General features: G+C 43.1%; 4 protein-coding genes across 14 annotated transcripts in view; 1 reads left to right on the top strand and 3 right to left on the bottom strand.

The window, feature by feature from the left end:
* Positions 1-872: 872 nt before the first annotated feature.
* LOC142497578 (uncharacterized) lies at positions 873-81,329 on the top strand. Of its 7 annotated transcripts, none has more exons than XM_075605577.1 (76): positions 873-1,089; positions 7,857-7,923; positions 8,126-8,178; positions 9,024-9,179; positions 9,538-9,711; positions 11,229-11,372; positions 12,306-12,440; positions 14,083-14,247; positions 14,662-14,844; positions 16,159-16,320; positions 16,682-16,813; positions 17,759-17,915; positions 18,239-18,288; positions 19,039-19,175; positions 19,341-19,467; positions 20,754-20,928; positions 21,676-21,776; positions 22,384-22,605; positions 23,611-23,785; positions 24,365-24,442; positions 25,393-25,445; positions 26,008-26,155; positions 26,634-26,744; positions 27,186-27,327; positions 27,631-27,774; positions 28,362-28,493; positions 30,884-30,985; positions 32,545-32,658; positions 33,508-33,664; positions 33,756-33,782; positions 35,169-35,324; positions 36,200-36,481; positions 37,157-37,274; positions 38,977-39,056; positions 39,485-39,612; positions 39,812-39,917; positions 41,841-41,942; positions 42,238-42,266; positions 43,212-43,241; positions 43,559-43,667; positions 48,833-48,873; positions 49,527-49,632; positions 49,958-50,059; positions 50,918-50,967; positions 51,503-51,608; positions 52,574-52,596; positions 52,970-53,002; positions 54,836-54,944; positions 55,689-55,726; positions 56,016-56,121; positions 56,380-56,402; positions 56,788-56,820; positions 57,102-57,210; positions 63,798-63,835; positions 64,127-64,232; positions 65,161-65,183; positions 65,593-65,625; positions 66,384-66,492; positions 68,265-68,317; positions 69,452-69,557; positions 69,901-70,002; positions 70,330-70,367; positions 70,658-70,763; positions 71,621-71,643; positions 72,031-72,063; positions 72,343-72,451; positions 74,873-74,928; positions 75,344-75,449; positions 75,754-75,855; positions 76,405-76,430; positions 76,973-76,999; positions 78,283-78,339; positions 78,930-79,038; positions 79,470-79,562; positions 80,052-80,122; positions 80,902-81,329. In XM_075605577.1, the coding sequence occupies exons 1-76, from the start codon at positions 1,020-1,022 to the stop codon at positions 81,211-81,213; spliced, it is 7,650 nt and encodes a 2,549-aa protein (XP_075461692.1). In that variant the 5' UTR covers positions 873-1,019; the 3' UTR covers positions 81,214-81,329. The 7 variants fall into 7 exon arrangements, with proteins under 7 accessions (XP_075461692.1, XP_075461690.1, XP_075461693.1 ...); XM_075605575.1 differs by having other exon boundaries at positions 7,854-7,923; XM_075605578.1 differs by lacking the exon at positions 12,306-12,440 and having other exon boundaries at positions 7,854-7,923.
* Positions 81,330-103,426: 22,097 nt separating this feature from the next.
* Positions 103,427-180,317, bottom strand: LOC142497577 (excitatory amino acid transporter 2-like). Of its 2 annotated transcripts, XM_075605574.1 has the most exons (11): positions 180,087-180,317; positions 163,494-163,589; positions 140,601-140,775; positions 122,603-122,755; positions 120,613-120,863; positions 115,342-115,525; positions 107,995-108,121; positions 107,185-107,418; positions 104,853-105,047; positions 104,584-104,718; positions 103,427-104,228 (listed from the first exon to the last, which is right to left on the bottom strand). In XM_075605574.1, exons 3-11 carry the CDS (start codon positions 140,731-140,733, stop codon positions 103,964-103,966), a joined length of 1,677 nt encoding a protein of 558 aa, XP_075461689.1. In that variant the 5' UTR covers positions 140,734-140,775; positions 163,494-163,589; positions 180,087-180,317; the 3' UTR covers positions 103,427-103,963. The 2 variants fall into 2 exon arrangements, with proteins under 2 accessions (XP_075461689.1, XP_075461688.1); XM_075605573.1 differs by lacking the exon at positions 163,494-163,589 and having other exon boundaries at positions 103,428-104,228; positions 180,087-180,316.
* Positions 180,318-186,325: 6,008 nt separating this feature from the next.
* On the bottom strand, positions 186,326-272,876 carry FLT3LG (fms related receptor tyrosine kinase 3 ligand). 4 transcript variants are annotated; one of them, XM_075605570.1, is made up of 10 exons: positions 269,562-272,876; positions 215,879-216,012; positions 213,518-213,654; positions 210,851-210,952; positions 209,759-209,812; positions 207,542-207,685; positions 199,751-199,886; positions 197,799-198,010; positions 194,245-194,332; positions 186,326-190,325 (listed from the first exon to the last, which is right to left on the bottom strand). In XM_075605570.1, the coding sequence occupies exons 3-9, from the start codon at positions 213,584-213,586 to the stop codon at positions 194,291-194,293; spliced, it is 759 nt and encodes a 252-aa protein (XP_075461685.1). In that variant the 5' UTR covers positions 213,587-213,654; positions 215,879-216,012; positions 269,562-272,876; the 3' UTR covers positions 186,326-190,325; positions 194,245-194,290. The 4 variants fall into 4 exon arrangements, with proteins under 4 accessions (XP_075461685.1, XP_075461686.1, XP_075461684.1 ...); XM_075605571.1 differs by lacking the exon at positions 269,562-272,876 and adding an exon at positions 241,238-242,206 and having other exon boundaries at positions 197,883-198,010; XM_075605569.1 differs by lacking the exon at positions 269,562-272,876 and adding an exon at positions 241,238-242,203.
* Positions 272,877-282,944: 10,068 nt separating this feature from the next.
* ALDH16A1 (aldehyde dehydrogenase 16 family member A1) overlaps positions 282,945-288,358 on the bottom strand; it is a 46,005-nt gene continuing 40,591 nt past the window's right edge. Inside the window, exon 17 of the mRNA XM_075605561.1 lies at positions 282,945-283,322. Within this exon, the coding sequence (XP_075461676.1) occupies positions 283,149-283,322 (174 nt within the window). The 3' untranslated portion in view covers positions 282,945-283,148. The remainder of the gene's footprint in view (positions 283,323-288,358) is intronic.

The raw sequence follows: 288,358 nt of genomic DNA, 5'->3' as shown, positions 1-288,358 counted from the left end.
GCACACTCTTTACAATGTACTCCAATGTCTCCTAGACGTGGGAAATAGGTTTGTGCTATGGACGACCCTTTAACCCCTCGCCATGCAAGCCAAACGGTATCAGTAGAGATTCCATGTTATTTAGCCGGACAAAAAAACATTTTCTGCTTTCTCCCTGATATACATTCACTCAACCCAATGTAAATCAATGACAGATGGGGTCAATTATTTTCATATATATTTATGTCATAAGAAGAGAATTGGTGAGTGTACCCTTGTGGTGTCCAATCACTTGTTACACATCATGGCCCTTAATTAGATTAATGATTACAGCGCTTTAATCCAGCTTTATATTTTAAACTTTGCTAAATTCTGGCACACTAATTTTGACCATATTTAAAGTTGTTGTTTTTTTGAGAATAAATAAGACAGGTTTCCTATATAATTCCTGTTCATTTCTATGGTAAACATCACAGACCATATAAATACCAGTAATATAAGCCCAGGCTACATAAATTAATTCTACTCTAGTTATAAAAAAAACCTCATTGTTGTTAGAAAAAAAGCCAGTCACAATGACCTGTAAACCTGTTTAAAATGCAATGTATATTTTTTTTAACGCTATCGTTAAATCGCTACAGCACAGTTGAGTCCAGTTGCAAGACCACCCACTCATACCAACGTGGAACAGGCAATTGTTTACTACATGTACATGACAAAACAAATAGACATACAGATATGATTGATTTTCCATAAGTCGACACATCAAACAGGTAAATGTAGCTTGCCCTATGCATAGCTCAGATTTGTCCATGTGTGGTTGAACCTGTTGTACCTGTCAACTTTCTCCTCCCTCATTCCAACGGTTCACCTTAAAAAGAGAAGACGCAACAAACAGCCCCCAGATTCCTCCAAGTTAGAGTGCCGCTTGGAGAGTGCTGTCCTGGGAACAGGAATATTAGCACAGTCATAGGCACCTAACTTGGAAAGTGCAGAGCGGCGACCGTGTGAGCTACTATTGTAGCTACTTGGCTGACACCATGAGCATCCTACCCATCCTAGTTCTGTCTGCTCTTTGCCTGTTTGCCAATGTATCCGGTGAAGTTGGAGGTAAATATTTTTTAAGCCTTACTAAAATTAAAGTGTGGTCATTGTCTTAGCATATGATGAAAAAGCAGGAAGACTATCCATGCATAGACCATTCTGGGCCATTAGGCTGCCCAACCAACATTTACAACTGTTACTATTTATTGAAAATAAGGATTTCCATGACCGTATTGCGGTTTTTACTAGCTAAATAAAAACAAAATCTGTCTGTCTGTCTGTCTGTCTGTCTGTCTGTCTGTCTGTCTGTCTGTCTGTCTATCTATCTATCTATCTATCTATCCATCTATCCATCCATCTATTGTATCTATCGTATCTATTGTATCTATCTATCTCTGTATGTATTTACATCTTATTTGTTTAAAAAATGTTTTACCAGAAAATAATACATTGAGAGTTTCCCCTCTTTTTCAAGTATGTCAAGTATGTTCACTTAACTATTACTATCTATCTTTATCTCTATACGGTTTCTGCAAAAAAAAAAAAAAAATTAATTTAGCAAGAGAAAATAACTGGAATGATTATGCTTTGACTTGTAGAATTGGTCAATCTTTAAGGATTGGTCAGTCGTTCTTTAAAATGGAAAACAAAGTAGACAGAAGGGATTGTACAATGTTTCTACTGTAGGTAACATACATCACTGTGTTGTTTCCGAAATTAGGCAATTTAATGGAACTTATTTCTCAAAAATAATACAAAGGGTGAACAAAGTGACCCATAAATGACCACTAAAAACCTTCACAATTTGCAGTGGGGTGTGCTCCCAAGTTTTTGCCTTGAAAGAAATTGCATAAGCAGCTGGTCAGTCAGTGGGCCTTATTTACTAGGCAGTGGTCACTGAGTGAATTGACATGTGCTCCAGTGATGTCCATCTCTGTGGTCTGTTCTGGGTTTCCAGTGGATTCACTATGATGCCTGCACGCAGAATCAGCATGCAACAGGAAATCAAGTAGATTGCCAATGAAGAAAAAATAGACCAGCACAACCACGGATCAGTGTATGAATGTTTAAAAGAATAGCAGCACACAATGCTCATTTGCATAGACGATGTAACGATCGATCACTTCAAGAGGTGCGGTGCAGAGGTAGATATTTGGATGGTGCTATTAACGTTGATATGTGGGAATATATCTACAGTACCTCTGCACCGCGCCTCTTGAAGTGATCGATCGTTACATTTTATATGTAAGTGAGCATTGTGTGCTGCTATTCTGTTAAATATTCTTATATTCATATATTGATGTCTGGTTCAGCTTGTTTATTTTTTTCCTTATCAATCTACTTTAGAAACCCCCTTGTGAGAAACAGAGGAGACAAGAACTCCTACTTCTTAGGCTACGGCCCCAGTCCTCCCTGCCGCACGTGCGCCTGGCGGCATGGCGCCGCGTGCAATGACTACAGCCCAGATCGTCGGTCTGTACGGAGCGCGGGGGGTGGGGGGGACGGGACACGACACACACATGCACACAGCCACTGGGGCCTGTCCCATAGAGGACTGGGCTGTAGTGTGGGGCGCGCCTTATGGGGGAACTCAGCCTTGTGGACACACCACACCACTCATCTTTCATGGACGGATAACTTTCTTTCTATTCACAATGAGAGGTTAAGCTGAGCACAGTTATTTTCTTTTTGTCAACAAATCAAGTAGAACAGGCTTTGTTCACTCTACTTCTGGTGAGAAAAAGCAAGGCTGAAATAAGCATCCCAACATACAGTATATAAAAAAAATGCCTATATACTAACATGACTCACCCACATATTTTTGAACCATTAACACGTTCAGAAAATGTTGTGCATGATTGCAAACTAATTACCACTGTATGTAAATTGAAAGGTCTTATTATAGAATGTTTAACAACAATAAAAAATGAACATGCAAAGGGAAAACTAAAACTGTTAGGGACTTATTCCATAAATCCTGAAGCAGATGATTGGCTGACAATTAATAATAAATTATGTTTGTGTGTACAAGAGAAACAAGCGCACACACCCTAGTGCATTACCCAAAAATATGAACAATTTATTAAAAGAGAGGGGGAGACAAATGCACACTTACAAAAAACAAGATACAATTGAGCATTGAATCAGAGCTCTGATACCGGCTGTAGACTCCAAAGTCAGCTGGAGAAATCCTCAATCGATAATGCCATGTACAGCAGCAGGGGACCCATGGGCCTTTAATTCTGTCTACGACATCCAGAATTGAACGAAACCATCCTCTTTGGAGTCAGTGTGATACAGTAGCACACACACAAGCAACAAGACTTCAGCGTCCGCGTTTTAAAGGGACTCCCGTGTGCTCTGTAATCAGCTGTTTAGGCAGGAGATCTCGTGCATGGGTCAGCACGGCGTCGTATCAAGCCGATATATATATATATATATATATATATATATATATATATATATATATATATATATATGTATACTCATTGCATATTTAGCCTTTTTAATACTGATGTTAATTGTGATGTCTATTTTCATATAGTTTTTGAAACGTAATACATACATATATAAGCTACGACTTGCAAAACAAGTCCATAAAAAGATAAAGAAATAGTTTACATAGAGCATTGCTGCGGTGGCATGTCAACCTATGTGTTAAACCATCATAAATCACTCATTCTTAGCAAACCCCGCTTTTCTGGTCTAACTAGTTATTGCATTAGCACGGGATTCTTCTGTTAAATATGCAGTTTCTCACTTCCTTCTATGCTATTAAAGTTGACACATAGGGGCAGATTCATCAAGACACAGCATGAATTATAGCGCCTCGGATTTGGCAGTAACACCCACTGGCGTTAATGCTATATCAGGGGCACTAAACCATATTGGTGCTTGTAATAATTATGCCCCATAATCTAACATCTCATTGCAGATCATACAAACACTTATATTCTGCTGGAGTTTTATTACATCACATTAGAGTATTTGATCAATTGGTATTATTTTGACTTCTGGCTCATGTAAGTATGCTAATGGTCCCAGGATTTACACAAATGCTGCACATGGGACCATTATTACTACACAGCGAGAGCCGTTGCTGATCATTACAGACTACTCAGTTTAACGTCCATTAACAATTGCTACCGCCTACTGGTGCTTAGTGACTAGTCTTTTTAGCACCACATCACAAACAAAAATAATAATAATTAAAAAAAAAGGCGTATATGTCTGCAGAAGTCATAAAGGTAATTTTAAAACATAAACAACACGTGTGTTAATCTTAAATCACCGATCATGAATTGCACTTTTAATAGCCTTTGATCTTATCAAATGATTTAATGTTGACAGAGATAATGGTAGCCTGAAGCTAGAAAAGAGCTCACGGTGTATAACAACAGGTGTATGTGCAACAATAGGTGCTCCTGGTCCAATGCTGTGGTTCACAGATGCACTTAAATTGGGAAATCTTGGTCGTAAAACGGCCCGATCGCATATATGGCTCATATTCTATAAAGTGCACTATTATCCACTGACATGCACAGAAAGCCCCATTGAAGTCAGTGGGACTTTATAAGATAAGTGCTAAGAGGGTCATATACCAAAAGTGCCGCAAGTGGCAGCACTCAAGCAAATTGATGGACATTGCTCTTCTATTTACGAAAGGTAGCAAACGTGAAGAATCATTTAGAAGAACATTTTCTATAATGTATGTGCTACAACATTAAAGGGATATCTGCTTGTGTGTCACAATGTAACAGGATCCCTAAACTGTGAGTAGGGGTATTGAAGGAAGGTATCTCAACCCCAGGTTGAACTTGGCTGTGCTCCATTAGAGTTTTAGCCACTCCTGGGGGATGATGCAAAGTGGTCCTGCTTTGGCAGCTACAGTATACAAAGCCAACCATCAGAGAGCAAGGTCAGGCGAGAAAGTAAAAGCAGAGATTGGAAGCAGGTCCCTTTGCCCGGGGAAAAGTCAAGTGCACAAAGGGGGTCTTTCGTTTTGTGGTCTGCAATGCATTGTTTAGTAGTCATTACAGCAGCAAGAAGTCCATGGAGATCAGCAGAGATTGGCACAAGACCCGTGATAGACAATTCTTTCCATTCATCACTCCACACTGCCACCAGGGGGCACCAGCAACATTTTGTCTGTGTGATTGCTGCACATTCACTGGAGAAATATACATTGCAGAGCTGAACTGTAAGAATTCAGTAAAATATACAATAGCCACACAGCACCATGATGATAGCCAAGATATACTAATAATGTAAGGGTGCCTGGGCAACTAAGAGGAACCCCTCTTCCCCCAAATATATTACATAGGACCAAGTGGTTCCCAGCACTCCAATGCAGGTCAAATTGACAAAATACAATATTTGACTTGTGCATAGATTATGTATAATAACAAGTGCAACATATACAATGTAATAAGTGTATATAAATATATAAACCACTGGTCAGACACAGTATGTAGATATACAGAAAAAATACACTGGTCAGACATGTAAATATACAAATATATATAAAATGATACACAGAGAGACACTTATCTACCACATGCAGTTAGGTAGAAGAGATAAATGGTATTTGTCTCCAGAATATTATGTTAGCGTCCAATTTGAGAGTATGAAAACTCAAAAGCACAAAAATAGCCAAGGTCAAGGACTCTAATACAGTTACTTTATCTCAATTTAACTTACCATATCTGCAACGCGTATCCCCAATCCCCAAAGGTGCATTGTGCAACAATGTCCTGGCATATTCCTTATACATGGACATCCTTCATTTATTTTAATAATACATTAATATCAATGAAATATGAATTAATATTGTTGAGGTATATATGTATGGATATATGCTATTGTACACCCATACTTCATCGAGTCATTATTACATTATATACCATATAATTAAGTGAAAAATGTAATACGTGTAACAATGATACAATTCTCAATATTATAGCAGGATTTGCATTAGCTTTTAGTAACGCACCGGAAAATCTCCGTTAATAGTGCCCTTAGTAACGCCTTAAAGTTTGACCAACACGCATGCGCAGTGTATTGGAAACAAGTCATCCCCGCTCCTACAGGTAACTTTAGGAGGGTGGTTTTGCTAAGGACCTTATTTATGCATATGATTAGCTTTGAGGATCCCCTTTAAATGAAGGAAAAATAGCGTCCGTTACTTAATTAGGTAAAGTAACGTTATTTGCTCTTATTTAGCGCACTTCTGAGGATCTAACCCCTAAGTCTGCCCTTTACTCATTCTTTCTCTCTATTTTGATCTTTTTTCTCATTATTTCTCGGGATTCTTTCCCATTCGCTCGACGCCATTGCTTTTTTTGCAGATGGCATTTAGTGTGCTAATTTATATTATTCCCCAGAACCCTAACCTACAATGTAATCCCTGTATAAAGTGACAATGGGCTGGAGCAGGGATTTTATGTTGTTCCTGGTATAGTGGATTTTTTGTTACTTTTCTTATCCACCATCATCTTCTTGTGTCTGATATGTGACCACTACCAACTCTATAATGCAGTATGTGCCACTGGTTTACTACAAAATAATCTTTGCTTTACAAATTTTGTAATATAGCAGGTGGGAAAGCTGTAGGAAAATAGGCAGTGCTCGGATAATAATGGTGCCAGCGCATGTTACCACTGGGACACCTGTTTTCACCTGTTTTCAGTTATTTTGTCCAAAAAGACTCGAGCATTTCAAATAAAGGTTGTACATTCAGATACACAAAACTCTTCACTACTAAAGAGGCAACTAAGGATGTTGAATGCATTGCAGGTGCTCTCTCTAGTATAGTATGTCTTTATTTATATATAGCGCCATTAATGTACATAGCGCTTCACAGTAGTAATACATGGGGTAATTAAATAAATAACAGATAATATAAACAGATCATGGGAATAAGTGCTTCAGACATAAAAGTAACATTAAGGAAAAGGAATCCCTGCTCCGAGGAGCTTACAGTCTAATTGGTAGGTAGGGAGAACATAGAGTGACAGTAGGAGGGAATTTTGGTAAGTAGTGAGGACTAAGGTTAATACAGTCGCAGCTTTATTACTACTGAAGCTTCAATATCCGCCGCCCCTAGGCACTTGCCTGAGTCGGGCCGCCTCCTTGCTGCCGCCCTCCTCCTCCTTTCGGAATCCCAGCGTCAAATGACACCGCGACGCTGTCGGCGCATTGCCATGGAGACGCGCCGTCATGACATCATTTGACATCAAGATGTCACGTTGCCATGGCAAGGAGACGTCGTGTGACGCCATGTTCGTGACACCCCTGACGCCGGGACTCCAAAGGAGGCAGAAAAAAGGCGGCTGACACAGTGCATTCCTGTTAGGTCCGATAGGCCCGTAGAGGCAAAATCATATGGAGTCTGCAATTTTTGCCGACCCCTAATTTTACCGCTCTAGGCCCCGGCCTAACGGGCCTAATGGAAAATCTGACACTGGCCATATGCACCCTGCTGCAGACACAAGTAGATTGTAAGCTCTTTGGGGCAGGGACTCCGTTTCCTTTACTTCGTGTTTGAAGCGCCTATTCCCCTTACCTCTTACACCCCATGATAAGCTCTGTACAAATAAAGATATACATACATAGATGTAAACCAGAAACATCAGGATTATTGGTGAGTATCATGGAGTCAGGACTCCCGGGGGCTACAGTATGTGACACACTGCAGAGGTGAGAGGTTCATGGCATGATTGTGAAAAGAACACACATGACTTTTTGCTCTGTAAATACAAGGTCTCATATACTGTAGGGTTTAGTTTTCGTTTGTGCCATTACTAATATTGATTTTTCCCCCTCCCCAGCAGCGAGCTGCAATTACAAAGGCAAAGCCTACCAACATGGAGATGTAATTACTGACGATTGCCAAATATGGTAAGACATCTTGTGCCAAAAGTACTTTAAACACTATTATTACACCTATGATGGTTTTCATCTGGTATTGTTACTACTTTGAGTATTTGGAGGTGTATATTCATTTATCCCTTGTCATTTAATGTAAAAAATGACATGTTTTACACAATGTGATGACAAGTTTGAGGAAGTGAATAATGATGTATTTTATTTTCCCCGGCAGCGAATGTGAAAATGGAGATGTCAAGGATTGTGCATTCAATTTAAACTGCTCCGGTAAGGGTTAATTTGTTCGAATTTTAATTTGACTTGCAAAATAATCTATTCCTCAAGTAAATTCCTTTTGTAGTACTTTATGTCCTTGCCCTATATGTGAGAGCTAAAGTCCAAGCAGGGTGTTTGCCCCAAAATAGGCAAATAAGATTAAAAAACTGTAATAAGAAACACTGCTCATCTTGACTATGTAAAAACCCTTTAATTATACTAACCTCACAGCACAGAATTAAGAGGCATGTAAATAATTTGCTCTGCTCATTCTGTTGTACATTGGTGCTTAGTAATGAATTGAAAATTAAACAAAACCCCCCAAATAAACACCCTAAGAATGTTATTTTTTTATGCCAGAGGTTTGCCTGGAAATTGTACAATGCTAATCATATTCTTAAACACCATTTAAAATAAATAAATACATTATTTGCTTCTTACCGATTTACCAGATGGATTATTGCGCAAGAAAGCATTTTGTTTAAATCATACAAAACTTATCAGCAATTTATAATTAGAAAGCCAAACCAAATAGTGGCCTTTCGGTGACTTTTAATGCGCCCATATATTTTTAATTTTGATCATTCTCTATGTAGAATTAGAATTTCCTTTCACTTGCACCTAAACGAATGCTTTTCATGAGGAAGCTGGTGGAAACCATATATACAGATCCGTGAAATCCTATTTATCTGTAATGTATCTAACATATGAATGCAGCCTCCCTCTTATTCTGCAACGCCACAATTGACCAATTTAAGTGTCACTTCTGGTCCACAACCCCCAAATTCACCCATTTCCATCTGTGCACTCTGGCAGCCCTGTATTCAATTGTCTCTCGTTGCTGTATTTTTAAACAGAGAAGAAAGTGAGTACCAAAAATCCAAATGAAGACTTCATTAATTATGAAGACGACCCAAGTGTCTTTGGAAGCAGCAAAGGAAGTGAACCTGCCCCCCGCCGTGAGAAGCGTTCCAGGGAGGGAAAACACGAGGTCAACATCAATGGGAGGAAAGGTAGCTAGCACATTCCACGTTGGACCGTTTGATCCAAAATACAGTACTTTATACATTATCTGCTATTTCCTTTCATACCAAAGAGCTTTATTACTGCAGGTTTAAAAATCCCGGAGCAAAAACTGTTTAACTTCCCATATAGAAAAAAAATAAATACTATTTTGTTTTGGGTGCATTAAATGGAGATTGTAACTCACCATACACAGTGCCATTTTCTTCTTGTGCATTCATTTCTACATGTAGAAAGGGATATAATGTAGTCTTGTGCAGTTGTGTACTGTACTGTACCTTGTTGTGCCTACCAATATGGGTTGAAATACTCTATAGGTGTCTAACTGTTTCCTTCTGTCTAATTCAGAAAGCAAAGAGTCTGGGAGCTTCGAATTGGCAGGTAGCATTGGTCAGCACAGTAGCCATGAAGCCTACAGCCGCAGTGGAGCAAAGGTCGCCATCGTTGGAGGAAAAGGTTCTGGTGATATTCTAGGTGACTTTAAGAAATTATCCGAGGGTCGAGAGGCACAAGGCGGAAAGCGTGAGTAGAAACCCGTTCACTTTCCATCCTGTTCTAGATTGTCAGACCCATAAGCAGCACTTACTGTATCTAAACCATCTCTTCTTCATGTGAGATAACGGAATACAGACGTTGTGCCTCTAACTAGACATGATATACTTACACATTTGTGCTTTTTAAACAAAAAAAGCAATACGTCAGCGCCTAGTTTAGGGTTGCAAAGCCTGTGTAATGAAGGCTGCTCGATCCCATTAGAGGTGAATTTGTGGGCAAAAATAACCCGCACTCATACTACCTTCTTTGTGCCTCACATTTTCCACTACTGCGAGCAAAAAGATAACCATGTTAAACAATTATTGCTATATTAGGTTTTAAGTCGTGCTTCTTTTACTTGAATTGGGGGATTTCAGATTACATTTTAATGTTGAACACACTTCTTTTTTGCCCCTAGGAACCAAGGCGTAACTGGAAAAATGCTGTGGCAGAACAGTAGCACCGTATGTATCAAAGAAAACAAATCCTATTCATTTAATAGGATCTTTCTCTGATACATACTGTATGGTTCAGATTTTGTGCCATCGAATTGCACCACTTCTGCCTTAAAGCTGCAGTTCAAGTTGCCATTTAAAAAAAAAATATATATATATATATGTTTCCCATTTAATATGTGCATCAATACAATCTGCACACTGACAACTGATTAGCTAAGCTGCAGATCGATCCGTTCTCCTGTGATCGACTGTAATCGAACACTTGCTCCGGGTTATTTAATTCAGTTCTTGCACGGCATTTTGGGCAATGTAGTTCCTAGAATATGATTGACTGGGCAGTTACTAGATACAATTGGTGCACTGCTAGAGAGAGGGCGGGGTTCAAGAGCCAAAACCTATCAGAAGGGGAAGGGGGCTGTCACTTTGGAAATGCTTCCTACATTAGAAACATTAAAAATGTCTTTAATGCTACAAGTATTTTCTCATAGTGCAGAACTGATTTATTATTAAAAAACAAAACAAAAAAACACATGTAGGATATTGCTTGAACTGCTGCTTTAATAAAAATGCATTTTTGTATTTAATTTGCTTTTCAAACACAGATCCAAATTTATGATAAGATAATAGAATAAGTGAAATCTACCTTTTTTGATAATGAGATAGGACACGATACTCAATTACCTTTCTAAAGGCCCTTTACCCATCACTAGATGGATGTTGCTGCAATGTTATTTTCACAAAGAACCATAGGCACCTTGTGGTATGACTGACTCCAGGTTCTGAAATTAAATGCAACATTAAATAGCAGCAGTATTACCTATGTTAATAAAAACCAATGTCCTTTATAAACTAATAGTTATGGATAACAATGAATGTGTCAGAAGCAGAAAAGCACCTTGGCACAGCCACAAACACATTTTTCCTTCGATGCCTATTCAGAGTAAATTATGTCACCAAAAATATATACTCACTCCTGTTTTCAATGTGGTATTTACAGCGCTGAAACTTAGGCATGGTTCTGTTTGTTTTTTGTTTCATTTGAAATAGAAACTAAAGTAAATACCAGCTACCACGTGGAAAGTGTAATTGGTGGTCATAGTGGCAGCAGTGAGAGCAAAAACGTGGTACAAATCGGCAAACATCAGGAAATTCGGGTCGGATTTGGGAAGGGGAAAAACAAAGAAGAGAAGGGTAAGTACTGTAGTAACTTCTGTTAATGCATTATTCCATTCTACTGGCATTGGGCTTTGGTTTTCTTTGTATTCTGTTTATTTTTTTTTAAAGAAGATTACACAATGTCCGGCAATATCAAATCTTGTGAGTTACATACAGTATATGGTGGCTATATACCAAAGCTCAAGAAATGAGTGACTTGACAAGTATTACATGTAATATGCAGAACAAATACTATAGCAAGTAATGCAAAATGTGTGCATGGCATAATATTTACGGCTTCCTTGGTTATTTCAGTCACCATCGGAGAACTTTTGGGTCTATGTATCAATGCAAAGGAAGGTTTCTTTTGATGCGCTGCACAATTAGCTGCTTGCAGTTGTGGCAAATATACATTTGACACATACAGTATTGTTAGGAAGGTTTATAATACCGGTAATTAAAACATGTCAGAGTTTTTGACACAGCTTAAAAGGATACATTGAATATCTTTTGAGGGCTAAATCAACATTTCTGATATCCTCCCAATATGTTGTGTCACTTTCAATAGACTGATTTGTTTGAAAACAAAACAATGTCAAACCTGAGTTACAGTAAGAGAATATATCGATTAATGTCAGTCACATATTCAATGCTGTCCCCACTTATACATTATCTGCCGTTTCCTTTCATATCACGAGCTTTATTACTGCAGGTTTAAAAAAACCCAGAGCAAAAACTGTTTAACTTCCCACATAGAAAAAAAAAATACTATTTTGTTCTGGGTGCGTTAAATGGAAATTGTAACTCGTCACCATACACATACACAGTGCCATTTTCTTCTTGTACATTCATTTCTACATGTAGCAACAGATATAATGTAGTGTTGTGCAGTTGTGTACCTTGTTGTGCCTATCAATATGGGTTGAAATACTCTATAGGTGTCTAACTTTTTCCATCTGTCTAATTCAGAAAGCAAAGAGTCTGGCAGCTTCGAATTGGCAGATAGCATTGGTCAGCACAGTAGCCATGAAGCCTCCAGCCGCAGTGGAGCAAAGGTCGCCATCGTTGGAGGAAAAGGTCATCGAGAGGCACAAGGTGGAAAGCGTGAGTAGAAACCCGCACACTTTCCATCCTGTTTTAGATTGTCAGACCCATAATCAGCACTTCTCCAAACCCCCAGGGGAGCGATGATGAATGTCATGTAAAGAAAAACATTACATAGTGCAATAATGATAAATACAGTGAAAATGAAATAATAAAGGGGAGCTCCAAAATCCCTACTCACAATTGAGTAGAAGTATAGAAGCAGTAATCCAACTAGTGGCAATGATGTCCCTGGATGGTGTGACAGTAGGGTCAGCAATCTCGAGCAGAGAGAAACAAAGCCATAGTGCAGGTCACATCAAATATTTATAAAACAAAGAAACTTATAAATGAAGGCTTACACTAAGAAGATGAGTAATGGGCAGGGTAAGTATATGTTGTAGCTTTGTGGTAAGTCGCGATCTCACCGCTCCACCACTGTACCGCCCGCGCCGTCAGTCACTTCCGCATCCATCTTGTTCCTCTGTCGTCACTTCCGGTCGCGTGAAATCGCCCGCCGGAGCCGTCAGAGGATGTCTCAGGGATGTCTCTCTCTCGGGGTCTTGCCGCAAGCCACGCTCTACGCGTTTTGCCGTACGCAAATGACGGCTTCCTCAGGAGTGGCTAACTAGATATTGCGTTAGATATAAATATAATGACGCTATATCAATATCTATTGAAGACAGGTGTGTCTCTATCCGATAGCCAAAGATTAGGTTTGTGGGATAGAGTAGTGGGTATTTATTTAAACCACATATGAGGTAGTAGTTAGCCACTCCTGAGGAAGCCATCATTTGCGTACGGCGAAACGCCAGCTCCGACGGGCGATTTCACGCGACCAGAAGTACTAGATTAAAACTGATCAAATCCATTTGCGAGAAGATACTCTTTTGAGGTCTAGATCAAATTTTCTGACATTTTTCTTACCTCCCATATGTTGTGTCATTTTCAATCGACTTATTTGTTTGAAAACATAGCAAATTAAAATCAGTTAAAAGAATAGATAAATTAATGTCAGTCACATATTCAATGCTGCCCCACCCCCCACACACACACTGTTTCCTCCTCCATACTGTACAATTTGTATTGCTCTGTCATCCAACGAGAAGTTGCAATGGTTAAAGAAGTTCAGTTGTAGAGGAAACAGGTGTTTATGCAGCTGTATAATCTTCTTTAAGACAGCATCAGAAAGTGTCTTATAGAATACACAACTTAGTAAATATGGCCCATAAACATGTCCCTGTACATTGCAGAATGTAGCATTTAGCACCTACCTATCAATCTGGGACACAAAGCCAGCCCGGTGCTGATATAATGATGTTATACTTTTGCTGCTTATTTAAATAGGCAGCCAGGTACCTGGCAACCTGAACCTGGGTGTATAGTCGGTCATCAAAATGGAAAGAGAGTCTCCAGTTGCAGCAAAGTTTTCTTATAGCTTTATTGAATGAAGTTTTAGCTCGCCTTCAACATTTTTAAAGCCTAAGAAGAAACACAGTTTGTTCTGTATGTGCATTCCTGAATGTAGTATCTTAGCCTTAACATACTCCTCTACGTGTTTTCTATGCACCGTACTACTTCCAAAAGCCACGCGTTTGAAGGCCAGCGGTGTATAACCAAAATACAGATTGTCTTCTGTTTCTTGCTGTTTAAATAAAACCAGGTACTAATGTGAAGGGCAACGTCGAATTTGGAAGGGAATATGGCAGTGAGTTCAGGGGCAGCAAGCAGAGTAAGGTGATCAGCAAAGGAAAAGGGATTGGAGATAAGCATGGTAGGAGGAAGGACTCATCGGAGGAAGATGAAGATGACTCAGAAGAAGGGAACAGTAAGTAGAAGCTTCCATTAAGTCAATGTCTTAATATTTCCTGATATTGTTTACCTTTATATGTTGTGTAATTTCTAATAAACCTTTGAGATCTCAGTTAAGACCATTGATATATTACTGTGGGTCACACATTCAGTTTCAGCCCAGAGCTTTCCTTTCCTTCCTCTCAGCTGTACAATAGTTCTTGCTTTGCTGATGCTGCCAACAATGAATGGACATTAGTAGATGAGACTTGCTGCTTTCCTATGGGTTTATTGACTTGCTCTGATAGCTCGTTTACAGCATGTTTAGACTGTAAGGACACACAATCCGTCCTTATACATGTTTTGCAGATTGTATCGCTTTATATACAAAATACTCTTGTCTAAAATCCTACAGATCCTCATTTGTTTATTGCTGTTTAATTTAAAACAGGTATTAATTTGAAGGGCAAACTAAAAGCGGGAAGTGTCATTGTCCATAAGACTGGGAAGAGTGTCTTCAGTAAGAAGGGAAAGGTGTTCCTCAATGGAAAAGGGAGAAAGGGCAAACAGAAGGGCACTTCTGATGAAGCTGATGAGTCTGATGAAGCTGATGAGTCAAAAATAGAAGACAGCGGTAAGTAGAAGCTGTTGTAAGGATGCACTAATCTTTACTCTGTCACCTCTTTGTCAAGTTCTCTGATATGATTGATTACCTTTATATCTTGTGCCATTTCTGCTAAACTTTGGTTTAAAAAGTGCACCTCAGTGAAAGGCATTGATTCATTACCGTTGGTCCCACATTCAATGTCAGCCCTCTCCTACCTGTTTAATTTGGAGCAGGTATTTATATAAATGGCAACCTAGAATTAGGAAGTATAATTGGTCATGAGAATGTCCAAGGTTTTTTTAGTAGCAGTAATCATGGAAAGATCATTCCCATTTGTGGAAAAGTCACTTTGGATCAAGATTAGGAGAAACCTGACCCCGAACATATATCAAATATAAAAGAGAAGCAATAATTGTCTGGGTAGCCACATGTAGGGTTGGACTTAAAATACATATTTTTCTGTCCGACTCTATGAATTGCGATGCAGTGGAATTAGTTTGGATTAGGTGGAGAGTGAAGGGAAACTGAGAAGTATTAAGCTTCTCCCCTGCAGTGGGGTTTTGCACAAACTGTATTATTACAGGATTTGATTATTAATGAAGCAAGGGTCATGCTGTGGATTTAAGAGTAATAACAGCTCATATAAATAATTATTTCAAATAAGAAATATTCTGGATTTACAAAACATCACAAGAATAGAGAATGGTGTCATCGTAGGGAGATTTGGTATCCTTTACGAATGGATAAGGAAACATATAAAGGAATATATATAATAGGAATAAAGGAATAGCAGAGAATAGCTACAAAAATCCTTAAAAACTATTCCCAACATAACAAGACAACTGAAATATGTTTATATGGAGACAGCGAAACTCTGTAAATGAGGATATTATGTAGAGCCTTTTGTTTAATATAAAACAAAAATTAAGTTTGAGGCAGAACAATGGGAACATAATGATGAGCAGAGTAACAGAATTTGATTAATCCCATAATAATACTGCATCAAGTAACTCCTCCCAAGCGCCTACTAACATAAACCCTATATATTTAGTAAAAAAAACAAGGCTCCTAAAGTAGTCAAAATGAAACTAATGTTGCACATTAAGTCATGTTTCAAATGCATTTCTTAAATTCATATTTAATTTTGAAAAAATAGTGTTTGAGTTTCATTTGATGCATTAGTCACCATTTGTGAACAGGTGCCTGAGAGTGGTATTCAGCGGCCCTGTTAAATCGGCAACTGTTGTAGCTATATCCAAATATTATGCATACAAATGTATGTAAACTAGCAGGAAAGTCAGGTCACCTCCTTTCTAAGTTTTTGCACTTGGAACAATTTAGAAGAAGGAAACTCAGCGAATGCGCCTGTTGAAGAGACGACAGAGGAAAATACCATTGACACAACTGAAGCCCCGGTGGTGTTCATCACCGAAACCATTGAGAAGGTCTATATCAAACCGTTAGAAGAAGAGGAAACCACAACAAGTGTGATTGAAGTGAAGCGTAAGTAGCAGTTTTATATAAATTGCCATTTTATTTGGGATTGTCCTGTTCAAAACGAAATGTTTTTTAATCTATATATACTGTCTTTCTAGAAACCAGAGTACATTTCACATCAGTGGAAACGTTTTGAAGGAGATTCTGTATGGCTGAAAGAAAGATCCAGAATTACATATATTAAAAAAAGTGTAGACAGAACCTTTTGAACATCCATAAAAACTCCTTGGGGTAGCAACCCCACTTTAAAATAACTTGAACTGCAATTGTTGTAGCTCTATCCAAATATTATGCATACAAATTTATGTAAACTAGCAGGAGAGTCAGATAACCTCCTTTCTAAGTTTTTGCACTTTGTACAATTTAGAAGAAGAAGGCTCCGGCGGGACTTCTGCTGAAGTGACAATTGAGGAAAATACGACTGCAGTCCCGGTGTTCATCACCGAAACCATTGAGAAGGTGGATGAAAAACCAATAGAAAGTAATCCGGCTACAAAAGGTGTGTTGCAGTTCTATATAAATTGCCATTATATTTGGGATTGTCCCATTCCAAACAAAATGTACTGTATTCTAATCTTTACTGTCTTTCTAGAAACTAAAGATATTTTGACAGTAGTTAAGATACAGTTCTAATAAATGGTGTTATTATATCTGTTGTTGCATAACTGTATTTTATATATTACATTTTATAACTATCAAAGTATACACAATTTCACATCAGTGGTAACGATTCTAAGGAAATTCTGTATGGCTGAAAGAAAGCTGCAGCATTATAAAAAGAAGTGTAGACAGAACCTTTTTGAAACCCATAAAAACTCCTCTGGGTAGCATAAACAGTTCTTCATAGATTCAATTATAGTGTACAGTGCCTTCATGACCTCACAGGTTTCTTGGTCAAGTGTTCTTCTGACATTTGTTGCAAATTGTTAGGCATAGAAATATACATCAACTCATAGTTTTTGATACATAGTGTGGGGGGGGGGGGGGGGAATATTGATGGACATATTAGCAGAATTGTAATAATCTCATATTAATACTGCATTGAGTAACTGTAACTGCATGAAGTAACTCCAGGTAAGTAGCTCCTACTAAAAAGATTCTCAAAATAACTGAGTGGTTAACAAGGTGCTAAGGAAGTCAAAATAAGGGCACGTTACCCTGTCACGCTGTCATATATTCAAGAAGCGTTTCTTGGTATCCAATTAATTGCTAAATACACCTATAACACATTTTATCTTGAGCTGTTCATGCAATGTCTTTATATTTAATTATATAACCTCTGTTCATTTAATGTAACCATGTATCTGTCATCATATCTGTGCCCAGGACATACTTGAAAACGAGAGGTAACTCTCAATCTATTAATTCCTGGTAAAACATTTGATAAATAAATAAATAAACCATTTAGTCCTCCTTGCTAAGCCTTTGTACTTTACTTTTTTAGCGGTAGAAGAACCAGTACAGACCACCGCTGCAGTGCCGTATGAAAACAGCAGCACTGCTACCACTAGTAGCCCAGTGGACATTGCAGCAGAAGCCTGTATATTTATGCTAAATTCTGTAGCTGATGGAGAGTCTGTTGAGCTCAATTGTGTTACTTGGTATGTGATTGTGAATATTCTGCTATTCAATCTAATGTCTTTATAATTGTATCCTTCCACATCTCTAAGAAACTATATCCAATTCTATATTTCTGCAACCTACAAAGGCAATGCAAGTTATGCAGTAAAACTGAGCATGGCCACTAATGATCGCTAATATTTTCACCTGTTGGACAAATAACAGCATTATAGGTTAATTCATATTTCTACATGAGTTGTACATTTTCAAGACCCATACAGCAGATCTTTTCTTCAGTCTTCACATACTTGAATATTGGGTAGAGTTCATGTGGTAACCTTATCTTCCCTGTCTTGTCTTTCAGCACCTGCAACAAAGGAACATTAGTCTGCAAAAAAAATCTTGAATGTTCAGGTACAGTAACTTCCCCATTGTATTGAAGCCCCAGTATACCTAATAAAAGATAGTTATTTAATGCATGGTTTTCCTTGTATACACACAAGTAATACGGTGTTAGTCTTAATTTAGACCAATAATTCCTCATTCAATCTTTGAGAATTTCTGTCGTGGTTTGGAAACAACCGATTAAGATGAAAACCAATTTATTAAGGAACTGCATGCTAACCATTGTGACCAAATCTCACTGTTTACGAGGGAGACGCATTGATTTTTACATAAACCGTTTATAATGTTTATATTTTATCATTCAAAATGCTTTCAAATATCAGTCAATATGATGTTAACAACCATCAGCTGTATTTTCTTGTTAAGTAGTTATTGCAGAGTTACTGCAGCAATTGTGGTGATTTTCCAGCAGCTGTTCTATAACATTCTGAACTCACCGAGCATTTAGCTGTAACTTTTTTAGTATCCATTTTTTTTAATATAGAAATTATTTATCAGTAAATTGCAGAATGTTTTTTTCCCCCAATATAATGTTAAAATACTAATCACCACCTCATATTCATATCTTAAGAAATGCCTGTCATGCTGCTCCCATGCTCTTATCCAGTTAAAATGTATTCCATTAAAAAATATATTATAAACACAAATAAATACTTCTGAGATGCATTAGCAGAAGACGAACATTTTACTGACAGAATGATAAAATGCATTGTTTAATTAAGAAGTCTAAACTTCATGACGTTCTCTACTGTATGTCAGCTATCTGCTCGGTGACTGGTTACCAGATGATTCGCACCTTTGATGGGAGCTTGTATGAGAGCCCTGGGAACTGCAACTATGTTTTGGTCAAAACTCCTGGCTTCTCAATTAGCCTGAATAACAAGCCATGCGCAGAGGTGAGTTGTGGACATCAGACTTGAAGGTATGCCATTGAGCTAAAATGAGAAGAAACTATATATAACATGTGCAAGATGTAATCCATATGGCCAGGAACAAAATAAGAATACAGAAAAGAAATAGAACATTTTATAGGCAAGTAATAAACCTGTATTTTGTTTTAGAACGCGGATGCCGTTTGCATTGAATCAGTGGAAGTCTACATCCCAACAAAAGCCAACATAAGGCTCCTGTCGGATGGCACTATATCATCAGCAGGAGAGAAGTCTGTCCTCCCATATCACATTGATGGTAAGCTTGGTATAGTTGGTAGTTGGTAGAGTTCATAGTTGGTAGTTGGTACAGTTAGTACTTGGTATAGTTGGTACAGTAGTTGGTTTAGATGGCAGTTGGTATAGTTCATAGTTGGTATAGTTGGTAGTTGGTACAGTTAGTACTTGGTATAGTTGGTACAGTAGTTGGTTTAGATGGCAGTTGGTGTAGTTGGTATAGTTCATAGCTGGTATAGTTGGTAGTTGGTACAGTTAGTAGTTGGAATAGTTGGTACAGTAGTTGGTATAGTTGTAATTGGTACAGTTAGTAGTTGGTATAGTTGGTACAGTAGTTGGTTTAGTTGATAGTTGGTATAGTTAGTAGTTGGTTTAGTTGGTAATTGGTGTAGTTGGTATAGTTGATAGTTGGTATAGTTGGTAGTTGATTTAGTTGGTAGTTGGTATAGTTAGTAGTTGGTTTAGTTGGTAGTTGGTGTAGTTGATATAGTTGATAGTTGGTATAGTTGCCTATCTTTATTAATTGATCTTTTTAATATAATGCCAATTTGATTTGAAGTAACATTTCCTAGAACCCCATAAAAGCAATGCCCTTTAAGTGGTGTTTAATGGTAAGCATGAGCATTAATTAGTTCATTATGGGCTTTCTAAGTGTTTTTCAAGTGATGTAATTAGATTTGACTCAATTGATGACATTTGTTTACTTTGATGGCCTAGATTCACTAAAGGTTCATTATGTAACGCCAATTTTATTTATCAACCTTTTCACTAAAACCAAATCGTCGTCGTTAAAGCAGTGATAAAGGTCTTTCACTGCCACAATATGTCAGTGTTATTTTAATGCAGTATGTGCAAATGAGTAATTAACTCAACTTTGGCATTAGGCTTATCTATATAATAGCCACTATATACAAACCTAACCTAAGCCTATCTGGAATAGATCATAAAGATAAATAAAATAAACGGTACACAACATTTTAACATATTATTCCCTTAGTAGCTCTAGTGACCAGCTTCTAGGACTAACTGGCCACTATGTTCAACTGAGAGCTTAATATATTCCGAGCACTAGACTACTTTCCCCCTTTCCCCTTGCCTAATAAAAAGGCTAGCACGGGGGTCGATCAGGGAGGGTCCTCATTTACTGTCTGGCGCATGTTAGCGAGGTAAGGGAGGGCATATCTTACTCTTAATGAATAAGACGTTAAAAAAATATCCTGCATTATTTATATATTATCGGTAATTTAACAATGTTTAGCGAGTTAGGCCTATAATTAAAGTGAAACCTCTTTTTTAATTGACTCTCAGGTCTCCTTACTGTCCTAAGAAGCTCCTCCACCTTTCTGGATGTGGCAAGTCCATTGTTCAACCTCCAGTATGACTTCAAGGGCAACCGACTTTACATTATCCTTCACCCCAGAAACAAAGAGCAAACCATAGGGTTGTGTGGGACGTACAATGACAATCGGAATGATGATTTCAAGTAAATGTCTTATTCACTTTCAGGATCTTGACTAACTTATGGTTTAGTGGTGCTTTAGTTCAGCGTTTCACATGATGTAACTGAGTAAATCTGTTTTGGATCCTGACCAAAAAAGGCAATATAAATTTCTAGCTCATAAATAAGTTTAACAATAATAAACCAGCTCAGGAATAAAATATGTCTGGCTTTAATGAAAACTGTCAATAAAAGCCCAATGTTTAGGCATGTGATCACTTTGTGCCATTCCCTGCATTAGTGCCGATGAGTTACTGATATTACTACACTAAGGTGAACAGTGCTATGATTCCATTGACTAATAGGCATTCTAAGCAGTGCATGGCCGACCCCCATGGCAAGGAAGGAGTAAGCACAAGTCCCTTAAATTTGACACGCTAATCACATACATCAGTGTTAAGACAAAACTGGCAGTAGTTCCTTTAGTGTAGCTCCTGCATCACTCTTTTGCCCAGAGTTGTGGCCTTTATTGTATGAGTGTTAGCACTATTCAATACGAGGTCATTATTAATGGTCCACAAAGGATGCTACTTTTGCTATTACCAAAGCACGTTGTTATCCTTGTGTAGGCATTTGCAGTAGGTTTTTTTTTCAGAAGTCTATTAACACAGATATACTTTATACTGTACATAGCTGTATGCAAATAGTAACACTAAATGCATCACTGATACACTGTTTGGCCTATTTAATTATTCTCCAGTGAATAGAATCTGACATTTGTTTTAATTACAGGAGCTCAAGTGACATGACTGAGACGGTGTCTAGTTTATTCAGTAAATCCTGGAAGATGGACCAGCAATGTTCCGAGAATTCCAAAGTCGAGGAAGATCCAGGTAACGGATTATGTGCGACTCAAAGCAGATCATAACAATATTGAACCATACTGTAGGTCAGGGGTGGCCAACTCCAGACCTCAAGGACCATCAACAGGTCAGGATTTAAAGATATCCCTGCTTCAGCACAGGTGGCTCAATCAGTGATGACTTTACAGTTACTTATTCCTTTTTGTATATGGAGGGATTTGACTTCCACTGCTTCCAAAGTGTCTTTAACAGTTCTGCTGAAAACCACCAGTGCTGATACATTTACGATTAATGACTTTTTCTTTTAAAGCCATTGGGGCATATGTATCAAGATGGTGCAATTTGCTCTAAAACACAGAGGTGTTGCATATGTCTGAAACTTGTTAGTTTAGTTTCTAATATTTCATGCCGATCTCTTGGGAAGCAGAGATTACTAAACAGAGGCGCTGTAAGTGACACAGAAAAAGACAAACGGTACCATTGAATTTTAATATATCTCATTATAATATTGTGCTATCTCCTCCCTAGTTCCCCCTAATATAGTCACAGATATCATTGATGGGCAGCACCCATGTCCTAGCCCTATCTATTCTCATGGACTTGGTTACTTTCCTAATTCTTGCATTTTGTTTTCCAGTTAAACGGGTAAATGCTGAAGCAAGTTGCACCGGTGCTCTTGAAGACTCCATCTTCGCTGACTGCCAACTTCTTATTGACATCCACAGCTATAAGATCTCTTGTGCTAACAGCGTCTATTTTGGGGAAAGTGCTGGGCTTTGCTCGGCCGTGGCAGACTATGCCTATCACTGTTCTCAAGCAGGCATTGCTGTGCCCTTAACCTCTACTTTCACAGACTGCGGTAAGTGGTCTCCAGAGTTGAATCACTATTTGTGGCTCAACACATGAATTGCCTTGGTCAGATTTGAATTAATATTTGTTGGTAAATGGAAATAAAAAAGCGATAGAAAAATGCAGTGTAATTATGGTAGGAAGATTTAGGACGGGCGAGATCCAGAGAATCGACAATTAAAATGGGCAGAATTATAATTAATAATAATTAATTATTATTGCAGGTGGTGTTATATTTCTTGTTCAATCTTCTAAAAACACTCTACTCCACAAAATGATCCTCTCCATGACTTAATGATCAGATCACTGTCCTGAATCGCGTCCGTTGAACAGTCAGGGAAATATTTCATGTATTGCCCCTGTTTAATGTAAATCAGTGGAATGTTCGGAGGCATTTACAGATATGTCCCAAGCTGCCCAACTCACTTTCCCAGGAGGTACAGGCAAAAGCTGGGGCTACTACCCCAATCACCCAACAAACCCCACCCAGGGGAAAAGTAAACCGGGCCACTTTTATAGGTAAAAACCATTGATGAATTCCACTGAATAAGTTGGAATAAAATGATTACTATATTTTTCATAGCACTGACAATATACAGTACACAGGGCAGTAACTAGAATATTGCAGGTACAAGCCCCTGTCATCGAACTTCTAACCTAATTTCTGTCCTTGGGCACAGGAGAGGTGACGCTTAGAGGTGTTTCACCATTAAGCTACTCCTTGAGCTCAAAGTAGAAAAAAAGCGATAGTAGAACTAGCTACTAGGGTAACAGAAATGATATTAGAAATGTGAATAATCCTTATTCAATAATAATGAAACAATGACGGAATAAAAATTAAAGACGGCAATGAAAGACGGCGATGAAAATAGACGAGGAAAGAAATGGTGTGAAATATGACGTCAAAAATGAACATTGCAGAAGGAAACAGAAGAACAATAACGTATCTTGGTCATTTCAGGAGCGTGTCACCTAAAACTTGATATACTATTGTGTTTCTTTCTTTTGTGTGCAGCTTTTGGATGCGAGGGGAATATGGTTCTTACTAGAGACGCTCAGTTCTCCCAACAAGACTGTGCTGAATATTCTTCTCAGCTCTTGAAGATTTCCTCCTCAGTTCCTCTGAATGAGGCTTGTATCTGCCCCCCTGAGTTATACTACGACTCTTCTCTAAATCAGTGTGTCCAAGGGTAAGTGCAGCTGCAAACTATAATGGTTCATGGTTGATCTTGATGACAGGTTACTAAAGCAGCGCCTTGTTAATAAAGAATTAGGGGCTTATTCAATAAGATCCGACAACTACCACTCAAGTCAATAGGAGTCAATGCCTGCATCGGAGCTTACTGAATACACCTCTTTAATCGACTTCAAAGCTATTACAACCTATGGAGTATCTTGCATTTGGCTATCAGGTTTTTATTATTTTGTAAAAGTTGTCTGAAACACAGGTCTTCATGGCTATATGCACAACATGACACTGTATAGTGACAACTTGTGGTATCACTCCAATGGACACACTTGAAAACGAGAGGTAACTCTCAATGTATTACTTCCTGGTAAAACATTTTAAAAATAAATAAATGGTACTCTAAACATTTTCCAAGACATTTCATTGGAAATACCACCATGTGTCAAATATACTGTAATACTGCAAGCTGTCAATCTATAGAAAATAAAGTAATGTCGTATGCAATTATTTCTCCTTCAAATCACGGAATGAACAGAAAAGGGCAGTATAATTTTTTTAAGCTATATATTTTCTTTTCCAGTGAGCAGTGTCCTTGTTACAACAATAACAAGGTCTACAGGATCGGAGAAATCATCACCCAAACCAATGGACAAATATGGTGAGATACACAAAAATATTGGACTGACATATGATCATAGAGTTGGGAAGGGGTATACCCAGGCTTATTAGGATAACTACACACATTGTTTAAAATAAGGGTTTACATTTTCTTTAACCCCTGTGGTACTGCATGAGTCTATAATACATTGTAAGGATTCCTACTTTTTCTTCCTTCCTTATGTCAATCACCACGACCTTGAAGTTATGTGTCAAACTCCAGAAGTTTACTAAAGGTGTTGTTTTTTAAAATCAAAATGTAAGAAACTTGTTAATCAAGTGTTTTACCGTGGCCACTGATAATTAATTACTGGACCTTATGCAAGTCTGACTCGGCAGAAGCAATGCAAGTCGTAAATGATGGCAAAAAACAGGAAAAATAATATTATAAATATGTGTGTGTGTGTGTGTATATTTAATTGTATATGTAACTGTTTGGTGCAGAGACCTCCTTCCTATTTTTTGTCTTAACTTATTGGTACTTTTTTGTTATCCAAAACACACTGGGGAAATAGTGTCTGCTGCCAAATCTGAGACTCTGCATGGATTAAGCATTACTCTACATAAAGGAGCATGATAAATTAACTTTGGCAAAGCTCCTTTTTTGACATTACAATGTAACATTCTTACAGTATGTGTGATACTTGCTACAGTCTGCAACAATAACCTGTATCAATCAAGGATTTCTTATCCCATTGCACCCTTATACTTTGTGTTGATTTGCTTATACAATATGTTATATACATATATATCACTGTCTTTCTTCTTCCATTTACTGTATTGAATTGCTGGCAAATTATTAAACGACCACATAACTTTATTAACCCATTTAATGACAGGGGGGCTTTTAACGCATTGCAAAGGCTCCCTGGCACTGAATGAGTTAAGCGGTTCAACTACGCTAATATCTCACAACTAAGCTTTGCCGCCACACTTCTGCTTTTTCCTTAGCCCCTGTGAGAGGATTTTGCAGTGTGAATCCATTACAGAACCTGAAATAGAAGGTAAGATGCATATTTGCGGGTGATTAGAAACATAGCAATGTAATGTTTGTACCTTCTCCCATAATCGCATGTGTGGCGGCCCGTCCCGTCCATTCCATTCCATTTGAAAGCAGGGTTTCAGGCGAGGACACTTGTGACGAATTATTAATGAAGTTCGCTGCAAAACAAGTGTGTGATCCGCTGACAAAGTGAAGGCAGATGGCTGCAGTAGCAACTTTCTTTCCTGCAGTGACCTCATTGCAACCTTTCTTTCTTTGTTTTTTTTCTGTCTCACCTCTTCTTCTGTATATTTCCTCTCCATTCTAAACTCAAAGCCTACAAAGTATACAGTAGCTGTCTCACAGTCTCTTGTGGACACTGTGGTGTCCCAACCTTCTTATGTCTGGACATTCCATACACGTTTGGGGCTGTCGTGCTAAATTTGAGCAATGTCAACCATGTTTCATGTACTTATGATCTATCTGTAGCAGGATACACCAGAAGGATTTGTGTGGGGGAAAGAGGATTTGAGAATCGGGAGGCAATGGGCTCATATCTCTAAGCTGCTTTGTTGCTTTTCTAGTTGAGGTGGAGGAATGCTCCGAAAAGGAAGTATTTTCAGATTGTTTAGTGGGAAATGGGAAAACTTGCGAGCCAAGCTGCCAGAACCTGCAAATTATCAACCAGATCTGCCCCGCTGACTGCAAGCCAGGATGCATCTGCAAATATGGGTGAGCATATCAAATACTATGGAAGCCACTGAGGGCCAATAAGGTGATTAGGGCAATCTGTGCTTCTCAATATATATTGCAGGATATCTGTCACTAAAACATATTAAAAACATCCACAAATTAGTTTCATGTATTTAGTCTTACAATACATTTTAAATCAATTGATTTTTGTAAATTCTATTGTATTGGAGGTACTGTAGATGTTAAAATAGAGTACGAGTAAATAGTAGTAGGCAATTAAAACTAGAATGAAATAATGAAAGAGATGATTGGGTAATTGATCATACATGCGCTTACACACATTTATATACATTAACAGCAAGGCAAAAATATAGGCAGATATTAATGTTAAAATTAGATACAAACTATTTGTACATGACTGTGGGGGTCTACTTTTTTTTTTAGTAAAGACTGAAAAAGGTAACTTTAAATATTGACTAGTTAGTAATTTGTCTAACTCTTGCATTATATACTGCAGCCTTTTGAGGAGCAATGATGGGAGCTGTGTACCACTTAACGAATGCCCCTGTTTGCATGGAGAAGACCTTTACCAATCAGGAGAAACACTGGTCCAAGACTGCAACACATGGTAAGACTGGAGTATTCAATGCAATATGGGAAATGCTAAACACCTCTAATAGTAAGAAAAAAGTAAGACATCTTCCGGTGTTCCTGATCCAGTGATCTCCGAGTGGTATTCCATGCACTATAGAAAGGTAGAAGGAGCAAGACACTACGGATGTTTTGTTAATGCAAAGTTATTGCCAATAAATCGACGTTTTGGCCTAACATTGGCCTTTTTCAAGAGTAAATGGCAAGACTGGCGTATTGCCACCAATGGGGATGAAAAAAATGCATGGTTTCAAATAACACCTGTCCATAGAGGTGTTTAGAAGGGACATTTTGTAAATATAATGTCCATACTTTTTGTTTATCACCTTGTAGCTAGATGAAAATATTTTGGTTTGTCTAAACTTGGTAGGATTAGTGTCTCTTTCTCCATTAACCCCTTATCCTATTTCCTTTGCAGCACATGCGAGAACGGCAAGTTTGTGTGTACCAAGAATGCTTGCAATTCCGTGTGTAATATCTATGCTGGAGCCCAGTTTGTCCTCTTTGACAACATTTGGAAGACCTTCCCAATAGGAGAGTGTGAGGTCATCCTAGTTGAGGTAGGTCAAAAAGGGGCAAAATAACAAAGGGGTAATAGAGTCACTTTCCTTGTATCACATTATTTGCATCTTTTAGTAATGACAATACGTTTTGTGAAAAGCACATACATGTGAAAGACATTTATTTTATCCTAAATTTGGACATATTTGGGGATCTGTAAAGGGGTAAGGACACAGTCGCAGGCTCAATATATATATACCTGCACAAATATGTGGTTGTACATTACAAGTGTACCGTTTGTTATAGAATATAGTTGACTTTATAACTACAGATTTTATGTGCCTTTTTGTTGTTGTTCTTAGTCTCAGAAAGATGTCAGTCCACAGTTCAAAGTTACAATGGTAAACATTCGCACCAATTACTTGGGAGGAGGTTTGGCTACAAAGAAGATACGCATTGATTTTGGAGGAACCCTTGTCGAGCTGAGCGACTCAGAGCCCAGTGTGGTATGTAAGAGGGAGCCTAACGCTCTCACAGATCATCAGAGTTTCCCAGATTGTGTTCTTATCCATCTAAATGTTTTCTTCTCACTCGGTGCCTATTCATACGAAGCCGGCCTGCCATTTATTCTATGAAACCTCCATTTTGAATCAGTTATTCGATTCTTTGGTTTTAGTTTCCACTATAGTATCCATGTATACAGCTACATTTGTAATGATGCTTGGTTATAGAGGGACAACTATTTTGGAGAGAAATATCAGATACTTGTTTATCAGGTTTCATATATTTAAAAAGATTTCATAGACAGGTTTGTTTATGCCAGCTCAGATCTGGATTTTTTGTTAACCCACATGCCATGAAGGAATTAATTAAAGTAGTTGTTGATACATCCAAGTAAAACATATGCTATTTCTCCCTAAATATTCTAGTCATTACACATAACCACTCCTGATATCTCTCAATGATACTGTACAAGTAGGCTAAAGTTGTTCAAGTCGACATCGTATATACAGTATATTATTAATATAAGGTTTGTCATAATGTTAATTTCATTTTGTTTTATTTGTGGCTAATCGATATGTTTGGTCTGCAGGTGAATGGATTTGGAAATCAAGTGAAATTATACCACTCTGGCTTCTATGTGGTTGCCGATTTTCCAGAGTTTCTCGCAGTGTACTATGACCGGCACTTAGACGTAATTATTCAGCTTCAGCCCCAACTGCAGGTGAGTTGTTATTCTTCCGTTTTCACTTTCGTGAGCTTCCACTACTCATTGATCAGAACCGGAATGACGGAACAATATCAGAACCAAAGTGCTTATTAAATCATTTGCTGAATGCAACTTGAAATGTAATGTGAATTAGTCACTTCATGATGTGGCAAAAAAACATGAGTTCATTCATTAATTAAACATTTTCTGCAGAAAATGACATTAAAATAGCCCAAAAAATCCTGCTGGTCTAAGTGATAACTCAATCCTTGTGCTAACTATTTTGCTAATTTCATGTTAAATCATAACAGTCTTGCACAAAATGACTGTAACTTCATTTCATTCAATAGCTTTTCCCTGACTCGGCCTGCACAGTATATGTAATTGAGCTTGGGCTTTTGAGAATATCTTCTTCTGTTAGATGCAGTCTCTACTTCTGAGTTACACCAGTTTGCCCATGAAACAGTCTCAACCCAGCAGGGGTTGTAGACCTCTGTACTACCTAATTATCTTCAAATTATTACAGATCCTATTGACCTAATTTTGTGATTATTGCAAATACAATTGTGATGTTACGTGGCACAATTTTACACATCTCTAATTATTATAGATGTTTTGACTAGAATGGCAACTAATCTTCTGAAGGAAAGTAAAGATATACACAGATTCCAACATGACTATGGGGTGTTTAAGGGATTGCTGTAGTAATAAAATAACACCAACGTTATTTATTTAGTTGTGCTCCTCGCTTATGCTCCATCTGAAGCTTCACCCCATTTTCCCATTTCCCCAGCTTTTATTATTAAAAAAAACGCATCAGACAAAAGTCTTTTCACTTAATTTCCCTCGTAATAAATACTAATTGTAGTGCACGTACATACGGGAGAAGGAAAAAAGGCAGAAGGTTGGCAAGCATTCATTGTTGAGGATAGCCCCACCCTTTCTCTTATCCCCATAATATAGGAAGAGTTGCCTACTTTAAGGTCTATACTAATTATAGCAGAGTGCTGGAGAAGGAGGAGGGCATGTGGATGTGGTTTCTACTTGTGTAGCAACCAGAGAGGGAAGTCCAAGGATATTTAAAGGCAGAGATCCAGCTGGCATTAATTAGCCTGCAGCGAGGCAGGCAGGCAGTCTTGGCTAGAATTGCTACACCCCCACTCTACAAATGCACATTTTAAGCTTCCGCTGAATACTTCCTTTCTCACATACAAGTTAAAAGAAATATTCGTATACCAAGTATTATTTTCTTAAACAAACTACACGCTGCATGTATAGATTTCCCTACATGTTAGGTGTGGTACTTTTATTTATCTTGGCATATATCTCAGAATTTTGCTCATGCAGGCAATGCCAAGGAATCTTGTCAATGCAACTTGGCTACAACACATGGACTCCTGGGCCAATGTGACATCATCGATGTAACATTTCATAACATTATGAATTTGTAGCTTAACTCCTTTGGTTCCCCAACCGTCTTTCAGTTACTGAAGGTGTTGGAAAGAGAATTGACCTCTTCAGTCTGTAGTGATTGCCACTTCTCTTTGTAAAGCAACAGAGTCAATTGTTCTGCCATGTTTAGATCTGCAGTCATGTTTTTTGGCTCCTCTAATGGGTATATCACCAGGTTTCAAAAATAAAGGTCCATAACACTATTGCCTAGATTCACTAAATGGTGCAACGCCAAAAGCCCATTTAAGTAAATGAGCTCTAAGGTGTTTTCTAGTGCTGGAAGCTGTCTTACAACATAAAACCACTTATTAAATATGGACCTGTATGTCTTACGACTGGGCCAATCTCTGCTTGACCTAACCACTAGAAGCAACCATGAGAATCTGCTCTTGGCAGCTGGGAGCAGGGGAGGCAGACGGATATAGGCTATCCCTCACTGCAAACATTTTTGGGGCTTTTATTCTCAAGGGTTCTGAGTGCTGTGCTTGTGAGGGCATTAAACAGCATTACTTATTTGAGTATTGATATCACATTGGGTAGGTGAGATTGTTACGTTAAAGCTTTAATATTACTAGCACTATCACAATATTGATAATTGAGTGTCATTGAAGATGCTGTTTGCTTGGTGTATATGTGCTCACTGTAAGCCGACAAAACGGCATCTTTCTGGAGGGGCAGACAGACAAAGATAGAGGCCCCTATTCTATATGCTGTGGATTTAACCTATCCATGTCAGCTCCATGAAAACAATTGACATTGTAATGAATGAATTGAGTTGAAATCTTTCCAAGCAAAGGGAAGAAAGTTTCATAGCCTATTGAATAGAGGCCACAAAACAGGTTGAGCCATTAGCATTTCTCCAAATAATGTGTAGGGAAGTTACTCCTAACTGAGTTGGTCTCATTGTGGATGTTCATTTACAACTGCTCCCATTTTCCTTTTCCTTAATACAGGGGAAAGTTCAAGGCATGTGCGGCAATGCTGATGGAAAAACAACGTCTGAATTGTCTATAAGTAACATGGCACAATACGCATCGCAGTACCTCGTTGGTGATGTATGTTAAATTCTAACAAAACTATTGAATATATGAATATTCTCAGTATCAGTTTCTAGTTAGAGTTTATTGCAGATATGGGACTTTGGAAACCAAGTTGTCATCTGCATCTACGTGCCTAACATGCGCTCTGTGCATTGGTGTTGAGCTTTTACTGAAGCTAATTACTTAAAGTAGCAGTCTGTGCTGCTTGTTTTTTTATCTCTTGGGGAAGGTTTTTATTTTATATATTACACAAACTGTGTGGTTCCTTAGAGACGATCCGTGGTATCCCGACCTCCAAGGACACTCTGGGTACCTCCAGAGATAACCCCAGTTTCTCCACTGGGCAAGAATATTTGCCCAATAGACAAAATATGGTCGCTGTGTTCAACCTTCTTTTGGCAGCCAGTAGAAAGCTACAACGTAATCGGGAGGGAGAATGTTGTGACTTTCTATTGTTGACCCCCTCCCATATGTGTAGTTTTTTTTAAATATTAAACACAGGCACACAAAAAACCTAGAAATATCTCTTGAACCGAGGGAGTCCACGGATGATGGGGACCACAGAGGCTGGGGACCACGGATTAACTCTGAGGACCCCACGGTTCAGGTTCATTTTTTTTTTAAACACGTAAAATGAAGACTGCTACTTAAATCTGATGCACATTGACCATAATAATGGCGACAATGCAGAATTGACCATACAGTTTCATGGTAGTGTATAATTACACCAGTTCTACTCTTCAAGGACTTGCTCGGCTCTCTATATGTACTGTATAGGAAATGTCAATATTTGTATCCATTATTTAGAACACAGAAGATCATAAGGATTCGTTGTCAATTTCATTTGTAGCTTTATATTAAAAACTAAATGACATCTAGGGAGACTTTGTATTTATTGGTTATTACTCTTTAATTTGGTGTTTTTATTGATAGCAGCTAAACCCCTTCACTGTCTGATGGTCCAGCAACATATTGCAAAGCAATTCTTTGCTGGCCCCTTGAGCAGCACTAGTGTTAATTGTTCTTTTAATTATTTGACCATAAAAAAGGTTTAATGATCAGAAAAAGTGGCCACTGAATATCAATGCATTGCAGTTAAATAGAAAACAATAGAACTGTAGAACTCAAAAAAAAAAGGAAATAGATCTGGAATTTACCTGGGGCAGGTAAGTCAGTCGTCGGCCACCTTTAAACGACCATGGGGATGTAGAGGAACAAAGGTGGGCTACAGCTTACAGAGTAATTAAGGAATGAGTTACATTTCAGGCCAAAAACTGCCGCTTTTATCCTGCTCCCCAGCTTAATAAAGGGACAGTTTTTGGCCTGAACCATCACACATTTTTAACCTTTTGTATGAAGATGGATTAAAATAAAGCGTTTTGTAATTTTATAACTTTTGAATGCTGTAGACAACATTTCTTGATTAGTCAATACATTGCAGCCACCAATGGCTCATGGGCCAATACACTAAACTGAAATCTGTCAACTGATCAATTCACTCCATGCAGGTAAAATATGTTGTGATCCTAATGGTAGTTGTACAGTCTTAGTTATATATGATATTTTTTTTTAAGTGCCCTGCTGCTCCGCTTACATCCCCTACTCCTCCATCTGATAATCACATGCAATATGTGGAGATGCGCTGCAGCTTGCTTAAGAGTGAGGTCTTCTCTGAATGTCTCAACGAGGTAATGCTTCCTTCTGTCTCACTTATCTAATTCTGCAAAAAAGGTCTCTCCTTATATACAGTACAATAATACTATAGAAGTTCCATAATCTGTTCTTACGATAAAAAGCTTTCTTAGAAGTCTCTCTTTTATTTCTCTCTCTTTTTTGTTTTGCCCTGGGATATGGGAGGGCTCTTTCATATTTCTAGGGATATTCGGACTCGCAATAAACTAAGACAGAGGTGCACGACTCCAGTCCTCCAGACTCCCCAACAGGTCAGGTTTTAAGGATATCCGATCTTCAGCACAGGGGACAATCAGTGGCGCAGTCAAAGACCGAGTAACTGATTGAGCCACCAGTGCTGAAGCTGTAATATCCTTAATACCTGACCTGCTGGGGGGTCTTGAGGACTGCAGTTGAGCACTCCTGAATGAAGGTCATCATTTTCATAGTTTAGTCCTGAATATGAACTTCTGCAAGACTGGATGGGATTATTACACACCGAACTAGCACACAGGGATTTACTTATGTTTATATCGTGTCATATTGTTTTGGTGTTGTAAGAAATCTTATGGCCTATTCAAGTAAATGAGCCGTAGGGTGTCATATGGCTTAGCATTGCTTGGCAAATATGGCCCTTCATCTACATCTGTTGAAATATTCATTGACCCCTATTTTAAATAACCGAGAACCAACCATTTGTCACTTTGGCTAGAGGTGATGTGACACTGCTGGTATTGTCTCAAAATGACATACTGGTCGCTACTGTAGATAGTTGCCCTCCCATTGAGAGATACACTTATGGCTTCTCGATGTAGATCAATAAAAGCCCGTGTAGAAAGTTCAGCAGACTTTTCTTTCCCTGACAGGTTCCGGTGGAGCCTTACTACACCGCATGCGTAGAGGAGACAGAGGACTGCAGAGAGGGTGAAAACTGCATCTGCTTCTGCACTTCCCTTGCTGCCTATGCTCGTGCCTGCTGTCGCAAGGGTATCAGCGTAGATTGGAGAACCCCCGACACCTGCCGTGAGAATATTATCTTCGTGTTAAACTTTCAGGTGCCTGTAATCTGTTTGATCATTCATTTAACCAATTATATCTTGTTTGTTTTTTCTAGCTTCCCCGTGTGAATATTACAACCGAGGTAAGCCATATCCTCGAATTATTCCTTGCTTCTGCATACAGAGCTGTACCTTTGCCAATATGTGGACTCATTGTGAATGTCATTTTGGCCATGAGTGTAACGTATAAAATGCTTAATTCTATATTCATGCCATTTTCCATACAGATTGCTTTCCTTTGCAGTTAATTAACCGATTGTCCTCTTCTTATTCAGTGTGGATAACATTGTAACATTGCATATTTTCTTTAGCCCGTGGGCTGTTCCAGATTCTCACAGAAATTAAGTCTAGTTATACAGTATACCCTGCCAAGGTTTAGGATTAAATCCATTCCGGATCATTTAGATGTTGAGCCAGTGACACCAGCATTAAGTTTGCCCTTTGACATTCAAATAATGCGGGATGGCAGCCAGAAAGCAGCGAGCGAATTTACACAGAAATTGAGTCCAATTGATTCAAGTCAATAACTCCATTTATAGAAATGCAAAATGCACTGGGTTTGGGATTGAAAATACCTATATAAGGAAGTCTGAATTTGCCAATTGGTAGGAGATCATAATTACGCCCCAAACCAGAATGTATGTTGTGATCACATCTAGCTTCAGACCCCCACACACACTCTCCACTTGCATCAACTAACTTTTAGCTACCTTTGGACTTAATTTCACTCCAGAGTTATTTATCTGTAGCTATATTTATTGCCTTATCCACGATATTTTTTTTTTTTTTTTTTACGAATAGTATCCATCTGATGTTTTTTTTTTCTATGCATATATGGCTGATCCTATTCATACAGTAATTGTGTTTTTACCTACACTATACAGAATTACCCTGGCTAATTAAACATAGAGACTTATCATTTATTATATAATCAGTGCAGATCCTTATATAGACGCACTTTGCTATGCCTATACATGTATGAGGAAGTCTGAATTTGCCAATTGGTAGGACATTATACATTGGTCCTAAACCAGAATTTATTTTGTGATTGCAATCAGGTTTTCTTGGATCTTCATGCACAGAGTGGGGTCTTTCAGGGATTTGTCGCTTTCATACTTAACCCTTCTTCTGCAATTGCTCTGCACTGTGTTGCAGGCCCCTCTAGCAGCAAAGGGATTCATGGCCTCTATGGTTATTTTTTTGCCAGGAATGACACATACCCATTGAACTCTGATCATTAAAATGGGCAGCCTCATGGCATCCTCAGTATTAAGGCGCCAGTGACAAGAACTTTGCTCCGCTTCCTCCTCTTTTCCCTGCATGCATATTAGCTATTATTTTAGCTGCTAGCAGTCACCGTTGACTGTTGAATATTGCTGCCTGCGACTTTCAGTTGAGATGAAATAGTCATTCTGTCTTACGTAGACCAGGGCTTTGGTAACTATTGAAAACTTCTTCTTGTCCAAAAGCATCTGGAGAGGGACCTTACCGCTTAGTCATGATGACTGGTCAGATCCTGCTGGCTGATTATGAATCCCAGAAGGTGGTACTGGGCCAGAACGATTCTCCAGGGAATCTGAAAGCAAGCTTTATGGTCACCCCAAGTCTCTTCCAGGATCCATTGAGTAAGTCTTTGCCCTTTCACTCTTTTCCAGTATGGAAACCTAAAGTGGAGAGATTAACAGTTTTTGTGTTTTCTTAACATTCATCAAATCTTTGCAAAGATGTCATATTAATAAAGATATATTAACTTATTAGCTTCTTGGATGACCTGTTTTGCATATGCAACATTGTGGGTTAACCATTTTTGAGAATACTGCATTGCAAGCCTCAGTATAGATATGAGTTAGCCTAATGTTAATGCACATTTGGGGTGTTTTGGCAGTGGCTACTGCACCGACACACTTTATTCGAGCAAATACCCGGTATGTACCTGGCAGATACCTGGAATGCGCCACTCCTCACCTCTGACAAGCCTCGTTGCATTTGCCTTCCCAGCCTGGGTTCATGCCTGGCTGATGGGCGGCTGATCTGTTAAATGATAATGATTAGGATTTAATAGGCTGCAAAGCTTCGCGTGTCTACCAGATGGCATAAATTCATGAATTGTAATGCAGTATATATATATATACTGTGCAGTATTGCAGCCAGCGGGAATAAAATGCTTCAATCCCTGCTTGGAAAATACCTCAATGCACTCGGGCAGAAAACAGTCACAAACCTCAATACACCCGGGTATACCCGTAATCGTGGGACTAGCCAAGCTCGAATAAAGTGTGTCGCCAGTGTAAGTGATATCTCAAGACTAATTAGCCTGAGTGAGGCAAATGTAGAGCACAGAAACTGACCCCTTAACCGTGACTGTCCAATGGGAAATGCTCAACCTTCTGACCTTGACACAACATATAAAATAAGCTGGTGGATGTTAAAGACAATACAGGAAAACGTTCTGATCCCTGACAAGTTAATATAATGTCTTCACTGGTTGGCTCCTTTCTAGATGGCAGAAAGCTGATCTCCTTGGAATCTGCAGAACACCGCAACTTCTTCATTGTGCAGAATGAGGACGGCAGCCTTGGCCTCAAGAAGTGGCAGCCAAGTGTCAGCTTCCGTAGGGAGGCCACATTCATCATGAGGAAGAATCGCTGGGTGAAGGGCTATGATGCCATCGAGTCCTTTACATCCCGTGGGAGCTACCTCTCCTTCAGCAACAATGATAATGCAGTAGTGATGTCCAGGATCAAGGCAGGAAATATGCTGGTGATGAGTTTCAAGCTAACAGGTAAGTGCAAGAAATGCCTGGTATAACACATGCAAGCAAGCAATGCCTGGTATAAAACATAGGGCCATGTATACTAACCGGAGCTGTCATACAACATCTTAAGGTGCTGTCAGACAGCTTGTGGCCCATTAATGTGAATGATCTGTAAGGTGTCTTATGGCTAAGAACAGCTTAGTAAATATGGTCCTTGATGCTTCTTATAGTCATTTTGATCCATTCAACTAACTTGTCACTGCTTTGAGTCTCTGTACACAGGAACGGCAAAGTAGTGGCATTTAGGTCTATCTGGTAGCAAAGAGATATGATGTTGGACTTTAATTCACAACGTGTCAGCCGTAGTGTGTAACTAACAAGATATGTGTTAATCTACTAATGAATTGCTAGTTAGTTGCAGGCCTGTCTGATAGCACAGGGATTAAAATCTACCTTTTAAGAGACATTAAAAGAGCAGTCATGAATGGCATATTGCTCATGATGGCCGTATTTCTAATCAGTGCTATACTATAAGATACTTTCTGGCGCAGTAAAGTGTCTTATTACCTAGCACTGCTTAGTAAATATGGGCCTATATCTTATATCAGACATTGCTGGGCAAGTTTCTCTATCGTCTGCTAAACAAAATGTTATTGGCCATTTTGAGTTTGCATTGTAATGTTTATACTCATCTTTATCCAGGGGAAAGCTTTGGATTGCCGTCTTTCTCTATCTGTACCTGGAGGTACAGACCCTGTGATAGCCCCTGCATTCCAACATGCCAAGACCCCCTTGGCACCAGGTGCAACCTTAAACTCAAGTAAGTGACATTCGCATTGCTTTTACTTCAATCGGTATTTAGCTTCACTGATGTCTGAGCAGGCGTGTTTAGGACACTAACACAGAGTGGACTGATCTCTCAGGAGACCACACAAGGTTCTGCTGGACTGGCCATCACTGCTCCTTTCACCTCAACCTACAGATACAACCATGAGAGACGGGAGAGATAAATTGCAAAGGCTGTGATGGAGAGCATAGAAGTATCATCAGAAACACATTCTATGTATTGTACAACTCAGCCTACACAAGCTTAGTTTAAGATTACCCATCTCTGACAGTTTTGCTGCTCATCTGTATTTTTTTAGGTTGATAATTTTTAAATTATCCATCAAAACATCCTTTTCACATATTCATGCACATTTAATGTTTGTACCAATTTTTGGGGAAAGTATTCCTCTGTCAGAAGTCTTCTAAAAATAAAAAACTTTTTGGATTGAGTTTTCCAACTACTTTTACGCTGGTTACTGCACATCTGCATTTCATATTTTTGCCATCTGCATCTTATCAGCGAGTTTCTTGTCAATCACATGATTTCCGAGAGATCTGTATTTTGAAGTATCATGTTAGAATGACTCATAGCCACATATAAGCAAATGTAAAATATATTTGTAGAACTTCCAATTCTCTGTTCATCACACACAGCAGTAAAACTCATTGGGGCTATGTATCAAGCTAAAATAAAAGAACTGTTTTAGCATTATATTAAACACAAAAATAGGAATCTGGAGGAACATCTCTTAGTACTAATACAGTATAGCTTGAGTATTTCCTTTGGGTTGTAAGCAATTTGTGCATGTAAAGGGAGCAGTAGGAGTTATTCGATACATACCATATTTTAATGGAATAATTTCGTCAGTGTGTCAGTTGGATTTATTTATTTTTAGCTGTCTACCACCAGTAAATTTCTTACATTTGACACCGAAGTTGAAAACAACTAAATTGCTTTACAAAGATGTGTTCAAAGGTGTTAATAGTAACATCTTCATATATAGCCGGCAATGCACCCTATAGAACAGTACTGTACATTCACTTTTTAGAGCATGTTTTACCCACATTGGGGGTTATGCATCATAGACTCCTGGCAGCAAAACTGGCACACAAAAAACTGCAAAGGAAAAGGTCCCACAGGAGGGGATATGATTGTTTCCTGCTATAAATGTTGTGCGCTTTTTGCTCCTGTGTTGTCCCAGTTTTGCAGCCAGAAGTTATTGATACATAACCATTTAATTAAAATGGCATGTGAGGGGCCTCACTGCTTAGCATTGTAGAGTAAATTGGTAAAAGCGGTTCCCCTTTCTTGGTTTTTACCTGAGGAGGGCAAGGGTTAAGGAACAATATCAATAAATACAGAGGGAAACATGTATTTATTTTGTGCAAAAAGAAAAAGCATCAGAACTATCAAATAAAGAAATCTTATCTGGATTTTCCCTTTGATGACTGGTGCATTGTTGTGCCCCACAAAGGCACAAAATAAATGTTTATACCAAAACAATAGTTCAGGACAGTAATAATAATATAGTAGACATAGGAAAATGTCTTATAAGCGTCTTGAAGGATATAGGCCATATAATGGACCATGCTTTGGGGGATTACGTAGTTGCCTACTGGTTTAGTGCAAGGCTTGCAATAACTCTCTCTGCTAAGTCGGCACATGGCTTGACCCTGTCCTGTTGCTTTTTTAGAATTGAGGGCTGTTTCCCACTCTGTTCTCCGGGAACGGTCTTCGATGAAGTCACTCATCGGTGTGTGCAGTATGAGGACTGTAAGTAGACATTTGCACTTCTTTGTTGGTATATTTATACTGTCATGGTTTCCTCCAGGAAACATGCACTGAGCATTCTTTCTGGAAATATGATGAAAATAACTATTACAACGGACTGTATGTATGTAGGTTCTTCTGTTGGTAACAGACAGCAGGCAGTAGGGTGAAGTGTTGGAGTTTTAAACATATAGCCGCCTCTGCAATATTGTGGGAAGTTCAATTAGAAACAAAAGAGTGTTTGGTTGAGCAAATTTATTGCAAGACATTTTTATTCAACCCACATTAAGATTATTCAAAGATGTTGTGGTATATGAGCTTTGAAGACCACATAAAACCCTTGTTTCAGATTATTAGAATGTTGTCATTTAAAATACAGCGACTGCAAAGAAGGAGGTCTGGTGTCTAAGGCATGTGTGGTTTGTTTACAGGTGTGATGCAGTTCGAGAATCCAACTACAACTAAGATCCCTACAACGTCAATATTTACTACAGCCTCGCCCTCAGTTACCCCTATAGTTAAACCCACTCCAACAACAGCAGAGCAAACTACTCCAGAGGTAAGAATCTGCCATTATTTATTAAGAATTACATGCAGTATTGCACTGAAAATGAGAATTCAGTTGACTACCCTAAACTTTATATGTACCATGTGTAACGTTAGTAGGTTCATCTAAGCTTCTCCTTGGACTGTATGGCACAATGTTCAGTAGAGGAGTTCTGTAAATTTAAATATTAATATCTGGTCTATGTTTTTAGGACATATGCAAGAATGTACAGTGCCTGTATCCAATATGTAAGAAGGCAGATGCTGTGGTAGTGGAAACATCTACAACAGATCCTTGCTGTGCAAATTATGTGTGTGGTAAGTATAAAGATATACTTTACTGTAATTATTGCTAATGTGCCAATTTCTCAGACAAACGACATGTAAGATTATACTGCACCGACACACTTTATTCGAGCAAATACCCGGTATGTACCTGGCAGATACCTGGAATGCGCCGCTCCTCACCTCTGACAAGCCCCGTTGCGTTTGCCTTCCCAGCCTGGGTTCATGCCTGGCTGACGGGCGGCTGATCTGTTAAATGATAATGATTAGGATTTAATAGGCTGCAATGCTTCGCGTGTCTACCAGATGGCATAAATTCATGAATTGTAATGCAGTATATATATATATACTGTGCAGTATTGCAGCCAGCGGGAATAAAATGCTTCAATCCCTGCTTGGAAAATACCTCAATGCACTCGGGCAGAAAACAGTCACAAACCTCAATACACCCGGGTATACCCGAATTCGTGGGACTAGCCGAGCTCGAATAAAGTGTGTCGCCAGTGTACAGTGCTGCAGTCATATAGAAAAGAGATGTGACATTGGAGCCGGATCTCGTAAGTTTAATGGAGACAAACTGGTACTGCACACAAAGCTATCAGCATTCCAACTTATATAAATCATCACAGTTATAGAATCATCTTTATCCATAATATATATATATATATATATATATATATATATATATATATATATATATATATATATATATATATATATATATATATATATAAAGAGAGACGGTTGCATGAATACAAATTTATGCAACTGTTCGGGACACTTAGCAGTGGCCTAAACAGAGATCGAAATTTTATGAGTCATTACTGACACTAGTGAACTCTCGTCCCATGAGCGCTAAAGACCATGTCTGTACATACTGTGCTATATGTATGCACACACAGCTGTCTCTCACACATACTAATACTCCTTGTTTTTCCATCCCTATACACCAATAGGGACCACTAAGTATCCACACACACTTTTAGTTGTGCTACAAAACTCTCACATTTCCACACCCACCCACACCATTTATATCCACTCCCACTCCACACACACCTTGTGTAAAGCACTGTATATACTGTGGGCTCCCCATTCATTTTTATTCACACTGATACACATACACACTCTTTCCTCACTTGCTTTCATTACCTTTTGACACCTCTAGCCATAAATCTCATCCACACCCGGGGAAGGAACAGCACAGATAACATTCCAAGAGACACTGTTTTTAAGTAACCTTTTGCTTCATTCATTGTAACATCGCCGGAAGAAGAGATCAGTGTATCTCGAAAGCTCGCACAAATAAAAGCATTTCGTTAGCCACAGAACGGTATCATCTATTTATTTTTTGATTTTTGAAGCTCGGCTAACACGGTACTGATACCTCTACATGTATATATATATATATATATAAATATATACACACACACACACACACACACACACACACACACACACACACACACACACACACACACACACACACACACTGTACAGACACTTTGCAGCCTCCAAATCTTAGAATATGGCGGTTAATATAGTTTTCTTCCTGGGTGACCACTATATTATGATCTAGAAACTGGGCTTACTACTGTACCTTTTCAATGATTTTTTTTAATCATTTGCAACATGTGTATATTAAACTTTTTCTAACCATGTGACGACATGTTTTTTTATAGCAATCGGTTTATGATAAACGCACATTATTTATATACTCATTATTATTTATATATATATATATATATATATATATATATATATATATATACACACATATTTACTTATATACGTATACATGCAGGAAAGTACACAAGAATGTGCTCCATTAGTTCCATCCCAGAAGCGATGTATAATTTCCTCCAGGATTCATTTCAAATGTTCTGTGGAGCTAAGAGGTGCTACAGTATGTTAGTATATATTTGTTAATGATTTATTATGATCACCTTAATATTTTAGAGTGTAAGCAGGAATGCAGCCCACCTCCTTCTTGCGATGATGGCAATTCTGCAATCAGATCTTTTGACCCTGATGTTGAGTGCTGTCCAACATATGAATGTCGTAAGTATCAACAAGACAGAGGGAAGAGATTAGATGGGATGTAAAGAGCCACAGAGTCTTCTGCCGTACAGTAACTGGTGCAGATCCTTAAGGCTGAGTGGCAAGGTGATCACTATCCACATGACTGAAGGGATTGGAAGTCATGATATACTGTAGATGTTACATTTTCAACAACTGCATACTTTGTACAATTTAGCAGCTTAGTAGTATTACACATATTTCCTTTTTTTATGGCCTAAGGACCTAAACTGTCTGTTTGCAAACTGTCACTTATTCAGTTGTTTTTATGTTTCAGTCCCAGGACAAACTACTGAAGCCACAACAGTAAGTTCATGGTTATATGAGATACTATAGAGGGAGGCGAGTTTGCAAAATTGTTTCTCTCTACCCTTCCTTATATTTGGTCTATGCTTTGGATTAATATAATTTTAACTATTCAATTGACCTCCTAATTCTCAATGTATTTAAAAAGTTTTAAATTCTCACAATTAAGTATTTTATATTATCCCTGTGTTCCTCGTGCATTCGGCGCTCACTCTCCGCCTCTTTCTCCTCTCTCTCCTCTCTCTCTCCTCTCTCTCTCCTCTCTTCTCTCTCCTCTCTTCTCTCTCCTCTCTTCTCTCTCCTCTCTCCTCTCCCTCTCTCTCCCCTACTCCATGTTGTTTAGAAATAAAGTCAGAAAAAACACAAATGCTGGGTAGAACTGGATATAATTATTGCCCAATGCAAAAACTGCAAACTTAAAGGACCAAGCTTTCAGGTTCCCTATGAAGTCTTCTAAAAGATAACATATTCAGTGTTTTGTACAACACAGAAATCCACTTTAAACAGATATATCATTGTAATGATGTTCTCATAGAACATGAATCTCATTCAGGCTCTATACAGGGACCATTCTTCACCTCACTGGTAAAGACAGCCAATAGTGATCAAATAGCCTGTTTTAAACCCACACCTCCATCTTCTCAATTGTCAATATTCATAGATTGTGCTATCTTTTAGTGAATCCACATGTGAGTTCTTCATAAATAAAGTTATAGTGCACAGAGCTTTGAAAAAATCCAGGGCCAGGGAGAAAAGAGAACACGCTTAAATAAGAGACTTGTGAGGCTCCTAGAGCTATGTACTGTTTAAAGAATGACCATGTTAATCCCTAGAAGGTATAATAACCTGCAGCAAATCCACATCAAGGTGTACACATATTTTGTTAAACATTTTTTTTTAGGAAATGCATCAGTAATTTATTCCTATTTTTAACTTCTTTCACAGGTTTCTTCAACCTACACCACATCTGCTCAGGTACAGTACAGTAAACTCTATGCTAACACAGGCTGATAAAACTCCTCTAGGAGGCACTGACTGTAAGATCTCTGTAGCGTGCTGCGGAATATGTTGGCATTTTACAAATAAACAATAATAATAACAACTGATGTAGGATGAATGGTAAAAAAGTGCTGAAATGCACTATCTCCATTCATACAACACAACATTCCCTTTAGCTGTAATAGATATGACTACATCTCCATTCGTTTTCTACAGAAAGTTTACATGCAGTATTTAGTCTGTGCAATCACTGAGTGTAATAAGGTTTCTCTTCTGTTTGCTGGTCTGTTTAGCCTGGATGTGAAAATGTCAAGTGCTACATGGACAAAACTTGCAGTTCTGATGAAAAACTGATTGAGAAGACAAACCCGTTAGATCCCTGTTGTCCTTTGTATGAATGTGGTGAGTAAAGGAGATGTCACAAGCACAGTGAGCTTGGTCCTGCAACCACTACTTGAGTGGTTTTATGGGTGGTTTGTTGTTACTGCAGATAAAGATGTGAGCTATATTACATAATTAGTATAATAGATCACAGAGGCAATAAGTGTTGCAGTAATGAGTAGCTCTGCCTGCAGTGGTGGCGTGAGCAGACGTAGTGATAGAACTTAATCAGGCAGAACATTTTTTAAGGTCTCTGTTGAGCATCTCAGGGAGGGTGTACTGCCTGCAGACAGTTAAAATATGCTGTTTTATTCATACACTCATTGGCAGCAGTACACATTGCTATCTCTTTTGCTTTCATTGTAGATCACTCTTGTTAAGGGGCTAATTAAATATAACACCCAGTGATTGACATAGAGCTTATTTTTATATTTCTACATCTACAACGCATCCATTAAGTAACAGTTCAATGGGAATACCGTATGTAGGAACCCCCCCCCCCCCAAAATAGGGATGAAACAATAACAACTTACTCATGAGCAGATAAGCACTGAAGTATTGTACTATATGTTGTGTCATTTTGTGTGTTGCGTTGGGCCTTTCTGTTGTTTAATAACAACAACAACAGCATTTCTCCTCTGGTTTTAGAATTGACACATGATTAACCTTAGTATACTTTGTTTCCATTTGTAGAGAAGTTACAGATTACCACGGCACCAACAACTGTTACAGAGGTAGGAATCTACCACAGCATTACAATGATTGCATGTTTGGCCATGTTCACTATGTACTGTTCACTCATAAGACATCTTATGACTGGGTACCTCTTAGTAAATCAAGCTCATTGTCTTCTACAGAATAATTGAGTTCACTACCCTAAACTTTATATGTACCATGTGTAACGTTAGTAGGTTCATCTAACCTTCTCCTTGGACTGTATGGCACAATTACATATGTTCAGCAAATGTAAGTATTAATATCTGGTCTATGTTTTTAGGACATATGCAAGAATGTACAGTGCCATTATCCAATATGTAGGAAGGCAGGTGCTGTGATAGTGGAAACGTCTAAAACAGATCCTTGCTGTGCAAGTTTTGTGTGTGGTAAGTATAAATATATACTTTATTGTTATTATTGCTAATGTGCCAATTTCTCAGACAAATGACATGTAAGATTATACAGTGCTGCAGTCATATAGAAAAGAGACGTGACATTGGAGACGGATCTCGTAGGTGTAATGGAGACAAACTGGTACTGCACAAAGCTATCAGCATTCCAACTTGTATAAATCATCACAGTTATAGAATCATCTTTATCCATAATATATACACACACACACACACACACACACACAAACACACACACACACACACACACACACACACACACACACACACACACACACACACACACACACACACACACACACACACACACACACACACACACACACACTCTCTGCAGCTTCCAAATCTTAGAATATGGTGCAGTTAGTATGGTTTTTTTCCTGGGTGACCACTATATTTTGATCTAGAAACTGAGCTTACTACTGTACCTTTTGAATGATTTTTTTTAATCATTTTGCAACATAAGAATATGAAACTTTTTCTAACCATCTGACGACATGATTTTTCATGGCAAATGGATTCTGATAAACTCACACGATATATATATACACACAAATATTACTTGTGTGCACATTCACGTCATAGACAGGTCTGCAACCCTGCGTTTTGCATACACTGCAGCAAGGGATTCTGGGAAATTACATGCAAATGAGCACACATGGCCACCTTTTGTCTCATTACATGGAGAAACCTTAAGCCAATGCATGCAGCTTTAAACACATCTTTTAAACATAGCCTGGGATGAGATGCAAAGCAAATAAACCCACTCACAGACAGACTGTTCCGACCTTGTGGGTCTCATCAGTATGAGGTGGTTATACTGGCTTTGCAGTTTGATTTATGTGTACATGTATATATGTGTATATATAGAGCATACAGTTGTATTTGTATATGTATATATATATATATATATATATATATATATATATATATATACACAGTACATATACACACACAGTACATACAGATAGAGAATGAGAAGGAGACTCCCAGCACATTAGCTTAATATCTTGATGAAGGTCGAGTCGTGAATGATAAATTGGAACTGCCCTCAAATACTCTATCATAAAGATGTACGTTTCGCAGAGTATCTTATCAATAGATACAGCAATGAAGAAAGGTACACAAGAATGTGCTCCATGAGTTCCATCCCAGAAGCGATGTATGATTTCCTCCAGGATTTATTTCAAAGGTTCTGTGGAGCTAAGAGGTGCTATGTTAGTATATTGTTTAATCATTTATTATGATCACCTTGATATTTTAGCTTGTAAGGAGGAATGCAGCCCACCTCCTTCTTGCGATGATGGGAATTCTGCAATCAGATCTTTTGACCCTGATGTTGAGTGCTGTCCAACATATGAATGTCGTAAGTATCAACAAGACAGAGGGAAGAGATTAGATGTGATGTAAAGAGCCACAGAGTCTTCTGCCGTACAGTAACTGGTGCAGATCCTTAAGGCTGAGTGGAAAAGGAATCACTATCCACATGACTGAAGGGATTGCAAGTCATGATATAGATGTAAAAAATTTGACTCCTACATACTTTGTACGGTTGACCTAGTGGCTTAGTACTATTAAAAATATTTCCTTTTTGTGGCCCAAGGCCCTAAACTGTCTATTTGCAAACTGTCACTTATACAGTTGTTTTTATGTTTCAGCCCCAAGAGAAAATACAGAAACCACTACAGTAAGTTCATGGTTATATGAGATACTATAGAGGGAGGCGAGTTTGTAAAATTGTTTCTCTCTACCCTTCCTTATATTTGGTCTACGCTTTGAATTAATTATCATTAATGATCATTATATAAGATACTGTGGAGGGAGGCGTAAAATTGCTTCTCTCTACCCTTTCTTATATTTTGTCTTTGCCTTTGATTATTCTCATATCTGCTGTAGCTCATTCAACTATTCTGTTTACCTCCTAATTCTCTACTTATTTGTCAACTTTTTAAATTCTCTCTTTTCAGTATTTTATAGTATCTGTCTTCCTCGTGTATTCTGTGCTGCCTCTATTTCTTGTCTCTCTCTCTCTCTCGTAAGAAAAAAAACAGAGATGCTGGGTAGAACTGGATATCATTATTGCCAAATGTAAAAACTTCAAGCTTTAAGGACCAAGCTTTCAGGTCCCCTATGAAGTCATCAAAAAAATAACATATCGGGGGGGGGGGGGGAGGATTTACAATAAAGAAATCACCTTTAAACAGATATATCAATGTAATGATCTTCTCATAGAACATGAATCTTCTTCAATCTCTATACAGGGACCATTCTTCACCTCACTGGTAAAGACAGACAATAGTGATCAAATAACCTGTTTTCAACCAACAGATCCATCTTCTCATTTGTCTAGATTCATAGACTGTGCTATCTTTTAGTGAATCCATATGGGAGTTCTTTATAAATAAAGTTGTAGTGCACAGACCTTTGAAAAACTCACAGGTCAGAACACACATGACAATACGCTTAAAGAAGAGACTTGCAAGGTTCCTAGAGCTCTGTACTCTACAGTTTCTTGCATGAAAAATTCTCATGTTCATCCCTAAAAGGTATAACAACCTGCAGCAAATCCACATCTAGATGTTCACATATATTGTTAAACATTTTTTTTTTTTGGAAATGCCTCAGTAATTTATTCCTATTTTTAATTTATTTCACAGAGCGTTTCAATCACATCTGCTCAGGTACAGTAAACATAACGCAGACAAAGGCTGATAAAACTCCTTTAGGAGACCCTGACTGTAAGATCTCACATGAGCACGGTCCTCATTCCCTTTTGTATCTGTGTGTGCATGTTTGTCTTTATTTGAATTGTAAGTCTCTTGATGTAATTTACAGATCTCTGTACTCCCATTGTACCGCGCTGCGGAATATGTTGGTGCTTTACAGAGAAACGATAATAATAATAACTGCTATAGGATGGCACTGAAATGCGCTATCTCCATTCATACAGCACAATATTTCCTTTAGCTGTAATAGATATGACTTGATCTCCATTGACTTTTTATACAAAGTTTGCATACAGTACAGTATTTAGTCTGTGCAATCACTGAGTGTAATCAGGTTTCTCTTCTGTTTGCTGGTCTGTTTAGCCTGGATGTGAAAATGTCAAGTGCTACATGGACAAAACGTGCAGTTCTGACGAAAAACTGATTGAGAAGACAAACCCGTTAGATCCCTGTTGTCCTTTGTATGAATGTGGTGAGTATAGGAGATGTCACAAGCACAGTGAGATTGGTCCTGCAGCCACTACTTGAGTGGTTTTATGGGTGGTTTGTTGTTACTGCAGATAAAGAAGATGTGAGCTATAGTACATAATTAGTATAATAGATCACACAGAGGCAATAAGTGTTGCATTAATGAGTAGCTCTGACTGCAGTGGTGGCGAGAGCAGACGTAGTGATAGAACTTAATCAGGCAGAACGTTTCTTAAGGTCTCTGTTGAGCATCTCAGGGAGGGTGTACTGCCTGCAGACAGTTAAAATATGCTGTTTTATTCATTCACTCATTGGCAGCAGTACACACTGCTATCCCTTTTACTTTCGTTGTAGAGCACTCTTGTTAAGGGGCTAATTAAATACAACAGCCAATGATTGGCATAGAGCTTATTTTTAGATTTTACAGAGCATCCATTGGGTACCAGTTCAACAGGAATGTTTATCAAACTCTCCAAAATAGGGCTGATGCACAAATAATTTAACATTTCCCCTCTATCCAGTGTTAATGCTGTTAAGAATTAACCTCCACATTTATGGCAATAATAATAGGGTTTCAGAATACAATATTTTACCCACACATTCTAATATGTTGCTAAATTATACAAATATGAGAATAAACATTAGTACATTGTACCAAGGAAAGATAATAAAAACAAGTAATAATTGGAATACAACATTAAAATAAATAGCACTTGATTCCATACGATGTTACTACAGGTAGATTTATTTGCATAAATAAGACCTTGCTGTCCATTGGCAGAAAACTTTAACGATTCTACAGAAGTTCTGTAGATTTTAGAAGGGACACGTGCTTAACCTCAGTATGTTTTGTTCCCATTTGTAGAGACGTTACAGATTACGACTACACCATCAACTGTTACAGAGGTAAGGATCTGCCCCGGCATTACAATGATTGCAACTTTGACCGTGTTTACGATGTGGCGCTCACCTTATAACTGGGCCCCGCTTAGTGAATATAACTCATTCTCTTCTAGGGGATCTGCTTTGCAAATTCCCATCTTGGAACTAATTTATTAGGCGCTTAGACAATTCGTAGCATTAAAGTTTCTTTAAAAGAGTTATTTGGAATAGGAGTCTCCTGGTTTCCACATATCATGATACATTTATTGATTTGTACCTATTGATATTAGTAAGTGATATGGGGGTGAGTATATGGGTCAATAAATTATCTTAAGAATTGAGATATTTGACAGTGCTGAAAAGCTGCACTTTTTAGCATCTTGTTCGCAGTGTCCCAACGTTTTTACGTCAATTAAACTACCATGTCTGAACAGGAGTAAAATAAGTTTGTCGAACAAGGCTTAATGGTATTAAACACATGACAAGGTTAAGGTTAATAGAGCCTACTTGATACATTTACCCCCACACATGTAAATATATGAAACAATGTATTTGGCGCAAATGATTGACTCAGAGTTATATATTTCTGTGAGCCTGTAGACAACATCCTAGTTTGTAATTACAATATGTTCATGCCATATAGGGATTTTGATATACCTCTGTGTATGTATACATAGGATATATGCAAGAATGTACGCTGCCAAGTAGTAACCTGTGAGAAGGAAGGTGCTTCCCTAGTGACAGTTCCTTGGGTGGATCCATGCTGTCCACATTACGTGTGTGGTAAGTTCCTATAGGAAGCATTCGGAATATTAAGCACATAAGGGCACATGCATGAAGTGCTGGTGTTGGCTATCACACCTGTCCCGGGCTTAACTTCCATTCAAGTCAATAGGAGTTACCTCCAGAACTAGTGTGATAACCCATACTGGCAGTTGATGCATGTGTCCCATAGACCCTACTAGGATTTCAAATGGAAATTAAAGTGTAATTTAGCATTAATGGGGATTTAAATAACCAGAAATTTGCCAAAAGAATTCCAGACATTGAAGGAATTAAAAGGTAATATTGAGATGTAAAATATGTATATGATTATATTTGCTTTCAGAATGCCAGACCGCATGCAGTCCACCTCCTACTTGCAGAGATCTCAGAAAGCCAACAATGTCTATTGACCCTGAAACTCAATGCTGTCCAACATACAAATGTTGTAAGTACCCAGAGAACAAAACAAGTGGACTAGATGTGATGCACAAAGACCACAGTGAGCTCTGCCAAGAATTACCTAGTACTGAATCAGCCAGTACTGAATTAGTAATTACACTAATGGATGATTCAATTAAACAGAGAGCTTTCCAACACCTGCAAGGTTAAAGCTGCAGACCAAGCAAATCCTACATGTGTGTTTTTTTAAATAAATCAGTTCTGTTCTATGAGACAATACTTGTACCATTTTTTTAAACAACCCTAAACGACATTTTTAATGTATTATAATGTAACAACTATTTTTTGTTTCTATAGCAACTATTTACAGTCTTTTCCCCTTCCTCTTCTGAAACAGGCTCTGGCACACCCCTTTTTGAGCCCTGCCCTCTCTCTAGCAGTGCACCAATTGTATCTAGTGACTTCCTGGTCACATGATCTTCCCCACAGAACTTTGCATCTTTGGTCCTCTTCTGCTGCACTGACAGCCATTTAGTGAACCCCCGAGCCAAATCTTCATGCTCGATCACAGGAGAACGGATCGATCGGCAACTTGGCTAATTACTTATTGTCTGGATTGTATTGATGCACATATTAAAGGAAAATAACTATTTATTTTTTAAACGGCAGCTTGGACTGCTGCTTTAAATAATAAATTAGTGATTTATTGAGTCTGAGCCATTGCTAACATACCTAAAATTATCATTTTTTCACTTTCTCACATGTTTATGCCATTACATTATCTTCATAAACACTTACTACATTTGATCAGTATCCCTATAGTACACTGAAAGAAAATTCAGAACTGTAAAGAAGTATTCTGTGTAACTAACAGATGATTAACCCGAATGTGTTTTGTTGACAGTAGTGGACAGTGAGCCACCTACCAAACCACCACCTGGAACAACTACAAAGGTACGCTCCCAATCTTGAGTGTTTGGACATTAGATGTGTAGAAAAAGCATTTTCATATCCCATCTGTACACTTGTGAAACTGTGTAATTGGTTTAAACAAATGAAACAAATCCACTTGCTCTTCTTTTCTGTTTTTGGCGTTCCATCTGCAAACCACGTAGGCTGCCTGATAAACCCTTGGTTGTGTGATTCAAAGAGGATTTATGTATCTCAGGGTTTTGTAACCTTTTTTTTGGTTAAGGAACCCTATCATTATATTGTGAAATTCTGGGGAACTCCAACCCTCTCTAATAGCGCATCTGAGATCAGATGCATTGTAAGGAACCCCAACCCTCTCTAATAGTGCATCTGTAATCAGATGCATTGTAAATTCTTCTGTATTTGGTACAATTTTCAAATGACCTGAAAATTGCAGGGAACCCTTTAGGGATGACCGCGAAACCCCTGTTGAAAAACACTAATCTAGCTAGAGAATGTTAATAATATATACGACTACTGTACTCATATCCTGTGTTTGTCTGTTTTTGTATTGTAGGAAATTTGTAAGAATGTAGAGTGCCCTATTATAAAATGTGACAAGATAGGTTATACACTGGTGGCCATCCTTGGAACTGATCCCTGCTGTTATCAGTATTCGTGTGGTAAGTCCAATTAATATGTAGTAAACAAACCCACAGTTTAGCATGTGAAACATAGCCAGGGGCTTATAAGAATTCTGGAAAACATGTCACGCATATGAAGAGTTTTACTTCTGCATTTTCTATGTCTATTGATTTATGCCAATGTGCAAATCTAGCACAGTGAGGAAATAAATGACAAGAGTGGAGTCTGATTGCAAAGTGGTGCAGAGAGTAATATAATGCTGCCCTCGGATACATGAGGCTAAGTCATGTAGGGTAATGTAGGGTATGTTTTCTTCCACCCATTTGGGAATAACTTGCAGACCTGTAACGTGCTTTATAGCTTTAGCTGCACGAGTGTTAATTTGCCAGTAAGCATCAGAGCAGCATAAGGATAAAATGATGACTGTGCAGTATCAGTCATGTCTACCAACATTGTGTGATCTTGGTCATATTACTCCAGCATTAACTATGTATTACCTTCTTCTACTACACACTTCCAGTTCCCAAAACATCTTTATTAACTTTATTAAATGTCAAATTATTGGGAAGTTCTCTCCTATGCTGACACCCAACAATGGTTTAGTGTTCAGTTTCTCTGAAGTGAAGGACGTTAAAAGGACTTAAAGTGTGTAGTGAAGTTCTATATTATTATACATCCCAGTATGTTTATTTTGTTAGCTGTTAAAGTAAATCCCCTTTTGCTGATAGACTTCTGCTTTAAATTCCGTATGTCTTAAGGGATATAAATCCGTATCTTATCAGCAAGTGGGAATTGTCTCCAACCTACCACAAAATAAACATGCTGGGATGTATGATAATATAAAGCATCACTATACAGCATTCTTTAAAAAAAACAAAAAAAACTGTATGAGTTTGTTTGCCTGTAGCTATTTCCCTTTCATAGTGTTTAGAGCTACTGTACCATTGACTAGATTGGACGGTCGTTGTGTACTAACACCAATAATCTTTCTTTCATATTTCAGTACCTGAAGAGGAAGCCACAACCGTAAGTTCACAGCAGGTTTGAATGAGGTGTCTTAAGGGGAGATCTGAGAGAGTGCAATATGGGGACATTTATTCATTAATGTTATTATCCCTTCTATTCTCCAGTCACTTCTCTTCTCTGGAATAGTCTTCTCTCACTTTAGTTTCCCTTTCTAGTTAATATAACATTTGAGTCTCCACACTCACTCCCAATTTCTATTTTTTTTTCAATCTCTCCTGATTCTGTTGTCTTGCAATGGTTCAATGAAATACATTGTAATCATTACCATTGGAGGCAATACTAAACATCTAGTTCACAATAATGCAATTATCCTTGGGTTTTATTTCATTGCATCTATTTCTCTAAAGTCTTGTTTTCCTCATTCATTTTACAGATTATTCCCACAGCCGGCCAAGTGAACACTCGGGTATGTTACCTTCTAACCCAGACTGAAAAAAATGATCTAGTGCCCACACAGTGGGGCTTATTCACTATGCGCATCATCATGCAGAAAGTCCATCAACATCATGGTCATGGACATACTGTATGATCACTGCTACAGCTCATTAGCGAATGAGACCCAGTGGTTATGGTGGCCAAGGCTACCAATGCTATAAACGCTAAAATGCATCCTCAGATTTTTTTTTACAGTACGGTTCATTATACCAGGGGTGCGCAACTGGGGGACGTGCAAGGTTTTCAAGGGGTGGCGCGGTGGTTGTAGAGGCCCCACGCGCTTCCCCAAGGCATTTAAATTAAATGCCGGGGGATCGTGTGAGGCCTCTGCAACTTCCCTTACCTTGTCTTCAGTGACGTGTCGCCATGGCAATGCGGCGTCAAATGATGCAGCGGGTCACGTGACCCCGTGGCGTTATTTGATGCTGAGGACAAGGTAAGGAGGGGGGCAAGAGCAGGGAGGAAGAGCTGTCAGGGGGCGCAACGGGGAAAGTTTGCGCACCCCTGCATTATATTATAGCTCTGATGGATTGGGTTATATTTAGGGTTTCCAAGTTTTTTGTTTTAATGTTATTGTAAAATTATTATTTTTACATTTTTCCAGTGTTTTTAGTTTCTTCAAAAAATTGTTTACCAGTGTTAACAATGAAAGAAAATGATCACACATTTACATTTGGTGCTTATAGATACACTTTGTTTTGTTTGTTTCTATACTGATTGTGCTGCCTTTGTCTCCTACCTGTGGCTGGGCTGCTACAGGAGGTGCAACTCAATAGGAAAGGATGCTTCATTTCTATGTTTTATTGGTGTAGCGCTGCTTCCCCCCCCCCCCCCCGCTGGGAGATTTACCCTGGCTACAGTCCTGTGTGGTGCTAGGTACCTGTATGGCTCAGGAGATGCTGAGAGTTCCGTGATGACTTAGGGACACAGGACAGGCTCACAGTGATCCTTGATGTTCTTTCTTGGTGTCAGCACCTCCAGCTATAGTGGGCCCCAGTAGAACTGAAGGCAATCCCCACCATGACAGTCTTTTATCCCCATACAACTGTCTAATAGATTGCGACTCAGCCAGATATATAAAAAGGATGGTCTTTATTATGCAGCCACTGCTGATGTTCTTACAGCAATTGCCAGGATAGCTTCCGGGCTCCTGGATGGTACGGGCCTGCTGGTAATGATGAGGCCTCACTGCAGTAGTTGATTGCACCCAGTCCATGAGGGACTGAGCACTTGTCTCTCTCCTAGCCGGCAGGAGATTTGGCTTACATCCTTATCCCTTGAGGGGGATGAGGGAAAGACCTGAACCCCACCCTGTGAGGGCTGGGTTCATCTCTATAATTTAGGACACCTCCGCCTTGGTGCAAAAGGGAAGGGCACACGATCTGCATCCTTATTGGACACATGCAGATTCCCATGTCACCGCCTCCACTGCAACTCAAAGAGGCTGCAGGAGGTGGGGGAAAACCACATAGGATGGCCTGTCACTGTCTGAATCTTACTAGAACTTACGTAACAGGAAGGCAGAAAGATAGCTGGCACAGCCATGGCTACATTGGTTTTAACCCAAAGTGCAAGATCTGTCGGTGTGGTTTTTTTTCACTTAAAACCTAAACCAAGACTCCTTAGATATATTACTATATATTATACATGCCAATATTAAATATGTACATTTCCATTTGCTTTAACCAAATGTTCTCACAAACTTAAAATTATGAAAAATTATAGTGTGTATAATAATGACACAGCCTTTGTGTATATTAGCCCAATACAATGTTCTGTTTTGTCTGTTTCCTGGCCCTTGTAGCCTGGGTGTGAATATGTTAAGTGTTCCAAAGATACAACTTGTCGTCCTGGTGAAATGGTTATAGTGAAGCCAAACCCTGCGGATCCTTGCTGTCCCATGTATGAATGTGGTAAGTACAGATACAACAAAGTGTCAAATATGCTTTGATCTTACAATGAACTGCAAATATATAGTTATACAGTAGTTATTGGAAATGAACTGTGTCATTTATGTATTTAATGGATAGAGAGGGCACAATGGTTAGGATTTAGTTAATTGAATCAATTAGACGACAATATCAAATAAATCTGTGCCACAACATTAAAAACCACGTTAGGCAACATACCAATTACGTTTACAAGGTGGCAAATTAGGGAGGTTGTTACCAAATGGACCATATAACTAAGCCGTCTTCTTCTGAGACAGCTTGAATGCTGGAAGACCCCTTAGAGCTCATTCAAGTCAATGGGCTGTAAGGGCTCTTCCATCAACCAAAGGGGTTTTATGGTAGAAGACAGCTTAGTAAATATGGGCCAATATCAGCACCCGATTTATCAAAGAAGAAAATCCCATTACTCTCAATGGGATCCCGTTTCTTTCATAAGTTTGTTACACTGTTTTGTTCAATTTACCCCAGTTTGGAGTCAGGACACTTTGATAAATAGACTCCTATATTTTAATCAACTGGGCTTTATCTGACACTTCTTAATTACTCATTAGGAAAATTTGTGGATTTTTTTTCCTTCTCACATCTTTATGCAATTACATTATCCACATTTACACTTACTAGATTTGATCAGCATCTCTATAATACACTGAAAGAATTATAGTGTATAACTAACAGATTATTAATCCCAGTATGCTTTCTTGACAGAGCCCTCTACCACACCACCATCTGTTACAACTACAAAGGTATGCTTCTATCATCTTGAAATAGTGTTGGACATTAGATATGTAGAAAGAGCATATTCAGAATCATGTTCCATCTGTAAACTTGTGAAACTGTGTAATTGGTCTAAACAAATGAAGCAAATCCACGTAATCGATGTTCTGTTTTTGGTGTTCCCATCCTCAAACATGTAGGCTGCCTGATAAATCCTTGGTTGTGTGATACAAAGAGGATTTATCTAGCTACAGAATGTTCATGTTATATACGAATACTGTACTCATATCTGTGTTTGTGTGTTTTTGTATCTTGTAGGAGATTTGTAAGAATGTAAAGTGCCCTATTATAACATGTGACAAGATAGGTTATACACTGGTGGCCACCCTTGGAACTGATCCCTGCTGTTATCAGTATTCGTGTGGTAAGTACAAGTGTGAACAATTTCACCAATTAATATGTAGTAAACAAACACACAGTTTAGCATGTGAAACATAGCCAGGTGCTTATAAGAATTCTGGAAATCATTTCACACTCGTGAAGAGTTTTACTTCTGCATTTTCTATGTCTATTGATTTATGCCAATGTGCAAATCTAGCATAGTGAGGAAATAAATGACAAGATTGACTAGATTGGAAAGTCCTTGTGTACTAACACCAATAATCTTTCTTTCATATTTCAGTCCCTGAAGAGGAAGTCACTACTGTAAGTTCACAGGAGGTTTGAATGAGGTGTCTTAAGGGGAGATGTGAGAGAGTGCAATGTGGGATACATTTATACATTAATGTTATTAAACCTTCTATTCTCCAGTCACTTCTCTTCTCTCTGTTATTCTCTCCTTTTCTAGTTTCTATGTAGTGTTTGGTGCCCCACACTCACTCTGTACCTCTCTTGTTTGATTCCCCATTCGTGTTGAAGAGTTTCTCCTGATTTTGTTTTCTTGCATAGATCTAAATCCAAATAAAATACTTCATATTCTCTAAAATTTGAGGCAGTAACTGTCTATTTCATAATAATGCAATGATCCTTCGATTTAATTTCATTGCTTCTACATGTTTTTATAGTCTTGTTTTCTTAATTTATTTCACAGATTATGCCAACCACCAGCAAAATCTATACTCAGGTATGTTCCATTCTAACACAGGCTGTTACATGAGGTTGAACTCAAGAGGAAATTATAATTCATTATCCGTTGGTGATGTTTTCTTTTTCAGTTAAAACCTAACATTGGCATCTCTAGCTATATTACTATATTTTATACATGACAATATTTAAAATCTACGTTTCCATCAGCTTCTCACAAACATAAAGTGATGTAAAATGCAAGTATATAATAATGATACAGCCTTTGTGTATATTAGCGCAATTAACTGTTCTGTTTTGTCTGTTTCTTGGCCCTTGTAGCCTGGATGTGAATATGTTAAGTGTTCGAAAGATACAACTTGTCGTCCAGGTGAAATGGTTATAGTGAAGCCAAACCCTGAGGATCCTTGCTGCCCCTTGTATGAATGTGGTAAGTACAGATACAACAAAGTGTCAGATATGCTTTAATCTCACAATGAACTGCAAATATATAGTTATAGTAATTGGAAATGAACTGTGTCATTAGTGTAAGAGGTTACAAGGTGTAAATAAATAGGCTGATAACCATATTTATTTAATGGACAGAGAGGGCACAATGGTTAGGATTTATTTAATTGAATCAATTATATAACAATATTAAATAAATCTTTGCCACAACATATAAAACACATCAGGTAGCATAGCAATTATGTTGACAAGGTAGCATATTAGGGAGGTTGTTAACCGAACTGGAGCAAAACTACCAAATTGTTACGCCGGTGCTGCCCGCAGACCAGACCCGTTCCTTTCACTGAGGTGAGGAACGTATAGAAGCACGCACCCGCAGCAAAGGGAGCGTGTCCGGAGTGTGGTGATATTGGCGTTGCCAGGCCAGGTGTATTTCGCTAGCAATACTTGCCGGTACCGGTGTAGAAATGCCGTTATCGTTGCCGTTAACCAAGGTCTGGGATTGGAGAATACGGGAAGGTCGTTTGTCCAAGCAGGGGTCTAGAGCCAGAGAGAGACGTCCGCCAAGCCAAGTCGTAACCTGAGTGAATGAGAGAGAAAACGCCAGAGTAGTAATCCAAGTGAAAACTATGTCGAGCAATGAATGATAGGAAGGACTGGCATTATAAAGTGTGGCTGACCAATCAGAAGTGAAGGCAGACCTGGAGGACTGCGTGGAGCCATCCTGGATAGGTTCCCTTGATTGGCAGGCAGGTGAGGACTCTTGTCTTGACAGGAGATCATATTACTGTGTTGGGGGCGGGTCTTCACTGCCAGAGCAGTGAATAAATTAACTTCGCCCGGCGCGCGCTGTTCCGGCGCGCGCCCGAGCAACATGGCGGCCGCGTGAGGTACTGCAGGAAACCGGGGACGCCGAGGACGACGGGGAGCCCCCAGAACCGACGGAGGTGAGTAGCGCTGGCGAGGGGTGCGCGCCACGGCAGCGGGAGGGAATCCATCAGCAGAGGAACCGGGGCGCGGGCGCCGCGATCCCTGATTCCTCACAGTACCCCCCCCTTCAGGATCGGCCTCAGGACGATCCTTCCATGGTTTTGATGGAAACTTCTTACGAAAGCGTTTGAGGAGTCCTGGAGCATGAATATCTTTCAGGGGTACCCATGACCTCTCTTCGGGTCCAAAACCTCTCCAGTGGACCAAGAAGTGGACTTTACCTTTAGAAAGACGGGAATCCAGTAGAGCCTGTATTTCATACTCTTCGTTACCCTGTACCATCACAGGATCTGGTTTCGAAGTGTGATCCGGAAAGAGGCTACTGGAGATAAAAGGTTTGAGAAGTGAGGTGTGAAAGACATTCGGAATTCTCATGCTTTGAGGAAGTTGGAGTCGAAAAGAAACCGGATTAACCTGCTCCAAAATAGAAAAGGGACCCAGGAACCTAGGAGCCAATTTGAGGGAAGGCGTTTTGAGACGGATGTTCTTGGATGATAGCCAAACCTTGTCCCCGGGTTTGTATTCGGGTGCTGGGCGACGGTGACGATCAGCCTGATTTTTAGATGTCAAGGATGCTTTTTGTAATGCAGATTGTATTCTGGACCAAGAGTCTTGTAGAAGAGCAATATGTTCGTCCACGGCTGGTACCCCAGAGGATCTTTTAGTAATAGGTAGGCGAGCCGGATGGAATCCGTAGTTGATAAAGAAGGGAGTCTCGTGCGTGGACTCATTCCTGGAAGAATTGAATGCGTACTCAGCCCAGATAAGTAATTCTGCCCAGTCATCCTGAGAATTAGAGACGAAGCACCTTAAGTATTTCTCGAGGGATTGATTAACCCTCTCGGTCTGTCCGTTGGATTGAGGGTGATATCCAGAAGAAAAGGAAGACGAGATACCTAGTCTCTTGGTGAAATTTCTCCAGAACTTGGAGACGAACTGGGAACCCCGATCGGACACGATGGATGTAGGAATCCCATGGATCCGGAAAATCTCTTTGGCAAAAATATCCGCAAGGGCGGGTGAGGAGGGTAATCCTTTGAGAGGGATAAAGTGTGCCATCTTGGAAAACCGATCTACTACCACAAGAATGGTATTCATGCCATTCGACCTAGGTAACTCCACAATAAAATCCATCGAAATGTGGGACCAGGGACGCTCCGGAATAGGTAAAGGTAAGAGAAGACCCTGAGGTTTCTGACGAGGAATCTTGTTACGCGCACATACCGGACAGGACCGTGTAAATTCCAGAATGGTTTTAGCCATATTGGGCCACCAAAAGGTACGACGGATGAGATCCAAGGTTTTCTTGAATCCAGGATGCCCTGCCGAACGGACGGCGTGTCCCCAGTCCAGTATTTCAGGGATAAATTTGGGTTCCACATACAAAGAGTCTTTAGGAACCACAAGACCGGACGGGAGGTTCTCTTGAGACTTGATGATCCTCTCCAGATTCTTGAATGCCACAGCTGCTAAGATTCTTTGTTTAGGGAGGATGGACTCAGTGGTTTTCTCTGATCTCTCTTCAGAAGAGTATTGCCGGGAGAGAGCATCCGCCTTGACGTTCTTAGTGCCGGGAATGTATGAGAGAACAAAATTGAATCTAGAGAAAAATAACGACCAGCGAGCTTGGCGAGGACCTAAGCGACGGGCATTCTCAATGTACAATAAGTTCTTATGGTCTGTAAGGATGGTGAAAGGCTCTTTTGACCCCTCCAAAAGATGTCTCCATTCTTGAAGAGCCATTTTGACGGCCAAAAGTTCCCTATTGCCCACGTCATAATTCCTCTCTGCCGATGAAAATCTTTTGGAGAAAAACCCGCAAGGATGAAGTTTATCCTGGGAAGAAAATTTCTGCGACAGAACCGCCCCAGCCCCACAGTCCGAAGCGTCAACCTCTAAGGTGAAGGGGAAATTCGTGTTAGGGTGTCGAAGGATGGGAGCAGAGACAAAAGTTTGTTTCAGTGTCTCGAATGCTGTGACAGCTTCTGGAGACCAAGATGAAGGGTCTGCACCTTTTTTGGTCAGTGCCGTGATAGGAGCGACAATGGTGGAAAAGTTGCGGATAAACTTCCGGTAATAATTAGAAAAACCCAAAAACCGTTGAACAGCTTTGAGGGAATTGGGTTGTGGCCAATCCACGACGGCCTTTAGCTTTTCTGGGTCCATGGCCAAACCTTTGTTGGAGATAATGTATCCGAGAAAAGAAGTGGTAGACTGATGAAAAATGCACTTCTCCATTTTAGCAAACAACCGGTTCTCGCGGAGGCGTGAAAGCACAAACTTCGTATGGATGACATGATCCTGTAAGTTTTGAGAAAAAATAAGGATGTCATCCAGGTATACAATGACAAATATATTTAGAACGTCACGAAAGATGTCATTGATGAAGTCCTGAAAAACTGCCGGTGCGTTGCATAACCCGAAGGGCATCACTAGATATTCGTAGTGTCCGCTACGGGTGTTGAAGGCAGTCTTCCATTCATCGCCCTCCCGGATGCGGATGAGGTTGTATGCCCCACGGAGATCCAGTTTAGTAAAGAGATTGGCCCCCTGAAGTCTATCAAAGAGTTCGGAGATGAGTGGGAGTGGATAACGATTCTTCACCGTGATATGGTTCAGACCCCGGTAATCAATACATGGTCTGAGAGTACCATCTTTCTTTTTGACAAAGAAGAATCCAGCCCCCGCAGGAGAATTGGAATGACGTATGAAGCCCCGCTTAAGATTCTCACGAATATATTCGTCCATAGCTTTGGTCTCGGGCAACGAGAGAGGATAAGATTTGGCTTTCGGCAAGGTATAACCAGGTACCAGATCAATCGGACAATCGTAGGAACGATGAGGAGGTAGAAGTTCAGACTGAGCCTTGCTGAAAACGTCCAAGAATTCGGCGTATGGAGAAGGCAACTCCCTTAGAGAATTTGATGTATTGGCTAATAGAAAGGATTGTTGCTTGATAGAGGACAAAGGTTTTTCTGACCTTGACCTCCAGTTAATAGGGTTAGGAGACACCCAATCGATGAGTGGATTATGCTTCTGTAACCAGGGCAAGCCAAGCGTGATAGGTGTTCCTGGGGCATGAATAACATCAAAACCCAGAGTCTCTTTGTGAGAAGGAGTAGAAAGGGTGATAGGTCCGGTCTCTAAGGAGATATAAGCCGGGGTGAGAGGTCGATTATCAATCCCGACCAAGGCAACGGGAGAGTCCTTCCTGGAAAGCGGAATTTGATTTTGCTCAGAAAAGGTTTGATCTATGAAATTCCCTCCTGCGCCGGAATCGATAAATGCAGCAGTGGAGGTGCGGAAAGTCGGTCCTGAAAGAGAGACGGGAATAGTCAATCTTTTGGGAAGTTCCCTTCTGGGAGGGGGACAAGGAGATTCAGTACCCAGAGAGCGCCCCTTCGTACTCACTGGGCTTAGTCGTTTCCCGGAGATGGAGGATGATTACGGGTACGCTGCTCAGAAGCTCCGCAATGATGGCACGATTCCCCAGTAGAGCGAAGTTGTCGTGACGGTACCCGAGGTTGCTGAACTCCAAGTTGCATCGGCTCTGGAGCTTCCAGCGCCGGTAACGGGGATACGACGGGTCTCTGGTTAGTAGAGAACCTGGAAAAGGAAGCACGGAAAGACGTAGCCCGGGGAAGCTGACGCTGAGCGCGGCGTACCTGAAGGCGCTGATCCATACGAGTAGCCAGGTTGATGAGATCCTCCAGTAACTCTGGCCTGGTGTGGGAAGCAAGTTCATCCTTCAGAGACTCCGATAGACCTCTCCAGAAGGCGGCGACTAAAGCCTCCTGACCCCAATGAGTCTCAGCTGCTACGGTTCTGAATTCCAAGGCGTATTGACCCACAGGCCGACGTCCCTGTGTAAGCTCTAGCAGGGTATCAGAAGCAGTCTCTTGACGTGCGGGGATATCAAAAACCTGTCGAAAGTCCCGTCTGAAGGCCGCGTAATCGCGGGTAATATCAGGGCGTAGTTCCCAGATCGGAGAGGCCCATGCCAGTGCATTACCTGTGAGCAGACTATATACGTAGGCTACCTTTTTCCGGCCAGTAGCATACAGCTGGGGAGCCATCTCGAACTGGATCTCGCACTGGTTGAGAAAACCACGACAGGTGTGTGGATCCCCTGCGTAGGGCCTTGGAGCCGGAATCTTCGGTACTGAAAATGAAGTGGAAGATAAGTCAGACTGCGCCGGGGGTGCAGCCGCAGGCGGAGCCTGTAAAGGGCGGTCCGATACCTGTTGGGAGAGGAGAGCCACTTGATCCGTTAAGGCCTGTATTTGTTGGTACATGGCCGTCATCATAGAGTCCACAGTCTGGTCTGCGTCTTGTGGGCTCGACATAATGTTACGCCGGTGCTGCCCGCAGACCAGACCCGTTCCTTTCACTGAGGTGAGGAACGTATAGAAGCACGCACCCGCAGCAAAGGGAGCGTGTCCGGAGTGTGGTGATATTGGCGTTGCCAGGCCAGGTGTATTTCGCTAGCAATACTTGCCGGTACCGGTGTAGAAATGCCGTTATCGTTGCCGTTAACCAAGGTCTGGGATTGGAGAATACGGGAAGGTCGTTTGTCCAAGCAGGGGTCTAGAGCCAGAGAGAGACGTCCGCCAAGCCAAGTCGTAACCTGAGTGAATGAGAGAGAAAACGCCAGAGTAGTAATCCAAGTGAAAACTATGTCGAGCAATGAATGATAGGAAGGACTGGCATTATAAAGTGTGGCTGACCAATCAGAAGTGAAGGCAGACCTGGAGGACTGCGTGGAGCCATCCTGGATAGGTTCCCTTGATTGGCAGGCAGGTGAGGACTCTTGTCTTGACAGGAGATCATATTACTGTGTTGGGGGCGGGTCTTCACTGCCAGAGCAGTGAATAAATTAACTTCGCCCGGCGCGCGCTGTTCCGGCGCGCGCCCGAGCAACATGGCGGCCGCGTGAGGTACTGCAGGAAACCGGGGACGCCGAGGACGACGGGGAGCCCCCAGAACCGACGGAGGTGAGTAGCGCTGGCGAGGGGTGCGCGCCACGGCAGCGGGAGGGAATCCATCAGCAGAGGAACCGGGGCGCGGGCGCCGCGATCCCTGATTCCTCACACAAATGGACCATATAACTAAGCCGTCTTATTCTGAGACACCTTGAATGCTGGAAGACCCCTTACAGCCCATTCAAGTCAATGGGCTGTAAGGTGTCTTCCATCAACAAAAGGGGTTTTATGGTAGAAGACAGCTTAGTAAATATTGGCCAACATCAGCACCAGATTTATCAAAGAAGAAAATCCCATTACTCTCAATGGGATCACGTCTCTTTTATAAGTTTGTTACACTGTTTTGTTCAATTTACCCCAGTTTGGAGTCAGGACACTTTGATAAATAGACTCCTATATTTTAATCAACTGGGCTTTATCTGCCACTTCTTAATTCCTCATTAGGAACATTTGGGATTTTTTTTTCCTTCTCACATCTTTATGCAATTACATTATCCACATTTACACTTACTAGATTTGATCAGCATCTCTATAATACACCGAAAGAATTATACTGTATAACTAACAGATTATTAATCCCAGTATGCTTTCTTGACAGAGCCCTCTACCACACCACCATCTGTTACAACTACAAAGGTATGCTTCTATCATCTTGAAATAGTGTTGGACATTAGATATGTAGAAAGAGCATATTCAGAATCATGTTCCATCTGTAAACTTGTGAAACTGTGTAATTGGTCTAAAAAAATGAAGCAAATCCACATAATCAACGTTCTGTTTTTGGTGTTCCTATCCTCAAACCATGTAGGCTGCCTGATAAATCCTTTGTTGTGTGATACAAAGAGGATTTATCTAGCTACAGAATGTTCATGTTATATACGACTACTGTACTCATATCCTGTGTTTGTGTGTTTTTGTATCTTGTAGGAGATTTGTAAGAATGTAGAGTGCCCTATTATAAAATGTGACAAGATAGGTTATACACTGGTGGCCACCCTTGGGTCGGATCCCTGCTGTTATCAGTATTCATGTGGTAAGTACAAGGACGAACAATTTCACCAATTTATATGTAGTAAACAAACCCACAGTTTAGCATGTGATACATAGCCAGGTGCTTAAAAGAATTCTGGAAATCATGTCACACACATGAAGAGTTTTACTTCTGCATTTTCTATGTCTATTGATTTATGCCAATGTGCAAATCTAGCACAGTGAGGAAATAAATGACAAAATTGATTAGTTTGGAAAGTGGAGTAGAGAGTAGTATAATGCTGCCCTCGGATACATGAAGCTGAAGGTTTTATTTCCACCTTATGTATCTTTAATGTAACATAAGTTTAATAGATAATAAGAACATGTTTCCTTCCTTCAATCCGGGGAATAACTTGCAGACCTGTAACGTGCTTTATAGCTTTATCTACATAAGTGTTAATTTGCTAGTAAGCATCAGAGCAGCATAAGGATAAAATGATGAATGTGCAGTATCAGTCATGTCTACCAACATTGTGTGATCTTGGTCATATTGATTCATTTTATTTCAAATGAATTGAAGTTAACAATGTATCACACCCCTTCTACTGCACACTTACAGTCTCCAAAACATCTAGTCAAAATGTCCAAACATATTATCGGGAAGGTCTCTCCTAGGCTTATAGACGCTGACAGCCAGCACTAGTTTAGGGTTCTGTTTCTCTTTTGAAAAGTTTTAAAGGTCTTGGCGTGTATAGTCATACTCTATATTATCATACATCCCAGTAAGTTTATTTAGTGAGATATTGGAGAAAATCCCGCCTTGCTGATAAACTGCAGAATTGTATCCTTTATCATACAGAACTAGTAAATAAACTGAATTAGTAGTGTGTGCAGTTACCTATTTCCCTTTCTTAGTGGTTAGAGATACCATTGACTAGATTGGAAAGTCCTTGTGTACTAACAACAATAATCTTTCTTTCATATTTCAGTCCCTGAAGAGGAAGACACTACTGTAAGTTCACATGAGGGTTGAATGAGGTGTCTTAAGGGGAGATGTGAGAGAGTGCAATGTGGGATACATTTATAAATGAATGTTATTATCCCTTCTATTCTCCCTTCTATACTTCCCTTTTCTCTAATTCTGTTCTCTTCTGTTCTAGTTTCTATGTAGTTTTTTTGTGGTCTACACTTACTCTGTTCCTCTCTTGTTTGATACCCCATTCATGTTGGAGAATTTCTCCTGATTTTGTTTTCTTGCATACAGTAGATCTAAATCCAAATAAAATACTTCATATTTTCTACAATTTGAGGCAGTAACAAGCCAATGCTAACTATTTCATAATAATGCAATGATCCTTGGATTTAATTTCATTGCATCTGCTTTTTTTTTAAAAGTCTTGTTTTCTTCATTTATTTCACAGATTATGCCAACCACCAGCAAGATCTATACTCAGGTATGTTCCCTTCTCACACAGGCTGTTAAAATCAGTCTAGCACACACAATTGGGCTCATTCAATATACTTTAATAGCAGTTCCTCTTACAGAAAGTCCATTGCACGAGGGAATTTAGTGTATGATACTGCTACAGATGATTAGTGAATGAAACCCAGTGTTTATGATGGATCATTGGCTTTGCAAACACTGAAATGCACTAGCATTTAGTTTTTTTTTTACTGTGCACTGTATTACTTATTCTAGATTTCAATGATTACATTATGTTCTCTGATTCTAGTATTAGTGTTTATTTTGTTTTATATAAAATTAATTTTTTCTGTAGTTTTAATGTAATTAAAAAAAACCTGTGTTTATCACTGTTAAGAATGAAAGTTGACATATAAATTTGGTGTTTATCATGGCACTTATTTTTAGTTTTCATACTCCCTTAGAGTTGCTTTTGTCTCCTACCTGTATTAGGGCTGCTAGAAAAGGTGGAACTCAATGGAAAAATTATACTAGATTTATGATTTTTATTGGTTCTCATCCAAAAAGCAAGATGATTCATTGATGATGTTTTACAGTTAAAAACTAAAATCACCATCCCTAACTATATTACTATGTATTATACATAGCAATATTTCATTTGTACTTTTCCATCAGTTTCAGCTTGTTACAAACAAAGTGATGTCAAATGCAAGTGTATGATAATGATACAGTCTTGGTGTCTATTAGCCCAATTAAATGTTATGTTTTGTCTGTTTCCTGCCCTTGTAGTATCGGTGTGAAAATGTCAAGTGTCCCGAAGATATAACTTGTCGTCCTGGTGAAACAATTACAGTAAAGTCAAACGCCGTGGAGCCTTGCTGCCCCTTGTATGAATGTGGTAAGTACAGGTGCAACAGAGTCTCAAATAAGCTTTGAGCTCAATGTAAACTGCAAACACATAGCTATAGATATTGGATACGAACTGTGTCATTAGTGTAAGAGGTTACATAATAAATATGCTGATAACAATATTTATTTTATGGATAGAGATGGCACAATGGCTTGGATTTAGTTAATTCAATTAATCATATGACAATATCAAATAAATCTTTGCCACAACATATAAAAGACTTCAGGTAGCATACCAATTATGTTGAAAAGGTGGAATATTAGAGAGGTTGCGAACGGAACTGGAGCAAAACTAATCAATGGACCATATTAACTAAGCAGTCTTCTGTTGAGACGCCTTCAATGCTGGAAGACCGCGTATAGCCCATTAGAGTCAATGGATTGCAAGGTGTCTTCCATCACCAAAAGGGGTTTTATGGTATAAGATTACTTAGTATTTATGGGCCAATATCAGCACCATTACTCTCAATGGGATCCTGTTTCTTTTATACATTTGTTACACTGTTTTAGTCAATTTCCCCCAGTTTGGAGTCAGGACACTTTGATAAATAGACTCCTATATTTTAATCAACTGGGGTTTATCGAACACTTCTTAATTCCTCATTAGGAAAATAGGTGGTTTTGTTTGCTTAAAAAAGAGATTATTCTCCTATAACAGTCTTTTGGGAGCTAGTATATGAAGCTAATATCACAGAAACTTCTCCTTTCATATCCAATAATATGACTGTACTTGTAACCCGGAACCACTTCAATGTCCCTCCAGGGAAGGTCTGGTTAACCACATCTTGATAGCCTGAGTTTTACATTTCTATAATATACTCAACTTCCTTCCTTTTCTCTCAGTAGTTTGTTTTGGCAACAGTACAATGTACACTGTACTAATTACTAGATGTTACTGTATTATTGCGCATAATTTAAGACAAAGCACTTTTTTTGTGAAATATGGAAAAGGTGTTTTTTCTCTCTTCATCGTCAAACGTTGTTTTTTTGCCACTTCCCCAGTCATGGTTCTGTACACCTTTTCCCTATTGGATTATAATAGGCCCATACCTTTCCTTCCACTGTAATAAAGGATTTCCATTACTACTTAATAAGGCAAATACAAAGACTTGCATCTATCTAAACTGGACTGCTCCCTATACTCTCCTCTCCACTCTCCCACTGAAATTGGACATACATACTGTACAATATTTCATGAGATTCATTGTTTTCTTAACACTAATGAGTATTCTGTGGGTTTGTTAGCATTGTGAGATAAAGGAAGATCCGTGGGCCGTAATTACCAAGCAAAGCTCTGCTATAAGATACCTTCTAGTGCCGGAGGACACCTTACCACCCATGAACCTAAAAGGCATGTAAGGTATCTTCCAGTGCCAGAGGGTATCTTATGGCACTGCTTAGTAAATTTGGGCCAATATAACTTCTTTGCTGTTCCTTAGTTTTTGTTATCTTTTTTGAGTGCTAAATGTTGGAGGGTATGGAAAAAGGGTATAGAATTGAAGGGTGTAGAATTGGAGGGTATGGAAGTAGGTATAGATGGATCATCTAGTTGATATAAACAATTGTAAATAATATGATGGAAAGGACCAGCGTGAAATCCTATACTACTAACCAGTACTCATTTACATGCCAGGTTTTTAAATATATTTGTGTGAGAAAGCATAAATGGTCTAAAAAGTAAAAAAAAAAAAGGCAAAGTAATGAGGTACACTGTATATGTAATAAAGAAAGCATTATTAAACTAAGTGTGTTTTTTTGTAGAATCACCAACTACAACACCTGCAATAGGAATAGAAACATCATCTTCTCCACTGGTAAGAATGATCAGTAGTAATGGCCGTACATTACAGAAATGTAATCCTCAAGTGCCGACCAGCATTGCATTAGTAAGCATGTGAAACAGTGTAGTAGCTTAAAACAATGAAATGCAATTATTCTGCCATCCTACCGCATGAGAGAGGGTCAGGCTGCACATCCAATGTCTCTGGCGCATCCTTTTCTTTCATCCCGATTCAATATGCTATGAAGACGTTCTTCCTGAGCAAGGGGAAGATGGCTTTACAGAATATGAAATAAATATGGGCCTTTGCATGACACAAACGCACAACGAGGCATATACAGACGAGACCACGAGTATTCTAAAGCTTGCCTTAAACTCAGCCCGGTTACATTCTGGGTATGTGCTGGGTGTAACCTGGCTAGTTTAAGGCAAGTTTAAGGCATTTCTGCATTGACTAATGACCCATAGGATTTACACAGCAGTTGTCCCTGGCAGTCCGATTCAGTTTGAATGGGACTGCCAGGGACCCCCTCTGTTAATCTGATGGGCCATTAATCACTGCAGAAATGCTGTGTCTGGTTTAAGGCAAGTTTAAGGCATGTATCCAGCATGTACCTGGGTGTACCTGGGTCTTTTTGGCGATTACAACTGGTTTGTGTTAGAATAACCGTGGGCACTACAGTACATATGTGTTTGTTTTTATTGCATCTTGTGATATGACTGATATCTGGTGTATGTGTCCATTGTAGGATATATGCAAGACTGGTCAGTACAATGTGGTAACATGCAAGAAGGAAGCTGCTTCTTCAGCGATTTTAGCATCTTGTTAGAATTTTCTTCCTTTTTTACATTAATTACTGTTAACTACCAGATCTGATGGAGTAAAACAAGTTTGCCTAACAAGGCCTAATGGTATCAAACACATGAAAAGGTTTCCTGTTTGACTCAGATGCTAAGATGTGCTCAGAAAGTCTGCACAGTATTAATAGAGACTGCTTGATCCATTGATCCCTGGACATGCAAACATGTGAAACAATGTATTCAGCGCAAATAATTGAGTCACTGAGTTATATATTTCTGTGAGCCTATAGACAGCGCCTTCGTTTGTAATTACAATATGTTCATGCCATATGGTGATTTTGATATACCTCTGTGTATCTATACATAGGATATATGCAAGAATGTACGCTGCCAAGTAGTAACCTGTGAGAAGGAAGGTGCTTCCATAGTGGAAGTTCCTTGGGTGGATCCATGCTGTCCACATTTCGTGTGTGGTAAGTTCATATATAAAGTATACTTTAAAGGCCATTGACCCAATTAAGATTTTTAAATGATCATATCTAGTGGCTTCTATCAATGTCTAGCACTTGATTGCTCTTGTTCCCATTGTAATCCTGAATGAAGTGGACCATCTGAGATGCCAGGAGGATTATACTTTTGTCTTGTCTTAATGTGTAATTTTCTCAAGAAATTTAAATTGACATTCAACTATAATGTAGCATTAATGGGCTTTAAAGAACCAGCACTCAGAGTAAGTTTGCCAAATAAATTCCAAACGTTGATTGAACTAAAGGTAATACGTATATAAATATTTCAATTATTTCTGTTTGCTTTCAGAATGCCAGACTGAATGCAGTCGACCTCCTACTTGTACTGATCGCAGTCAGCCAATAATATCTATTGACCCTGAAACTCAATGCTGTCCAACATACACATGTGGTAAGTACCCACAGAACAGAGGAAGTAGAGTGGATGTGATACACAAAGACCACAGTGAACTCTGCCTAGATTGGTGTAGATTCATAATCACGGGAAAGGGAATCACAGTGTACAGCACAGAACACACTGACTGACAGTGATATCAAATTGAAGTGTTAGCATCTTCATCAGTTGCATTGCAGTATATGATTTACTATTATATACATTTATTTTTAAGAGCCTAATTCTACTACCGTCTAGCTGTGAAGTAACACTGCTATGTTGGCTTTTATATTTCAGATTATTTATTATTAACAGATTATTAATCCCAGTATGTTTTCTTGACAGAGCCCTCTACCACACCAGCATCTGTTACAACTACAAAGGTATGCTTCTATCATCTTGAAATAGTGTTGGACATTAGATATGTAGAAAGAGCATATTCAGAATCATGTTACATCTGTAAACTTGTGAAACTGTGTAATTGGTCTAAACAAATGAAGCAAATCCACGTAATCAACGTTCTGTTTTTGGTGTTCCCATCCTCAAACATGTAGGCTGCCTGATAAATCCTTGGTTGTGTGATACAAAGAGGATTTATCTAGCTACAGAATGTTCATGTTATATATGACTACTGTACTAATATCCTGCGTTTGTGTGTTTTTGTATCTTGTAGGAGATTTGTAAGAATGTAACGTGCCCTATTATGAAATGTGACAAGATAGGTTATACACTGGTAGCCACCCTTGGGTCTGATCCCTGCTGTTCAGAGTATTCGTGTGGTAAGTACAAGTGTGAACAATTTCACCAATTAATATGTAGTAAACAAACCCACAGTTTAGCATGTGAAACATAGCCAGGTGCTTATAAGAATTCTGGAAATCATGTCACACTCGTGAAGAGCTTTACTTCTGCATTTTCTATGTCTATTGATTTATGCCAATGTGCAAATCTAGCACAGTGAGGAAATAAATGACAAGAGAGGAGTCTGATTGCAAAGTGGAGTAGAGAGTAATATAATGCTGCCCCTGGATACATGAGACTGAAGGTTTTATTTCCATCTTATGTATCTTTAACATAAGTTTAATAGGTAATAAGAACAGTAAGCATCAGAGCAGCATAATGATAACATGATGAATGGGCAGTATCAGTCATGTCTACCAACATTGGGTCATATTGATTCATTTTATTTCAAATGAATGGAAGTTACTGCAGTGTTAACAATGTATCACACCTCTTCTACTGCACACTTACAGTCTCCAAAACATCTAGTCAAACAGTCCAAACATATTATTGGGAAGGTCTCTTTTAGGCTTATAGCTGCTGACACCCAACACTAGTTTAGGGTTCTGTTTCTCTGGTGAAAAAGGTTTAAAGGACTTGACGTGTATAGTCATCCTCTATATTATCATACATCCCAGTTTATTTAGTTTATTTCGTGAGATACTGTATTGGAGAAAATGCCGCCTTGCTGATAAACTGCTTCTTATATCCTTATCATGCAGAACTAGTAAATAAACGTAATTAGTACTGTGTGTGTGCAGTTACCTATTTCCCTGTCTTAGGGTGTAGAGCTATCATTGACTAGATTGAAAAGTCCTTGTGTACTAACAACAATAATCTTTCTTTCATATTTCAGTCCCTGAAGAGGAAGTCACTACTGTAAGTTCACAGGAGGTTTGCATGAGGTGTCTTATTAAGGGGAGATGTGAGAGAGTGCGATGTGGGGACATTTATACATTAATGTTATTAAACCTTCTATTCTCCAGTCACTTCTCTTCTCTCTGTTATTCTCTCCTTTTCTAGTTCCTATGTAGTATTTGGTGCCCCACACTCACTCTGTACCTCTCTTGTTTGATTCCCCATTCGTGTTGAAGAATTTCTCCTGATTTTGTTTTCTTGCATAGATCTAAATCCAAATAAAATACTTCATATTCTCTACAATTTGAGGCAGAAACTATCTATTTCATAATAATGCAATGATCCTTGGATTTAATTTCATTGCATCTACATTTTTTAAAAGTCTTGTTTTCATCATTTATTTCACAGATGATGCCAACCACCAGCAAGATCTATACTCAGGTATGTTCCCTTCTAACACAGGCTGTTACAAGAGGTTGAACTCAATAGGAAATTATCATGCATTATCCATTGGTGATATTTTTTTCCAGTTAAAACCTAAAATTGGCATCTCTAGCTATATTACAATATTTAATACATAACAATATTTCAAATGTGCTTTCCCATCAGCTTCTCACAAACATAACGTGATGTAAAATGCAAGTGTATAATAATGATACAGCCTTTGTGTATATTAGCCCAATTAACTGTTCTGTTTTGTCTGTTTCCTGGCCCTTGTAGCCTGGATGTGAATATGTTAAGTGTTCCAGAGATACGACTTGTCGTCCTGGTGAAATGGTTATTGTGAAGTCAAACCCTGCGGATCCTTGCTGTCCCATGTATGAATGTGGTAAGTACAGATACAACAAAGTGTCACATATGCTTTGAGCGCACAGTAAACTGCAAATATATAGTTATAGTTATGGAAATGAACTGTGTCATTAGTGTAAGAGGTTACAAAGAGTCTAAATACATTTATTTTCTGGGTAGAGAGTGCACAATCATTAGTGCCCCAACATACTGTATGAAACACTACAGACAGCATACTGTACAAATCATGTTGACAATGTGGCATATTAGAGAGGTTGCAATCCGAACTGGAGCAAAACTACACTATGGACCATATTTGGCCATCTTCTGCTGAGACACCTTCAGATTCTGGAAGACCCCTTACAGCCCATTCAAGTCAACTGCTTAATAAATATGGGCCAATATCACCACCAGATTTATCAAAGAAGAAAATCCCATTACTCTCAATGGGATATTGTTTCTTTTATATGTTTGTTACACTGTTTTGTTCAATGTCCCCAAGCTTTGGAGTCAGGACACTTTGATAAATAGACTCCTATATTTTATCTGACACTTCTTAATTCCTCATTAGGAAAATGTGTCGATTTTCTTCCTTAAAAAATAGATTATTTCCCTGTAACAGTCTTTTGGGAGCCAGTTGTTAAATGTCCTTAAATTCGCTTTTTCTGTAGATTCACATCAGTATAACAGAATTCAGCATTCTTGTCGTTTGCACACAAAAACAAAACGTTTATTTTGAAAATAATTACTTACATACAAAAATAGTAAGAATGACGATGGTGATGTTTCAAATAGATTGATATTCTTAAGAATAGTTGCACATAGTAACCTTCTTTCTGTTAATATTCTCTTCAGGTATTAACATGTCCTTTTCTCCTCTTCATGGTATTATCAATCTGGCCTGGTCTTTCTTCGTCTGGCCTATCTTCTCTCCATCCTTCCTTCCTAAACTCACTAAGCTCACTGCTGTATTTATCCATAAAGACCCACCCAGTCAGCCATTTTAACCTTTAAGATGTTATATCCCAACATGGTATTCACCTACATTACTGATGTCATATGAACTACTTCTGAACATATAAGTAGTTTCAAACTTACTGAATTGAAAAGTCTTATGCAGCATTTTTCCCAGTTAGGACTTGCAGCTGTTCAACAACTTGAGGCCACGAATTGACATTTTGGGTCAATTCTGTCTGTCAGAATAGATCTGACCTTTCACTTAGAATACTGCACATGTAACAATAACTGAATATACAATCAGATAATATATAGATATGAAGGAAAGTCCAGACTATTATACTGTATACTTTAACATTCTGCCTTTGATAACAGATTCATTCATTACAATATAATTATTGCTAAATTGGATTTCTTACACCAGTATATGAAGCTAATATCACAGAAACTTCTCCAATAATATGACTGTATTTGTACCCCCAAAACCACATCAATCTCTCTCCAGGGAAGGTCTGGTTAACCACATCTTGATAGTCTGAGTTTTACATTTTAATAATATACTCAACTTCCTTCCTTTTCACGCAGTAGTTTGTTTTACGAAACAGTACCCTGTACACTGTACTAATTGCTAGATGTTACTGTATTATTGCGCATAATTTAAGACAAAACTGATTTTTGTGAAATATGGAAAAGGTGTTTTTTCTCTCTTCATCGGCAAACATTGTGTTTTTGCCACTTCCCCAGTCATGGTTCTGTACACCTTTTCCTTATTGGATTATAATAGGCCCATACTGTTCCTTCCACTGTAATAAAGGATTTCCATTACTACTTAATAATGCAAATACAAAGACTTGCATCTATCTAAACTGGACTGCTCCCTATACTCTCCTCTCCACTCTCCCACTGAAATTGGACATGCATACTGTACAATAAGCATTCCATAAGATTCATTGTTTTCTTAACACTAATGAGTATTCTGTGGGTTTGTTACCATTGTGAGATAAAGGAAAGACAGTGGGCCGTAATTACCAAGCAAAGCTCTGCCATAAGATGCCTTCTAGTGCCAGAGGACACCTTACCGCCCATGAACCCAAAAGGCATGTAAGGTATCTTATGGCACTGCTTAGTAAATTTGGGCCAATGTCACTTTGGTATTACTTTTTGTTACCTGTTCTGTGTGCTAAATGTTGGAGGGTATGGAAGAAGGTGTAGAATTGAAGTGTGTGGAATAAGATTTTAGAATGGGAGGTTATGGAAGAAGGTACAGTATAGATGGATCATCTAGGCTTGATATAAACAACTGTACATAATATGATGGAGATAACCAGAGTGAAACCATATACTACTAAACAGTACTCCTTTACATGCCAGACTTTTAAATATATTTGTGTGAGAAAGCAGAAATGGTCTAAAAAATTCAAAAAAAGGCAAAGTAATGAGGTACACTGAATATGTAATAAATAAAGCATTATTAAACTAAGTGTGTTTTTGTTTATTGTTCTAGAATCAGTACTAACCACAACACCTGCAATAGGGACAGAAACATCAACTTCCCCACTGGTAAGAATAATCAGTAACACAGTGGTGAATGTACGTGTACATTACAGAAATGTAGTAATCAAGTAGCGATTAGTATGTCATCAGTAAGCATGTGAAACACTGTAATAGTTTATAACAATTAAATACAATTATTCTGTCATCGTAACATGTATCCATACAGGATCAGGTTGCAGAGCGAATATCTCTGGCACATGCCTTTCTTTCATCCCTATTCAATATGCTATAAAGATGTTTTCACCATGATCGGGAAGAATGAAGCTAGAATCTTTCTGAGCAAGGGGAAGATGGCTTTACAGATTTACTGCATAGGGGCCTCTGTGTAACACACACACAAAGAGACATGTAAATATGTGTTTGTTGTTATGACTTTTTGTGATACGGATGATATCTGATCGAGATTGTGTGTCCATTGTAGGAGATATGCAAGAATGTTCAGTGTTATCCGGTAACATGTGAGAAGGAAGGTGCTTTTCCAGTGGGTGTCACTGGGACAGATCCTTGCTGTCCAGAATTTGACTGTGGTAAGAGCATATATAAACCATTTCACTGTTTGGCTATACAGCACTTGGACGCACCAGCATTGAGAGATGTGCCCCCATTTTGTCTGTGGCTTGGGGGTAATAGTAATAGGTACTCAGTTTCCAGGCTTCACAATAAGCAATATCACAAAGACCTGACATGAGCTTATATTATATCATATGATTCTATCACTGATGTTATTGTCTACTCAGTATAATAATCACATTTAGGTGTGATGATATGCTGTAGTCAAAAGTTGTTATATTAATGACATTTTGTTCTGGCCTTTTCTTCTTCTTCTTACAGAGTGTCAGCAAACATGCAGCCCAGCTCCTTTTTGTGGCATTGGGGTCAAACCAGACATGTCTCTAGATCCAGAAACTCAATGCTGTCCAACCTACAAATGCCGTAAGTATCCAGCCACCTGAACAAAAACAGCAAGAGTGAGGTGTGAACACCGCATGGTCACACTGAAATCTGACTAGAATAGAGCATGAACATTTTGGGAGGATCAAAATCTGTCTGCATTATGCAAATGGCTAAAAACCATTGATAGGTTCTAAATTGTATCTGTTACGTGCATAACGAAGACCTCATTTCATTACTAAGATTGCACAAAATATGTTCTGGTTTACATTTAAACTCTACTTTTACTCTTAATTACGCTTAATTTTTCATAGAATTTACAAATGTTTAAATACCTTCTCAAATGAAATCAATGAGTTTATGCTGCTACGTTTTTGAATATTTTCTGTCATTGAAATGTTTTTGAAAAATAAGGAAAAATCTTTGATTGCAAAATGTTGCGAGTGTTACAGGGTCAGGTTCACCTGATTCCCAAGTGTCAGTGAACTCTTCAGACATTTAGATATTTGTTCCCTTGGTGCTTTAGATGTTTCAGTCACTTCAAAAAGACCATAGTGCCCTAACACCAATGTATTTACTCTCATGTTTCAGGTAATGAAGGAAAACCTGTTACCACAGTAAGTTCATGATTATAACATGAATAAATAAGATGTCCTTTTTATCTTTATTTAATGCTCTGGTTTAATTTAACCATTTCTCTTGCAAACCCCTCCTTGGACTTTTATATCCAATTCCCCCCTACCTCACTTATGTCTCTTATTCTTGCATTATTTAACATTGAGGGCCATGTCTAGTAAGTGGTGATTTGTAAGCAGTGAAATCACTTTGCAGGCCATTTAAGTAAATGTATTGTTAGATCAAGTTGGCAACACCAGATGTTAAAGGCCTTAAACTCTTAAACTTGTTTGTCATTGAACTGGCATCCCTTTGTCAGTACTAGACAGTTACATAGTAAGGGTAAGCAACTTACAATTCTAAGCTATCTACTGCAGCGAAAAGTATTAAGAAAGTTAATATTGCATACAGTACATAAATACTTAGGAAGTTATTTTGGCGCAGAGCAACAATGTTTAGTTTAGTTTGGCATTATATTTAGTACACCTGTTTATTAAATACCTTTACATCTTGTTAATTGTTCCTATTTAACTTCTCTTCACAGCCTTCTGTCATCGTCACCACAACTCAGGTACTGTATATGATAGAGGAGAGGGGGCCAGCTCCTGTCCTCAAGAGGCACCAACAGGCCAGGCATTATGGATATCCCTGCATCAACACAGGTGGCTCAATCAGTGGCTCAGTCATGATTGAGCCACCTGTGCTGAAGCAGGGATGTCCATGATACCTGGCCTGCTGGTGGCCATTAAGGACTGGAGTTTGCCACCCCTGTGGTAGAGGCTGATTACACGGCTGTGATGTACTACTCAACATGAAATTATGGGGCATAGTCATGAATCCAGACACTATTTTTAAGTCTATTTTATGAATCAAGTCCTTTTGTGCCAACTTTAGCTCTAGCTAAACAGGCATCTCCATTCATGTATATAGAATATTGCCCATGTTAATATTTCCGAGGGTTCCTAACTTATAAATCTGAAGTCATTTTGATTAAAGTTTGTGGATCCTCTTTCTACTACTCTTGAAAAACTAAAAAAACAGGACTTGATAAATATGTCCTGTTGTCATAGATCCAGTTTGCAACTGCAGTTTACCAAATGTGCCCTATTTGAAAGCTGTAATATAACATGGTATATAATAGAAATAATGATCTATATCAGCTGTGGCCAACTTCAGTCTTCAAGGGCCACCAACAGGTCAGGTTTTAGGATATCCCTGCTTCAGCACAGGTGGCTCAATCAGTCTCTGCTTCAGCACAGGTGGCACAATCATTCCCTGCTTCAGCACAGGTTGCTCGAGCCACTGATTGGGCCACCTGTGCTGAAGCAGGGATATCCTGTTGGTGGCCCTTGAAGGCTGAAGTTGGCCACCCCTGATCTATGTGTTCCCTGGCACTGAGTTTCGAGTTTCTCACAACCACAAGCACGCACCAAGCACTGCTCTGCTTACCTTGACACAGCCTTCACCACTCACTAGCAGTTCTCATATCAGCAGTTTCCTCGCACTGGACCATCAGTGGACGGATGGGAAACCTTTATCTTTCGTTGACTAGATGCAGAAATAAAGCTCAGTTTCCCCACGGGTATTAAACCCTTAATTTCCCGATACTCACCGTTCCCTCCTTTATTTTTCTCCTTTACTGCCGATTCCTCCCAGGCTTATTATGCATTACCCAGGATAATAATGTTGAGTTGGTGATGCTCATATAAACTATTTCAAGATCATGATATTTGCAACTGATAGAAACTTAGTGAAACCGGATTTCATAATAGGGCAAAGATTGTTCTTTTGTGTTGAAGTTGTATTTAAAATGCCTCTGTTCTTCACCAAGTTATGTCTCCACTTATTCCGCAGCCAACTACCACCGGGGAAACACAGAGGACCACTGGTTCTATTGTCAGTTCTACCAAGGTATGATGGCCAGTAACCCTGTAAAGCAGTGGTTCTTAACCTTTTTGAACCTACGGACTCCTAGATCCTGATTTTTTTAACTTTCGAACCCCCACACTATGAAATAATATATTTATTGTATTATATACATTATTATAAATCATTTATTGTTGGGTTTTTTTGCGCTGACCCCCTGGAGCTGCTCCACGAACCCCCGGAGAGTCCATGGACCACAGGTTAAGAACCCCTGATGTAAAGGCATTAAAATGGGACGTTGTGTTTAATACTTCAATGTTTAGTAATAAATGTAAGGGGTCGTTGCAGTCTCCTTGCTGCAAACAGCAATGCATTTGTTTGGTATCATTAAAAAATCTTGTGCTGTTGTTTAGTTTCTCCAGTATTGCACCTGTTTTACATCAAGTAGACTTCAATAAATAGCTCTTCTTATGTACCTGAATAGACTACACTTTAATATGCAAGTAAAGCATTATGCATATCCGTGTGTATCTTGCAAAGATTTTTTGGTTTATAGTAAAATCAATGGGTAGTCTGTCTGTAGCTTAACAGTATTGCTGTGTAATCAAGTCTTCTATGACTTCCATTTTCTACAGCCTAATTGTAGAGATGTGATATGCAGCAACAAGAAACCCTGCAAGGATAACGAAAGAGTGATTGTGAAGCCAAACCCATTGAATCCCTGCTGTCCATTGTACGAGTGCGGTAAGTTTGGGGAGGGGAGGATGTCAGAGTAGCCAACAAGTGGTTTTGCTCTATTACTGCGGAAGTTTAATTGCTCATGCAAATAGCAATAAACCAGCACCAGTAGGGTGACATGCTGGTGAGATGCCAGTCCTATCCATAGAAGAACATAGCACAGGAAAGCAAACTGTGACTTTGATAAACAGGCCACATAATAAAAGAGCAAGGATAAATAAAGGAGAATAGTTATTTTGTTTCAGCTTTCTGACCCATGGTTGGTACGGTATGTTATGTTTTGTGCTCACTACGTCTTTGCCGCCCATTTATTCATGAATTCAGCGATCAACTCATTTAAAACAATATCTAACTGTGCATCCTTCTGCAACTAGTGTATATTTTGCATCTATTTCTGATACTAGTAGCAAGTGTAACAAGATGTCCTCCTTTTGTAGAATGTACATGCAAGACAGTGCCGGCGTGCAGCAGTGATGAGCGGCTGGTGGCAGTGCAACAGAACAACCAATGCTGTCCCAGGCTGAAATGTGGTATGTGTCAAATGGAGCTTACCAATTGGACATCTGATTTGTTGATTGAAAATTAATGGGCGTCACTGTATGTAATTTGCATTCGGATATACTTTACATTTCTAACATAGAATGATCATTTTACATGTATTCTGAATAGACCTAAATTATGTGTGTTTATAACTACTGTAGTTCACCTGGAGAAGCCTGGGTTTTCAAGTGAACCATTCCTTCTGTTTATTCACAGGGTATTTAATTGTGGGGGTTTTAACACTTCTTTAAACTTTGATAGTTTTTGTAAGAATCTTCAGTTCTATTTAATGGTTTTAAACTATACCCTCCTATCACGGAAATCGCACCCTCATGATAAGTCCGATGATGACAGCAGCTGTAACAAGCCTCTGACTATCTTTCACTGAAGTCACCAGTGTATGCATATCAAGTACTCAAAATGAAAAGACTACTTAGTGCTGCCATTTATGTGGGCAACTGTTTGTTTTTCCTTTTCAGAGAGGAAAAGGGATGAATGCAACCCAGTCCCCAAAGAAGTACAGCTGACATCTGGAAAATGCAGCGCTTCAGTAAGTATTATCAGCAACATCGATCAACCAGCGACAACTAGGGCTAAAGATGATGAACAAGTCATCACTTCTCAACTTCCCTGTTGCCCAATGCTACTGTTTTACCATCTTGGAGATGGTTGTAAATCGTTCTGTCTAAGGGTATTATGTATAAGTTTACATTACTCTTATGTATTTAATATATAGTGCCAGCATACACATCACAGTATCAGGTGAAGCATTGCATTTTCCCAACAATGTCCTTATTTTTGGTACTTTCTTGTGCAATATAAAAAAACACCTGTATTTGTGCCCTACTCTTTTCAGGCACATAACCCGAGCTTACAATTTACTGCATTAATTTGTTGAATTATAATCACATTACTTGACCTGTAGGATCCTGGTTCGTCAACTCCTGAAATACAATGGTTAATTATACAAATACACCTTAAACAGTCCATTAAATTCACTGCTTTAGTATTGGAGGGTGCAGAAAGGTGCAGCAGAACAATGTGCCACTACATCATTTGGCATATTAATACACTCTGTATTTGTTTATATGAGGGCTAACACTATCTGAAAAAGTTGTGATGCTACTGTATTACTGTGGAATATAATCTTGGATCACATATGGCAAGTCCTAATTTTAAGAGAGAAATCCCCTATTATCAGATACAGTAAGATACACTCGCTGAACATATTATACATCAGAATCCTGAAAACCTGAACTGTTAGTAGCTCTTGCGACTGGAGTTGGCCACCCCTGATCTAACGTCTGCATGTCATTGCTTTGTCTTCAGGTGATACTGCAAGTGTGCAGCGGATATTGTCAGTCCAGCACAGAATACAGCAGTCTCTGGGAGCCTGTGTCTCAATGCCGATGCTGTTCTGTGACGACAACTCGCCCAAAGAACTTTGAGCTGCCCTGCTTGGATGGCACGAGAGCTCGTCTGACTGTGCAGGAAGCTCTGCAGTGCGGGTGCAACCGTTGCTCAGGCTCTGAGGAGGAAGGAAGCGGGGAACAAAGTGGTGACGGAAGCGGGGAAGGAAGCGAGGACGAAGCCAGTGGAGATCAGATGTGGACAACCTTTGAGGAAAGCAACAAGAATTAAGATATGATGATATTCTTAATGTATAAGGATGTCAACAAATTAACGGCTTCCTACTCCATATATAACTGAAATGCAATTCTGCTATGATTTCCTGATTAAAGGACATTCATTTGCAACTTGTGTCTCTTATTTCCACACTCATGCTGGTGCACTGAGGTAGTCTCGGTATACACAATGTGTCACAATGGCAGCTACACACATTGCCAAGCCCTTTGAACGTCTTTCTCCATACCGGGATTGTAGAGCATTATAGTGCAGTCTAGGTAAAATAAACTAATAGCTGTGATTATTTTTTTTTTTTTTATAACTTAAGTTTTTATTGAGTTTTACATACATAGTATATAACATTCCATAGTCAGAGTTCTTACTCAGAGGTCAACCATAATAACCCATCAAATAATATGGTGTAAGGTCAGGGGTTAAAGGTAAATTTGTGTGTCGTCAGCATAGAGGTGATATTTAAACCCAAAAGGTGTGATTAGGTCACCTAGAGAGAGTGTGTAAAGAGAAAATAGAAGGGGTCCCAGGACAGAGCCCTGGGGTACCCCCAGAGAGAGATCAATAGAGGAGGAGGATAAAGTCACCCTTAAAGTCCAAATAACAATGAGTAGACTACAGTATGTACCGGTATTTAGTCTACTCATTGTTATTTGGACTTTAGGGGTGATCATACAGTACATTTTCTCACTTACAAACACCTCACAGACGCTCTTTACACCAGCATCTACAGTAGGTAGAAGTGTCTGTAACATCTGGTTTGGTTATTTTATCAGTTTGTCCAACATTATTTTATCGTTACTGTTACTATTAAAGTTTGATTTTAATTATCACATCATTACATTAGAATCAGGAGTGCTACAATGGGGGCCTTCTTTCCTACCCTTATTCGCTTATAAGGTTTTGTTCATATACTTATTTAATATATTACATTGTTAAAAAATATACCTATACAGACACATACATTTATAAAACTGTAGAAAAATCAGTGACATATTTATATAATTTTTTTTTATTGCTTTCAGTTAGACATTATTAACAACTACCCCCCCTAGATGTTAATAGTATTTTCCTGCCTCTTTATGCATTGTAAAATTTTAACACAGTAATACCTTTGATGCTGATGGGGCCAGTAATGTATTCTCAGACAGTGATAGGTATTAAACTGAATACACATTTTCTTACTCAATACAAGTTGCATAAGGACAGACAGAAACTTGCTGCTCAGTAGCTCGCATGTATAATCCCCTCATAGCTTTGAGCTTCTGGCTGCCCAGAGGATCTTCAGAAGATTGGGATTTTCAGAGCAGATTACAGGTTGAACTGTATTTGATTCCTTAATCCATCCACACAGATCGGTCTGCTCTCTGTAAAGTCTGTCTATCAAGGGTGTCCTTCCTGCTGATTAATGATACAGAGGAAGATTTCCTATCCTAAGCTCTGAGGCATTTGTTTTTTCTTCGACAAATGTTGATTATAATTGTCATCCCTTCATAAATCAGGTCTCTTCCTTCGTTTATAAATCTGTTCACATTCATCTGTTCACAGTGGCATATATATGCAGATGGGATTCTCATGCTCACACAGATCCTGGGTCTCTGGGAAGTGGAATCCCCATAAAAATAACCCCTTTAACATGACCATAGCAGTATGGACATGACTGATCTACTAGGGTGAAATTCAAAGGCAAACACGTCAAAAGCCTGTACAATAAATGGGAGAAGAGGGTAGTTTTTTTGACCTGGGTTTTATACCCTTTCCAGACACCTGTTAATCATTCATATCAATATAAAGTACAAATAGTGCAAGAATAACATGCACTCACCAATGCTTCAACTTTTAATGTAATCCAATCAATGTTTTGGCCCAAGCAGGTCCTTTGTCAAAGTTGTGGGTTTTTGTGCTTAGTGGTTTACTATGCACTCCTCTATTGCATCACTATTTGGTTGGATTGTGTCCATCTTTTGTGAACTTTGTCAATATAAAGTGCTATTAGGGAAGTGGCCAAACCTCAAATCATTAATTTTTTTTTAAATACAACCCCAGTGAACTATTAGTTTTTTACTAACAAACTTATATAGTGGATTTATTTCACGAAAACCTCCCGCCCTGTCAATTATCTAGGCCAGGGGTGGCCAACTCCGGTCTTCAAGGGCCACCAACAGGTCAGGTTTTAAGACTATATCCCTGCTTCAGTACAGGAAGCTCAATCACCTGTGCTGAAGCAGGGATATCCTTAATACCTGGCCTGTTGATGGCTCTTCAGTACTGGAGCAGGCCACCCCTGATCTAGGCTTACACATTGTATAAATATATCTAAAGTGTAATGTAAATAGCCACTTTGACCACTAAGGGGAGACACCTGTGCAGAAGTTCTTCAGTCTCCCCGGTCTCTTCTGCCAACATAAACACAAAGTGCTTTTTACCCAATGTGAATTTTCCATATGAAAGCGGATGCAGTGAGATTAAATAGAATAAAAATAAAGATTCAGCACAGTGTCAAAAAAGGACAAAGGTCAGTGCATGTGACCACACTGCAGGGGATTTGATTTGCAAGAGACCAAAGAATAGAGAAACTCCAAATACACTAACACATACATTTGCAATTACTGAGGGACATACCGTACAGAATGTATTAATGCAGCAATCTGCCCCCTTTCCTTGCATTGATATACTGCGCTATTTTTACCTTGGGGAACACCCCGGTTGCCAAGACACTTATCGGTTTAGTTGCCAGTGTTACTTGCTGGACCTGTAAATGGTGGTCCAATAGGAAGCCGTAGCATCACCCCTCTGATGACGTTGCATTTCGGGAGACGCAGGGGACAAGACTTTTCTACATTTCATAACATTATTATAACTCTTTATTTGTATCTCGGGTTTGTCCCCCTCAATCCTACAGCATCGCACAGTATTGCTCAATATTGTCTGATTTGGACGCTCTGGACATTGTACATACGCTGACTGCCTTTGCTTGGGTTCTTTCTGCTGATAAACTTGGATCCGCAGGATATACTGTATGCGCTAGCCTTTTTTGCCTAATTATTAGTGGATCGGTGCTGGCCTGTCACTATTGACCAGCTTATTGTTTGCTGTGGCCTGAGTTTTGATCTCACTGTGCACGGTCTGCTTATGGCTCTTCCAGATACATAGGAGGCTTTTTTTCTCAAGGTTTAAGAGAAGTACCATTGATCCCTTGATCTCTGGGAACGGGCCTGAAGAAGGGGCTCACCCCCCAAAATGTTGCCCCCCTTAACTCCTTCCCCCCTCTTCCTTCTCTGTTTTGAACCCCCACCTTCCCTTACCCTGTTCTCTCCCTCTCCTTATACTGCATTCCCTCAATATGCTTATGTGTACACACACAATTTCATTTTAAAATCTGATTTGGCATATTCCGTGACTATCCTGTTCTTATTGAGTGCTGGGAACTTCCCTATATATCTGTGGAGGGTCCCTCCATGTTCCCGCAGCACCACCATACTGCTTGCATGTTCTCATATTTCATTCATTGAGTACTGTCTCCCACTTTGTTTATTGTACATTGACTATTTGGCTTGGAGTGGCTGTACAGTTGTTTTTTCAAATATAGCAAGGTGTCTAGAAGAAACCAAATGGATAATTACTGTCCAATCTATTTTGGCAGAGCGAAATAACTGAAAATACTACAATCACACAGGGATAATATAAAACTCTTTCCTTTACTTCTATTATTAGATTCATTTTAGCAGGTCTATTTATTACACCACATTTTCATATATGTTACATACAGATACCATGGATATTACGGCATATTCATAGAATAATGAGAAATGCACAGCAGCTACAGTAATTACAATGCAATAAACTCATACTGTACTCACTTTAACACATTCTATAATAGACATAAGTCACAGACATATTCTTACCATAGTAGTACAAAGTATCTATTTGCAGATATACCCACATTGGATTTATTGTGGTGTGTTTCAATATATATATCCATTCATTCATTTTCAGCAATATAGTAGTGACATTATTACTAGATGTGGCACAGTTACGATTAAGTCCACATTAGAATGCTAATTTAACTATTATTATTATCATATGGAATTTAAGAGCATCTAACTAAAAACCCCTTATCACCCACATATTTAGTGGAATATAGCTCTTTCCCATCTCTTGGTTCAGAACCTTAAACCATACACAACAATAGATTCATTTTATTATTTTGAAAAAAAATAATCCATCTGGTCATTGCTCATTATCGGCTGTTTGTTCAGACTACAACACGAGAACAGTCACATAACATAGATATCCCGTTGTACTGTGATACATAAAAAAACTAAGCCTGGATCATTTGCTATACTTGTCATGTTACACATTCCAATTCTCATCATTTCCAGTCATATTAGCCCATATTACCATTTATCTTTGCATCCTACCTTAGGAACTGTGTATTGAACACTTTACTTTTAATCCTACCTTTAGAATACCAGGGATAGCTTTGCACCATGTTCTCTCTCAGCTTCCCTTATCGTAGGTCTTCCAGTAAAATACCTAATATCAGTGTTATCACCACAAAATCTACACTCTGTCCCAATATTTACCATTAATTCTATTTGAAACTGGGATCCTTCTCCTGATCTTACTATACATTCCTGAGGGGAAATCCGTACCTTAAAAGTTGTCACATTATTTTGTATATTCAAATCTGTCATAATAGTATTGTCAGATAATACTGCTATACATTTTACGGTATTAACGAATACCAACCCTTTTATTTTCCATTTTAATCAATCATTCCGATCAGTATAAACTACTGCAACATTTTCTACTTCTGGTGACCATCTTGATTCATCATTTTTTTTTTCATTCTATACCCTATTTGTTGGGGTTGGGTATATAAATGTGGAACCCTTCCAGATGGATGCCATGGGTAACTATTAATTGTTGCTGAACACTTCCTTCAATACTATTTGTTATATACCTTGCTTCTGTTATTTCTGACAGCATTATTACTGAAGTGCTGTGTAACATCTGGCTTCCTTTTCCTATGTTACCTGTACATCAATAGCTAATTGATTATACAGTAGAGGCAACGCTTATTCTAACATTTGCCTTAAACTAGCCGGGTTACATTCAGTGTATGTGCTGGGTATGTTCTGGGCTAGTTTGAGGCATGTTTAAGGCATTTCTGCATTGACTAACGACCCATAGGATTAACACAGCAGGGATCCCTGGCATTCCAATTCAGTTTCAATGGGACTGCCAGGGACCCCCGCTGTTAATCTGATAGGCCATTAATCAATGCAAAAATGCTGGGGCTAGTTTAAGGAAATGTATTCAGAATGTACCTGGGTGTACCTGGGTCTTTTGGGGAATTGCCACTGGTTTTTGTTAGAATAATCGCTGCCTCTACTGTACATGTAACGGGTTTTCTGAACTGGCCTGACCCACCAATCTCATATTGGCCCCTGTGGTCTAACCAGTCCCCATTACAGTGTGATGTCTGGTGGTGCACCTGTTGGCAACAGGACTCCTGAGTCTCCCGCATGATGTTGTGTTGGGGATTGCCAACCCAGACAGGCAGCTGAGGTAGTGTGCTGAGTCCTACCTATATCCAGTGCAGCGCCTCCACCTCATCAGGATCCCGGCGTCTGCTTGGGGATGGGTCTGATGAGGAACTCCTCTGTGGTGCTTCTCTCTGTGCAATAACTCCACACTTGCACACGAGAGTGTTGTTAATCAGGAACATCTTTATTAGTACGGTGGGCCAGCTGCCCTCCACAATGGGGTGTATTCAGCCTCCCATGTTCACCGCACTTCCCTTTGAAAGGTATCTCTTCCCTTAATTGGTGGGTTCCCAATCTCCTCTTTAGGGAGATAGTCCCTGTGCCAGGTCCCTGGTCACAGTCTTATAAGCTGTCTCCTCCCAAGCCTGCACTCAGACTTGCTCCTTGTCTCATAGCTCTTACATAACACTCCAACAGCTTTTCTCTGTCTGCCTTGTGCTGCCAGACTCACAGCTCTGCATCAGACTACTGCAACAATGTTGCAGACCTCCATGTGCCTCTTACTGAACAGAGGCAGCACAACAACAGGAACTGAACTAACTTTAGACAGTGCTGTGTCTTATATCACCTAGGAACAGGCACATCTCTGATGTTACTAACCGTGGACACACAGCATGTTGTCACTTCCTATGGAACATATGACACCTCACCAGGGTGTGAGGGCAAACCTCCATGATAACTGCTGGCATGCCCATAACTTACCAGGCCTTACTGTCAGCAAGGTTATATTCTCCCCCTGGTGAATCCCACCGTCCCCGGCTGGGACCTAAATTTGAAGTACCTTTCTTCAGGAAGCACTGTAAAATGGAAAACACACATAATTAGTCACAACATTACAGTACATATCTTCATCATACATAGTAACAGATACATCCTAACGTAGATGTGTCACAACCAGGATTACTCCCTGCTGGAGTATCCATTACTGGTACCCCCCATACCCTCTTAAGGTGGCTTGCGCACAGCATGGTCCACTGGGCTTAGAGCAGCAATGCTGTAACCCTCTGGGTGACACTTCTCATGTAACCCGCCAGGATCCCAATCTTCTTCCCCTGATCCTTCCTCCTCATCAGTGCCATATCCCCTATCCTCATCAGTAGAACCCATTTCAAACTCAATTTCTCCCTCCATGAGGGGCTCAGGGACGTATGGGTATTCCAACCCATGGGAGTACTTGTATTTTGCAACGATCGCCCTTTCAGCCCTACTACTCCTAGTTAGGTTGGCGTTCCCTGCTCTCCCTGGTAATACCCATGATAGGGGCTCATCCGGATCTACGGGGTCGGACAATATGTCAGGGCCCATGGGTTCTATTTCATTTCGGTCTATCATTAACCACCGATATTGCATCTCCTTTTTCCTCTCGGCGGGCGTGAACTCCCCTCTAGACCACCAGTAATCCACGATGTCGTCTTTTTGTAACAAGAACCGCGTGCGGTCCATCCAGCCCACGTACCCCTCAAATAAGGGCGCCCACCAACGGGTCTCCCTAGGCTTCTCGTTCCATTCTAGAGAGTCTCCCTCCTCTGTACCTCCCCAGGAGCATACCCCGGAAGTCACTACAGAACGGGGCCTGGACCATCTCTCATGTTTTGGGTCCTCCCCAGCAGGTATATCCACCTCTTTAGGCACCCACCGGGACTTGGATACCTGTCCCAATTGTACTCCTCCCCTTGAGCCCTCCCCGGAATCAAAGCTGCTCAGTCTTTCCCCAGTCCGGTTCTCACCAACCCCCAAAGATCCTTCTGACACCCCCAAACTGGATGATCATCCCCGGGAACAGGTAACGGGACAGGGGCTTTATCTAGGGCGTGGGGTTGGGCGTAGGGATAGGCAGTCGGCAGCTGCGGGGTTCCGACCCGTTCGCCTTGGTTAGATTGTCCCGTACCACTGGACAATGGTATCGCCGACTGCGTCTCACCCTTCTCCGGTCTCCGCTTACTCCGGTTCTTCTTCATCGATCGGGAACCACCACCCGATCGCTGAGACGCGTGTCCTCTGCTTCCGCTGGTTCCGCCGCCTCTGCCGGAAACGCCGTCATCACCAGAGTCGGATGTGCCGCCATCTTGGGATGGACCCCCATGCGGGATATCTTCCTCCACAATCAGGTCCGGAAGTCCCTCTGCGTCCACGTGCGCCGTCCTGGCCTGGCACGGCCTCTCCTCTTCGAGCGATGGCATCGGAGCCTGGCAAGGACAAGGGCTATCCTTACCAGTCCGCAGGTTGGGCGTGGATCGCCCGTTACCACTGGACCCGCCGGTCTCGAGAACAGCTGGGCTCCGCCTCTCCGGTTTCGGCTCCACCGGGGACACTCGGCTCCGTCCACTGTCACTTCCGGTAAGTGGCCTTTTGATCCCATTTACTCACCGGGCACCGCCACCGGCCATACTAAGGTACTAGTCAGTTCTTTGGGTCCCTCGTCCGAGGGATCCGCACTAAGGGTACTTGGGGTCGCCGAGCGCGGCGACCGCCTTCTTTTCTCTCTGTCGGTTGCCGGACCGACCACGTCACATTCCTCGGGATCCGCACCCTTGGTCCATAGTGCACCGGGGGACTCGGCGGACAGCATAGCCGTATTCCCCCTGGGTCATTGTTCTGAATGGGCACGAAGGTGGGCATTGGCCACAGATATTGTGTGCCACACTGGGGATAGCGCGTCGCCGTGCCCATGGTGCCGCCAGGCAGTCGGCATTGCAGGCAGAGGCCCACTACTGTCTCCACGCCCCCTACACGGATCACCAGTACCCCGCCGGGTACTGGTAGGGCTGAGTCGAAACCATCCGGTTCACATCTGGGGAGCAGGCCATGGTCTTGGTGGGAGCCACTCGTAACACTGGTCTGTCCTGGAAGCTGGTTCCGCGTGAGTGACCAATAGGGGTTGAATGGTCAGCCACTCCTTGGTTCAGCTCCGCCCTCGTTTGACACAATTGGAACCCGCCCCCAAGAGTAGCGATTATGGGCGGGTCCCACAAGGGAATAGGATGTCCTTTAATTGAGGCCGCACCTCTTTCAGTCCTAGAGGGCGCGACCACAGCTTTCGCGCGCTTTTCCCCAACAGGGCGGGGTTCTTCTTTTGCCGCCAACTCCAACCGCTTCCTTTCAGCTGCCTTGCATGCAAAGTATCCTTCTTTCTTGCACCCAATTTCAGCTGCCGGAACTACTTCTGGTAATGGGGCCGTCAGCGCACCGGCTCCTGGGCCCGCGGGATTCATACCTACGGGGCATAGCTGGAAACCACTCCCCCTGGTTGATATTAGGGGAGGGTCCCACAGACTAAGTGGTTGACTCAGCACCGGGGCTGAGTGAGTCACTGTCCAAGAAGGCGCGGCCGCAGCTTTCGCGCCATACCCCCCTTGCGGGCGGGGCTCTCCTGTTGGCGCCGCTTCTGGCCAATTCTTTGCAACTGGTGTATTTGCAGAATAGTCTGCCATCGGCCCACGCGGTCTCCCAGGGAAGCGGGAGCCGCCATTTTGGGTAGCACTGTCAGTCCCAATCACAATGTCCTCAATACTGTCCTCCAGGGTGGCGCCTCGTTGTCCTAGGCAGGACCAAAACGGTGCGGCCACAGCTTTCGCTCCACTCCAGAGCAGGCTTGTAAAAGACATGTCAGCAACAGCTTGCTCTTCAGTGGGGCGCACGCCACGTGTGCTTTCCCCATCAACCTTCGGTCGCCATTTTGGACTATCCGCACCGCACGGATCCTCAAATCTTGCGGTCGACATTCTCTCGTAGCAGTTATCGTACATGGGGCTCCTCTCTGCGGGGCAGCCACCACACTGGTACAATAAAGATTGCCCTGATGCACCACCATGTGTACCTAATGTAGGCTGGACTCATGTATGCACTACTTCAGGCTAGGCTCACTCTCTCAGTGTCTGCTGTATCTCCTTCCTCCCAGTCTGTGCTCCCTATGGTAAGTGGTCTGGAATGGGCTAGAGTACTCTGGGACTTCCATGCAGTACTGGTGCGTCTACCTGTCTTGGTTAGCCTAGCGCACACCCTCTCCAGGATTCCTGACCACGTTAACAGGCTATCCCTTCTGGCATCCTACCAACTAGCACTACCTCACGGTGACTAGGACAGCTATAGCCCGGCTCCAAACCCCCAACTCCTTTCAGGCCCCTAGGTCGTCCCTGCGAACTGACAAACGCCATCAGCCCCCTGACTGCTCCTAGGTCCGTCCCAACGCAGCACAAAGTGGCAGCAGACACTTTCCCTGTTTCCCAGTGACCTAGCAAAAGCCTGTCCTGTTGACAGGTCTATCTCAGCAGCGCCTCCAAAATGTAACGGGTTTTCTGAACTGGCCTGACCCACCCAATCTCATATTGGCCCCTGTGGTCTAACCAGTCCCCATTACAGTGTGATGTCTGGTGGTGCACCTGTTGGCAACAGGACTCCTGAGTCTCCGCAGACAGGCAGCTGAGGTAGTGTGCTGAGTCCTACCTATATCCAGTGCAGCTCCTCCACCTCATCAGGATCCCGGCGTCCGCTTGGGGATTGGTCTGATGAGGAACTCCTCTGTGGTGCTTCTCTCTGTGCAATAACTCCACACTTGCACACGAGAGTGTTGTTAATCAGGAATATCTTTATTAGTACGGTGGGCCAGCTGCCCTCCACAATGGGGTGTATTCAGCCTCCCATGTTCACCGCACTTCCCTTTGAAAGGTATCTCTTCCCTTAATTGGTGGATTCCCTATCTCCCTGGTCACAGTCTTATAAGCTGTCTCCTCCCAAGCCTGCACTCAGACATAGGATTAACACAGCAGGGATCCCTGGCATTCCAATTCAGTTTGAATGGGACTGCCAGGGACCCCCGCTGTTAATCTGATAGGCCATTAATCAATGCAAAAATGCTGGGGCTAGTTTAAGGAAATGTATTCAGAATGTACCTGGGTCTTTTGGGGAATTGCCACTGGTTTTTGTTAGAATAATCGCTGCCTCTACTGTACATGTAACGGGTTTTCTGAACTGGCCTGACCCACCCAATCTCATATTGGCCCCTGTGGTCTAACCAGTCCCCATTACAGTGTGATGTCTGGTGGTGCACCTGTTGGCAACAGGACTCCTGAGTCTCCCGCATGATGTTGTGTTGGGGATTGCCAACCCAGACAGGCAACTGAGGTAGTGTGCTGAATCCTACCTATATCCAGTGCAGCGCCTCTACCTCATCAGGATCCCGGCGTCCGCTTGGGGATGGGTCTGATGAGGAACTCCTCTGTGGTGCTTCTCTCTGTGCAATAACTCCACACTTGCACACGAGAGTGTTGTTAATCAGGAACATCTTTATTAGTACGGTGGGCCAGCTGCCCTCCACATTGGAGTGTATTCAGCCTCCCATGTTCACCGCACTTCCCTTTGAAAGGTATCTCTTCCCTTAATTGGTGGGTTCCCTATCTCCTCTTTAGGGAGATAGTCCCTGTGCCAGGTCACTGGTCACAGTCTTATAAGCTGTCTCCTCCCAAGCCTGCACTCAGACTTGCTCCTTGTCTCATAGCTCTTACATAACACTCCAACAGCTTTTCTCTGTCTGCCTTGTGCTGCCAGACTCACAGCTCTGCATCAGACTACTGCAACAATGTTGCAGACCTCCATGTGCCTCTTACTGAACAGAGGCAGCACAACAACAGGAACTGAACTAACTTTAGACAGTGCTGTGTCTTATATCACCTAGGATGTCACTAACCGTGGACATACAGCATGTTGTCACTTCCTATGGGACATATGACACCTCATCAGGGTGTGAGGGCAAACCTCCATGATAACTGCTGGCATGCCCATAACTTACCAGGCCTTACTGTCAGCAGGCGAGATGACTGCAGCCATTTTACAGCATGGTTACATACACATTACTGGGTACCAAAGAATTTACTTGAGAATCATAGTCTGCATGTTTGACCTGATTATCACTAATGTTGTTCTATTCAATCTCCAACATTCCATATTATTTACTCTTAATACTCCCTGTATTATTTGATAAATTCCTTCTGCAAAACCCGGTGTCATGGCTTTCTTTACCTAAAATTCCTGTAAAGACAACCTCATAAGAATATTGCATACATCTAACCAAATTAGTTTGTTTTTCACAATCCATTGCTATCCACAAAGAAACTACTGTACTTTACATAAAATAATCATAAATGTCATTGTTCTGTATAATGAAATCCCTCAGTTCCAGATCTTTCGTCTTCATGCTTCTTTCTTACGTAAAAAGTTTCTTTGAAAGTAGTTCATCCGAACATTGTTCTAAATCCGGTATTGACTCATATCCTTCCTGGAGCATGGATGCTTCACATCCAAATTCTCCAATGTTAAAAGTCATCTGTAACATTAAAAAAACTAAACAGAATCGTTGTTCTTTACCTTTAACCTTTAGAACTAACTTGCACTGATCCATGTGTCCTAACATTGAAACACTTGCTTTAGGATTGGCATTAACACGTTGCATTTGCAGAACAGTTTGACCCATATTCTTAAAAATAATATAAAATCCTTCCCAACCTGCATGCCATGGGCCAGGTTTCCTGACATTTTTTTACTATAACTTTAATTGCTGGAAGAAACGTATAACTTGGATTTATCTTGGCATCCCCTTTTTCTGTGGGAGTGATGTTTTCTGCTGCAAAATATAAAAATGTAGCTAACTGAATTTGCAATACAGACAACCATTGAGTATCTGATAGAAAAACAAGTCATCTGCCTTCCAGTCATTAACCCATAAGGAGTTAACTGTGTTTTCACATTGGGTGTCGCTCGAATAGACATTAGAACTCATGGTAAATGATTAACACAGGGTTAACTATATTCTGCTAGCATCTTTTTACATTTTGATTTCAATGTCCTATTCATCCTTTCAACTATCCCAGCAGACTGTGGGTGATATATAACATGAAACCACTACTGGATCCCCAGCAGAGAACACAAATGTTAATAATAATATTGCAGAATGTCTTTAACATTTCAGAAAGGACTTTCTTGCCTGAATATTGTAATTACCAATCATAATTAATAATAACTAATATCTCTAATATGTTTAATATATCTCCCCCGAACAAATATGTATATTCTAGTATAACCATATTTATTGTAGCAAGATACAAATGTTTCCTGCAATTGTTTTTATATCTGCTGCAATCTTTTCTGCTGCTTGAAAATCGTACAGTACCTGTTCATTTACAAAAACAGTCAGTTTTCTGCCATGAGTCTCAACAGAAAAACTGTAATAACAAAAAAACTTAGAACAAAAACATCTCTAAAATCTTCCCTATAAAACAAAATAAAAATTAATTTATTCATTATTAATGAGTATTTATTTTTAATGTCAAAATACTTTTCTTTTTTTCTTAACTATTCCTTCCATATAAACCTTTGAACATAAAAACAAATTCACTTATTTGAGTACATCCTGGCCTTTGATAGCTTCCAATACACTCTACTTATCACTGTGTTAACTACCATTCTCCACTTTTTATTTTTATGCTGAGAAAAAAAAACTTTGAGTCTAAACAAAAATCTATAGACATCAGACGCCTCGAAATTTGTAAAATAAACCCTGTTCCATCTCCAGCATCTCAGTACAAATATATTTTATACCTTTATCCTGCATCAATGCAATGCCATTAGCTGTTTAATACATGTAAACATCTTTTTACTGGTGTCATTAATATAAAATATGTAAAAATCCTTAAAACAATTAATAATTCCTAAAAAAAAACAAAAAACTATATGGTAATTTTAAATTTCTACAGTGATTCTATAATCTTACTTCATTCAGTAACACATTTTTTTTAAATAATATGACAACAAAAAAACCTTTGCAAAAAATCTGGACATATTGCCAATATACAAATAAAAAAAAAACTTATATTCCATATATATATATATATATATATCTATCTCAACCCCGTTATAGCACGATCTGCTACAACACGAATCCGCATATAACGGGGTCTGAGCGTGGCTCCCGAAATGTGAAAACCTCCATTTTGCTGCGCGAGGATTTATCGGCATCTAGATCTCTCTACTCTTTGCTGTCAGCTCTCTCCTAGCATCATAGGGCTGTGTCCACGTGCTCTCCTCTCTGCAGCTGTCAGCTCTCGTGCGCCAAAATGTTAACACGGTCACATTCTGTGGCCCCCAAGGACCGTGTCATAATGGGGTTCAGCTGTGTGTATATATATATATATATATATATATATATATATATATATAAAGTAGAATTTACCAGATTGGAGTCCGGAAAAAACGAGACAGCACACAGTCTTAGTAGTTCCAATGCAGTTGTAATCAAAGTAACATGGCACCACCTCCAACGTTTCGGTACACTCAACGTGACCTTCCTCAGGGACGTGCAATAAGTGAATGCTAATCCACCACCTTATATACCCAAACAAATCAAAATTAAATCAAACTCACCCGTGTAGGGGCAACATTGCCCGCGAAACCGCGCTGCTGTGACACGCATGCAATTGCTGGAACGCATCGCCATCTTGGATTTACCAAAACCTCCCATTCAACTACGGTGGCCTCAATGGTCTGACTGTAGGCACGATCGCGCATGCGTGGACTCGTCATATCTCCCTGGGTCGTGACACGCAATGTGCTGCTGAAACGCATCGCCATATTGTTTCCTAAAGTAGTACACAGTTAACCTAGCTACGGTGGCCCGAATGGTGCATATGGCCACTATAGTGGCGGTTCGCGCATGCGCGAACATTCCCAAGGCAACTCAATGCGCAAAATGTGATATAGCGCAGGCTCTTTATTACCCATGGGCTGACCCCACTGTATGCATAACGGCACCCATATATGGACACGACCTCGAGGACCTGTATGAGGATCTGGAATTACAAATGCCCAAACTACATAAAGAAAGGCACCTGGCCGATGGGACCATTTGGGGAGGCTATGATATGTTGGCACAATAAAGCATATTAGAATGTATTTGGTTATTTGCTTAAACATATACACAAAGGGACCCGTTCCAGCACGAGAACGCATAGCACACACAGCTAACTTACAAAAACCAATTAATTAAACAACAAACATGTGAAATGATGTGTGCATCACTGTGAGGTATGTTGTTATCAATGTCCCACTATAATAAATACTATAATTACAACGACTAATATAGTCTAAAATCGAAAACAAGATACCATGTGTGGTCACACCAATCTATTCCTAAATAAAGTGACCAATGGGCTTTTAGTATATATGCCTAATGAGACAACTTGTAATTGGCAAGAGTATGTCTATCCGGAGCCAACATTCATACTGTACTCCGTATGCCAACTCTGTCCTAAAGACAGCTTATAACCGACAAGGCATATTTACACGACATGTCACATATTTAGAAGTCTCAAATACAACATGTAGTATCTACGATCTCGAAGCGGGACATCGTGAACAAACTTGATGCACACACCAACACCATAGGGTGATAAAGTGAAAATGACAATACAAGGGCACATATGGAAATAACACATTTACTACAAAACAGTAAACAATTGTTCAGCAGCACAAAATATCATAGTTTACTGTTTTGTAGTTGTGTGTTTTTGCTTGTCAATGTTCATTTCGTAATATCTCTGCATTACGTCTTCATGTGTTATTTCCATATGTGCCCTTGTATTGTCATTTTCACTTTATCACCCTATGGTGTTGGTGTGTGCATCAAGTTTGTTCACGATGTCCCGCTTCGAGATCGTAGATACTACATGTTGTATTTGAGACTTCTAAATATGTGACATGTCGTGTAAATATGCCTTGTCGGTTATAAGCTGTCTTTAGGACAGAGTTGGCTTACGGAGTACAGTATGAATGTTGGCTCCGGATAGACATACTCTTGCCAATTACAAGTTGTCTCATTAGGCATATATACTAAAAGCCCATTGGTCACTTTATTTAGGAATAGATTGGTGTGACCACACATGGTATCTTGTTTTCGATTTTAGACTATATTAGTCGTTGTAATTATAGTATTTATTATAGTGGGACATTGATAACAACATACCTCACAGTGATGCACACATCATTTCACATGTTTGTTGTTTAATTAATTGGTTTTTGTAAGTTAGCTGTGTGTGCTATGCGTTCTCGTGCTGGAACGGGTCCCTTTGTGTATATGTTTAAGCAAATAACCAAATACATTCTAATATGCTTTATTGTGCCAACATATCATAGCCTCCCCAAATGGTCCCATCGGCCAGGTGCCTTTCTTTATGTAGTTTGGGCATTTGTAATTCCAGATCCTCATACAGGTCCTCGAGGTCGTGTCCATATATGGGTGCCGTTATGCATACAGTGGGGTCAGCCCATGGGTAATAAAGAGCCTGCGCTATATCACATTTTGCGCATTGAGTTGCCTTGGGAATGTTCGCGCATGCGCGAACCGCCACTATAGTGGCCATATGCACCATTCGGGCCACCGTAGCTAGGTTAACTGTGTACTACTTTAGGAAACAATATGGCGATGCGTTTCAGCAGCACATTGCGTGTCACGACCCAGGGAGATATGACGAGTCCACGCATGCGCGATCGTGCCTACAGTCAGACCATTGAGGCCACCGTAGTTGAATGGGAGGTTTTGGTAAATCCAAGATGGCGATGCGTTCCAGCAATTGCATGCGTGTCACAGCAGCGCGGTTTCGCGGGCAATGTTGCCCATACACGGGTGAGTTTGATTTAATTTTGATTTGTTTGGGTATATAAGGTGGTGGATTAGCATTCACTTATTGCACGTCCCTGAGGAAGGTCACGTTGAGTGTACCGAAACGTTGGAGGTGGTGCCATGTTACTTTGATTACAACTGCATTGGAACTACTAAGACTGTGTGCTGTCTCGTTTTTTCCGGACTCCAATCTGGTAAATTCTACTTTTTACATGTGCATATGGGGCAAGCATCAGCATCTTACTTATGTTTACAGTGTGCCAACTGAGATGATTTTTTCATATATATATATATATATATATATATATATATATATATATATATATATATATATATATATATATATATATATATATATATATATATACACAGTGGTTGACAAATCACCAAAAAATCTACTCGCCACACAAAAAAATCTACTCGCCACCTAGTACCAAACGTGTGCTGCTTGGGCCAATATTTACTCGCCCGGGGGTTAAATCCACTCGCCCGGGGCGAGCAAATGTATAGGTTTGTCGAACACTGTATATATATATATATATTACAAGTTATATACAGTATATATATAAAAACTTGTATTCCATTTATAAATATATATTTAAATTTAAATTGCTGACTTCTCTATAACAGCAAAATAACATACTCTATTTAAAACTTTTTATTTTTAGTCCAATATTCTCTTTTATCTTCTGTTCATATAGTGTCTCACAAACCTAGGGGTACCAAAACTCATACTTAGGTCTAGTAAAAAAAAAATATTCTAGTGAGCTATGTAGTACAATAATTAAACAGAAATTCAAATCTATATTGGGAGACTGGATGCAAAAGAAACTTAAAATAATATTCCATACCTCTAATAGGTATTTCATACCCTGTGATGTCCTGTACAACACATACAATATCTTTGCACACCTGCCAATATGCAAACATTTTCTTTTAAATCCACTAATGTAATGGTTTAAAAGAATACTACAAAGGTTTATTTTAGCTCTTATTCTTCATTTGAAAATGATTAAATGTTAGAGTAACATACAAACATTTCACTCCACGACATATAATAATTACTCCTTAAACTATTTGCTGTAATCTTTCAAAAACAACAAACAAACCATTTGAAAGGATGTCCCCTTTTTCTTTCTTAGAACATAGAATTATTAGACAACCAGAAATGATAAACTTCTGATTTTGTAGCCAAATAATTACATATGATCCTAAAAAAATTATACCTGTCATTGATACCACAATCTATACTAAACAATAGTATTTCTCAACATTCTTGGTGAGAAAAACAAAAAACCTATTTAATTCTTTTTCCTGCATAAAAAAACTAATTTAATAAGAATTTCCCTTTTCATTCTTATAATAATAACTAATCTGAAAACGTTCATAATATGCATTAATTTGTTTGAAAACAGCTTTAGAATTCTACTGTAGCAAACATGTTCCATAGCTGTGAACTGCACAATTTCCTGTGTAACTTTGAATTGATTTTTCGTTCAGTATCAATCCCTATCCATCATTTTTCTTGCAATTCCTTAATATCTCTGTTAATCTCTTCTTCTGCTTTTCTTTCTAAAAAGGATACCCTTTGTACTGTTTTCCTGATACAGTTCTAGGAATTTTACAATACTGAGTTTTCAACTTAGCCTAGCCTCAAGCCGCTACCTGATTTCTTGGGCCCTACCAGTGTAAGTCCTGTTAAGTACAGGCATTGGATGGGTTAATTCCTCCAGAAGGCCTTGTTTGCTATTGCAACCTTAGATGCAGTAACTGGATCTAAAGGCGGGCCTAGCAGCAGCCAGAGTGTGTCAGCCTAGAGGAGGTACTGGCTGGGTCACATGCTGGATTGTGATGACCTGTCAGTATTAGGCTTGCCCTGTTATGGGGCAGGGTTACAAGCCCAACCCCAGGTATATATAATGGCTGTCTCCCAAAAGTGGGTGTGTCTATTTCCTCCCCTGTGGAGTGAGCAACAACAACCCTATGTCCCACAAGGGGATATAGGAGGAGCACCACAGAAGGAAACTTTGATGGGCCTCAACCCTTAAAGTAACCTTCTAGGGGAAGCAAGAAAGAAATGCACTGCTGTAACATTTACTAATGCAATAACACCATGAAACCATATGCAAGTGTGATTCACTGTCTTGGAATATGGAAAGGTGTCAGCGAGGACCATCCTCCTACCACCGGATCCTCGCTGACTGGAGGCGCTGCCAATGAATAAAGGTACCCTGTAAACCTGTCCTGATAATCCCCACACCATCGCAGAAGTGCTCAGCCCTCCTGTTACCTCACAGGTATGCACCACATCTCAGAAAAGACACTAGTAGCAGACCAGATCTCACTTAGGGTGGGGTAAAGGGGCTACACAACCCTAACACTGCACATTGCTTACAATTTAGGTAAATGTCACATATCAGGATAGGACATTTAACTATTATCATTTTTTCCTCGTGTATCAAAACCATTTTGTTCAGAAGCTCAAACTTCCTTTTATCTTTAAACATTTCAAACTTCTTCTCTTCTACTTCTTTAATTCCATCTAGGACAAACAACATATAATCATCCTAAATATTCAAAGGATTACCCCCCGAGATGTTGGTATCCAATTAATATGTGGAGGCTTTCTTTTTAAGCCAGTCCATTTTTAAACGATAATCAATATATGGACTAAAAAAACCTTTAAATTTGATTATCGTGACTACCTTCTTTCAATATGTAAGTAATGAAAAACATACCGTTACAGGGGGCCAGAAATAGAGGTGCGCATTCCTCTATATCACCCCTTTTTTTTCTCTGTATCCTTGCTTCAGAGACACCCGTCTTATTCTGCACTCATCAAGTGAAGTAACCAGGCGACATTGGGTGTTGATTTTGTCTCTGTTCTGGTCTCAGTACTTCTCATAACCATGGACGTCCTTTCTTTATCCTCACAGTTAACCACATTTTTCCTTCTGAATTGGAACTAATATCCTTGAAGTCTTTCAATTCCGGATCGGCATAGACAAAGTTGACAGCCTGGGATAAGGTTTATGGACACCCCTCTCCTTTTGGGAGACACAATAACTCTCACCTTCTCCCTTTTACCTGTTAATCCGAGCTTGCACTCTCCACCATTATGTTAGAAAAGCCTTCATGATGTAATACTCAGGAATCAGGTTCGGTTCAAAATCAGCATTCTTTTATTATTCTTCAATCCGCTTTCAGCAAAGATACAGCATAACTATATACTTCAGCTCAGTGTAAAGTATCAGAAGGTGGAAGGTAGTATCTTTATTCTATATTCAAAGTGATTCTGATACGCTCAAAACAAAGAGATATAAATCACTTATCTTTGCTAACCCCCTTTTGCTGACTCAGACATTCTTGTGTTTTAGTACCAGGCTGTATTTACTATGTACTTACAACAAATTGCCCACAGCAAACATCTGTCTAAGAACTTATCTTATCACTACTTGGTTTCAAGTTGCCCTCTGAAGTTTCAAAAATAAAAACAACTTGAAACATTTGTGGGGGAGAGCCAGGAAAGCCATCGCGGGCCGCACAGTGAGTGCGAGCGGCCCGCAGTCCAGGCGGAACCCCTGGGTTACGCGAAACACTGGTTGAGAATCACAGCGCTAAGGTAATGAAGTTGCCTGTAAATGCATTTTTCATGCATATTAATGGATATCAGCTCCGGAATCTCCCGGCATCAATCCAATGCAGGAAAAATGCATTTTTTCCCCTAAGTGCCGTCTCGCCGCTTCTCGGCAGCTTCTCCCCACCTTCTTGCCAACTTTTTCTGGCGGGACGATTTGGAGAGGAAATCTCAATCCTAGAGCGGCGATCAGCCTCGATAAGCTGATCAGGGCTGCTAGAATTGAGCGACTTTGAGAAACTGGCGTTAAGTGGCTTATCGCCGCGCGTTTGGCGATTTTTGCTCTTAAAGGGGTTTACTGAATCGCTGTATGCTTTTTTTGCGATATGCTGGCGATAAGTGGCTTATCGCTGCTTATAGCATGAGGCCCTATATCTTCCCCAGAGCTGAAAAAGTGCAAATGTGAGCTATGGTTTGGTATGCAATAGTATCCAGGTTCTGCATGTTGCTGTCTATAAATAACCATACAGGAGAAGGCTTTGAATGGAGTTATTTGCTTGACATATATTGTACAAATACATACAGTACACACGGCAGATTTAGTAAATGGTATATACACTGGTGAGGAGAGACTTTGGCATGAAAGTGTAAATATGCAAACCAGTAATAGCAAAAGAAATCACAATCTAAAATAAAAAATACATTCAAATTAACCAGGTTAATCAAAATGTATGGTCAATGAGGACTGTATGAACAAAGGAGTTTGAAGACAATAAGTAATGTTTAAAAGATTTACTACTACATTGTCACATTATATCACAATTAGGTTGTTATATGTCACAACTGCACCCCACTGGTCAGTTTCTAAGTTATAGTCGTGTGCTAGTTGCTAGCATTGATATATACATTACATACTGTAGCAACACATTTCCTAAACATCAAGACTATTACGCTGCAACACTATATGTGTGCACTGTCTGCTTCAAATATAAATGTATGTATAAATATATATATATGTATATTATATATATAAAGAAAACCTAGGACACTAAAGCCATCAGTGGTCCAAAGGGAAGGGTTTAGTAAACAAAAATCACTTTCGTGGTTGCGTGCAGAAGCTGGGGGGGTTGTTATCAACTGTGAGTCCCAGCTCAGCTGATCCATTGTTTTCACCCCAAGAAAATGCATTATCGAAGAAGAAACCTCTGTTATTAAGAAGAAACACGTGACCCAATAAAAGGTATTAAAATACATGTGCTTTGAAAAGAAATGTTCCTCCTTTTTTCACATGAATAATAAATATGATCACGCTGACAAGGTGGAATTATTTAATGCAGAGACCTAATGCATTCCTCATTAGAAATCTAAAGGTCAACTTTTCAAAATATATTTAACCAGATAATCAATTTCTTAATTAAGCTGGCTCTAAATTATTGTTAAGACAACTTGCTTGTTTGTGTTGCATAGAACAGGATAATTGTGATGCATCAGAATTGGTCAAAATTCCTCCATGACATGTATAGATAATACTGGATAACATTAGAAAGTCCATGAGTAATATGGCAATTTATCAGGTAAGGGCTAGGAGTCTAGTGGGGTCCACTTGACCCTCACAACTGAAACCCCATAACAGCACCCCCTAGTAACCAATAAGAAATAAACAGAGGCACCGGTAACCATATGAATATATGTGGGGGCACAATGGCCCTTTACCTTAGTGCTTGCAGGACTTCTAGATATCCAGGGCGTGCAGTTCATCCAGGTGAGTAGCCAGCAAGAGGAGAGGTGAAGATGTGTAGCACTGCCGCAGTTTCCAACTCCCAGTGAGACCGGAAAAAATGATAAGGTAAGCACTCAAATGAGCAACAGGTCAGGTTTTATTGCAGGGTGGTGCAGCAAAAGGGACAGCAGAGCAACACGAACGCACCTACGCGTTTCGTGCACTAGGCACTTTATCAAGGTGACAAACACATGTATTACTGCATAATTTATACTCACCTGTACTGTGCCTCGCACTGCCGGGTGTGACGTCATCATCCCGCGTCGCAAAGGGTCGCGGTGACGCGGCGTGCACAGCCATTGGCTCGGCCAGTCAGGTGGTATGCTAACACTTTCTGACTGTAAAGTGTTAGCATACCACCTGACTGGCCGAGCCAATGGCTGTGCACGCCGCGTCACCGCGACCCTTTGCGACGCGGGACGATGACGTCACACCCGGCAGTGCGAGGCACAGTACAGGTGAGTATAAATCATGCAGTAATACATGTGTTTGTCACCTTGATAAAGTGCCTAGTGCACGAAACGCGTAGGTGCGTTCGTGTTGCTCTGCTGTCCCTTTTGCTGCACCACCCTGCAATAAAACCTGACCTGTTGCTCATTTGAGTGCTTACCTTATTATTTTTTCCGGTCTCACTGGGAGTTGGAAACTGCGGCAGTGCTACACATCTTCACCTCTCCTCTTGTTTGTGTTGCCCTTAAAAGCTGGTAGTTGCTCTTGAGCTATAAACCTGGAGAACCCTAGTTTAATATACGTATTGGGGGAGCATCTGAAGTCTCGAGCTTCCCGTTCTCTTTGTTACAGCCTGTTCATTTTTGGAAAGCAGAAATTCTCTGTAGAGAGATTCTTTATGGTTCACCTGTGCACCTTACACAGCTCTGAATACCAGCTGAAGGGAAGCACCTTGAGTATTTGTCTTATGACAGCAGGTGAGACATGGGACACATTGCAAAATGCATCAGCTACTCTGGACTATGTTATTTCAAACTCACGAGACAAAATCTGGAATCTGCCATTAATTATTATTAAGTTCTAATGCTGATAAGGAGAGACAGGGCGAGCTGTGGATGGCACTGATAGATGCTGTGCTGCTGCAATCACACAGGTACAGTAGATGGATATACTTACTGTATATGCTCAGAAGGACCAACAGATGCACAGGTGCAGCATATAAGAGACAACTAGAGATGCATAGAGGGCTCAAGTTGTACCTCATACTCCTCAGTAGGCAGTGAGGCATAGCCTGAGAAAGGTGGGGTGCTAATGGCCTCTCTCAGAGGCTTCTTTATGACCTCATGGTTCATCATGTGAAGCTTCACCATATCTGTCCCATCCCTAGCATCATGCTTGGCGTCGATGGCAGCAAGTTCAGCTTTTGACAGATGGTAGATGATGCCAGCTCCAAAGGAGTCACCAACTACGTTGATAGATGTTCTCATGCGGTCCCTATGACAAGGAGGAGTAACAAATACAAACAGTCATTGAAAGGTAGGAAGAAAGTAAAGGGAAAGAACAAAGAAGGAAGGAAAGAAAATAGACTCTCACTGTTTGTAGGATAAAGGAAATTCTCTATTTTTAATCATTCGGCTTATTTAGCCTGCGCTGCGTTTTCTTTGTTACATAACCTATCCAGCTTTCCCTAAACACAAAAATGTGTTATTTACTCAGTGAGTAACATTTGACATGGCACACACTAGCATCCTTTATTTGAGCACGGTATATGTTGAGCCTCATATGTTTGTTTTTTTACATTTCATCCTGGCAGCGTATAATCTAATATCTAAAGGAATACAATACTCACAACAGCCAGTCCACTGCTATTAGAAGACTGACATCCTGAGTTGGGAGTCCCACAGCTGTTAAGATGAGTAACATAGTGACAAGGCCAGCACTGGGGATGCTGGCTGCTCCTACACTTGCCAATGTGGCTGTCAGGCTACAAGAGAAAGGAGAAGACTCATGATAAAGCTACAATATTAAGAGATCAAGCTTCAGTACATACAGTAACATCTTTTATAAAATGGAGTAACCAAATGCTTGAGCTACTGATGTTATAAGGCTATACTTTACCTCACTGTTGCTATTTGTCCTCCATCCAGGGACACTCCATTCATCTGAGCAATAAAGATGGCTGCCACTGCCTCATATAGGGCTGTGCCATCCATGTTAATGGTGGCTCCAATAGGCAGAACAAAACGAGTAACTCGTTTATCAATCTTTAGGTTCTCTTCCAAGCACCTGAAGGTCACAGGGAGGGTACCAGCACTGAAAAATTAAACACAGTAAGAATATTACTATTTTACTATTATTATTAATATTACTATTATTATTATTATTATTATTATTATTATTATTACTACTATTTAATAAACTGTGTTACTCTACAAGACTCCTTCCATGCTGGAATGCACTTTATGCCCTATTTAAATGAATGGGCAATACAGGGGAACATTTACAAAGCTGTTCTGGAAAGTGCCTTATGAAGTAGCACTGCTTAGTAAATATGGTCCTATATATCATGGTATCGTGGCTACAAAACCACCAGATTTATTCCATCACTTTTAATGGGATTTTTTATCTTATAGATCTGATGCTGTTTTGTCCCCAATTTGGTACATGTTAAATTTTGATAGGCAGCCACCTACATTTAATGGGCTAATGGGCATATGCTTAATAAGACTTGCTTTGTGCAGGATTCCCATTGCAGTGCTCAAAATGTGTGAGGTCTACTGTATATTTATTTTCTGAACTTTTTACTGCAGTGATTAGGAGTCGGACTGTGAGGAATGTTTCAAACATCTTTTGGAAGCATGATGTGGTAAAGATTCACTAGGAAGCTCAAAGATGAAGAAGAAAGGGTCACAATAATAATGTCCTACATCAGGGGTGCTCAACTCCAGTTCTCAAGAACATACAGGTCGAAGACTGAGCCACCTATGCTGAAGCTGGAATATCCATAAAACCTGACCTGTTGGGGGTCTGGATGACCTGGTGTTGAGCGCATCCCCTGTCCTACTGTACATAGTAAAGGAAAGGGATAGTACAGTATATGTTATTAATATGCATTGGTGATTGTTTGTATAATAACATTGTATCATTTTAATCTTCATCTTAATATATAAAATTGAAAGGTTGGTGCTAGCTGCGGTGAATCTGATTGGTCCTCAGCCTCTGGCCAATCAGATTGGTGGGTCTGACATCACCTAACTGCCACTCTCTTCCCCCTCGGCCACACACACACACTCTCTCTGTCCTCTCCCCCCCCAATCACACTCACCTCCCTCCCCCATCACACTCACCTCCCTCCCCGGCGCTCAGTCAACTACCTCCCCGGTGCTCACTCACCTCCCTCCCCAGCGCTCACTCACCTCTCTCTCCCCGGCGCTCAGTCACCCCCATCCCCGGTGCTCAGTCACCTCCCTCCCCGGCGCTCAGATACCTCCCTCCCCGGTGCTGTCACCTCCCTCCCCGGCGCTCACTCACCTCCCTCCCCGGCGCTCACTCACCTTCTTCCCCGGCGGGGGGACAGGCAGTGGGCAGGCTGCCTGCAGCTGCCTCGCGGCGCTGAGTGCCTAAGATGGTGGCGCCCGGAAGGACACCCTTCCTCCCTCGCAGCGCCGAGTGCCTAAGGTGGCGGCGCCCGGAAGGAGAGGTGACATATCTGTGTGTGTGTGTGTTTGTGTGTGTCACTGTGTGTGTGTCACTGTGTGTGCGTGTGTGCGTGTGTGCGCGTGTGTGCGTGTGTCAGACCCTGTAGGGTGGGGACCGGAGCTGCACATGGGGGGGGGGGGGAAGAGCCGAGAGAGAGGGGGGAACGGAGAAACATACAGGGGCAGTGGAGAGGAGGGACACAGAATATTTTAAGCAACCCCCCCTCCTGACCACTGTCCCCCCCCTCCTGACCACTGTCCCCCCCCTCCTGTCTACTGTCCCCCCCTCCTGTCCACTGTCCCCCCCTCCTGTCCACTGTCCCCCCCTCCTGTCCACTGTCCCCCCCCCTCCTGTCCACTGTCCCCCCCTCCTGTCCACTGTCCCCCCTCCTGTCCACTGTCCCCCCCCACCCCTCCTGTCCACTGTCACCCCCACCCCTCCTGTCCACTGTCCCCCCCACCCCTCCTGTCCACTGTCCCCCCCACCCCTCCTGTCCACTGTCCCCCCCCACCTGTCCACTGTCCCCCCCTCCTGTCCACTGTCCCCCCCTCCTGTCCACTGTCCCCCCCTCCTGTCCACTGTCCCCCCCTCCTGTCCCCTGTCCCCCCCTCTTGTCCACTGTGTCCCCCCCTCCTGTCCACTGTCGCCCCCCCCCCTCCTAGCGGTAAATTTAACTCACGGGCAACGCCGGGTCTCTCAGCTAGTGAACTATAATGGTGACATTACAGATTTGAGTAATGAAGTTACTTACCTAGAAGCTGTACCTAGCGCAGTAATCCAGGCCTGGAATATACCCCCATAGAACGTGTACGGGTTTTTCCTGGTAATTGAGAAAAATATGAGCGGTAAGATCATACCGCCGTGAATGACCAGCCCCACTATGACCGTGACCATGTACATTCCCAGTTGTCGAGCCACCGTCTCCAGGTCTTTGATGGCAGCAATCTTGCCACAGATCAGACACGCAATCCCTAGCGGAGAATACCTAAAGCAAGGGAAAGTACAATACAGCAAAATGAATGAAACAAAGACTGCTTTTTGCCCCTTCTGCTCTTTTTTTCTCCCCACTCTTGGTGTACTCTCTGTTTTCAGTCGATGTTCTGTAGTACAGTAGGTGTACTTGAATGAGTACATTTATTTGAGTTGGTAGATGTATTGAAATGTTAGGCTTAGTGACCCTTTGACTTTGTGAATTTAGCACATTTTGGACACGTGTAGTTTTTAGTATAATCCCACAACTGCCAAATTTCACTATATATCAGCAAAAACCAATAGCTTACTGGTGGATCAATGTTTATCCTTAATCTTGTGAATATTTTAGAAAATTCTGCAAAATGTGCGTTTTTCGTAAACTTTTGTTAAGTTTTGCTAATGCTGCAAAATGTTCAATTGGATACAAAAAGGGAAAAAACAAACTTGAAGTGAGCTTTCTTTGCTGTGCAAACTTCAAAAAAGAACAAATGTTTCAACACTCAAATATCTATAACAACCTGCACAAAGATTCACTCGCTGTTCTCAGACAACTTCACACATCTCTAGGATTTCCTGATGTGCTCCTTACCACATAATCATGCTGACCAGTCTCATAATGATTTCATTGAGGATATTAAAGAAATCAGCCATTATCTTGGCCTGCTCTCCCATCTTCCCCATTGAAATACCAAATGCAATGAAGAAGCCAATGAGACCTACAAAAAGAAACAAGAGGAAAAAGTTAATGCTGAGATACACAAGTAATTGCCTTTCCTTTCATCCTTCCCTGAAACTATTTAACGTGGATCTATTGCTTTTTTTCTGTAGAGAAAATAATATGTTTTGGGAAAAGTCCATATAAAACATGTTATATGCAATACAGTAAAATTATAGGCGTATTTCATGTGTATATGTGAAATAGCTCTTTAAAAGTGCATTCACCTGATGCTGCTCAGAATGCTCACTCAGTAATGTGTTCTATGGAGCTGTAAATGACAAACGTATTTACGGTATGTATGAAGCAGACTATGTCAATGCTAAATAAATTGTTGGGAAAAGGGAAGGGATGGTAATCAGCCTAAATACTTATAAGAATATTAATGGATAATATGCTAACACTGGGGTGCAATAGGGACAATATAACAATGGTAAACAAAACAATTGTGTGCTATAGTGGCTTATCATGCCCATATTATTATTATTATTAATATTATTATTATGATGTACCATCTATACTACTCAATGGGTACAGGGTGGGTATAGTGTGTCCGGGGAGGGTGGTTAGGCCTCCCGGGTGGGTAGCGGGGCAGGGTGGGTTAACCCCTTAATTACTGTAGCGGTTATTAACCGCTAAGGTGATTAAGGGGTTAGGCGACATTAGAATGTATTTATTATGTATGTATGCTTTCTGGCAACTGAGGACAGGGACCTTGCTGTCGAGGACATCCATCATATTGCTGTGGTAAATAGAACTGTATTTATTTACATTATTTATGCTTGCTAATGTTGTGTTTAATAATGGGCAAATAATATATTATCATATCTGGATAATAGTTATTTTGCCCATTACTGTACTGTATGTGTTTGGTAGTGGTGGTGGTGGTGGGGGGGGTGTATTTATTTAAATGCAGGACATGTTTTATTTTTTTACATACAGGGTTGGTACTTTAGGTCCCCGAGGACCCTCGGACGCCCACCGGTACCACCTGCGGATCCATGGGGGACACCTGCAGGGAAGAACTGGGGGCCCCACAGCTGTGGGGGCCCCGTGGACCTGCAGAAACCACCTGAGGGCCCCAGACACCTGTGGGGATGACCTGGGGACCCCCAGCCACTCGCAGGCCCACCCGTGGACCCCACTGTGGCACACAGCAACCTGCGAGGACCACCTGGAGTTCCATGGTGCCTAGTGGGGACCACCCGGAGACCCCCAGGCCCTGTGGGCACCCCCCTCTGGTGCACTGTGGGGCCTGCGGACACCCGTCAGGACCACCGGGGACCCCCGTCGGCCTGGGGTATTAATCCTTTGTGTAAAATAATAAATCATGATTTTATGGGGGGTATGGGGGGTGTGTTTTGTATTAGTGGGTGGGTAGTACAGTACATATTGTAATGTAATCTGCTATAGTACTGGGCATTAACCCCTTCATTGCCTTAGTGGGCATTGCATGGCCGCTAAGGTAATAAAGCTGCTTACATTTTTATTTATTGTGTGTGTGAGCAGGGGGTCTCCTGAGTTGAACAAAGTTGATTTCAGCCTCGGGGTCCCCCTACTTCCCGAGATACAGGCCCCGGTATGGGGTGCCGATATCCCTTTGCTTTGTTTAGATCCCATGTGGATTTTAATATGGGGATACCGGTACCCCATACCGGGGCCTGTAACTCGGGAAGTAGGGGGTCCCCGGGGCTGAAATCAACTTTGTTCAGCTCAGGAGACCACCTGCTCATGCACACTATGAATAAAAATAAAATGTAAGCAGCTTCATTACCTTCATGGGGTACCGGTATCCCTCTGCTTTGTTTACATCCAACGGTCACGTGACCCACAGGATTTTAGCATGGCGGGTATACCAGCACCCCATAACGGGTACTGTATCTTGGGAAGTAGGGGGTCGGCGGACCTGAAATCAATGTGGTTCACCTCCAGAGACCACTGCTACATTACTGTAATGTTAGAATTTTTATAAAACCCCTGCGATCGCTTGTGAGAGGCGCACAGTTAGAGTGACTGATTCAGCCTCTTACTGCACGTCTATTACAGAAAGGCAGACTACAGTAGGACGCCGTTACTCCGGCGGGCCATTAGTCTGCAACTGAATATCTCGGGCGGATCTCGGGAAAATCCTAAAATTCCATTTCGTGATTTCTTCGAATAACGGCCGCTGCAGCTGTAAATTGATAGCTAGCATAGTGCTTGTGTAGTAATCAGTCTGTGGCCACTACAGGTAATACAAGAGGGTTAAATGTTAGAATATAAGCTCCCTATGGATGATAATTAGATGTATCTAAATACATGGGCAGCCATAACTCCATGAGGTAAGTATAAGACAGTGTTTGTGATACACACTAACACACTTTGTCAAATCAATAACAAAGTAGCAGACTTTTCAGAGTTTTCAGAGACCTCTGAAAAAGCGTGTTGACGCGTGGTGTTGCGTGATGATGTCATGCTGCTGATAAACAGAGGTCCGTTACTTTGTTATGGATTTACACTGCAATGGCTATTATTACAACATTATAAGCAAACCTCAAAGAGGCTATAATTAGATACGGTCAAGAGCCGCCTCCAGGCTAAATACACAATTTGTGTGTCTGTACTCATCCACTCTAGGTGGTGTTTTTGTGATTTATCCTGTGACCCGACGGGGTTAATTGTTTGCAGTGCACTAGCATTGACCTTAATGTTTGTATATCTGCTGATATTGTGCCTTTGGTCTATCAGTTAAAATGATTACCATGTGTTTGTTAACTATTGCACATTGAGTTTACCTCTACAGGAGATTCATTTTGTCTACTGCCCGCTTAAGAGGGTGATTGTTCTCACTCCCTATGTGAACAGTACGTTTATACTACAAAGTTGACAGAGTGTTAATGTGTATCACAAACACTGTCTTATACTTACCTCATGGAGTTATGGCTGCCCATGTATTTAGATACATCTAATTATCATCCATAGGGAACTTATATTCTGACATCTAACCATCTTGTATTACCTGTAGTGGCCACCGACTGATTTCTACACAAGCACTATACTAGCTATCAATTTACCACTCATGACCACATACAGTAGTCACCAGTATTATGGCTATGTGCATGCTTTACATATATTTTAATACAGTATTTGAGATATTTGCACCCCTGTTTGTCTCTCCTTATGAGATGTAGTGTTCCAAGTCTGACCTAACATCTTCTTGGAGTTTTAATATCTTAATATATAAAATCGAAAGGTTGGTACTAGCTGCGGTGAATCTGATTGGTCCTCAGCCTCTGGCCAATCAGATTGGTGGCTCTGACATCACCCAATTGCCATTCTCTTCCCCCTCGGCCACACACACACACACACACACACACACACACACACACACACTCTCTCTCACCCCCCCCCATCACACTCACCTCCCTCCCCGGCGCTCACTCTCCTCCCTCCCCGGCGCTCACTCCCCTCCCTCCCCGGCACTCACTTCCCTCCCTCCCCGGTGCTCACTTCCCTCCCCGGCGCTCACTTCCCTCCCTCCCCGGCGGGGGAACAGGCAGTGGGCAGGCAGCCTCGCCGAGTGGCTAAGATGGCGGAGCCCGGAAGGATCCCCTTCCTCCTGCAGCTGCCTCGCGGCACCAAGTGCCTAAGATGGCGGCGCCCGGAAGGACTTACCTCCCCCGGCACTCACTTCCCTCCCTCCCCGGTGCTCACTTCCCTCCCTCCCCGGCGCTCACTTCCCTCCCTCCCCGGCGGGGGAACAGGCAGTGGGCAGGCAGCCTCCGGAAGGACCCCCGCTCCCCGGCGCTCAACCACTTTCCCCCACCGCCCAGAGCACGCTCTCTACGGCTCACCCCCCACACGCCGCTACCCCGGTCAACATCCCCGAGGAGCAGGAGGAGGGCGGCAGGGAGTTGCGACCGCGCAATAGCTCCTTTGTTCCACCGGGAGTCGACGGAGGCCATGAGGGGGGAGAGAACCACTGGCAGGCCGAGGAGCGCGGCATGCTGCCAGGTGAGGAAATGCAGGGGGAGGAATCCATGCCTTTGACGCCCCCCTGCCTTTGACGCCCCCCCGCCTTTGACGCCCCCCCTGCCTTTGACGCCCCCCCTGCCTTTTACGCCCCCCCCCTCCTTTTATGCCCCCCCCTGCCTTTGACACCCCCCCTGCCTTTGACGCCCCCCCAGCCTTTGACGCCCCCCCCTGCCTTTGACGCCCCCCCCCCTGCCATTGACGCCCCCCCCCTGCCTTTGACGCCCCCCCCTGCCTTTGATGCCACCCGCCCTGGCTTTATCCCCCCCTGCCTTTCACCCCCCCCAGCCTTTCACGCCCCAACCCCCCTCCCTGCCTTTCATGCCCCACCCCTCTCCCTACCTTTCACGCCCCCCGTCCCCTCCCTGCCTCCGGGCAACGCCGGGTATATCAGCTAGTTGTGTATAAATGGGAGTTGCAGACTATCTCATTTGAGGCACTTGCTACCAAGTCTGTTTTTCCAACCAAGTAGGAGATTTTTCTCCAGTATATCCCATCATACACTGTAAGGGCAGCATTTGATTATCTGCTAAATAGTTTTAATTTTATGTTTATAGTTTGTTGCCTCTGTGGATTGGCCATAGATTTGCCAACACCAATCCTACTAATAATTTTTATTTTATCACCAATTAAAGGGTTTTAAAGATTAATACCATTACACGTCACAGGGAGTGCATTCAACAGGGAACCGTTTCTTGTTTTGTTTACCTATGTCAATGCTACAGAAAGCACTGCATGCGTGTTTACTTTTTCCGCTCTTTAAAGTACACGCCAAACGTTCTCAACCCTTTTTTCCCCCCAAGTTTGATGTATTTAGAAAAGTTTCTTTGGTCACTAGATTAGTGGTAAATCAGACTATGCTATTATAAATATTGCTAGAACAGCACTGAGAAATCACACTGTAGAACAGGGGTCACCAACAGGTCACGTTCAAAGACTGAGCCATTGATTGAGCCACCGGTGCTGAAGCCGGGATATTCTGAAAACCTGACCTGTTGGTTGCCTTTGAGAAATGGAGTTGGCCGCCCCTGGTGTAGAAGTTATTAGTCTCCCAGCTACAAAACTAGTGCAAAGTGCAGGACCACATGTATCAAAGAAGAAAAATCCCATTGAAAACAGTGAGATGTGGGTCAGACATTGTTTTGCACATAATCAGCTTTGAGGATATCGTGTTAACTCAGAGAACACAACATCCATTGCTGTCTAAGTTGAAGGTATGAGGCTGATTTAATAGAGCTTTGAGCATCTGCCCCTAAGTGAGGACGGTTTTCGTCATGACAGGGGTTGACAAAATACGGCCTAGGACATTTGGTTGCAGCCATTTTGCCATGACTAGATCACCGCCGGTGTTTAGCTGCCACTCACCTCACAAAATGGGCAGCAGCTCAGTGTCCAGCGGCTGTGGCAAAGGGTTCTGGTGGCCACTTGGTCACAGCGAAATAACCATGACCAAATGTCCGGTTCTGGACAATACACAGGAGAGCGGTAATGTAGCAAGATATTGGATCTGAGATATGAGGGGAAGAGGAGTATGTAGTCTTGAAAGAGAGAGCATTTTAGAAGTAAAGGGGACTTAATGGGTAGCCAGGAGATGAGTTTCGGCAGCCGAAGGACAGAAAGATTTAGGAGATAGTGAAGTGCTTAAAAGGGAGAATGGTGAGAGGCAGCAGGACCAGACAGTAGAATGTTACAATAGTCAAGACGGGAGAGAATGAGGGCATGTGTTAGAGCAGAGGTTCACAAACTGGGGGGCGCGCCCCCCAGGGGGGTGATAGATTTGTCTGGGGGGGTACAGGTGGTTGCAGAGGTCCCAAGCTATTACCCCAGGCATTTAAATTAAATGCTGGGGGATCACATGAGGCCTCTGTAACAATAACACTCACCTGGGATTCAGACGCTGTGACGCATCTCCATGGCAATGAGGCGTCAAATGATGCCACGGGTCATGTGACGTGATATCACAGGCGTCAAATGATGCTGTGGTTCACATGACCCCAGAGCGTCATTTGACGCAGCTGCCAGGTAGGGGGGGGGGGGTGAGCTCATGAGCAGCAGACAGGGGGGTGCAGCAGGAAAGGTTTGCGCTCCCCTGTGTTAGAGTTTTAACAATCAAGTGAAAGAGGAAAGGGCATATTTTAGCAATGTTCCAGAGCAAAAAAAAATGAACAGGTTTAAAGCAGAAGACCAAGCAATATCCAACGTGTTTTTTTTAAAATAAAATCAGTTCTGTACTATGAGAAAATACTTGTACCTTTTTTTTAACAACTCTGAATTACATTTTTTATGTATTATATGTAAGAAGCCTTTTTTGTTTCTATTGCAACTATTTACAAAGTCACATCCTCTTTCTCTTCTGAAACAGGTTATGGCACACCCCTTTTTGAGCCCTGCCCTCTCTTAGCAGTGCACAAGCTCAATTGCATCTAGTGACTGTCTGGTCACATGATCTTCCGCACAGAACTTTGTTCCACTACCTGCAGAATACTCCTCTGCAGTCATTTAGGTAACCCCCGAGCCGAACCTTCGCCGATCGATCACAGGAGAACGGATTGATCGGCAACTTAGCTAATTACTTATCATTGTGTGGATTGTATTAATGCACATATTAAAGGGGGGAAATAAAAACATTTAAACTGCAGCTTTTACGGCTGTTTTAAGCGATAGCATGAATGTGAAATGAAAATGTGAGGGAGAAGTCAAATGTGACTAGGCAGGGTACTTGTGATTATAGGTGCCTGATAGTGCTGGCGACAGTAATGGGGAAGGGGGCAGTAGGGACAACATAGGAGGAAGTCCGAGGAGCTCAGTCGTTGACAGGTTATGTTTGAGTCAGCGGAGGGCCATCCAGGATGACATAGCCCAGAGACATTCATAGACTTTGGTCTGTATAGCAGGATTAAAGGTCAGGGGTTGAAAAGAAAGTATGTAGTTATCGTCAGAGGTGATATTTGAAACCAAAAGATGTGATTAGGTCACCTAGAGAGAATGTGTAAAGAGAAAGGTGAAGAAAGGGTCTAGGACAGATCCCTGTGCTACGCCCACAGAGCGATCCACAAAGGAAGACTAGGCATTAGCACCATATTTACTAAACAGCACTATGCCGTAATGCACCTTATGGCCTATTGAAGGGAAAGAAATATGCTTAGTACTTTAAATATGACTCCATATCCTTAACCTGCTCTATGACGTATTTAGTAGTACCGCTCTTACCAAGGACATTCATGCCTCCCTTGAATTCCAGCTTCTTCTGTGTCACCATAGTGGGTCCAGTGTTTACTTCTGCAATGCTGCTATTAGACTGGGATACACTGTCTGGCATGCCAGTAACATTCACCAGTTTGATGAGTTCAAGAGGGGAAGGAGCCAGGGGAACTTTCTTGGAAACAGTTTGTATCTGTATTGAAAAGAAATGCGCAATCATATTTTAGGCATGTGATATTGCAGCTTTCTCTGCATACAGGCACACACAAGCTGCAAACACGATTTTCATAGGATAATATAATATTAAACATATTGCATAGTATAGGAGATAACAAATATGAAAGAGGGAATTAAAGTTACATTGATAGGAATTACTAACAATTCTTTCCGATAAGGTCCTGAGAATCTACAATTAATAATGTCGACATTAGTTAATATTTTACACTGCTTCATATTTTTATATATCAAATAAAATTGGTATTCTTTTCAACGATTTGGTTTTAGGATTCAGGACTAAGCACCAGAAGTTTGGAGGTGAGACAAGTATAACTGTTGGACTTTGGACTATAAAGCGCTCGAAACAGACCACCATAAGAGAGACTGAATAATATGATGAAACTGTGCAAGCATGAACCAGCAAGGGATGGGGTTAAAGTTTGAATGCAAAATATGGCTAGTTTGAAGGTCAACAAGATTATCTTAACAAGCTACAGATAAATATACAGCTGCAGTGAACCATGAAGAATTGAATAAGGTCTATAGACCGTTGACCTTCCCTGAAGATAAGACTTTTGCAAACACATTACCTTGACCATCTATTCCCCTACACTAAGCCCCAGAAAGGAGATACCAGGAAAGTGCTGATAAGAAGATGCAGCTAGGGTGTGGCAAAAGTGAGTATACAAGATGTAAGAATGATGTAGAGATACTGTTTTTTCTTCTGGTGTATATATACACTAGTGTTTTGGGAGAGAGCATTTGGCGCAACCAGCTGTTTGCTCTCCTCACACTGAGGCGACACTGTACTACAGCTGAACCCTGTTATAACGTGGTGCTCGGGGTCCACCCGATGTGACCACATTATAACCGATTCGCGAAAAAAAATGGCCGTGATCAGGGGTTCCACATCTGCCGGAGGGGGAGAGCTTGGATAACTCTCCCAGCTGTCCCAGACCCGCGCCACAGCGGCACCCCCAAAGGACTTAATTGGTGCAGCGTGCTGGGGATCCGACACCACAGACATAGTGTCCGTGGCCGGTCATCGCAGAGGCGCTACTGAATATGCAGCAGCTGTCAGCTCCTCCGGCTGACAGATCAGCACGAGGTGTGTGTGTGTGTTTGTTTCAAATAGTTGTCCCAATGTTTTCTGAGAGGTTTTTTTTTTTAAGTCAAAAATACTATCACTACTTTTGTGTATCTAGTGTGATGCGCCACTGAAACAGAGGTTTCAGTAAGATAAGAGTGTGTAGGGGCATTATACCTCAGAGTGACACATCTCAATAATCGCTAAAATCCTTATCGGAAAGCTAAGGCTGCGGTCCCAGTCATCACTGTGACACGCCCGGCGGGGGAGGGTGGGGGGGGCGAGCGTCGCGTGCACAGGGCTAATCGCGATCTGCGGTCTCAGGAGAGAGGGAGAGGTTGCGACGGGAGGGGGTGTGTTCGGGTTTTTGCAGGGGCGTGGCCATGACCTCACGCGGCTGGTTCGCCCTCATTAGCTGAACCGCCGGCGGGGGCGTGGCCACGGCTCCATCGCCAGTTCCACACACAATTTTTTGGAGTGTGTGTAATCTTGCAGTACAGCGCGGCTGCTGAATGTGCGCCGATGCATGTATTCAGCCCTGAGTGACTGGGGGGCCGTGTTTGTGCGCACAGTGCATGCCGAGGCGTGCGCTGTGGCAGTCACTGGGACCGCAGGCTAAGCTATGTTGTGAGCCGATCAAGGCAACCACTAGTTGAGTGAGACATTGCTACTGCAGGTCTGAGCTCCGTTAGGGCATCAGGGAGGTTAAAGGATATCAGCACACTGCATGTATTAGCTGAGTGCTTATTGAGGTTCACCATGCTAGCATTCACAAGGCTGAGAGACTGTGCGTTTGTAACAACAATACTGATACAGTGTTAGCAACTGGATTGCTACATAGAAAGGCTGGGACTAACTGCTGTAGAGAATAAGTAATCAATTTATATATACAATTTGGTTAAACATTATTGAATTTGTACTTTTGCCAGTTCTACAGCAGCTAGGTAAGAACGCACAGCAAATAAAACAAAGCACAACAGTGGTTAATCATGCGTTAATGCAGGGGAGCGCAATCTTTTTTAACTGCGCCCCCCTGCTGGCTCTTACCCTCTCTTTGCGCCCCCTCCCCCCTCTTACCTTGGCATCGTGACGTCACGTTGCCGTGGCAACATAACGTCACATGACCTCGCGGGGTAGCAAGGTAAGTGCAGTTTACAGAGGCCTTTGCCGCTTCCCCGGCACTTAATTTAAGTGCCTTCGGGAAGCACGCAGGGCCTATGTAAACCCTGCGCCCCCCGCTGACAATCTAGCACCCCTCCTGGGGGGAGCGCCCCCCAGTTTGCGCACTGCTGCTTTAACGAATGCATTTCAAACAAAACAGAGAAAGGCATGTGTTAAATGTTAACTATGCTGCAGTGATTTATATATACTGCTCAACGGAGGAAGCACAAATACTGTAGTCTCTATATACAGTATTGATGAGACGTTTAGAATATGCTAATTATGCTGTAGTGATCCAATATACCATTCAGCAAAGGCGTTGCAATTACTCTCCTGTGCCCATTATATAAACTTTCTCTCCCATGTTGTGCATGTACTATTTTCCCTGATAGCACCCCTCTAGAAAGTTAATATTAGGCTGAGCAAGGATCACCCCCCCCCCCCCCTCTGTTGCATGTGTATCCAGTAAGACTAGTGGCCCTCCAAAATCCTGTCTGTCATTTATCTGCAATTCTTGCTCCATGGACATCTAAGGAAACTTCAAATTAAAACATTACTGAATAAACTCAACAGCATGTCTCTCTGGCATGCAGAAAAACATACAGTATGCAATCTGAAATCCCGAAAAGTCAGGTAGTGTATTAAGTCCAAAGAAGGCTATTGCTTTTGCAGTGCATAGGAGGTTAAATTATACTGACGTTGTAGTGTGAATTCAAACATAAATGCAGGACCCAAGTATTTAAAGACAAGCAACTTCAGTTAGAAATAATCTGGGAGTCAAATGTGCTTCCTTAAATGCTACAACGGTTAAAAGATAAGGGATTTAAGTCAAGCAATAGCTTCTATTCTTTGATCATCTCTCTCTCTCTTTACCTTCTATTTGTAGATCTTTGTAAACAGTTCCTTCAAATAAATTAAAATTATTGGTCCAGGAATACTGTTCATTAACTGGTTGATAACCATAAGAGATCACAGAAGGACAATCAACTTCTTTATCAATCATATTCTTTCAGAGGTTACACCAGGGAGTCTCCCATTCTGGCCAACAAAGACTTTTCAAAATAATTAAATCATATTTTCTAAGTGGATATTGGGTTAAGAATAAATTACTATCAGCATATAAAGAAAAGAAGTCTTGAAGAAATTATTTAGTGCCTGGCTTCATATTTCATCACCTATAATATCCCCCAGGCTGAGTGGCTTCTGCTTTCTATGCTGCATCTCCGCTTGATTGAAAATGGTACTTTTTTCAAATGGAAATAAGACACCCAAACTGATTATGTGTATTGAATCCAAATCACTCACTAGATCCTCTTGTTTAAAATGTATTGAAAAAAGGATGGTAGTTGTAGACCTCTGAATGCAGGTCCCTCTCATATCAGAGAGGTCGCTGTATTATGCAACTTTTTGCCATATAAGAATGTTTCAGCTAGATAATTACATTGCTATTGTACAGGCATTATATACACAGAACGTGTGTGTGTCCGTCTCCCCGTGTGTGTATCTCTGTGTGTGTCCATTAGCAATAATGCATTAAATTGATATGTAAAAAAAAAAGGGAGCCACGCTCAGACTGCGTTATAAGCGGATCCGTGTTGTAGCAGATCGCGCTATAACGGGGTTGAGCTGTATTATCCTAATTTACTTTGAGAAACGTCTCCGTGCTAAATTTACCTTCCTTCAATGACCAAAATAATTAAAATTCAAATGTAGTCTGGTATAGAGAGCGAACATTACAGGCACTAAGGTCCAGAGCCACAGAGGTCTGTTATTGCCATAACTAGGAGTCAACGCCTTGTTAGTTGCCAACATGTATCCTCAAAGCTCACTAATGCCGTGTTAAGTACTGTTTCCAGTCAGAAACGGCATTACATTAAATATAACGTCCACTAGTGCTAATGATATGCAACACAGGGGTACCCTCTAAAAATGCATACTCACAGAACTCTGTTATTGTGAACGCAGGGTTTTAACCTGACATTATTTAGGTCGTACCGGAGAAGATGGCATAGCGCCCATCCAAATTCTGAGATATAGGTTTTGAGAGAGACTCTTCTTTGCTACAGTCCCAAGTTAGGGTCTGGATTGGAGTAACGCCACCTTTAAGTAAAACAGGCGTAACGCGAGTCGGGTTACTTGAAGCTAATGGGAGACAGGGATAACTGGAGATGGGCGAAACTATCAAAATCTGTCTGGCAGAATTTCCTGAGCTCTTCATTCAAAATCCGTTCTGCGTTGTAAAATCCGTCAATGGATTGTGACCTTTTCAATCCGTGCGGATCAAAAACCGCCATTGGATGCAATCCGCTGGTGGATTTTAACAATACGATCCACGGATTCAGCATTGACTGTCAATGATAAAAAAAAATCCAGAAAAGACGAATTGCCCTTTTTGAGATTGATCCGTGGAACAAAGGCCGATCTGCGGCGGATCCAAATCCGCCCCCAAAATGTGCCCATCTTTAGTGCTAACATAACATGGAGTTAACCCTACGTTAATGATATCGTTGTTTTTGCACAGAATTAGCTTTGTGGCTAGGCGTTGACATCTGGGTTATTATTAACACGGAGTTAACGCACCTGTGTGGCTCTGGGCCTAAATATGTTATAAACCTGCCTGTTTCCTCCAACCTCTGTTAGAGACTAGGATACAGAAGAAACTGGGTTTCTCAGCGAGCACTTGGTGACAGTGTTAAACATCAGCGTCACCAAGTGTGTGCAGAGAAACCCGGTTAATTTTGTGTCTCAGAAGCAGACAACGGGACAAAACAACAGTAGATATTTCTTTCAGAAAGAAAGGAACACACAGGACGTACCTGTTGGAAACAAGCTTGTACCAAATTCTCTGGAAAGAGGTTTCGTATAAGATCCAGAAATGCATCAATGCTCGAAACTTCTTCATTTTTAGTGGAGATGCTGACCTGCTTCTTTAACTTAGGGTTCCCAGGGTGGATGGAGAGAACCAAGATGACACCAAGTAGTGCAGCCAGGATTGTAGTTGACATGTAATAGACCATCGCCCGTGTGCCCATTCGTCCACTAGACTTGGCATCAAGACCAGCCAAACCTGTTGGTGATCATAAAGGGATAATTCTCTTTAATTTGTATAATAAGTTTATTTTTTATGTACCGGTAAACACCTATAACTGAACATGTTCTTCAAGTCAAATATATATATATATATATATATATATATATATATATATATATATATATATGCAAATACAACTGTATGCTCATCTGCATGTCTTAGGCAGGTCTGCAACCCCGCCTTTCCCCATTATCACCCAGCATACAGCACTTACACTGCAGCAAGGGATTTACATATTTGCTTTCCTGTGGAGGGTTTTGTCACTTTTTTTACTCACCATAACTTAACTCAGTATTATGGTATATATATATATATATATATATTATATATATATATATATATATATATATATATATATATATATATATATATATTTATTTATATATATATATATATATATTTATATATATATATATATATATATTAGAGAAGAAAAAAGAGGAAAAGCGCCCGATCCATGTGTAAAATCCAATGACTAAGGTTTAATATCACGAACAAAGACAAATGCGCACTCACACTTTGCCAATAAATTAAGAGCGTTGTATGGGGCAAGCCCATGCGCTAGCATGTACCAGACTGCAGTCAGTTTGTTCCGTCTCGCTGTGTGTACAATGGGGCTTCACTGCTGCTGGCGTCCACAGGGAAATAGAAGATATTCACAGATGACAGGCGACTGATACACCATCCGGTTCTTGCTCCGCTTGTAGCACTCTGTTTAAGCCCGGAAATCTGCTACAAGCGGAGCAAGAATAGGATGGTGTACCAGTCGCCTGTGGATATCTTCTATTTCCCTGTGGACGCTCTGAATATTCTCCATTCAGCCACGGATAAGTATCTGCTGTTACTACCTGTGCACACTTACCTTACTGTCTGGCATCCACCTCCTGCAGTCTCCCACGGCATACAGATTGTCTCCAATGAATGTTTTTTTACCCATTGAAGTGAGTGCATGTCCTGGCGGCCACTCTCAATTTTAATACATTGTCAATTTTACATACAATATTATGCCATGGAGCTGGCGCTCCTTTTTTTCTTTTTTTTTATAGATTTCCTTGATCTGGTTAGATCAATCAAGAAGCAGCCTACTCCATACTGTGACTGACTATTATTCCTGCATCTGGACTTTTTTTCTTTAATTTGTTTCCATCAATTGGACTGGTTAGTTCTTCAATTCACGTGAATGGTTTAAATATCAATTGTTTATTTATTTATTATATATTAATAATTTGATATTATTATATAAGCTTTATTTGTTTACTCACACTTTATTCACTATTATATTAAACTCACATATCACACTGATAGCGCTACTCTTTGTTCTTTGTTTATGTTATATATATATATGACCCCATAAAATAACAAAACTATCTTGAGAACGAGGTTGTCTACAAATCATATATATATATATATATATATATATATATATATATATATATATATATATATATATATATATATATATATATATATATATATGATTTGTAGACAACCTCGTTCTCAAGATAGTTTTGTTATTTTATGGGGTCATTTTTCGAGGGGTCATAAATAGTAGCGACGTCATCTCTGAATGACTTTGCAACATTCTATTGGCCACCAGAGCGAGGTCAGGAGATTGTGGATCAGCTCCAGGGCCCTCTAGATCAGAAGAGCTAAAACAAAAAAGCAACGTGGACTGCGGCTTTAAAACGGTCTCCTGTTTAGTTTTATCTTCTCACCGGATATCAAGCTGGAAATAATAAGCGGCAAAATCAACATTTTTAGCATCCGCATGAGAATGTCCCCCGGAAATGAGATCAGAATCAGAACGTTACTGTCCAGGGGTGGAAGCAAACGCAGGAGGCCGCCAAACACAGAGCCCAGGATCACACCTAGTGAGCAGATCAAGAGAGAGCATGCATCAGAAGTCACAGTGATACAAACTGAACTGCTAAAGTATCTGCTACAAGAACTATTTGCATATTTTTAATTATAATTCAGCATTTATCAGTGGCATTGAAACTGCTACCACAAACTACATAACCAAGAGACGAACACAAAAAAAGTGGATTCTACAGTTTACGGTCATGGCAATTAAAATAGGACTTAAGCTTAATGCAATACTAAGAATGTATCTCTGACATGAAATCATCACATATGCGAGGCGCAGTCAATTTCCCTGCATAAATAGCATTTTCCTTCAATTGCATAACCCATCAAAATAATTAATTACGCTATTTATGTAAAAGCTATTTATTTATCCATTCAGAAACTTTGGGTACGTTTATCGTCATTTATAAAATATATTCTCTTTGTAACCATACATACTGTATATTGATTAATTATTGAATGCATAAGTATGTGATGCTCCCTGCCCGGCTTCTAGTGAGTTTAGTACTTAATATCTGGTTACTCGGCATACTTTACCTCACTTCAGGGTACTGGATTCAGGCAGCTGGGCGATGAGATAGCAAGGGTGAAAATGATGGGCGCCAGGAACTTTTGTAATACAACTCAGTCTTTATTCATATTCCCGGGCACGGGGATACTTCACACACATACTCAATGGCAGAGGGACACCTCACACATACTTGACGGCACAGGGACAACTCACACACACATACTCGACATACAGTAGATGTATGTTGCTGTACATACTCTTGGTTACTGTTTGACACAGTGCTTCCCTAAGTGCCCACTCTTAACACTCTTAACACTCAAAGGGAGGTGCATTTACTTGGTTGCATTACTTGTATTGAACCGAGCCCATCTTCAAAGTCACATCTGATATACCCGTCTACTTTGAGCCGTTACTGGGATCCTAGCCGGCTCTGTGCAGGTAATGACTATTGATATATACTGGGGATTGGATTCTGCATCAGCTGAATACTGGGGGTGCACTCAGGGATAATATTACTTAGGAAACTATGAGAAAACAGAGTCCCTGTTTGGATACACACTCCAACATGGGACCAAATGTAAAGTAAAAAGGATTGTTGCTTCTTCTGCGACAATGCCAATTCTTTGCATTAAGTTCAGCAGAGAACCTCCTACAGCAACAATGAAACACTTGGTAGAATTCAATGCATAGTTCCATTGCCCTGTTACAGGAACATTACTGAGCCCCACTACTAATTTAAAGAAGCAATCCTGTCAAAAATCTAAACTTCTTTTTAAAGAATTGAAACCTGTGGGTCCTCCAGAGCTGGTCCACATTTTTTTAAGCTTTGGAGACCCCCTGGTTCCTGAGATACTTACTGGTTTTGTAACCAGTGTTTCCTCAGGACATTACAATTGCTGTCCAATAGCAAGCCCTAAATCATGATGCTGTGGCTCCCTATTGGCCAGCAGGGCCCACAGGATCTGGAGGCCATTGGTAACTACACCCAATACTTTGGGTGCTTGTGGTCAATGGTGTTAATACTACTGCAGCTCCACTGCAGAGAACACCCAAGTTCCAATACTGTACAATGTTTTTTTAAACTGAAGAGGTGGGATTGCTGCTTTAAGAACTCCTTCACTGCAGCTTCCCAGCCATGTAAAAAAAAAATACCCTTTAAAGGGACAATGTCACGTAGCATCTTCAACTGTATCAGTGTAATCGGCTTCCTTAGAAACAATCAGTCACCTTTGAAGTAACAGTTTTACTTATTGGCCTCCTGTACAAAATTTAATTAAAACCAGACGCACTCAAATTTCAAGCATCAGCATTTAATCATCATGAAAAAAGTAATATATCACAAAAGAAAACATCAAGTGCAATGAGCAGAGGCAAAATATTGCACCATATGAGAAGAAAGTAGTTGCATCCTATTAAATATATAATCCTTTCGCTTTCTTTGGATCTGCTGAATTCCAGCATATCAGCTACTTATGTTCATCTGTTTGTCTATTGGTGACATCATAATTGCTAAACAACAATGGACAGAACAAGCGAAGACAACAATTCACCTATAGTTTTCAGAACTGACACTTTTATCCAGGGTCGAACTGCTCTGATGGGGAACTAGGGAAATCCCAGGTTGGCCCATTACCCTGGTGCTCCCCCAAGAGTCCAGGAATGCTGTGAGCTGGGGTGAGCCAGAACCAGTGAAATGGGGGCCAACCAGCAGACCAAGGAGTTGGGCCCTGATATCTGCGGTTGAACGTTCAGGCTCAATTCCTCTGCTGGGTGCTCCCTCCCTTACCCTTGGACAAACTCCAGCTGGCAGTGTGCCACCACTTGGACACTTGCGGTGGGAGGTTCTGGGGGCCTCAAAATTATGTTCCCTGGTGTGCCAATCTGATACTGATTAACACCAATAATTATTTGAGATTTTAAAAAAAAACCTCTAAAAGTTTTTGTTTACCAGAGCAGGAGCGTTCCTATTGGACACCCGGGGTGATGCTGGCTCTCCAATAGGAATGCTCCTGCTCCGATCAAATGGTTCCCCGGCTCCAACCAGAATCAGCTGTGTGCTGTGTTCCACTGCTCCCACCGGCTGAACAAGGACTTCTGCTGCTGCAACCACCACAGGACATCTGCTGCTGCTCCAACGGTGTCGCCGCGGTAGTCCTCCTCACCCTCCGCAGTGGTCTTCCTCACCCTCCGCTGCCGGCTGCAGGTAGGCCAATGCTACCTGGCCTGCAAATTGGCCTATATACACGGTACCCGGCAATCCTCAGGACTCAGTACAACACTACTTTTGAGTATATACTGTAGCCTTGTACTGGCAGTGTGTACCCCTGTATACTAGTGTAGCACCTGTTCCCCCATGCCACGGAAGATCTGGCCACTACATGGGTGTTTCCCTGGGTACTGTAGCTTACTTGCTGGTTCAGGATATCTGAGTTGCTCCGCTGTTGGAGTTTTGGAGCAGCAACACGGCAGGCTTTCTTGTGATTTTTACTATGCAGCGCCTCCATCCCATGAGGATCCTGCTGGATGCAGGATGATCCCCACAGGCAATACTCCTTTCCAATAATCACACACCATAGATTATCCAACAGCAGTTTTATTGTACAACAGCTTGATCGTTCTGCAGCCCTGGAGCAGACCCCAGGGCTTGAGGCCCCAAGAGCCCCTCCCAATCTCCTTAACCCTCTGATAGGGAAAAGGATATCACACCGTCCCATAATCATCACAGCCTCAATTTGGTGGAGTGTCAGCTTTTATACCCAGGGGGAAGGGCTTGTAACCCTGCCGCATAACAGGCAGGTCCAGGTACTGCAGGCATCACACCATATACATGAAACCCAGTCAGTACCCTCCCCAGGTATGACACTCCAACTGCTGCCCCTGGATAAGCAACATAGTACCCATCCAGGCTGCAACTGCAGACTAGGCCCTGTGCAGGAGTTTAACCCCAACACCGCCTGTTCTTACCAGGACTTATAGTTTTGAGGCCAGTAGAAGGCTATAGCCAGGGGCACTAGGTTACAATAGTATTGAACAATTGTGCTTAAATAAATCACGGGGATCCTAAACCGAACGCAGGAAGAAATACCAGGGAAAAGAAGAAGACAGAGTAAGAATGGACGCTGGTTAGAGGAAGTAGAGAAAAGGGTGGGGGGAGCGAGATATATATATATATATACAGTGTTCGACAAACCTATACATTTGCTCGCCCCGGGTGAGTGGATTTAACCCCCGGGCGAGTAAATATTGGCCCAAGCAGCACACGTTTGGTACTAGGTGGCGAGTAGATTTTTTTGTGTGGCGAGTAGATTTTTTGGTGATTTGTCAACCACTGTATATATATATATATATATATATATATATATATATATATATATATATATATATATACTAGCTGAGAGACCCGGCGTTGCCCGGGATGTAAATGTGTAATAGCGGAGGGGGGGGGAGGGGAGCGGAGGGGAGCGGAGGGGGGGAAGGGGAGCGGAGGGGGGGGGGAAGGGGAGTGGAGGGGGGGGAAAGGGGAGTGGAGGGGGGGGGAAAGGAGAGCGGAGGGGGGGGGAAAGGGGAGCGGAGGGGGGGGGGAAAGGGGAGCGGAGGGGAGGGGGAAAGGGGGAGCGGAGGGGGGGGGGAAGGGGGAGCGGAGGGGGGGGGGGGAGCGGAGGGGGGGGAAGGGGGAGAGGAAGGTGGAGAAAGGGAAGAGGAGGGGGGGAAGGGGGAGTGGGGGGGGAAGGGGGAGTGGGGGGGGGAAAGGGGAGTGGGGGGGAAGGGGGAGTGGGGGGGGGAAGGGGAGGGGGGGGAGAAGAGGGGGAAAGGGGATGGGGGGGAAAGGGGAGGGGGTGAAGGGGAGTGGGGGGGGGAAGGGGAGTGGGGGGGGGAAGGGGAGTGGGGGGGGGAAGGGGAGTGGGGGTGGAAAGGGGAGTGGGGGGGGAAAGGAGAGTGGGGGGGGAAGGGGAGTGGGGGTGGAAAGGGGAGTGGGGGGGAAAGGAGAGTGGGGGGGGAAGGGGAGTGGGGGGGGAAGGGGAGTGGGGGGGGGGGAGGGAGTGGGGGGGGGGAGGGAGTGGGGGGGGGAAGGGAGTGGGGGGGGGGGAAGGGGAGTGGGGGGGGGAAGGAGGGGAGTGGGGGGAAAGGGGGGAAAGGGGAGAGGGGGGGTGGAGAGCAGGGGGCATATGTATTGTCATAATTTATGTATCTGCATGCCCTCTCCCCCCCTGTCCGGGCATCCGTTCCCCCGCTGTCTCGGCGGCTGGTCGCTCCCCCTTCTTGGTTCCCCGATGGCTCGGGGCTCGCTCTTCGCTCCCCCGTTCCCCGTGACTCAGGGCTCGCTCTTCGCTCCCCCGTTCCCCGTGACTCGGGGCTCGCTCCCCCGTTCCCCGTGACTTGGGGCTCGCTCCCCTGTTCCCCGTGACTCGGGGCTCGCTCCCCCGTGACGCGTTCCCCCGTTCCCCGTGACGCGCTCCCCCCCACCCCCCGCGATCGCTTGGTCCCCCGATGTGTCGGACTGAGGCACGTGCAGGCGGCGACGGCAGGAAGCGCGTGCATGTGTGGGCCTGTGGCGTGAGGCTGAAATAGGTGAGTTACTGGGGCCATCAGTTGAGGCGGGACGCGCAGTGGTGTGACTTACCTTGGTGTGTGTGTGTGTATGTTTGGACCTTTGGCCCATCACTCCGCCTCAGGCCAATGAGAGGTGTGCGGACCAAGGGACCAATGAGATTGCCGCTAGGGACAGGGAAATGTATTAGCGAGAGAAGGTAAAACATGCAGTACATGGAGAAATAAATGAGACAAAACAAAAAGTAGAGGGAAGGAAGGAACAGCAGTTCAGGGAATTATTCAGGGTTTAATTTTCTTTCTGTAGAGTAATGACGTAAGAGAAACAAGGAGACACTAATGAATTTCCAGCGGCCGTTGTCATCACATGTCCATCAGCCGAAAGGGACAAGGAGCACATCTGTGCATAGTGCCGCTCTCTATCTGGTGTAATGCTAATCCTCTCATGCTTCGAAGAACAGAAGGAAGAGAGAGCAAGACTGGAAAAAGTGAGAAGGGAAGCAGAGGGATACAAAGTACTGAAGACTAAAAATAAAACGGTGAAAGAATACATGTGGGGGGATTAAGCTGTTCACTCTCTTGCCATTGTATTTGATATATCTGGCACACCACCTAACCAACTTACTCGAGTATGCAGCGCACAGTGAGGGATCACAGTATTGTAGAGTTGCAAACCTACAGTATCTCCATGTCAGCATGAGACAGAAGTTGCAAATCTACATTTTCCATAGATATACAAGACTGTCATGAGCCACAGTGTACTGAGGTTACATGCTGAAAACAAGCACTGGATAAATGTCCTCACTGCCACTTACATGCGGGACTCCCTCACTCGGTATATGCCGAGCACCTCCTCTCCCCACCATTACATCAAATCTAAAAACACACCTCTTAAGCATTTTGTATAGCCTAGACTCACAGCTGCTGAGCCCATTGTCTCTCTGACCAACCATTGTGGCCAAGCAGTGCCATCTACTGCACCTATTCCCTAGATTGCAAGCTCTCCGGGGCAGTGATTTCATTCCTATTGTCTGATTTTGTTTGTTGAACATACTGTATTATAAATTCCCTGTGGGCACTGCATAATACACTGTGGGCGCTATATAAATAAACATATACTGTATATAGAAACGTCTCATGATGGCAAGGAGCCAGGATGGCAAGGAGCCAGGCCGTGAATACAAACAGTCTCCGTGCTTTATAAGTAGTAATATTAGATGTATTTATGAGATCTATAAGGCCAAAGTAAACTGTAAGAACAAGTGGTGGTTTAGAAGTTGTGAAGACAATGGAACAGGAGTGAGAAATGTAAATATTGTGACAGGCAGTTAGGCTGAGGAAGGCAGAGGGAGAGAAAAATCAAAGAGTGAGTCAATGAGAGACAGGGAAAGCGTGGGCTAGAACAGGGGTGCGCAAACTGGGGGGCGGGAGATTTTTCTGGGGGGGCGCGGCGATTGCAGAGGTCCCGCGCTCTTCCCCAAGGCATTAAAATTAAATGCCTGGGAATCGTGTGAGGCCTCTGCAACCTCAACTTACTGAGATTCAGCCAGCGTTTGGAAGCGTCTCCATGGCAACGCGGACGTCACACGCGTGTTGCCACAGCAATGCGGCGTCATATGATGCCGCGAGTCACGTGACGTCACATGACCCTGTGCGTCATTTGATGCTGCACTGAGCGAACGGGGGGGGGGGGGGAGGAGCGGGGTGCGCGAGCACCAGGGGACACGAGGCAGGGGAGCACAGGAGAAAAAGTTTGCGCACACCTGGGCTAGAAAGTTAAATACTGGGCGAGGAAGTGGAAATTCACTAAGATACACAGGTACAGTATGATTTGGGGGGCTCAACTACAGTCCTCAAGCCTCCACCAACAGATCAGGTCTTCAGGATATCCCAGCTTCAGCAAAGGTGGCTCAATCAGTCCCTGCTTCAGCACAGGTGGCTCTGAGCCTCTGATTGAGCCACCTGTGCTGAAACTGGTATATCCTGAAAACCTGGCCAGTTGGGGGGGAGCTTGAGGACTGGAGTTGAGCCCCCCTGTTGTACTTCAACACAAATCTATTAAAACACGTTACTCTTTCCATGAGTAGTCGGCCTGCTACAAAAACACCGATTGATTTCCTTCCATTTCTCTACAGCCCTATATTTCTTGCAGTAATGAATATTTGCATGCTTATTTTAAAATGAAAATCATTGCTTGGGTGCATTTAAAAAAAAAATTGGAATGAAACTTGAACTTTGTTGTGATGTATTTCCAGACTCAGTTTCCACATATATAAACATTCACTAGCTGTCTCATAGTGGGGTTTTATAGGCAGGTGTACTTTTCAGAGATTTGACCCACTTGCACCCGTAGGTCAGAGCACATCAGAAGGGTTCTATGCAGCATTAGGAGGAGTTTCTTGACAGTGGTGATGGTACCACGTACTCCCCCTCCTAACAGTATTTCCAGAATTCTTCATGGCTATGGGTCATATTAAACAGCCATTTCAAAGCTTGTGTAAAATGAATCTGTCTATATGTAACACAGTTCCCCCCCCCAATCACAGATAGAGTGCATGTGAGGGAAATCTATATGTATTACCAGGTGTGGTGCTTTACCAATATGGAAAAAATGGGTGCTCTAAACATCCCGGAACCAAAATGCAAATAAATCCATATAATGAAGAGACATAGGCTTCTAAATGGCGTGGGTAAGCTACTGGGTGAGATGGTAATTCAAATGAACCTGTAGATATCTTCCTGAAGACCACAGTGAATAGAAGGTGACCACCCTCCACTGAGCCTCATTGGGGACTGTGACAGAGTGAAGTCAACTCCTATCAGTTACGCCTGGGAGACATATGTCCGTCATTGAGAAGGAGTGCCTCGCGGTAAAATGGGCAATTGAGGCCTTGAGACATTATGTCACCGGAGTACACTTCACCCTGGTCACTGACCATGCGCCCTTGAAGTGGTTAAACACCATGAAGGACACAAACTCAAGGTTGACCAGGTGGTATATGGCCCTCCAACCCTTCTCTTTTGACATTCAGCATAGACCCGGAAAGGACCATGGAAATGCTGATTTTTTGTCAAGAGAAGGAGTGGAGGGTCGGGCTTCAGCCGTGTGGGACACTAGCCACACACAAACAGGGGAGGTATGTGACAGAGTGAAGTCAACTCCTATCAGTTACGCCTGGGAGACATATGTCTGAGTGCTTCATCCAGCACTCATAAGGGTTAACTCAGGTGGAAGTTAGGTAGTCAGGATGTAATCTGACACCTGAGAGCCAGCAAGGTAGAAAAGGATGTTGTTACTAGCAGTAGCTGGCTCTCTCAGACCAGAGCACATGGATAGATGTGCTGCTAGACAGACGGATACAGCACACTACTTACTGCAGCCAAAGTAAGATTTGTTTCATTTGTTTCATGACTGCTTAAAAGACTCTGAAGGTTTGGTTATGGTTTAGCCAGCCAGCCTGCTAGATAGGTCTGCTGTGTTAGTTAGTTTTTCTCCCAACATGGAGCAGGATTTATTTGTTTAAAGGGACAGTGTACCCGCATGTTATGTTGTAATGGAGAAATAAAGCCATTGAACGTTTTTCATTATCCTGAAACTACACGTGTGGACTGTTCCCTGACCTCGGCTACAGGCCGTCCTGCCACAAGTGGTGTCAGAAGTGGGAAGTCGGACGGCCCCTGTATCTGAAGGGCCACACAGAAAAAAAAATGGAGACAATTTTTTCTCAGTTCCTTGAGCAACAGCTCCAGCTAGCAGAGAAGCAAGCTGAGCGACAAGCCCAGCAAGATGAGCAACAGGCCCGGTGAGAGGAAAAGCTACTCCAATTGCTGGCTGAAGGCCCAGCCCCAGGCAGACCAGGGATTCCAAATAACCCACCGGTGATGCTGCCTAAAATGAAGCCAACCGAAGACCCAGAGGCATTTCTCCTCACTTTTGAAAGGGTAGCCACGGCCCACGGCTGGACAGTTGATCGCTGGGTAACGACTCTGGCTCCACTCCTCATAGGGGAAGCTCAAGCAGCCTACCAGGCTCTTCCAGCGGACGAGGCCATGGACTATCAGAAACTAAAGGCTGCTATTCTGGATCGCCTAGGCCTCACGCCAGAGACCTACCGACAGCGGTTCCGGACAGTCAAATATACAAACAGAGACAGACCCCGGGTCGTAGCCCACCGCTTAGTAGACTTATGTACCAGGTGGATACAACCGGAGAAGCATACCAAGGCAGAAATCCTTGAACAGTTTGTGCTCGAACAGTTCATACAGATACTGCCCCCCTCCTCCCGCTCCTGGGTAAAAAGACACGCTGCATTTTCCCTGGAGTCAGCAGTCCGCTTGGTGGAAAACTTCCTGGGTGACGACACCCAACAGGATAGCTGGGAACGGCCGGTGCAAACACCAGTTGCTTCCGGTGATGCTAGAGGCAGGAGAGCAGACAATCGAGGGGACTACAACCCGCCAGCTCGGGAGATCCAGTCAACCCGATCGGAAGACCCTTTCCCATCTCGGAGGGTTCCTGGTACAAACTCCCGCAGAGACGCCCGTCCCGGGTCCGAGGCCACTGGATCACTCAAGGGAGGCTGCCACCCACAGTATTCCCCGAGAACCTGGACTCCTGTCACCCACCCGGTGGAGAGGATAACCCCACCAACCAGAAGGGAGGATCCCATCCAACAGCGGAGAGGTCCAAACACCGAGCCCTGTCGAGAGCTTCCGCTGACGACCGAGGTTGCGGACTCAGGAGATGATGAGATGGACTGTACATATGGCAGAACCACTGCCACAGCTTGTCTCCGAGGGGACCACAATCCGTGGTTAGTCCCAGCATCTCTGGAGGGGACAAAAGTAAACGCCATGCTGGACTCGGGCTCTGGAAAAACCCTGATCCTAGAGGGCCTAATTCCAAGCAATAGACTATCTTATGACTCTCCTTGGAATATCGAGTGTATCCATGGGGATACAAAGAGATACCGACGGTGAACGTTCTACTGCGTATCCAGGATCAAGAGGCTAGCCTACTAGTGGGAGTTGCTCCCTGGCTACCTGCACCTGTTCTACTTGGCCGAGACTGGCCCTACCTCGAAACATTGTTGGCTCCTACTCCTACAGAGCCTACTTCTCTGGTACCGGAGAAGCCCGGAGACTTGTTCCCTTTTTCCCCAGAGATTTTTCCCCGTAGACACCATGTCCCAAAGACACGTAAACAGAGACGTGCGGTAAAAGAGGACTGGTTAAGAAAGGCTGGGACTCTTGGTAACATTAGTCAGCCCAAAGGACTGCAGGTCATGGCCGGGGATGACCAGGGTGGGGAACAGATAGATACGGGAATGTTGCCAGACCTGGATCTTCCTGACTTCCGTCAGAGGCAGAGGGAGGACCCAGCTCTGGCTAGACAATATGAGAAGGTGGTACAGGTCAACAACAAGATAATGGATGAACAAGGTGATAAAGTGTTCCCACATTTTGAACTGTTGAATGACATCCTATATCGTGTGAATAAGGTTACACAAACAGGGGAGGTCATTCGACAGATGCTAGTCCCTAAAGGGTTAATTAAAACAGTGTTCACCCTAGCCCATACTCTCCCATGGGGTGGTCATTTGGGCAGAGAAAAGACCACGGACCGCATCTCGTCCCGGTTTTACTGGCCAGGCATACATGGTGACATCATGAAATATGTGAGACATGTCCTGAATGTCAGTTAACTAACCAAAAAGGACAGAAGCCGGCTCCCTTAGTTCCTCTGCCCTTGGTAGCCGTCCCATTCGAGATAATTGGGGTAGATCTGGTCGGACCTTTAGAACCCTCTGCGAAGGGACATAAATTTATACTCGTTGTTGTAGATTATGCCACCAGATATCCTGAGGCCTTCCCTCTGAGATCAGCCACTGCTAAACAGGTTGCTCACAGGCTGTTAGAACTGTTTTCTAGGGTAGGACTTCCCCAAGTAATGTTAACTGACCAGGGAACAAATTTCATGGCAAAGTTAATGCAGGATGTCCTGAAGTTATTGGAGGAAAAATCTGTCCTGACCTCGGTCTACCATCCTCAGACTGATGGATTGGTAGAGAGGTTTAACCGTACTTTAAAAACCATGCTTAGGAAGTTTGTGGACACTGAAAAGCGAGCTTGGGATGAACTTCTCCCATTCCTGTTGTTTGCAGTATGAGAAGTTCCCCAATCATATACAGGCTTCTCCCCGTTTGAGCTCCTATATGGACGCCAACCTCGGGGTATTCTCAACCTACTGAAGGAATCCTGGTAGGAGGAGCCTTCCCCCTCCAAGAATACCCTTCAGTATGTCATAGACCTTAGAAACCGCCTAGACATGATAGGTCGGTTTGCTAAGGAAAACCTCAAATCTGCCCAAGAACGTCAAGAGAGGCAGTACAACCAAAATGCTCACTTGAGGGTCTTCCAACCTGGGGACCAAGTGATGCTACTACTACCGACATCAGAGAGTAAACTCCTTGCGAAGTGGCAGGGTCCTTTCCAAGTTCTCCGCCGCACCGGGGAGGTGAACTATGAGATCTCTCAACCAGGGTCCAGGAAGGGTAAACAAATCTACCACGTGAACCTCCTGAAACCCTGGAAAACGATGAGATCGCTGTTCATTCACCCTCGGGAAGGAGAGATGGATTTGGGTCCACAGCTTCCAAAGGGTAGTATGTACAATGACCATCAGGTTCCCATGGGAGGGCAGTTAACAACGGAACAAAGGTCAGACCTACTAGTCTGTGACCAGTTCCCAGATGTTTTTTCTGAGCTGCCAGGGCAGACTGATTTAGTGTCGCATAGGATTGAGACAGAACCTGGCATAAAAGTACGGTCCCGTCCCTATAGATTGCCAGAGGGCCGAAAAGACCTGGTAGAGAGGGAGATAATAGACATGTTGGAATTGGGCGTGATCGAGGAGTCCCACAACGAATGGTGTAGCCCTATCGTGTTGGTCCCTAAACCAGATGGGAAGGTGAGGTTTTGCGTCGATCTGCGAAAGGTAAATGCTGTATCCAGATTTGATGCATACCCCATGCCTAGGGTGGATGAATTGCTTGACTCGCTTGGTAAAGCAGAGTATATCTCCACCCTAGATCTCACGAAAGGATATTGGCAGATACCTCTAGCGGAAGAATCCAAATGCAAAACTGCCTTCGCCACCCCTCTCGGTTTATACCAATTCGTCACTATGCCATTTGGGTTACATGGGGCTCCAGCCACGTTCCAAAGGTTAATGGACAAGGTACTACGACCCCATAGGGCATATGCCGTGGCCTACTTGGATGACATTGTCATCTATAGCAGACACTGGCAGTCGCATATAAAAAGGTTAAGGGTAGTCCTAACGTCCTTAAGAGAAGCAGGGCTCACTGCAAATCCAAAAAAAATGTGCCCTGGGTAAATCCACTACAAGGTACTTGGGCTATGCCATTGGGGGAGGGATAGTAAGGCCACTAGCTAGCAAGGTGGCCGCCATAAAGGAAGTCCCCACCCCACAGACAAAGACACAGGTCCACGCCCTTTTGGGGTTAGCAGGGTATTACAGGCGGTTTATCCCCAATTTTTCAGAAATTTCTGCACCCCTGACAGATCTGACAAAAAAGAGTGCCCCGACCCAAGTTAAATGGTCTTGGGAGTGCCAAGACGCCTTTGACATGCTTAAAAAGTGCCTGTCAGAGGGCCCCGCTCTTCGGAGCCCAGATTTTAAAGAGCCCTTCATCATCCAGACGGATGCCTCAGAGGTAGGACTGGGAGCAGTGCTGTCCCAGCAATTTGATGGTGTTGAACATCCCATACTGTTCATCAGCCGGAAGCTGTTCCCAAGGGAAGTGAGGTATTCCGTCATTGAGAAGGAGTGCCTCGCGGTTAAATGGGCAATTGAGGCCTTGAGACATTATGTCACCGGAGTACACTTCACCCTGGTCACTGACCATGCGCCCTTGAAGTGGTTAAACACCATGAAGGACACAAACTCAAGGTTGACCAGGTGGTATATGGCCCTCCAACCCTTCTCTTTTGACATTCAGCATAGACCCGGAAAGGACCATGGAAATGCTGATTTTTTGTCAAGAGAAGGAGTGGAGGGTCGGGCTTCAGCCGTGTGGGACACTAGCCACACACAAACAGGGGAGGTATGTGACAGAGTGAAGTCAACTCCTATCAGTTACGCCTGGGAGACATATGTCTGAGTGCTTCATCCAGCACTCATAAGGGTTAACTCAGGTGGAAGTTAGGTAGTCAGGATGTAATCTGACACCTGAGAGCCAGCAAGGTAGAAAAGGATGTTGTTACTAGCAGTAGCTGGCTCTCTCAGACCAGAGCACATGGATAGATGTGCTGCTAGACAGACGGATACAGCACACTACTTACTGCAGCCAAAGTAAGATTTGTTTCATTTGTTTCATGACTGCTTAAAAGACTCTGAAGGTTTGGTTATGGTTTAGCCAGCCAGCCTGCTAGATAGGTCTGCTGTGTTAGTTAGTTTTTCTCCCAACATGGAGCAGGATTTATTTGTTTAAAGGGACAGTGTACCCGCATGTTATGTTGTAATGGAGAAATAAAGCCATTGAACGTTTTTCATTATCCTGAAACTACACGTGTGGACTGTTCCCTGACCTCGGCTACAGGCCGTCCTGCCACAGGGACAATAATGAGTAATGTTCTGAAAAAGCACTCACCCAGATAAGTAGCCCTGGTAACGAATCCAAGAATAATTCTTGTACCTTACCCACTCTTGGCGCCAATGAAAGTCTCTTGATGGCGTGTCCAGGCGCAGATGAAGGTAAGTCGGAGTACTATGGAAAGAGACCTCGCTCAAACCCCTAGATGGAGTAGCGTGCTGCCAAGGGAGTGTTGTGATGGAGATGGGGGAGTGTACCTGAGACAGGTACAAAAGGTCCCTTATATTGGCGCACAGCAGACCCTTATAATATACTATGGTCAGGGGTGAATGAAATGTACAAAGCACAAGATAAAATAAAAAAAGTTTATTAAATATTTTACAATGTTGTGTGGTGTAATTCACTTAGATAAAAATAGACTGGATAAGTCTATACTACTACTGGGTATCCCTAGTCGGTGCCAGTGTGGGATAGTGATCTCATGCCAAATGGCTCAAAATAGGAAGTGTTTGAGGCAGTGTGTGAAAGATCAATGCATACAAATGTTTACTGATACTCAGCCAAATCTTAATAGTGTGTGTAGCAAGTCTAGGTTGTATGGTAGCTGCCTGCACTGATGTAATGTGCTGATATGAAAAGGCTAATGTCCAAAACTAAACAGAACAACCATACAACCTAGACTTGCTACACACACTATTAAGATTTGGCTGAGTATCAGTAAACATTTGTATGCATTGATCTTTCACACACTGCCTCAAACACTTCCTATTTTGAGCCATTTGGCATGAGATCACTATCCCACACTGGCACCGACTAGGGATACCCAGTAGTAGTATAGACTTATCCAGTCTATTTTTATCTAAGTGAATTACACCACACAACATTGTAAAATATTTAATAAACTTTTTTTATTTTATCTTGTGCAGATGAAGGTAAACCAGCTAGAAAAAATGTGCAAATAGCACACAGCAGCACACTGCCAATGATGAGGAATACAGGTGGATAAAAATAGAGGATTTAATGCCCAATCATAATGACAAGCAAGGGGTAAGGACCTTGCCCCTTACCCCTTGCTTGTCATTATGATTGGGCATTAAATCATCTATTTTTATCCACCTGTATTCCTCATCATTGGCAGTGCGCTGCTGTGTGCTGTTTGCACATTTTTTCTAGGTGGTGCTTTACCTGTCAGGTTCACAGGATGCCTGAACCTCCGCCAGTGAGAGCCTGGGGTTTACCATCTGGAACGATACTCATATATACAGCGCCTCCACCTGTGTAGGGTTCTAAGGGTAGAATGACCCCTAACACAGGACCCACATACTGTATAATAACCAATACACCAGGATATATATAAAACAGTTTACTATATGTAAATGATAACTCAGGATATATAACCATAACATCAATACATCACAATAGTGTCACCCCTGTAACACTGGACCTCATAAGCTGTAACCCCACACCATACATCAAGAGTCCCAAGTGTCCCAAGAGTCCCCCTCCCACCCGTGTGGAACAGCGCTGCCCACAAAGTTGAGATGAGGGTTGGTGCACTTGGTGTATGTTTGCAGGTACCTGCCGTGTGTGTCCACACCCGGACGCACAGATGAGCTGGACTTGCGATTCCTTGATCCAGAAGGGTGATCCCCTGTCGTGATACGCCTCTGCGTGGGGTGGCTCCCGCATGGAGTGATCCACCTTAGAATGTCTCTGCCTCTGACACTGCAGAGGATGATTCACCTTAACAACCGTGGCCAGGATATCCACGCTTCCTGGCTGTACCCTCACTTGTCTAGATTCTACAGGACCCTGTCTCTATCCTAAGGTGAGTCCCTGCAGCAACCACAAGCTGAGGTGAGTAGGGCCTAGCTGGGGCATAAGGGGTTTGTCTGGCCTAGTGCAGGAGCTACTTGCTCCCTGCACATACCCACCATCCCCTGTCTGTGTCCCAGCTTCTACTGACTTCCTGACTCAGCACACAACAATGTATATCTCCTCAGGGAATCCTGCAAGCCCTACTGGCTCCCTGGCATCAGGTGACCTACCTGCCCCTAAGCACTCTGGGGGCTGTAGTCCTCCATGGCCCTCTTTAACATTGGGCCCGCTTGCGCGATCTGCACTCCGCATGCGCGAGTGTGTAATGGCCGCCGCTACTCTCCACTGAGCCTGTGCAACTGTGGGCAGTCCCTCACGCTCCTGAAATGGCTGCCGCATGCATTCTGCGCATGTGCGAGCTAACGCCAACCCTAAGATGGACGCTGAGTCGCTTCTGCGCATGCACGAGCCTCCTCACATGCGCGGACACGAAAAACATGGCAGCGCCCTGTAACTGATGTCGGCGGGAGCCCCTGGCGATGGGATCGCCCCTGCAGCTGCCCTCACGCTGTCGGAGGTAAGGAGTCTACGAACTGAGGTCCGGGGAGCCAGACCTGGCTACATATATAACCTGCAGCAAACACTAAGGCCCACCCATATTCACTAAATGATGCTAAGCTGTAGGAGGTAGGAGGAATTCTCACACGCTGACCAGCTCAAATTCTCACACGCTGACCAGCTCAAATTCTCACACGCTGACCAGCTCAAATTCTCACACGCTGACCAGCTCAAATTCTCACACACTGACCAGCAAAGACTCCCAGACACACACTGACCAGCAAAGATACACTGACCAGCACACACATCCACTGACCAGCCAAGATACACTGACCAGCAAAGATACACTGACCAGCAAAGATACACTGACCAGCACACACATCCACAGACCAGCAAAGATACACTGACCAGCAAAGATACACTGACCAGCAAAGATACACTGACCAGCAAAGATACACTGACCAGCACGCACATCCACTGACCAGCAAAGATACACTGACCAGCACACACATCCACTGACAGCAAACATACACTGACCAGCACACACATCCACTGACTAGCAAAGATACACTGACCAGCACACACATCCACTGACCAGCAAAGATACACTGACCAACACACACATCCACTGACCAGCAAAGATACACTGACCATCACAGACATTCACTGTCCAACAGATACTTGCTGATTAGCATTGATTCAGACACACAGAAAGACTAACACACAAACTGAGTTGAACACAGATTAACTAACCTTTACACACTAGCCTGCAGGAACCAACAGGAGGTGCTGCTGAGATGTGCAGGCCAGATGAGCAGCCACGTGAGATCTGACTCTCACAGGCTCCCTCTATGGCCAGATCTGTAACTGCAGTTTCCTCTTCTTTCGTGCTGTCAACCCAAGGCACGTTCTACAGTGCCGTGCGCGCGCGCGGAATTTTAGTTGGCTGACATCAGTCAGCCTTTATATAGAAGGGCCACGCGCGCACACGGCAGGGAGCGGGGAGCCGACAGATGGCGGCGAAGATGAAGAAATTCATCTTTTCGCGCCGCTACCGGCTCTGAAATGTATGTATATGTGTGTATGTATGCATGTATGCGTGGATGTGTGTTTGTATGGATGTGTGTTTGTATGGATGTGTGTGTGTGTGTCAATGATTGCGGAACAAAATAAATAAATATTTATTAAACTTTTATTTTCTTTAAAAAATCTTGCTTAGGTCTTCCTTTCACTCACACAACCCATGCACACACATATACTCGCATATACACGCATATACACACACATACAACACATACACAGCTCCCTGCTCTATAAACATGAAAAGCATGCGGCACGTGCACGCGCGTTCGCATAGGCACGCACGGCCGCATGCTGTATATAACAGCCCTAATCTTTCAAACCAGAGCGGCAATTGCCCTCCTGGCCCCAAATCAGACCACCTCTGGTTACAGTATTAACACAGGACAAGACAGATTGTTTAAGGAGAAAAAATTAATGTGAGCTAAAATACCAGGTATGCATTAAATTAATGCAGAACCTTGCTGACTGTGTTACTAGGTCTGAGGTGCAATGTTTGCGTCATGTTAATATCTGTGCCAGCTAACTCCATCCATTTTACCCCAGAAAAAAAATAACAAGTGTCTTGTCTATATCTCCAAGCAAATGTATGTACAAGATCTCACAATTATAAACTGAAAACAAAGTTATAATGCAATATCCAAAGTCATAATTATATCATGATGTTAATTGTTAGTAAAAATAAAATCATTTTCAAGACTGGGAATCACTTACCTGCTATGGTCAAGATTAAGAGGAGATTCCTCCTCAGCCAGTTACAGTGTTTGCTCCAGCATGGCTTGGGAAGTTCTTCCAGGCTCATATGGTGCCCGTCAGAAATCGGGACTTCAATATGATTGGTCATCATAGAGACGTTTATGAGTTAGTGGCAATAGAGACAGTGAAGAACCTGCAGCAGAATATAAATTAATGTGGATGTAAAAGGATGACAAGCCCTGTTTACTAAACATATTTTGTTATTTATGTGGCTATTGATGCCAGTGTCAAAGTATCTATACTTACTCTTTATTATATGATGTCCCATCCTCCTGTTTTTAGTCATTACTGCCATTTAAAATAAAAAATTGTGTGTGTGTAGAGTACGAGCATTTTAAGTGAAACTTCTTTGTCTTCTGTCACACAAATTGTATTTGTGATGGTGATTTTTTAATTAAAAATCGAAACACAATTTCAGTGACAAAACACAAAGAAATGTGAGTTAGAACGCACGTGCACGGCACACACACCCTGTTTTAGCTTTTTGCACTAATATATTTATACTAACTGTGAATTCCTTGTGTATGTGTGTGAGTCTCTGTGTGAGTCTCTGTGTGTGTGTGTGTGAGAGTGAATGTGTGTGTGACTGTGTGAGTGTGTGTGTGTCTGTGGCCTCATCTGCCAGCACTGACATCACACTGACGTCACTTCCATAACCTACTTCTGTCTCCTGGAAAACGGATTTGGTGCCTGCAAAGAAGTTTCACTTCAAAAATGCTTGTTTTATCTTTGCCTTTCTCCTGATTTATCCCATATTAGCCTTGATAGTACAGTGATATGGAATAGCACTTTGTAGGAAGTTGTCATACCACCGCCACTGCTCTAAAGATTAGACAGCACATTATAAAAATCTTTAAGAAAAGGCAATATTGGGGAATTTCTTATATTTGTTTGATTAAGATAGAGCATAAAGGCATTATGTGTGTTGTACTGTAATTTCCAGGTAGAACATACCGTGCGTAATAACAGTAGTCCTACTGTAGCATTTAAGAATAAATGCTAGAGCTTTTGATTTAGGTAGAGAGTGATTTCTGATCCTATTTAAATAGACTCAGGCCAGTTAGTGTTGGTGGGTTTTCTGTCTGCAAAACATAGTCCAAAAAACTTCACCAAATGTATCAGGAAAAATATTTCTATTTAACCAACAAATACATTGAATATAGTATTGTTGGATCTTGTTGTTTGGAAGGCAGTGGGAACACGCATGATACAAAATAATAGAAACTATATATTTTTCCTTAAATACTAGGAAAAATCAATCAGCAAAGCCGAAAGGATGGCGCTGCACAGCCATGAACACAGGGTAAAAACACGGGTGGTGACTAAGAAAAAAAGTTTATTAAACAGACATAGGTAACTGGTGGATCCTCTGACGCGTTTCGGCCCTCAGGGCGTCAGAGGATCCACCAGCTACCTATGTCTGTTTAATAAACTTTTTTTCTTAGTCACCACCCGTGTTTTTACCCTGTGTTCATGGCTGTGCAGCGCCATCCTTTCGGCTTTGCTGATTGATTTTTCCTGCCTTCACTGCTGCTTTGCACGCCGGATGACCCTATCCACAGAGGAGGAGACCGCAAGTCACGTGACCACCGTGCGTGAGATCGCATACACGCCGGGAGTAGCGGCGCCCTTCACACACAGGAGCCTAGCAGAGGTGCAGACCGGAGCATTTCTCCCACCTCTCCGACATCAAAGGTGATCACCGCCGGTCACTGGACCGCCCCACGCGACGCAAGAGCCACGGTGGGGTTGGCGGTGCAACATTGCGCTTATACAAGTATAACAAGACCTCCAACAGGCGACATACTCCCTTCAAAAAACCGTGAGTCCTCACAGCAACCGTTGGTGCCCAGAGCTGGGCCAGTTGCCAACTATCATTGATAGACTTTTATTTACATTATGCAAAGGGTCATTCTATTATTTCTGATGCACCTGATAGGATACATTGTATCCAATCCTTCCTTAAATACTAAATACATATTTAGGGGTTGGAAAATGATGTCCATTTTAATAGAATTTTTTTTGGATGAACTTGGTCCTATAAAATAATAATAATGGCTACATGGTACTGTATTTGTAGAATATGCCATTCACATTTACTAGATATTAGATGCTGTCCTGTTGCTCATTTTATGTAGTTGAAAGAGAAATGAATTTGCAAACCAGTAACAGGGCAAAGATACATATTTATTTATTTAAGTCTTATGACCTAAATGCACCAAAAAAGGAAAACATATTTTTTTTTATAATAGGTTAGATGATGTATCCAGTTACTATAAATGCCAATGAGTCAGGTATGCCAAATATAACTATTTGACATAAACCTTACACTTACACTGGCGACACACTTTATTCGAGCTCGGCTAGTCCCACGAATTCGGGTATACCCGGGTGTATTGAGGTTTGTGACTGTTTTCTGCCCGAGTGCATTGAGTTATTTTCCGGCAGGGATTGAAGCATTTTATTCCCGTTGGCTGCAATACTGCACAGTACATATATATATACTGCATTACAATTCATGAATTTATGCCATCTGGTAGACACGCGAAGCATTGCAGCCTAATAAATCCTAATCATTATCATTTAACAGATCAGCCGCCCATCAGCCAGGCATGAACCCAGGCTGGGAAGGCAAATGCAACGGGGCTTGTCAGAGGTGAGGAGCGGCGCATTCCAGGTATCTGCCAGGTACATACCGGGTATTTGCTCGAATAAAGTGTGTCGGTGCAGTACGGCAGCGGTTGTCAACTCCAGTCCTCAAGCCCCCCCAACAGGTCTGGATATCCCTGCTTCAGCACAAGTGGCTCAATCAGTAGCTTAGTCTTCAACTGAACCACTGATTGAGCCACCTGTGCTGAAGCACTTGAGGACTGGAGTTGAGAACCCCTGACTTTACAGTAAATGTATTGTAAAAAGGATCTATAATGTTTTATGAAAATCCCATTTATCAGGATAGGGGAATTTCTCTTAATATTGTCCATATTGTTCCTGCTCATTGATGCTAATACTCATTCAAGAGGATTTCTTTTCTTCTTGAAAAAAAAAAATGGCACAGCTCTTCACAGCAGCACATACAGCTTGTTTCTGGGCCCCAAGCAGGGACAGAGAGATTGTCTTCTCTCACGCTAACCCATATCAGGAGGACATAGTACAGTGGTGAAGGTACATCGATGATATCCTCCCAATATGGGTAGGTAATCTGGAAGACTGTACGGCATTATTTAATCCTCTTAAAGATAACAATTGCAATATGTTAAAGCAGCATTTCCTCTTGCTCATTTTTTTTGTTTTAATAAATGCAGCAGTTCCAGGCCTTTACGGCAATGCAATTACTTAAGCCGACCATCTATCCATTCTCCAGAGTTCGAACTGTGAAGATCGAGCTTCCCAGGGCACCCAATATGTTAAAGCAGCATTTCCTTTTGTCTGTTTTATTTTAAATAAATGCAGCAGTTTCTGACCTTTACGGCAATGCAATTACCTAAGTTGCCAATCCATCCATTCTCCCGGGATCGATCGGTGAAGATTATGCTTCCCAGGGCACCCAATGTGGCCACTTATTTCAAAAGAGGACGTGCTGTGGATTTCTAAATGGTTGCTATGGCAACCCATGGAAGCTTAATTAACATCATTAAAAAGGGTATAAAGAGTGAGGGGGAAATGCAGTAGGTATTACCTAATAAAACACAACTGATATAGTTATAAAACAAACACATAGGATTTTAAAAGAAACGCTGCTAAAACACAGTAGCCATACACCTAGATAGATTTGCAGAGATGACTAAACAAGCGTTGCGTATAACCAGCTACTAAAAATGATATGTTAGCTATATCAGTGTTGAAGTTCTCACTTGGTTAATGTGAAAAATGTGATTACATTAAATTGTGGTAAAAGTGAATTAATGGGTGTAGTAATTTATCACTTGAATATCAATTAAACAAAAAAAAAAACAATGTGTGGTGACACACTAAAATAGCAAATATAATCTATTGGTGCAAAATTAATTGAATTAATTAAATATGATAAGGTTCCCCTTACAATCAATGCATAATAGAATATCTGCCAACTAAATAGGACAGTCATTTTTAACTGGGGTTCCGCGGGCACCACTCAGGGGTTCCGTGACCGCCAGCGGAGGGAGAGCTGGGACAACTCTCCCAGCTGCCCAATAGCAGTGGGGCAGCAGCACCCCACGCAGCAGTGATCTGGCGGCTCCCTAGCTCAGCAACAGCCACCCGTCACTGAGATCCTTCCTCTCCATGCTCCTGTTGGAGCCAGAAGTTGCGTTCAGCCTCTGGTTGACAGGAAGAGGGAGCTGCGGACTGATGCAATACCTCATGCCCAAAATGGGGGAGGGGTGTGTGTGTGTGCGTGTGTGTAAGAGAGAGAGAGGAGATTGTAAGGGGAAAAGAGAGTGGGGGGAGAGTGTAAGGGGAGAAGGGAGAGGGTGGAGAGTGTAAGGGGAGAGTTTGAGGGGAGAGAGCCTGGGGGAAGAGAGGGGGAGAGTGTAAGAGGAGAAGAGAGAGGGAGTTTAAAGGGGAAGAGGGGTAGAGAGCAGGGGCGAGAGTGTAGGGAAGGAAGAGGGAGGGAGTGTAAGGGTGTGAACAGAGAGAGGGGCAGAGTGTGAGAGGGGGGGGAAGAGAGAGATGGACGGGGTGGGGGAGGGAGAGAGGGTTGTTGGGGTTCCCCAGAATTTCACAATCTAATTCTAAGATTCCTTAACCAAAAAAAAGATTGAAAACAATTGAAATAGGATATTGTTGTGGAAACTTAGGAGTTTTCAAAGGAACACAGTTCCAAATTACGACAAAAAAGAGGAAAAAAGTGCATGTTCCAACAAATATACCCATACTGTATTTAAAGGGTGTAACAGATAAATACCCTCAATTAATTACTGATGTGAAAACTTGATAGTAATAATACACACTTAATCCCACTTCATATGAATGAAGTGCAGATATTGTGAGTCCAAGTCCTGTAAATGCTTTTCACAGTGTGTAAATTATTTATTGGGAGGAAGATGCAAGAGGGTGTTAGCCAATCTATTAACCCATCAGGGACGGAGATAAACCTCCTGGTTTACTGGACTTATATATTTATACACACATCCACCTCCCTTCTTCCGGCCCCCTTTCTTTTCACTAACATCCATCCCCTGCTTCTTCCCCTGCTTCATGGGCTCTCTGGATCGCTCACTCTTTCTCACAAGATACTCGCTGTGCACGACCTCTTCTTCTGTCACTCTCTTCACCGACTGAAACTTGGCTCTCGCACTCTGACTCTGCTTTGGCGGCAGCTCTGTTCTATGGCGGCCTCTCTTTCGCATACACATGTCCCATCTTCTAAAACCTCTCACTTCTATCCTGGTCTCCATCCACATATATTGATCTTATCTCTTTGCTCTTATTCCTTTTTTAGCATGCTATTTTCCAGCCTATTCTCAAGAATAACATTACCTCCCCTTCTAACTATTGCCCCGTCTCTCTCTTGCTTTGTGACTCTAAGGGGCCTATTCTAGTACTGTAGCTTCGATAAGTAACTCATCGAGCATTTTCAGCACTTCTTGAATGAGTTTGCATGTGTAGCTATTCAGGAAGCTCCGATAACATACCAAACTCGCTCGAGAAGTGCTTCTTCCCGATCGGTGGCACTCCTGCTCAGACAAACTGTGCGGCAGCTAAAAAAATGCTCAAACTCGCATTTTTGGAAATATCGAGCTATTCTAGTACCTCTGAGAATCACATTGTGGGTGCAACTCGCAAGCAACACGCAGGTTCTCATCTCACCACCTGAAGGGTGGCGAGATGGGATCCGCGATGTGACAGAAGAAAAAATGTATTTTTACTGCCTCAGATTGCGGCCGGGAGTCTCCGCAGCTGACCCGCATTAATACCCGCTCTATACCCCCTGCTTCCATCCAGTGTAATACAAATATATTTACAGGCAGCTTCATTACCTTAGCTGCTAACCGCTAAGATAATAAAGGGGTTAAATATCAGTGCCCGGTTTATTGGGGGTAGTGGAGGTGGGTGAAGGTGGTATTTGGCCCGTGGTTGGTGTTTATGCCTACCGGGAAGGTTGCGGGAGGAGTTAACCCCTCCATTACCTTAGCGGTTACTACCGCTACCCCTCCCGCTACCCACCAGGTAGGCATAAACTCCCACCACAGGCTAAATACCACCTTCACCCACCCCCTCTACCCCAAAAAAACATTAAAATACAATACAAACACCAAAACAAGCCAATACACCCATTGATTGCCAGTGTGGTAGCCTATGCCCTCAATGGGAGCAAAGATAGCCCCAATCGCAATGAATGGGCACCCTGCTACCCACCCGCTTTATCCCAACAACCCCACCCCTAACACATACAGTACAATACCTACCTGATTGGCTATCTTCCCTCCCTTTTTGATCACATCAAATCATTCCAAAAAAGGAAATGCATCACATGGTATATCTACCAATCCGATTGGATAATATGAATTTTGCCCATTATTGTACTGTAGGTGTTGGGGGTGGGGGGGGGGGCATTAGGGTTAGAGGGGGTGGGTAGTAAGATTGTTGTATTTTAAGAAAAGATGCACAGATGGAGAAAAAAGCGGAGCACAGCGTTCTAAAAAACTGGGGCTAAGCAGATCAAATATAATAAAAAAATGATTTTATTGGGTGAGTGACAACATTGGAAGGTGGCAGGTAGATACTCTGATGTGTTTCGCACTGCAATAGCGCTTCATTTTTTAATTATATTCGATCTGCTTAGCCCCAGTTTTTTAAAACGCTGTGCTCCACTTTTTTTTCCATGATTGGATCTTTTCTTATCACTACTGCCTGGTAGATGCACGCAACAGAGGACGGACCTCACCAAAATTCTGAGTACAACGCTTGTATTTCATATACATGGATGAAAACGAAGAGAGATACACTTATGCTCTAGGGTGGATAGCCTGTAGAATAGGAGAACAAAAGCCATAACTGTCCTCACAGACAGTAGTTGTCTCTTTTACCCTCCAGATCCAGGCATTATATATACCCCTACTAATGAGCTTAGCTTTCATAAAGCATCTCACTAAACTCACAGGTGGATACATGCCATGTCCTCTATTCTATTGATACTATCAGTTTGACATATATATATACATTGTAATACAAAAAAAAACTCTGATGCCACTGATTACTGGGACACTGTTCTCTATGGTTTTGCTTTGTACTTTGTATGTATTTTAATTTTTCTTGGGGGTAGAGGGGGTGGGTGAAGGGGGTAGTTGCCCCAGGATGGGTGGTTAGGCACACCGGGAAGGTTGTGAGAGGAGTTAACCTCTCCACTACCATAGCGGCTACCACCGCTATGGTAGTGAAGGGGTTAACTCCTCCCGCAATCTTCCCGGTAGGCCTAATCTCCCACCCTGGGGCAACTACCCCCTTCACCCACCCCCTCTATCCCAAGAAACCAGGTACTCTGGCTTAACCCCTTCATTACCTTAACGGCTAGCCATTAATGTAATAAATCTGTTTCTATTTTATTTTAATAACACAGTATTGAAGCAGGGGGCCTCCAGAGCTGAATCGCAATCATATCAGCCTTGGGTACCCCCTGCTTCCTGAGTTACAGGCCCCGGAATGGGGTGCCGGTATCTCCCTGCATTGTTTAAATATCCCAACTCATGTTACCGGGAGATTTAAACATTGCGGGGAATACCGGCACCCCAAACCGGGGCCTGTAACTCGGGAAGCAGGGGTCCCCGAGGCAGAAATGAATGTGATTCAGCTCCGAAGCCCCTGCTTTAATACCATGTTATTAAAATGTAAATTAAAACAGTGTGATCGCCTGTAAGAGCTGTGCAGGGAGATGCAGCTCTCTCTGTGCAGTGTGATCGCCTGTAAGATCTGTGCAGGGAGATGCAGCTCTCTCTGTGCAGTGTGATCGCCTGTAAGAGCTGTGCAGGGAGATGCAGCTATCTCTGTGCAGTGTGATCGCCTGTAAGATCTGTGCAGGGAGATGCAGCTATCTCTGTGCAGTGTGATCGCCTGTAATAGCTGTGCAGGGAGATGCAGCTCTCTCTGTGCAGTGTGATCGCCTGTAAGAGCTATGCAGGGAGATGCAGCTCTCTCTGTGCAGTGTGATCGCCTGTAAGATCTGTGCAGGGAGATGCAGCTCTCTCTGTGCAGTGTGATCGCCAGTAAGAGCTGTGCAGGGAGATGCAGCTCTCTCTGTGCAGTGTGATCGCCTGTAAGAGCTGTGCAGGGAGATGCAGCTCTCTCTGTGCAGTGTGATCGCCTGTAAGAGCTGTGCAGGGAGATGCAGCTCTCTCTGTGCAGTGTGATCGCCTGTAAGATCTGTGCAGGGAGATGCAGCTCTCTCTGTGCAGTGTGATCGCCTGTAAGATCTGTGCAGGGAGATGCAGCTCTCTCTGTGCAGTGTGATCGCCTGTAAGATCTGTGCAGGGAGATGCAGCTCTCTCTGTGCAGTGTGATCGCCTGTAAGATCTGTGCAGGGAGATGCAGCTCTCTCTGTGCAGTGTGATCGCCTGTTAGGCTAAGGCCCCAGTAACTCCGCTGCAACGCGTGCCCGCAAGATTGGCGGCGCGTGCAGCCAATTCCCCGGTCTGCCGCTCACTGCAGGAAGAGACCAGGGGGGGGGGGGGGCGTGGCGAGGAGTGACAGGGGCGCGGCCATGACATCACCCGGCAGGTTCGCCCTCATTGGCTGAACCGCCGGGGGCGTGGCTTATCGCCCCGTCGCGAGTCATGCTCTCAATTCTATTGAGAGTAGGAGCAACTCGCGCCACGGCGCGGCGGCCCCCCTCGCAGCGGGCCCGGCGCCATTGAGGGGAGGGCTCTCGTCCATGCAGCGTCCGCCACAGCGGGTGCTGCAGTAGGCAGCGGGGGCAAGGCCTAAGAGCTGTGCAGGGAGATACAGCTCTCTCTGTGCACTGTGATCGTCTGTAAGGCTAAGGCCCCGCTCCCAGAGTCAGCGCGCCCCCGCACTGCAGACAGGCGGTGCGCTGACATACACAGACTGCGATATGCGATCTGTAGGGAGCGGGAGCCGGAGCGGGAGGTGGGCGGGAGTGGGAGGCTTGACAGGGAGTGGGGGCGTGGCTTGAGCGGAGGGACCCGCTACTCTCCCCCCCCCTCCCTCCACGGACTCGGGCTGGAGATGCTGAGGGTAAGTAAAACACACACACGCACTCATACACACACACACACACACACACACACACACACACACACACACACACACACACACACACACACACACACACACACAGGCACTCATATACACACACACACACACACACACACACACACACACACACACACACACACACACACACACACACACACAGAGGCAGGCACTCACGCACTCAGGCACTCAGGCACACACACACACACACACAGACAGGCACTCACGCACTCAGACACATACACACACACACACAGGCACTCATATACACACACACACACACACACACACACAGACAGAGGCAGGCACTCACGCACTCAGGCACTCAGGCACACACACACACTACACAGACAGGCACTCACGCACTCAGACACATACACACACACACAGACAGGCACGCACGCACTCAGACACACACAGACAGGCACTCACCTGCTTTCACTCCACAGTCCTCCCCGCTCCCCGAAGCCTCTCCTCCTCCCGAAGCCTCCCCTCCCCATTGGCTCACAGCCACACCACGTGACGCGTCAACGCTAGGGAACACCATTTTCTTGTGTCCCATAGCGGCTGACGCGCCACAGCGTGTAGTCAGCTGTGCCACCAGGGGGGACCGGGACTGGCTCGGGAGGATTCCCCTGCTGGTGGGGAACTCGCGACATGGCCGCCCGCACCAACGAGCGCAGCGGGACCGAGGCCTTAGAGTTGTGCAGGGAGATGCAGCTCTCTCTGTGCAGTGTGATCGCCTGTAAGAGCTGTGCAGGGAGATGCAGCTCTCTCTGTGCAGTGTGATCGCCTGTTAGGCTAAGGCCCCAGTAACTCCGCTGCAACGCGTGCCCGCAAGATTGGCGGCGCGTGCAGCCAATTCCCCGGTCTGCCGCTCACTGCAGGAAGAGACCAGGGGGGGGGGGGGCGTGGCGAGGAGTGACAGGGGCGCGGCCATGACATCACCCGGCAGGTTCGCCCTCATTGGCTGAACCGCCGGGGGCGTGGCTTATCGCTCCGTCGCGAGTCATGCTCTCAATTCTATTGAGAGTAGGAGCAACTCGCGCCACGGCACGGCGGCCCCCCTCGCAGCGGGCCCGGCGCCATTGAGGGGAGGGCTCTCGTCCATGCAGCGTCCGCCACAGCGGGTGCTGCAGTAGGCAGCGGGGGCAAGGCCTAAGAGCTGTGCAGGGAGATACAGCTCTCTCTGTGCACTGTGATCGTCTGTAAGGCTAAGGCCCCGCTCCCAGAGTCAGCGCGCCCGCACTGCAGACAGGCGGTGCGCTGACATACACAGACTGCGATATGCGATCTGTAGGGAGCGGGAGCCGGAGCGGGAGGTGGGCGGGAGTGGGAGGCTTGACAGGGAGTGGGGGCGTGGCTTGAGCGGAGGGACCCGCTACTCTCCCCCCCCCTCCCTCCACGGACTCGGGCTGGAGATGCTGAGGGTAAGTAAAACACACACACGCACTCATACACACACACACACACACACACACACACACACACACACACACACACACACACACACACACACACACACACACACACACACACACACAGGCACTCATATACACACACACACACACACACACACACACACACACACACACACACACACACACACACACACACACACACACACACACACACAGAGGCAGGCACTCACGCACTCAGGCACTCAGGCACACACACACACACACACACAGACAGGCACTCACGCACTCAGACACATACACACACACACACACACACACACAGGCACTCATATACACACACACACACACACACACACACAGACAGAGGCAGGCACTCACGCACTCAGGCACTCAGGCACACACACACTACACAGACAGGCACTCACGCACTCAGACACATACACACACACACAGACAGGCACGCACGCACTCAGACACACACAGACAGGCACTCACCTGCTTTCACTCCACAGTCCTCCCCGCTCCCCGAAGCCTCTCCTCCTCCCGAAGCCTCCCCTCCCCATTGGCTCACAGCCACACCACGTGACGCGTCAACGCTAGGGAACACCATTTTCTTGTGTCCCATAGCGGCTGACGCGCCACAGCGTGTAGTCAGCTGTGCCACCAGGGGGGACCGGGACTGGCTCGGGAGGATTCCCCTGCTGGTGGGGAACTCGCGACATGGCCGCCCGCACCAACGAGCGCAGCGGGACCGAGGCCTTAGAGTTGTGCAGGGAGATGCAGCTCTCTCTGTGCAGTGTGATCGCCTGTAAGAGCTGTGCAGGGAGATGCAGCTCTCTCTGTGCAGTGTGATCGCCTGTAAGAGCTGTGCAGGGAGATGCAGCTCTCTCAGTGCAGTGTGATCGCCTGTAAGAGTTGTGCAGGGAGATGCAGCTCTCTCTGTGCAGTGTGATCGCCTGTAAGAGCTGTGCAGGGAGATGCAGCTCTCTCTGTGCAGCTCTTACAGACTGCGGGCAGATCGCAGAGGTAGAACTTATAAAAAGGCTGAGATACAGACACTGCAATCCCGAGTGGTGTTGGCATTTTCCTACCTCACGTTTTGTGACTTGCGATAATTCTTTCTGAATACCGTGATAACACAAATGTCAGACCGTAAGTGGGGTCATGCCAAACCGTTTGATTTGGCAGTGATTTAATCGAAGCTACTAGAATAGGCCCCTAAGCTTCTTGTTTCTTACAAACTTAATTTTCTCAACTTCCATAACCTACTACACCCTCTCCAAGTTCTGCACAATATGCTCAACACAAACGGCACTCACTAATGACCTCAATATTACCAAATCTTAAGGAGACTGAACATTTGCTCATTAGATGGGTGCAAATAAATGTCCTACCTTTCAATATATATCAATTAGTCCACAGTCCAGTTCTTTGCTCAATTTATTCGAAGACCATAGAAAACATATTTTACATAGTACAGTAGTTACAGTACATAGCAGAGGAGGTAGAAAAGACATGTGTCCATCAAGTTCAACCTATGCTAAATGTAGATGACAGATACTTTAGCCTACATCCATACTTACAGTACTGTATGTTGATCCAAAGGAAGGCAAACAAAAAACCCCAGTGAAATATAACTTAATGATATCTCATAAGTGGAAAAATACATTTCTTCTTGACATCTTTAAAAGCATAATCTCAGTCAGTTACATTATTCAGGTATATAGAACTTAGTTATAGAGTGGACAATCTTTAGCCTGGTCGTTCTTAGCTTGGGTGTTAAATGATTCAGAATTCTATAAAGCCAAATACACTCTTTATACATTTCCTCAACATGGCAATTACCTGTTTTTCTCACTGCAGCTCAAAATGTTCTTGGTCAATCATCAACATTAGAACACTGTTTCTTCATTTAGCAATATTTACATTGATTTACAAACCCTTCTTGTTCTGTCACTAAGTAACTATAGTTAATCCTATGTTCCTTATCTTTTAAGACCAATCTCTATTGTATTGTCTTACAAACTATTTAACTAACCTTTGATTCCAAACTCAAGACCATATACTCAGCAGACATTAAACATACAGTACCAAGTTTCATAAATCACATAAAGTATCCTGAAGCTAGGGTCACGTTTTGAGGTATGAATAGCTTCAGTTAGCTTTAACTCATGTCTTCCCTCTTCCAAAGCATGACAAGTCCTTAATGTCTTTCTTAACTTTATTGCAGGAGTAGAAAACAACAGGAACTTGTAGGTGTAGTGTAGGCAGAGAGTGCTTCTCTATGTGGAATGCTTCTATGAGGTTAGACTACGATAAGACAGAAAGGCCTTACCGGGGGTGGATGCAGACAGGTCTGTACTCACTGTGATCTTAGGTGGAAAAGGAAGTGAGGGGCAAGGGTCACACTAAAAGTGAAGTGAGAATGCACTAACTGTCAGCAAGGACAGGGGGGGGGAAATGGGAAAGCCCATTAACTTGGAGGACTGGAGATGTTGCCAGAGCAACCAGGGGTGTGACAGACTGGAAGGAAAAAGGGCTACATAATGTATCCATTCCATCTGCACTGGGAGTAAAACTGCAAGGAAAGTAACATCCAAGTACAGGTAGCAGGCAGAACTGCCAAGGGAAGGGGGACTGAAACAGAGAAGGCAGACATAGGTATTTCTGTTCCATGACACTCCCCGTCTGGTATCTGAAGATACCACTATATAACAGAATATGTGGAACATATGTGCAATGCAAAAATAACATAACAATGCGAAAGTCCATGTCCACATAGCGAGGTGATACCGGCCGGTACCACTGGCGTCAAAGTCCTTTGGCCAAAACCTTCTGGTAAGGGAGGCCAGGTGGATGCACAGCTCTAGGTTAGCTTGATGCACCACAATGTCTCTCAAAGTCCACAGAACTGGTAATCGGTTCTTCCTGATTCTTTCTACACGGTTGGCCACGTATACGTAGAATTTCCTTTTCTTGTTGTATATGTAGCCCAGTACCACCTTGCTATCTGTGTAGAATCTGACGGCATCTGGTTTGCTGTCCATCTCGTTCTCGATGAGCTCCGCCAGTTCTACCGCTAACACTGCACCACATAGCTCGAGTCTGGGTATAGTATGGTCGAGTTGTGGCACCAGCTTAGCTTTGCCAAGGATGAACCTGATGTGGTAACTTCCAACCACGTCCGTGGTTTTTAGGTAGGCCACCGCTGCTATAGCCTTTGTGGAGGCATCTGAGAATACGCAAAGTTCTTTGCTGGGTGCGGCGGTGAGAGATATAGGTGAGTAGGGGCGTGGGATCTGGAGTTGATCGAGGGCCTTCAAGGAGTACTTCCACGTCTCCCACTCTTTCCGTTTTTCTGGGGGCCGTGGGGTGTCCCATTCCTGCTTTTCGAAGGACATTTCTCTGAGAAGAGACTTCCCTTGTATAGTGACAGGAGCCACAAATCCTAGCGGATCGTAAAGACTGTTAACGGTGGACAGGACTCCGCGACGTGTGTAGGGTTTTTCTTCGATGGCTACCTGGAACGTAAAGGTATCTGTTTTAAGATTCCAGCTTATCCCCAGGCTCCGCTGTATGGGAGGCGTGTCGGTCCCCAGATCCAAATTCTTGAGATCGTTTGCTTGATCATCTGCGTGGAATGCCTTCATCATTATGGCACTGTTGGAAGCACATAGAAGTCTCTTTCGACGAAGTTCCTGGCGTCTTTCCCTAACTCTGCTTCTCCGTCTTGGGCCGTTCTTCTGAGGCCGTAGGCAGCCACCGCAGGCGATGGGCTGTTCCCGAAGACATGTACTTTCATGCGGTATGAAACAAAAGAAGAGATGGGAGAGCACAATGTGCTCCCCCATCTCTTCTTTTGTTTCATATATATCAAGGGTCCAGGATAGACCCTAGTGGGGTAATTTGAGTCACACGAGGACTTTTCAAGAGAACTCCGATTAAGGTTGTATTATACCCTTCACATCTTTAAAATACACATCCATTAACCAAGTGACGGTTAGAGCTAGTGCCCGAGTAACACACCATAACTCCTACTTTCATGCGGTACCCTGTGATTTCGTTTTCTATGTCGTCATCTTGGTACCACAGGAATCTTAGGTAGTTACGGTTGTCTTCTCGCACAAGGAAGCAGTGGAACATCTGTTGAATGTCTGCTGTTATGGCGATTGGCTCCTTGCGGAAGCGGATCAACACTCCCAGAAGACTGTTCGTCAGATCCGGCCCGGTGAGGAGAAGATCGTTTAGGGAGACTCCCTGATGCTGAGCACTGGAGTCGAGTACCACTCGAATTTGGCCAGGTTTCTGGGGGTGGTAGACGCCAAACGACGGGAGGTACCAGCATTCTTCGCCTTCTCTCAGTGGGGGCGCCGACTCTGCATGGCCGCTGTGGAAGATTTTCTGCATGAAGGCCACAAAGTGTTCCTTGGTCTCCGGTTTCCTTTGTAGGTTACGGTGAAGCGAGCCTGGACACGGCGTGGTCTCTATTGTTTGGGAGGCGTCTTCTTGGTGAGCGGAAAGGTAGTGGGGCCACCCAACTGCCTAATTCGTCCTTGAAGAGCTCCTTATCCTTTAACCTCAAGAATTCTTTATCTTCCATTGATGGCGCCTGTTTGTCGTCATCCTTTGTTGTCTGGAACACTGTACTCCCTAGGTCATTGGGGTATTTTTCTGCCACAAGCGCGTCTCCATAGTTCCTTTTGGTCTCGAGCTTCTCGTGGACCTGGAAGTGGTTCGGACAGGGTTTGAAGTGGGATGTACGACCGTTCTCCAACAAGTTTGTTCGTAGGGCGTCTACGTTGTCGGGTCCTTGTATCCTGTCTATGCATACTTCTCCCACTACCACCCATCCTAGATCGAGCCTTTGAGCGCTTGGGTCGCTGTGGTCCCCGTTTCGCTGTTCGCGGATCTTGTGTGCTCTCATGATGTCCCTGCCAAGTAGCAGCATGATCTGGGCGCCTTCGTCTAGTGGTGGGATACGATCGGCAATAGCTTTTAGATGTGGATGGTGTCGCGCCACGTCTGGTGTGGGGATCTTGCTCCTATCTTCTGCCATGTGATTGCACTCGATGAGTGTGGGAAGGGGTATGTTCACTTTGCCGTCTATTGAGCATATGGTGTATGCCCTTCACTCTTCTCCCTGTAGTCTCCATTCGCCCTGCGCATGTTCTGAGAGTGTAAGGAGAAGCGCTGTCTTGTATGTTAAACATGTCGAAGAATTCTGACCTGACCAGCGATCGGTTGCTCTGGTCGTCGATGATTGCATACATCCTTTTAGCTCTTTAGGGTTGTCCCTCTGGGTGCACTGCTACCAGACATATTTTAGAGCAAGATCTACCGTCGTTTCCTTCTCCACATACCTCTGTGCATTTGGATGCTACCAACATCGTGGGGGGGGTGTATCTCATACTTCTTCCTCCCCGCTTTGTCGAAGGGTTAGGGGCTTTGCTTGATTTGGGCTTCATAGCTTCCGGGTGTAAAGCGGCTATGTGCCTGTCGCTATCGCACTCTGTGCATTTCATAGCTTCTTTGCAGTCCTTGAATAAATGAGTTGTGGAAGCACAACATTTGAAACAAGCTCCCCATTCCCTGAGTACTGCACCGACACACTTTATTCGAGCAAATACCCAGTATGTACCTGGCAGATACCTGGAATGCGCCGCTCCTCACCTCTGACAAGCCCCGTTGCGTTTGCCTTCCCAGCCTGGGTTCATGCCTGGCTGACGGGCGGCTGATCTGTTAAATGATAATGATTAGGATTTAATAGGCTGCAATGCTTCGCGTGTCTACCAGATGGCATAAATTCATGAATTGTAATGCAGTATATATATATATATATACTGTGCAGTATTGCAGCCAGCGGGAATAAAATGCTTCAATCCCTGCCTGGAAAATACCTCAATGCACTCGGGCAGAAAACAGTCACAAACCTCAATACACCCGGGTATACCCGAATTCGTGGGACTAGCCGAGCTCGAATAAAGTGTGTCGCCAGTGTATGTTCTTTCGCTCCTCTATGGGTTTCATTCTGAATCCGATACACTTGTTAAGCGGATGTGGCCTTTTGTGTATAGGGCATTCTTTGTTAAGGTCCCTTGGTTTCTTGTCCCTGTCGGCCGCCTGGCCGGGACTCGCGTGGGTCGTAGGGGGCACGTCCGTCCTGTGGACCGAGCTGAGTGTTCTGGTGTCCTTGTATCTCGTTGCTGACCTTTCGTTCCTCGGGTGGCTGGCACTGGATGTGGTCTGCGCCCCTAAGATGAAGCTGGGGTCGTTCCTCGTCCTTGCTGCTTCGTGAATGAAGCTCAAGAAAACTGAGAATGGGGGGTAGGCGACTTGCTTCTCCCTTTTGTATTTGGAGCCTTGTGAAATCCATCTTTCTTGGAGGTTGTAGGGTAGCTTCTCCAAGATGGGTCTCACTCCACGAGCTGAGTCCAAGACGTTGAGACCTGTTAAGGAATGGTCTTTCCTTGCGAACTCCAGCTCTTGCAGCAGGTCACCGAGCTCTCGTAACTTCGAGTAGTCTTTAGTTTTGATCTTGGGGAAGCTGTCGACTCTTTTGAAGAGCGAATCCTCGACTGCTTCGGGGCTTCCTTAGCACTCTTCTAGCCTTTCCCACACTAGGTCAAGACCTACTTGGGGTTGGTTCGCGTTTGCTGCCCGAAGTCTCTTCGCGTGCTCCCTGGATTTGTTCCCCAGGAACTTGAATAGCAGGTTGAGCTCCTCCCTTGCTGAGAAGTCCAAGCTGTTGATTGCGTCTTTGAACGTGAACTTCCACGTCCAGTAGTTCTCAGGACGGTCGTCGAAGCTGATGAGTCCTGCTTGCACCAGGTCACGCCGGATCATGTACTTGGCTATGTCTGTCAGGCCTGAGGCATCGGCATGTTTGTCCCGTTCTGAGGTAGTTGCTGGGAGGGTCCGTGCGGTCGCCTTTTCCTTGGCGTGGACGCGTGCTGACTACTGGTCAGTGTGAGGGACTGTGTTCTCCCGTGTGGGTGTACCTGGATTGCGAACCCATTGTAGTGCATCCGTGTGCGCGCTGGCGTGTGGATCACTGTTGCGGCTGTGGCTATCCCAGGCAGCATGTACCATTTAAGGAACAGCGTCTTCTCCTTGTGGACCTAGCAAGTCTTTGGTGTCTGTGGAGTCACTCCCTCTGTTGTAGAGATGGCGCGTAGGTGTTTATGCTGAAGAGGCTCCTTACGTAGTCTTCAGTGTGTTGGATTGGATCCTCTGAGGCTTTCCGTCTGTACGGTAGCTCCCCGCCGTCCTGTCTCGCAGCTGCTTCTAAGACTTCGGCTTGGGCTATGGCGGCAGCGGCGTCCTCTACTTTGCTTAGAGCTTCTAGATCCGCGTCTAATTCGGCCTTTCTACGCGCAGCGGCGGCGGTAGCGGCGGCGGTAGCAGCGGCGGTAGCAGCGGCGGCGTTGGCAGGGACGGAGTTCTGCTCCTCTCTTCTATGCACGCTCTTTCTGCCTTTCCGGCTGCCTCTCTCCGACCATATTCAGCCCTGGCACGTGCGGCCTCTGCGGAGGCTCGCGCCTTGGTAGCGCTTGCGCTAGCACTGGACGCATTAGATTGCGCTGATCTTGCTGACCTTGATGAATACCTGGATGTGCTTGAGTGCTGAGATGCGGTTTCCACCAAAAGGTCCTTTCTCCTACTCTCAGCCTCCATGATAGTGGTTCACACGCGGCTGTCTCGTGTCAGGTCAATGTTAATCTGTAAGTCTCTTTCTTCTAGGCTTTCGCTGGTGTTGGCCCTGGTCAGGTAAGTAGTGTATGCCTCTGACAGCTCTTGATAACGCGAGTGATCAGTCCTTAATTGCGTTATTGCCTGCTCGAGCTGTTGCGCATAGTTGCCAACACTAGTAACATTGCGTATTCCCAGCGTGGTTGTTTCCCAGGCCAACTCTAATTTAGCGCGGTGCGCTTGAATGTCAGTCTCATATTTTTCGCGGGCCTTTTGTGTCAGTGTGACTGTCCGTTTAGGCCTTACGTCTGCCTGCGCCTGTTGCAGTTGCGCAGCGGTCTCTGTGTCTGAGTGATCACTCTCCTGCGTGATATCTGGTGAGGCTCTGAGTTCTGCCATGCTGTAGGTGTGAGTAGGCCTTCAGCCAGTGCGTGTGGCGTGCGGTCTTTTACCTGTGTCAGCGATGGGCGTCTGTCTCAGATGATGCCGAGCGGTGTCCTGCAGCGTGCAGCGTAGGGGTAGCTGTACTCACAGGTGTCCGGTCGCTCTGACCCGTGTCCTGGCGGGTGTCCGGTAGCCTGGCCCTTGATGGCGCTAGCCGTGGGGTCGTGCGCAGGGGTAGGTGAGATGGTGGCTCGTCACTATGGAGCTGTGCAGAGGGTGGACTCAAAAAGACAGAGAAGGCAATCAAGGCTCCGTGTATGATATGCGCTGTCTGTTTGCAAGGCTGCTGCCTTGTGTGCAAGGTTGTTTGCTGGCTGTGTGCAGTGTAAGCCTGCTTGCTGTTTGTAGGGCTTTTTGCTGTGTAGAGCTGCACTTTTGTAGCATGAAGGCTGTGAGTGATAGCTTCTGCGTAGACCTCTAGTACACGGTCTCTGTCTTACTATCCTGAAGCTAGGGTCACGTTTTGAGGTATGAATAGCTTCAGTTAGCTTTAACTCATGTCTTCCCTCTTCCAAAGCATGACAAGTCCTTAATGTCTTTCTTAACTTTATTGCAGGAGTAGAAAACAACAGGAACTTGTAGGTGTAGTGTAGGCAGAGGGTGCTTCTCTATGTGGAATGCTTCTATGAGGTTAGACTACGGTAAGACAGAAAGGCCTTACCAGGGGTGGATGCATACATGGCCTGTACTCACTGTGATCTTAGGTGGAAAAGGAAGTGGTGAGGGGCAAGGGTCACACTAAAAGTGAAATGAGAATGCACTAACTGTCAGCAAGGACAGGGTGGGGGGGAAATGGGAAAGCCCATTAACTTGGAGGACTGGAGATGTTGCCAGAGCAACCAGGGGTGTGACAGACTGGAAGGAAAAAGGGCTACATAATGTATCCATTCCATCTGCACTGGGAGTAAAACTGCAAGGAAAGTAACATCCAAGTACAGCTAGCAGGCAGAACTGGGAAGGGAAGGGGGGGTTGAAACAGAGAAGGCAGACATGGGTATTTCTGTTCCATGACATAAAGCATTTCTACACCTGCCTGTCTTCCGACTGATTTATCTTATTATCTTTGCAGAGGAAGCTTATCAATTTCCAATATAATTTCGAACTTAATACTAAATTACTTATTTTAACTAGTTACATGCTGAATATATATGTATATAGACAATATAGCATCTTTATTATTTAGGCTTTAAATCGTCCTATCTTCAAAGACTGCTAAATTGAGGTTCTTCTTGACCGCTCCTCTGATTTTAATATTGTTGAAGACCAACCTCTTATCCTGCACATTCTTCACTTTGTGATGAACCGTGTCACTACCCTTCCTGGTATTCCTCCTCCCTCTCTCACTGCTCCCTCTGTGTCTCTTTTGCCAACTCCTCTACGGATCTCTCTAGGTGTACCTCAAGACTCTTTTACTCCCTACTCTACTCTCTATATGTGCTCTCACTGGGTGACCTCATGAACTCCTTGTGCTACAGCTATCATCTTTATGCTGATAAACTATATTTATCTGTACCTGATCTTACAGCTGCTGTCCAGTAACCAATACAAATTGCCTATCAGCAATCTCTGCCTGAATGGCCCTTTGTCGCCTCAAACATAATATGACTAAAGGTAAACCTCATCATAACCCCCCCTGAAACAGATGCCATTGTTTCCTTCTCCATTACAATCAATAAGACTACTACCCACCCAGTCTTACAAGTACGTTGCCTAAGAGTTACATACAACTATTCTCTTTTTCTGCTCTCATATACTGTACTGTAAATGCTCTGACTAACCTTGACGTTTCCTCCTCTGCAATTTTGCAAAGATACGCCTATTCCTGGGCTACTAAAACACTAATGCATGCCCTGGTTCTTTCCTGTATGGATCACTGCAACATACTTGTATCTGGCCTCCCTGACACACCTTGCTCCTTAAGAATCTATTAAAAATGCTGCTGCTAGAATAATCTCCTGCTCTTCTAGACCCAAATGGGTTTCTGACCTACTAAAATCTTTCTGCTAGCTTCCTATTTGTCTATGTATAGATTGCAAAATTCCCCTTCTTTAAGGCTCTTCCCCAGGGCGAACCAACTTGCAGGCCATGAGCCAAATTAAGCCAGAGAAGGGTTTGTGAGTGGCTCACCGCCTGCTAATTTCACTGCAGTTTCTCAAGCAGCTAAGTGCAATTTTTTAGCAGAGACAATGAAAATGTAGAATACAGATTTTGAACAGTTTTATAGCATGCATACAGTGTTATGATTCTATTGTAATCTTGTTATATCTAAGGCCTCAAGCATGGTCAGCGCTTATGTGCTGAGCCGTGCTGCTGCTCGAAACTGAGCCCCTGCAGCCGCAATGAGAGCGGCTTTAGCAGGGGCTCGCGCACGCTTGCGGAAGCGTGTGTCTGACACTGTTTTGAAATTTGGTGCTCGCCAATGAGGGCGAACCAGCTCCGTGACGTCACTGGCCCACCCCCGTCCAGCCCCCGTCCCGCCCCCTGACGGCGCGCTGTGTAAGGCCAGGGAAAGCACCGCTTTCCCTGAGCCTCAGCGCGCCTCCGCACTGTTTGGGGCACTATGTCCCAGGCATTAAACTGCACAGCAATACTCTTGTGACCCGCTTACTTTTTTTCTCATTGTCTTTGGAAATCTGGCTAAGCTTTATTCTACACTCCTTTGCACCCAGTGGCGGATTTCCCATCAGGCCCGGGCCGAGGGCGGCAAAATTTTGGGGTGGCAAAAATGTCCGCCCCCATATACTTTTGCCGCGCTCTCAGGCCTATCGGGCCTGATGGAAGTCACTTAGCTGTTGCGGCCGCCTCCTTACCCGCCGCCCCCCTCCTCCTTCTGAACCGCAGCGTCAAATTATGTCACGACGTCGCATTACTATGACAACACGACGAGGTGCGACATCATGTTGGTGATGTCCACGGCATCATTTGACGCTGCGGTTAAGAAGGAGGAACGGGCGGCACCAAAGTGGTGGCCGCAACAGCTCAGTGTCTATGGGCACCTACACATATCTCAATTTGATTCTCTGGTAACACTGCTACTCATCTTTTATGCTTGAACCAAGGATTTCTCGTCTGCACTTTTTACCTCTGAAGCCTTTAACAGTTTTCACTCATCTCCCCTTGCTTATGGAACGCTCCACCACTCGATATTCATCAAGCACGTTCTTGATCCTTTCTGAAAGCCCTGCTCAAAATTTACCTCCTATTTTGGGACGGGCGATTTTTGGGGGCTGATCGGTGGGTTTCTTTGGTCTGGGGATGTCTGCGAATCAATCTTAAAAAGGGGCGATTCGCCTTTTGCGGATTTTTTTGTTATTATTGACGATATTTACATACATTCCGCGGAGTCCGCAATCCGCTGACGCATTTTAAGAATCCCAATCCGTGGATTGATTGGATTCTTAGAATCTGGCAGCGGATTGCGGAATCTGCAGAATGTATTGATACAATTCGCCAGCGCACTGTATCCAATGGCAGTTTTGTACTAATAAGTGCGGATTGAAACTGCAACAATCCGTCGGCGGATTTTACACCTTGGAACGGATTTTGAAGTCCAAACTCGGGATTGGTTTGCCCATCTCTACTCCAAAAGAAGCATCTAATTAAATGATGTACACCTATACTACGGGCTACAGACTGTCCTGAATGCATTTTTAATTTACTGCACTTTTACTCATATTGCTTCTGTACTTTAAGTCTTCTAATATACCGCTTTAGATTGTAAGCTTTTCGGGGCAGGATCTCCCTATGCCTTTTGTATCATTATACATATAAACATGAATTATTGCTACATGATATTGGTAGAACATAACATTCATATTCACTATCTATGGAACAATCTCCTATTTCTTATTCTATGTGACTATGAGGGAAATAACAAACTAAAGTCAAATACATGTTTTATTTAAATTGTAGAAAAAGAAGTAGGGAATGATGCTCAGATTACAGAATGGAAGCTGACAATGTGGAGTTATGTCAGCCAAATGTTGGATCATTAGTAATTATTATCCCAAAGACGGAAACATAGGGGGACATTAAAACATAGAAATACATGCAGCATGAAAATAAAATGTCCAAAAAGTCTTATTCAGTCAGAGATGTAAACAGTCCTTACAGTTGGTCCAAATACCAGCCTTTGTATCCGGGATTCCTACTGATTGCTGCCCCCAGATGGGAAGCTCCTCTACTCCCAGGGTTTGGGATTTGCAATCTGTGAGGGAACCAATAGGGCAGACTGTACTACAAAGTGTTTAATATATCACAGAAAGACAAATACACACACGCGAGTACACAGGTTACATGCTTATCTGCAGGAACCGGTCCCCTCTCCGGGACCTTAATTTACTTTCTATTTGTAGACATTCTATATAACATCCAGGCAGATTACTGCAATATATTTGTTGCAAGATTTGTCATGATTTGTGTTAGTGATGTTGGATGGTACAGTACTTTTATTTTACATTTTATGCATTACCTTTTTAATATAGTACATATATTTAACTTTCTTAATATCATTAACTGTACCGTTCAGTTTTACATTACATTATAGCTTTATCGTGGGTAATCCACAATGTGGCTCACTTATAAGGTCCAGTTTAGGACTCTGTTTGTGAAGGTGTCAATCTATAAACTCCCTCTCCATTTCAAGTGGTTTATTATAATTAACGTATATACACGTGGTTTAATATTAACATATATTTTTGTTCATATTTGGGTTTTTGTTTTTTTCTATTGTGTTTTTTTTCTTATGTTCCCTAATTAAGCAATATATATATATATATATATATATATATATATATATATATATATATATATATATATATATATATATATATATATAAAATTAAGGTTATGGTGGGTAAAAAAAGTGACAAAAACCCTCCACAGTAAAGCATATACTGTAGCAAATGGAAATATTACTGTATGCTCATTTCCATGTCTTAGACAGGTCTGCAACACCGCCTTTCACCATTATCACCCAGCACACAGCACTTCCACTGCAGCAAGGGCTTCTGGGTAATGACATGCAAATGAGCACACAGTGCGACCATTTGTCTCAAGCTCACATTACATGAATAACCCTTAAGCCAATGCATGCTGCTTTAAACACAGCTTTTAAACATAGGCTGGGATTAGATGCAAAGCCAGTAAACCCACTCACAGACAGACTGTTTCGACCTTGTGGGTCTCATCAGTGTGAGGTTGGTTGTACTGGCTCTGCTTGTTTAAGACTAAGAGTAGGTATTCACCACACATTATTAAGGTTGCTGCAGTGGAAGTGCTGTGTGCGGGGTGATAATGGTGAAAGGCGGGGTTGCAGACCTATCTAAGACATGCAAATGAGCATACAGTAATATTTCCATTTGCTATATGCTTTACTGTGGAGGGGTTTTGTCACTTTTTTTACCCACCATAATCTTAATAATGTGTGGTGAATACCTACTCATAGATAGATAGATAGATAGATAGATAGATAGATAGAGCTATCTGTACGTTAGACCAACTTAATAATCAAAAATTAATAGACAATACCGTTCTGTGGTTAAGGAAATGCTTTAATTTGTGCGAGCTTTCGAGATACACTGATCTCTTCTTCCAGCGGTGTTACAATGGATAAAGCACGAAGTGTGTGTGTGTGTGTGTGTGTGTGTGTGTGTGTGTGTGTGTGTGTGTGTGTGTGTGTGTGTGTGTGTGTGTGTGTACTTTTTGCCATTTAGTATAAAAAAAATATATAATTGATATACGTTTTTGTCTTAAGTGATTTCATTTTGTGATTCTTATAAGGTTAAGTGGGGTGGTGTTTATTGCCTAGCTGATACTTCAAACTACACCCCCATGTTCTCTGCATCCACTGACAAAGCACGAAGTGCGAAACGCGTTTGGATGCGTTTGGCCCCCCATAGTTGTCCGTAGTTAAGCAGAGGAGAGCCTGCACGCCGACCGGAGAGGGGGACAGGTTCCTACGGATAAGCTTTTAACCTCTGAACTCTTGTGAGTGTGTTTTTGTCTTTCTGTGATATATTAAACACTTTGTAGTAGTACAGTCTGCACTATTGGTTTCGTCTGTTTGCACTTCCCTCACAGATTGCAAATCCAAAACCCTGAGTGTGAAGGAGCTCCCATCTGAATGCAGCAAATCAGTAGGAATCCAGGATTGAGGTGGCTCTTTTCCCACTACAAAGTCTGGTATTTTGACCAACTATAAGGACTGTTCACATCTGTGACTGAATAAGACTTTTTGGACATTTCTATCTTCATGCTGCATGTATTTCTATGTGTGAGGCTTGTTTTAATGTCACAGACTGCATATATTGATTTAAGTCTCATGACTTAAACAGAGAAAAAACACAAACATACTTAATGAAAATGGGCTATATAATGTGTCCAGTGACTATACAATGTCAAGAAGACAAATATTCAAATACAGTAAAATGATTGAAATGGTTCTATATTTAATTAAGCTAAACTGCTGAACAAACAAACAATGTTAGCGGTTTGGGGAGTGGTTCCAGAGCAGCTAGTTAAATAGTTATTCTACTGCTGAGTATTTGGAAATTAAGCGTATCCTTTAATATTTTGCCTTATGAGAAGTGTATCTTGCGATCAAAGATTATTTAACATTAGTAACAGATTCATGCCATGATTTAAAGCAGGAATCCACCCTAACTAACCTCCATTTTGTTTTTGTTTTTACAGGATTGTAACCTGGGGGTCCGCCAGAGCTGAACTGCTCCTTTAAGCGCTGGAATCTCAACATGAGATGACATTGATTTTAAAGCAGGTGAAGGTGCAGACCGTGTGTCTGCGACCTTATAAAAACCCACATTTTATTCTAAGATGTATGCACCAGTAAGAGTTACCTAGACATTTGTTTGCTTAAAGGACAGATTACGAAATAAATATATATTACTATTATTATATGATGACAAGTAGGGACATTTCTAGTTAAGCTACACCCAGCATTACATGCAACAGGTTTATGACTCAAGTTAGTGTGGCAGGGGCAGAGAGTGAAACCCTGACATGAAGGGAAGGGCAGAACCAGAACAGGTGGAATGTAAAGTAGAAAGTGGTGTGGGGGTGGGGAAGTTTTTAAGATAAACCTGGAGTAATTCCAGGAATAATGTATCAAAAAAAACTCCCAGTGAAAAAGATCCAGTCTGCCTTTGATTATTTGAGAAGGACTATTCGAGGGATTATAAATAAGCAATAATCTGTTTCTTTAAGTATCCATCTTTGGTTTGTACTTCGCATCTGGCCATAGCTGGATAACCTTTAATCCATATAAATGTAGGGATTTTCATTTATTTTTTTTAAGACATTAAATAACCTTTGCAAGATAAATGAACCGCTGACAGCACCTGATCGTCTTACATGGAAGGATCGGCATAGCATGAATTCCATTGTGTATAGAAATTCCTGTGTAAATGCAGATGTACTGAGGCTTACTGTCTTCGTTGCTGCTGCCACGTGTGGGGTCACGCGACCGCGGTGGTTGATGCACCGGAGGATTAACTCTGGGGGGGGTCCCATTAAGAGGCATGGACCACAGCAGCCCGATGGCGGCACACTGTCCTGGCGCCGCTGACTTTTACTTCCTTGTACGTGGCATTAAGGATAGTAAGTCTGGCTGCATCTGTAGTTACGTTTTGTTGGTATGGGCTGTGGAGCATTTTTTAGAATGTGACAGTAATGTATCCAAGCTTCAACGTCAATTTTTATTGAATAGCATCTTGTTTATATTGTAGCGCAATTATTGTTTTGTGAGAGTCCAAATTTCACCGTCAAGTTTGTGGTACAGCCATGGGCACACGATTTGCCCGTCCTTCGCCAATCTCTATATGGGATATTGGGAGAAGGAGATATTGCACAGGATTGATGTATCTTCTCCACAACTCATTTTGTGGAGGAGAAACATGGATGATGTCATCATTATTTGGGATGGGGACTTAGAATCGCTATCAGTCTTTGTTCCCAAATTGAACATGAACCAGTTAAATTTGAGTTTAACTATGGAGTCCTTGGGAAACACAACTTTTTTTCTTTATTTAGAGATTTATACCAAGCATGAGGACATCTGTACCAAAACTTAAAGAAGTTAGTGTGAACGCATACTTGGATCCCACTAGCAATCATGACCGTAAGTGGATAAATAATATATCCTACAGTCAGTTCCTTCGCCTTAGAAGGAACTGTATGGAAGCAATCAATTTTGTTGAACAAGCCAATTTTTTAAGGGATACATTTGAATCTAAAAAATATAATAAGAAGGTAGTAGAGCAGGCCTTTAAAAGGGCATCTAAACAAGATAGAGGTCCCCTCTTAAAATATTGTGAGGCTACTAAACGGAGGCCTAAATATGTGCCTCCCAATGGTTCATCATTCTCTTCCAATATACTGTAATTGGGAATGTGGGTACCTATGCTAATGTAGCAAGAAAGACAATGGGAAAAAGCAGGCACCAAAAATAAAGGAACAAAAAAATGAATGATTATCCAAGGGAGTGTGTGCCCATTAAAAATGATTATTTAATGGATTCTTGCAAAAATAAACAGCAGCATTACGGGGTAAAGAGCCCCCCACCAATGCATTTCGAGCGCAAGCTCTTTTTCATTTGAAAGAGCTTGCGCTCGAAACGCGTTGGTGGGGGGCTCTGTACCCCGTAATGCTGCTGTTTATTTTTGCAAGAATCCATTAAATAATCATTTTTAATGGGCACACACTCCCTTGGATAATCATTCATTTTTTTGTTCCTGTATTGTTGGTGCGTGCTTTTTCCCATTGTCTTTCTTGTCAGCATATTGAAAAAATGGAAGCACACTCCCCACTGTGGATGAAGTTTGAACAATCTGGATGATACATTCTACTCAGAGTGAGTTATTTATTTCACTTGGACATTCTCCATTCCGATACATTATGTTGGGTCACTTTATTGTGAGGTCCCTTACTACAGTGCTTGTGGGGACCCTAGTCCACTAGTCGGTTTATTATGGAGTTGTGATTGTTCTGGAAACTTTGGGATATATCCATTATTCTTCTACTGGGGAGTACACATTACAGGATTCTTCAATCAAGTGTATTTTAAACTAATAGGCTTTTTTTTAAAGCACCACACACCTGTCTTTTTTTTTTTTTCCTCTTTTTTTTTATGCTAATGTAGCAGCATGCTTTAAACGCTCTAAGGATTTGGACAAAGAGGTTCCTATGCTCGTTACCCAATTTAATCGTGCTCACCATAAAATCATCCATATTTTGTCGTGTCATTGGAACATGTTGAAATTAGATCATACCCTGGGTAGTATCTTACCCTCACAGTCAAAATTGTCTTTAAGGAAGATAGAGATTCCGGGGGAAGGAACAGCACAGATAACATTCCAAGAGACACTGTTTTTAAGTAATCCTTGCTTCATTCATTGTAACATCGCCGGAAGAAGAGATCAGTGTATCTCGAAAGCTCGCACAAATAAAAGCATTTCGTTAGCCACAGAACGGTATCATCTATTTATTTTTTGATTATTGAAGCTCGGCTAACACGGTACTGATACCTCTACACATATATATATATATACACATTGTGTTTTTTTTATTATTGTCTTTTTCCCATCCCCCTTTTTTTTGCATTGGTTAATGCTGTTTTGAATCATTTAAGGATATCATGTTTCCCATTAGTGTCCTTTTATCAGTTCATGTCTTGCTAATCAAGACTTTGCACTTATTTGTTATCATATATGAGTAATTTCAGTTGATATGACTCAATGTCATATCAGCATCACATTCACGTGATTCACTGATTATAGTTTGTGTGTGTGTGTGTGTGTGTGTGTGTGTGTGTGTGTGTGTGTGTGTGTGTGTGTGTGTGTGTGTGTGTGTGTGTGTGTTTGTATACACTGACTTTGAATCAGGGGAACCTCGTTCAATTTCCGGTGTCTAGTCCTTCTGACCTTGGGCAAGTCACTTTATCTCCCTGTGCCTCAGGCTCCAAAAACAGATTGTAAGCTCATCTGGGCAGGGGCTGTGCCTGTAACATTCCTATGTGCTGCGTACCACGCGCTATCTTTTACTGTGGAGCGCTTTGAGACCCATTGAGTCCTATTCGGAGAAAAGTGCTAAATGAAATAAAGTTATTATTATTATTATATTAAACCCAAATTATTTTTAGTAGTATTACAAGCTGGTATATCACAAGAAGTAACAATGACAGTCTAGATTTCCATATCCAATGCCACATGGTGGCATGCGGTCTTATTTTAAGACAATTTCAATATTTGATTAATATAGCCTACATAAAGTTGGGTCTGCACTTTCATAGAAGCACATTCTGGGGACAGTGGTGCAAGCATATTTCTGAGCCCAACTCTCTCCCATACATTCTGCTCTGCAGCACACTGCACCATGTCATAGATCATGGGGCACAATGTTTTCCTGCTCTTCGGTGATTGACAGCTGTCGCACAGTGTAAACTCCAGAATGCTTAGTGGCAGTGCTAGCACGTCACCAACTAGGACCAGCAGGAAAAATGTTCAGCCCTTAAGGCTGTAGTTCTGCCCCTGGCTTTTTCAAGTAGCACAAAGCTGACTCTAGAGGGTAAGGGCTGGGTCCCGCTGTGTCCGGTGGTGCGTGCGGCCGCGTGCGCATGCGCCACCAGCCCCTTGCCTGTAATCCGTTGGTCCCCGCTGCCTCCTCCCTCCGTGGCTCACTACGTGCTGTGACGCGTCAGCCGGCCAGCGCTACCAGAAGAAGGTATCCTGGAGCGTTGACGCGTCACGTGGTGCACGTGTGAGCCAATGAGGAGGTAAGCAGGGGAGCAGGGAAGGAGCACGTAGGGAGGCGGCCTGTTTTTTTTTTTTTTTGCCGGCTAACCAGTTTGATTCAGGAGGAGGGAGCCTGGCCTCCGGGCTCCTGCACACCGGAGGAGGGGAGGGGGGTACGAATGGACGGACCCTCCGTTCAAACCACGCCCCCCACGCTCCGGCTCCCGCTCCCTCTCCAGCTCCCTACAGACCGCAGATAGCGGTCTGTGGCTCTCAGCGCACTGCCTGCATTAAGTGCGGGCGCGCTGACGGAGGGAGCGGAGCCTTAGCCTTATTTATTAAAGTCTCCCAGCTGCAAAACAAAGGCGAAACTGGAAGAAGAAAAAACCCACTGCACCCGGTTCATCAATCACAAAATAAATTGGTTTTAAAGGTAATGTTTTTCCTTCAAAAATCTGCTGCTGGGTTTGATAAATAATATTCATTAAAGCATGATAGTGCCGATCAGGCAGCACTGCGTGGGATCTCCTATTCCCGTCAATGGGCGTTTCTGTGTGGCAGTGCCACATTTGCACTATCGCCCTCGTTTTGCATCTATTAACAATAATGTATGCAGGAGCTCTGCATTGATATAGCACTTTGAACACATTTGGGGAGGGATCAAAGGATTACTGAGCACAATAATATTATTAGGATGTATCAAATGTGAATTTCTAACCAACACTGTTTCCCTTTTTTATTGCAAACATCCCCATCACATGCAATAAACAGGACGTGCAACTTTCCTACATTAGATGCAGAGGAAATGTCTTGCACTGTGTGAAGTGACAAATGGACAGCACTACTGATACATAGTCCTTTTGGTTCCTACTTACCATCTTGCAAAGCCCTTTTCCAGTGGGACTAAAATCGCCTCCAGCATGGGGAAGTGTCTTCCCAGAATATTAAATATTGCCAGGCTTCACTAAGCGCCAATGTGGGGTATTACACCCCAATCTGGTGTTAACTGCCATTTACTTAAATAGAAGTTAACAGAGGATACGTTTACAATACCCCACATCAGCGCTTAGTGAATCTCTGCTTATATCTCTTGTTTCTACTTGAATATTACAGCCTAATTTGTAATCAATGCGTTGCATAAAGGTTAAATGAGGAAATAAACATTGAAATACAAGAAATGTGTTACATAGTGGAGTCATTATTTGTTATCATAATTTCTCTGAGTTTGTTGCTATATTTACACACCTGGCAACAGTTTCTGGATGACCTTACCAACTGCCCATGGCACAGAATCGATTTAATTCCCGACCCTGATTCTGCGCTCGACTATTTCCAATCAGAGCTCTTAAAACTCTGCGATACCCATGCTCCACTACGCAAAATAAGGGTACGGGGGGCCCACCTTCCATGGGTTACACCTGACCTTATAGCACTCTACCAGTTCAGGGATGCCTTGTGGAAAAGCTACAAAGTAACTGGCACTACCAAGGATCTCAATCACTACAGATGCATGAGGAACATGTGCACAAGGCAAACAAGGCATGCAAAAGCCCAATATTACTCTGACAATCTCCACCAGAATACATCAAACCCAGCTAACTTCTGGAAGGTTATCAACAATATATTCCAGCCTCCTAACCATCAACAACCAAGTAATATCACTAAGGGGGATATTACTCTGACAAACCCCACTGACATTGCAAATGCATTCAATGATTACTTTGTGGGGTGTGCCACTAACTTATTAGCGAAACGCAGCCCAAACCACAAACCTGAATCTCATCCTGGGAGTACCCCTATAGTCCCACCCCCTCCCAACACTGCCCACAATTTTTAATTTGGCCCAGTATCTGAAGAGGAGATTATACAAGCGCTCCTCAAACTAAAACTAAGCAGCCAATGTGGACCGACTTACTACAATCTAGGTTCCTACGACTTGGTGCCCCAGCCATTGCCAAACCAATTGCATCCATAGTCAACTCTATCCTGTCTGCAGGCCATATCCCTAAGACCTGGAAAACTGCCAGAGTTGTCCCAATCTTCAAAAGTGGGGACAAAAACACTGTCTCAAACTACAGGCCAATCTCACTTCTCCCAATTCTATCCAAAGTCATGGAAAAATGTGTCCACTCCCAATTAAGCGATTTCTATACCAAGATAAATTTCCCTAGCCAATTCCAATCTGGCTTTCGTCCCAAACACTCCACCGTAACTACCCTGTTAAAAGTTTGCAATGAAATCCAGTGTGGAATGGAACGGGGACAACTCACTGGTGCAGTATTCCTAGATTTTGCAAAGGCTTTTGACACAGTTGATCATGCTATCCTGCTTAACAAACTCCAGAGCTCTGGAATAGGGAAGCATGCTTTAAACTGGCTTCAGTCCTACCTATCCGGAAGATCCCAACATGTGTCCATCTCAGGCTCTAACTCCAACCCCCTGGATATCACCTGTGGTGTCCCGCAAGGCTCTGTTCTGGGGCCCCTACTCTTCTCAGTGTTCATTAATGATCTTCCCACAGCTTGTAAGGAAGCCTCAATACACATATATGCAGATGACACAATCCTATATGCACACAGCCATAGCCTCTCTGACCTTCAACACATACTTCAGTCTGACTTTTTGAGACTCGAAAACTGGATTTCCCAAAACAAACTGTTTTTAAACACTGACAAGACTGTAACAATGGTATTTGGGACCAAGTCTAAATTTGTAAAGCTTCCAGTGACTGAGCTCCTGATTAGAACCAACGCTAACACCACCCTAACCCGTCACTAGTTTTAAATACCTGGGCTTATGGTTTGACTCCCACTTAACATTCGGGATGCACATTGATACCCTGACAACCAAGACCTATGCCAAACTAGGGGTACTTTACAGGAACAAATCCTCCCTAAGTCTCCTGGTCAGAAAGCGTATCGCACAGCAGATGCTAATGCCAATTATTGACTATGGAGACATAGGGGCCAATGCAGAGAACTGCGAGAATGGCCATTCTCCATACTTTAAACTCTCCATGTTTTTGGCGGATTCCCCTCGCAGTATGCAGGAAAGTGCGCATATCTGGGAGAGGAATCCGGCAGAGAGATGGCGAGCCCTATAGTGTCATTGCTGTGCATGCCATTAAATATATGAAACTGAAGGGGTTACTGGTGTATTATTTAGTTATTTATATATATATATATATATATATATATATATATATATATATATATATATATACTAGCTGAGAGCCCCGGCGTTGCCCGGGATGTTTGTGGTGTGGGTGTGGCATTTGGGTGGGGAGTGGTCCACGCGGCCCATGTGCGGTGGTAGTGCTGCTGTGGCTGTACTGATGGTGATTGTATCGGTGTGCTGATTTGGGAGGGTTTGGTGCTGATGTGGGGGTGCGGATGTGGGTGTGCCGATGGGGGAGGTGCAAAGGTGGCGATGTGTGGGTGCTGATGGGGGCTGGGAATGGTGGGGAGCCGAGAATGCCAGTGTGCTGGGGGGGCATGGGATACCGGTGTGCTGATGTGGTGGTGCTGGGGTGTGTGTGTGTATACATGTTTGTGTGTATACATTGTATGTGTGTGTGTGTGTGTGTGTATGTGTACGTGTGTGTGTATACACGTGTGTGTATGTGTATACACGTGTGTGTGTATACACGTGTGTGTGTGTATACACGTGTGTGTGTGTATACACGTGTGTGTATACACGTGTGTGTGTGTATACACGTGTGTGTGTATACACGTGTGTGTATACACGTGTGTGTGTGTATACACGTGTGTGTGTGTATACACACGTGTGTGTGTATACACATGTGTGTGTGTATACATTGTGTGTATGTATATATTGTGTGTGTGTATACGTGTGTGTATACACATGTGTGTATACATGTTTGTGTGTGTGTATACATGTTTGTGTGTATACATTGTATGTGTGTGTGTGTATAAGTGTGTGTGTGTGTGTGTGTACATTTGTGTGTGTATACACATGTGTGTGTATACACATGTGTGTGTGTGTGTATACGTGTGTGTGTGTGTATACGTGTGTGTGTGTGTATACATGTGTGTGTGTATACATGTGTATGTGTGTATACATGTGTGTGTGTATACATGTGTGTGTGTATACATGTGTGTGTATACACATGTGTGTGTGTGTATACATGTGTGTATGTATACATGTGTGTGTATACACATGTGTGTGTGTATACACGTGTGTGTATACACGTGTGTGTGTGTACACATGTGTGTGTGTGTGTACACATGTGTGTGTGTACACATGTGTGTGTGTGTACACATGTGTGTGTGTGTACACATGTGTGTGTGTGTACACATGTGTGTGTGTATACATGTGTGTGTGTGTATACATGTGTGTGTGTGTATACATGTGTGTGTGTGTGTGTGTATACATGTGTGTGTGTGTATACATTATGTGTATGTATACCTGTGTGTATACGTGTGTGAGTGTATACGTGTGTGTGTATGTGTACATGTGTGTGTGTGTATGTCTCCATGTGTGTGTGTGTATGTCTCCATGTGTGTGTGTGTATGTCTCCATGTGTGTGTGTACGTGTACATGTGTGTGAGTATACGTGTACATGTGTGTGTGTGTACGTGTCTACGTGTACATGTGTGTGTGTGTGTGTACGTGTACATGTGTGTGTGTGTGTGTGTACGTGTCTACGTGTACATGTGTGTGTGTGTCTACGTGTACATGTGTGTGTGTCTACGTGTACGTGTGTGTGTGTCTACGTGCGTGTGTGTACGTGTGTGTGTGTGTGTGTGTACGTGTGTGTGTACGTGTGTGTCTATGTGTGTGTGTGTCTACGTGTGTGTGTTTGTGTCTACGTGTGTGTGTTTGTGTCTACGTGTGTGTGTTTGTGTATACGTGTGTGTGTGTATACGTGTGTGTGTGTATACGTGTGTGTGTGTCTACGTCTGTGTGTGTGTGTGTGTCTACGTGTGTGTGTGTCTACGTGTGTGTGTGTGTGTCTGTGTGTGTTTGTGTCCCTGTGTGTCCTTTGGCCCGTGACTCCGCCTCAGGGAAGGGGGGGGGGGTGGGAAGGGGGAGGTGGTGGGAAGGGGGGGGGGGTGGGGGGAAGGTGGTGGGAAGGGGGGGGGGGTGGGGGGGAGGTGGTGGGAAGGAGGGGGGTGGGGGGGAAGGGGAGGTGGGGGGGAGGTGGTGGGGAGGGGGGTGGGGGGGAAGGGGAGGTGGGGGGGAGGTGGTGGGAAGGGGGGGGTGGGGGGGGAGGTGGTGGGAAGGGGGGGGAGGTGGTGGGAAGGTGGGGGGGTGGGGGGAGGTGGTGGGAAGGGGGGGGAGGTGGTGGGGAGTTGGGAAGGGGGGTGGGGGAGGTGGGAAGGGGGGTAGAGGTGGTGAGGAGGTGGTGGGAGGTTGTAAGGGGGGAGTGAAGGGAAGGTGGGGGTGGAGGGGAGGTGGAGGGGAGGTGAAGGGGGGGTGGAGGGGAGGTGAAGGGGGGGTGAAGGGGGGGGTGGAGGGGAGGTGAAGGGGGGTGGAGGGGAGGTGAAGGGGGGGTGGAGGGGAGGTGAGGGGGGGGTGGAGGGGAGGTGAGGGGGGGGGTGGAGGGGAGGTGAAGGGGGGTTGGAGGGGAGGTGAAGGGGGGGGGGGGGGTGGAGGGAAGGTGAAGGGGGGGGTGGAGGGGAGGTGAAGGGGGGGGTGGAGGGGAGGTGAAGGGGGGGTGGAGGGGAGGTGAAGGGGGGGGTGGAGGGGATGTGAAGGGGGGTGGGGGGGGTGAAGGGGAGGTGGGGGGTGAAGGGGAGGTGGGGGGGGTGAAGGGGAGGTGGGGGGGGGTGAAGGGGAGGTGGGGGGGTGAAGGGGAGGTGGGGGGGGGGGTGAAGGGGAGGTGAAGGGGGGTGGAGGGGAGGTGAAGGGGGGGTGGAGAGGAGGTGAAGGGGGGGGTGGAGGGGAGGTGAAAGGGGGGTGGAGGGGAGGTGAAGGGGGGGTGGGGGGGGTGAAGGGGAGGTGGGGGGTGAAGGGGAGGTGGGAGGGGGGTGAAGGGGAGGTGGGGGGGTGAAGGGGAGGTGGGGGGGGGGGTGAAGGGGAGGTGAAGGGGGGTGGAGGGGAGGTGAAGGGGGGGTGGAGGGGAGGTGAAGGGGGGGTGGAGGGAGGTGGAAGGGAAGGGAAGTGGAGTGAGGGGAGGTGAGGGGTGGGTGAGGGGAGGTGAAGGGGGGTGAGGGGAGGTGAAGGGGGGTGAGGGGAGGTGAAGGCCGCTCCCTCACCCGTCCGGCCGCTCACTCACCTGTCCGGCCGCTCCCACTTGGATCTGAGGCGGGAGGCAGCTTGTTGTGGCCGCTCCCCCGCTGTGTCCCGGGCGCTCGCTCGCTCCGCTGACTGTAGCGGCGCCGGGGGGGGGGGGGGGGTTTTGGGAGGTGATTTGAAGGGGGGTGAGGGGTGGGTGAAGGCCGCTCACTCACCCGTCCGGCCGCTCCCACGTGGAACTGAGGCGGGAGGCAGCTTGTTGTGGCCGCTCCCGCGCTGTGTCCCGGGCACTCGCTCCTCCGCTGACTGTAGCGGCGCCGGGGGGGGGGGGCGGTGGGGGGGGGGGTTTGAAAGCGCGGGAGACACGGGGAGAGGAGGAGGTGCGCGCGGGTGTGGAGGCTGATTTCGGGGAGGAAGAGTCGGAGGCTCCGGCGGGTATGTGAGCCCCCCCCGGGTTATACATGCTGCTAATGTACACCCCCCCCTACTGTGTGTGTGTGTGTGTCCCTGTGTGTGTGTGTGTGAGTGTGTGTGTGTGTCCCTGTGTGTGTCCCTGTGTGTGTGTGTGTGTGTGTGTGTGTGTGTCCCTGTGTGTGTCCCTGTGTGTGTGTTTGTGTCCCTGTGTGTCCTTTGGGCCGTCACTCCGCCTCAGGCCAATGAGAGGTGTGCGGGGGCGGCCCAAGGGACCAATGAGATTTCCCCTAGGGACACCGGACATCCAGCAGGCAGGCAGGCAGGCATGCATGCAGGCAGGCAGGCATACAGTGCTTTCACTAATATAGTATATAAGATATATATATATATATATATATATATATATATATATATGTATGTGTATGTGTATATATGTGTGTATATATATATATATATATATATATATATATATATATATATATATATATATATTGTGGTTAGCAGGGATGGGTGCAGTGTCTAAGAGCCCCCCTGCATCAATCTGAGCCAGGAAAAGGGACAGATTTTTTTTCTATGTCCCTTTTCGCCGCTCAGCACCACTTTCTTGTTGGCGGAGCGATTTTGAGAAAATCTCTCCATTTTATAGCCGCGATCAGCGCCGAGATGCTGATCGGGGCTACTAGAATACAGCGAGGTTTAAAATTGGCGAGATATTACATCTCACCACCCACGCGGCGAGATTTTTTTCACGCCAAAAAAAAAACCGGCGGATTTTCCTCATCTCGCCAGTTTTTCGCCATTTACTGAATTGATGTAGGCATATTTGGCAAAAAACTGGCGAGATAGGGCTTCTCGCCGCTTTCTGCATTGGCCCCATAGTATATGGCTCGGCACCTCAAACCCACCTTAGCAAACTTGACACCCTCTACAATTCAATTTGTCGTTTTGTTCTCCAATGCAACTACAACACACATCACTGCGAAATGCTCAAAGAACTAGATTGGTCAACACTAGAGTCTAGGCGCAAAGTTCACCTTTCCTGTCTTGCCTTTAAATTCTTCATGGGCAAGCTACCCAGCTACCTGAATAAGCTCCTCACCCCTACCACATGCAGCACTTATCACCTGAGATCAGACTCCAAAAGACTGTTCATGGTCCCAAGGCTCAACAGGGTATCCGGACGTTCCTCCTTCTCCTACCGTGCACCCCAAAACTGGAACAACCTACCAGAGACTCTCACATCCACCACCAGTTTAAGTTCTTTCAAATCTAAGGCTGTCTCACATTTTAACCTGGTCTGTAACTGTTTCATACACTCATAATATATTTTTTCTTTAACTGTGCCTGCAATGTCTTGTATATAATGTATACCCTGTTCATTTATGTAACTGTACTTGTAACCATGTATTATTTGTTTTACTCTGTGCCCAGGACATACTTGAAAATGAGAGGTAACTCTCAATGTATTACTTCCTGGTAAAATATTTTATAAATAAAATAAATAAATAAATAATATTAAAATGCTGTGTATATATAAGGGTTTGGGGAATGGAAGTACCAGTTGTCTTTACAGAATTGTTAAGGACAAATGATAACTAGCTTGATCCATTGAACAAATGTTGCCCATATAGCAGTTAAATATAACATAAAGGTGAATTCCAGATTATCCACTAGGAAAGTCCCCAATTCTCTATTTGATAACAGTCCCTCCCATTACCATTTGAAAGTCCACAGTGTGAGATGTAATGATGGAGATAATCACGCACATAGTTCATGGCTAAATATTTGTCCACCCTGAATGGTAGTTTAATGATTAAGTAATGATTGCTAGCTATATAAACATAGCTGGATAAAGTAATCATTACACTCATAAAACTCTATTGAAACAATGTTATATTTATTACAACAGTTCATTATATACAGTGAAAATATGCAGGATCTTTTTTTATCGGTTACAGTATATTTTAAATGCTAAATGTTAATTCATCCTAACTTTACCAGTTTACTTTCTGCAAACCTTCCCACTTTTTTTTGTGCCATATTTCTGTTATTAGTCATTATGACCTTGTTTTAAATCATTTTAATACCATGTTGTTATAATTGAAATGTACTTTAAATAAAGGCTACACGGGATTAACATAGAAATCACCAAAGCCAAACACAAGATACTGTAAATAGCAGCAAAACTCCCTCATCTTTAGGAGAGTTTGAAACAGATAAAAGGGGATTGGAGAAGCTAGAATGTAATAGAACAAGAGCTGTGTGCATATCTACTGTAGGAAGGTACTGTTACTTTTAACAATAGACGATAAGCACATTATTATCTCTAAACAATTATATGTGAATACTTGCTTAAGGAAGCATATGAGTAGCTCCATGGCTGATAGTTAACACCTCATACATAAACCTTGGCCCCTTGCAGACGCACTTACCAGAACGCCCTCCTACTGTCTCTGTATGTTCTTCCTTCCAACCAATTAGATTGTAAGCTCTTCGGACCAGGGACTCCTTTGCCTAAATGTTACTTTTATGTCTGAAGCACTTCTCCCCTTTATGTGTTATTTATATTATTTGTTATTTATATGATTGTCAGGTGTATTACTGCTGTGAAGCGCTATGTACATTAATGGCGCTATATAAATAAAGACATTTATATATAAATAACTTATCCTGGAGTCGGACCCTTAAAGACGGTTTAAGATACATGTTCATATTTTGCCTGCATCCCTCATGGCTCTGAATAATAAATAATGTTAAATAGGATACAATAGTAATAACAGGTTTTTTTCTTGTATAGCGCTGACTGTGTACGCAGCACTGTAGAATTTTTTTGCAGGCACCATCCCCCGTCCCATACAGGTTACCTTGTATTTTGTGGTGCACAGGGAGATAAGGTGACTTGCCCAAGGTCACAAGGAGCCGACACTGGGGTTTGAAGGAGGCTCCCCTGCTTCAAAGTCTGCATTTTCAGAGTCAATGCCTTTACTTACTGAGCCACTCGTAATGTGTCTGAATCCCATAAACCCCCATATGCTCCCAGATGTACTCCATGGACATTATTTAAAAAGTCTTCCATTGCAAAACTGGAGCAAAACCTTTGTCATATTATAGGACCTGTATATCTACATACTCTTACGCCATTTCCTCTCAAACGACCTCAAAGTCTTCCACTAAAGCAGGGGTGGTCAACCCCAGTCCTCAAGTGCCACCAACAAGTCAGGATATCTCTGTGCTTCAGCACATGTGGCTCAATCAGTGGCTCAGTGCCACCCCTGCACTAGAGCAAATCTCAACTTAAGCAATATATCCACCCTCTTCCCCCCAATGCATTCCTACAGTACCTTGAATGCGCACTCCAGTCCAGCCTCATCAATGATGCCAATAGCCAAGGTGGGAAAGACTGATCCCAGAGAACACAGAAGAAGCAGCAACTATAGGACAGAAGCTCAGACTAAGGAATTAGACAGTAATAAAAACATACACATCTGGACAGAAATTGGATGCTCCAGCATCTCTGTCCTCAGTGGTTTGAAGGGCAGCAGGGGAGAGGCAGATAACTCCGGTGGTTAAAGCTTTCTGAAAGGAATCCTGTTAGGGGATTAAAAAGCCTCCAAGTAGTAATTCTGTACTAGTGTATCTCAAAGCAAGTTACTGCCTGACCCCATTACTTTCTCCTCCCTCATTGCCCACTCCAGAGGGTGAGGATCAAGCAGACAGACAAAAATCAAAGTCTCTTTGGATAAGTAATAATAATGGTAATAAACAATCAAGGATATATATATATATATATATATATATATATATATATATATATATATATATATATATATATATATATATATATATACTAGCTGAGAGACCCGGCGTTGCCCGGGATGTAAATGCGTAATAGGTAGTATTATTTATAAATCGTGGAACAATAGGTGAGTATTTGTTGTAAAGGTTGGATAATAATGTTGAAAAGAAAGATGGAAGAAAATGTAATACGATGTTGTTTAAAAATGGTTTATTGTAAACACACCACAGTACAATGTATATTTTGGTGACATAAGTGATGTGAAAATGTGAGGCGTGTGTCCTGCTAGGGTGTGAGCGTGTGTGAGGCGGCGGGTGGGTGTTCAGTACGGGTGGCGCGTGGGTAGTGAGTGCTGGCTGTGGGTCGGGGTCCTGCTAGGGTGTGAGGCGGCGGGTGTGTGGCGAGTGCGGGTGACAGCTGGACAGTGATATTGTTGCGTAGGGGCAGGAGGCGGCAGGTGTGTGTCGAGTGTGTGGGGTGGGTGAGAGGCGGCGGGTGTGTGTCGAGTGTGGCAGGTCTGTTTAGTGCGTGCGGCGGGTGTGTGGCGCGGGGATGTGAGCGGTGGGCGGGTGAAAGGCAGAAGTGCGGGTGGGCGAAAGGCAGAGGCGGGAGGGCGGACGAAAGGCGTTGAAGGAGGGGAGGTGAGGTCGGAGGGGTGGTGGGGGGTGGTGAGGGGAGGTGAAGGGGGGCGGAGGGGAGGTCGGAGGGGAGGTGAGGATGGGTGGTGAGGGGGGGGGGTGGTGAGGGGAGGTGAAGGGGGGGCGGAGGGGAGGTGAAGGGGGGGCGGAGGGGAGGTGAAGGGGGGGTGAGGGGAGGTGAAGGGGGAGAGGTGAAGGGGGGGTGACGGGAGGTGGAGGGGGTTGCCGGGAGGTGAAGGGAGGGGGGGGGTGACAGGAGGTGAAGGGAGGGGGGGGTGACAGGAGGGGGGTGACAGGAGGCGAAGGGGGGGGTGGTGACAGGAGGTGTGAAGGGAGGAAGGGAAGGGGGAGGTGGAGGAGAGGAAGGGGGAAGAGGGAGGTGGGGGAGATGGGGAAGGGGGGAGGAGAAGGGGGGAGGGGGGGAGGTGGGGGAAAGGGTGAAGGGGGGAGGTGGGGGAAAGGGTGAAGGGGGGAGGGGTGAAGGGGGAAAGGGGGGAAAGGTGGGGGAGGGGAAAAGGGGGGAAAGGTGGGGGAGGAGGGAAAGGGGGGAAAGAGGGGTGGAGGGGGGAAGGGGGTGGAGGGGGGGTGGAGGGGGGGAAGAGGGGAGAGGGGGGATGGGGAAAGGGGGGAGGTGGAGGAGGGGAGGAGGGTAAGGGGGGAGGTGAGGAGGGTAAGGGGGGAGGTGGAGGAGGGGAAGGGGGGAGGAGGGGAAGGGGGGAGGAGGGGAAGGGGGGAGGTGGAGGAAGGGAAGGGGGGAGGTGGAGGAGGGGAAGGGTGGAGGTGGAGGAGGGGGGAGGTGGAGGAGGGGAACGGGGGAGATGGAGGAGGGGAAGGGGGGAGATGGAGGAGGGGAAGGGGGGAGGTGGTGGGAAGAGGGGGGAGGTGGTGGGAAGGGGGGAGGTGGTGGGAAGGGGGGAGGTGGGAAGGGGGGGAGGTGGTGGAGGTGGTGGGAAGGGGGGGAGGTGGGAAGGGGGGGAGGTGGTGGGAAGGGGGTGGGAAGGTGGGAAGGGGGGGGAGGTGGTGGGAAGGGGGTGGCGGTGGGAAGGGGGGGGGGGGGGGTGGTGGGAAGGGGGGGAGGTGGTGGGAAGGGGGGGAAGGGGGAGGTAAGGGTGAAGGGGGGGAGGGGTGAAGGGGGTAAAGGTGGGGGAGAGGAAAAGGGGGGAAAGGTGGGGGAGGAGGGAAATGGGGGAAAGAGGGGGGAAGGGGGGGAAGGGGGGAAAGAGGGGTGGAGGGGGGAAAGAGGGGTGGAGGGGGGAAGGGGGTGGAGGGGGGGAAGGGGGTGGAGGGGGAGATGGGGAAAGGGGGGAGGTGGAGGAGGGGAAGTGGGGAGGTGAGGAGGGGAAGTGGGGAGGTGAGGAGGGTAAGGGGGGAGGTGAGGAGGGGAAGTGGGGAGGTGGCGGAGGGGAAGGGGGGAGGTGGAGGAATGGAAGGGGGGAGGTGGAGGAGGGGAAGGAGGGGGGAGGTGGAGGAGGGGAAGGGGGAGATGGAGGAGGGGAAGGGGGAGATGGAGGAGGGGAAGGGGCGGAGGTGGTGGGAAGAGCGGGGGAGGTGGTGGGAAAGGGGGGAAGAGGGGGGATGTGGTGGGAAGGGGGGAGGAGGGGGGAGGTGGTGGGAAGGGGGGAGGAGGGAAGGGGGGGAGGTGGTGGGAAGGGGGGGAGGTGGTGGGAAAGGGGGGAAGAGGGGGGATGTGGTGGGAAGGGGGGAGGAGGGGGGAGGTGGTGGGAAGGGGGGAGGAGGGAAGGGGGGGAGGTGGTGGGAAGGGGGGGAGGTGGTGGGAAGGGGGGGAGGTGGGAAGGGGGGGAGGTGGGAAGGGGGGGGAGGTGGTGGGAAGGGGGGGGGAGGGGGTGGGAAGGTGGGAAGGGGGGGGCGGTGGAAAGGGGGAGGGGGTGGGAAGGTGGGAAGGGGGGGCGGTGGAAAGGGGGGGGGGGTGGTGGGAAGAGGGGGGAGGTGGTGGGAAGGTGGGGAGGTTGTAAGGGAAGGTGAAGGGGGGTGAAGGTGGGGGTGGGGGTGAAGGGGGGTGAAGGTGGGTGGAGGGGAGGTTAAGGGGGGTGGTGGAGGGGAGGTTAAGGGGGGGGTGGAGGGGAAGGGGGGGTGAAGTGGAGGGGAGGTGGAGGGGATGTGGAAGGGAGGGGAAGTGTAGTGAGGGGTGGGTGAGGGGAGGTGGAGGGGATGTGGAAGGGAGGGGAAGTGTAGTGAGGGGTGGGTGAGGGGAGGTGGAGGGATGTGGAAGGGAGGGGAAGTGTAGTGATGGGTGGGTGAGGGGAGGTGAAGGCCGGTCACTCACCCGTCCGGCAGCTCCCACGTGGATCTGAGGCGGGAGGCAGCGTGTTGTGGCCGCTCCCCCGCTGAGTGTAGCGGCGCCGGGGGGGGGGGGGGTGGAGGGGAAGTGAGTGAGGGGAGGTGATCACTCCGCTCCCCCGCTGAGTGTAGCGGCGCCGGGGGGGGGGGGGTGGAGGGGAAGTGAGTGAGGGGAGGTGATCACTCCGCTCCCCCGCTGAGTGTAGCGGCGCCGGGGGGGGGTGGAGGGGAAGTGAGTGAGGGGAGGTGATCACTCCGCTCCCCCGCTGAGTGTAGCGGCGCCGGGGGGGGGGGGGGGGTGGAGGGGAAGTGAGTGAGGGGAGGTGATCACTCCGCTCCCCCGTTGAGTGTAGCGGCGCCGGGGGGGGTGGAGGGGAAGTGAGTGAGGGGAGGTGATCACTCCGCTCCCCCGCTGACTGTAGCGGCGCCGGGGGGGGGGGGGTGGAGGGGAAGTGAGTGAGGGGAGGTGAAGGGGGGTGAAGGCCGCTCCCTCACCCGTCCGGCAGCTCCCTCACCCGTCCGGCAGCTCCCTCACCCGTCCGGCAGCTCCCTCACCCGTCCGGCAGCTCCCACGTGGAGGGGGGGGTGAAAGCGCGGGAAACAGGAAGAGGCGGAGGAAGAGGCGGAGCCTCCGGGACCGGTGGGGAAGAGAGCGGGAGATGTGCTGCTAATGTATGTAACACTGTGTGTGTGTGTGTGTGTGTGTGTGTGTGTGTGTGTGTGTGTGTGTGTGTGTGTGTGTGTGTGTGTGTGTGTGTGTGTGTGTGTGTGTGTGTGTGTGTGTGTGTGTGTGTGTGTGTGTGTGTGTAAGAGAGCGGGAGATGTGCTGCTAATGTATGTAACACTGTGTGTGTGTGTGTGTGTGTGTGTGTGTGTGTGTGTGTGTGTGTGTGTGTGTGTGTGTGTGGGGAAGAGAGCGGGAGATGTGCTGCTAATGTATGTAACACTGTGTGTGTGTGTGTGTGTGTGTGTGTGTGTGTGTGTGTGTGTGTGTGTGTGTGTAAGAGAGCGGGAGATGTGCTGCTAATGTATGTAACACTGTGTGTGTGTGTGTGTGTGTGTGTGTGTGTGTGTGTGTGTGTGTGTGTGTGTCCTTTGGCCCGTCACTCCGCCTCAGGCCAATGACAGGTGTGGGGGGCGGGCCAACGGGGGGGTGTGAGTGTGTGAGGCCAATGAGAGGTGTGCGGGGGCGGGCGGCCCAAGGGACCAATGAGATTGCCGCTAGGGACACCGGACATCCAGGCAGGCAGGCAAACATACAGTGCTTTCACTAATATAGTATAAGATATATATATATATATATATATATATCATTGGCCTGAATATAGTGCTATGTTTTTTTTCCTAAAAATGTCCTTTCCAAAAACTGGACTGGTATTATATGCGCAGCCTAACACCTTTTATTTTTCATGTAGAACACCTTCAAAACTTTAGGGTCGTATTATGTGCGAGGCCGTACTATATCCGGGCCAATACGGTCATTATATATATATATTAGAAATCAGTTGCTACTGTAAATATGATCAATTTCTGATAGGCACAAAAATACATTGGTGGCAAATTATTAAGTTCCCCCAGTGTTAGAGAAGAACTCCAAATGAATCCTTATTAGTTTCTACATAAGACTGTAGTTGGAGTTTATTTTGGGAATGTCAGATTGCTTTGCATTTTTATACATTGCCCCCACGCTCAGACCCCTCTTCCTCTGCTATTTTCACAGATCATGCGCCAATATCAGAGCCCTGGACTCTGGGAATTATTTATTTTTTGTTGCCAAAGTCTCCTGGGGACAAAACTGGGACAACTCTATTGCAAATCAATGGTACTAGGTTTATCAAAGAAAAATATCCCAATGCGTTCAACCAGATTCTATGTTTGAGCAGCCAAATCCGGTCTGCCAGTTGTTCTGTCAGACTTGGAGGAGCCTGTCACCGTGGGTGGCATTGAGGGAACCAGGGACAGACTTGCCAGGTTGCACATGTCCCTTGGTTCATTCAGATTTCCAGCTAACCTGTTTTTTTTCTACCGGCTTGTCTGATTGGCTGCTAAGAAAGTTCTCATGCTTCTGATGGGGCTGTAGTATTTTGGGAATGGAGTCAGAAATACTATAAGAATCCATGCACCTATCAGATTGCAGTCTCCAGTCTTCAGCAAGAAAGGGCACTGGCTTCAGCAAAGTCTGCCCGCAATATTTTCTAAGTCCTGCTTTTTGCAACCAAGTCCTACAGAGGAGAGCATAGCGGGGGTGTCTGGAATTTCATGCCAATTTGCATTCCGGGCTAAGTCCCGGTCAGGGGAAAATCCTTATTTAGAATCCCCTGCACCAAGGAGAGTCTACTTTTTTACCCCAGTTCCCAAGTAAGTGTGTATTTTTGCCTGTATTTTGTGTTCCACTGTGTGTATGCCTTTTCATGCAAATACATTTACAATTTATTTCACTTACCTGTTTTGGTCACTGAATGATCCTGGTTAAAAGGTGTAAACTGCCTTGTCTCCTGTGACAACGCAGTCAGCTTCAAAGAAATCTAGATGTTTGTGAATAATTACTGGTGAATTCCAGAGAGAGGTGACACACAGGGTATGCTTTCATTGAAGGACTTTATTAAAAAATGAGAATATCATGTGGCGTTGTCTGCTGTACATGCTAAGAGTTACATGTGTGTATCTGTGGCGGGAAGTGGCTTTTAACAAGGCCAGACACGTGAGGTGTAGCAGGTGGTGAGGGAAAGATATCCATTTGTCGCTCAAATTTAGGATCAAGACAGTCATGATTGGTCTTGTGCGTCCGTCATGACCGCCTGAATCTATTGATGCAACTCACGTGTGTCTGTATATTATAAAATGGAAGTTGTGTGTGCGGTTATATACTGAGGCACAATTTAAATGTCGTTTATAGCAGTTTTTTTTTTACTCTGTCATAAAACTGTCAATCTCACAGCTGATTTATGGCATATGTTGTTTCAATGGGGGGAACATAGTACATAAACCATAGCAAGGTATTATGAAAATCAGATTTCAACAGAGGTGTGTTTTGGACCAAACATGTGATTTCTCAAATTTCTGCACCAGTGATTTCTCTGGGTGAAAATCCTGACATTTGCTAACCTATGGTATAGAGATTCTTGTTTTAGTTTGATCCTATTTTAAGAAACTATCATGCATTTTCTGTAATTGTATGTTCTTGTAATCCTTTTTCTTTAATCTAAGCACTGTAATTTTCATATATATTGAAATATATTGATATATTGTGGGCTCTGAATGAATTTTTTTTGCATGCTCTGGAGAGAATTTACATTTTGGGACACATTTTGCTACAACAGATTTTTGTGTGTTAAGTGCATCGTTTTTCTATAATATACAGGGACCCGAGACCCTGGCAGATGTAAATTAATATATTGTTTATTTGCATAATTTCTCGGGTGCTGGAAGCGTGTAGATATGATTGCAATTGAGTAAGGGGTTAATATGAACTAATTGAAAGTACCTTGCAGAGGTGGCAAGGTGAGTTGGCTAGAGTAGCCGTGTGTATTAACCCTGGTTGCATATCCAAGTCACATACCCACTTGTGCGCTGTTCATGACAGATGGTATATGGGAACATATTGAGGGGAGATATTGTTCATTTGAGGGACCTTTGCGAAGGTGAAAAGTGGGATAGCTTGCGAGCTATTTATTATCCCTTGTCCCGTATGCAAGTCACGTGCTCACAGGTGTGCAGTACATGACAGTATCAATATTAGTAATTTAGTAATTAGTAAGATAATAATGTATATATTGTCCTGGTACATACAGTATATATCAATATAAAAACATACACTTTGGTACTAAACCAGTTCATTTATAAGTTTGCATTGTTTTATTTTATACTAGCAGTTTACACTTTGCTTATGTCATTATATTTTTGCTATTTTATAAGGTTTTAGTAACTGTTTAAGATGTTGTAACCATTTTTAAGAAAAAGGCTGCTTTGCACATAAGCAAGTCAGGGACAGTAAAGGGTTAATATACAAGGACAAGGGAGAGGGAGTGGCTCAGTGAGTAAAGACACTGATTGGCACTGAGAGTTTGAAGCAGGGGAGCCTGGTTCAATTCCCGGTGTTGGCTCCTTGTGACCTTGGGCAAGTCACTTTATCTCCCTGTGCCTCAGGCACCAACAAATAGATTGTAAGCTCCACGGGGCAGGGACCTGCGCCTGCAAAATGTCTCTGTAAAGCACTGCGTAAAACTAGCAGCGCTATACAAGAATATATTATTATATTATTAAGGACTATAAATGACCCAAAGAGACTGGACTTGGTAAATATTGCAATACCCCTGAGGAAGCAGCGAGGGTTCTGTGAAACGTGTAGGGTGGGAACAGGAAGAGAGGGAGCTGTGAGTACAAGAATCAGGAAGTGACAAACACAAAGTCCCACAGAGTAACTGGAAGTGGGTCTGGAATCAGCTCAGTATTAGGACGCTCGGACACCTCATAGAAATACTCCTGTGTAGTTAATGTGGGCAGTTCTATTTTTCTATAGAGTATTGTCTTATCTGTGATGGTATCACAATATTGGGCTTTCTATCTCTTACTACGTGACGTAAAGACAAAAGTATGCTGATTGTTTCTTGAATCTACAGGGTACTGGTGGCTCTTACCATAGTTGTACAAAGCACTGGTATAAAGGTAGAGCCTCGAAAATAATGCCTTGTGTTGATCAGGGAAGAACGCTCGGCTTCTCTTTCTCACACAGGGACACAGCTTTACAATGACCTGTATTGTTACTGTCCCTAATAAAAGTGAAGATACGTTGAGAAATATATCTGTGTCACACTCGTCTTCCCTCAGCCTTGTGTGATCTTATATAGCAAGATTTGACACCGCACAAATGGTTCCCTATATAGGTTTGCAAAATATATTATTTTCACAGGATGACCATTATAAATAACAATACATTAATAGAAAATATACATGCACACCTGGATATGAATTAAAAAACACACGTTTTTCTGTTTTAATTTAAATTGTATCAAATCAAGTATTCAAAGTCAATTTCAAAGAACGAGCTATGCATTACTTGTATGAAGCCTTCAATGCACATCTTTTAGCAGGACCATTTTGATGCACAATAAAAAATTAAAATATGGTCTTAGTACATAGACAGGTCCCTTAGCTTCCAGAAGAGCTCTCTTGTTATAGGGCGCTCCTGTCGACAATATGTCTGTATAAAAAAATAAATAAAATAGGTTTGAAGCAGGGGGTCTCCGAAGCTGAAATCAACACGGTTCAGCTCCAGAGAACCCCTGCTTCAAACTTATTATATTTTTTTTTTTAAGTGTCGCCAGGAGAGCTGCTTTGAGAGAGAATTATCCCTACAAGGCAGCGGCGGATTTCCAAATTTGCCGTCCTTAGGCACTTGCCTGTGTCCGCCACCTCCTTGGCGCCGCCCTCCTGCTTCTTTGGAATCCTGGTGTCAAATGACGCTGCGCTTTGCCATGAAAAGGCGACGTCGTGACGTCATTTTACGGAGTGCCGTCGCTGCCATGGCAACGGGACGCCATGTTATGTCACAGTGGGGGCGTCCGCAGCGCCTTTTTCTGCTTGTGTTTGCGTCAAATGTAGGAGGTTCTTACATTTAACACATTGTTAGCCAGAAATGTTAACGATGACTGAGCCGCTGATTCAACCACCAGTGCTGAAGCAGGGATATCCTGAAAATCTGACCTGTCGTTGACCCTTGAGGACTGGAGTTGCCCACCCATTCTAGATCTATTTATTCCTCAAAGGACCACCCTCTTGCTGCAACTTTCATTGTCCATCCAATATCACTCGCCCTACTGTCAGAGACCATTTCTTGTATTCAGTGCGGCTCCAGCAGCCTTGTTCAATCACTCTTCTGAAATGCTTATACTGCAGGTTTTTGTGTACTGATTATTTTTACATACAGTACTGTGCTTATCTGCATTCATGACCATGTCGGCTCTGTCTTTTCAAACCAGCCTGTGCACGTTTAAAGTCCTACAAAAACGGTGAGAGGCAAATATACAATAAATATCAACGCACTATATGAATTTACCAGCGCCTCTGTGAAACCGTACCACAAGGATCGTGCACAAGATTACAGTATTACCAAATATAAATGTTTAAAAAAAAGAAAACCTCTTCCTCCGAATCTTATATTCAAAACAGTTTCCTTAATGTCTAAAATACGACACACACTACATTTTTAATAAAAACATTCATTAACCACTTGGTTCTTGGTTGTTTATCCATTTTACCTTGAAAGAAAAGTTTTGGGCAGTATAGCCAGGGCTACACTGTGCAAGGGCTATACTGCGCAAGGCTGTGCTATACTGGGCTATACTGTGGTGTTTGGGTCTTGCAAGGAAAATGATGACGATCTTCATGTCTGTCTTCCATGCCACTGCAGTCCCAGTTGGTAAGATATGCACGTATCCCTGGGTATATAATTACAATTGAACGTAAGACAATTATGTATCGTGTCTTTCTTAGATCCCATAACAAAATTAGACCAAACAGAACATGAACATCATGAGTAAAATGGTTTTAGTCCATGAAAAACATTACACGAGACATAAGCGATGCCCTTCCAACGTTTTGTACCCTTTTCAACGATTGCATCCTCAAGCCGGCAGATTTGATAAAGAACTATTTGAAATCAACTAAGCAAGGTAAAGTAGTGCTTTGTCTATGAAGAAATGCATGTATCAAGCCATTTGATCCAGTTAGCAGGTGCCCATGGTCGTCCTGGGACATGTGCAGTTTCTAGGTATTATGGAAAGGAATCCAGTTTCAAGCTGAGCTAGGATCAGTACAGGCAATGTCTCTGCCAGGTATTTACCAGAAACCTAAGAAAGAAAAGAATAGTAGAAATCAGGAACCTACATGTTGTATACAGTATGTCCTGTTGAATCAGAGGAAACCAATATTTTATTTTTAAAGGAACTGTCCAAAGTTACATTTTTATTAACGAATGACTTCCGTTGGGGGTTACTTAACACGGTCTCCTGGCTGCAGAATGAGGGCATTAAAGTTGCATTATACTTATCAATGGAACACAATTGCATCGCTTTCGCTTGGTTTGCCTCCTTTGCTAAATATGGTACTGGATTTTGTACCGGCGTCAGATTCTGATAGTTTCAAGAATCTTTAATAAACGACCCCTACAATGGTGTACAGTACCTGTATACAATCTATATACTGTAGATCATACCTGGTCTCATCTCGGTGATATATTTTTATGTGGTACCACCTTTCTATTATAAAATAAATTACATTTTGAATAACATTTGGATTAAAAATAAATTTCTTGTTAACAGCAACCTTTTCTCAACTACTCCTGGTTATGTAACGCAAGAGGCAGAACTAAGGGGCGTAGGCAGGGGGCAGTTGTCCCAAGCGCAGCATTGTAGGATACGCAGGATGGGCATGCAGAGGTGAGCGGCAGAGGAGGGAGCGTGATAGCAGCAGAGAGGAAAAGGCCCCAGAAGTCAGTCATGACATCCAATGTCTGCCGCCAGCACTGACCCCGCTGCTCCACAGGTGCGGGACATAGTGATGGGAATGGGGGAATGAGAGACTGGAGGTGGGGAAGTGAGAGAGACTTGGGGTGGAGTGAGAGAGACTTGAGGAGAACTGTAGAAACCTGGGGAAGGGTAGGAGAGAGACTTGGGGAGGATGAGACTTGGGAGGAGGGATAGAGAATGGGGAGGCAGAGAGAGAATGAGGAGAGAGGGGAATCAGAGACTTAGGCTAAGGCCCCGCTCCCTCAGTCAGTGCGCCCGCACTGCAGACAGGCGGGGCGCTGACAGACCGCGATATGCGGTCTGTAGGGAGCGGGAGGTGGAGGCTTGAGCGGGAGGGGGGGCTTGGCTTGAGCGGAGGGACCCGCTACTCTCCCCCCCCCCCCTCCCTCCACGGGCTCGGGCTGGAGCTGCTGATGGAAGGTAATCAAAAGCAACACACACACACACGCAGGTACTCATACATATACACACACACACAGAGGCAGGCACTCAGGCACACACATACACAAACACAGACAGGCACTAACGCTGCTTTCCCTCCACACTCCTCCCCTCCTCCCGAAGCCCCCCCTCCTCCCGAAGCCTCCCCTCCTCATTGGCTCACAGCCACACCACGTGACGCGTCGACGCTAGGGATGACAATTCTCTTGAATCCCCTAGCGGTCACAGCGTGTAGTGAGCTGTGCAGCCAGGGGGGACCGGGACTGGCTCGGGAGGATTCCCCTACTGGTGGGGAACTCTCGTGTGGCTGCCCGCGCCGCCGGGCGCAGCAGGTCCCAGCCCTTAGGGAGGGGAGTGAGAGACAGGGAGGGAGTGAAAGAAACTTGGGGGGGGAGAGTCGTGGGGGGAGTGAGATAGACTGGTTTGGGGAGGGAGAGAAAGGGGTGGGAGAAATATTTGGGATGAGGGGGAGAGAGACTTGGGGAGGAGGGGAGATTTGGGGAAGGAAGGGGATAGAGAGAGACTTGGGGAGGAGGAAGGAGTGAGAGACTTGGGGGGGGTGAGAGAAACGGGAGTGAGAGAGACTGGTGAGGGGGAGTAAGAGAGACTTGGGGAGATGGGGGGGAGAGACTTTGGGAAGGGGAAGAGTAGAGGCTTGGGGAAGGGGAGAGAGAGACTTGTGGGGGGAGGGAGTGAGAGAGAATGGTGAGGGATGAAAAATGGGGAGTGAGAGAGACTTGGTGATGGTGGGGAATGAGAGACTTGGGGGTCAGAGAAACTTGAGGGGTGTGAGAGATGTGGGGAAAATTATAGACTTGGTGAGGGGAGAGGGGGAGAGACTAGTAGGGAGAGATTGGGGAGGATGAGACTTGGGGAGGAAAGGGGGAGACAGAGACTTGGGGAGGAGGGGGGAGTAAGACTTGGGGAGGGGAAATGGGGAGTGCAACATACTGGGGGGGGGGGGGTGAGAGAAACCTAGGGCAGAGGGAGAGTAAGACTTAGGGAGGAGGGCCTGGAGTGTGGGAGAGAGAGAATGGGGAAGGAGTTAGAGATGGGGAGAGAGTGAGAGAATAGGGGAGGGAGTGGAATTAAAGACTTGGGAAGGAGTGAGAAAAACTTATCGGGGTGTGGGAGACTGGTGAGGAAAATAAGAGACTTGGGGAGGAGTGGGGTAGAAAGAGTTTACAGGGAGTGAGAGTCTAGGGAAGTGAGACTTGGGGAGGGATGGGAGTGAGAGACGTGTGGGGCGTGAGATCCGGGGGGCAGCGAGAGAGACTGGTGGGGGGGAGTGAGAGAGAATGTTGGGGGGGGAGAGAATGGAGAGAGAAAAAAGGTAGAGGGGGGTGTGTGTGTGGGGGAGAGAACATACAAAAGATTCTCGACTACAGTTAAAAAGGAAAGATACCACCCCCCCTCCCCTTGCGTCTATAAAAAAATGGGGGAAGGAGAAAGAGACTTGGGGGGGTAAGAGAGAGTGGTGGGGAGAGGGAGTGAGAGACTGGCAGAGAGAGAGCGAGAGAGAGAGCGAGAGAGAGAGAGACACTCGGGGAGGGAGTGAAAACTTGGGGAGGCAGTAGAATGAGAGACTTAAAGATGGGGAATGAGAGACTTGGAGATAGGGAGTGAGAGATAATTGGGAATAGGGGAGAGTGAGAGAGAGATGTGGGGGATTGTGGGAGTCATAGAGAGAATTGGTAATGGGGGGGAGTGAAAGAGACTTGAGGGGAGTGAGAGACAGGGCAGAGGGAAAGAGAAACTTGGGGAGGAGAGGTGATAGAGAAACTTGGAGAGATGGGGAGGAGTGAGAGACTGGAAGATGGAGAGAGAGACTGGTGGGGAGAAGGGGGAAGTGAGAGAAACTGGTGAGGAGAGAGACTGGGGAGACCGAGAGAGATTGGGGAGACAGAGACTTGGGGAGGGAGGGGATTTGGAGACTTGGAAGGGAGGGGAGTGGGAGACTTGTGGGTTGAGGAACTAGGGAGGAGTGAGCGAGACTGGTGTGGGGGGGGGAGAATGAGGCAGAAAAGAGAATGGGGAGAGAGAATTGGGGAGGGAGGAGAGTGAGAGACTTGGGGAGGAAGAGGGACTGGTGGAGGGGGATGGGGAGAGAGTGAGACTGGTGCAGGGGATGGGGGGGTGAGAGAGACTGGTGCGGGGGATGGTGGATGAGGCTGGTGGGGGGAGTGAGAGCCTGGTGGGGAGTGGGAGTGAGAGAGAACAAGGGTGGTAAAGAATGGGAGGGGGAGAGTGAAAAAAGGAAGAGAGGGGGAGTGTGTGTGTGGAGGAGAGAGAACATACAAAAGATTCACAACTACGGTTAAAAATTATTCTTTTTTCTTTTTGTTCTATAAAAAAAACTGGGGGAGGAGTGAGAGAGAATGAGAGGGAGAGAGTGGGAGAGACCGGTGGGGGGAGAGAGAAAAGAGTGGGAGAGGAGAGAGTGTGTGGAAGAGAAAGAGGACATAGAAAAGAAAAATTCCAAAAATGAAATGCAGTGACAGCTTGCATGATTGCACAAAATGCTCCGCGATCTGGTTAGTGAAACTGAAACTAGGATTTACTGGTACAAAGTGCATATAATTTCAGGTCAGCTTTAATTGCTATTCTACTACATCAACAGAATGTAACTTGCATGTCTTGGCAAATTGAGAACTATGCCAACGTTCTGTCCACCCACAATGGTATTGTTTGGTGAGAAAATAAGAGAGAAATCAAATTGGGAATCAGCCAAAATAATTCTACCCTACTGTACCCTGGCAAACATTTTCATATCACAGCAATCATTTCAGTCAATATATACCTTTTTTTTCTCTTTAATCTCCAAGGGATCCTTCACTATTCAATGCTCACGAGGCCGGTACTGGTTCATGTACTGTTTCCTGGGGGCCCTAGATAAAAAATTATTTAAGAAAAGAACCACAAATTACACTTGTGGTTAGGAGAGCGTTGAATTAGTACAGTGGATTACAGTATGTATTAAATTGTAGTGTATATGTATGTATAAATGTGTAGATATATGCATTATGGTATGTGTATACAGTGTGCAGTGGCGAGAAAACGTTTCCATAGTTTTCCATGATAACCTTCTTGAAACAAAACCAGTCTTTTCATAAATATCCAATAGGTTTTATATCAGTCATTCCATGTCTTTTGAAACAAAATGATGTATGAATTAGACAAACAATGAGTAATTAAGAGTCAGGGTATGTGCAAACTTAAGTGAAATCATGAGTTTATCAGCTAAATTAAAGGGGATAATTAGAATCAGGTGTTTAAATAATTAGGTAGATTTATCAAGGTGAATAAAATACTTACCCCCTTGGAGTGTTATTTATGTGAATTAAGAACTCGTCCACACCAATCGCCGACACTTCCGCATGTGTCATGTGATCGGGACGTCAAGCGTCATCGTGTACGGACACGTCACACCACGTGTGCGGATCCGGCTCAAAAATACAGGGGAAGCAGTGAAGAGACAGATGGAACATTAAACCATGTCCACGAGTATCAACAGCTACCTCCTATGCACTATCCAAGTGAGAAACCACAACACGTCCATACCTGTGACGTCATCACGTCACGCTACGTGGTTATGACTGAGATACGTCATAAATTGAAATTAAAAAAACTTTATTAAACTTAAACACTCCCATGGGGCAATATCAAGGCAAAGAAAACATATAAAAGTTAAAACAACATACAGAATAATGAAAAAACATAGTAAAAAACAATTAATATGTTGAAAAAAATAATAAACAACCTTTGATATTGAGCATTAATATCATGGTAACGAAAGTTATGCATAGGGTATTGTGATCTTATTTCAAATAAACTTTCATATATTAAATAACCAATAAATATACAATATTGAACATTTAAATTAAATTAACAAAACCCAATGCCCCTAAAGAAAGTGACATGTGACTGAAATCGAGCGATTTCATACTTAATATTGTTAGTGACATTTGTGCAATTTCAATCATGTCTAATGGTGATTAAACTTGAAAATATATATAAATTATATCCAATAAATCACGATATGTAATACATTAAATAAATAATATAATATGACATGAGGGAAAGTACACACTTTTATTCTACGCTCTACAATCGGACAATCTGTAATATGCTATTCAGAATTGCTATTAAGATTATGCAATATCACTCATGTCAAATAATAATTAATAACATAATATGACCTGGGTGAAAGCACACACTTATTGCACAATCTATAATAAGACAATCTGTAATATTTAACAACAATTTCAGATAAGTATACATAAACAACAATTGTTGTTGTTAAATATGTTTTTCTTTGCCTTGATATTGCCCCATGGGAGTGTTTAAGTTTAATAAAGTTTTTTTAATTACAATTTATGACATATCTCAGTCATAACCACGTAGCGTGACGTGATGACGTCACAGGTATGGACATGTTGTGGTTTCTCACTTGGATAGTGCAAAGGAGGTAGCTGTTGATACTCGTGGACATGGTTTAATGTTCCATCTGTCTCTCCACTGCTTCCCCTGTATTTTCGAGCCGGATCCGCACACGTGGTGTGACGCGTCCGTACGCGATGACGTTTGACGTCCCGATCACGTGACACATGCGGAAGTGTCGGCGATTGTGTGGACGAGTTCTTAATTCACATAAATAACACTCCAAGAGGGTAAGTATTTTATTCACCTTGATAAAGGACTAGTAATAGTCCGAAACGCGTTGGTGTGTGTCTGTTGTTCTTGATTCATTAAACAAGATTTTTATTTTGGGAACGCATCCTTGCACTTTTTCTGGCAATGCCAGTTTGGACCTACTGTAGTGCTCTGTTTTTTCCTCCTTTGCTATACTTGTCATCTACAGGCGGAGACACAGTTAACCCGTGGAATCCTGGATACCTGAGCACTTGCTGTTCATCGTGGATACCTATTCCCATGTGAGTCTTTCCAGGTTTACCACAATTGTTCTGGACTGTGTTTATTAAGACTGTTCCATCTAAATAGATGCTTATTGTACTGGCTAGCCGCTTAGGCAATGTAGGGCTTAAGGCCAAATAGCAGCTTTATTGGTGGCAATTGCCCCCAATAAACCTTGCAATATGTACTAGGCACCCAACAACACCTAGACCCCCCTAACATACATGACATTTTTTTTTACAGCATAGGAATGTTACTATAGGCAGACGGGGGCCCTTGAGTGGTCCCCGCAGGTGTCTGGGGGTCCCCGCTGGCCTGCGGTACCAATCCTGTGCTTTAAAAAAAAAATGGGAAATAAATACACCCCACTCCCCCCTAACACATACAGTACAATAATGGGCAAAATTACTATTATCCAGATATGGATAATAGTGTATTTGCCCATTAAAAATAAAACTCCCTTTGGATGACGTCACATCCTTTCACAAAAACCTCTGTCACGTGGACTACACCAACCAATCAGATTGGGGATACAGTTCTCACAATCTGATTGGCTGAAGTACCATGTGACGGCAGCCATGTTGCTTTTGTTGACGTCATATTAAAGGGAAAGGAAGCACAGCCATTCTGACTGGCTGGCTTCACTTCCTTTACATGACGTCACCAAAAAAAAAAAAACATGCTTTTCACAGCCAATCAGATGTGTATGAACCATTTGCACTCAAATGTGACGTCACAGGCCTAGAAAAGCCTGTGCAGCCTCATTTGACGGCAAGAAGCCGAGGAGGGAGGACCTCCTCCTCCAATAGGAATACAAGGGCATGTTGGATGAAGAAGAACATAGAAGACCCCCGAAAGCACAGAAGACCCCGAAAGACCCCAAAATTGGATTACAATTTACAGATGAAGAAAAAGAAAGAAGAAAAGGAATGAGCCACTGGTTGAGCCACCTGTGCTGAAACTGGGATATCCTCAACACCTGACCTGTTGGGGGGGTCTTTAGTACTGGAGTTGAGCACAGCGGTACAAGGCTTTATTATCTGTGATTATGTCAGCAGTACGGTCTGCACTGCCATGCCCAGTGACTGAAGGAAGTTACGGATTGGGTGCGACGGGGACTCAAAGGAGAATTCCCGCCACGGTGTGCGACGGTCCACCGGATACTTTGGGGCTTATTCAATAAGCTCCGTTAGCGCTGTACCGTGCGATCTGCAAGGAACGCTTAATTGACTTGAATGTGGCTTTCCGTGTGCATCGCACAGAACAGCACTAATGGAGCTTAAAATGTTTCTGCCTAGTCTGCACTTCAGGACTTTTGGAGCGATGAAGGCATGAACTCAGATTTCCTCCTACATGGAAAGTCTCCTATCCAGAAGTAAAGTGATCAAAGAAAAATATGTTTCAAATCTAAATGGGATGTAAAAAAGTTCCTCAGCTTACTGGTTGTTGTTGATGCAATTTACAGATGATGAGAAGTATGATGGGGAGCACGAAGATGATGGGTAAACAGAGTGCCAAACGTACTCTATTGTTCTGGTGTGTGTTGTCACCGTTGTACTTTTGAGTTTGCCCAACCATTGCAGTCGGAGGAATAGGAGTCATCTCAACATAATATGAATTCTGTCTCTCTCTTGGGATGTCTGAAACAGGAGCTGTAAAAAAAGAAAAAAAAGCTTTCATTTATATCTTTCTCTTAAAGCTGCAGAACAAGCAATATCCTAGATGTGTGTATCTATATCTATATCTATATCTAATTATTAAGGTTATGGTGGGTAAAAATAGTGACAAAAACCCTCCACAGTAAAGCCTATAGCAACTGTAAATATTACTGTAAAATAATTTGCATGTCTTAGACAGGTCTGCAACCCTGTCTTTCACCATTATCGCCCAGCACACAGCACTTCCACTGCAGCAAGGGATTCTGGGAAATGACATGCATTGGCTAAGGGTTGTTCAAGTAATGTGAGCTTGAGATAAAAGGTGGCACTGTGTGCTCATTTGCATGTCATTTCCCAGAATCCCTTGCTGCAGTGGAAGTGCTGTGTGCTGGGCGATAATGGTGAAAGACAGGGTTGCAGACCTGTCTAAGACATGCAAATTAATTTACAGTAATATTTACAGTTATATATATATATATATATAAAATCAGTTCTGTACTATGAGAAAATACTTGTAGCATTTTTTTTGAACCATTGTGAATTACATTTTTAATGTATTATGATATAATAAGCATTTTTCATTTCTATAGCAACCATTTACAAAGTCATATCCCCTTCCTCTTCTGAAACAGGCTCTGACACACCCCTTTTTGAGCCCTGCCCTCTCTCTAGCAGTACACCAATTGCATCTAGTGACTGCCTGGTCACAGGATCTTCCCCACAGAACTTTGCATCTTTGGTCCCCTTCTGCTGCACTGACGGTCATTTAGTGAACCCCCAAGCCGAACCTTCGCCGTCATTGACTGAACCACGTGCTGAAGCATGGATATCCTTAAAACCTGGCCTGTTGGTGGTCCTTGAGGACTGGAGTGGGAAACCCCTGATCTAGGGGGAACAAAATGCACTAGAGGGGACTGAAACTCCTTGAGAAAGACCCGTCATTGGTTGAAATGCGTGGGAGGTTTTATACTGTTCACTTTTGTATGCTGCAATAAGATTTTTCACTTTTTTCTACATTGGGACCACGATTTTTTATTTTCACTTTTGTTTGATCAAGCAAGCGATCAGGATCAGTTTGTGTGTGCCCTGGAGCCTGTCTCTTTCTGTGCCTGCATTTGGTCTCTGGAGGCACCCTTCTGGGGGGAGAGGAAGGAGCTTACACTGCGGACGTGCAGTGCAACTGATTGCAGGAGTTTGAAGCAGGAGCACAGTGTGGAGCACACAGGAAGCTTTGAGAGGTGTTTTCCCCATTGCCAGACCCACCATGGGAGCTCTGAAGGGAGCATATGCAGAGCATTGTGAGGTTGTTTTTTCCCTTGCGTGACCCATCGTGGGAGCTCTGTGTTTGATATACATCTAGCAGTGAGAGGTGATTTCACCACTGCCTGAACCTGTGAGTACTTTCATGCTGTCTGCATCATTGCACTGTTTCTTTGTGAGGGAGGAGGATACTAGAGGGTTTCAACTGAAGATATAGAGGACTTACACTGCCCCCTTTCTTTACCCCACCTCTCCCCCTATCTGATTCATACTGATCACACATATCCTGTTTCATTCCATCTATACCTGGAGTGCATGGCAGATTTCTACATTGACTGAAACATTGTACCTGTACGGCAATTATCTCTGGAACCACGGGGGGCCCAGAGCTGAAAATAGCACGGTTAGGCTTTCTTTCATTTAGGAATTATGTGGGTTTGAAGATCAATATAAACATATTTGAGGTGTATTTACCTGGTTCACAAAGGATCCTGCTGCAGTTGGAGAAGTCGTTTAGAATCTTGACTTTCAAGGTATCCATAGTCTGAGACATTGTGTTCAAGAAGATGGAGACATTCGTCTGCTCCTGTACTAGGCAGTCGCTTGACACCTGAAATAGTGAGTTACAGCAAAATTAGTCAAATGAAAAAGTCATTTATTTTCTATGAATGTGTTACTCAAAGATAATGCAAAGAAGAAACCTAATTTCCTGCCAATAATGCTTGAAGACACAATCCCCCCAAAACGACTTCTCTTAGGCCCATATTCACTAAAGGGTGCTAAGCTTTAGCTTTAGGTTGTGCTAAAATGTAGCACCCTTTAGTGAATATGGGCCTTAAAGAGGAAGGTATAAAGATAATGGATCGCCAAGATGCCTGTTAAGCAGCTTTCTGGTGGTGCCTTCTCCGTCTATTCTGGGGATGCCTGAAAAGGAACAAGTTCAGGGTACCATTGCTCTCCAACTGAGAGGGTTCCCCGGGGTTGGACTAATTCAGTCTTTCACTGGGAGACGCCTACAGTTCAACAATGCAAAATAAAAAAAAGAATTTACATTTGTTTCTTTCACAATCAATAGACAATCAGGGAGCAAGAGAGTTATATGGGTAAATTGGGTGTTATACTATTTGCAAATGTATGGAATCAATTAAGGCTCCTGGATCTTAATCGCTTTTAACACACTTTGGGGGTTATTTATTAAACTGTCCCAATCAGCACTGTAACCCCCTTTGGGATTATTATGGCCTTAAGGGGTTAACTGTGTGGGCCCACACAGCGTGATGCTCATTCCCCATCACATGGTGCTGGGTTGGCTCAGTTAGGCCCTGACCCGTTTTGCCTGGACGCAGTGATACCAGGCTTGGATATAAATAGTTCAAATGTATATAGAAAGTGGGTGCTCCAGTGATAATGGAATGTCAGAACAATGTCATCAATGATTATTGTATATTAAACTCATGAGTATGACTCTAGTATGGAGTGGGTAAAGCAATGAGTGCTAAGTGAGTAGCCAGTTAATAATAAATATCTCCTGAAGGAAACAAATAAAAAATGCTGGTATTCACCTTGATGTAACCTCATTGGAGAAAAACACAACACATACTTGAACTCTTGATTGTCCATAACTCACAATATTGCACAAAAAAAGTCTTAGGTTATCATATCTTGAATTAGATCTTACCCACTCCTTGAGCCTAAATGAGTTTGTGGTGGCGTGTCCAGCCGCTGGTAAGAAAGTCCATGTAATAGCAAAAAAGAGAAAGCATCGCACTGCCTGGGAGTCAGGTGGTAGAGAAGTAAAAATATATATACAGTATTTATACAATACAAAACATCACCCAAAGGAGGTGTAACGTCTCCTACGCGTTTCAGACCCGAATATCCTTTATCAAGGAGTATACAACCTGACTTGCGGGCAGTGCGCTGCTTTCTCTTTCTTGCTATTTTATGGGATATAAATAGCAATGTCCCAAAAAATACTTTAGTTGGCGCTTAATGGTGAAAAAAAAAAAATGTCAAACCCAACCATTGCAGCTGGTTGTGCGCGTGAGGTCGAGATGGTGCTAGTTCATGAGCAGGTAGGTATTGGAGTATTGACTGGAGGCTGCGATTCCGGCTAGGCTGCTTGCTTCTCTGCAGACCTGCTGCTCGGCGGATCTTTGGGTTAACGCAGGGTTAACATGTGTTACTGGGAGCACCTGAAGCATTACGCGGCGAAAAATCTGTGATGTCATCTCGCAAGTCCGGACGGCGTGTGCGATCAGAGAGGAGAGATCTGATCTGCAGATCTGCACAACGGTTTGGATTTTGTTTTTACTTCACCATTAAGCGCCAAGTAACGTCTTTTTTGGGACATTTCCAAGAAAAGCAGTGGACTTTATCGGCAGCCAATGGACTTTGAGTCCCATTCATGTTTGTATTCACATATGTATACGCTGTGTAATAATACAGTAGTATCACCGGTCACTACCAATTTCAATTGTATTTTGCATAATTTCTGAGAATAGCCCTAGGTACCATTGTTAGTGTGGGGTATAAATAGGAAGGGGGAAGTTTCTGGAACTCAGATCCCTGGAGGAGACAGTATGTCTCTCTCCACCCCACAGCATTACTTTCTCCACCCCACCATGTCTTTCTCTTCTTACACTGCGCAACTCATTCTTCTCTGTTCTCCCCTCATGTATTGATCTTAGTTCCCCCTCAGGTCTTTTTTCCTCCCTCTTCTCTTTTTTCACACATGCCATTCTCTTTATTTAACCCCCCACATCTTTTCCACTGTCATCCTCTCTCTAACAAGCTAAGGTTTCTTTTCCCAGCATCTTTTTCTCCTTTCATTCCCCTTTCCTCCTTATGTCTCTCTCCCTCTCTTTTCTCCCACTAATGTCTGTATCTCTTTTCTCCCCATGATATCTGTCTGTTTTCTACCCCTCATGTCTCTCTCTCTTTTCTCCCATCTCTCTTTTTTCTCCCCCTCAAGTATCTCTCTTTTTTCTCCCACTCATGTCTGTTTCTCTTTTCTCCTCATGGGCATCATGCAGTAAGAAGCGGAAAGGCACTTCTCGCCACTTTCTCGCCAAAAAAGCCTATCCGTATTCAGCAAGGGGCGAGAAAGTGGCGAGATTAAAAAAAACGCCAGTTTGGCTGGCGGTTTTTTTTTTCCGCCGGTGGCGAGGCGAGAAGGCACTTTCCGCCAAAAAAGGAAACATTTTCCGCCACGCTGTATTCTAGTAGTGGCGAGTAGCTTAGCGGAGCTATTCGCCACTCTAGAATGGCGTTTTGCTGGTGAATCAGCCACGCAAGAAAAAGATGGCAAGTTGCTGCTGAGAGGCAGCGGATGAGTGGCGGATCGGCACTTAGAAAAAATTCAGGCCTTTTTCCTGGCTGGGATTGATGCCGGGGGTCTCCGGAGCTGATACCATTAATACCAGCACCTGACCCCCCCGGCATGCATCCAAGGCAGGAAAAATGCATTAAAAGAGCCGTGCCAGGTTTATTGTGGGTAGCGGGGGTGGGTGAAGGGGGTATTTGGCCCTTGTTGTTTGTTTAGGGCTTGCGGGGGGGTTGCAGGTGCACTTAACCCCTTCATGACCGTAGCAGTTAATACCACTACGGTCATGAAGTGGTTAAGGCCTCCCGCTACCCACCCGCAAGCCCTAAACAAACCACCATTGGGGCTAATACCCCCTTCACCCACCCCCGCTACCCACAATAAAACAAAAAAAACACACAACAGCCCCACACTAACTAAATAAATATATATAAATATAAATATATGACCCCAAAAACACCTATACCCCCCTAACATACAATACAGTAAGGGGCACAATGACTATTATCCACAAATGGATAATAGTGCATGTGTCCATTTAAAATACATACAGAACAATAAAGACATTAAATACATATAGCACTCACCCATGTGCGGCTGCCCCGATGAAGGCCATCCTCATCTTCATCCTGCCCATGCCCCATCCGCTTCTGCAAAACAGACACAAGAATAAAAACATCCAATGTAATGTCCCCTAACCTCTTAATCACCATAGCGGTTATTAACCGCTACAGTCATTAAGGGGTTAACCCACCATCACCCACATACCCTCCCCCACTAACCCCCCCACCCCCTGAGGCCTAACCACCCTCACCCACTATACACAAGGGAGTCCTACCACATACCCTTGGGGCCAATACCCCCTCCCCCCAGCACATACAGTACAATAATGTGCCAAATAACTATTATCCACATAGGGATAATACATTATTTTGCCATTATTAAACACATTAAATACCGTAGTAAAATAAAGAAAATTCTACTAACCTCTTCAATAAGAAGGCCCCGTCGCCAGCATCATCCTTGTGGTCCGTTGCCAAAATAATAAATAGCCAATACATTTCAATGACATTCACATACCAATGAACCCCTTAATCACCTTATCGGGTACTAACCTCAAAGGTAATTAAGGGGTGAAGCCATCCTGCAATGGCAACACCACTTATGCATAACATCCTCAATGAATTAAAAAGCAATTTCCTAAACAAATCTCATGTAATCATTCAATCTAAAGCCTCAAATGCCACTTTAAACATAGCATTTACATTGTATACATGTAGCATAAAATGTAAGCTACATGTACACGCTGCTAATCAATGTGAACAATACAATAATCCAACAAAAATAGCATTACATCACAAGAAGTATACTATGTAATCCAATAAAGTCACCATCAATGAATTAACAGACATGAATTACATCCCAAAAAATTAAAATACCATCCATACCAATTACACAATTAACTATAGCAACCGTTACAGAGAACAAGTTAGCATCATACAAAAAAGGACACCAAAAATTACATTATACTAAAGCAAGCCTCACCATTACCTACAGTACAGCATAGAAGCCCAAAAATTACATCTCTCTAATTATAAAATACATTTAACACACATCTATGCATAGCAGCATAGCCACAATCATTTACAATACTGCAAATCAAGCAATGTATGTATGTCTAGAGAGATATATACATACAGGGTAAGAAATGATAGTGTTGTTAAAGTTTGATTTGCAGTATTGTAAATGATTGTGGCTATGCTGCTATGCATAGATGTGTGTTAAATATATTTTATAATTAGAGAGATGTAATTTTTGGGCTTCTATGCTGTACTGTAGGTAATGGTGAGGCTTGCTTTAGTATAATGTCATTTTTGGTGTCCTTTTTTGTATGATGCTAACTTGTTCTCTGTAACGGTTGCTATAGTTAATTGTGTAATTGGTATGGATGGTATTTTAATTGTTTAGGGATGTAATTCATGTCTGTTAATTCATTGATGGTGACTTTATTGGATTACATAGTATACTTCTTGTGATGTAATGCTATTTTAGTTGGATTATTGCATTGTTCACATTGATTTGCAGCGTGTATATGTAGCTTACATTTTATGTTACATGTATACAATGTAAATGCTATGTTTAAAGTGGCATTTGAGGCTTTAGATTGAATGATTACATGAGATTTGTTTAGGAAATTGCTTTTTAATTCATTGAGGATGTTATGGATAAGTGGTGTTGCCATTGCAGGATGGCTTCACCCCTTAATTACCTTTGAGGTTAGTACCCGATAAGGTAATTAAGGGGTTCATTGGTATGTGAATGTCATTGAAATGTATTGGCTATTTATTATTTTGGCAACGGACCACAAGGATAATGCTGGCGACGGGGCCTTCTTATTGATGAGGTTAGTAGAATTTTCTTTATTTTACTACGGTATTTAATGTGTTTAATAATGGCATGGCCAAATAATTATGTGGATAATAGTTATTTGGCACATTATTGTACTGTATGTGCTGGGAGGAGGGGGTATTGGCCCCAAGGGTATGTGGTAGGACTCCCTTGTGGGTAGTGGGTGAGGGTGGTTAGGCCTCAGGGGGTGGGGGGGTTAGTGGGGGAGGGTATGTGGGTGATGGTGGGTTAACCCCTTAATGACTGTAGCGGTTAATAACCGCTATGGTGATTAAAGGGTTAGGGGACATTACATTGGATGTTTTTATTCTTGTGTCTGTTTTGCAGAAGCGGATGGGGCATGGGCAGGATGAAGATGAGGATGGCCTTCATCGTGGCAGCCGCACATGGGTGAGTGCTATATGTATTTAATGTGTTTATAGTTCTGTATGTATTTTAAATGTACAACTGCACTATTATCCATTTGTGGATAATAGTAATGTTGCCCATTACTGTATTGTATGTTGTGTATTGCTGCTATGTTTATTGGGGGCATTTGTCCCCAATAAACATGCTATTATGCGTTAACCCCTTCATTGCCTTAGCGGCTATACGCTATGGTAATGAAGCAGCATTAATGTATTTTAATAATATTGTGCGGGAGCAGGAGGCCCCCTGAGCTGAACCGCATTGATTTGTGGCTCAGAGACCCCCTTCTTCCCGAGTTACAGGCCCCGGTTTGGGGCATCGGTTACAGTGTGGACGCCATGTTTATTGCGGGCACGTAGCGTATGGGACGCTATAAACATGGTGGCGACACTGCCCACCCGATCACACATACCGGGGCCTGCAACTCGGGAAGCAGGGGGTCCCTGGTCCACAAAGTGATGCGGTTCAGCTCGGGGGACCCCCTGCTCACTGTACAGTATTATTAAATAAATATTCATGCTGCTTCGCTACCAGAGCAGATACCCGCAAAGGTAAGGAACGAGTCTTTATTTATATATGTGTTTTACTCATAGTGTAGATGTGCAGAGGGTCTCCGGAGCTGAACCGCTTTGGTTTTAGGTCCGGGGACCCCCTGCTTCCCGAGATACAGGCCCCTTTAGGGGGTGTCGGTATCCCTCTGCTTTGTTTACATTCCGCGGTCACGTGATCGGGACATTTAAATGCAGAGGGATACCGGCACCTTATAAAGGGACCTGTATCTCGGGAAGCAGGGGGTCCCCGGACCTGAAACCAATGCGGTTCAGCTCCGGAGACCCCCTGCACATGTACACTATGAATAAAAATGGTTTTACAAATAATTTTTAATGTGCCGATGTTTGCACCGAGAGAGCAGCGGATCTCTCTCTGCTGCAAACACATCTCGGCAGGGGACGGCTTCTCGGCAGTTTCTCGCCAGGCAGCCGTCTCGCCACCGATTACTAGCCATTTCATCAAATGGTGGTGGCGCATTCATTCACCAGGGATTCGCCCCTTACAGCATACAGTCAGTTTAACACGCCAAAAACATGTATAATTGCTAAACTGGCTAATGCATTTTTTCGCTGCTTACTGCATAATACCCCATGTCTGTATCTCTTTTCCCGCCTCATGTCCTCTCTCTTTTCTCCCACTCATGTCTCTCTTTTCTCCCCTCGTGTGCCTCTCTCTTTTCTCTCCCTTATGTCTCTATCCTTTGCTTTTCTCACCCTCATGTCTCTCTCTTTTGTCCCCTTCATGTCTCTCTCTCTCTTCTCCCCTCATATTTCTATCTTTTTCCCCCCTCATGTCTTTTCCCCCCCTCGTCTCTCTTTTCCCGTCATGTCTCTCTCTTTCTTTTCTCCCACTTATCTCTATCTCTCTCTTCTACCATTCATGTCTATCTCTCTCTCATCTCCCATTCATCTATGTATCTCTCTTCCCTTTTGTCTCTCTCTCTTTTCACCCTCTCATGTCTCTCTCTCTCTTTTCTCCCATCATGTCTCTCTTTTAACCGTGTGTGGCTCTCTCATTTCTCTCCCTTATGTCTCTATCCTTCTCTTTGCTTCCCTCATGTCTCTCTCTATCTCTCTCTCTCTGCTCCCCCTCATGTGTCTCTGTCTCTGCTCCCCGTAATATCTCTTTTTTTTCCCCTCTTCTGTATTTCTCTCTAGTACTTCATTTTCTCTTTGTGTTTCTCTCCCTTTCTGTCTTTTTCCCTTTCATGTCTGTTTTTATCCTTGTGATTTAACCCTTCCCCTTCAATATGATGCTGGGGAAGAGAGATCCTTTCATTTGAACATAGCTGGGTCTTTTCTCCAGCATTGGGAAGCAACTTTCCAGCATACCGAATAACAGCCTAACCCAGGGGTAGCCAACTCCAGTCCTCAAGGGCTACCAACAGGGCAGGTTTTCAGGATATCCCTGCTTCAGCAGTCGGCTAAGTCAACGCCTGAGCCACCTGTGCGGAAGCAGTGATCCTGAAAACCTGCCCTGCAGCCCTGGCCTAACCCTTTGCTGAACATAAATGCAAAACCATTCCAACTACTGTTTCATTAGCACACAACATGAACAACACTGTTACATACATTCAATTTGCAGTCACCCAGAAACTCCACCTCTTCCTGCACTTTGTTTATTTGAACACTTAGCGCTTCTCCAGATATGTTTTTCATTCTCTTTAGTTCGTTTCTTATGAAATGAAGCTTCCAAATCTCAGAGCACCAGCTGTCCTGAAAATCAAGACATCCGTTAGCAAGAGCATCTCATTAAAGCGGCCTTCCAAGCAATGGCATGGCATAAAACAAATGTGTCACTCACATTTAATTTTTTTTTAAAAATCATTTAGGAATATCTCCATGTAATAACGTTTGAAAACGACAGTACTAATGTTGGGAATACTAGTAAGTGAGTAACCTATCAATCTCCTTGTAAACCACTGGGACCAGCTAAGCATTGGCTACTAAGGCTTTGGTCCCGCTGCGTCCGGCGCCGTGCGCGGCCGCGGACCACCAGCCCCTTTCCTCTAGTGTGGAGGTCCCCGCTGGCTCCTTACTACTTGGCTGACTGCGTGCTGGGACGCGTCAGCAGGCCGATGCTGCAAGCTCCTAGTGATTTGCAGCTCTGACGCGTCACGTGGCGCGGCAGTCAGCCAATGAGGGAAGGAGGGGAGGGAAGAGCTACGGATGGGAGGCGGCTTGGGAGGGGAGCAGGGAAGGAGCTGCAGGGGAAAAGTGTGTGAGTGTGTGTATATGTATAGTGTTGTGTGGGGGTGGTGGTGGGGAAGTGGACGGTACCACGGTCTCAGACCTGGCAAAGTTTTACCACGCCCGCCTGTAGAGGGAGAGGGGGTTGGCCCGGTATTAAAGGGGTTGCACCCCATATGGCCACCCCCTGACCTCACCAGGGAGGCAAGGGGTTAACTGGACTGCGGTCCAGGAATGTGGCTTACACCTTGTCATGTCATGAAATGTATGTTCCCCTGTTCCCATGTTTCATTATAATCCTGTATTTTAAAGATGTTTTAAAGTGCATTTCTGTATCTCCAGTTCTGGAGGTCGTAGAGAGGTGATATTTGGCCAATATGTGGAGTCACTGTAGGCATTAAAAACTGGCAACTTTCGACCCACTGAGCCCACCAGAATGGAACTTATTAATATGTGTAGATATTAAAGTGTATATGTATGGTATTTTGGATCTGTTCTGAAAATGCAGACTTCATCTGCTATGCTAATAGGTCATGAAGGGCAGCCGGCTGATTGAGCCTAAGCACTGTGATCAAAAGTTAACTGCCTGATTGTTTACACTAAGTACTAATCAACAGACCAAGTACTAATCAACAGACTGCCACTCTAATTGTTACCTGAGGGTGGAGAATCATCAAACTGGAGTGGTTTGTAAGTATTATGTCTACACCTACAAACAATGCAGATACTTCATTTGGTAGACTGGTCATTGCCCCTGATTTAATTATGGGGCTACCCATAGAGTCCCAGTACACATGGGCTAACTAGCTGGGGGGCATGGTTTAAGCTGTGTCTCCACGTTATGGATTGGATACAGATAATTGTTCACCAATAGTCTGTATTCAATGTTAAGAATAGGGTTATACAGGTATATAAACTGTGTCAACCCTACAGTTTTTAGTTGTTCTTCTTCTGATACCATCTTGATTGTCACCGGATTGCTGGAGAATTGCTAGCTGATACTTCTCCATTCCCCAACCCTAAGTAAGTGTTACCTTCTTGCCTGTTAATTGTACTATATTGCTGTGTTCACCTTATTTAAGGAATAAATTATATTTTATTATATCTAAGCCTCGTTCAGTTCAACCCAGATATTTGGTGTTCATTATATCTTGTCATAAGCTACCGTGACACCGCCCCCCTCCCACTCCCGCCCCCTTCCCGCTCCGGTTCCCGGCTCCCTACAGACCGCATATCGCGGTCAATTGCCTGTCAGCGCGCCGCCTGTCTGCAGTGTGGGCGTGCTGACTGAAGGAGCGGGGCCTTAGCCTAAGTGTCTTATACTGTATGTTTCAAATGGATTTGTTTTTAAATGTAGTTGTCACCTACTCCAGGCTCCCACACAGTCCTCTTCTAACCTTGGATAAGATTATGAATGCAGCCAATTCCTTGCGTATACGAGGGAGATGTGTATGGCCAAGCAATCTGATGCTAATTAGACAATATTCTACCAGTGGATAACTATATGCAATAACTTTAATACAAAGCTAGATCCGGTGCTTTGAACATGAAAGGGGACACTTTGTAAAGGGCGATGAAATGATAAATGCGCAAACTTACTGTTTTAAGATTGGAGATTATAGAGATAGGATAATCCAAAGGAAGGTGCTTCAACTGAAAGAAAACAGTCATAAATACAGTTATGTAAGTGAATTAATTTATCTTTGATATACAAGGTTTGCAATGTAACCATTTAGCTTGTGCAGCAAATAAGTCGTTTCTAATGACTTGTAATAAGGTAAAAAAGGGAAGGGAAGACTACAATTGTCTGGGACCATCTACCACAATGGTCTCTCACCGTTTTCGGGTTAAGGAACCCTACAATGATATTGTGAAATTCTGCAGAACCCCAACCCTCTCTAATAGTGTGTCTGAGATCAGATACATTGTAAGGAACCCCAACTCTCTCTAATAGTGTGTCTGAGATCAGATACATTGTAAGGATCCCCAACTCTCTCTAATAGTGTGTCTGGGATCAGACGTATTCTTCTGTATTTGGTATACATTTAAAATGACCTGAAAATTGCAGTGAACCATTTAGAGATGCCCGCGGAACACAAGGTTTCTTAGCGGGAGAAGGAGCGGCTCAGTGACTTTGGCACTGAGTTTGAAGTAGGGGCATCTGGTTCAATTCCCAGTATCTCCTTGTGACCTCAGGCAAGTCACTTTATCTCCCTGTGCCTCAGGCATCAAAAACATATATTGTAAGCTCTACGGGGCAGGGACTGTGTCTGCTAAAATGTCTACATAAAAACTAGCAGCGCTATACAAGAACAAAAAATCATTATTAATTAACCCGGTTGAAAAACACTGATCCATAGTATCTTATACCAAAGAGAAATGTGGTGTAACTGGACAGCTCAAAACATTAGAAGAAGAGTTTGATCCTGCTACCAACAAGTCATACCAAATTAAAGTCTGCATAGGCAGGGCCATATATAAAAAATAGAAAAAAAGTGTCCTCAACAAAAAGCAGAATTTAGTTACAGTATGCACTCTAGCAAATTCTTACATTTAAGCATCTCACATTACTATTTATCTCATTTTGTATAGTTCACATGCAAGTGGCTTTCGCTTTCACGGTTAAAACAAACCAAGTGTAAATGAACCTGCTTAAAACTCTACACACCTAGCACGAAAAAAGGCACTCACCAAGACCTTTATCTTGTCCTCAAAAGTGGAAGTTATGGGGCTGTCTGTAAAGCTACAAGTTAGGCATGTTTTTGTGAGGAACAACAGCAGCAATACAGCCACCTAGACCAAAAGGGAGAGGAATAAGAGAATCTTTATACTCGGATTACGGTGCAGAAGAAACATCCATAAATTGTTACTAACATGGCAGAGAAGTGACCCTCTGACGGTGCCCACGTGACCAAAACATTACTTTCTGACTTGTCACTATAAGGCAGGTCACCATTTTGTAACGCCATCAAACATTACAAAACAAATGTCTTCTCTAGACAAGACAAAATGTAGCCCCTATAAACTAGCTCTCATAGGTGAAGGTAGGTATGTAGGATATAGTGATTAGTTTAAAACGTAACCTTTATTGGTGAGGTTGACAAAAAAAAAATACAGGGAAGACAAATTGATATCACTAGTGGGATGTCACAGTAAAGTGATTAAAACAAAGTATTAAATAGATTGAGGTCATAGGCTCCCAGCTAGATAGCTGCATATCACTGTGTAAGCAACGAGTGGACAGTGGTGGGAATTAAGTGACTAAGATAGCGGTGTGGACGTTACAGTAGATCGCTTGCATGAAATCGATCCCACTTTATTCAATGTCAAGTCCTTCTTAGATATTGCTGAGCCCCAATATAATGCCCTAATAGACTATAAAATATAAAATACTGGATGGCGATATGGCTAGAAAGGGGTTAAGATACCCAATGCATAAGGGCAGTCTGAACACCAATGTAAATAGCGATGCATAGATGCTCCCCTGTTAGTAATTGCGGTGTAGACTACCCCTACCAAAAGTATTTAGCTTCTTTCTTGGAGGCAATATATATGTTCCCAGAGTAATGGGAGAATATTAGGGTATATTCAAGATTGGACCTCTAGGCATTAGTAAGCCCTAGATTTATCCATGAGCAATGTTGGTTAGTACAATCATAGTAACCCTATCTTCTAGTTTTGGAAAATAGAATAGGCATATACATAAACACAGGTCTAACTTATATTGACCATTGTGGTGTGTATACAAGGCATCTGCTGTTCTGGCAGGCGGTTATTAGTTTAAAGGCATTTCACTTGGTGTTTTGATGAACACCCTCCCTTAGTAGCATTAGGTCTGTAAATGCCAACAACCAAACAGGTCATTCCCAGAAAAGGAATGATGCAATAAGCTGAGGCTTATTACTACGGTGCCAGAAGGAAGTATCTTAAAGCAGGTTGTCAGATAACTGCTGACTTTTATAGTTGATACAGCTTATTGATAACGGGACCATACCAAAGCATGTAACAATTAAGCATATTATTATGGTGTATAATAAATCAACTGAACCTACTATGTAAAGATAGTTTCAGTGTATCGCCCCATATATTCAGTATGTAGCAGTTGGCAGCATCAAATATAGGGGCTGCTATCTTAGTGGGTATTGGAACTGGGCTTATTCTCATCTGATCAGCAAGGTGTATTAATCAACACCTCAAGAAGTTAATTACTGATATTGATCATAAGCCACGAGATACTCGGCTCTAACGAGACAAATAATTGCTAGTGGATCAGCAAGGTGTATTGATGAACACCTAATAGCTACAGTATAATTACAAATGCTGATCCGAAACTAGCGGTCAGGAATAGTGTCTCTGTAAAAGACAGACAATTCTCATCGTTAAAAAGTGGAATGATGCGCCCGCTCCAGAGCTTGGTGAAGGAGAGAAGGTGCCTGCTGCCTGAGGGAAAAGCGGGCACTGTCACTGATCACTCAAAGAGCCCCATATTAAGCATTGCTTAAGGCCACGGTGCTTAGGTAATTGTATCAAGTTCTTAGTAGCGGAGATTGTATTACAAATCCCGCTACATTGAGATAAATGTCACATCAAACTCATTAACAATGTGAGTCGACAGTAAATAATAGAGATGTGCAAACTTGCCCAAATTCGCTTTGCTTAAGTTTTGCTGGAACTTTAAAGGAAGTTAAAAAAAAAATCACATAAAAGGTTCATTAGAAAAGAGAAATAGAGTAACCACTGACTTACTGTATATATCTACCAAAATATTAACTATACAACATGTGGAGAATTAGCCGTGAACACACCAGAAATACCTGGGAAATAAGCTTATTAGCATATATAGAATATTTGCATATTCAGAGTCACTTTTCCCCCAGGTATTTCAGGTGTGTTCACAGGTATCGTATAGATGAGTGTTTTGTGGGGGTGTACAGTATAAGTCAATAAATAGCACACCCCATCTCTCCACCCTGCAGCAAAACCTATATTTCAGCCTGTAGGGATTTACTTGTCAAACTGCTTGCAAACTTTTTTAAAGATTTGTTTTTCCGAAGTGAAAAAAAAAGGGCAAATTTCACAAGGTTCACAGATGTGGGCAAAATTTTTCCACATCTCTATTAAATATCACGTTGCCCAGCTTCTTCTTACAGCTTCTTTTTAAGAAGTCCTGTAGCCCTCAACTACCAGTAGAGATGCCCCTAGCCTATTTTGGGGTGCAAGAACAATATTTCAAGCAGATTTTTTTCTTTTATTCCAACATAAACAAGCTTGTTCAATAGTAACATAAACATGTTGGGTTTTTTTTTTGCAGTTTGGTGTAAAAGTTAGAGGCATAGGGGAAAGCGCAACTCAACTCACAGGCGCAGGTCTCCGTGTCATGTAGCACGTGTCCCAAAGTGTGTTCTGTGAATCATAGCACAAAATCATCTCCTCATTGCTGGAGAAGAGGGCGAGTGATGAGAAAGGGGGCTGGGGGGATCACACAGCACAACTTCCTGGGAGGAGAAAGAAACAAGACAATGAATAAAGACAAAGGGAGAATTACGGGTACGCCGTATACGTAACCTGAAATACTTTTTCCAAAACCAATCTCATCTCCTCTGCTGCCAGGGGCCAGCAATACAGTAATCACGCACACAACCCGTACATTCTCCTTTTTAATATGTATATCCATTAACGGCACATTCCCACCATCGTGCATTAACCCTTCCTTTGATTTGCAATGCACTGACCGCCCCATGGCAGCGAAGGGGTTAATGAATGAGATCGTGAATATGGAGAGAGCAAAAAATTCTGCCAAGACAACTGAGCCAAATGCAACATAAAAGCATCTCATATTTCGTGGAAACAAAGGGAAATGTCCAAAGATCACAGTGTCGTCCCATTGCAAAACATCTCCTGGCTACCAATAGGCCCTGAAAGTGAGCGGCAGCCAGGATCTACTTTTCCGTTCAGATACGCCACAATTTGGAAAAGAAAAATACCTTGAAATGCCCAAAAATCCAAGACAAATGGAGACGCCCACTTAAAGAAAAGGGTTCTCACGCTAACATGGCATCACCTTTCATGAAAAATCTATACTTTTTTTAGGTTGAATCTATGCTACAAACAGGGCACTTCAGAACCGCTGGATTTGTCCAGTCCTATAAAGTCCTATTTATGGTGAGGTGCCCAAAACTGTATTTAAAGTGTGGTCTTACTAAGAGATTATGGCCTTAGAGTGAATCACAAAGGTCATGGATTCCATCATTCCTTCCTCAGGCATTCAGAGTGTGAGTGTATTTAAACTTGCGTGGATATACTGTGCATATTTTCTGTTCTAGCCATTTACTATGGGTTAATCTGCAATATAATACATAAAGAGAGAGAATCCTCACACGAGCACTCTTCCTCCACTAAATTGAAAAAATAATAAATTTGATTGTATACTGAGAGGAAATAAGAAGTCTCCACGGAGACGAAACGCGCGTCGGGTGTTTGTGGCGCAACGCGTGATGTCATAGGTGCGACTGCAGCGTTAGGCTGCGGCTACTGAGCTCACATATATTTGTGACTATAGCGGTAATTGTGCTTCAGGGCAGCGAGGGTTACCTTAACAAAGTTGTGGGCCCCAGGAGACTGCCACTAGCTAGGATTTAGCATATAGTGGATTGGCTTTACTGTATGGATTATCACCCTTGGGGTTCACCACGTGACATAGTGCTGGCAAAGGTGTATGTGGCTTGTTTACCTTAACATGGCACCAACTTGGCACCTAAAGCAAGCACTTTATGTTGCAGGGTAAGTGAGATTATCATATCTCTACTTAACCCAGTGCCCCTCTGCCCAATCTATTTTCCCCTCTCCACCAGGCTTACCCACCTGTCCCCTGTCCCTCTACCTTCCTTCCCCCCACGATTTATATCTATCTAGTGGGGGCTTTGTGTAAGGGCAATTGTGGGTATTTGAGCTAACCAATACCTAGTGGGTTCATACCCACACTACAGGGCTATGTTACTCTGGGATTTAGGAGATGGTGTTATTAACTCCACTAGCCTAGTATAGCACTCCTACCCATTACATCAAGGAGGAGCTTTACTGGAGGGAATTTTGTCTGGACCGTTTGGGAGCTATCACATATATAGTATATTATTACTAGCACTCTGTCACACTCTATGACAGCAGGCACATGTGATACTGTTGTAATTATTTTAGGTACAGTACCTACTAGGGCAGACGTGCCCAGCACCTATAGGTTTTACTTCTTATTTCCTCTCAGTATACAATAACATTTTTTATTTTTTCAATTTAGTGGAGGAAGAGTGCTCGTGTGAGGATTCTCTCTCTTTATGTATTTGCTCTTACCCAATTTTCAGCACCCCTTCATTTACATAGTATGGTTTAGCATCACCATTGGTAGTGCGGTCTCCAACCTCCCCCCCCCCCCCCCCTCTGTTTTATTCTGCAATATAATACTAATGTTGCAAATCTCATCTCCTATGTCCCACAAAGAAAGTCTCCTGCCACATCATAGCAAGGCCTTCCTGACGTCATGGCCCCACCACGGCCCCACGTGCTCTGCCTCACTATAATTCAATAGACTATTAGAAATGTAAACATCACAGCTGTGGTGGGTTGATGCTTTCAGTATAAGGATACATTTGAAATAAAAACAAAATGATATAGTGCAGGATGTACTAACAAAGGAGGGAGAGGGAGAGGGAGTAGGGGGTATGATACCTTTTATTGGACCGTCGTTGATACGTTACAAGCTTTCGAACTTCTCACGGTCCTTCATCGGGTATGATGGAAGAAAGGAGCAACGCGGCCACCCACCCTTCTTTGCTTACTATAGTGCAGGATGTAATTCAAAACTGTAAAGAAAATACAAAGAATTATCTTTAAAACAACAAACCAGCTTTTTTTCCCTAGAAGTGCAGAGATTGAAACCTACGCTCAAAAAGCCACAATGTGCGAATCACATGCAGCAGAAGGGAAGTTATGATAAGGATATAAACCTTTGTTTGTGCAAAAAGATGTAGCTCCCTATTCAGTAGCTAACCACAGCGGTACGTTTAACCGATCTTGAAATCTTGCTAATTGCCGGTCTAGCCAATGCAGGAGCCCAACCCCTCTACTTTCAGTGGGTGCTGCAGCGGTTAATGAAACGCAAGCAAGATATTGATAGCTTTGAACATATTTAAGAACAGTCAACATATTGGAATACAATAAAACATTAACCACTAGTGAAAGTGAATACTTAACAATAAACTTTACTACTAAGTAAAAGTCACATGCTGGAATATGATCGGTGGTCAAAGTATGATGGCATTGAATGTTATCCTGTGTATAATAATCTATAATTTCACTTGAAGATTGAACGCTCCACCGCGCACACAAAGCAGTAACTGTAATGACCTACTCATTGGGACTTTCTTTATACATGATGACAATGGCACAATGTTCCAGGGGTAGACAACCCTACGTCAAGTGTTGAGAATTACCAATATAATATTACATTACATCCCTTTATTTTGCTTTTGACTGTGCACCAACAGGTGTAAGTCCTGTTGCTTTTTTTAGTGCCCCATGAACTGCACAAGGAATGAGCAGGATACTGATGAAATGATATAAGCATTGATATGAATTATATATCAATGGTTATATCATTTTATCAGTATCCTGGAGGTTTTTTTTTTTCTTTTGTATATACAGCTCAACCCCGTTATAGCGCAATCAGCTACAACACGGATCTGCTTATAATGCGGTTTGAGCGTGGCTCCCGTTTTAAGCAGATCTCCTACCTTTCTGATTCTGTGCTTGCTGCCGGCGCCCCCCTCCTCCTTGGCTCCGGCGTCAATTGACCCCACGGGGTCATGTGACATCACGTCACCATGGCAATGCGTTGTCATGTGACCCAGTGGGGTCCTTTGATGTAGAGGAGGAGGCGGCACAGGCAACAAAACGAACTCAATGGGCTGAATCAGTTTGCTGTCTTCTCCAATCTCCAACTGCATTGGTTTCTTACACATGTATGTATGTCTTTATTTATATAGCGCCATTAATGTACATAGCGCTTCAAAGTAGTAATACACGTGACAATCGTATAAATAACAAATAACTACAAGTAACAGATCATGGGAATAAGTGCTTCACACATAAAAGTAACATTGTGGAAGAGGAGTCCCTGCTTCGAAGTGCTTACAATCTAATTGTTAGGTAGGGCGAACGTACAGAGACAGTAGGAGGGCATTCTGGTAAGTGCGTCTGCAGAGGGCCAAGCTTTATGTATCATGTATAGTATTAGCCACGGTGCTACTCATATGCTTCTTTAAGCAAGTGTGTCTTGAGGTGGGTCTTAAAGGTGGATAGAGAGGATGCTAGTCGGGTATTGAGGGGAAGGGCATTCCAGAGGTGTGGGGTAGTCAGTGAGAAAGGTTTAAGGTGGGAGAGGGCTTTAGATACAAAGGGGGTAGAGAAAAGACATCCTTGAGCAGAACGCAAGTCAGGATGGTGCATAGCGATAAATTAGGGCTGAGATGTAAGGAGGAGAAGAGTGTAAAGCTTTAAATGTGAGGAGGAGAATTGAGTGCGAGATACAAGATTTGATATGAAGCCAGGAGAGTGATTTCAGCAGGTGAGATGCTGAGACAGATTTAGAAAAGAGTAGAGTGATTCTGGCAGCAGCTTTTAGGACATATTGTAGGGGAGACACTTGAGAGACAGGAAGGCCGGAAAGCAGGAGGTTACAGTAATCGAGACAGGAGAGAATGAGGGCCTGAGTCAAAGTTTTAGTAGTCGAGCAACAGAAGAAAGGACATATCTTTGTAATATTGTGGAGGAAAAAAGTGACAGGTTTTAGATACATTTTGAATGTGAGGGGAGAATGTGAGAGAGGAGTTGAGTGTGACCTCTAGGCAGCGTGCTTGGGCTACTGGGTGAATGATGGTACTTCCAACAGTAAGGTGGAGGGAGGTAGTAGGGCCAGGTTTGGGAGGAGGTATAAGTAGCTCTGTTTTTGCCATGTTAAGTTTAAGTTGGCGGAGGGCCATACAGGATGATATAGCAGAGAGACATTCAGAAACTTTGGTCTGTACAGCAGGTGTAAGGTCAAGGGTTGAAAAGTAAATGTGTGTGTCGTCAGCATAGAGGTGATATTTGAACCCAAGAGATGTGAGTAGGTCACCTACAGTAGAGAGTGTGTAAAGAGAAAAGAAAAGAGGTCCCAGGACAGAGCCCTGCGGTACCCCCACAGAGAGATCAATAGAGGAGGAGGAGGTGTTAGCAAAAGAGACACTAAGTATGGTGAGAGAGGTAAGAGGAGATCCAAGATAAAGCAGCGCTATACAAGAACATGCTATTATTATTATTATTATCATCATCCAGGATGATATCGCAGAAAGACATTCAGAAACTTTGGTCTGTACAGCAGGTGTAGGGTCAGGGGTTGAAAAGTAAATGTGTGTGTCGTCAGCATAGAGGTGATATTTAAACCCAAGAGATGTGATTAGATCGCCCAGAGAAAGTGTGTACAGAGAAAAGAGAAGAGGTCACAGGACAGAGCCCTGGGGAACCCCCACAGAGATATCGATATAGGAGGAGGTGTTAGCAAAAGAGACACTGAAAGTACGAGAGGTAGAAGGAGATCCAGGATAGAGCTTTGTTATGAATACCAAGAGTATGGACAATGTGAAGGAGAAGAGGGTGGTCCACGATGTCAAATTCTGCAGAGAGGTCAAGTAGTATGAGCAGAGTGTAATGACTTCTGTCTTTGGCAGCATGGAAGTCATTAGTTATTTTAGTGAGGGCTGTTTCAGTGGAGTGAGCAGTGCGGATGCCAGATTGTAGAGGGTCTAGGAGAGAATAGGTGTTGAGAAAATGGAGCAAATAAGAGAATACAAGATGTTCAAGGAGTTTGGAGTCAAAAGGCAGGAGGGAGACAGGTCGATAGTCAGAAAGACAGGTACTGCTGCGGCCAAGTTTATTCGAGCATTTGCCCGTTCTCGGCCGCAGCAGTAAACTGGCGCGCGCCGGAGGGTGCCGGGCGCGCGCCGAAGCAGCGGAAGAGCGCCCTCCGATCGGGGCGCTCTCCCTCCCGCTGCCGGGTCCGCCGGGTCCCCCGGAACCCCCTGCCGCCGTCCCCCACATCGCGGGACACCAGGGCTCCCTCGGGGAGCCCTGGACGCGCGTGCAGGGGGCGCAGGCTCCCGATGATGCGTGACCGCGCGTCGGTGACGCGCGGCACGCCGAGGGGCAGCCACTAGCAAGCCGGGAAATCTCCCGGCTTGCGGAACCGGCCACACTTTAATAAAGTGTGTCAGTAGTGTAGGGTCAAACTTGCTGTTTTTGAGTAATGGAATAACTGTTGCATGTTTGAAGGAGGAGGGAAAGTTACCAGAGTAGAGGGAAGAGTTGAAAATCTGTGTGAGCGTAGGGATTATAGTAGGAGCAAGAGGTTTTAGGAGATGGGAGGGAATGGGGTCAAGAAGGCAGGTGGTAGAGGGAGAAGAGGAGATTAGCAGTGACACATCCTCCTCCGAGACAGCGGAAAGTAGGAAGCGGTGTGGGATGGGAGGAGGAAACACATGCAGCAAGTTGTGATCACACACACACCACCCTATATTCACCTAATCTCTGCCCATCCAGACTCACTCTGCCACCCGTGTACTCATCCAACCTCTGCCTATCCAGACTCACTCTGACACCCCAGGCTTACCCGTATCCTCCCTCCTGACTCTCCTCACACACCCTACCTTGCCCCAGTCTGACCCTGCCTCCTCCCCCCAGACTCACCCTGCTGTAGCATTCACCCCATGTGATCCGCACACAGCTCCAGCAGCCGCCTTTAAGTTCAGATACCACCACAGTCTGTCATAAGGCAGCTCCTGCAAGCCGGGACCCTCTCGATTGACTAGCAGTTCTACTTATCGAACAGATACCCTTCCCATTAACATTGGTATGACACGGGCATCACATATCTCTGCCTAAAACCATTTTCGACAGTCAAGACGCACATTGGGGAATGTGCCATTCGTAATTTGGGCGCACACGAGCGATATTGGATTTGAGAAGGACCTTCTCTGGCAGCAAGGGGTTACCATCAGTACTTTATGGCGTTACTCTGTAACCATGGGAACAGGCGCCCTTATCCGCCGGAAGTTCCTGCGTGCCAGCATGGTTTCATGAACCGGAAATAGCGTCCTCTTTCTGAGTCCTGTTGGTAAGTGGAAACTCTTGCACTGTAAACAGGAAGTAGCGTGGGCATGATCGAGCCGTACTATGTGGTGTGAGCGGTATAGTGAGCCAAGCGATGGATGTTCTGAAGGCTGAAATAGCACAGAAGAGGAAGTAGCTGGAAGAACCCCTGATCAGAGCCATTTTTTTTCCGCGATCCAGTTATAAAACGTGGTTGCATCGGGTGGACCCTGAGCACCGCGTTCTAACGGGTTCAGCTGTATTTTTGTATTGCTATCTTCACTGGTTACTTTTTTTTAGTGGTTTGCTTCACAACACTTATCTATTGAGTTGCTAGTAGTTAAAAAAAAAAACAAGATAATCACAAAATCATTTATGTTTCTTTGTATTTGCACATGTTTGTTTGTAAATGTCCTTTTTAGGGGTTTGAGGTGATCTTATAATATAAATCACTATATTGGGATTATATAGTTGGAGTGTTGACAGATTAGACAGTAATTATTCTACAGCTGTGTGTTTTTTACCTGACACACCTCCCTGACCCAATCCAATTATAGATTGAGTAGTATCTATTTATAGATCACTTCAGGATCAGACCAGTCACTCTTTGACAATGTTCCACACTGGAACGAAACGCGTCAGAGTTAGTTGTTATGTGTACAGTATGTCCACTGCACATTAATACATTTTCTATTTTTCTATGGTTGCGCTTGGTTGAAACATTCTATCTACCGATCAGTAGTGCACCACTTTTTTTGCTATTACTGACTCATATTTCTGGACTGCAAGGGTGTATTAAAATAATAGAAGTAAAAGAACGTCTGTAGAAATGTTGAAAGGCATAAAATGTAAGAAATGTGTATTTCAGGTCCTAGACCCTTTTAAAGGTACAGTCCCTCCTATGACCAAAATGAACCAATAACATAGACATTAGTATTATTTATAAAATATTTTACGGGAGAGGGGGGATACATTGACTTACCACTCGATTTCAAGTATGTAATGGGTATAAAGTAATTATACATTATACATACGATTTACAGCTATAAAACATGAACAGCCAAAGTCTTGAAGGAATTTAGACAGGAACCTGATTTGATGGACTACGATAAATTGTTCCAGAAGGGGGGGGGGGGGGGGGTGATCGGAACAAGAAGGAACAGCGCCCGGATTCTTTATTTAACCCTGGGGCTATACGCAGGTTTCTGGAGGCAGATCTAGGGAGAGAAGTGCTGTGTACAGAAGGGGCGAGAAGTCTTCTCAGATAATTGGCTAACTTGTCCAGAAAGTATTTGAAGGTAAGACAGAAAAGTTGTACATTGCGTCTGGGCTCAAGGGAAAGCCAATCTAGTCAGTTAACATACTGTATTACAATGGTGGGTTTTGAAGTTACAGGTCTAAGGCGTTGCATTTGGGTGACAGTGTTTTTAAATCATTTTATAATTCGTTTAAGACCTTGCTCAGTTTAAGACCTTCCCAGAACAAAACGTGCTCAGGCAAAGTCCTTGCTCAGGCAGAGCCCTTCACCCTTTTATTTTTGTTGACCCTATGACAAGGTCAGGGTGGCTAAGCTCAGAGGAAACCCTATACTTACATTTCCTTTGAGAAAAATGAAAATATTTGAAACTAATTCGGCACAATGTTTACTTTAAGCATTCGCTTGAAGCTACAAGCCCAATGTTTCATATGTACGTGTTTACAGAACCAGAACAGGGGAGTCTCTGGAGCTGCTTCCTTATTGGCTCGGAGGACAAAGTGTGATTTGATTTCCCAAATGGGAGATTAAAGCACTGGCAAAAAGATGGGCAAGTAAATTGGGGAAGGGGAGGGTAAATGGAGCTAATAATAGTGCGATTCATGTATTAAATGTTTTATTAAGTTTGTCATATTATTACAACCCCAGTTCTACATCATGTACATTTGAGAAACACAAACAATAATTTTTTTTCTCTCTTTTCCCCATCGAGATTCGTTACTCTAATCCAGGGATGGACAACTCCAGTCCTCAAGGGCCACCAACAGGTCAGGTTTTAAGGATATCCCTGCCTCAGTACAGGTGGCTTAGTCATTGTTTGCAAACTGGGGGGCGCAAAATTTTCAGGGAGGGGGGGCAGTGCTTACACAGGGCCCACACTTTTCCCCACAACATTTAAATTAAATGCCGGGGGAGCGCACGAGGCCACTGTAGCTCTCTTACCTGCTCTCCGTTGACGCGTCACCATCACAACGCAGCGTTAAATTACGCCGCAGGATCAAATGGAAATGTGACGTCACATGACGTTGTGATGTCATGACGCTGCTCATGCCGGAGAGCAGGTAAGAAGGGGGGATGAGGGCGGGAGAGCAGGCAAGTGAGGGAGAGCAGGCAGGGGGGCGCACCTCTGCTCTAGGGGTACTGTACATTTGTACCATTGCAAAAATCATAGCACACAATCTTTATCTCAATCAGGAGATTATTTCCATGTGTGTTAATTACATTCCTCCAATACTTCATTGTATCAGAGGGTATAGAAAGTATAGGTCTGGCAGGGGTAAGGTTCTGACTCCTTAGGAAGCCGTTATCAGGCGAAACGTGTAGAGCCAGGGAATCAGACAGATGCGCTGCAGCCTCTTCTATCCGAGGATACCGGACCTGCCGACAGAAGCATCACATGAGACGTTGCAAGCACCCACACGGAGGTTGTGAGACTGCAGCTTGCTAACAGCTTGGAGATTGTCTTCAGAGATTGTATCTGTTTTCAAGCTTCAAAGAATGTCTGCTATGTAAGTACACATTGTATTCATTTTATCTGTGTTTTAGACCTGGTGCTCCCCAAGATTTGTTTTTTTTGGGGGGGGGGGGGTAGGGGTGGCACAGCGGTTACAGAGGTCCTGCTCTCATCATTTGACGCCGCAGGGTCATGTGACATGACCCCGCAGCATAAGAGGGGGGCGCAACACTGGTGGAGAGCAGAAAGATTGTGCACTCGTGTTTTAGACTATCTGCACTATTGCATCTTTTCTCAATTCCCTCGAGCTTTAACCCATGACCAGACCACACGGATCAAACGGTCACTGTTTGTGATATGCTACTTTGCTTTGGGATAAATGTGAGTAGTACCACCACATTGGCATTAACCTTTATCCACAGAGCACACATATTGCGCTATTGTGTCCATTTCTTGTCGGTTACTTATTGTGCTCCCCTATGCTTGGAGAAATACAAAAAATGTGTGGCAGAGCGAAGGAGACACATAGATAAGTGACCACACAAATAGCAGATACGGTGAATAAGCAAAGACAGAAAGGAAAAAGAAAGAGACATGGTGACAAAAGAAACATGAAGTGTGTCAAAGATAAAGAGCAAAGTAATAGATCGTGCAGAGTGTGCGAGGATTTAAGTGACAAAGAGTATAGGAAGAAAATGCGAAATGAGACCATGTGGGAATAAAGATGTCTGTCATAGCTGTGTGCCTCATACAGGTTTTCCTAAAGTAGGCAAAATATACACCCATAAAATGAAGATAAAAATAAAATGGAACACTGTTACTAAGCAGTGAGGCTATATTAAAATATATTAAAGCTGCAGTTCAGAGTCCCGTTTTTTTTTTTGTTTTTTTTTTTTAACTTCAATAGTTTCATGTGGGCAATCTTTACTTTCCGAAAAAACTGCATAGCTGCCGGCCAATTTGTTCTCCGTCTATTGATCGGCAAAGTTTGGCGACATCTTTAAACATGGGGAATGTAAATCGTTGCTATAAAAACAAGCATGCTTGTTAAAATAGAATACAAGAAAATTGGTCTTTAAAAGTAGTTTTTTTTTTTTCTTACTACAGAACTGATTTATTAAAAAAAAACCCACACATGCAGGATATTGCCTGAACTGCAGCTTTAAGTAACTTTCGTCTTTGAAGTTTTGGGGAATACCAGCTGAATAAAAAAAAGTTCCCTCTTCGATGCCAAACAATGCCTACTGTAACAATTAAATCATGCAGAGTACATACAGTAGGAGGAACCAACGACACCCCTTCCAAACACCAAGGGCACAAATTGGATATTGACTAGATCAGTGGAGGGCAGCTCACAATTCAGACACACTGGCTGCTTTCCACGTGATCGCGGAGGGGACTTTCCCTTCACCTTCCCACAGGAGAAATATAGGCAACAATAAAACCTTGGAGTATCTACTCCCAGATGCTGCCTGACCGAGTGCTCTCGCAATTAGCCACCCACCAGCAGTCGCTGGTCCTCTGACACCCTGCTTGCACGAGCTGGGAAAACCCCACTATACTGCGTGCCAAGTTATTTAGCACAAGAAAATATACTTGGGTGTGGGTGACAAGAATAAGCAAACGATAACTCATACAGTATGTAGTTGGAACAGCAAATAACCATATTTCTCGGCATAAATCCTGGTGGGCTTTGGAAAGAGAATCGGGAATGCGTCCCCACAAACTATACTGCATTTCTCTTCTACCTTCTCAAATCTGTTAAACGTCAGGATCAGAGTTACACAGCCTGGAAAGAGATGGCTCTTGCCCCATGCGATTTTTTTTATATCCCCCAGGTGATCTTATGACTTTTTCTAATCTTGCCCAAGAAGGATACTTATTATATTTCTCTGAGTTGCCCAACAACCTATTTATTGTTCTTCAAATCAGGCAATATTGCAATGGCTATATGAACAGTTTATGAGTTATACAGCATACACACACTCCAAAAGGTAGTGCCTACCCAACATGTGTCCCCTGTAGGAGCCGCGGCAATCTGGAGTCTGTGGTACTTTATAACAGTCCCAAATGCCCCCTTTCATGCCAGATATTGTAACAGTCTGTGGTCATTTGTTACTTAACTGGTATCTCCTTCATTATTTTGTTCTTGTACCTGCGCTTTAGAACAGGTGAGATCTTAATTAAATGTGCAATTCCACCAAACTGGCCACCCCCCCCCCCCCCCCAAGCATTTGTAAAGAGTGTAATTGTCTTTCCTAATCAAATGTAACCATGCTAATAGCAAAGTCTTGGTGGCTTCCTTTTTTTAACTTTTTATATTATTATTAATAATACTAAGAGTTGTTTGGCAGTCACATGTTTTTTTTATCCTCATCTTACCCTGTCCTTATTAGAGAGCCAGTAAAGATAAGTAGAGGGGTAGAGCTCCTAGAACTACATAAAATGTGCGTTCATTGCAAAAAACACTTGCGTTAGAAAACAAATCAAGTAAAAAAAAAAAAAAAAAACTGAATACTTAAAAATGTGAAATGTAACGAACGTTTGCACGTATAACTTTGGTTGGAGCAGTTTACCCCAAACTTGAAAAAAAAAATTGTGAACCGAATTTTTCGCCAGATTCATCCATCTCTGCCTAAAACCCCTTTCCTGAATAGGGTCCAACAAGACTCTTATTTGATTCCATTTATTTTACAATATTTTGCTAGTACATGTTTTAGACCAGGGGTGGACAACTCCTTTCCTCAAGGGCCACCAACAGGTCAGGTTTTCAGGATATCCCTGCCTCAGCACAATGGTCCACCTGTGCTGAAGCAGGGATATCCTGAAAACCTGACCTGATGGTGGCCCTTGGGGACTGTAGTTGCCCACCCCTGTAATATACAGTACATATGTTAATCTCTGCTAGATTAATAGTTGTCACATTTACTTACAAATTTACAAGCAGCAAATACTACATTGCCTTTTTTTCTTAGGCCGAGCTCACACTGCCTGCTACGGCCATGCGCTCCCATGCGTACCTCCGCCGCCCGCTCCTGCAGCCCAGCGATCTGTGTGTAAGCTGCAGGAGTAGGGTTGCGGCGGTCGTGGCAGACAGTTGCGGGTGCTGTCCCCCATTCCCCCCCCTTTTTTTTAAATTATTATTATACTCTGTAGACCGAAGCAAAATGTTGGTGAATTTCATCGCCTGTGTGCGGGGACCGGAAGGCAGGGAGCGGAGAGAGGGGGCTGTGTCATGGGCATTGTAGGACTGAACATAAACATAAAAGAAAAGCATGAGAGAGAGAGAGAGAGAGAGAGAGAGAGAGAGAGAGAGAGAGAGAGAGAGAGAGAGAGAGAGAGAGAGAGAGAGAGAGAGAGAGAAAGAGAGTGTGTGTGTGTGTGTGTGTGTGTGTGTGTGTGTGTCTCTGGTCACTTTCTGCTGACACGCTGCTGCAGCCGGAGATCACAGATAGAAAAGACTCCCGCGACTGCAGCAGCGTCGACACCGCACTTTTCAGCCAATGGTAGTTTCAATACTGAACACTACCATTGGCCGCCAGGAATCAGTGACGAACGCGCACGTCGTGTAGCGCGCTGTGTGAGCGGGGCCTTATTTTTATATGTAAAGCAAGTGACAATGTAGAATTCTGCATTCTTAACTAAGCTGGGAATCGTTTCGTGCTCCTGTTATAAATCGGGCATGGTCAGCGCTTATGCGCTGAGGCGCGCTGCTGCTCGACACTGAGCCCCTGCAGCCGCAATGAGAGCGGCTTTAGCAGGGGCTCGCGCACGCTTGCAGAAGCGTGTATCTCACCGAGTCTTCAGATTTGGCACTCGCCGGAGCGCAGGGCCGGTCACGTGAGCGGTTCGCCCAATGAGGGCGAACCAGCTCCGTGACGTCACTGGCCCGCCCCCAGGCCCGCCCCCGACACGCCCCCGGACGGCATGCTGTGTAAGGCCAGGGAAAGCACCGCTTTCCCTGAGCCTCAGCGCGCCTCCGCCCGGATACAACCACTATGTCCCAGGCCTTAGGCTGATATTATAGTGCTCGCGACGGCACGCGCATGCCGAGAACAACATACTTCTTCCCTATGAGGCCGTCCATAGTGCGGAAGACCGCGCGGCAGGTTATTTTTTAAAGACAAATTTTTTTTTTTTTCCTACACGTCACGGCCATGTCACATGAGCGTTTCAGCCAATGAGGGCGAACCAGCCTGGAGCCGCGTACGTCATGCCTCCCCAATCACTGGAAGCTGAGTTCACCCATTGCTCGGGCAAGTAGCGCGCACCCACTATAATCTCAGCCTAACATAATGGCTGCTTCAGTCAATGTAACTCAGCAGCTACAATGTATCCTTATATTAAAGGTAACATTGACTATTGTTACAGTTTACAGCACAGAATGCTGGGAACATGTGATAATTTGTTCCCAAACAGGAAAGTGTTACAAAAACACTTGCACTGCTGGAGAGATGTGGTAAAACCTGTTATAGAAATCACAGCACACTCATTAAAAATGGCATTGAGCTAAATTTAAGAAATAAATAAAATAAAACAGCCACTATTATGTAATACTACAGAACTGATTTATATTAAAAAGAAACATAAGATTTTACATGTTTTGCTGCTTTAATATAACAAACAAGTATTCTCCCGTATTGTTAATTACACTATATATATATATATATATATATATACAGTATATCCAATAAAGAATATCACTTGTGAGCACATCATGTCTTAGACAGGTCTGCAACCCTGCATTTCACCATTATTCCCCTAACATACAGTGCTCCCACTGCAGCAAGGGATTCTGGGAAATGATATGCAAATGAGCACACAATGTGTCACCTTTTGCCTGAAATATCGATTCACATGGAACCCATATAAGCAAATGCAATGCTGTTCACACAGATTTTAAGCACAGCATGGGATTAGATGCAAAGCAAGTCAAACCACTCACAAACATTTTTGTTTCCTTTTTCACCCACCATAACGCACACACGCACACACACACACTTTTACAATGATGTCGAAACAGCTTTGCCTAATTGTTTAACAGATTTAGTAATGCTTGAAATCAAACAAAGTAAACACAATTTATTAAAGGCATGTAAACCTCTTTTAATAGTTGGAAATTAACACTTCATACTTTAGACAATAAGCACACTATCTTCTTGCATATAACAAATATCAGTCAGTGGTATTGTTTAATAACACATTTATAAACTGTCATAATGTCTGGCTCATATATAAAACAAAATGACCTAGGAGCTGTCTAAGGCTGCGCTTATACAGCCGGCAACAGCGACGAGACCGATGATGTCACCCGTCGCCATAGCAACAAGTTGTATTTGGAAGTCTAGGCAACACCACTGGATGACGTCATAAATGGGGAAGGCAGAGACACGGAGAAGCTCCCGATTGGCCGCAAGTGGAGACCGTTGCCGAAAAAATGAAATATCCGTGACTACCAGATTTGTGGTAGCACTGTCGCTCCGTCGCTGTCGCGTGCACTTTAAGCGACGGCGACAATGCATTTGTTTTGACGCGACTGTGATGTTGCGTCACTGGCGACGGCACTATAAGCGCAGCCTAAGTGAACTTTCTATATCTACACTGTTGCAATGCCAACTTGCTTCCTTTGAGGACAGGAGTACAATGTCCACATGGCACCAAATTGGCAAATACTTGCTCTGATGTTTTAGTTAATGTAATATTCTGGATTAGTCTATGCACAATAAATACAATTAGAGATATTTGTATTAATCCAGAAGTTCCCTTTGTTCGTTTTTTAACCTCCTCTTCTCACCAAGATGGGATCCACAGGTTCTAGCAGCTGGTGCTCGCTGTTTTCAGCCATGGGGATCACTCGATTTCAGACATAGTTCTAAGTAAAAGTAGCTAGTTTAAATCTCCAGTGTCAAGCAGGGCAATAGGAAGCTGCAACGTCAGCCATTGCACCTTCTATTGACCCGAATCACGGTGGGATTTAAAAAACACATAGTATTCCAGGAACCAAGGTGTGCATGGGGCTGTAAATTACATTTAATCCTCTTTGCTCGGCATTAAGGGAGTTTAAAGACATTTATGTAAACAAATGATGCTCTGGGTGCATACCTTTGTCAGGGGTGTTGACCCACGCCAGCTGGGTATACTTTAAAGACTATAAAGATGGGCGCCAGTAACTTTGTAGGTATAACAGGACAGGCTTTATTCATTATGAGCAGGTTACCTCTGCCCCAGGTACATTATTGCATCCCTGAAGAGGCCCATTCTTAGTACTGGTTACATGAACAATATCATTCAAAGTTACTCTTCTTGCATTACTTTACTGCTATCTTGTCTCAGTGCCCATCTCTGGGGTTATTCTGATTATCGCACCTGGGGACAACTGCTTATAGTAATTATCTCACAGCTGCTTCACTCTTTCCTGATTTAAGTAACAGGGCATGGTCTACCTATCCTGGCTTATTTCCTTCCTTTGTGGGGGGTGCTTACCACATGGGTAGCCTCACTTGGTGCTCATCACAGGGACCTTCTGCGCACTTCATGGACAGAGGCAAATCGATGATGACAATTGCCACCTCTCACAGAAACATTCTAGCAATTGATTGGCTCCCTATTAATGATGCATGTAAACGGTAAGAACTATCAATAGTTCATATTGCACCAACATACAACTTATTGGATATATATATATAGATATATATATATAGATATATATATATAGAGATATATATATATATATATATATATATATATATATATATATATATATATATCTATATATATATATGAAAAAATCACACTCAGTTGGCACACTGTAAACAAATGAAAAAATGCTGATGCTTGTCCCATATGCACATGTAAAAAATAGATTTTACCAGAGTGGAGTCCGGAAAAAACGAGACAGCACACAGTCCAGTAGTTCCAATAAAGCTGTATTCAGAGTAACATGGCACCACCTCCAACGTTTCGATCACCCAAGCGTGACCTTCCTCAGGGACGTATATATATATATATATATATATATATATATATACACACACATATACACATATACACACACACACACACACACACACAACCAGAAATGTTCCCAAAGGGAGAACGCAAGCTTACCAAATTAATATTATCACTTTATTAATAATGCAATAAAAAAAGGGGAGAAAGAGTTAAAAGGAGAGGAACTCCTAAACAGCTCCTCAAAGGGACATCACTATACTATTAAACCCTGAAAAGAGACCGAGTAAATAATACACACTCTGCTAAAGTCTCCACCAAATAAAGTGACATGGGGTGGAGACAGACCACTAGCAGTGACTGGAGACAAATAATGATCCTCAAAAAACTAAGTGGCCATGAGGATAAGGTAGAAGACACAATGACATGACATGACATACATCTATATAATTGAAAACGTATGTTTGCCGTTCTTATGGGCAATCTGATTGGTCCGTCGGTCTGTCACTCAGCCTCTGGCCAATCAGATTGGTCCGTGGCCCGGCCCGCCCCGCACGCCTCTCATTGGCTCACCTGCCAAACTCTCAACTGCTGCCTACACAGCTGGGGGACACACGCACAACCACCCTGGCAACTCTCCTTTTCTCCTCCTCACCCCGCTGCATGGCCCGCCACAGACATAGCTGGGGGCACACACGCACAACCACCCTGGCAACTTTCCTCTTCTCCCCACCCCATGGCCTGCTGGATCCCCCCCCATCACTCAAAGCTCACCTCCCCGCCGGCTCCCCCCCCCTCCATCACCCGCAGCTCACCTCCCCGCGCACTTAATCCTGCTTGGCCGGGGGGGGGAGGCAAAGCGGCCCGGCCAGACTGAGTGATCACTTCCCAGCTACCTTCCCCTCGGCGCGCCTTCCCCCCTCAACACGACTCCCCTCATCCTCCGCTGCTCCGCCATCACCTCCTGCCACGCGCAGTGGGACATTGCGGGAGGGGGGGAGCAGGGCAGTGGTGGCCGCGCGGGACATGCCCTTCCCTCCAGTCCCCTTGTGTGTGTATGTGTGTGTGTGTGTGTGTGTGTGTGTGACATTGTGTGTGTGTGCGACATTGTGTGTGTGTGTGTGTGTGTGGGGGGGGGGGGGGACACTGTAGTGGGGGGGGGACCGAAGCTGCACATGGGGGGGGGGGGGGGCCGAGAAAGAGAGGGGGAGCGGAGAAACAGACAGGGGGAGTGGAGAGAGAGTAGGGAGCGGGACATTTTACACCAGGGCAACGCCAGTTCTCTCAGCTAGTAAAATATACATGTCACAGAGGATGTATGTGCCTCATATATCACAACGCTCACAAAAGAGATTAACTCTCATACAGTACATGTATAATACGAATTCTATCAGTCTCTTTCAAGGGTTTTATAGTATAGTGTTGTCTTTTTCTGCCTAGACTTGCAGCTCTTTATTATGGTGTTCTCTACATGTGTTTCATCCGCTGACCTCCAGAGGCGCAGCATCTCACTCCAAACACCACTTGTGATGGAGCTGCCTTGTAGGTCGTCATTAAGCACTCCACTCCATAGGTATTTTTCACAAAAGAACCTTTATTGTCTTATTGACAGGGGAAACAACTTCACTGGTACTTAAAAGGGATAGTCTTTAAATTGTCCTTACTTTCATGCTGGGTGATAGCCCAGGTCCCAAATAAAATCCTCTGGGTAATGGATAATTGCCTTCAGCGGGGTCAGGAGCTTTTTATACATAAAACCTCCCCAGTGGGTTTACTAAAATCTAAATAAGGGAAGTAATGGGTTAATGTATGGGAAAGGCCAAACTCTGTGGCTTATTCTATGCACTGTAGAATGAGCCTGTTGTGCGCTCCGGGATATAAAGATACCTGGATCAGGAGGAGGTTCAATGGGAGGTCCGTCGGGAAGTAAACAATGCCCTGGAGATATCAATGGCACTGTGAGCGCTCTCCTAAATGGACAATAGCTGTTCCCAGAGGGCTTGGGTTCCGTCGGGGGACCGGGTATAACATAATGGAGTTAAGGAAAGGCCGTCTTACCTCCTAGTGTAGATTCTTCTTGTACACCGGGTTCCGCTTCTGTGAAGATTAAAACCGCACTTCCGTGGTAAGGAACACCTCCTCCTCCTCCCCCCCCCTCTTTTGGTGCCCCCGAGAGCCAATGGATAACAGCGGTGATTGTAGCAGTATTTAAGGCACTCAAACCGCTTATTCTATGTAGCTTATTTCAGGTGGTTAGTTTATGTTGCCAAAGTAGCTCCTGTAAGGTGACTGGCCGCTCCTTAGTTCCAGAACCTACTGAAACAGTCACCTGATATTTGTGGATGCTGATAGGTAAAGGATGTCTGTATCCTGCCTAGTTACAGGGGCATTATAGTGACATCACACATGGGTATAAAAGGAGCTGCAGAAGCTTCCAGGCCCCAGGCTCCTGGAGAACACCAGAGGAGAGGAGTCACCTACTTAAATGTATGGTGTTAATAGTGTCTTTAATGTGTAACTTTGAATGAAGAAGTCCAGTCACCTTTTGTTGTTTTACAATTATGGAAGTGTCCCCTTGTCTAGAAATGGCCACTACCATATTTAAAGATGCCAGAAAATGCTACGTTTCTTTCAAGGAGGATGTGTGTGACCTTTCAAGATAAAGGATTCCTAAATAGGGGTTCCAGGGAAATGTCACAGCTAGAGTTGCTCTAAAGCCAACCCAAGGCTTATGCACACCAGGTTGCTACAGTAAGGACTGTTAGGGCTGTGTAAGGATGACAGGTAGATGGCAACCTTGAGAGAAGTACATCCCTACAATACACAGAGTCTTGAAGTTACTACCTTATTGCATTTTCTGTTTACCGTTTCCTCACTCCTTGGTGAATGTCCCTGTTCTCTCCAACTTCCCCACTGCACCATTATTTATACACCTCTCTCCCAACAACCCTCAATAAAAAACACCCACACAAATCCTCTATTCACACCCTCTATCTACTCCTTCCTGCTGCTGGGGATCTCCCCTAAGCCTGAAGCCAGACATACACACCCGATCTCACCCACGGCTCCTTGTCATCTCTTCCCCTGTAAATGGTGTTAACCTTTTCATTTAACACTGACTAACCTTAAAACTTGCCCCACAAATCAAGCAGCCCAATAGCCTGCACTCGTGGCTATTGTCCCACAGTCACTTATACCACCCATTGTGGCCAAGCACACCCATCTACAGCACTTATTCCCTCACCTGCTGTCTCTGTAAGTTTCCCCTCAAAACTCTTAGATTGTAAGCTCTTCGGGGCAGGGATTTCCTTTCCCATTGTCTGATTTTTGCATCACTTATTGTATTTTTAAAATTCCCTGTACTGTTTTCTTTGCGAAGCGCTGAGTACACTTTTGGCGCTATATAAATAAAGACATACAATACAATACTTGGGAGTGACAGGTTCAGCCAACCAGTGTGCTCCATGATGTTTACCTACTAAATCCATTTGTCATTTTATCCATCTGTGTAGCAATTTTCATTTTTGTCCACCTCCCATGTTCCCATTTTAGTTTTACCATCCTTCAACCATACAGTATTGCACTATTATTTGTGTTGTTTTTTCCCCTTCATGTTTATCCTGGTGTCTGCGCTCCCTGACTTCTCGACACTTGGGAGTGACGCCAGATCAATGGAGCCAGAAATGTCAAGTTTCCCTTAACTGTGGGCAAGGGAAGGTGATGATGCCATGTGTGCCTCCCTGGGAAGCTATCTAGCACCATGGGATGAAGAATGTAAGAAATATGTCCCGTCTCAATAAAAGCAATAAGTCTGTTACATAACAGCCCTTCTTATGTCAGCTTGCAGTACCAGTCAGCCCAGACGCCAGCACCCTGAGAAAGAGGTATGAGAGTGTAAACACCAACACCGACCCATTCTACCTCGCACTTAGTTGTGACCCTCCTTAGTGGGAGCCGGGCAAGAAGGGGTTATAGATAGATAAGGGAGGACATATATATATATTTACACACATATACATTTTCTGAACAGAATGTTACACATCATTTCTACATAGTTTTTGTGAATAACTAGACTGTAAGCTCCTCGGAACAGGGACTCATCTTCCTTAATGTTACTTTTATGTCTGAAGCACTTCTTCCCATGATCTGTTATTTATATTATCTGTTATTTATTTGATTACCACGTGTATTACTACTGTTTAGCGCTATGTACATTAATGGCGCTATATAAATAAAGACATACAATACAATAATGAATATAATGGTACTTCCCCCTCCACCCCCTTCTTCATAAGGCGATCTCGTAGACAAGTGTCAGCGAGTGGTGGTTCACAGATGGACACGTCTCAGGCAACTGAAACGGAGTAGTGTGTCATCCTCAAACTCACAGTGGCTGATGATCCATCTGATGCTGGATTTTCCTCAGCACCTGTGGCCCTCCAGCTATTGCTATGGCTGCACTTGTTACTTCTCCAGATGCACCTCCGGCTGCACCTGTGGCTCAGGCGACTGCTCCAGGCTGCACTTGTGGCCCCTCCGGCTGTTGCTATAGCTGCATCTGTGGCCCCTCTGGCTGCAACTGTGGAGTCTCAAAGTTTCCAATACCTGGGGGACCTGGTATCTTTGCAGCCAATATATTCGGTATGTAGCTCTGCAAATAAGGGAGCCCCGCAGATGGCATCGGGAGGCCATGGCTGTGCTGAGGGCATCAACACAGGCCAGAAAAAATATCACCAGATAGTCACTATGATGCAGCAGACCATAGACGTGTTCAGACCACCCTCAGTAGTGATTATGCCTGTGAGCCATCCCAGTGAAGTGTCCACTCCAAGCTCCAGTAACACCCCCTCAGGAGCCTCGGCGTGGCTTAAGATGCCAACGTGGGATCAGCACAAGCACTCCTTCCAAGCCAAAAAGAGCATGATGCTCATAATTTGTTTATTCATGTTCTGTAGCATGTTCCTTTTTTTTATATAGTTATATAATACCATACTAAATACTGAGAAGTAACAGTAAAAAAAATACCTATGTAGCACAACAATATAGGAATTTTTCTCTACAGGGGTAATGGCATATATTATTACCATGACATTGATTCTGGAGTTGAAGGTTAGGTGTAACATTAGTAAGGGAGGTTAAGGGTGGGTCAATACGCTCAGGACAGTGAAAAATGTATAGTATTTGTGATCATCCTACTAATACATACAGTTACATTGATGGGGACATTGTTTTTTTGTACTTTCCTCCCTCTCCCTGCATTATCCTCGGCTGCAGCTGTATAAGAAAAATTATGCAGCTGTGCATGGATATAAGAATGAAGCACAGTAATGTAAGCAAAGTAACTCAGTAAGGCCGCGGTTATAGTGCGTGCGACGGCGACACGATGGATGACGTCACCCGCGAAAGTTGTATTTTGCTTTGCAGCGACGTTGCAAGTGACCTGGCCATTGATTGGTTCAGAAGCTGTCACATGTGGCGATAGCCTCTGAAAAATCAAATTTGACTGGCTACCAAATATTGCACTGCCACGTCGCCCCGTCGCGCTTACTATAAAGGCATGCGACGGCGGCAATACATTTGTTTTGCCGCGATGTCGCGTCGCCGGCACTATAAGCGCAGCCTAAGAAAGGTGCTATAATTACACATAATGCGAAGAGTGTGCAGCGCACAGCAATGAGTGAGGAAGCAGGTCTGGCAAACGAAATCCTTTATTGAGAAGCCATAAAATAGAGGGCTGCAACCCTTCTACGCGTTTCGTGCTAGTGCACTTTATCAAGAAGTGCCATACACGGTATACCAAACATTTAAATACAGCTGACTGACGTTTTTGGTGCCAAAACAATGACGTCACAAATCCACATTAACCAATACGAATCGCTCCTCTAGCGCATGCGCCGCACGACTACGTTCAGGAGGAGTCCCTACCACATATCAAGTCAATTCACAGTCCCAGAGAGTCACGCCCCACCCAGACGCTCACCCGGACGCTATGACAAAGCCCTGTCTGCGATAAGAGGAACTCCTCCGTCTCGTCGGTACGCGCATGCGCAGACGAGCAATGTTAACGAATTTTTTTTTCAATCACCCCGTTCTTGCTAATACAGATGTAAGAATGTTATAAAAACACAATAATAGCTCCATTACACGCACACCCACGTGATGCCATGGCAAATCGTGGAGGCACCATTCCTTCACCAAACTATAATTACACATAAGACTGTTTATGAGTTACATTAGCTACATTAGCTACATTAGCAACATGCTACATCAGTTATCAATCATTAGCTCAAACATATTAATTTCAAGTATTCTGGCAGTGTGGATGGTGACACTCACTACACTGTATTTCAGTTTAGAATATATATTTTAAAAACCTTTGCGCATATCGGTTGAAGATTTTTGTAAAAATATATATAATTATTTGTATTCAATAATGTCATGTATCCTATATACAGCCGTTTAGATGCTAGCAATATAGGAAAGTGAAGCAGTGGTCCTGTGGTCATTGCAAAATTAATATTGGTATATCCCATGCTATGTGAAGCTGACATAACGTGCAGCTTCGTTAAGGGTCTGGATGTGATTAACGCCAAGTTAAAATGAGACTTAGGCCGCGCTTGTAGTGACGGCGACGTCGCCCGAAATCAAATGCATTGTCGCCGCGCGTGTGCTTATAGTAAGCGTGATGTGGCGACAAAGCGACGGGGCGACGTGATTTTCGGAAGGCAGGAATATTTGATTTTTCAGGGGCTGTGGTCTCATGTGACAGACCCTGAACCAATCAATGCCCTGGTCGCCTGCGCCGCCGCAACAAAGCGAAATACAACTTTCGCTAGCGGCGACGGGTGACGTCACGCGTCGCCGTCGCTGGCACTACAGGCGGCCTTAACTAGCATCAGTAAATAGCCGCGTTAATGTTAACGAGGTCTGTGGATTTGCGATGTTACGAGGAACGCCTGTTGTGCATATGATTATCACCAACTTTCGTTATAGCCAACGCAATGCCCTGACATAACCAAAACTGCACTAAACTCTGCGTTATAGAGCTTTCAAAGATCCCTGTTATCGCCTAATGATACATTAACTTCTATTAGCATAGCGTTAAGTTAATAATGAGTTCCGAGCCTCAGACTCCCACAACATTCTCCTTCAAATAAGGATGTTTATGCAATTGAAGTACTTTTCAAAGATAATAAGTTATCCATAATTATGCTTAAGGAGCACTCCAGGTGATACTATGCTTTTTTTGTTTTAATAGGTTTGAAGCAGGAGGTCTCCGGGGCAGAACTGCGTTGGTTTCAGCTCTGGGACTCCTTGCTTCCCCAGATTCTTACCTCCGTAAGCAGTGGCGGATTTCCCATTAGGGTCAGGCCTTGGGCAGCGAAATTTGGGGGTGGCACATTTTCTGTTTTTTATCCCCATATTCAGAAGCCCCACTCTCTCCCCCATTGATTGCCAGGGGAGACCGTGGGGCCTCTATACAGGTCTCTTACCTTCTCCTTCACGCACCCCTCCTCCCTCTGCAGCATCGCGGCGTCAAATGACGCTGCAACCTCACATGGCAAGGCATTGCCATGACAACGTGACGTCACATGGCAACAAGGAGGAGGGCGGCGCTGCAGGAGGAGACAGGCTGAGGTAAGTGCCTATGGGCGTCAATATTTTAAATCCGCCATTGTCCGTAGGGGTTGCCGGTCTCTCTGCGCAGTTTAAAGCTCCTGTGTCACGTGAGCCAATAGGAAGACACAAGGGATGAGCAACCTTACATTGTCTAACGGGGATCCAATATTCCAGGGTTTCCCCCACCTAGTCAGCCAGATATCACTGGCCTTAACAGTGTGGATCTCAGAAGGATTGCATAAGCAGCAATCTACGCTGTTTTTATTAAACGTAAAGGGGAACTCGCATTGCCACTACAGGGAACGTTACATTTTACAGTGCGTATCTGTAACAGCCAACTGGGGTTAACACTAAGACCACGGATAAAGTAGGCGGGCGCGACAGTGTGTGACGTCACACACGCCTGCCCCAGAGGCGATTTGTGGCCTTGGGATGGGGAGACGCGACGGGGAGGCGTGCCTGTGATGTCACGTGAGCGGTTCGCCCTCATTGGCTGAACCGCTCACGTGATGCGGCCATCGTGCGACAAAATCAAATTATTTTGCCTGCCCAGGAATCGCGCGCACAGTCACGCGCTCCATGGCCTGCCTCCTAGAGGTACGGCCTTTTCTTCGCAACACGCGAGCGACGCACAGCCTAACACATCCATGCATTAGTTAATAATAACATCAAGTGGTACTTTGTTAATTTAACTGGGAATGTCGCACTTTACAGTGCCAATCTGCAACATCCAACTAGAGTTAACTCAAATACATTCCTGTACTAGTACATAATTGCATCAATTGGGACAAAGTTACTTCAATTGCTATAACCTCTCGGAAGCTAATCCTGCTGTACAACTGGCCTACAGGGAATATCCATCCTATGGACAGCGCTTCCTGTCTCTGCCAGCCAGACTGCATACCCGGCAGTCGAAGGGGTCGCTCCACTGTTTTGGTGTCAGTCTCTCTGATTAGTACAATCCATCTAGATAACACCTAGAGTCCAGGCCTGCACAACTCCAGTCCTCGAGGGCCGCAAACAGGCCAGGTTTTCAGGATATTCCTACTTCAGCACAGCTGGCTCAACTAGTGGCACAGTCATACTGAGCCACTAATTGATCCAGCTGTGCTGAAGTAGGGATATCCTGATAACCTGGCCTGTTTGGGGTCCTCGAGGACTGGAGCTGTGCAGGCCTGAAGACCTCCTTAATCATTTTTGGTCTAACACAGGGGCGCACAATTATTTTTTGCTGCAACCCCCTGCCTGCTCCTCTTGGTTCTGCGCCACCCCCTCCTTACCTCACGCGGCGTCAAATGACGCTGCAGGGTCACATCACACGACCTGCAGCGTCATTTGACATGTGACGTCACGTACGACCCGCGTTGCCATGGACACAAGTGACGCCGTAAGAGTCCAGGTAAGTTTTAGAGTTGCAGGGGCCTCACGCGATACCCCAGCATTTAATTTAAATGCCTCAGGTAAGAGCACTGGGCCTCTGCAACCACCCCCCCCCCCCCCAGACAAATCCAGCGCCCCACACTTTGCACACCGCTGAGCTAACATATATGCTTATGTATCCATTCCACACACAGAGAGAGTTTCCCTTATAGTTTTTTTTATTTTTTGTTTGTTATTCTGTGTTCATGCGTGATTGGCCACCAGTGTTTTTACCAATCATAACCACTTTTTATTTATTTTCGATTAAAGATGAATGAAATTAGTATAAAATAATCTCGAATTTCGTATATAGAGTGCAACTAAGTTGCGATCTTGCTCTTTCTTGTTGATCTCTCTAACTGTAGTTAAGGCTGCGTCCCCGTTAGCGCTGAGCGGGTGGCGCTTGGCGAACTGACATATATATATATATATATATATATATATATATACACATATATATATATACACACACATACACACACACACACACATACATATATATATATATTATGCAAGTCTCCACTCACGTGACGCGCGTGCGTATGCGCGGGCACACACGCTCACGGCGCTCAGATAAACAATTTTTTAAAACTTTCTAGCGCGCTCAGCTTCCCCTGCAGCGTCGTCGTCCCCCCGCGAGCACTTTCGAAGATTTTAAGGATACCCGGCGCTCATCGCCAGTGGGGACAAAGCCTTAGAATAGAACAATCACTAAACAAAAAAAAAATAGTAGAGGCACTCACACTTATAGAAGCACAACCCTGTGCTGCAATGAAGATGGATAATAGAATCCCTTTGCGCTCAGCTATTTCACAGAAATCCAGTACGTTGTCTCGAATTCACTCAAGATCATTAATATCAAAGTCGGATGGCCCTTTCAATATGTTTATTGAAGCACAGGTGTTAGCTTGCACAACATTTTGGGGAAACCCACTTCATTAGGTGACGACAACTGCTCCAATAAAAATATGTAAATGCCTAATATGACTTTGCATGATCCTGGGTGTGTTGGTGACAAGTGACTGATCTCTGTAGTTAGGAATGTGCAATTGCTCCACTTTTCTTTCACCTGAAAAAACTCAAGTTTCTAACTACAAGATACATTTAAAAAAAAAAAAAAAATGATGGTGGACAAACAAATAGACAACACCCTCCACCCTACAGTGTACTAAAAAACCACTTGTAGTGCCTTGGCATGTCTCAGACAGGTGTGCATCCTTGTCTTTCCCCATTATCTCATAGCAAACAATGGAAATGAGCCGATATAAAGTACTTGAGGAAATTCTTGCTTTGCAAGTACAGGTATGTGCTATTGCAGAAGGCAAAGTACATTACTTGCCAACTCCCAATGGGATCAGAGACAGAGGGAGTGAACAGATTGCAGAAGGAATAGTTTGGTCTCTAGCTTGTGTATGTTTTAAAGCAGCAGTCCCACTAGCTCCCCCCTTTTTTAAAAAAAAACTTACCTGAACCGGCGTCATCTTTGCTCCGGCGTCCAATAGAAAGTTGCAACCAATGATGTTGGGCCTTTCTATTGGTGACCCATTGGCCATATTTGTCATTTCTACAGGCGCAAAAATAACTACAAATATCTCAGGAACAGCCCGTGGACCACGGATCAGCACAAGGGGTACCCCTGGTTCAGGAAAGGGTACAACAATAATGTTGTGGGGAGTGGATGCTTTAAGCAGTGGTAGAAGTGGCATCAAGAGGGCAGGATGTCCTGTTTATTTTAGACACTAAAGCAAAAATGCTCAGGCAGCATTTAAAAGTTTTTTTTTTTTTTTCCTCAATATTATGCTATATACAATTAAAAAAGCATCTTTTAACATAGATCCTCTCACCTGATCCCCATAAAAGAGAATGAACTTGTATTGTGACTTAATACCACCTAGTATCATCTCACTTCAACCACTGCCTTGGGTTAGGTTTCTGTGTGAGACTGGACACACTAAAAATGACATTAGTGCAAACTGCAATACTGCAACGAGAGAAAGCAGCAATGATGCAGAGTTGAAGTAATTCCCATTATTGCCTGAGGCATAAAAAGCAGATGCGCAAATGAAATGATCTCATGTCAATTGAAATGTGATGGTTTTAAACTTTCAAACCTTCCCCTGTCTGTACAAATCATCAAACCCCCAAAAAAACACAACATAGCCAACGTTTCGGTGCCATGTATGACCTCTCCTGTTAACAGCTGACTTACCCGAGTATCTGACCTTCTGTATCTCGCTGCTAGTCCTGGTGCATCTGACTCTGGCCATCTTCTATCATCACTGGACATGAAGCCATCTCCTGATTCCTAGCAGGCTCCAGTCTGTGCTAAAGTCTCTTTATTGTTCTTGTTCAACACTTTGACACAGCGCCCCCGCTCCTAGTGATAAGCTGGAATCCCCAGCCCCTAATGCACAGCCATAGCCTGTCCAGCGACCCCGGATAACACGTGCAGTTGCTTTTATAATGTCTCGATTCAGTAAATGCCCCAGTCTTCACACCACCATGTTCTTGCTCCACTCCAGGTAGCCCAAGTACCCAACAGCCAAGCACCAGATACCAAGGGCAGTGGAGTTACCCTGTTTCAGTTCTTCGCCTCTAGGCAATAATAGCCCAATGCTCAGAGCAGCTCCCCACTCCGGATACCCAGTGCAGTCTGATATCCTGTGCAGCAGTCTATGCTAGTGTGCAAAATCCCCGGCTGCTTTAAGCGATGTTCAGCCCAGGTCCCTGCGGTTCTGGCGCTGCACACGCGATTTCAGCCCCCGCCTTGCGCCTCCCTCCAGCTGTCTCTGCGGGTGCTAATGAGAGCAGCACGCACAGTCCCACGGGCTCCACCAGCCGTCTCTGCCTGCGCCTCATGCTGCTCTCACTGCGGCTAAATAAAAAGTGAAAGTTTTGCAACTTCCCTCCTTGGGAGGGAGGGATGGATGCAGACTGCAGGCCTGAGCAAGCACAATTATTATCTGAGTGCAAACACACCTACAGACGGCTGCAGGATATCCCAGCGTAAGCACAGGTGGCTCAAAAAACTGACCTGTTGGGGGGGCTTGAGGACTGGAGTTGAGCCCCCCTGCTGTAAGTCACACATGGATGAAAGTCTGGCACATAGTTTGGGTGAGGTACATTAACAGAAAGTAAAAACACAGGATAAGGGGAGGGGAGATGCATCCATAGTCATTTACAGTTACTAAAGAGTCACACTATCAGCAGAGGACTTTGGCTTGTTAATTCCATTCTCAGAGTTACAAGTCCAACCCAATACAAGTAAAAGGGTTTTAAAGCAGCAGTTCAAGCAATATCCTACTTGTTTTAAAAAAAAAAAAAAAAAAGTCAGTCCTGTACTATAAGAAAATACTTGTAGCATTTAAATAAAAAAATAAAAAAAAGAATGTTTTAAACACATTTTTAATGTTTCTAATGTAGGAAGCATTTCCAAAGTGACAGCCCCTTCCCCTTCTGATAGGCTCTAGCTCTTGAGCCCCGACCTCTCTCTCTAGCAGTGCACCACTTGTATCTAGTAACTGCCCAGTCAATCATATTCTAGGAACCACATTGCCCAAAATGCTGTGCAAGAACAGAATTAAATAACCCTGAGCAAGCGATTGCTTACAGTCGATTACAGGAGAACGGATCGATCTGCAGCTTAGCTAATCACTTGTTATTGTGCAGATTGTATTGAAGCACATATTGAATGGGGAAAAAATATATATATTTTTTTTTAAACGGCAGCTTTAAATACAAGACAGAACTTGGGTAGAGAAGCAGGCCCAGGTGTAGAACGATGTTTACTGTACTTACTGTAGCAAAACCAGGGGTTTGGTAGGCATCATGTAGCAATGTATCCATGATCACAACTTCCGGGATTCTTTTCTTTATGGAAGAGGTAGAAGCGGGGGGGGGGGGGGGAGGGGGGCCTTATCAGACCTTCCATTTGTATCAACGTTGTCACACTGATGTGTTTGTAAATCATTAATATACCTTTTTACAGTATATTGCACGGAACTCTACTCCACTTCCAAGTGTAAGGCCGAGTCCATACAAGGACAGGCCGTGCTGAGGCGTGCGGACGCTCAGCGCTGAGCCCCTGCATCCTCAATGAGGATGCCTTGAGAGGGGGCTCACGCGAGCGTCCGCAGGCGTGCGGAGGCTTTGGGGTTTTCAGCCGAGCGCCAAGCTGTTTTTCAGCGCGCTGTCGGCTGAAAACCTCCAATGAGAGTGGGGCTGCATCAACGTCACGGCGCCGTGACGTCGACGTCAGTGCGTCGCGGGCGATTGGCCCAGCGACGTCACTGCCCCGCCTCCCTCAGTCTCCCCCCACCTCCGATCGCGGACGCTGGCTCGCCTGTATGTGCGTGGAATCGCACAGCTTCTGCAGGTGAGCCTCAGCGTCCGCGCGGTTCAGCCCGGCTCCCCCCCTCTATGGCCCGGGCCTGATGCAACAACTGGCGATCAATATCTGGGTAGAATTATGCACGTTTATGCATAGATGTCATTATTGTGCAGTAGCTGTTGCCAAACATTGCTCATTAATGTTTCACTTCTTAAATAAGTAGCATTTTTTTTTATTTATTTTTTTCGAGAGAGATTGAGAGAGAGATATGGAGAGATTGATATATATTATATATGAGAGAGAGAGAGATTGAGAGATTGAGAGAGAGAGAGAGAGAGAGAGAGAGAGAGAGAGAGAGAGAGAGAGAGAGAGAGAGAGAGAGAGAGAGAGAGAGAGAGAGAGAGAGAGAGAGAGAGAGAGAGAGAGAGAGAGAGAGAGAGATTGAGTGTGTGAGAGAGAGATTGAGTGTGTGAGAGAGAGATTGCAGAACTACAAATAAGGTACCACCTGAAGCACTACAGGCACACCCTAAGAAAGAAAAAATAAAACCACATTGCCAAAAACTTAGAAAGAATTGAAGAAGCATTGGATGAAAATACTTTTTAGCATACCTGGAAACATCTCGATACAAAACAGAATAACAGACACCTGGCCATTCAGAATGGCAACATCTGGAAAAGGTACTTTGAGGACCTTTACCATGAAATCCCAGAAGAAAAGCTGACACAAGAACAAAAACAAATCCTCACCAAACAAACATCACTGGAGAACATTATAAAAGATAAGCAAAAACCCCTGGACATACCAATCACAATCCAGGAAACAAAAGAACAAAGAAAACGAATAAAAACCAAGAAAGCCAGTGGACAGATTGCATTCTACATGAGATGCTGAAGTACAGCAATCCATCTGTACAAGAAGCTCTACTGAAAATTTTCAACCTGGTCCTTACTAATAGCTACTTCCCTGAACTGTGGAACGAAGGACTGATAACCCCTATCCACAAGAAAGGAGACAGGCTGGATCCATCCAATTACAGAGGCATCTGTGTAAGCAGCACCCTGGGGAAACTGTTCATCAGCATCTTGGACAGCAGAATCCTCCCCTTCCTGACAGCGCAGAGTGTACTGAGTAAGAGCCAGACAGGCTTCCTGCCAAACCAGCACACCACAGAGCTTTGTGGACATTAAAAAGGCCTTCAACTCCATCTGGCATCCAGGTCTATTACTGAATATCCTAGAAAGCGGAATAGGGGGGAGAACATACAACACCATCAAAAGTATGTACTCGGAGAACAAATGCTGCGTGAAAGTTAATAACAAAAGGACAGACTTCTTCCATCAAGGCCGTGGAGTTAGACAGGGCTGCAGCCTGAAACCCACACTTTTTAACATATACATCAATGAGCTTGCAGCAGCCCTAGAATCCTCCTCAGCACCTGGGCTCAACTTGGCAGAACAGAAATATAGTCTCTACTATACGCAGACGATCTGCTCCTGCTCTTTCCAACCGAACAGAGCCTCCAACAGAAACTGGCAATACTAGAAAAATTCAGCCAGACCTGGGCACTCTCTGTGAACCTAAAAAAAACCCCAGACAAATGGTACAGTATTCCAGAAAAAAATCTAAAAAAAAATCCAACCATATCGCAGTTCACACTGAATGACAATGCACTGGAGCAGAGAGTGCGCTACACATACCTTGGTCTAACAATCAGCTCATCAGGGAAATTCAATCTGGCCATAAATACACTGAAGGAGAAGGCCCACAGAGCATTTTTGCAATAAGGCAGCGTTGCGCAAACTGGGGGGTGCGAGATTTGTCTTGGGGGGAGCGGACGGTTGCAGAGGTCTCGCGCTCCTCCCCAAGGCATTTAAATGAAATGCCGGGGATCTCTTGAGGCCTCTGGAACAGTAACACTTACCGGGATTCAGACACGTCTCCATGGCAACGCGGCGTCATTTTACCCCACGGGGTCATGTGACGTGACATCACCGGCATCAAATGACGCCGTGGGTCACATGACTTCACGCGACCCTGGAGCGTTATTTAATGCAGCTGGCAGATAGGAGACGGGGCGTGAGACCGGGGGGAGGCCAGGCGGGGGGGCGCAGCTTCAAAAGTTTGCGCTCCCCTGCAATAAGGAAACAGATGTACCACTTCATACTACCAATAAGAATCTGGAATCTGGATGAAAATATAACATCATCACACCCATCCTTTTGTATGGCAGCGAGGCGTGGGGTCCTGTGACATACCCAGACTCCCCAAAATGGGACACCAGCCAACCAAAATACTGCATCTGGAATTCTGCAAACACCTTCTCCAAGTATACAGGAGTACATCAAACAATGCATGCCGGGCTGAGCTGGGCTGCTTTCCTCTACTACTCACTGTACAGAAGAGAGCACTGACATTCTGGACCCACCTAAACAACAGCGATCCACAGTCTTACTGCTACAGAGCAATGAAAAGACCAGGACCTTCTCACGAAACCCTGTGCCATCAAACAACTTGTCCTCTCACTCCAAGAACAAAACCCCACACAGATTAACAACCTGCCGAAAAAACAAATCAACTCAATCGCCAGCGAAATGAAGAAGCAGTATGTGGGGAAATGATATCCAGCCCTCAAAGAAGCTGGAGACCTACTACAGCCTACAGGAGAATATACCCTGGAATCCTACCTACTAAAGGTAAAAGACCCAAAGCAGAGACAGACCTTGGGCCAGCACAGAATGAGTGCCCACAGCCTGGAAATAGAAACAGGCCGACACAGACAGAACTGGATGTCCCGGGAGTTGAGACTGTTCCACCGATATGAGCGAGGAGAGGTAGAAGATGAAACACACTTCCTGTTGTACTCAATACTCTGAAGTGAGGAGTGCCCACCTGGAGAAACTCACAGCTCTTATCCAGAACTTTAATAATATAGAAGAGAACCAAAAAATAGCGATCCTCCTGGGAGAAGATGAAACCACTACAGAACTGGCTGCAGAGAAGCCCACTAACCCCCACATCCTGTGTGTGTAACTGTTACCCATGTACCATGCAATCATTATACCTACCCCCTATAATTCATGTACTGTGTAACCATTATACCCTACCGCCTATAATTGCTGTACTGTGTAACCATTATACCCTACCCCCTATAATTCATGTACTGTGCAACCATTATACCCCAACCCCATTTATTCACGCTTTGGCAATACTGAAATCTTATTTCGTCATGCCAATAAACCTTATTTGATTTGATATAAAAATGTGATAGAGAGAGCGCAAGAGAGAGAGAGATTGAGTGAGAGAGAGATTGAGTGAGAGAGAGATTGAGTGAGAGAGATTGTGAGATATAGATTGAGAGAGATTGTGAGATATAGATTGAGAGAGAGAGAGAGATATATAGATTGAGAGAGATATATAGATTGAGAGAGATATATAGATTGAGAGAGAGAGAGAGATTCAGAGTGAGAGAGATGGAGTGAGAGGGAGATTGATAGATTCAGAGAGATAGATTGAGATATTGAGATAGAGATAGATTGAGATAGAGAGAGAGATAGATTGAGCCAGAGAGAGAGAGATAGATTGAGATAGAGAGATAGATTGAGATATTGAGAGATAGATAGAGAGATTGAGATAGAGAGAGAGATAGATTGAGATATTGAGATATTGAGATAGAGAGAGAGATAGATAGAGATATTGAGATAGATTGAGATATTGAGATAGAGAGAGAGATAGATTGAGATATTGAGATAGAGAGAGAGATAGATTGAGATATTGAGATAGAGAGAGATAGATTGAGATATTGAGATAGCGAGAGATAGATTGAGATATTGAGATAGAGAGAGAGATAGATTGAGATATTGAGATAGAGAGAGATAGATTGAGATATTGAGATAGAGATAGATTGAGATATTGAGATAGAGAGAGAGATAGATTGAGATATTGAGATAGAGAGATAGATAGAGATATTGAGATAGAGAGAGAGATAGATTGAGATATTGAGATAGAGAGAGAGATAGATTGAGATATTGAGATAGAGAGAGAGATAGATTGAGATATTGAGATAGAGAGAGAGATAGATTGAGATATTGAGATAGAGAGAGAGATAGATTGAGATATTGAGATAGAGAGAGAGATAGATTGAGATATTGAGATAGAGAGAGAGATAGATAGAGATATTGAGATAGAGAGAGAGATAGATAGAGATATTGAGATAGAGAGAGAGATAGATAGATTGAGATATTGAGATAGAGAGAGAGATAGATTGAGATATTGAGATAGAGAGATAGATTGAGATATTGAGATAGAGAGAGAGATAGATTGAGATATTGAGATAGAGAGAGAGAGATAGATTGAGATATTGAGATAGAGAGAGAGATAGATTGAGATATTGAGATAGAGAGAGAGATAGATTGAGATATTGAGATAGAGAGAGAGATAGATTGAGATATTGAGATAGAGAGAGAGATAGATTGAGATATTGAGATAGAGAGAGAGATAGATTGAGATATTGAGATAGAGAGAGATAGATTGAGATATTGAGATAGAGAGAGAGATAGATAGAGATATTGAGATAGAGAGAGAGATAGATAGAGATATTGAGATAGAGAGAGAGATAGATAGATTGAGATATTGAGATAGAGAGAGAGATAGATTGAGATATTGAGATAGAGAGAGAGAGAGATAGAGAGAGAGATAGATTGAGATATTGAGATAGAGAGAGTGATAGATTGAGATATTGAGAGAGAGAGAGATAGATAGAGATATTGAGATAGAGAGAGAGATAGAGAGAGAGATAGATAGAGATATTGAGATAGAGAGAGAGATAGAGATATTGAGATAGAGAGAGAGATTGAGATATTGAGATAGAGAGAGAGATAGATAGAGATATTGAGATAGAGAGAGAGATAGATAGAGATATTGAGATAGAGAGAGAGATAGAGATATTGAGATAGAGAGAGAGAGATAGATTGAGATATTGAGATAGAGAGAGTGATAGATTGAGATATTGAGATAGAGAGAGAGATAGATTGAGATATTGAGATAGAGAGAGAGATAGATAGAGATATTAAGATAGAGAGAGAGATAGATTGAGATATTGAGATAGAGAGAGTGATAGATTGAAATATTGAGATAGAGAGAGAGATAGATTGAGATATTGAGATAGAGAGAGAGATAGATAGAGATATTGAGATAGAGAGAGAGATAGATAGATTGAGATATTGAGATAGAGAGAGAGATAGATTGAGATATTGAGATAGAGAGAGAGATAGATTGAGATATTGAGATAGAGAGATAGATAGATTGGGATATTGAGAGAGAGAGAGATAGAGAGATAGATTGAGATAGAGAGAGAGATAGATAGAGAGATTGAGAGAGAGATAGAGAGATTGAGATAGAGAGAGAGATAGAGAGATTGAGATAGAGAGATAGATAGATAGAGAGATAGATTGGGATATTGAGAGAGAGATTGAGAGAGAGAGATTGAGAGAGAGAGAGATAGAGAGAGATTGAGAGTGAGAGAGTCTTGGTCAATCAGGGGGTACTGCGGAGCTCAATCCTTCTAGCACAAATCAAAATGTGAGTTTACCTGCAGCCGTGGGCGTCCAGTTACCAGAGCATCACCGTTGTGCTCTGCAGGACTCCCCCGTACTATGTAAAAAAATTAAATGTGGGGGGTGAGAAAGCGTCAGAGCGACGCGAAACAGCTGTCGGTGGAGGACGCACTTCCATGACGTCAGCACGTACCAGTGCGGTGTTGAATGCAGCTCTGAGATTACTTCTGCAAGGGTGAGCTGTATCGGCGCTTTTCTACCCCCATTAGGACTTCCCCCCACCCGGCTAACTAATGTTCTGTGGTGTTCATTAATACACCACGCCGGGTGGAGTCCTTGCAACTCATGCTTAGCACATATTGTTAATATACTATGCGTTCTGTGCTTTAACACAGAACAACTACGATCATAGGTATAACTCATTACACCTATCTGCATAAGGGGTATGCGCTAATAACACCATCAGACTTAGCTTACAAATCTCTATCAGCAGTTTTCGACAAACCTATACATTTGCTCGCCCCGGGCGAGTGGATTTAACCCCCGGGCGAGTAAATATTGGCCCAAGCAGCACACGTTTGGTACTAGGTGGCGAGTAGATTTTTTTGTGTGGTGAGTAGATTTTTTGGTGATTTGTCAACCACTGTCTATCAGGTTTATTAATATGTTTGGTGGTGTTCACTAATACACCACACTTGACTGGAGTTGTATTAAGTACACTGTACATACACTAAGAGGATCTAGTATATACGCATGGGGCTTTGTTTATTATCCTATATTAACCCCTTCCTTACCCGGCTAATTAAAGGTCCGGTGGTGTTCACAAATACACCACACCGGGTGGAAGGTACACATAGCTCTCCAACGCTATACTAAGTTTAACCTCTTCCTTACCTGGATAACTTAATGTCCGGTGGTGTTCATGAATACACCACACCGGGTGGGAGATACCTAGAATTTTTCTAGTGCTACAACACATACATCTGAGTATTTAGATCTAATTTGCAAATTATATTATTGCACACTGTGGGCATATGAACAACTGTACTTTATATTATTAATAACTACTTATACAACTTCGTCTCACTTTACTGTGTCGTTTCCACGAAAGCCCGTGGGGAGTCTCTCACTAGTTAAGATTTACCTCTGTGAGAACTCCTGTGCACGCTGAGGTACTTGATTATAAACAGACAATGTGTAAATGACATGCTGATATTTTCATTACACTACGCATCCAATCCTCAGCCTATTTCTAGCTACATAGTAGCCTTTTTAACCTATATTATACTTACGCGCCGTTTCTAGGGATTTTTATATATATCTCGGTTGATTCATATACATTAAGTACTCTCATGTATTAATATCAATATACTCTTTGAATCAATTCAGTCAGTGTAGGTACGAATTCATATGTCTGGTCCGGTATGTCTGTGAAAGGTATATAACCATTTTTACAGCTATATACCACACTGAGGCATTAGCTAAACATCCATTCTGCTTTTGCCAGGCAATTACCATTTCCTAGATTCACATGTCAACCAGCCTTGGTTTAAGGACTGGGAGTTAGTTGTTTAATTAGTTTTTTAAGAGTTTTGTGTTCACTGTTACCCATAAGCAATTAATAAAGGTTTAGTTATTTACACATACTTTTTCACTTTACGAGTGCTTGTTCTAAAGGGGTTCTTTCGCTTGCTTATGCAAGTACTCTATATGTCACTTAGTTCCATAAACCCCTGGCACCGTTCTCAGGACAGTAGCAAGAGCCTATTCCCCCACTCCCCCATCCACCCTTTGTAATTCAAATTGGTCTAATACATTTTATTTGTTATAGGTTACAAACTATATAAAAATTAGAAGTTCACAGGATGAAAGACATTTATTTAAAAGGATGTAATCCAGATAACATTAAAATTCAGAAGAATGTCTACGACACAGATATTTAGTTTGAGAGGCGGCTATGACATTGATTAATACAAGAAATGAACACTCACAGAGAATATATATATATATATATATCGCTTGCTGCAGTGGAAACGCTGTGTGCTGGGCGATAATGGGGAAAGACAGGGTTGCAGACCTGTCTAAGACATGCAAATGAGCATACAGTAATATTTACAGTTGCTATATGCTTTACTGTGGAGGGTTTTTATCACTTTTTTTTACCCTCCATAACCTTAATAATTGTGGTGAATACCTAGTCTAGTCTCAAACCAGCTTAGCCAGCAACCAACCTCACACTGATGATACCCATCAAGGTTGAAACATGTCTGTGAGTGGGTTTACTGGCTTTGCATCTCATCCCAGCCTCTGTTTAAAAGCTGTGTTTAAGTATGCATTGGCTTGAGGATAGGCTTGTGTAATACAAGCTTGAGACAAAAGGTGGCAAATGTAAATATACTGTATGCTCATTTGCATGTCTTAGGCAGGTCTGCAACCCCGCCTTTCACCATTATCACCCAGCACACAGCACTTCCACTGCAGCAAGGGATTCTGGGAAATGACATGCAAATGAGCACACAGTGCCACTTTTTGCTTCAAAAACCGTTTTATACATGGTTCCCTATAGGCTAAAGCTTGCTGCATGGTCACAGCTTTGAGCACAGCCAAGGTTAAGATGCATAGCCCGAAAACCCACCCACAGACAGTTGTTTCGACCTTAATGGGTCTCATCAGTGTGGGGTTGGTTAACTGGCTATGCAATGAAGCAATGAGGATGGGGTTTACCATACTTAGTTAAGTTATGGTGAGTAAAAAAAGTGACAAAAACCCTCCACAGCAAAGCATATAGCAAATGTAAATATACTGTATGCTCATTTGTATATATATATATATATATATATATATATATATATATATATATATATATATATATATATATATATATATATATATATATATATATATATATATATATATATATATACAGTGGTTGACAAATCACCAAAAAATCTACTCGCCACACAAAAAAATCTACTCACCACCTAGTACCAAACGTGTGCTGCTTGGGCCAATATTTACTCGCCCGGGGGTTAAATCCACTCGCCCGGGGCGAGCAAATGTATAGGTTTGTCGAACACTGTGTATATATATATATATATATATATATATATATATATATATATATATATGAAAAAATCATCTCAGTTGGCACACTGTAAACATAAGTAAGATGCTGATGCTTGCCCCATATGCACATGTAAAAAGTAGAATTTACCAGATTGGAGTCCGGAAAAAACGAGACAGCACACAGTCTTAGTAGTTCCAATGCAGTTGTAATCAAAGTAACATGGCACCACCTCCAACGTTTCGGTACACTCAACGTGACCTTCCTCAGGGACGTGCAATAAGTGAATGCTAATCCACCACCTTATATACCCAAACAAATCAAAATTAAATCAAACTCACCCGTGTAGGGGCAACATTGCCCGCGAAACCGCGCTGCTGTGACACGCATGCATCTGCTGGAACGCATCGCCATCTTGGATTTACCAAAACCTCCCCTTCAACTACGGTGGCCTCAATGGTCTGACTACAGGCACGATCGCGCATGCGCGGACCCGTCTTGTCTCCCTGTGTCATGACACGCAATGTACTGCTGACACGCATCGCCATATTGCTTCCCAGAGTAGTAGACAGTTGACCAAGCTACGGTGGCCGATTGGTGCATATTGCCACTATAGTGGCGGTTCGCGCATGCGCGAACATACACAGGCAACTCAATGCGCAAATGTAATCTAGCGCAGGCTCTTTATTCCTCACCCCACTGTATACATAACGGCACCCATATATGGACACGACCTTAAGGACCTGTATGAGGATCTGTGATTACAAGTGCCCAAGCTACATAAAGCAAGGCACCTGGCCGATGGGGCCATTTGGGGAGACTATGTTATGCTGGCACATTTAAAGCATGTTAGAATGTATTTGGTTGTTTGCTTAATCATATACATAGAGTGACCCATTCCAGCATGAAGTCGCATAGCACACACAGCAACCTCACAAAAACAAATAAATTAAACAAAAAACATGTGTAATGATGTGTGCATCACTGTAAGATATATTGTTATCAATGTCCCACTATAATAAATACTATAACTACAATGACTAAAATAGTCTAAAATCGAAAACAAGATACTATGTATGGTCACACCAATCTATTCCTAAATAGAGTGACCAATGGGCTTTTAGTATATATGCCCAATGAGACAACTTGTAATTGACAAGAGTATGTCTATCCGGAGCCAACATTCATACTGTACTCCTTAAGCAAACTCTGTCCTAAAAACTGCTTGTAACCGACAGGACATATTTACACGACATGTCAGATATTTAGAAGTCTCATATACACCATGTAGTATCTACGATCTCGAAGCGGGACATGGAACAAACTTGATGCACACACCAACACCCTAGAGTGATAAAGTGAAGATGACAATACAAGGGCACATATAGAAATAACACATGCAGACGTGATGCAGAAATATCACGAAATGAACATTGACACGAAAAGACACATAATTACAGAACAATAAACAGTTGCTCATCAGCACAAAATGTCATAGTCCTGACTTCATTCATAGAAAACATCCCAATGAAAAATCTTCGTTTAAGCCAAAAGGGGCAACAGTTTTTAATTCAAAGATGTGCCTCGCTTCGCTTTGCAATAAAAGTCTGTTTCTATCACCCCCTCGTGCGAGCACTCGGACCTGTGAGATAGGCATACACCTGAACGTTGCCAGTGAATGTTTAAAGTCCCTAAAATGTTTGGCAACAGGGAGACATTTGAACTCCAAATCTTTGGCGTCTGTAGATAATGCTTTACGAATTGTTGAACGATGGATGGCTATGCGTTCTTTAAGCATTCGCACTGTCTTCCCAATATAGAGTAAACCACATGGACATTTAATCAAATATATAACAAATTTTGATTCACAATTCAGATGTTGGTGAATTTTGATCTTGGTCCCATTATGTGGATGGCAATAGAAAGACCCCACCTGCATATATTGGCAATTTGTGCAACCCTTACACCTGTAGGCCCCAGGTTTTTGTGTTAACCAAGTTTTGTCCTTGCTATATTTGTCAGCTGGATCTGCTTGCAGGATCATGTCCCCAATTGACGGACCACGGCGAAAACAAAGCAAGGGGGGTTCACGGAAAATTTTTCCTATTTTGTCATCATTGGCTAAGACATGCCAATTGTCTCTAATGCCACGGTGTATGCATGGGGACTCAGTGCTAAATGTGCTTATAACATTAAATCTTGAGCTGTTTGATTGCTCGCCCAGTTCGGTGTTGGTACGATCTGAATTCTCCCATCTGATCACACGATCCAGTGCATCTTTGACGTCGACCGGACTATAGCCTCGCTCTAGGAACCTGTTAGCCATGTTAATAAGCGCAGGTTCCAACTCATTATGATCACTGGTGATTCGCTTCACCCGTAGTAGTTGTGAATACGGAAGCCCCTTTTTTAACGGGGCCGGGTGGTGGCTTGTGGCATAAAGCAATGTGTTTTTGTCAGTTACTTTCTGGTATAGCCTTGTGGCCAATTTGTCGCCTGCTTTGTATACCATCGTATCCAAGAATGGAATTTCAAGTTCACTGTAACACAGCGTAAAACGTATCTTTGATGGAAAATCGTTAAGACGGTTTACAAAGTCCTGCAATTCCACAGAAGAGCCACTCCAAACAATAAAAATATCATCAATGTAGCGTAAAAACTTTCTGATGTAGTGTGCCATCCACATAATGGGACCAAACATTTTAGGGACTTTAAACATTCACTGGCAACGTTCAGGTGTATGCCTATCTCACAGGTCTGAGTGCTCGCACGAGGGGGTGATAGAAACAGACTTTTATTGCAAAGCGAAGCGAGGCACATCTTTGAATTAAAAACTGTTGCCCCTTTTGGCTTAAACGAAGATTTTTCATTGGGATGTTTTCTATGAATGAAGTCAGGACTATGACATTTTGTGCTGATGAGCAACTGTTTATTGTTCTGTAATTATGTGTCTTTTCGTGTCAATGTTCATTTCGTGATATTTCTGCATCACGTCTGCATGTGTTATTTCTATATGTGCCCTTGTATTGTCATCTTCACTTTATCACTCTAGGGTGTTGGTGTGTGCATCAAGTTTGTTCCATGTCCCGCTTCGAGATCGTAGATACTACATGTCAGATATGAGACTTCTAAATATCTGACATGTCGTGTAAATATGTCCTGTCGGTTACAAGCAGTTTTTAGGACAGAGTTTGCTTAAGGAGTACAGTATGAATGTTGGCTCCGGATAGACATACTCTTGTCAATTACAAGTTGTCTCATTGGGCATATATACTAAAAGCCCATTGGTCACTCTATTTAGGAATAGATTGGTGTGACCATACATGGTATCTTGTTTTCGATTTTAGACTATTTTAGTCATTGTAGTTATAGTATTTATTATAGTGGGACATTGATAACAATATATCTTACAGTGATGCACACATCATTACACATGTTTTTTGTTTAATTTATTTGTTTTTGTGAGGTTGCTGTGTGTGCTATGCGACTTCATGCTGGAATGGGTCACTCTATGTATATGATTAAGCAAACAACCAAATACATTCTAACATGCTTTAAATGTGCCAGCATAACATAGTCTCCCCAAATGGCCCCATCGGCCAGGTGCCTTGCTTTATGTAGCTTGGGCACTTGTAATCACAGATCCTCATACAGGTCCTTAAGGTCGTGTCCATATATGGGTGCCGTTATGTATACAGTGGGGTTAGCCCTTGAGGAATAAAGAGCCTGCGCTAGATTACATTTTGCGCATTGAGTTGCCTGTGTATGTTCGCGCATGCGCGAACCGCCACTATAGTGGCAATATGCACCAATCGGCCACCGTAGCTTGGTCAACTGTCTACTACTCTGGGAAGCAATATGGCGATGCGTGTCAGCAGTACATTGCGTGTCATGACACAGGGAGACAAGACGGGTCCGCGCATGCGCGATCGTGCCTGTAGTCAGACCATTGAGGCCACCGTAGTTGAAGGGGAGGTTTTGGTAAATCCAAGATGGCGATGCGTTCCAGCAGATGCATGCGTGTCACAGCAGCGCGGTTTCGCGGGCAATGTTGCCCCTACACGGGTGAGTTTGATTTAATTTTGATTTGTTTGGGTATATAAGGTGGTGGATTAGCATTCACTTATTGCACGTCCCTGAGGAAGGTCACGTTGAGTGTACCGAAATGTTGGAGGTGGTGCCATGTTACTTTGATTACAACTGCATTGGAACTACTAAGACTGTGTGCTGTCTCGTTTTTTCCGGACTCCAATCTGGTAAATTCTACTTTTTATATATATATATATATATATATATATATATATATATATATATATATATATATATATATATATATATATATATATCTCACCTTGGACTTTCTACTAAATGGGTTTTAGAAATATCAGTCAAGTTCCAAGGTTCACCCTAAGTAGTAATATTAGAATTCTTCCAACCATGCATAATATTCTTTCCAGTCTTCATTAATGATCTGAAAACAAACAAGAAGTGATAGGTCCCGCAAGACAAGACCTACAGAAAACTCAAAGCTGGGGCACTCTTAAAGGGGGGTACAAAATGATTCCTTTATTAGATAAACAATGGACGAGGAAATTACCGACAGACAAGACTAAAAACACTAAAAAACATTTAGTGGACCGTCTCTAAAGCATATAATAATCCTTGATGGTTCAAACAATGTAAAAATGGGTTTAAAGCTCGACCCATCCCACTTTCCATATGCACAGGTCTTTGCATGCAGCGGATTGCGACAGATCTAATACAGAGTATTGTTCCTGGTATTGTCCAGGAAACTAAGAATTTCAATCAGATTTAGAACCATGCAGCTGATTATGATAGATCAATTATGATAATTCATCCTAATACTGTACAGGTTATTAAGAATTTTAATCAGTGTTAGGACCTGTGAATTATGGTCATGCCTTGGAGGGGCTCCCAGGCTAACAATGCTTTGGCCAAAGTGTTAAACTAAAAGACCCTTTTATTCAAGAGATATATAGGTATTTCACTGTGTATTTTTGCCATGGGACGTAGCACTGGGCTCTGTTTGTGTTTGTTTGTAGTCTTTATTAAATAAACAATGGACGCGGAAATTACTGACAGACGAATAAAAACACTAAAAAACATTTAGTGAACCGTCTCTAATGCATATAATAAACCTTGATGGTTCAAACAATGTAAATATAGATTAATGAAATAGTAACATATATGTGTATATATAGTATGTAGCCACAATAGAGCTAAAGAAACTACCATAAAAGGCAGACCACACGGCTATCCCAGAAATGGGAAAGGGAGAAGATAGCAAAACACTCCCAACCAAAACTACTGACACAGCTGGCTGCAGAGTAATAAACAGCAGTAAAGCATGGCATTTAAAATGAAATGCAAACAGATAGCTACATGTTATACAAAGCAGTAACCTACATAAAACTGTAGCAATAATGGATCTAAGACATGCAGAAGATATGCAATGACATTCCTAACTTGCAACAGTATCACATCTCTATTCCCAGAGCATACTCTATTAAGTATCAAAAAACAATGCAATGATGTAACTACACGTAAGCAGAGGGTTTATATAAAATGCAGCAGTGTGTGATGTTAACTCCCAAAGTGGTGTATAATAGCTACCAAGTGGAAATACAAGCTTATTGCTAAAGTTGGTGCAAATAGCTGAGCAGGATATCCTAAAGAGTAGCAATATATAGTATCAATTCCCAGAGTGTGCTCTTGAAATGATCGTTAGAGTAACTGAACACAGCAACACTCACATTCAAGGAAGAATCTTTCCTGCTAAGGCAAATGTATATCTTCTAAGGTCCAAAAAAGGTATTTAACCAGTTGCTGCCTGGTCTCAGTATACTGGGCATGGAGCAGTACATATATAGATCTGGACACTTCAAGTTATTCCTTGCACTAATAAATATCAATGTGCTGGTAAAAGAATAAAGCGGAGATGCACTGCTGTACTACATTTGTTACCACTATGAGCTGTCACTGCTGGATAGGGTTGTCCATAATAGATCCATGGTCACTGCTGTTCACCATGCTGTGCCAAAAAGAAGTGTCCAAAATTAGGCTGGGTGCCGGGGGGATGCCTGGATGCAATGGGCTATGTCAGGAGACGATTTTGCTGCACTTATTGTATTATTATAATTCCCTGTACTGTGTTCTTTGTGAAGCGCCGAGTACACTTTTGGCGCTATATAAATAAAGACATACAATACAATACAATGGCGCTATATAAATAAAGACATACACTGGCGACACACTTTATTCGAGCTCGGCTAGTCCCACGAATTCGGGTATACCCGGGTGTATTGAGGTTTGTGACTGTTTTCTGCCCGAGTGCATTGAGTTATTTTCCGGCAGGGATTGAAGCATTTTATTCCCGTTGGCTGCAATACTGCACAGTACATATATATATACTGCATTACAATTCATGAATTTATGCCATCTGGTAGACACGCGAAGCATTGCAGCCTATTAAATCCTAATCATTATCATTTAACAGATCAGCCGCCCATCAGCCAGGCATGAACCCAGGCTGGGAAGGCAAATGCAACGGGGCTTGTCAGAGGTGAGGAGCGGCGCATTCCAGGTATCTGCCAGGTACATACCGGGTATTTGCTCGAATAAAGTGTGTCGGTGCAGTACATACATTTAAAAGGATGTAATCCAGATAACATTTACATCCAGAAGAATGTCTACTACACAGATATTTAGTTTGAGAGGCAGCTATGACATTGATTAATACAAGAAATGAACACTCTCAGAGAATATATATATTTCTCTCACCTTGGACTTTCGACAAAATGGGTTTTAGAAATATCAGTCAAGTTCCAAGGTTCACACTAAGTAGTAATATTAGAATTCTTCTAACCATGCATAATACTCTTTTCAGTCTTCATTAATGATCTGCCTACAGCTTGTAGGGGAGCTTCAATACACATGTATGCGGATGATACAATCTATATACACACAGCCATAGCCTCTCTGACCTTGGACACACACTTTAATATGTTTTTTTTCAAGACTTGAAAACTGAATTTCCCAAAACAAACAATTTTTAAAACTGACAAAACTGGAATAATGGTTTATGCGACCAAGGCTAACCTACTAATGACAGAGCTACAGGTCAGAACAAACTCTAACACCATTCTAGCTGTCACTAAACAAAAACGAAATGATTCACCTTGATAAAGGGCATTTAGCCCGAAACGCGTAGGTGTGCTGTTTGTTCTTCCATGATCCAATAAATCCTTACTTTTTCATCGTGGGAACGCACCTTTGTAATTTTTTGCAAGGAAGCATTGGACGTAGTGCTCTGCCTCCTCTTTCGTTTTTGTTCATTGACTACAATAGACGGAAGCACACAGTACCCCAGGACCAGTGGATTTAAAGCAGATTTCACCATCAAGAAGATATTCATCTCATGTGAGTCCCTTTCTACTGTCTATCCATGTGTGCTTTATTCATTATTATGGACATGTATTGCTGATAATCCCTTTTAGTGTATAGATGTTTCAATAGCACTGGACACCTGCAGGTGCTGTATCCTTACCTCTCTTGCAACGTGGGATATATATACTCCAGTCAATCATCTTATTGGGACAGCGTCATACAGCCCATTTATCTGGTTATTGGAGGGGTACTCTACCTAAGACTTTGCTTATACACAGTGATATTCACTTTTCTGCTATGTTATTTGAGCACCATACAGCATTGTTTTTCATCTAGCCCCTGTCACTAGTTATAAATATCTGGGCATATGGTTTGACTCCCATTTAACACTTGGGTCGCACATTGATACCCTGAAATCTAAAACCTATGCCAAACTACTGTAGGTGCACTGTATAGGAACAAATTCTCCCTAAGCCAGTTTGTCAGAAAGCACATTGCACAGCAGATGCTAATGCCAATTATAGACTATGGGGACATAGTACATGGCTTGGCACCCCAAACCCACCTTAGCAAACTAGACACCCTCCACAAAACAATATGCCGCTGTGTCCTACAATGTCACTACAACACACATCACTGTGAAATTATCAACTAGATTGGCCATCACTTGAGTCTAGGCGCAAAGTACATTTTTCTTGTTTTGCCTTCAAATATTTTCTGGACAGTCTACCCCCGTATCTGAACAAGCTCCTCACCCCTACCACACGCGGCACTTATCACCGGAGATCTGACTCCAAAAGACTGTTCACGGTCCCAAGGGTCGGCAAGGAATCTGGTCGCTCTTCCATCTGTTACCGTGCCCCTCATGTCTGGAACAATCTACCTGATAATCTCAAAGCCGCCACCGGTCAAAATTCTTTCAAGACTTCAACTGCCTCACATTGTAATATCTTGTCTGTAACTGTTACATACGCCCATAGCATATATTATCTTTAACTGTCCATGAAATGTCTTGAAATATAATGTATAACGCTGGTCATTTAATGTAACCATGTACTGTATTGTTATCATAACTGTGTGCCCGGGACATACTTGAAAACGAGAGGTAACTCTCAATTTCTTTCTAGTAAAACATTTTTAGAAATAAATAAATTCAAGAAGACAAGTACAGTACAAGATTAACAATTTTGTTCACCAACACCGAGCCCAGGAAAAAAAACCTAGTTTGAAAGCTTTTTACAATGTAACCAAATCAGTGGAGAATTTGCATGGATAAAAGAAAAGAATGATTTAGTAGCCGCTGCCTCAACCAAATTAGCTGGATGAATCTTTTGTAAAAGAAGCCAGGTATAAGTTAGCATCTTGGCTGGGCTTTGTAAATCACCTGCCCCTTTTTGCAACACCATAGCATTGCCCTTTGTCATGTGATGTCAACCTGACTTGCATGACAGTTATGGCTACTTCGTAGCTGAGTCTATGGGAGGCTATTCATTAAACTTCAATAGTGCAGATCGGGGCACTTTCGCAGTTTAATGACTAATGTTTGCATCCAGGAATAGATATATACGCACTCGATTAAATGAAAGGGGTCTATTAGACCAGGGGTGCGCAAACCTTTCAGTTGCATGTTACATGACCCGACGCCGCGTTGCCATGGCGACGCATAGTCCGAAGCCGTCGGAGACAGGGTAAGGGAAGTTACAGAGGCGTCGCGCCGTCCCCGGGCATTTCATTTAAATGCTTTGGGGAACAGCGCAGGGCCTCTGTGACCGCCGTGACCCCTGTATAATACCATTTATTGACTATACAAAAGATCAACAGAGCACAACGTTTCCGGGTGTTATCCTTTCCTCGGGTGCAATCTGAATAAGTCCCTGCCTTCCCAATCTTTGTAAACATGGATAAAATGTTTTATTCATTTGGAAAATAAAACTGTCATTTTTCTGCAGCACTGGAGAAGTGTTGCAATATGCAGTACATTATATGTAGCTTCTGCACTTAAAAAAAAACATGAGAAATCCAAAGATGGTGTAAATAAAATGCGGTGTTGGAACGAGCTAACAATGTATACATTTCTCAGAGCGCCAGCAGATGTTACTACCTCGAGAATCAAGAAACACTAGAAAATGGAAATAAAGGAGAGATGTATCAAATCTATTTTGAAGCAAAACGTCTCCAATTTTTGCCCAGTGTCCACCAGGATCAGGGGCGGATTGATGGCGGATCCATCGGTGCCTCTGCACCAACCCCAATGGTTACAGAAGTGCTGCGCTCTTGCCTACAACAATAAAACTGATTGCCGGGGGGAGAGCGCGGGGCCTCTGTACGTGTCCTTTACTGGTGGCATCGCTTCTAACAGCGTCCCGTTACATCACATGGCACTGCGCTGCCACAATAATGTGACGCTGTATGGTGCTGTGAAGTCACGTGATGCCGCATGACACTGAGACGGCTGAGGAGAAGATGCAGTGCCGGATAAGGTAAGAGGCCTCAAGAAAGCCCCTGCACTAAGCCCTACAAAATTCCCAGCTGGCCATGACCAGAATACAAAGTTGGGATTGTCGATGGCATGAATTACTTGGCACATATTTTATACTGGGATATTTAACATTCTGCATATATACTGTATATTCACAAAGCAGGGAGGTGGGAGTGAGCACAGCAGAATAGATTAGGCTGGAGGCAAGTGCGTCGCAAAAACTTTATTACGGCATGTGAGCCAACAATTTAAAAACACATGAGGAGAATCCTCTGATGCGTTTCGTCCACAGAGGGACTTTATCAAAGAGTGATCCCAGATCGGAAGTACACGCTATATATAGCCTCCTCGCTTGCGCGCAGGTGCACCGCGACTCACCTCCAGACCCGGGCGGGGCCTGAACTGCACCGACACTGGTCCAATCCAAAGGGGAAACGCAGTGCACCTGCGCACTGCGAGCAGACCCCTCAATCACCTAATATGTCTACATTCTAAATGCTCTGTTCTAATATATATGGAATCCAAGTTACATAATACATGGTCCCTGATGTTCTTAGCAATTGTAGACAGCTGACAAATATAGACATATAATGTGGAGCAGACTCAAAGTACAGCAGTAACCTCACATTATTACTGATAGCATGTCCGATCTTCTATTTACAAACTAAATCCCAAAAATATAAATATTACACTGAAAAATACAAATATACATAGATAAGAAAGATATAAGTCTAAATACTAAACCAAGAAGAAAAATCCATAATGAATGATAATACTAAAAATTAATGAAAATAGAAAAAATGAGAAAAGAAAAAATAGATATATCAAACCCTTTCTTAAAAACATAACTCAGACAAATTAAAATAAAGAAAACAAATACTACACCTATAACACAGATCTATTTCTAAATATCTGCACAACACATTACAATAACTAACAAAATAACACATAATAAATGAACAACAATCTATGCTCTATATATAACAAATAACAGTTATATGCTATAATCTATATTAAAATAAAACATAACCTATATAAAAACGAAAAAATATCTCCTATGCAGAAAAAAGAAAAAGATAATGAAAATAAAGTGTATCCTATATATTACATAATATAACTACAACAAGTAATCCATATACTCAGTGAGTGATCATATCCATATATTATATACAAAACTTCAGGATATCAATGGAGGAAAAATAGGGCTGCGACCTAATCATATGTTCTATAATTCTATTTGTCTTCTAAAGACATATTGATATGTTGCATGGTAACTTGGAGCAGCATATATGTATCTATGAATTATATTTCTATTATTTACAACCATGTAACCTATGCACGGAGAATCGTGAGACAAAATATGTTTGATGTGGTTTTTGGGAGCAAAAATGTAACTGTCTCTATGATAACATCAAATGTATATATTTTTTGGAGAAAACGAAGTTTAGATATAATATTAGACCCTTCATGGTCCAAATCATATCTAAACACCACATCTTATTATCGAAGAGATGTCTGATTATTGATGTAGATGACTACCCAATGGTAAGTGACATAAACTACATACTGAGAAAATATCTTTTATGTCTAATCTAAAACAGACTATATTGTCTACTCTACCCATAGGGAATTAATGATATAACATAATATGGAAGTAGAAAATGGGTTTATAAAAAATGTTATAATTCCCAGTCTATATTTATACCAGATGGATGAAGACTGTCCATGCAAAAGATCCATGACATCTCCCGTCTATTAAGTCGGTTTAGTCTATCTCCCCCCCTATGGGCTGCTGGTATATGCTCTAAACCTGAGAAGGAGAAGTCATGGATCTCTCCCATGGGGCATGTGGTGAAATGCCTCGAGACTGGGTGTGTCAGGTCTTTTTCTTAATTAGACGGACATGTTCTTGGATTCTATTTTTTAAAGGCCTAATAGTCTGTCCAATGTAAACCTTCCTACAACCACATCTGCGTATATACACCACATGACTGGTATTACAATTAATAAACGTTTGTATTTTTTTTGTGTTTTAGGTTTAATGCAGTCCATCTTTTTTAATGGTTTGCATACTGACAGACGTTGCAGTGGCCACATTGAAAAAAGCCTTTTGGTATATTTGTTATAGCTATTGTATGTTGTGAGGAAAAAAGGCTAGGAGACAAACGTGGCCAGAGATCTAGCCTTACGAAAGACAAATTTGGGTCCCCTCCCTGTAATTGTCCTCAGGCCTTGGTCTAATTTCAATGTGTCCCAATGTTTTGTAAGAATAAAGCGTATAATATCAGATTGTCCACGCTGCTGTGTGATAAAGAGCGGTATTGGTTTTGATCCTTTATTACCCCATTGTTTTTTCTTAGAGATGTTCATAGAAAGAAGATCTTCTATTTTCATAGATTTGACCGAGGTTAACGCCTCTGCGAGTTCCTTGTCCTTATACCCCCTTGTACGAAATCTGGCCATAAGTTCCCGAGCTTGGCTATCAAAATTTTCCTCTGTTGAACATAGCCGTCTTAGACGCAATAACTGGCCCTTTGGGATCCCTTTCTTTAGGGGTCTTGAATGGTTACTACTGGCCATCAGATAAGAATTCCTTGAGTTAGGCTTTCTGTATACATCTGACTGTATACTCCCCTCTAGATCTATGTATAACATCAAATCTAGATAACAAATATGGTGAATATTGTGCTCATAAGTGAAGTGTAAATTGTAATCATTAATGTTTAACATATCAATAAATTATTTTAATATATGTGAATCACCCTCCCAAATAAGAACTAGGTCATCGATACAGCGTCGATAGAAAGTGACATGTTGTCTAAAGGGATTACGCTCACCATAAATAAAACGTGATTCCCATAATCCCATAATTTGCATAGGAAGGTGCAAAAGATGTGCCCATAGCAGTGCCTATAAGTTGTAAATAAAATTGTGCATCAAAACAAAAATAGTTGTGTGTGAGTAGAAAAGTCATTGATTCAATAAGAAAAGTACAGAGTGCTGGGGAAAGATTTGAGATATTTAGATAGTACTGTATAGCCTCAATACCTTGTTTGTGGTTAATAATGGAGTACAAAGATCTTACATCCATAGTCACCATATATGATTCTTGTTCCATTTGATACACTTCAAATCCCCAATTAGATCTCTCGAATCTTTTACAAATTAGGGTAAATTAAACACTAAAGGTTGCAGAAATGCATCAATATAGCTAGCGTTAGAGACCATCTCCCAAAGATCCAATGCTTGACACAATGGAACTACCGGCGACATTCAGTGATCAGCCGCATTGAGAGAAGACAGGCTTGTATTCACTGCTGAGTCCTGACACAGACTTGGCATATGATCCGCTGTGATCACGCAACATTTTTGGGGCTGTTTAGCACTAATTTGGCTCCCTTATACATACTCTAGGCATGATATGCCACGCAGTTTGTTTGCAGTAACTTTAACCCCTATGTTACAACCTATATAGGGATTGCTAATCAGCGAATACCAGGATATGTTGCAAGTTAACTATATGTATTCACATATGATCTAGCACATTTAAAAGGCTATCCTAATAAAATATATACAAATAAGGAAATATATTTATCCATGCAAGGATATGCTACACCAGCAAGCCTAGAAATATAGTGTGATACTTGGAACTCTCTATAGAATTATAACACAGCATGAATCACTGATATGAATGTATAAGAATCACTAGAGTTCCTATCGATTTAGATAGTTTACTGAACTAATACTGAGTATACTTAGCCACCTCTGAATGGGGTATTTTAATAGTTTTAAATGATGTGTATGTGTTTTTAATGAGTATTTAGACTAATAAAACTTTATTATTTTCTTTGGACTTATTGGTATAAGGGTTACTAATTCCCTATACAGTTGATGATACAGGTAATCTTTCCTGTCGGATTATTGTTGTCCAGTACAATTCTTTCCAGCATTGAGTGCCGGGTGCTATGGGGATACTTTTTTGATCCTTCTTGGATCACACTGTTATATATATATATACCTTTGTCCCTTCCGAGCACCTGCCTGTTTGTATATCAATTATGTATTAATAGGATGAGCGGTCCCATTTCCTTTAAAGTATTATAAATTAAACACTAAAGTTTGAAGAAATGCATCAATATAGCGTGAGAGACCATCTCCCAAAGATCCAATGCTTGACACAATGGACCTACCTGGCGGATGTGTCAAGGATTTATGGATCTTTGGGAGATGATAGAAAATGGGTACCACTGGGTGAGTTGGATACAGAAAGCCCAACTCATTGGGGTTCAGGACATAAAGGACCTCACTAAACTCTAGAAGAGATCTAAGTTCCTTTTGAAACATTTGGGTTGGATCTATTTTCAGTTTCTTATATATGATAGGGTATCCCCTAGTTGTCTCAATGATTCATTTTTATAATCTTCTGAGGACTGAACGACGATTGCTCCCCCTTTGTCTGCTTTTTTAATGACAAGGGATTTGTCCTTCTAAAGCCTAGATAATTCACGTCGTTCAGTCCCCGTTAGATTATCCAATCTGGGGTTATCTATAGTAAATCCATCAGCCAGGATTTTTAGGTCCCTTTCAACCAATTTTTCAAAGGTAGAAATATATGGACCCTTTGAGGTATTTGCACAGAAGATAGATTTTTTCTTAAACTGTGTATGTTGCTGTGTAAAAAAATCAGATGACAAATTATGTGATGATAATGTGTCTGATTGCTCATCTAACAATCCCTCCAGATCTACTATAGCACAATGCTCTCTGAAAGAAAGATGGCGATTATGCAAACCCATATTCAATACATCCATAGTGTCCACATTGGTTTCATCAGACTCCTCTATCACTTCTTCTCGGGAAATTGCTCCTGAAATATTTTTTGTTGGTGCCAGTTTTCGAGTTAAACATTGCAAGTCTATGATGGTATCAAAGAGGCGAAAATTACTCTGTGGGGCGAAGTTAAGACCCCTATTTAGGAGTGACAATTGGTCTGGGGTAAGTGTAATGTTCGAAATATTAATCACATTGTCCTCCATTAAAAGTATTTCTTTCTTTTTGTCGCGCCTCTCTGGTGTTCCCCTCTTGCTCTTTGACCTCCGCGTCTTAAAAAAGCAGAAGAAGAGGTGGATGGTCTTGCTTCATCACCATATATCTGCGCAGAGGAGCTCGCTCGACCCGGAGTGGAAGAGTCCCGGTATACTCCCCCTGTATTTTTGTTTTCCAAATGTCCTCATTTTTATCAAATGACAGAGTGACTCCAATTCTCTCCTTCGGAAGTGTCTGACTCAAAACTTGATATCTCTGTATATCTATTTTTTTTAATAGATTTCTCGGGATTTGTGGGTCCTTTGTCTCTCTCGTTTTGTGATTTATGGGGAGACCTGGATCTACCCTTATACCGATTTGTATTAGGAATAGATGGTTTTTGCCAAATGTAGACTTGATTTTTTAATGTAGTCTTGTTTATCTCTCTTGAATTTTGTCTGCTTCTTCTCCATAATAATTTGTTCAACTTCGTCTATGTTTTGTGACAGAATTAAATCATTGCTGGCAAAATGCTTCATTTTTTTAAAACATTTTAATTTAGTCTTTAACTCATTTATTTATTTTTCCAAAGCAGATCTTTCTTCGTTCTTATGTTCTATAATGAGTCTTATTAATTTAAAGGAACATTCGTCTAGCGCTGACCTCCATTTACTCTCAAAGTCTCTGTTAAAACCAAACGTGGGGGATTTTTTAATCCTAAATCCTCTTGGTATCCTGTTAACTCTTATGTAATTTTCTAAAGTGGTTATATCCCACCATAATCTGATGTTTAATACCAATAATTTCTCTAATTTCTGGAAATATGTTATAAGGTCTGATGGTTCCTTACAGAGGACCCCCCCACTCATCAAACACATGTTCTGCTCTTCTACTCCGCCTAGTATGATCCCTGTATATTGCTGTTATTTCGTCTCGTTTATTAGCGCCGACATTTTTTGCCAGTTGGTATAAACCTCTCTGGATAACAATCTGACGCAGATATATGAAGATTGACTAACAAGCTTCTCACGTTTGTAGCAACCAAATGCACAAAATGGTGCCTGATGCCAAAACCTACTTTATTTGGTGCAGATACATCTCACCCACGGGGTGCTTAGGTTTCTAAAGGTCATCGCCTCCAACCAAAATACTATGCGGGCAAACATTAAAGTGCAGTATTACTAATCCACAGCACAAACTGCGACCACTATTTTCCATCTGTTGAACAGGACTCTCGCCTGCTGACTCGGAATTAAGTTAATTTCCTTCAGCCCACCAGTCACTAACAGTAACTTGCACCTCAGTGCGGGTTCCAGACCCCAGTGAATGATTCAGACATGAGCTCCCTTTGCAGCTCGACCTGCATTATTTTTTTGTAACTCAATACGGACAATACCATGAATAATTCTTAGTAAAATCTCCCACACAGGAAACAACCTTCAGAAGCCACAGCACATCAATGCCTTTTATAAAGAGTTTTGATACCATGCTTTCTCTTCTGTACTGATGAATTGTTATGCATAATAAAAAAAACAAAATAAAATGATCAGGTTTAATAATAATAACGTGTTTGCCTTCATGCATTTGTCTTATTCCGTCAAATCTGGAATTGATGCTTTCCTTTGTTCTGCGCTGTATTTCTGCGTATCGTTTCGTTTTATTTCATTACATTAGGGTAATATTTACATTGTCATTGTTTTATAACCAACCTAAAAAAACTTCAACAAAATGTACAATTGTATTTAGTAATAATTAAAGCACATTCGGTGGGCACATACTATCTAGCAGGTGCAGGGCAAAAATAATCCCGAATCAAAAAGCTTTAAAACTACTTCCCAATATTAGAGCCATGTCTTAGACAGGTACCCAATCCTGCCCAACCCCATAATTACATGTAGCACCTTTCCCCCCCCCCCCCCCCCCCAAGGGAGATCATGTCGCTACCTAGTGTGTTCTGGTGTGGTGCATACCTGGTTGGTAGACCAGACAGAAGGCCCGAGGGCTCCTCGATAGTATGGGGAGGCATCAGGACAGGCTTTTACATGCTGGTTCTTCTTCCTTTAGTGCAGCGCTTCCATCCCAAGAGGGTCCTGGGGATGATCCCCACAGGCAACACTTTCGGTTCCCCACTGACACAGCACGCCGTATATAGTACACGAGTCTTTATTGCATAGTACTGATTCACAGCATAGGTCCCTGGAGTAGCACCCACAGGGCTTGAGACCCTGTAGACCCCTTCTCAGCTCCCTTACCCCTTGATGGGAAATAACAGGGCAGGTCCGGTACTGACAGACATCACATTATGGCATGTGACCCAGCCAGTATCTTCCTCAGAGATGACACTCTATGGTTGTTGTTAGGCCAGCCCCTGGATACAGCCATAGTGTATCCAGTCTGCAAACAACAAGCTAGGCCTCCATGAGGGAGTTAAACCCCAACACTGCCTGCTCTCATCAGGACTTACACTGCCAGGGCCAAAGAAAAGATGGAAAACAGAGAAATCGGGGAGCACTGTGTGAGGGAGAGTGGAGGTTTAAAGAAGGTGGATCTTCTTAGCTGGTGATCAATAGGGTGAAGTCACCTCAATTGATTCATCAGTTTAGGGATAAGCTCACTGGGCGGAAAAATATATATACATGCAGATGTATATAGCGATAAATATATCACACTTACACGGCCTTGTGTAAGTTCTATTACATCAAGGTATCTTTACTCCCAGCTCTTTCTTCTGATGTGGGTTTACTTCTGCCTTGACGTCGTTTTGCACTGGTTCTGGGATGTTCCACCACAGACTTGGTGTGTTCATCCTAGAGGTCTCCCTCTCACAAGAAAACAGCAGTTAAATCAATACAGATTATACGCAAATAAAAGCTGAGGTACGAGGAGGGTAATGGGTGTTTAATAGTACAATATCCGTCACTCACACAGGCTAATGTGAGTGTTCTCCCATAAAGGTATCTTGATTTCGCCTCTTTCAAATTTCTTATGTCTAAATACCTGGTATAGGGTGAGGGGGAGGGGAGGGAAATGGAGTAAAAAATAGATTCAAATACTCACACGGACCAGTGTGAGTACACACTGGTAGAGGTATCTTTAACTTCTTTTCCAGTTGTTGTATCCTTGTGTCTTCCTTGAATTCAGGGGAAATACAATTCCTCCATGCAGGGACGAGTTAAAGACTGCAGTGTTGAATACTGTGGTCAGGGTATACAAAGACTTTATTAAAAACAAACAGATAAAAAAGTAGTTAAAAACTAGTGCTAAACAGTAAAGCACTCAAAAGAAAAAGTGTTAAAAAATAGGGAGTCGCTCGGTGATGAGTGGTAGGTGGTCTCTCTCTGCCTTGTCCGGATCGAGAGCTACAACGTCACTTCCGGCTCCTCCACTCATCCCTATATAATTCCGCACTCCTCATTAAATGTTCTGGAATGTATCATATCTGGAATAATCATATCCTATTTTTCTGAAGCGCTGTACTAGCACCCTGTCTGCGCGACTGCAATTCATCAATTTGTGCTCGCAGGCTTTACCTGGCAAAACCCAATATAGGGACCCCCCTATATGGTTTCATAGGGTCCTCCTCATGGCTAGGAGATGAGAACTTATCCTCCTGAAATTCTTAATATACTCGCGCATTATCTCTGTCTCCTGTTCAGGGGTGAAAAGGCCCACCAGCACTCCACCTGATCACCTCTCTCCAGGACGCGTCTGGTGCATATGTGGCACATACCCCCGAAACATGGGATCCCACCAACTGCACACATCAGCCCTCTTGGATATAGCAGACATATCATAAAATTTAACAGAATTGCTCTTTGGGGCCACGGACATCACAGGTGACAAGGGCCGGGGTGATAGGGGTTCATATCTAGGGATTGGGTCAGAATAGGGCACGCTTGCAGCATGGGGCGAAACTAGCACTTTAAATTCTTTTTTTCTGGGGAACTATAGGTACCTCCCCAGGTGGAGCAAGAACAGCGTCCAATGTTCCAACAGAACTCAGTCTGCCACAGCCCCGAGAAGCGGTATACCTGGCTGTAGTGAAGGCCTCAGCCTCCCTACGATCTCCTTCATTCTCCGTCACTGCAAAAGAAAGGGGTCTGGTGTCAGATCAATCACCGGGGAAGGAGCAGCTCTCTTAGGATCCATCCGTCTGGACAGTTCAACTCGCTCAACTCCCTCCGGCAGTGGGGATGCAATGAGGATGGCAGCGGAGTAGGTAGTACCGGCCGGTACCACTGCCGGAAATTCCTCCACACCAATCAATGGTGCATAAGCGCCTTCGCGGAGCCCCTGCAGGAGACCCAGGGCCACAAAGCACTTCCCAGATGCAGCCACATACGAGGCGGCGCGTGCACGGGCCTCGCGCACCTCCTTACACCGCCACAGGAACTGGCTGGTGGCCTCATGGGTTTGGGCCAAGTGTGGATCGACATCCCGAATCACCACCCCTGCGCAGACATCCAGTTCTGGAGCCAGCGAACCCCCAACTTGGGAGTGTGGGAGGCCCGACCGGTACCTCAGGGATGGTTGCACCCTCGTCGTCCGTTGAACTGGAAGTGGAATCAGGCATGGCAGGGACCTATCTACTGACACGGGTCGGTGGGGAGGGCACACCGGATACCTGGCAGTAGTCAGTCAGGCCTCCTCCACTCGCTTCCTTCAGGATGTTGGACGGCTCAGACGTTGCTCTAGATGAAGTAGCGAATTACTCAGATCCCCGTATGGTAGCAGGTAATTCCTCAGGGGTCTCGGCCCACTCTGCAGGGCCAGAGAAGGAACTTCCTTCCCACCCTACTCCTCGTAGAGAGTCTGCCCCAGAGTCCAGGCTCACAGCATCATACTCCACACAGAGACTGAGGGTCATCATGAGTTGCTCTGGGTGGAATAGTTCGTTCACCATGCTCATGTATTATTTCTGAGTCTCACCAGAGGATCTTTGGGCAAACGCTGATAATTTGTGGACAAGAGCGTACAGGCTCATTAGCTCCTTCATATCCAGAGTATCCATGGACAGCTCAGGCCCTTGTTTGGGTTGTAAGTAGGGCACCTGACACTGGTCACACTTTGACAGTAACCTCAATTCGATCCTGGGCACTCACATAAGGGACAGACCCCTAACAGGAGGGTTTCCCCCTCACTTGGTAGTATTAAGACACTGCCCTTCAGCTTGTAGATGTTTCTCGGCTGGGCATCCATAATGTACTGTGTTTGGCGTTGAGCAGCTCCGCACACGTCTGTACTACACCAGAGCTCCACGTGTGTCTGAGCCCAACACTCCTCATATCTGGTCATGCCCCATCTCCTCCCCCTGGTGGATTCAGGAGTCCCAGGCAGGAGAGAAAGAGGTGTGGCCACAGAGTTTCGCTCCAATCCCAGATCCTCGTTATAAGAAGAGCTTGCAAATATTTTGCAAACTGACACGCGGTTCTCCCAATTTCGACAGCTGTAGCATCCTCAAACAGAGGTCCTGGCTTCTTGAAGGTCAAGAGCTCCTCCGCGGATACTATCCGCACACACAGTACTTATTTTGGAATAGAGTTGCACGGTGCAGGCTGCAGTTCCCTGGGGTGGGGCCCCAGGGAAACTACCCCCGCACCACTTCTTAGTAAATAAAAGTTAGACACACGTCAGCCCCTTTGGTGGAAACTGCCATAGTATTGTTGCAGCTCCTCAAACGGAGGTCCTGGCTTCTTGAAGATCAAGCGCTCCTCCTCAGATACTACCCGCATTTACAGTATTTATTTCGGAGAAGAAAGTTGCATGGCGCAGGCCACAGTTCACCTTTGGTGAGGCCTCTGGGAAACAACCCCTGCACCTTTTCTTAGCACATAAAGGCTGTACGTGCATATAGGTAGCTTGGGGAGGAGGGGTCCATGTCATTGCTCCATTTAACGGGGAGACCGGTCCTCAAGTTTTCATAGAGTTCCCTATGGACACTACACCCATGGGTCTTCTGAGTTTCGCATAATAGGAGAGAACCTCCTTCTCTCGCTGCAAAAGCTGTCCTGATGGTATCTCAGCAGCGCCACCAAATGTAGCACACGCCCCCCCCCCCCCCCCCAAGGAGATCATGTCGCTACCTAGTGTGTTCTGGTGCCTGGTGCTGTATACCTGGTTGGTAGAACAGAAGGCCGGAGGGCTCCGCGATAGTATGGGGAGGTTTTCACATGCTGGTTCTTCTTCTTTCATGAAGTAGTACCCGCTGTGAAACGCATTGGAAGGAATAGAGTGTGTTCTATCCTTAATTGTGTTCTATCTGCACTCACGACGCAGTGGATGCTGGGTCCAGAGACCAGGAGCACATTTCGGAGCTGATTTCCTCACCTCTACAGGACTATTGCCAATACCAGGAGCGGGTGCTTTCCCTACGGAGCTTATCTGTTTTTTTCTGTGCTGTAAGTGCAGTCAGGAGTCTGCACCATATCCAACGGAGTCGACCCCCCCCCCCCATCCACCTCACCTTTTCCCCTCTACAACGGTAGCGCCTTGATAACATCATTGAAATGCGGAGGTCCATTTCACCCGGTTTAAGGTGATCCTGTACCTGGTCATTGCTATTCAACTTACTGTGCGGGTGTTCCTGTTTCGTCAATCTCACCAATCCCTCTACCATCCTGAGGGTTTGGTAATATTGTATCATTGTAATATTGAGGAATTTTATTCTATGTGTAGTTTAATATTGTATTGCTTATTTGCAATTATTTTCTGTCCTTCTAACAGGACATCATTTGACTGACTACATACAGTCATATGCTCCAGGGCTGGTTAGCTTCTATCTGTGGGGAGGGGATCCGTTTCTATCTGTCTTTACCAGCCCCTGGTTTACTCTTCACACACATCCTCCACAAGACCCACACAGGAGGTATTTATTCAATGCATCTCTTGGAGTCCTTCATTGTTGGTGGGTTCAGATAAGTGATATCTGGAGACGTCTCCAGAAAAATACTTTTTTGGATTACAGAGAGTCTCCTCTATTGGACATTACAGCTTTGCACAGGCTCTGTAGCACTGCACATTCCTGTTCCTATCTAAAAGCATGTACATTTTTAACCCTCTCCCCCCCCAAAAAAACCACCAAGGGGGTATTACCAGATTAGGGAAATCGGCACTAATTCTGGCGTTGTCTGCCTTATGAGTCAATGGCAGTTAGTGACAAATGGAGCTCCAACACCCCTTATCAGAGCTTAGCGAATCCCAGCACAAATGTAACAATGGCAAACAGTATGGGAAGTGCAATTTATACACAGGAAAGTATAATGCGGAAAAAATTCTGCAGATTCCTATGAGGCAACAATAAGCAAAGTGAAATGTAGAGAAAAGATGGAGGCACACAAGTAGTAATGCAAAAATGCTATGGTTTACTGCATAGTAGTGGGTAGAACATCAGATGTATGCAGTAAACCATTGCATTTTTGCATAACTACTTGTGTGCCAGAATTAGACATTTGGTCACGGATGTTTTGCAGCAACCAAGTCATCTCTGGCGTTTGGATGCCAAGGGACCCTATGCCGCAGCCGCCCTGCCGTTGGACACTCCGCCGCTGGCTGCTCCGACCAATAAGGCAAGTACATTTAAGGGGTTTTACCGGTTAGGGGGTAAAGGATAGGGGGTTTTAGGGTAAAAGAAAATCTGGACTCTGCATAACAACAACTTTGCAACTGTGAGAACTTGACTTTCTAAATGCTGTGATAATTTGCACTCTTCCTATCGTCCAATACCTGGGAAGTCTCTCCTCCTGAACATCACTATGCCCTCACTATTGCTTTTTCTGTTTACTGTTTCCTCACTCATTTTTAAACGTTTCTGTTCTCCCCAACTTCCCCACTCCCCTCCTATCCACATTTCTTCATCTCTCCTCCCCTCCACCTATGTCCATACACTGTACCATTATTTATACACCTCTTTTCCAACAACTTCTTTACACCTCAATAAAAAGCACCCCCACAAATCCTCGATTCACACCCTTTATCTACTCCTTCCTGCTGCTGGGGATATCTCTCCTAATCCTGCACCCAGTCATACATACACACTTGCTCTCACCCACACCTCCCAGCCATCTCTTCCCCTGCTAATGGTGGTGTTAACCGATCTGATTTAATACTGACGAGCCTTCAAACTTGCCCCACAAAACAAGCATCCCAATAGCCTGCACTCAAGGCTGCTGTCCCCCACACGCACATTCACTCCTACCACCCATTGTGACCAAGCACTGCCATCTACAGCACTTCTTCCCTCACCTGCTGTCTCTGCAAGATTCCCAACATACCACTTAGATTGTAAGCTCTTCGGGCAGGGATTTCCTTTCCTATTGTCTGATTTTACTGTGCTTATTGTATTATAATTCCCTGTACTGTATTCTTTGTGAAGCGTCGAGTACACTTTTGGCGCTATATAAATAAAGATATACATATAAGGGGTTAGGTTTTTAGGGTAGGGGTAGCATTAGGGTTTTTAGGGTAAGGGGTAAGGTTAGGGTCTTACCATGGTGGCAGAGAGATGTCCCAGTGGCAAGGAGAGGGGTAGCTAAACAGCTGAGATTTGGATCGCTTTACTCTACACCAGGGGAGCGCAAACTTTGAGCTGTACCCCCCTCCCTGTTTCCCCTCACTCTCGCGCCCCTTACCTTGTGTGGCGGCGTCAAATGACGCCGTGGGAACATGTGACGTCACGTGACCCTGTTGCCATGGAGATGGACGTGTGACATCACTCCATGTGACACCACGGTGTCATTTGATGCCACGTTGCCATGGCGACACGTCACAGCAACTCTTCTGAATCCCAGTGAGTGAGTTGCAGAGGCCTCACGCGATCCGTCGCCATTTAATTTAAATGCCTCGGGGAAGAGCGCGGGGCCTCTGCAACCGCCCACGCCCCCCAAAAAATCCCGCCCCCCACTGTGCACTGCTGCTCTACACTATACTACTATAGGCCTCTTTTTGGAACATAGGAGCATTGATGGTTTTCTCCCCTTTTTCCTTGTACCCATATTAGCATTGGGAGTGCCACTGTATACCTTTGTATTACTAATAGGCAAAGTGAGTGTGGAGTTATACAGCAGCTCAGGGAATTTTGCAATAATGACTATTTATATATGCCTGCCATTTATTTACACGTGGCTATTTTGCCTGTGGTACAGAAAACTAGGGGGATTTCGGTGGAGTACTTAACATAAAGCCTGAGTAAACAGTTATAAATAAAGATAAACTAAACAAACAAAAAGATACCCCAATGAATGCACTCAAAATGATAAGATAGAAATAATGAAAACACATCAAATATAACTGTTTAATGTATATAATAAAAATGATTGTAAAGAGGGATGTGGTAAATAGATCCAAGACCACTCCCTAAGGACACACCAATTGCGACTTCAAACATATATATCATGTAGAAGAGTACCTAAGACAACACTAGTCCAATGGAAGCCAAATAGTGGCTAACTTGTCCATAAATGTGTTCCCATTGAAATTAGTAGTGACACTGAGTATCTCACTACTATTATCTGAAAAACTGGTACGGTATGATATTACCAAATACCAGCACTGGTTCCAAAGAAACAATGGGGACAAAAAAATCTATACCAGATAGGTAGACCTAACACATAAAACTAGTGTGGCAAAATAATAGGATAATGTAACAAACGGACATAAAGTCACTAAACAGACATAGACCGGTGAGGGAAAGAAACACTAATCTATTGGGTAAAGACATACACATACATAAATAGACGTGAGTAATATCCTACAAAGGGCTGGCATAAAGTATGCGTCAGTATAGCCCAGAGGCACGGTTCAAAGACCGTATCCAGTTATAGCCCCTTAGAATAACCCCTGAATGTTGAGCAATAGTATATATAATAAACAACATATATACAGGATTATCATATAAGGATCACAAAAGTGGTATGTCTCACATAGGTCAGCCAGCATCATTAGATGGTCAAAGCAGCAATAACACATAGTTGGTAAGGCTGAATCTAGTGTGGATACTATAAATCCACATGCTGAAGACAAATATATATAATGATGAAATAAAGCCCATTACATAAAAAGTGTCCTGAGTTTGGTATTGTCAGTAACAGGCTGCATGGGAAATAGCCACAATGAACATAACTGGCTGAAGTGTTGCAAGTCAGATAAAAAAAACCCTATGTCAAAACAAATGTGCATACAATGACACGCATGGGTAGGGGAACGTTACTAAGAAACTAAGCCGTGTGTCGGTATGCTGGGGATGTCATAGTAGCGTCTGATCGCAAACAGCCCCGACTACACAGGTAAGTAGGTAAGAGAGTATCTCCTTATAAAGTAATAATACATGTGATCGCACATAGTATAAAAAGGAAAGCTACAGGCAGGACTTAGCTTAGTATTGTGATGAAATAGTAGCGCTGTAAAGCCTGCGTATGGAAGGAAACAGCTCCGACATGCTGCGTGGATGTTTACATGAGTCCACCGGTGCCGCGAAGTGACGTCATCCCGTCAGATCACCTGACGTACGTTTCGCACTGAGGCGCGCTTTTTCAAAGGTAAATAAAGATAGACAGAATAACTGGAAGTGCAGAAATGCAGCTGTTTCTAAGGGAACCCTTCGTGTAAAGCACAAAAAAATTAATGTTCAGCATTTCCTTTTTTTTGGCGGGGTTTTTTTTTTTTTTGGCACAAAAAGCAGGCAATAAAGCCTTCAGGGATTTGGTGTGTTAATCCTACAGCACAGTATTTAATTAAAGGAGAAATCCAAGCAGTTTTTTATATTCTCATTGTTTAACATAGGTTTGAAGCAGGGGGTCTTCAGAGCTGAACCCCATTAATTTCAGCTCCGGGGGCCCCTTGCTTCCCGACATACACACCTCCAAAGTGGTGCCGTATCTCTGCAAAAGTTTAAAGCTCCTGTGTCATGCGGGCCAATAGGAAGCTGAACCTAATGATGTCACGGCTTCCTATTGGCTCGCAGGGCACGGGAGCTTTGAAAATCCAATATTATGTCAACCCTGATAGCCAAGTAGCTACCGGCACCCCCTACATAGGCAAGTATCTCTGGAAGCAGGGGGTCCCCGGAGCTGAAATGAATGGTGTTTAATTCGAGACCCCCTGCTTCAATCCTATGTTAAACGACTGAGCCACCTTTGCTGAAGCAGGGATATCCTTAAAACCTAACCTGTTGGTAGCCCTTGCAGACTGGAGTTGGCCACTCCTGCTCTAAGCCAACCGTGTCCATTTAGAGAGCCACTAGAGAGGGGGAGAGAGGTGGGCTTTGCCTGTACAAAATCTTGTTAAACACACAGTGACAGACAAAAGGGAGCAGACAGAGGAAATCAAACCCTTCCAAAGTCTCGGCTCGCATATTTACAAAGTAAATTAAAAAGATAACTAATATTCTTGGTGACCACATGTACCTATTTCACTGTCAGACCGTACAGTAAGTGTAATCTGTTTTCATCATTGTCTCTGTAATGCTTTTTTCCCCACTGTCGGACTCCTCTCCCTTTTTCCCCCTTCTGTATCCCTTTCAAGTCATTATCTGACACATCATGATACAATCTGAGATTTCAAAAACAAAAAGAGAACTAAAAATACTCATAGGTGTCAGATTTTGGTCAAAAGTCATCAATCGCCCACATGTAACCTCTTAAACATGTCACTGGAATTAGTACATTTTGGTCCTAGGAGGGACTACACCTTTAAAAAAAAACGTACCAGAAATGGAAAGCAGTTTCTTTACAGAGTACATACTGTAGTATTGTGGTGACCTTTCTTTTCCATGGAACAGAACTTGTTAACTTACTACGTATGTATAGAATAGGCAACAATTCTACATATTAGACTACTGCAGACCTCAACCAGGTTAAGGGTCACCTCTCATTCTATATTTATTGGTTTATTCAGCTACATACAATTAATACTTATGAGAAGTCAACTGGCCAAGAGAGATACAACTCCAGCGCTACTGTACCTGGTAATCATCATACCCTTTCCTGTGATATGCCAAGATGTTCTTATACCCCATGGCAGGTACAAAGAATCAGCATGGGCACAACGGACCTGTATGCAAAGAGAGTGTTTTAATAAGCCATAAAGTCCAATGTTTCCGCTTCAACAGGCAAGCCCTGACCTTGACAAAGGCTGCCGCAGCAGAAATGTTGGACTTGATGGTTTATTAAAACACTCTTTTTGAATACAAGTCCGCTGTACCCATGCTGATTCCTTGATTGCATTACTCTCACTTGAGACGTTGCAGGATTTTCTGTCTCGGCTAGGAGCACCGACATTTCTAATTCATAGGCCCTTGTTTCCGTGTGCCTGCTTGACTCTACCTTCTGCAAGTAGTTGTACACCAGGCCTGCACAACATACGGCCCGCCTGGCCTCTCAGTGCGGTCCGCGATGACTCCGGCCGGGCGCCAGTAATTAAATAATAAAATAAAAAAAAAGTTTAAAAAAAAAAAAGTTTAAAAAATGGCGGCAATTCATCCCAATCCGCCCTTCCCTCCTCCCTCCCCCTCCCTCTCCGCCCCCGGGTTTTGTGGTGCGCGGGGGCAGCAGCAGCATGAGGAGCATGCAGCAGCCGTGAGTATGCTGACATGTGAGGGGGGTTGGCTGCTGACTTGTGGGGGGAGGGCTGCTGACATGTGGGGGGGGGGGTGGGCTGCTGACGTGAGGGGGGTGGGCTGCTGATATGTGGGGGGGTGGGCTGCTGACATGTGGGGGGGGTGAGCTGCTGACATGTGAGGGGGGGTGGGCTGCTGATATGTGAGGTGCAGGGGGGGGAAGTGATCTGAGGTGCAGGGGGGGGAGAGAGTGATGTGAGTTGCAGGGGGAGGGAGAGAGTGATGTGAGTTGTAGGGGGTGGGCGTGATATGAGTTGCAGGGGGGGAGAGAGTGTCATATTGAGAGGAGGGGGAGAGTGTCATATTGAGGGGAGGGGGAGAGTGTCATATTGAGGGGAGGGGGAGAGTGTGTCATATTGAGGGGAGGGGGAGGGTGTGTCATATTGAGGGGAGGGGGAGAGTGTGTCATATTGAGGGGAGGGGGAGAGTGTGTCATATTGAGGGGAGGGGGAGTGTGTCATATTGAGGGGAGGGGGAGTGTATCATATTGAGGGGAGGGGGAGAGTGTGTCATATTGAGGGGAGAGGGAGAGTGTGTCATATTGAGGGGAGAGGGAGAGTGTGTCATATTGAGGGGAGGGGGAGAGTGTGTCATATTGAGGGGAGGGGGAGAGTGTGTCATATTGAGGGGAGGGGGAGAGTGTGTCATATTGAGGGGAGGGGGAGAGTGTGTCATATTGAGGCGAGGGGAAGAGTGTGTCCTATTGAGGGGATTGGGAGAGAGTGTCATATTGAGGGGAGGGGGATGAGGATGATGATGAGAGGTGCTGGAGGAGAGATGATGATGATGATGATGATGATTTAACCCGTGCGGCCCAAATTTTTTTTCCTTGGAGCAGTTCGGCCCTTCTCACTTTACGAGTTGGGCAGGCCTGTTGTACACATACGTACTGCAGATAGTGAGTCGAGAATTGTTAGATACTCAATTTGCCAAACACCCACAGGTCTTGTTCTGGAGAGCTGGCATCAATTTTGTTCATTAGGCTGAATTTCTGCTCTGACAAAATAGATTGCACAATACTATGCTGATCTGTATGCTTGCATAACGATACAAATGTTTTAATTTAATGAACACTAGAAAGGCTTGCAACACATTACTATGCCAAGCCTTAAACGCATCTGTGGAACCGGTGAGGTGAAAACACAAATAGATGCAGAGAGTTGGCAATGGGCTTATAGAACTTAACTCCCAAGTGCATTTGAAAAATATTTAGTGCTTTGTCCCACACAAACTTTAATCATATTTTATCACCAGTATTCATGTCTCTATATTTAGCCTGTCCTGCTTTTCTCTGCCTACAGTATGACTCTGCAATATGCACGTTAGCCAAGGATGTGCTGTTGGAATTAATTAAATTAATAATTTCCAAAAGGTGTAGAGAAGCAACCCACATAAATTGTAACACTAGAAATGTACCTTTTACCAGCAGACACTGGTAAAGACAATCCGATGAAATGGACTTTATCAGTCTACTGTTTTTTTTAATTAACTTAAGGCAGGGGTGGGCAACTCCAGTCCTCAAGGGCCACCAACAGGTCAGGTTTTCAGGCTATCCATGCTTCAGCACAAATGGCTCAATCAGTGGCCCAGTCGAAGACTGCACTACCTGAAGCAGGGATATCCTGAAAACCTGACCTGTTGGTGGGCGTTGAGGACTGGAGTTTACATGACCTGCTACACGGGACTGCTCATTTATATGACCTGCTACACGGGACTGCTCATTTACATGACCTGCTACACGGGACTGCTCATTTACATGACCTGCTACACGGGACTGCTCATTTACATGACCTGCTACACGGGACTGCTCATTTACATGACCTGCTACACGGGACTGTTCATTTACATGACCTGCTACACGGGACTGCTCATTTACATGACTTGTTACACGGGACTGCTCATTTACATGACTTTGCTACACGGGACTGCTCATTTACATGACTTTGCTACACGGGACTGCTCATTTACATGACTTTGCTACACGGGACTGCTCATTTACATGACTTTGCTACACGGGACTGCTCATTTACATGACTTTGCTACACGGGACTGCTCATTTACATGACTTTGCTACACGGGACTGCTCATTTACATGACTTTGCTACACGGGACTGCTCATTTACATGACTTTGTTACACGGGACTGCTCATTTACATGACTTTGCTACACGGGACTGCTCATTTACATGACTTTGCTACACGGGACTGCTCATTTACATGACCTGCTACACGGGACTGCTCATTTACATGACTTTGCTACACGGGACTGCTCATTTACATGACTTTGCTACACAGGACTGCTCATTTACATGACTTTGTTACACGGGACTGCTCATTTACATGACTTTGTTACACGGGACTGCTCATTTACATGACCTGCTACACGGGACTGCTCATTTACATGACCTGCTACACGGGACTGCTCATTTACATGACTTTGCTACACGGGACTGCTCATTTACATGACTTTGCTACACAGGACTGCTCATTTACATGACCTGCTACACGGGACTGCTCATTTACATGACTTTGCTACACGGGACTGCTCATTTACATGACTTTGCTACACAGGACTGCTCATTTACATGACTTTGTTACACGGGACTGCTCATTTACATGACTTTGTTACACGGGACTGCTCATTTACATGACCATTTTTTAACCTATTGGTTTCTTGTGAAAAACACGTTTTCTTTTTCCCAGGCCCACTGAATGCAAGCACACAGTATGAGCTACCTCTGTTTTGCTGTGTTACCAATAATGGTATTATTATTATTATTTTGCAAACAAAGAACAAAACAAAATGATCAATTTACCTGTGGCTTTGAGGACTGACAGTCTTAACACCAAAAGAACCTAGGTAAAGACTGTACACGACTGTACCCAAAGTATTTGCCTACCATGGAAATGTTTAAACATTTATTTAACATTAATTATAAATTGTCTGATTTTTTCAAATCAACCCAGTTTGATCTATTAAACATGCCACTGTCATTAATTCTCTATGCTCCTAGGACTGGCCATACACCTCGAGTGTATACATACAGTACATACATACACCTGGTGACTGGTGGTATCATGGCACTCTCACTAATTTTTCGAGGGGTACATCGCGTTCACTACTCAGTGAGACCCTTCTCTTCCATTTGTGTCATCGCTGTGAGAACTACACAAGCGAGTACTTGGATGCAACTTGTTATAAGGCTGTGGAAGTTACAGAGAAGATTAAAGCTTGCTGCTGTTTTGACACAAAACACAAGAGTGGGGACAGAGAAGCATAGGGGGCCGAGGCCTGTCATTAGGATTGGGGGTTTGGTTAGTGACATCTGGGGCAAGATTAGTGATATCTGTGGACTTTGATTTCAAAGGGATTCTGATTAACAACAGGCTCTTGAAAACAGTGGGCATTGCATTGGTATGTTATAAAAGGACCATTCCCAAACACAATTTCAAATCTACAGTATACCTTTATTGAAATTCTAAGATTTGTTCACTGTCCCAACCTCTGACAATGCTCTTCCTACAGTACAGATTCATACAAAGTCGTATTGCAGCATACAATCTGATGTTAAAAGTAATATTTAGATGCACCCTAGGTGTTTATAAAAGTAAGAGAGTAATCTGTGCCAGTTAATAATGCTTTGCTTGATGTTAGTTGGCAAAGATTTCCCCCATGGGTATCCAGATGTTTTTACATTGGGTGGCTTGGTAAAGGAACTCTTCACCTGCTCCCTGCTGGGGGTCTTCCCAGTCTCTTCTGCACCCGTAGTTCACCCACGTCCGCTTACAGTTCTCTGCAGACGACCATTCCACAAATGTAGAACCCTGTTGGCAAAACACACAAATTTGATGCTGTAACAGATTGCGACAACTCGTGGTCCTGAGAAGGGAACTATACAGTAAAAAACAGACAAATGTACTGCACAAGTCACTGGGACTCATCAACTCTTTAAATCCCGGAATGTATTGGGGTAAAAAAAATAAATTAAAATAAACCTCCCCCTCCCCCCACAGGTTCAATGACATGGTGCCAACTGATAAAGCAGTTAAGCGAAACGTATGTCGGCAAGTTGTGACGTCCACAGTTGATGACGTCATTCGGGAGAGTGAATACGAATATGGCAGCTACTGTCACTATCCACTCTTCCCACTAAAATGCCCTTACAAGCATTCTATTTTTAATCTATTTGCTTTTTTTAAATCTCCGATTTCCCCCATATGCTATGGGGCCAGCCTCCTCCTATACCGCTAGTGCAGTTAGCACCATCTAACTGAAAATGGCATATTTCTAGTGTGGTTGTTTGTTAACACACGGAATGCAATCAAACAATCTACCCCAAACTGTGTTAATAGATACAGCGGTAGAACCGGACACTATAAGGGGCTATATCAGTGATTTTCAACCAGGGTTCAGCGGCCACCAGGGTAGTAACCTATTTTTAAACTACTTCGCTTGGTTACTGTTATCCATTTACTACCTGGGTATTAACCCTGAACTATTAATATTAATTCCCGTCGCCTTGCTTATACCATATTTTACTGTTTGAGTTTCTCTCTAATCACGTTTGATCGTTTTAATCACATCTACTTATCACTTATCACACAGCCACTTTGGGAATGGAGTGCTCTAATTAGTGGGAATATGTTCTCTTCTTATTTGTAAATCACCAGCACATACTGCAGCGCTGTACAATGGGGGTAGAGATTTGAGAATGACGTAAACAGAGTTACATACAAATAAAGACAAACATGCACAAACATGTACTGAGAGGCCTGCTCGTGGGAGCTTACACTCGAGAGAATGAGTGACATGGTTGAAACAAAAGGTAAAATGGCGGCTCATTCTGAGGTGAAGTATGCCTCAGGATGTAGTATGGTCCAGCCAGAGAGCTGATCCCACTGAGGTTTGAGGGTGTAGATGTTAGGGGGTGTTACATAGTGTGGAGATTGGTCAAGCTGCACAGCTGGTTCCAATGGGGTTGGATGTTAGGAGTTTGCCAGATAGGCTTCCCTGAAAATGTGAATTTTTTAATGTCTGAAAGCTGGGGGAAGAGTCTGATGGTGTGTGGTAGGGAATTCCAGAGAGAGGGGGCAGCACGGGAGGAGTCTTGTAGGTGGGAGTCAGAGGATGGGATAAGGCAGGAGGAGAGGCGGATGTCATGGGCAGAACGTACAGGGTGTTTAAGGATATATTTGGGGCTGAGGGCTGACATTCAAGGTGAAAAAACAAAAAAAGCTGTATGGTGCTCAAACACAGACCCAAAAAGCTGTTAGGCTCATGAGGGTATGATTGCCATAAATTGTATCCTTGAAGTATCCCATACAATAAAGTGACCACCTCCAGAATGATAGCACCAAATCCACCAGATATCAATAAACTGGAAGAGTACCACCTCTTGAATGATGAATACTCACGCTTGCTAGTGTCCAGCCCAACACATTGATGTAGGATTATAGCGGTGTATAAATAAGTTGAATAACTCACTGTTAGGTAGGATGGTCTCCACTGGGATTGATCTTCGTAGGCATGTGCTGCCGGCACTCCAAAGGACTCAGCAGGGTAGACGAAGGAGAATTGGAGCACTACTACAAAAACAATTGCTAGAGAGTGGGTCCCAAAATAAAAGGTTTAATGGATCAGAGCATGGTTACAAGAAAAACGAGCCCTAAGGCCCCCACCAACGCGTTTCGAGATTCCTCTCTTTCTCAAGGTGTATACCGATCTGATCTAACCCCCTTACCTGATATATGCTCATTTTCCCGCCATTCGTCCTCACTAACCCGTCGCTTAGCCGCGTCACAAGCGGCGCGCCATGTCAACAGGGCGCGTCACGAGTAGTGCGCCTCGCGCAGAGTAAAGTGGTGACGTCGGCGCGTCTCTGAACAAACAAATAAACAAAACTTTATTAGTCCTAACATAGCTAACATACAAAAAAAACCCTAAACAAACTTTATTGAAAGAATGTATATGAACACAAAATAAAACCACAATCTCCATTAATTAGAAATATCAATAATGACAAACATTTAAAAAAACACAATTTGTAAAGTCATCATACAATTGTTAAAAACATTTTGAATAGGTTAATATGACTCCCATTATCCTTATAGACCGAACATACTGTAATATAGTGTATACAAACAAAGAATAATAGTTCAAATCTAATGAAAGATAATAAACAAATAATTGTCCATTCTTAATGTAAGTATATCCTATATGGTGATTATCCAGAGTCATATATTCCAAATCGTTTTGTAACCAATAGATACATCAAAGTTGAAGATAGATATCCTTAACAATAAATTTGTACAATACAATACATTAATTTTCATAATTTTTATGTATTTCTATATATGATGTTTCTCTTAACATTCTCATGAATATAAATTAATGATAAAGTGAGTGCATCCGTACAAATTATTGCAGTGATCATTTCAAAGGGCATACCGTCATAATCATTGTATGACCTTTATGTTATTTACTTAAGAAATGGACTCAAATCCCAGTCCATGCTCTGATCCATTAAACCTTTTATTTTGGGACCCACTCTCTAGCAATTGTTTTTGTAGTAGTGCTCCAATTCTCCTTCGTCTACCCTGCTGAGTCCTTTGGAGTGCCGGCAGCACACGCCTACGAAGATCAATCCCAGTGGAGACCATCCTACCTAACAGTGAGTTATTCAACTTATTTATACACCGCTATAATCCTACATCAATGTGTTGGGCTGGACACTAGCAAGTGTGAGTATTCATCATTCAAGAGGTGGTACTCTTCCAGTTTATTGATATCTGGTGGATTTGGTGCTATCATTCTGGAGGTGGTCACTTTATTGTATGGGATACTTCAAGGATACAATTTATGGCAATCATACCCTCATGAGCCTAACAGCTTTTTGGGTCTGTGTTTGAGCACCATACAGCTTTTTTTGTTTTTGCAACTGTGGTCTGTGAGGTGGCTCACATAAGACCAGATTTATCTAATCAGCTAATTGCCTTAAGAGAGTGTGGAATACCCATTGTTTTTTATACACATATATATATATATTTATACTTTTTGTGTATTATAACATATTGGTTGTAATATGGATCAGGAGAATACAGAATTTGAAGATGATACTGAACCAGAAAATGAGACTTTTACCCAGTACGCTTTTTGCTGCTCAGACAATTCTAAAAGAGCAAAGAAGGTGGAACAAGTATTTGATAATACTTTGGAATCCAATTGTGAGGATTTGTCCGATCTCAAAATACAATTTACAAAGTTAGAACAACTATTATCACTTAAGATACGCACATGGTGGGACATTATAACTCTACAAAACTATATGAGAACGAAAAGGATCCCACAGGGATTACGTATTAAAAAGACTCCCACTTTTGGGTTCATTAGTGCTGCTTTTGAGAATGATTGGAAGGACGCCCTTAATTTTTGCTCATTTACACTTATGGATTTGATTATACAACTAAAAACAAAAGAAAAAACACAATTGGATAAAGATATAGAGACATTGCAAAAGGGCTTACGTCAGTTCATTGACATGGAGGGATTTTATAACCTGGATGAGACATTATCGAAAAATATTGAAATTATGGAGAAGGAGATTATGTTGAAAAAACAAACAAAATTTGAGAGAAACAAGCAAGACTATATTCGTAATCAAGTCTATGTTTGGCAGAGAGCTGCACCCACAAAGAGATTTAATTCCTCTACACCTAAAAGGAATTATGTGGATAAACAAAAATCAATCCTTAAGAAAAATATTTATTTTTCACATACAACAAGTGGGGAATCAGACCTCTCAGACAGTGATGCACTCTCTCAAACAACAACTTCATATTCAGACCAACCAAACCCCAGGTCACAAAGGGACACCAGAGGGTCTCCCATGAGTTCGGGACAGGTTTTTCAGGACAGCAGTAGCAGAAATAAAGAAGGTGAATCTAAAACATACTTTGGGTCTTCAAAAAACCGGGAACGCATAAACACACGCGAAGAGGAAAGAAAAGAAAGCAAGAAAAATCCCTCAAAGAGGAAAAAGAACTCTTAATTGAAAACACAGGAGTTATTAATCTAACTGACATTCCTCTTTCACACGCAGAACTTTCTGTCCTGGATAAAGGATTGAAATTCGCACCCACATCTAAATTCAAACTGTTTGATCTTGTTGTTGACTTGAATAAATATGTCCGTAAGTTAACCCTTAAACGATTCTTTGAGGGAAAGGAGGGAGTGAGGATGGCAAAGGGGGTGACTCGGGGGACCATATCAGGCAGGGGGAAAATGTTCTCTTGGGTGTGGATGAGTTTGCAGAGTCACCTCTAGATCCAGATCCATCACTCCCTATCCTGACCTTCAAGGAACAGTGTTGTTTACAGGATATGAATACCTTATTGAATGACAATGAAATGACCGATACGATTGATTTTTCAAATGTTTTGGGTAGACAACAGTCAGGTTTAAAGACAAAAAACAATGTTTTTTTCCTAAACATATGAAGGGACATTGCCTCATGACATTCGAAAAACTTGGAGAGGGACCTGACCCTTCTCTCTAGGGGATACACCTTTGAGCTGTCTCCTTTACAGAATAGGATCAGTAATCTAAGTAAGATAGAAAAAGATGCCCTACATAATCTAAAAACTAATAAACACTTGATTATAAAGGGTGCAGACAAAGGGGGAGCCATTGTAGTGCAGAGTAGGACACAATATAGATTGGAAGCTATTCGACAATTGTCTGATGTATCATCCTACACTGTACTACGTGGCGATCCAACTCCAATGTTTTTGTAACAACTTTGGTCTCTTGTGGACGAGGGCTCCCTCTTGGGTGTTCTTGACCAGAGAGAATGTGAATTCCT

The sequence above is a fragment of the Ascaphus truei genome, chromosome 6 (genome assembly GCF_040206685.1).
Source record: "Ascaphus truei isolate aAscTru1 chromosome 6, aAscTru1.hap1, whole genome shotgun sequence".
Classification (NCBI taxonomy): domain Eukaryota; kingdom Metazoa; phylum Chordata; class Amphibia; order Anura; family Ascaphidae; genus Ascaphus; species Ascaphus truei.
This window is presented reverse-complemented; position numbering and strand designations above follow the sequence as displayed.

Coding starts and splice junctions, on each gene's coding strand:
- LOC142497578 (XM_075605575.1), top strand. CDS start 1,020: ATGAGCATCCTACCCATCCTAGTTCTGTCTGCTCTTTGCCTGTTTGCC. Junction 65,626..66,383: donor CCAGCAAGATCTATACTCAG/GTATGTTCCCTT, acceptor CTGCCCTTGTAG/TATCGGTGTGAAAATGTCAA. Junction 79,039..79,469: donor CTGTCCATTGTACGAGTGCG/GTAAGTTTGGGG, acceptor CTCCTTTTGTAG/AATGTACATGCAAGACAGTG.
- LOC142497577 (XM_075605574.1), bottom strand. CDS start 140,733: ATGATGACCAATCATATTGAAGTCCCGATTTCTGACGGGCACCATATG. Junction 108,122..115,341: donor GGGAGGCATGAATGTCCTTG/GTAAGAGCGGTA, acceptor TTCTTTTTGTAG/GTCTCATTGGCTTCTTCATT. Junction 107,419..107,994: donor CTGGTCAGCATGATTATGTG/GTAAGGAGCACA, acceptor CCCTTGCTTTAG/GTATTCTCCGCTAGGGATTG.
- FLT3LG (XM_075605570.1), bottom strand. CDS start 213,586: ATGATTTTGTGCTATGATTCACAGAACACACTTTGGGACACGTGCTAC. Junction 198,011..199,750: donor CAGGATCCTTTGTGAACCAG/GTAAATACACCT, acceptor CTTTTTTTACAG/CTCCTGTTTCAGACATCCCA. Junction 194,333..197,798: donor AATTGCATCAACAACAACCA/GTAAGCTGAGGA, acceptor TTTTTTATCTAG/GGCCCCCAGGAAACAGTACA.